Source organism: Pelmatolapia mariae, linkage group LG8 (assembly GCF_036321145.2).
Source record: "Pelmatolapia mariae isolate MD_Pm_ZW linkage group LG8, Pm_UMD_F_2, whole genome shotgun sequence".
Taxonomy (NCBI): domain Eukaryota; kingdom Metazoa; phylum Chordata; class Actinopteri; order Cichliformes; family Cichlidae; genus Pelmatolapia; species Pelmatolapia mariae.
This window is the reverse complement of record NC_086234.1, coordinates 1,054,069-1,287,060: the sequence shown is the minus strand read 5'-3', so window position 1 is coordinate 1,287,060 and position 232,992 is coordinate 1,054,069. Positions and strand designations below refer to the sequence as shown.

The 232,992-nt window shown below is 43.1% G+C and overlaps 3 protein-coding genes across 3 annotated transcripts; 1 reads left to right on the top strand and 2 right to left on the bottom strand.

Annotated features, from left to right (window-relative positions):
- Positions 1-11,505: 11,505 nt before the first annotated feature.
- Positions 11,506-231,971, bottom strand: LOC134633414 (scavenger receptor cysteine-rich type 1 protein M130-like). The gene is made up of 24 exons (XM_063482261.1): positions 231,929-231,971; positions 226,926-227,072; positions 226,565-226,684; positions 225,416-225,580; positions 224,664-224,804; positions 221,671-221,799; positions 221,340-221,459; positions 220,873-221,037; positions 220,590-220,694; positions 219,698-219,838; positions 218,940-219,323; positions 218,586-218,867; positions 213,896-214,201; positions 213,542-213,823; positions 148,149-148,454; positions 147,795-148,076; positions 15,164-15,469; positions 14,708-15,091; positions 13,244-13,597; positions 12,890-13,171; positions 12,722-12,808; positions 12,473-12,634; positions 12,225-12,307; positions 11,506-12,121 (listed from the first exon to the last, which is right to left on the bottom strand). The coding sequence occupies exons 1-24, from the start codon at positions 231,969-231,971 to the stop codon at positions 12,068-12,070; spliced, it is 4,830 nt and encodes a 1,609-aa protein (XP_063338331.1). The 3' UTR covers positions 11,506-12,067.
- LOC135933525 (serine protease FAM111A-like) lies at positions 70,433-86,517 on the top strand. Its single transcript, XM_065471608.1, has 5 exons — positions 70,433-70,576; positions 71,526-71,690; positions 72,249-72,487; positions 74,541-74,619; positions 84,970-86,517. Exons 1-5 carry the CDS (start codon positions 70,433-70,435, stop codon positions 86,515-86,517), a joined length of 2,175 nt encoding a protein of 724 aa, XP_065327680.1.
- LOC135933510 (serine protease FAM111A-like) lies at positions 87,863-89,221 on the bottom strand. Its single transcript, XM_065471597.1, has one exon. It carries the CDS (start codon positions 89,219-89,221, stop codon positions 87,863-87,865), a length of 1,359 nt encoding a protein of 452 aa, XP_065327669.1.
- Positions 231,972-232,992: the final 1,021 nt, after the last annotated feature.

Below are 232,992 nucleotides of genomic sequence, written 5' to 3'. Positions count from 1 at the left end.
ACTAGGCTGAAAGCTTCCTGGTTTGAGTGACAATGTTGCTTGTCTACAAGAAAGGCTGGTCCAGACAACCAGGAGGAAGCTACAAGCTGGTTAGCTGGAATCGCTCTAGTTGCATGGTCAGCTGGGTTGACATCAGAAGGAACATAGTTCCATTGGCCTTTGTTGGTTGAACGTCTGATCCTTTGTACCCTGTTATGAACATAGACGTAGAACCGTCTAGAGTCATTAAATATATAGCCAAGTACTACTTTGCTGTCTGAGAAAAGCTTAATGTCATCCACCTGAATGTCTAACTCTGCGGACATAACCTCTGCCAGTTCCACTGCAAGAACGGCTGCACAGAGCTCAAGCCTTGGGATGGTGATGTCAGGCTTAGGTGCCAACTTTGTTTTCCCAAACAGGAATCCAACTTTGCTATGTCCTGCAGCATCTGTGACTCTCAGATAAGCAACAGCAGCAATAGCTTTGGTAGATGCATCACAAAAGATACAGATCTCCTTCCTCTGAGCTGTGGAGAGCGGGACCGTTGTGTAGGCCCTTGGGATCTTCAACTCTCTTAGATCTTGAAGTGATGTGCACCACCTCTGCCACTGTTCAAGCTTTTCTCGGGGCAGTGGTGCATCCCAGTCACAAGTCTCAGTGGTGAGTTCTCTCAAAATGAGGCGGCCCTGAACACTGAAGGGAGCAGCGAACCCCAATGGGTCAAATAAGCTGTTTATAGTGGATAACACACCCCGACGTGTAAAGGGTTTTTCTGCGCCGTCCACACGGAAAGTTAGAGTATCTGTAGCAAGATCCCAACCTAGACCCAGACTGCGCTGCATGGGAGGAGAGTCCTGGCCCACGTCCAGGTCTTGCAGGTTGCTAGCTAGATCTTCAGCTGGAAATGCCCTCATGACCTCAACACTGTTAGACACAATCTTGTGTAGTCTGAGGTTGGATTGCGCTAGCATGTCTTGTGCACCTTTCAGCACTTTGATGGCATCTTCTGCACTGAGGAAAGATTTCAGACCATCATCAACATAGAAATGTCTGTGCACAAAGCTCCTCACTTCGGGTCCATAGTCCTCTTCACCCTCCATAGCTGTCCTCTTCAGGCCATAAATGGCCACAGCTGGCGATGGACAGTTACCAAACACATGAACCCTCATGCGGTACTCCAGCACTTTGTCATCAAGTTGGTGGTTACGAAACCACAAGAATCGGAGGTGGTCCCGATGATCCTCTCTCACTAGGAAACTGTGGAACATCTGTTGAATGTCTGTCATCACAGCAACTGGGTCCATTCTGAAACGCATGAGAACCCCAATTAGGGTGTTGTTGAGGTCCGGGCCTTGTAAGAGCACATCATTCAATGAGATGGCTTTGAACTGTGCGCTTGAATCGAAGACGATCCTTATTTTTCCCGGTTTCTGGGGGTGATAGACACCAAAGGAAGGTAAATACCAATACTCTTTGTCAGGCTGTGGTGGAGGAGCTGGCTCAGCATGTCCATTTTTGAAAATATCCTCCATGAAGTCTATGAAATGACGTTTCATCTCCGGTTTCCTATTCAAGGTACGGCGAAGTGACATCAGTCGGCTGAGGGCTTGCTCTCGATTATTTGGCAAACGTGGCCTTGGACTACGAAATGGCAGGGGAGCCACCCAGCTGTTGGAATCATCTTTCTTAAACTCCTTGTTCATAATCTGGAGGAAGATTTCATCTTCGATGGAGGGCGCCAGCTTATCATCCTCTTTTGAATGGCTGAAGACCAGCTCACCTACGCTTGGCTGAGTGGAAGTCAGTGTGTCAGGGGATATTAGTTGTTCACCTATGACCTTTTCTTTGTAGATGATCCTGTTCTCACAAGGCTTGAAGTAGCTGGGTCGTCCATTCTCAAGGACATTGGTCTTGAATGTGTTGACAGTCGGCCGGTGAGCCCCACCGAGACAGACGTCACCAACTATTACCCAACCCAGGTCCACTTGTTGGGCATAAGGTTCGTTGTGACGGCCGTTACGCTGACTGCGCACTTTGTGAACTCGGATGATGTCCCTCCCAAGTAACAAAAGTATCTCTGCCGACGCATCAAGGGGAGGAATCCTGTCAGCGATAGACTTGAGATGCTTGTGTCTTTGGGCAGCTTCTGGAGTAGGAATTTCGTCCCTATTATTGGGAATCAGGTTGCACTCAATAAGAGTTGGCAATGATAAGTGCAATTGTCCATCAGCTGACTCCACCATAAATCCAGAGGCCCGTCTTCCAGCAGTCTCTGTGATTCCTGAGCATGTTTTGAGGGTATAGGGGGAAGTCTCACCCTGGATGTCAAACATGTCAAAGAATGCTGATCTGGCTAGCGACACATTGCTTTGGTCGTCCAGCATCACGTATGTATTCACCTTTTGGTCTGGGCGACCCTTGGGATATACACTGACCAGACAGATTTTGGAGCATGATTTACCTTTAAGACCCTCACCACACACGGCTGTGCATGAGGAGGCTGCTATGTCAGTGACACTCTCAGTAGGCTCCCCACCATGCTCTGCAGAAAGGGGTCTGGAACTTGGAGCCCAAGGTGCCGGTCCAGGATGGAGTGCTGCAATGTGCCGGTCGCTGTCACACTCAGAGCAGTGGGTGTCAGCCTTACACTCTTTAGCTTGGTGACTTGCTGAAGCACAACATTTAAAACATATAGAGTTCTCCAACAGGAAGCGTCTTCGCTCTGCAAGTGACCTTTCTCGAAAGCCTCGGCATTTCCTGAGGGAGTGAGGTTTCTTGTGGAGAGGACACTCTCTGTCTAGATCAACAGTGAGTCCTTTGGAGGAATGAAAATTGGGGGGGGTTCCTACCTCAGTTTTACTTACAGATATAGGAGGTTTGGATTTCCATTGTTTGGAGAAGGATCCATCACCTTTGAATGCAGCTGAACTGAAGTTAGCAAAGGCAAAGCTAGGATCATTTCTCATCTCTGCATAGTTATACACGAAGTCCACAAAAAATGAGAAAGGGGGATATGGAACTTGGTGCTCCCTCTTATAGCGAGACCCCTGAGTTATCCACTGTTCTTGGACATTGTGGGGCAGTTTCTCCGCTATAGGGTTTATTCCCCTCGCAGTGTCTAGGAAGCTGAGCCCTGGCAAATATCCCTCTTGCTTAGTGGCTTCGATCTCTAGCAGCAGGTCTCCGAGTTCTTGGAGCTTCTGGTGATCTCTATTAGAAAGCTTTGGGAAGTGGTTCAGTCTATTGAAGAGAGAAGCTTCAATGGCCTCTGGAGAGCCATAGCACTTGTCCAGCCTTCGCCAAAGCATGTTCAAACCCATGGATGGATTGTTGACATAAACTGCTCTTATCCTCTTGGCGTGGTGTAGCGACTCCCCACCAAGCCACTTAATGAGCAGGTCCAGTTCTTCACTAGGTTTGAGGCTAAGTCCCTCCACAGCATTAACAAAGCTAGATTTCCATGACAGATAACTAGCAGGCTGGTTATCAAACACTTTTAGTCCAGCTGTGACAAGGTCTCGACGCGCCAGATATACAGCTAACTCAGATACACCTCGAGCCTCCAGTGGTGAGCGGGGTGGAAGTTGGTTTGTTGAGTCTGTGCAGCGATGTGTGTGCATGGAGGGAACATCTCCATCTGTGTTAAAAGACAGAGGGTCAGGGCGATTTTTCCTCTGGTTGCCTGGGTGAAGGCCTTCAGCAGAACAAGCAGCAGGATCCAGCTGTAGTGTGTCATGACTGACGTGATGAACTTCAATATCTGAGAGGTGTCTGTGTTGTGGTACAGAAGCAGCAGCCTCTGTTTCTTTCTCATTTTGAGCTGAAGCATAACTCTGCCCTGAAGAGAAATGTGCTTGGATGAACTCACCAGTTCGCTGTAGTGACTGCTTCGTTGCTTGAGCACGACTGGCTTTACTCCTAAGGTCACAGTTATCTAAATCTGCAGCAGCCTCAAACACTTGAGCCTCCGCTGAGGCAGCCTCGGCTTCACACTCTTCTTTTAGTGCATTCAATGTAGCCTCTATGCGTGCTTTCTCCACTTGCATGTCTATTTGACGTTTTGCATAGGCTGCTCGCGTGCGTGCAGCTTCCGCCTTGGCACGAGCTTTGGCAGCAGCGGCACTAGCTGAAGATTTATTTGAACTTTGTTTGGAAAATGCAGCTGAGGCAGCACACTCTGACCTAACCTCCAGGCCCTGAGTATCGACGTCGATAGGGTTAGAGCTTGACATCGTTTAATACAGGTAGGTGAATGGGTCATCAAATCCCGTAAAAAGATACAGAAGAAGCACACGTAGCCTCCCTGGTGTTTTCTTCTACTCACTGCTTACTGGTGGTTAAGAAATGGACTGCCGAGATTCCTTCACAGCTTGATGTGCTGGTCCATCTTTTCACTGTTCTGTCCTCACTAAGTGTTGTCCTTGTGAACGTAGACTCAGCTATACAGACAGCTAAACACTCTCCTAATCAAAATCCAAGGAACAGGCCGATGTGTTGAGTTGGATGATTTAATAAGGAAAAAGTGTGAAACTGTTGACAAAACCAGAAATAAACCAATAAAAATGTTGCATCAATATACAATATAACAAACACACCAGTAAGTCACATATTCAAAAATATGAGCAAAATATTTATCTGTTCAGTGAGTGCCCGAATAAAACATCAAATGAAATCACACTCATGATCAAAATGTTAAAGAAACCACATGGCATATGAGCTAGCTTAACTTTACTAGCTTAGGTTATACATGCATTCAAATTAAATTCAAACTACAAACTATATCACGCTTTCACAACAAATAATAATGCACACAAGTCGTCTCGGTGATAATAGACAATATTACTCACAGATGATGCCGTTTATCAACTTGTGAAGGCATGGATGGCAACAGATTAACAGAGGTGAAACTGCCTCTGGCTAGATCTTGCAGAGTAAAAAGAATACATAAAAACAACCACTAGAGGGCAAACTACAGAACAGAAAATACCTAACTGCCAGCATAAGCATGATAATATATTAAGTAATCCAAAGTATTCAGAATACGTTACCCTCATTGAGTAACGTAACGGAATACGTTACAGAATACATTTTGGGGCATGTATTCGGTATTCTGTAATGGAATACATTTTAAAAGTAACCTTCCCAACACTGGACACAGGGGCAGCACAGGACCTGTTCCGTTTTTCACTCTCTCTTTCGTGAAGGCGGTTATCAATTCTTATTGCCAAATTAACCAAATCCTCAAAACAATTTGGTTCACCACAAGTGGCGAGCTCATCCTTAATACAGTCACTAAGACCGTTCACAAAAGCACCGTGGAGTGTGTTATGTTCCCACCCTGTCTGGAAAACTCAGTGACCAACTGGGTGCCCTGCCAGAGACTGAGTAACTGCTGAGGCTGATGAAAAATGGCCTTAACATCACGACTGAACTGTGTGTAGGAGAGGGTCTCGAGGGGGCGTAGGGCGAGATATGACTCAGCCCAGCACAGGGCACGGTCACAAATGGAGACAGTTACTTGAGAAATCTTTGTGGAATCGTCAGGAAAGGCCCGGGGAAAACGTTGGAATAGGGAGGATTGTATCAGAAAATCCCCGCAGCGGCCCAACTACCAACTTTGTGAACATCAGGAGGGCCGGAGGAGCGGGGTGGGCACCTCAGGTCACTGAGGTCCGACACCTCCAGACTCACTGAGAGCTTCTTCCCCATGGGTCATTTGGACCGTTAACAAACACTACTCCTGACTGAAACTGACTGAAAATGAATTAGTACCATTACCACACCACACAGGCTGTTAGTAAAGTATTAAAAAAGTTCAGACTTCTTAAGTTGAATTCTACATAGATCAGTGTATACAGTTTGATGCTAAGATGATTTAAAAAAGATGAGAAAAATCACTAATATACAAGAAGTAAAATTATTGTATATTATTACTATTGCTATAACTATATATTACATTTTCCAGTCAGATCCTCTGGTCCAAAAGTCCTTCATGGTGAGAACCTGTAGACAGGATAATGTGCTGCTTACTCACCTGTATATGTGGATCCACCAGTTCGTTTTAGATCTTCTATGGCTCTCAGCACTGATGATTTGTTCTTGTAGGTGTTCAGGTGCCATGCGGTCCTTGGAGAATCACTGAACAAAGTCAGACCTGCAGAAAGCACACAGCAATCTGTAAAACATCTGTTCTGGGATCAGTTCAAGGTTGTCTATTCTTACATTTTAGTTTCTGACTGTAGATGGATTATTTAATTACTGTCACAGGGTAACTAGTGCCCTCTAGAGGACTAAAACTGTATATCACCCACAACACACTAGAATAGCAATGGTAGGTCGCTCTGTTCCATGTTGTCACCATCTTGGAGGTCCAGACTTCCAAACAGGAAATGGTAAATTCCAAACCTGTTTATAGTAGGGTGGAACTGAGATCTTACCAAGTACTTGAAAACAGACATTGTATTTAATAGATGTGTTTTTCTAGCTTTTCTTTTAACGGTATGAATATATTCTTTATAGCGGTGCAGTATGTGAGTAACGCGTTAAAGTGAGAAGGATGTCAGTTAATGCTGCAAATGACATTTTATGTTGAAAGTAGAAAAAAATTTATTTCTCCTATTGTATTTTCTCCTTGAAAGCAGATAGGAGGTTTTTATTGAGATATTTTAATACTTTTACAGAAAGTGTGGTGCTCGCTCTCTGCTTATACAGCCCTGATCAAAAGTTTAAGACCACTTGAAAAAAAACATATTTTGCATGGCTGGATCTTAACAAAGTTCCAAGTAGAGCTTCAACATACAACAAGAAGAAATGTGAGCGAGACAAAACATTTTTCTGAGCATGCAATTTACTTAAAAAACAACACTTGGATCTGTGACCTGCTCATGTGTGGTATTTTTACTTTTCAAATAAACAATATTAAATATAATGGTGCTGGTATGAATCACAGTAGAAATATTACCAGTCTGGACTGCATCAGTGCTGATGTTGAGATTTTGGATGAAGTCAGCAAGAAACATCTGAATTGTGTCAAAGTCGTCAGGGCTAATGCTCGAAGACTCATCCACCAAAATCACGAGGTCGACTTTTCCTTTTTGACACTGAACACCTGAAAGAAAGCAAAGATTGTGGGCTATAAGAGAAAACAGAGAAATACAAATGTTATAAAATGTTCCTAATTTAATGTCTAAAAGCACTTGGAAAAGGCAGAATCCCATGTAACATTAGCGCAACAAACTGTATTGTCATTACTGGAAATAACTGTATTTTTATGAGGAAGTTATTTTCTGTTATTTTACGGTAGTATTTTGGCGCCCCAGCTGCCGGAATATTACCATTTTTTTAAGATGTTTTTTTTAACAGTGTGTGTTAGCCCTGCGATAGGCTGGTGCTTTTTATTTAAGCAATTTAGCAACAGAAAAGCAAAAGCTCAATTAAAAAATGATAAGAGTAAGAGTAATGCAAAAATAGTACTAAGAATCAGTTAATAAAATCACATGAATTTCATCTAACTGAACTACTCTATGCTAATGCTTATTTCTGATTCTGGTCCTCAAATGAATGAAAGAGATGAGGGAGTACACCACAGGCAGCAGCGCCATCCTCTCCCGGCCACATTCGATAAAGTCCAGATGAGGAAGCACTGACTCAGTACAAAGTCCTCCGACTCCTTTGAGACTCTAATCCAACAGGGTGAAAATAAGCAGAGAAAAATCCAAAAATTATAATTCCAGTTCTTAAGTCCACAGTGGTTGGGCTTGTAGCTGAAATCATTTTCAGATGTTACTATACTCTTTAAATTTAACAAAACTGTACACACTCTGCTTATTGCATTACATCGATAATTAAAGTTATGCACAATTAATGATCAGCAGAATCTGATACTGGACATTCACCACTTGCTGCAGGATGAAAGCAAATACCTAAACTGATCCCCAAAAGTTGATTCTGTTCATCTGGACGTTTTCATTGGGAGAAACATTTCATTATCATCAGGTGACTTCTTCAGTCTCAGCTGACTGCAGGTTTCCAATCTTATAATCATTGCATAATGACTGAAACCAGCACCAGTGACAGAACAATGGGCTGGGAGGTCAGTTTCATGATCATTAATATGCAAATTGTCATGACTATTGATCAATGGCCATGAGTCCCATTCACAGAGAGTTGGGGAATGGCTGCAATCACAGCATTTGACCCTTAGGCCCCCTCCTCGATTCAGAGATGGTCTTTATGAATACGGATCAGTATTTAAGGTTTGACTCTCATCACCCACTGGAGCACAAACTGGGTGTCATCGGGACGCTCTGCGCTCTGCTTGGGTGAGATGTCTGTCAGACAAATCTTTCACCCCATTGTCCCCATCCTCGGTGTTCCATCCTTCTCTTTTCTGGCCACTGAAGAAACTCTGTATTTCACTGTGCTTTCTGACGTACAACTTCCAACTTCCTTTGTTGCCTGGTCTTAGACTTTTCATGCTGTGCTAGACGAGCCTTCTCGGTGAAATCAAACACCTTTTGAAGAATATTCTCATCTAGAAGCATTTAAGTCTCTTTAGATTTTAGCACATAGATGGTAAAATTTGTTTGTCCCACCCGTTCACTGAGCAGCCTTCTGGAAGCTTTTGTTGCTCAGAGGCCTCTAACTGAAGAGCTCATTTGCAGACTTTTGGGGTTAATCCTGTTTTGTCTGCATCTGAGGCTGATAATTGTATTGATTATTACTGTAATGATTAGTAATGATAATAATGTAATTAAATTCAGGTTTAGTTATATAGCGCCAAATCACAACAACAGTCACATCAAGGTGCTTTATATTGTAAGGTAGACCCTACAATAATACATATGAGCAAGCACTTTGGTGACACTGGGAAGGAGAAGGAAGACTACAAGCTAAGCTAAGCTAGCTCTAAGCTCCCAAACAGTCTTTGGTCAGTAGTTGTTGATCAATAGTTATGACAATTTGCATATTAAAGAAGAAACTGACCTCCCAGCCCATTGTTCCTTCAGTGGGCTGGTTTCAGTCATTATGCAAATGTACTGTTTATAAGATTGAAACCTGCAGTCAGCTGAGACTGAAGAAGTCACTTGGATGAGTGACGAAACGTTTCTCCCACTGAAAACGTCCAGATGAACAGAATCCACTTTCTGGGATTTCCCTTGTGATTGAGAATGCATCAGGACATTCCAGTGGAAAGGTTTGTGATAAAAAGCAGCTCTCCACTGCACAGGGTGACCAACCTTCCTCTTTATTTGCACTTGTTGACTTGTAAAAGCCTATATGACACTTTTTATTTCACCATTCATTAACAGCAAAGAAGGCATCATTTAAATATGTTAAAGTTTTATTTAAACAAACAGTCTTATTAAAGTTCTTCATTACTGGGCCAAGTGTCTCTTTTTTGGAAGTTAAAATATGGTCACCCTACCACTGGATGAATCCTGCTGAGCTGTCAGGTTTATGCAGAGATCACACACACATATCTTTTTCAGGTTTCAGTGTCTAATTTTGTGCTTCTAATGTGCCTCTAGTGTTAAATGACGCCTCCATGACTTACAGATTTCAGAACTATCTACAGTCGGGTGCAGTACAAACAGGACAGGCTGTTGTCTAAGGAACTGGGAAAGAATCCCAGATTTTGGCCCTGTGGAAGTGTTAGACCCCCTATTGATCATCTAAATCTGGGACTCTCCACCATTTGACCCTAGAACTGAAGAAGCTTCTCGGGTGAGAGGTGAAACGCCTTCAACAACTTAAAGAAGTCCAGACGCTTTTCTTTCCAAGCTCCTTAGACTACGATGACCTGGATGACTGAGAACCTTCACAGACAGGACAGGCTGTTGTTGCAGAGTCCTACCTGAGCCCCACAGCAGCAGCAGAACCAGCAGCAGGTGATCCATGTCAGGTCCACGTCCGTCTCCTCTCTGTCTGTCCGACTCTTCAGCTCTCTGCTAATAAACTGCTGTTTCCTCTTCATCTGTTATCTACTTATCAGCCAACTGATGAGCAGCTTCTTTCAACTGAAACACCACAGAATCAAGATCAGCTGATCCTTGGGTGAGTAGATTTCATCATGCCAGACTCTGAGATGTTGACTCAACTGTAACGATGCTGCATGCACAGAGAAAAAAGCAGGAAGTGTTCGGGTCTGATGTTCTGACCCAGACTGTGTCGAGCTCAGTTTAACAATCACATCAGGGGCGACACATAAATGCTTCACACACCTGAACCTGATGTTTAATAACACACAGCATCTCCTCATGTCAAAGCTAAATAACCACTCTTCTATTTTCTTCTTCTACATGTTCCTGAAATGTGTTTCAAAGGTTGTTGTTAATGTAGTTTACAGGAATGATCTCAGCCTTCTGGGGTGAAATTTGCTGCACTTACGCAACATTTCAGAAAAAAACTTTTCTCCTTTTTAAAATTTATATATTAACAACAATAAAAAAATTATAATTTGAAGAACGTTTGAAAATCATTTGCAGAGTTATCTGTTCATATCCAAACATGCATACAAATTTATTCCTCAGAGTCCTGAAAATCACATCATCCTGCTTTTATTGTCTTTTTTTAATCATCTCTTTCTCGTTATTCAGACTTTGCTCTCATCAGACACACACAAGAAGATTTTTATTAATTTAAATATTTCTTTGGACGCATCAGTGAAAGTTTTTTTTAGCCTAAAATCACAGGTTTAAGATCCAGAGCAGATTTTAAAGGGTTAACCTTCATAAAGTGTGTGACAGCTACAGGAAAGATCTGACACCTTTATCTGATCACACAGATGCTGAGTTTAGCTGCGGTCAGTCGGCTAGCTGAAGTTCTAGCATCTCTAATCTGATTGGTCGGTTTTTCACGCAGCAGATTAAAACAAACTCAGGTGAGTTTGGTTAAAAAATCTCCTTCAGGTTCTCCTGTTTCATCCTCTGATTTTAAGCTGATGCTGCTCAGCGCGTAACATGATCCACGTCAGCTGTCACATGACGAAGCTGCTCAGAACTTCCTGTCAGAGAGGAAACACACGAAGGTGATGAGGAGATAAAGAAGGAGAGGAAACATGAGTGAGGACACTTCTCCTGTGAGTCACGTTAGAGTTTGTGTGAAACACTCGGACACCTTTAATGAACAGTTTAAAAAGAACATTTATGATATTTATAAATATTTATATGTGATGAAAAAAGTTTTGGTGGTAAAATTTCAGTTTTGTGTTCTGATCAAACAGATGTGCGATAATATCGACTGTGTTTGAGTCACAGGCTGTAATATCTCAGCCTTTCAACATGTGGCCTTTATTAGAGGAGCTGTGGATTACTCACAGGGAACGCTGGGATGCAGGAAAGGCGGCGCCAGGATCAGAGCAGGGACGCATTTCATGTTTCCAGCGTGTAAAAACACAGCATTGGTACAAACCCAGCACATGCGCTCATCTCACTGACGGCCACATCAGTGTGTCAGGAAGAAATGCAGCACGCAGAATCTCAGCATACAAAAGAAGCTTTATTGATCAAACAATCTGAACAGAAGACGCTGAAGAACAGGAGATCCTGGAAATCCACCAGAGGAGGAAACTAACCTGAAACCAAGAAACTAAACTGAGGAGCAAAGAAGGAAACAGGAAAAAACAGGTCGGAGCAAGAAGGCGACCAACTTCACATAAAATGTCTCACCTGTCCCCAGCTGGGAGCAGAGGACAGGTGAGACAGTCTGCAGCTGCACACGGGAGGGTCAAAGGTCACAGAGCAGACACAAAATACACCAACTATTTTTCATTGTTTGGAGAATTTTGACAATCTGATCAATCAGTTAATTATTTATGAAAATAGTCACATGTTGATCGATCGGTGATGATTAGCTGCAGTCATTATTTTAGGGGTACAAACAGGACTGGAAGAAGCTGGAAGCAGTAAATATAAACAAGTATTAATGCTCACACTTTAATACAGGAGTAACACATGACCTGATGATGTGATATACAGTTTACTGTGGTTGTACTTCATGTTCACACTGTGGTGAAGGATGCAAACACTTCCTCCACCATGTGGAGGCGCTGCTGAGCTGCCTGCTTTTCTGGACACTGCCAGCTTTAACCATCCAGCTCCGGGTCCTCCTGTGGGCGGGGCTCCTGCCTCCCGGTGACCTGCAGAGACACAGCAGCACACAGGTGTGAGTCAGCGAGTCTTCAAACGGGCCGAGAGCTTGGTTCCAGAGCGTCCTCTGATCAGCAGACGTGTGCACGGTACCTTATGGCTGAAACAGACGGCAGAGATGAAGAGCAGCAGGCTCAGCAGCAGGAGCAGCAGTCTGATGACAAACACTGTTGGATCTGATGAGACACATTCAGCCGTCACATTAGATGTTAGGAGAACAACAGCTGGCATCAAACACAACCATCAGGTAGGCCCCGCCTACATCTCTGACTCCATCTGAGTCTACGTCAGGTGGGACCTGCTGCTGTTTCACACCTGAGCTCCACTCTGCTTCAGCTCACCTGAGACAGTGAGAGACAGCTGACGGCTCTCAGAGGAGAAGTTACGAGAAAACACGAAGACGTGATAAACACAGCTGTAGGTTCCTTGGTGGGCGGGCTCTGCAGCAGGGAACAGGAAGTGGGCAGAGTGATTGACAGCTTGCTGGGTGTAGTTGTTGGTGGTGTTGGAGGAGGTGAAGGTGAGCTGGAAAGAGCCTCCTGGGTACTGAGGCTGGATGGAGCAGCTGATGGTGAAGCTGGAGCCTTTTAACACCCAAGAGGACTCCTGCTGCTGGACCTGGGAGTCCCTGTCATTGGACGAGAAGGACGCTGAGATGATTGGCTGAACCAGCAGGTCTGTAAACAGACAGACGATTGGCTGAACTTTACTCGACTGGTTCAATGTTAAACTCCGTTGGCTCACAGCAACTCTCTTACCTGAGCAGATGAGCTCCAGGACGGTGGGTGACTGGGATGATGTGGCACACTCCCTCAGTGTAGATCCAGATTTAACACACCCTGGTTTGATCTTCCACGTTGATCCATCCCAGGATGCATTTCTGCTTCCTGTTAAAACAGCAGAGCCACAGTCCAGCTCTCTGCAGGCTACAGCTGCATCCATCAGGGTCCAGCCTGAGGCCTCCACAGATTCCCACAGTCCCTGTTTTACCTCCAGTGTACCTGCACAGCGACTGGCTCCTCCCACCAACCTGACAGGCTCTGACAGAAAGCAGAGAGTCATCAGTGAGAGAATAAAGTGAGTTTGAACCAAAGCTGCAGCTCCTCTTCTACCTGAGCAGGTGAGTCCAGCAGCTTTGCCAGGTGAGCAGCTGCTTCTCACTGAGCCTGAGCTTCTACAGTCCAGGAGAGCAGACTCATGGCCTCCACACTGGAACTCTCTGCTCCACACTGGAGCCTCCACTTCTCCATAGAGCGCCCCCTGGAGGAGCGAAGGAGGCCCACAGCCAAGCTCGCTACAGACCACCTCTGCATCCTGCAGGTCAAAGTCAGCTTCACACACTGAGGACCATCTCTGGTTAGACTTCACCTGCAGTCTGCCTGAACACAGACTGGAACCCTTCAGCAGCCTGACAGAGTCTGCAGAGAGGGGAGAGGACAGAGACGCATTAATCACAGGGTGTGTAGCTTATGTGCTACTGTATATGACTGTAGGCTTGTGTTTAGTTAAACGTATATTTTTTTGTCATATCTTGAACTCTGAACATTGATTTGCAAATTATAAAAGTTGAAATGAACAAATTAGTGTAAACTTCATCAAACTCCTTTTACAGATGTAGAGTTATTCATGACAACTTCATGTCTTTACCTTGTTTTTTGTGTTTAAATGTTTTTTCTTGTTATTTGAGTTATATTTACAAGTTCAAAATAAAATCTATTCTATTGTATCCTGAAACATACATTATAAAATCATCAGCATGTGTCAGTCGTTTCTTCTCTTTCACCTCATCAACCCTTAAATCACATCTTCAGTTAATCCATAAAGACTAAAGTCAGAAAGTAAATCCATACTTAACCATCCTCACAAAAATCAACATTTCAAACACGACTGCTGCTGCTGACCTGAACATGGTCTCCTCCTAAAGTAATCTTTGCTTTAATATTAGCTCATATTTGTATCCTCCGATCTGCTGGTTCATGTCTTTGACAGTGAAAAGAGGAGCAGGTCTGGTTATTGATGAAACTTGAACAGGGTCAGGTGATGGTTTACATCCTGGTAAAGCCAACTTTTCACTGAGCTCTCACTGACAGTCTGTGGCTAAGACCTCAGCTGCATCCTGAGATGGACGAGGTCATAAAAACAAAGCCGAGCGTGTTCAAAGTCTCCACTGTTGAGGTGTTTCTGGAGACACGGCTAAAGCAGGAAATAACACAAAGGTGGTTTATTGGACCTTTGCAGGTCTTTATATATCTGTTCATGTGTCAGTGTCAAAATTTAGCCCGAGTCACAACATTTTAAGTCGTGTATCTGAGGTGAAAATAAGTCTGATTACGGTGATGTTCCAAGAACCTGTCGGCATCAGCATTGATATGATCTCTTACCAGATGGTCTCCAGGCAGATCTGGATTCAGAAGGAATCCTGCAGATTCATCGAGCACCTTAAACTTACTAAAGGATACTAGAGGCAACGTAATGAATATTCAGAAACAAGGCGGTGGGTTATTTTACTCTTAGACCAACTGATGATGATGATGGACTGACAACCAGACTGTGGTGTCTCAACATTCCTACCAAACGAGGAGACCATGAACACGTCCAGTGAACTTCTACCACGGTCACAGAGAAGACAGGTAAGAGAGAAACTTCACCATCCAAGATGATGTCTCTGACAGACTTACCTGAACAGGTGATATCCAGGGTGGAGTCAGAGCGATCTGCTGATGCGCACTCTTTCAGAGCATATCCAGCCTGAACACAGAGTGACTCCACCCACCACACCGATCTCTGTGAAGAATTCTGTGTATTTCCTACAGAAACAGCAGAACCACAGTTCATCTGTCCACAGACAGCAGCTGCATCCTTCAGGGTCCAGATATCCATCGCCACTGGTCTCCACTCTCCTCGTCTCACCTCCAGTGTACCTGCACAGCGACTGGCTCCTCCCACCAACCTGACAGGCTCTGACAGAAAGCAGAGAGTCATCAGTCACAGAATAAAGTGAGTTTGAACCAAAGCTGCAGCTCCTCTTCTACCTGAGCAGGTGAGTCCAGCAGCTTTGCCAGGTGAGCAGCTGTTTCTCACTGAGCCTGAGCTTCTACAGTCCAGGAGAGCAGACTCATGGCCTCCACACTGGAACTCTCTGCTCCACACTGGAGCCTCCACTTCTCCATAGAGCGCCCCCTGGAGGAGCGAAGGAGGCCCACAGCCAAGCTCCCTACAGACCACCTCTGCATCCTGCAGGTCAAAGTCATCTTCACACACTGAGGACCAACTCTGGTTAGACTTCACCTGCAGTCTGCCTGAACACAGACTGGAACCATTCAGCAGCCTGACAGAGTCTGCAGAGATCAGAGAAATCAAACAGAGATCCAATAAAACACTGAAACTTTTCGGAATAAAATGATTAAGTAAAGCTGTTTTTGTGATTTTAATATACATTTTGTAGTTGTGCTCATTAAAGAGTTGGCACTCCGTGTAATAAGGGTCATCACTGAGCATCACTTCAGTACTATAACTGAATTGAATATTGAGGCTGACAAGTTGAGTTTCAGAGGGATTTGTAAACATTCTGAACAGACTGTCCCAGACTTGGATAATAAGTAGAAAACAATAGGTTGAAAATTGCTGGATAGATAGAGAGAGTGAGCTCTCCCTTATGTTATGACCTGGCTTGAGGCCGCAACATAAGGAGACGTAACACGTAACAATAATATTAATACAGCAAGGTTCGGAAGCGAGGTGTTTTTCTTTTTCCATGTTTTTCAAGGAAAAGGAGCAGATGCAAGACAAGGTCAGACATGTATGATGTGCAGGAGAAGGTCCAGTCGGGAGACAGCAGGACTGGCCACGTTGTTTTCCCAGACAAGGGGATAGTCATGTAAATGACCTTTAAATTTGTTAAAAATTTTTACGTTTGTTTGAAAGGTACTTCGGTTTTATTTTGAAATCCATGCTTTTATTTTGAAACAGGAAACTGGCGCAAAACCTTTATGACCTTTATGTGTAGTTGTAAGTTAGTGAGGTGATATAATGAATTGAGTGATGTAAATTTGATGTGTATGCTATATGTGAGCAGGAGAAATTTGTTTCCTTGATATTTTGATGTTATGGTAGTAATATTGTTGGTTTTGTTTTGCTCCTAGCTCTTACGGTGTCTTCACTGAATGTTTCAATAAAAACTTTTCCAATAAAACCTCTGTGAAGCATCAGCATAAGAGGCCATCATTCAGCCAGGGATGCTACAGTCATAATAATACTAGTGCTGTTGTGGTATAAAACTGTATTGCCCGCTTACAGGGTCATCCTTTTTGTGAAGCAGACCGCTGGTTCACGTCGAGGTCCAGCACTGTAACTTGTAATTTCAACTGCTGAAACAAATTAAATCTCTTAAAAGCTAGGCACTCTCCTGTATTTCCTTAAAGAAAGAAAACAGACACTAATGAAACACAATTTAAACTGAGATTAGACTATAGCTTTGTGGCTGGACCACAGAGGGGGTCGCGATCGTGGCTGGAAACTTTAATCTCTGGCGGCAAATTAACCTGCAGCACCAGACCAACTGCCAAAACAATACAGGTATGAAGTAAAGAGGCCAGTTGTACCACAGGAGTGCTTTAAATACACTGACTGGGCAGAGTTCAAGTAGAGTGCAGATTTAGATGGTGCATGGACTGGTTCTTATACAGCACTTTTCTAAGCAAAGCTCAAAGCACTTTACACAACTTGCCTCATTCATCCATTTGTACAAGTATTTTTCTCTATGCTCTTTCAGTACCACTTCTTTAGGCCCGGCGTGCTGCCTGTAGGTCAGGTGAGAGGCTGGGAGAGGCTGGCCTGCAGCATTATCCTTCCTGTCCCACCTGCAGCTTCCTAACACATATGTGAGGAAGCTATTTGTTAACTTTAGTTCTGTCTTTAATGCAGTAACTCCAGATAAAGTAGCACTGATGCTCCATAAGCTACAAGTACCCTGGATCATGGACTGGATTGCGCGCGTGCGCACACACACACACACACACACACACACACACACACACACACACACACACACACACACACACACACACACACACACACACACACACACACACACACAGTCTTAAAAGGCTTAGACATGCACTGAACAACTGACCAGGTTGGTGCTAACAAGCACCAGTGTAATAGAAGAATACTTACCTGAAACATTAACACTGTTAAAGAAGTTGATGGTGAAGTCGTTGAAAATGTCCTGGAGAGAGTCAAAACTGTTGGTGAAGTAAACTTTATTCAGATCAGAGCTGATCAACTTCAGTTGCTCCACATCGGGATATCCCACACCTGGAAGAAAAATGAGTTATTACTGTGTCTGAAAATGTGAGCTGTGTGGCATTTTTCATGTATTAGATCATTATTTTGTTCCAGTGTGTGAACAGCACAACTCCAGCATGAGGACAAATGAATCCAAAGTAATTCTCACAGTAAATCAGATCCATGAGTATTTGGACAAAGGTTTTGTAGCTTTGCTCTGATGCCACCAAAAACCAACCTTCAAGATGTGACTGAAGTTCAGGTTTTAATAATAATAATTTATATAGCGCTTTTCGAGACAGGAATGGGATAGTAATGTAAATATAATATGGCCAATATTATAGTTATTATATTAATCATTATTAGCTATTACAGCAGTGAGTTTGAACTTTGTGTCAAATACTGAGCTTCAGTAAAGATTCAAGTTGCAGTTATTTATATTTCCTATCACCTTAAATCTTCTCTCAAAGTATCTTTGACAGTGTGACAGGGGATTTCTTTAAATCACCCTGCCGTTCTTCAGCTGAGACGTCTGAGTCAGAAAACACACAAACACTGCAGTTCCATTTTTACTCGCGAGGGCAGCCATGGACGCACGACCTGCGTCTCATCGCTGCCTGCGTTCTTTATTTATACAAGTCTGTCTGTATGTGTGTGTGTGTTGTGTGTGTGTGTATGTGTGTGTGTTACATAGATAACATCACTTCAGTAGCGGGACTTCCCCTTTTCTACATCTGTATGTTCTCGTAAAAGCGCTGAGCTTGGTTTTCTTCTACATCTAAATGTTAAAAACAACAGGATGCGGTTAGTATCTGCAGAAGTTCAGCACACAGGTTTCTAGGCAAAAGGTCGTGTATAAATATGCTTAACTGATAAATATAAAGAATACATTTCATGTAACTGATCAAAACATAATTATCTTCTGACACAGTGTATATATAGATGTATTATATATAAGAGACAAATATTGTTTGTTTAATATGTTGGCATTACTAAATTTGGCTCAATGCTTACATATATGTGGAAAAAGAAAATGTACAAGCTGTGATAACTGTTTCTGATAGAATGAAGAGTAGACTGATATATGAAATATTCCTTTATTGGGTGAGAAAATCAGACCATGTCATAACTGCTTTAAGTCATACAGAATAGATATCAGAGCCTTAAACAGGCTGACTTCTGCTAAATGGGTCAAACTGGGCAGAAAGTATACAAACACATAACATCCTTATAGAATATGATGTAACACTATAGATCAACTTACCTCAGAATATATAAAGCATATAAACAATTACAGCAATATGATGCAACAAACACAGCAGTGCTACTAATCCAAAATACTCAAAGCTTCATAGAACTGAAACAAACATTTATTTTTAGCTCCATTCTGCTGCTGATACATACTTTAGGTTTCTGAATATTAAACTTGTTGCTGCCTTTCATAGTGTGTAACTTGAAGGCCCTGAGTACTTTCTCCCACACTGAAAACACTGGAATGATAACATTATTTGAACATTACCTAATAAGACTGATTCAGGACAGACAATTAGTTATTTTAAACTTTCCTAGCAGTCCTTCACAAACAGGGAACAGTCTGTCTATTCTCAACATCTGTCAGCTGCTGCTGGCTCTTCCTCCTCCTCTTCCTCACACACTGCTGAGTTTGTCCTGGTGGATCATCAGGGGTGCAAAGCCTCACAGATGATGTGCAGCAGTGGGTCCCTCAGTCTGTCCTCACTCTGGACACTTGCAGTTGTCACACATGGAAATCAAATGTGTGATAAGCTGCAGGATTCAAACACAAGTGTAACTTATAAATACATGTTCATACTTTTATTCCACAATCAGAGAGAAAGAAACAGAGAGAGAGTGCAGGACAGACAGACAGGTGACAGTCTCAGGTGTATACACTGCTACAAAACAGCACAAGAGAAGGAGGATTTAGTGTTTGTGTTATTACGAGTGCTAAACAAGAAGAGTTCCCAGATGGTACAGTGGACACATGTGTGACTCCTGTGATTAAAGCATCTTTCTTTCAGCTTAACGAGTGAACCGTCAGCTCGTTCAAACACACGTTAAAGTCCGTTTGGCTCGACACCACCGAACAGAGGCAGCAATATAACATAGCTAACATTAACAGTGCAGTGAATCCTGCTTGTGCCGTGATATTCAGGACTGCAAACCGAGCAGCATCACTGACTTTCAGCTTGTTGTGTTTGTGGATATATGACTGACTTTAATTATCCATAAAATCATCACATTCTCTGTAAGATTAAGGTCAGCTATTGAACGGCGTATATTTTAAAGGCTTTAAAACCAAGCTGACGCTGAAAGTACAAACATCGTTAATGTCACATAACTTTGCCGACATGTGGCCAACAGTAATGTTTTAATGTTCTTTGTTATTAAGTGACATAATATTCAGTACTTACTTTTACAAGTTTACTCTTCGGCCGCTCCGCTTCCGCCGTTTTTTTCCGGCAAAATTATCCACACCCACCTCCGCGCTATGAAGTCTGGGATATGTTGGGCCATGAAGTCTATACCGCCACATCCTTAAAATTCAGGGAAATGAAGGACGCATTTGAGGGCCGCATTTCGAGCAGCCTTTGAATTGGGACAGCCTTCGTCACGTCGCTGTAACGTAATCGGCCTTAAAATGCGGCCTTTAAGGCAGCAGACCCTGAATTGGGATACAGCCAGGGATAATGAGGGAACAAGGAGACACAGGAGGAGAGCAAAGCTGAAAACATTAACAATGAACACGTGACTATCAAAGTAAAACAGGAACCATAACACAGGCACAGAGGCATGGACTTAACACTGAAACAAAGAGGCATGACTGACTGGAGACCAAGAAAACATGGAACACAGACAGAGCACAAAAACCCAGAGACTAAAACTTGTACTTGTAAAATAATAATGGAAGCAAAGAATGATAAATGATTCAAAACACAAAACACTGGGTCACCGACCCACGACCGTGGCAAATACTTGGATCAAAATCCTTTGCAGTCAACCTCAAGAACTCGCGGACATCGCCACATGCTGCGTCTCCTCCTTTAGATGCTCTGCAGGTCTTTACTGCAGCTGTTGCTGGTTTATGATTCTCTGCCTTCAGTTTTGTATTTAGTACCTGAAAAGCTGCTCTGCTGAGCTGAGATCAGCTGATTGATTGAATATCTGGTTTCTTTGCCTTGAGAAACTCTTGGGTTGCTTTTTCGGTTTGGCTCATTATCGTCTGCTCTGTGCAGCTCTGTGTGATCCCTTCTGTAGCATCAGTGTGAATCTGAGAGCAGTCACATCAGCCATGACACGTTTGAGATTTTATGAATCAGGTTTTATTTCCACTAAGTTATTACAGAAAAATGACCCATGGTGACATCACCGTGAAAACCACTTTCAAACTCAATAAATACAAGTTTTGGGAGATGAAACTGTCTAATACTGAGTTATTAGTCCTGTGCAGAGGTAGGGCATTGGTGGGGGTTCGTGCGTCTTTAACGGTCTCATCTCTAATGTTGCACACCGAGGTGAGCAGGTGATGCTAGCCGTCCAAATAAATAAGAGCAGATCAGGTTTGCAGTAGCCACCCTTTACATCAGCGCCTCTCCAACAATAAACTTTCTTACCATATTCATATCTATTAAAATTCTGAGGATATTTTTTATTATAATGATCAGAGAGATTTAGTCAATATGGCCCCTCCATATCAGCATTCACATGTCTGGACCTCAGTGTTAGCATTTATGTATTAAAGCCTCCTGGAGGATAGAAAGAGGCTGAACAGTTTCTCTGTGCTGCCTCTAAAATCCTGTGAAGAGTTGCTTGCCTGTGTTATGGCCCTAGTTGGGCCTCCTCCTGAAGTTGCCTGTGTGGGCGTGTCCTACCGTCTCTCCTGCCTGAGGTGCCATCTTTTTCTTTTGTACAGCTGACTCCCATCAGCAATTAAAGGTATTTAAGGCCAGAGAAAGGTGAGCTCTAGTGCTAAGTGTAGGTTTTTTTTTTGTTTTGGATACAGACTGTAAGCTCACTGTCTGACCCATACTCCGGAACAGTAGGAGGCGGTAATGCTCCTTTACGTTGGTTGCCAACCGCCGTTAAACACAAAGAAGAAGAAGAAGCTCTAGTGCCAGAGAGCCATGTTGGTGGTTGCAGCTAGTGAGCTGTGTTCAGTGATTGCTTACTCCTGCTCTGGGGAGAGGAGTGTTTGGTGACTAAACTTTTTTTTACTTTTCAGTTTACTGACCAACGCTTGAGTTTTTATGTTTCTTTAAATGGTGATAGCGGCTTGTCCGTCTCTTTTTTTTGAGTTATTAATAGAAACTTTAATAAAACTCTTTAATTTAACCCTTTTGCCTCCCTGTCTCCTTTTTCCGACCTGGACATTGTGGAGATTCAGAAATTTTTTGATTGCTGCCATATAACCTGCATTATTATAATTGCATTAATAACATATTTTACAGCATTATTCCATTATTAATATTTCTTACAGGGTTCATATTGTATTGAAGATGTTTGTCATTACATTGACCTTTTCTATTTACAGGTGTAATTATGATCATTCTATACACATTTCATATTGCTGTTGTTCCGTTCATTGAAGGTTTTAAGCTTCACTGGTGCGACGGTCCAGGTGATACATGTTGAAGGAAGACGAGAACATAGAAAGATAATTGCTTACACGCTTACAATATATATAATACATATAATCTGAGAACAGGCCTGAGCAAAGGCCCAAATGTATTCTGCTTCTTTTTGTAACCTGTTGCATTTCAGTCTACTTGGTGACTGATGACGAGGGTCAATAATTAGCCCTTAGAGACCCTGAAGCTTGAAGTTTATTGCCTTAAATGGAAGGTGTTATCAAAAAGAGAAGTTTTATGTCTGTTTATAGCCATTCAATTCAATTCAATTCAATTTTATTTATATAGCGCCAAATCACAACAAAAGTCGCCTCAAGGCGCTTTATATTGTACAGTAGATTGCACAATAATAAATACAGAGAAAAACCCAACAATCATATGACTTAGTGTGTGAAGAGGACTCTCCATTTACATGAACAAATTGGAGTCTATTAGATAGATATGATACAAACCACTGCAGTGCAGTACCTGTAATACCTACAGCGTGCTCTAATCGCTCTAATAGGATATTATGGTCGACAGTATCAGGCCTCAGGAATAGCTAATGATCAGAGGATCATTTTGAGAGACACTTATTTGTGAGAAAAAGAGTAATACCGGACGCAGAGGTCCGAGGAGTTGCCATATGATTTAAGAGAACTCAAGCCAGCCGTGAGCTTGAGCGTAACAGTAAAGTGAGCCGGAAGGAAATCAAGGTCTACTGTGTTGAAGTAATTCTGATAAAATACTGAGAGTTATGAGAGACGATTAAAGCATTACCTGTGTATTTGTGGACCCACCGTGGTCCGTAAAAAGCCGTGTTTCTGTTCATATTTCCTCAAAGTCTGCGGACCTGTTGAGGTCCCACAAGAGACGTGCAGCCGTGTGGATATCCGGGTTGCTGTGATCCACACGTTACAGCTGAAAACAGTGACGTAAGAAACTGTCTGAAATGATTTAAGTGCCGCTGGCTGCAGGCTGTGTGTGTGTGTGAGGCTTTGAAGTCTCTTTTTCCTTTCTCTTTTCTCTGGTTAAGAAAGTGCGCAGTTAAAACTTGGGTGCGGTCACTTCCCCTTTTAATTTTAACATAACAGGCACGTTGATTAAACGAGGTGTAGTAATTTCATTTTCATTCTGGATAAAAGACATGCTCATTTCGGGATCGTGCCAAATTGAATATTCATGTACAGGGGATCTTCTTTACATGAAAAGCATATGCCGTGGTGAAACGCCAGAGACACATTATGGTTTTACAGTGACTGCAGAAATCAGACGGTCAGACCTATATAGCTTTTTGTGCCGTTGCTTCATTATATTTAGGTGCTTGGTAATGTACAGTGAGAGGCCACGAGAGGACACCCGTGAGGCTGCTCATTCATTTTCCTTGTTTTGTGAGCGTGCATTTGGTGATTTTGAAATACAGTATCACTGGACAGGGTGATTCTAATACAAGAGTTATTTTAATCAAATCAGAAACAGAGTAATAAATAAAGGTGTGAGCCTCCTCTTGAGTACGGAGAATTTATAGAATTTTTGAGTGTGTTTCTTGTCAAAAAAAAAAGAGATCCAGTGCAGTGAATGAGCGAGCCTCCCTTGCTTACAATTGATCCGAGTCAATTAACTGGCTTTACTTTCACTATTCTGCTGACGCCAGTAATTCATGGCGAGCCAGGAGAGGTGATAGTGGAGGTGTTGGTTTGTTGTGAAACATTGGATAGAGAGTTTAATTTTTCTAGAGCAGAGCTTTTAACTGAGCCAGAGTTTCCCAGCTTCCTGGCTGCTTGTGTAGAACTGTATGAAGGTTTAGCTCAAGTTTTGGCACAGCACGGTTATTTAGAGGAGTGAGAATTTTTACAGTAAATGTTACTGTGTCATATTGTTCTTCTCTCGGCAGACACTGACAGAATTTACGGGATAATTCAAATCAATCAATCAATCAAGGCTTTATTCGTCACATGCAGGGGGGTCCTGCAGTGAAATGGGACCCCCCCCGACCTTACATAGACACACAAACATCACATGGGGATACAGTCGGAGATTGGTAGCATTGGAGAGAAAAACATTGAAATGTGCATTACAATGGGAAAGTACAAGAGGAAAAAAAGAGACCCCTTCTCATGCTATGCTTCCATGGTAGGACAGCACGAGAACAGGAAACAAAAAAACATGGTTATTCCTTGGCTTTCTAGAAGCAGATTTGATGATCGGAGGAGGCTCAGTTTTCCTGTGAATGACGAAGTATGGTATATTGTTCGTCTGTAAGATTAGAGTTGATTCATATCCACGGAGGAATTTATGTGGTAGGTTTAGTGCATGGGGAAACACAGACTAAGTATTATATGCTTGTACTCTCTGCATTTATTACTGAAGAGCAGCTTCCTGAATTTCTTGGCCATTGTTTAAGGAAGTTTAGAGAGCTGACTGAAATTGCTGAGAGAGGATCAGTTTCTGAATGAGAAATTTGAGTTTATGTCCAAGTAAAATCATTTGTGGGTTTTATATCAAAATCACACTAGCAGATGTTGATTCAGCTAAGAGCTGCTGGGTGCCGTCAACTTCCTCTTTTTTGCTTCCCCTTCTTACAAGAGAAGAAACAAGCTCTGTAGGCCTCTTAAGATTAAAAAATAATGTTCCTTGTCTCTTGGTGATTTTAAAATACCACGCCCTGCTGAATGGTTTGATTTTGACTTTAGCAGAAAAAGAAGAGAATTGTTTTTGATTTTTGTTCATGTCTAAAATAACTGAACTATAGAACTGCGCAGGTTGGCCTGTACTTCCTCTTTTTTACTGAGGCCTTGTCTATAAGCTGCACGGTCTATAAAAAACCACGTACAGAGAGTGGTGTGATTAAGTGTGCTTGGTTTTTAGAGCAAGAATTGCAGCTGGTTTGGTGTGTTTATTTTGTAGTGCTAAGAGTTGTGGCTGTTTTAAGAAGTTTATGAAATAAAAGCTGCGCTGTTCTGGCCCCATGTTGGTCAGTCTGTGAGTTATATCAAGCAGGTACGAAAAGAGGAAGTAATTGTTCGTTGGCTGCAGGGTTTCTGATAAAGAAATAGGAAGTCACGTCAAGGAACTTGCGAGGCGGAGCCATACAGCAGCCATTTTGTGAAAATCTCAGAGGAACTAAAATGGCGAGTTCAACTGGGACAGCTAATGGACAAAAAGTATATAAGCCAATAAAGGCTCAGCTTGAAGAACTAAACAGAGCCATCCACATGTCTTGTTCAAGAACAACTAAAGCAGCAGACAAAGAATTCAAAGCTGTAAGGAAATATGTGGAGAAATTACGTGCTGCTCAACAAAAAACTTTGGAAGATAGACAACCTCTCTACCTGATTTTTGAAGAAGAAAGCAAGAATTGTGTAAAAAGATTACAGCAATTGCAGCAGGAAACACTGACTCATGCAATAAACAGACAAATCAAAGCGGAAATAAAACTCTTGAAGCAAAACCATGCAAAGTGCTGCCAATTGACAATAATGTGCAAAGGAATTTCTAATTGGATGAAAGAGGATGAGGAGGTAAGTTCACCTCCCCAACAACAGGAAGAGAAAGCAGAGACAGCAGAACAGGTGCTTACTATGTTGAAATCTCTCCATGATTTGCAGCAGGAAAACAAGAAACTGGAAGGACAAGTACATTTGCTGAACACAGCAAAAGAGAAACTGGAGCATGCGCATGCAAAGCTAGCACCACCTTTTAATGCTCTCCCCACCTCTTCTGAACTACTAAGAGACACACTGCCGCCACCCCCACCTCCATCACCAGTAAACTCTTTGCACCCTCTCTACCCTTGGGTCACCCAGGTGCCATCTGCTCCGCCCCCTCCTTACGCCTTCCCTGTAATGTCTTTAGCAGGAGGAGAGATCAGAGGGCCACAAGGACAAAAGGGCACAGTAATTGGGGGATTTGCAGATGTGGCACACATAACCCCTGCAGTAGTAGGTCAGCCACCCAGTGCACAGCCCAGGGCGTTACAGCCATGGGTGAGGGAGCCGCAGCTAAGGCTGGAGGCCCAACTTCATCTCCCAAGTTCATAGATTTCATGGAGCTAGACCCACTAAAAACACAAGGGGGACCTGGAGCTGAGGACCACCCGAGTGTGAACTCAGCTACCAGTCAGGAGGGGCCAAAAAAGGGAACCTCTGTTACCCCCTCAACAGGTGGTAGGGCCTCACCAGTGGACGAGGTCCGGAGGCTAGAGTTTACCCCGTTGCCTAACCCAGGTAGAAAAGAGCAGCTTAAGCCAGTAAAGACAGCTGGAATGGGAAAGGCTCAGTGGAAAGGAGAAGTTTATGGAGAAGTGCAAGCTGACAAAGATGCTCTGGCTGACATCCTGCGAAGAATAATGAAAGTAGAAGAGAGAGTACAAAAAGAAAACTTGGCTGTTTTTGATGAAGAAGACGAGATATTGGAAGAGAATGAGCCAGACTGTGTGGACGGTCGTGAAGTTCGACCTGACACCAAAATGGCAGGAATGAAACTGCGATCACAGAAAACTGTGCCTCGGATGGATAAACCAAAACAAAAGCTGGTCAACCAGGACAAGACCATATCTGGACAAGAAAAACGGCAGTCCGTGTTTAGAAAATATGATCAGCTAAAGCTTGATGAAAAGGAAGTGCACTTCAAGAATAGCTTAGATAACCTAGAATGGGAGATGCCCCTAATGTGTGGGGCAAAGCAGGAACCAGTTTATCGTTCGTACAAGATGAGGGATTTGGAGGCCCTAGTAAAGCAGCTCCCACCTATAACAGAGGGAGGAGCAGCTTGGTTGAGGAAGCTAAGGACCTAACAGAAGGGGAGGAGCTAGCGATTGGCGATTTTCATGCCGTGGCAGGCAGGTGTATGATAGCTGGGGGATTAGCAGACGTGGAAGAAATTGCTAAAACCACAACTCTTCCAAATGACGTGCCATATAACAGAGTAGAAGATAAGCTAGCTGACGCAGTTCGTGAAAAATATATTACTCCAAATGTAGGTTCAATCCCTAAAATAACTTGGGATCCAAAATACACTCCAAGAGAATTTCTAGAAAAAGCTAAGGAACAATGGATGTCACAAACTGGCATACATCCAGGCCAAGAAGGAGAAAATAGAGCTTGGTTTCGCGCTGCTGTACTGAAGGGGCTGCCAGACAAAGTAACAACTGATTTAGAAAAGAACCCAGATTTTGCAGTAGCAGACTCCACCCAGTGGGAGAGGCATGTGACACATAGGCTACAGCTGGAACAGGATGAGGCGAACAAACAAAAGAAGGACTTAGAAGACGCACAGGCGCAACTGCTAAAATTACAGCTGAGTGAAGCTCGTGAGAAGCACAATTCTAAGAAAAAGGAGAAAGAGGCTAGTAAACCTATGATGGTTGTACATCCCCAGGCTGATCCTGCGCTCGATCGACCAGATCTTAGTCCCAGTTCCTATCCCGATGACCGTAGATTACCAAGGCAGAGACGACCAACGGGAAATTGGGGGACCGACCGTTCACAGAGAGGACGTGGTGGATTCTGGCGACAGGAGCCGAGAGCTCGTGGTCCAGGGAATCCCAGAACGGACTCATGGAATGTCTGCTACCAATGTGGAAAAGAGGGGCACTGGGCTCGAGAATGCTGTGAGTTGCCCCGAAGCTATGAACAGAGAGATCCCTCATACCAGGCACGTGGAGGTCAAAGAGGCAGAGGCGGTTACTGGGACAGAAATTAAGCTCCTAATCCAAGTGCCGCTCCACGCTCTCAGTATCCAGTGGCGGACTGGAGCTGGGATGACCAGCACTGACGGAGCCCACAGAGACCGAGCAGCAGGGGAATGGCAGATCCCATGCTGTCAATGACAGTGGAAGGTGCAGAATTGCCCTTCCTGGTGGACACCGGGGCAACGTACTCAACACTGAGAATGACACCAAATAGTGCAACCATCTCAGACCACACTGTTAGTGTGGTGGGTTTTTCTGGGGTACCGATGACTCTGCCACTTACAGACCCAGCTCTGACCAAGCTGGGCAAACAAACTTTGAAGCACCGATATGTGGTCTCCCCACAAGTGCCTGTGAATCTGATGGGCAGGGATTTACTCATCAAACTGGGAGCCACCATCATGTGTTCTGCAGATGGATAAACGGTGACTTTGCCAGGAGGAATGTCGCTCCCGTGCCTGGAAACGAACTCAAAGAATCAATACTTGATGCAAAACTGTGAACAACCCCCGGCTGACATTTACTGGGGGCGCCTGGTAGAAGAAGGCATTCTGGGACAATTCCAACAGTGGAGACCCTGGATTATGAGTCTCGCGGTGTACTCCTCGCCTAGAGATCCTTACCACGTCACTCTCTTTTATGATAGGGACGATGATGATGTTTACTGGGAAGCCTTCCAGTCTGAACTTGAGGGTCAGACTTGGAATGTCCAAACACAAAATATCTATGCGGGGCCGGAAGGTGTAGCTGCGGTTGTCAAATTAACGGATGAACAATTGCCTTGGTATAACATGGGATCAGATTCGGCCCCACACATCACATTGGCAGTACATGAAGGTCATCAGGCTAAGGAACTGGGAACAATGGTGAAGCGAGCGCTGGATAATGCTTGGTGGCAACCCACCCAAATTCCAAATGTTTGTTATGCACCAAAATGTAAAATATACCGTATCACATGTGTGGCCAGTGATGTAGTGATACTTGAACATCAGCAAGTATGCAGCAAGTATACACATGGTAATGAAAGAACGGATCATCCAGACGCAGTGGCAGAACTTTCAAAATTGCCTGACACTCTGTGGTCTACTGGACCCACAGATGTCGGCCTAGCCAATTGTTCGCTGGTTTTGTTCCAGCTGAAGTCAGAAACACCAATTTCACGACCACAGTATAAGCACAAACCGGACGCAGAGGAAGGGATTGCTGAGACGATTGAAGGGCTGCTGGAAGCAGGAGTGCTTGAGCCCTCGCAATCCCTTTGGAACACACCAATTTTGCCGGTGGAGAAACATGGGACAGGGAAGTACCGTATGGCACATGACTTGAGAGCCATTAATGCCGTATTGCGTACCGACACTGTGCCCGTACCCAATCCATACACAGCTTTAACGGCAATAACCTTGGACCAAAAGTGGTTTACATGCATTGATCTAGCTAATGCGTTCTTTTGTCTCCCCCTACATGACTCACTCAGAGACATTTTCTCGTTTACATACAGAGGTCGTCAGTGCAGATACACGCGCCTGCCACAAGGCTTTGCACTCTCCCCGGGCATTTTCAATCAGGTGCTCAAAGAGGCCCTGTCACCTTGTCAGTTGCCTGAAGGGTGTACACTAATACAGTATGTAGATGACTTGCTCATTGCGGCTCCTTCGGCAGCGGCCTGTACGGCAGCATCGCTCACAGTGCTCAAAAGACTGTCTGAATGTGGCTTCAAAGTAAGTAAAGAAAAACTACAGTTGGTTCGACCAGAAGTCACACTTCTGGGCCGTGTAATCGCGCATAAATCATTGGGGCTAATGAACACACTGTAGAGATTAGGAAATTATTTTACTGGTACTATTCATAACCATTATTGTTTCTGTTGCATCACTGATCATTTATCATTATCATTTCATCAGAGCATTTTTGAAGTTGTCGATGTTACATGAAATTCTCTATTTCAAGTCTGTATTTCAGGTGTTGTCATAATCACATGATGATCCTTCATTGCAGGTTTAACTGTATTCATGTCATCCATATTGCTTATTAGAGAGTTGTTAATTGAGGGTCTGAAGTTATGGGGAAGTGAGAAAGTTAAGCTAAAGTTAAGATGACTCCATATCTGTTTACAATAGACCACACCACTTATAATAAAGTTTACAGCATGGAGGCCTGTGAGCCCAGCACAGCTTGCTGCAGGGGAATCTGGAGGAGAAGACACACATAGTGGGGGCCTGTGCATACACACACAGTTTCTCAACTTGTTTTGCTCAAAACTGCTACGTGACTTGTCCGGTGTACTTGACTGTTTAGCAATAACAGTTTAGATAACGGGAAACATCTGGAGAAAAGGAGTGAAGGGCCGTTAGGGTCCGGTGGAAGAGAGTGTTCTTAGATTCTGAGAATTGATACTTAGATTTCCAGTAAATCCAACTGTTTGACGCATATTATTCGTCATCAACTGTTATATATACCACTCCTTATTTCTGTTCGGGGGAGATCGGCTCTGGGAGTGTGATGATGCTCATCTTCCCCACATATATATGTGTGTAATAAAATCACTATTTTGACATCCACTGGGACCTCCAGTCGTTTGTCCTTTCCTCAAAATACGAACCATGACAACACACAGAGACCAAATTTTGACACACCCAAAACCAAGAACGGTGAAAGAACTCCTTTCTTTTCTTGGCCTGACGGGCTATAGCAGACAGTTTATTCCAAACTATGCAGGAAGGACAGCCCCCTTAAGGGACTTGATCAAACAGGTGGGCGTTCGAAACCTTAAGGCTGGATTGCCATGGACGCTCGACACTGAAACTGTGTTCATTTCATTAAAACAAGATTTGTCAAGAGCCTCTGATCTGGCTTCACCCAATTATGATGAACCATTTTACTTGGATATTTCTGAAACACACGGAATTGTAAATGGTGTGTTGTTTCAGAAAAAAGAGGGAGGAAGACAGGTACTCATGTATGTCAGCATAAGACTGAACCCAACAGAAGCAAGGCATCCCACGTGCACACAGCACGCAGCAGGGGTTGCCAAAATAATCCAGAAAACAGCACACATAGTGAGAGAACATCCACTAAAAGTTCTGACTACACACAGCGTGGTGGCATATGTGAACTCACAAGCGTTCACTATGACATCATTAGCACAACGGAGGTTGAGTAAAGTTCTAGATGCTCCAAATCTGACATTTACACATGAAGGAATTAATATGGCAGATTTAATGGGATCAGGAGAACCCCATGACTGTGTTAAGAAAGCAGAAGTTGAAGGGAAAGTCAGGGAAGACTTAAAAGCAGAATCTATTTCTGGAGCTGAGGACTGGTTCACAGATGGTTGCTGTCATCGTGATGAAGAAGGATTGAAAGCAGGCTATGACAAGGAACTGAATTTGAAGTAAAAGAAGCAGGAAGAATTGAAGGACAAAGCAAAGGAGCCCGGAAAGAGGGTGGTCTTTGGAAACGAGTCGATGGACGACCAGTCTTAACCGACAAACTGGCCAGACAGAAGATAACCGAGGCACATGGGCTTGGCCAGGTGGGAGTGGCACAGATGGAGAGAAATTTGTGTCACTGGTGGCACCCAGAGCTAACAGCCATGATAAAAGAAAAGGCCCGAACGTGTTTAATTTGTGGAGCACACAATCCAAAGCCAGTGGTAAAACCAGAAGCAGGTAAGTTTCTCCTGCCAGAAAGGCCAGGAGAAGAAATTGTGATTGATTTCACTGACATGATTGATGTGGGCCCTGGGGGAGTCAGATATTTGGTAGTGTGTGTAGATGCTCTGACCGGTTGGCCCAAAGCGTGGGCTACTAGAAGAGAAGATGCTAAAAGCGTGATTAAGTGCTTAATTAATCATTACATCCCCAGGCATGGGTTTCCAAGGTGCATTAGATCAGACAATGGAACTCACTTTAAAAATCGAGACCTGGAGGAAGTAGAGAGGATGTTGGGAGTAAAGCACAGGTTTGGGACAGTGTACCATCCTCAATCTCAAGGGAAAGTAGAGAGAATGAACTTGAATTTGAAAAACAAATTATCTAAAATCTGCTCAGCGACGGGCCTAAACTGGGTCTCAGCCCTACCAATTACTCTAATGACTATAAGATGTTCTGTTAATAAGTCCACAGGGTTCACGCCACATGAGTTGCAGACGGGAAGGCCATTCCCAGCACCCTGGACAGAGGTCCCGGCGGAACACACCACCAGGAGTAACAGGTCTCATGCAGAATACTGGGATGAATTAAAATGTCTTGTCTCCAGTTTCACAACACAGGTTACCTCTGGAAGACCCACGGCAGAAGGAGAGGTCCCAGATGCGAAAGCAGTGTGGCTGAAGGTCCTTAAACGAAAGTGGAAGGAGCCACGCTGGACTGGTCCTTACGAGGTCATTGCCAGGACGACTACAGCAGTTCAACTAAAAGGGAAAGGCGATACCTGGTACCATTGGTCGCAGTGTGCACCGGCACACGAGAGTTTGGTAGAGGAAATCTCGTCTTCAGCTAACACAGGTGTCAACGATAACGAACAGAGGCAGAATAAATCCTCTCACCTGTGCAACGGGCCAACCATTAGTCCACCTGGGAGGCCGAAGAAAGAAGAGAAGCCGCGCAGAAGGTAGCCGCGCCACCAAAAAGGAGTGGTAACAAAAATTGAAGAAGACATAAGTAAGACTGAAGGTGTAAGCTAAAGCTAAAATCCATATCACATAATGGAGATGCCTGAGCCTCAGAGGCGCAGGGACTGGGGGGGTATTACAATATTGTTTTTGATTTATGTATCCTATGTGCATTAATAATGATTGCAGCTGCGTGTTTTCTTGTGTATCTTTTGCAGGGCGCATTTTGTGAATCGGTCAGACGCGGATGCCAGTCCAGCACAGCACTTCCTGAGATGGTAGTTGCTAAAACAGGATCGGTGAACAGACTAAAGCGTGAGGTGTCAGGTAAAGGTGATGAGTGTCTCAGCACATATAATGGCATAGAATTGAATTATGTTAAAGGGTCCACCAGCTCATTCAAGTTTGACTTGTGTGACGTCATTAAGTATACAGGAGCTAGTAGCAGCTGGAGAGGGTATGATGTGTGGGTTTGCAGCCACCGTGATATTTGTACCCGGGGAGGGAACCCTCTTGCAACTCGAGGGATTCGCCCTGTACTGAGGTCATATACCGCAGGACAGTGGTGTACTCCTGGCTGGGGAAATGTGGTAAGCTGGACAGGAGTAGGGTGGCAGCCACAGGTGCCTGAAGGATTGAAGGGAATAGCAATACAGAGGGATTTTTCTGTTTCCCAGAACCCTATCACCCTTTCTCTAGGTCCGTGGAGCTCCCTGCCCAAATCTGAAAGCCCGGGAGGTGTGTTCTATCTGGTAATCGGGGTAGATGTGACAGGAACCGATCCATTTGGGGTAATTAGAGTAAACTTAGTTGACCCAAAGCCTCAGCCGCTCTTAAAAAACTCAATCACCACTCTGACTGATCAAACAGTAACCTCGGAAACTGTAGCTCAAAAGGAGCAGGAACCAAAAGAGAGACCAGTTCTGACAATAGATTATACTAGATTGAACCCTCAGGATTTAATTGAGCGTGCCACTGGTTTCAAGGATAGTAATCTATGGCTTGATTGGGTGGCTCAAAATGCTAAAGAACAACATGTATCTGACTGTGTTGCCAGTGCTTCAGCTAGACCCCGTTTGTTTACGGAGCCCGCACCACTGTATCCAGAGGATGAGTGGGGCTACGATTGTATGCTGCCGCTAACTAAAAGTGCAGTGAGTGCTGGCAACTGTACTCTGTTGTCCAGACTTTTCCCTGCCATTTCAAAGCAGACAACAGTGGGACCATTTATGCCAAAACAAGATAACTATACATGTTTCAAGTTCTCTACGGATAACGTAAAGTACAAGGTGGGAGAAATTGACCCAAGCTGGTGTTCTGTTACCCTGATGGGAAGAACCACCAATAATGTAAGTGACCCAAGCACGGTAATTGGAACATGGGCAAGAAGTGGGTTGTATTATTATTGTGGGGAAAGCACTCTTTTGGTTCGTGTTCCTCTGGGAAGCATAGGGACATGTGCGATGGTGCGTCTGGGAGCTCCACTCATACTTATTGGAAACCAGGTAAAGACCATTCCGCAACACAACACGCTTATCTTAGCAGTCAGACGTAAGAGACACATTTTGGCAAAAAGAGGGACCCAGGGTACCCATGCATATGATCCTCGTTTGAACTCACCGACTTGGATAGACTCCATAGGAGTGCCTAGGGGAGTTCCAAATGAGTACAAATTAACGGACCCAGTAGCATCAGGATTTGAAAGTATATTCATTTGGGTAACCCCTAATAAGAATGTTGATCGCATTAATTATGTTCATTACAATTTGCTGAGACTCCCTAACCTTACCAGGGACGCAATGGTGGGGTTTGCAGAACAATTGGGGCCGAGTTCGCTAATGGGAGTACAAAATCAAATGGCCCTTGACATGTTGTTGGCGGAGAAGGGAGGCGTTTGTGCTATGTTCGGAGACATGTGCTGCACCTTTATCCCCAATAATACTGCTCCAGATGGCTCAGTAACCCGAGCTCTGGAGGGCCTGAAAACTTTGTCTAAAACTATGCATGAGCACTCAGGTATCAAAAACCCGCTGGAGTCCTGGGTGGCATCCGTGTTTGGACGATGGAAAGGTTTGGCCATGTCGGTAATGCTTTCTCTGGCCATACTTTTAGGAATACTGGTCATCTGTAGTTGTTGTGTCATTCCTTGTGTCAGAGGATTGTTGGTAAGGATAATGGCAAGGGCTGCGGCTCCCGGACGAGTGGATTCAATTTACATGATGAACTTAGAAGCCATGTGGGACAGGGAGTGATACAACACAAGGTGTGGTGACATTCCTTTTAGGAATGTCAAAAGAGGGAATTTGGAGATTCAGAAATTCTTTTATTGCTGCCATATAACCTGCATTATTATAATTGCATTAATAACATATTTTACAGTATTATTCCATTAATAATATTTCTTACAGGGTTCATATTGTATTGAAGATGTTTGTCATCACATTGACCTTTTCTATTTACAGGTGCAGTTATGATCATTCTATACACATTTCATATTTTGTGCTTATTTAGAGCTGTTGTTCTGTTCATTGAAGGTTTTAAGCTTCGCTGGTGCGACGGTCCAGGTGATACATGCTGAGGGAAGACGAGAACATAGAAGGATAATTGCTTACACGGTTACAATACATATAATCTGAGAACAGGCCTGAGCGAAGGCCCAAATGTATTCTGCTTCTTTTTGTAACCTGTTGCATTTCAGTCTACTTGGTGACTGATGACGAGGGTCAATAATTAGCCCTTAGAGACCCTGAAGCTTGAGGTTTATTGCCTTAAATGGAAGGTGTTATCAAAAAGAGAAGTTTTATGTCTGTTTATAGCCATTAAAGATGTACAAGATGTACCACTGACTGTACTCAATGTATTTTTAATTTGTAATTGACGCATGAGGGGGTGTAACCCCGATGCTATAAAATCCTCATCCAGTGTACTTTTATGAAAAAGATATATGCTGATATCTCTTCTCCTGTGTGTTAATAAACTCACCGTTTGATTGCACTTTTCTGGGGCCTCCGTGGTTTGTTTCTCTGCTCTGCATTTGATCGATTTCGCGACAACATCTTTTGTTACTTTCCCTCGTCCCCTGGACCCTTTTAGGGGAACGTAACACCTGCAATTTACTTACTGATGAAAATCCTTGTTTTAATGCAGCTGTGTAGCACGATGAAAGCTCAGTTTTCTAGGATTCATGCCTATTAAAATGCTACAGTCACAGCAATGAAGCACACTGAAAAGGCTGAAGAAACAGAGTTCAGTGAACAGATGATCCTCTGTTAACAGATTAATTTTATCAAAACTCTCAGCTGGAACCTGACATCATCTAGATTTGCACAGCAGTGAAACTACCTGTGCCAACCACTGACTCTGTTTTTCAGTTTGTGAAACTGAGGTTCAGGAGATTTTATAAAGCAAGAGATGCATCAGGATACGACACCATCAGCCATTAGGTGGGGACGTTCGTCTACTGTGATGGAGACAAACTTAAAGGACGCTCAACAACTACAAGAACTTAATATTTCAGTGATTGCTTCAAACTTGTCAGAGGATGTTTTGTTTAAGGTAAACGTTAATCAAAAAACTTCACCGATAGTGTAGACCTCGATGCCGGTGTCTTTCAGGTTCTTTGAGGGAAGAAGTACATCATCCTGGGATTCCCCGTCTGTGATCAGAACAGCAATCTTTTTGGAGTCTGGGCGCATTCCCACAGTGGGTTTAAACTGGTTATGGAGGATGTGTTTCAGAGCTTCTCCTGTGATGGAAGAAAGAGGCAACAGCAGGTCAAGAGTTTTAAAACTCATGGATCAAAACACAACAAATGAAAAGGCAAAACGAGTACAATAACCTCAGTTTGATCTGAATTAAGAAGCAGAAAGTTAGCGGCCATCCAGGTCTTTATGTCTTTAAGACATTCCTGCAGTATAACTAATTGGTGTGTGTTATCTGGCTTCATGGACAGATAGAGCTGGGTGTCATCTGCATAGCAGTGAAAATGTATGCTATGTCTTCTGATGATACTGCCTAAGGGAAGCATGTATAATGTAAACAGAATTGGTCCTAGCACCGAACCCTGAGGAACACCATAATTAACCTCAGTGTGTGAAGAGGACTCTCCATTTACATGCACAAATTGGAGTCTATTAGTAGGGATGGGTACCGGTATCCAGTGCCATTATGGCACCGGTTCTGGATTCTAGTCAATCATTTTACCTTTCCGAGGATAGTAGGCGGGCCCAGGCACGTACGTTCTTTTAGAGCAGAGCTACAGATTAAAAACACCCAAGGCAAAGCGGTCAAAAGTCTGGCTGTACTTCACAGCAAAAGATGCAAACTCAGCAGCCTGCAACAAGTGCTTTAAGGTGATACTGTGATACTGTCAAAGGAGGTAACACCTCCAATCTGATGAAACACCTGGCGACGCATAGCGTTTTTTTAAAAGCCGAGAAATGCACCGTATTTGATAGCTTGCTGCGAGACCTCACACCGAGCACATCTACTGCGGGTGTGGTGCCTGTTATCGGACCCGGAGTTAGCAACATCCCCCAAGAACCCGAAGAGTAGAGTCCTGGCCCCTAGCCCTGCCAGTGTAGCAGAAATGATGAGGATGATGATGGCAGCAGCAGCCGTTCTTCTCTGCGTGAGTAGCTTAATGTTGTTCGTGTGTAATTTACGTTGAGTAGGCTAACCACGTTATTACATTAATGCATGTAAGGTGAACTAGCAGATACCATCGTAGTTACATGCGGCTGTCTTCTTGTTTCATCGCAGATACTCCCTTCACCCTGGCCAAAAAGGCTAAAATGACCAAAGAAAAAGTGGAAAACAGCTAAACACTTTTGGACAAAGTTTGTGTTTTTTCCATTGTTTAAGCACTGCTTCCAGCCAAGAGTGATACCATATATGCCCTATAGCTGCAGAAAAGGCTAACATTGTTATCTTTTTACAAGAAAACAGCTAAACATGAGAGGTTTTAGGACAAAGTTTGTGTTTTCCATTCTTTAAGCACCGATTCGAGCACCGTTTAAGCACCGGCACCGTTTCAAAAGTACCGGTTTGGCACCGGTATCGGGTAAAACCTAAATGAAACCCATCCCTATCTGTTAGATAGATATGATACAAACCACTGCAGTGCAGTAATACCTACAACATGCAATAATCGCTCTAATAGGATATTATGGTCGACAGTATCGAACGCTGCACTGAGGTCTAGCAGGACAAGCACAGAGATGAGTCCACTGTCAGAGGCCATAAGAAGATCATTTGTAACCTTCACTAAAGCTGTTTCTGTGCTGTGATGAGCTCTGAAAGCTGACTGAAACTCTCCAAATAAGCCATTCCTCTGCAGATGATCTGTTAGCTGTTTGACAACTACTCCCAATCAGAGGTGGAAAAATCTGTACTCCAGTAGAATATTCAAATCTGTACTGGAATATTTCTTTTTCTGACTACTTTTTAGTTTTACTCCCTACACTTTTTAACACATGTCTATGCTTTCTAATCTTTATATTTTCTAAACAGACTCATTGCTTTTGGTTCATTTATAGTTTTTATTTGAGGGTTAAAGTGGGCCAGAAGAAGTGTAGGTCTCTGTAAGTTGTGTTTGCAGCACTCCAGGATCTTGCTAGCCCTGCTGAAGAGGAGCGACCATAAAGGAAGTAACATGTCAGAGAATTTGAAATGCAGCGTTTCTACCAGCTCAACAAACATCAGCAAACACACAAACTGTTTGTGTGCAGTTTGTCTCACAGTGTGTTGCAGCTAAAGAGCCAGCTGCTGAATTTGACAGGGAGAGAAAAGAAAGGTCTAACTTCACTCAGAGATGGAGAAAGACAAAACTGAGGTTATTGTACTCGGCCCTGAAAATCTTAGAAATATGGTATCTAACCAGATTCTTACTCTGGATGGCATTACCTTGGCCTCCAGTAACACTGTGAGGAACCTTGGAGTCATTTTTGACCAGGACATGTCCTTCAATGCACATATTAAACAAATATGTAAGACTGCTTTCTTCCATTTGTGCAACATCTCTAAAGTTAGAAATATCCTGTCTCAGAGTGACACTGAAAAACTAATTCATGCATTTATTACTTCCAGGCTGGACGACTGTAATTCATTATTATCAGGAAGTCCTAAAAACTCCCTGAAAAGCCTTCAGTTAATCCAAAATGCTGCAGCAAGAGTCCTGACAGGGACTAGAAAGAGAGAGCAGACTTCTCCTGTATTGGCTTCCCTTCATTGGCTTCCTGTTAAATCCAGAATTCAAACTTTCCTTTTTGCTAAAGCATATAGTTAGGGCTGGACAAGGTGACCCTGAATCCTCCCTTAGTTATGCTGCAATAGACGTAGGCTGCCGGGGATTCCCATGATGCATTGAGTTTTTCCTTTCCAGTCACCTTTCTCACTCACTATGTGTTAATAGACCTCTCTGCATTGAATCATATCTGTTATTAATCTCTGTCTCTCTTCCACAGCATGTCTTTATCCTGTCTTCCTTCTCTCACCCCAACCAATCACAGCAGATGGCCCCGCCCCTCCCTGAGCCTGGTTCTGCCGGAGGTTTCTTCCTGTTAAAAGGGAGTTTTTCCTTCCCACTGTCGCCAAAGTGCTTGCTCATAGGGGGTCATATGATTGTTGGGTTTTTCTCTGTATCTATTATTGTAGGATCTACTGCACAATATAAAGCGCCTAATCAACCAAAAGAAATTGACTCAACATGGAACTCAGATTTCTCAGCCATGACAAATAGCTTGTTCCCCAACAGTGAACCTGCTAAAAAATAAGAATGTCATCCAAATAAACAAATACAAAACAATTCAGAAAGTCCCACAACACATCATTTATTAACACCTGGAAAACCACCGGTGCATTGGTCAAACCGAATGGCATTACCATAAACTTATAATGTCCAAGAGGAGTATTAAAAGCAGTCTTCCACTTATCCCCCTTTAGCATTGACACCAAGTGATTTCAGAGGTCCAGTTTTGTGAAAACGCTTCCTGCTTCCTGCAATGGCTCAAAAGCAGATGAGATTAGAGGCAGAGCATACTTGTTTTTTACAGATATTTTGTTAAGCCCCCCAACAGTCAATACAGGGCCTGAGTGCCCCGTCCTTCTTTCCCACAAAAAGAAGCCGGCAGCGAGGAGTGAAGAAGATGGGTGAATTGACTCCTTGACATATTTTTCCATGTCTTTTTTTTCTGGACCACAGAGATTGTATAACTGGGTGGCTGGTAGTGGGGCACCTCAATGCCAAGTTGACGCACCAATTCGCTATCAATCAAATTCTGCCCCAGAATCCAAAAGGGCCTAAACAGAAACTGTACCATGCTGACTGCAAACGGTTTCAGAGAGTTGCATGCGGGGGAATTGGAAACAGAGGGGGCACCGCCCACTTCTGACGCTCTTCTGGCGTGAGTCTTGTAAGATCCAGCTGCATTAGTGACAGGCGGAGGTGAGGCGCGGGCTAAGAAGGGGGATGGAGAGGTCTGAGGAGCAGTGTGCACAGGGGCAGCACAGGACCTGCTCCCTTTTTCGCTCTCTCTTTTGCGAAGGCGGTTATCAATTCTTATTGCCAAATTAACCAAATCCTCGAAACACTTTGGTTTGTCACGTGTGGCGAGCTCACCCTTAATACGTTCACTAAGAACGTTCACAAAAGCACCGTGGAGTGTGTTATGCCAAAAGCACCGTGGAGTGTGTTATGCTCCCACCCTGTCTCTGCGGCTTTGATGCAGAACTCGATAGAAAACTCAACGACAGACTGGGTGCCCTGCCAGAAACTGAGTAACTGCTGAGGCTGATGAAAAATGTTCTTACAATCACAGATGAACTGTGTGTAGGAGAGGGTCTTGAGGGGGTGCAGGGCGAGATATGTATAAGCCCAGCACAGGGCATGGTCACGAACGGAGCCAGTTAGTTAGTGGAATCATCAGGAAAGGCCCGGGGAAAACATTGGAATAGCAGGGAGGATTGTATCAGAAAATCCCCGGAGTGGCCCAGCTCCCCTGTGAACATCAGGAGGGCCGGAGGAGCGGGGTGGGCACCTCAGGTCACTGAGGTCCGACACCTCCAGACTCACTGAGAGCTTCTTCCCCATGGGTCATTTGGACTGTTAACAAACACTACTCCTGACTGAAACTGACTGAAAGAAAAAGAATTATTACCATTACCACACCACACACGGTGCTAGTGAAGTATGAAAAAAGTTCAGACTTCTAAAGTTAACTTCTACCTAGATCAACGTATACAATTTGATGCTAAGACGATTAAAAAAGGATGAAAAAATAATCACTCCTATACAAAAAGCAAAATAGCTCCTATTTTCCAGTCAGAGCCTCTGGTCCAAAAGCGTTTCATGGTGAGAACCTGTAGACAGGATAATGTGCTGCTTACTCACCTGTTTCGGTGCCGCCACCTCTTTGTTGTAGATCTTCTATGGCCCTCAGCACTGATGATTTGGTCTTGTAGGTGTTCAGGTGCCATGCGATCCTTGGAATATCACTGAACAAAGTCAGACCTGCAGAAAACACAAAGCAATCTGTAAAACACCTGATCTGTACTGGGATCAGTTCAAGGTTGTCCATTAGTTTCTGACTGTAGATGGATATTTAATTACTGTTACGGGGTAACTAGTGCCCTCTAGAGGACTAACACTGCATGTGTCCCACAACACACTAGAATAGCAATGGAAGGTCGCTCTGTTCCATGTTGTCACTATGTTGGAGGTCCAGACTTCCAAACAGGAAATGGTAAATTCCAAACCTGTTTATAGTAGGGTGGAACTGAGATCTTACCAAGTACTTGAAAACAGACATTGTATTTAATAGATGTGTTTTTCTAGCTTTTCTTTTAACCGTATAAATATATTTTTTTATGGGGGTGCAGTACGTCAGTAACGGGTTAAAGTGAGAAGGATGTCAGTTAATGCTGCAAATGACATTTTCTGTTGAAAGTAGAAAAAAAAGATTTTTCCTGTTCTATTTTCTCCTTGAACACAGACAGGTTTTTACTGAGATATTTTAATACTTTTACAGTGTGGAGCTCTCTCTCTGCTGATAGTCCCGATCAAAAGTTTAAGACCACTTGAAAAATGGCAAAAAATCATATTTTGCATGGTTGGATCTTAAAGGTTCCAAGTAGAGCTTCAACATACAACAAGAAGAAATGTGAGCACGACAAAACATTTTTTTGAGCATGCAGTGTACTGAAAACAACCCTTAACCTGAAACAGGCTGGTATTGTAGGGATCTGTGACCTGCCTGTGTGGTATTTTGCTTTTCAAATAAACAGTATTAAATATAATGGTGCTGGTATGAATCACAGTAGAAATATTACCAATCTGGACTGCATCAGTGCTGATGTTTAGCTTTTGGATGAAGTCAGCAAGAATCCTTTTGATTGTTAAAAAGTCTTGATTGCTAATGCTCCCAGACTCATCCACCAAAATCACGAGGTCGACTTTTCCTGTTTCACACTGAACACCTGAAAGAAAGCAAAGATTATGGGCTATAAGAGAAAACAGAGAAACACAGAGCTGTGAGAAAATGTATGTCCCTCCATGTGGAAAATAAATAATAAAAAAAATTGCATCAGATGTGGCCTACTTCATATAGTGAATCATATAAGGTTTATATGATTTACTCATGAAAGTGGCCACTTTCTCATTACTTTCATATATTGTTTTAGTAAGTATCCAAAACATACAAGTTTAATTTATATAATTTTTCAAGGGATCTTATATCTGTTTTCACTCTTGTATGCTTTTCATACACGTTTCACACAAGACAGATACAAACTGTATAAGATTTATATATATCTTTTCCATATGGGCCTTCATGATTCCTTAGTTTTTGCATATTTGTCAAATTTACATCTTTTATATTAGAAAAAGATAAACAATGTAAATACAAAGTGCAGTTTTACTTTTTGCAACGAACACTTTATTGAACATTTTTAACATTATAACAGGTTTATATAAGGATTATTTCTCACATACAAATGAAAAAAGGTGGGAGAGAAGAAAAGCAGAAGTGTCATGATCCTGTCATGACAATGGGCTGGGAGGTCAGTTCCTTAATCATAATTATGCAAATTCTCATGACCATTGATCAACAACCACTGACCAAAACCCACTGATCAATGGCCATGAGTCCCATTCACAGAGAGTTGGGGAATGGCTGCAATCACAGCATTGTGAGATGGCGAAAGATGTACCCTTATATGGAACGCCAGGACTGCCATAATGAATTACTTAAATACACCATTAAATAATTAATTAAATGTGGCAATAATTAATTAAAATTGGAATTAATTAATTAAATAAATAGTTATGACACATGTAATTAATTAATTATTGACACATTTAATTAATTATTTATGTATTTCACATTTTAATTAATTATTGACACATTTAATTAATTATTTATGTATTTCACATTTTAATTAATTATTGACACATTTAATTAATTATTTATGTATTTCAAATTTTAATTAATTATTGACACATTTAATTAATTATTTAATGATATATTGATTTATTTCATTTTGGCAGTCCTGGCGCCTGGCTCTCATCATGAATTAATTTTATCTGTCAGACTCACCCATCAAACTCAGGGGGCGGGGTTAACGCTGCCCATGCAGCTTCTCTAACACTTGATTGGCTGCCGTGCAATGTAAGTCAAAACAGGTCGATCCTAGATAATCGATTGCTTCTGTAGACTTGAGGCAGCCAGGTATCCCAGAATGCATTTCAAATCACAGGCAGCAATGGTGGTAGTGTAGTTTTAAAATACCCCGTTTTTCTGTCACCAACTACACTTTTAACAGTGTTTTAACCACGAATGTCGCAGCGTAATCTTCACATGTCTGGTCAGGTTGTCAACATAGAACATGTTTGCAAAAGTGCTCAGATGTTCTCAGAGATTTCACTGCTCTGCTAACAGTCAGCATGCAGAGTGCACCGAGGGGGTTACGTCAACCGGTTTGTTTACATATTCCACTGTCTGTGTTCCACATGTTGCATTCCCATATTCTCATTTTCACCGAACGATCGTCTCTTTCCGCCTGGTCTTGTGTCTCTGTGCTTCTGTAACATAGAGAACGAGCTGACATGTTTCTCACGACACCAGCGATCAGCTCAACAGACCGTCAGTTTACCTGCATGCATACTCCTCACCTGTCAGCTGTTTAACACCTGCTGCTAATTCAAGAAACACGCCCACGTTACCTGGTGATCGTCACAGTTTAACTGGGCAGCCGGTGCTCGATATAACGCAATGTCAGCGCATTTTTCTGCACAAGATAAGTAAATATAGTATTTCTCCCGAGCGCAGAGCTGCTGGAGCTTGTTTCCTTACAGAGCACTTTATAGGCGAAGCCACTTTATCGGCGGCTGATGTCCAATCACCGCACACAGCTTTGAAACCTCACCTGAGTTTTAGCTCTCAGTGGTTAAACGCTGGACTTAATTCACTCAGGTTTTGTCTGTCGGGTCACGTTTACTTCGCTGTTTTATTTACAACTGAGAGAATCGGTTTGGCTGAGGTTAAAGTTACGTTTCATAACTGCATAGTTTTACAGACGTTTAATGGTTCACTGGCACATGTGCTAGACTGAACCATTCACTTTTCTTTATCTGGTGTGTTTTGGATTTAACAGTGAATTTTGAGATTAAACTGACTTTTCAAATGTTTTTATTCAAAGAGGAAAGAGAAGGCACATTTCCAGCGAGAGGAGCAGAGTTTCCTACAGCATGTTCATCATGAAGACTGCAACCTGGACAGAAATATTATATCATCTGTTTTTTAATAGTTATTCAACTGTATTCTAAGCACCAGCTATCTGTTAGAACTTTTAGAGTTTACTTAACTAAAAATAAATGAGGTTAACATATAATTTGTGTGATTTCTCTCTCTCTTTCTCTCTCTCTCTCTCTCTCTCTCTCTCTCTTTTCTTTTTCGGTCATGTTATGTTTAACTGTCAAAGGTTTGTTACAAACTATGAAACACATCGTGCAGACTAAAGGCAGGAAGGTGTCCTTTAAAACTAAACATGTTAATAGGACCTCCCTGTTTATATCATAGTTTATGATATAGCAGGTGTATTTCAGTAATAGCCTACTTATTTCAGTGCAGTGGTGAACAGTCACACAGCTCACATGGGCGTTATCTGTGATACTCCTTAACTATAATTTATCCAAGTTAACGTCAGTTACCCATTCAGACAGTTCTTTTGCAATGAAAAACATAAACACCCATGCTGCGTAATGTTTACATTACAGCTGCTTATGCAGTAACCATGGTAACCACGGACTCTGAGCGGCTGGATCGACGGAGGTCAGACAACAATTTTACATGTATGATCTTAAAACAGGACACAGCACCTGTACGTCCTGGCCTCATATCAAATGTGAACGCAGACTGAGTCTATGTTTGACGTTTGCTTTATATCTAATCTTCCTCTCAAACATTTAAACAGCAGCGAGTCTGCAGCTGAGGGAATACAAACTCAAACTGTCGGAACAGGTTCGATCGTGGATTCATTTGGTAATTTATTAAATGTATAACTGTTATTCTAATCTGCTGCTGAGTCTCTTACACTGATGAAAACGCAGATAACACAGATCACGAACATCTGTTCAACCAATCACGTTCTTTCCACTTTGATCTGCGACAAACTGACGGTTCATCTCTGTTACAGTGTTGCGTTAGACTGCTATATTTTTGTGTTCTTTATGCTGTAGATTTTCACGTCTCTGGAATAGTTGGCAGTAATAAGGATGCTTTTCTGTAAAATCATATTGATATGACCCGTGACATATTCGTAGATGACAGTTAGATAGTCAGCTGTGAAACTCTGGGTTAACTCAGAGAGCTGAAGATATCGTGGAGATGCTGACCTCGCTCCGTGGTGTGCAGGGCCGTTTACCCTCATGATTAATATTCACAATAAAAATATTAGCCGAACATCATGAAGTCTGTATGTGTTTCATAGTGTCGAACAACCTTTGTACAGTTAAAGCCAGCAGTTACTACACGACGGAAACACCAACGTTATCTCTCTTCTGCGATTATACGCAGGTCACGCTGATTACTGAACAAAAACCCAAAGATCAGCTGTTAATCGAATTTATTTGCTCTCTCTCCTCCTTAAACATGTTTTAATGTTAGTTATAATTCAGAATTGGCGACTGAAACACGTAGAACACATACGAACATCAGGAAATAAAACCCCGATAAATAACCTCAGTAAAAGAAGTCCGTGTCAGCGGGGGTTATTACAGCTGTGTACCGGGGCCTGCGCTTTGTCGGCGGTAATAACAGCTCGATTGCTTGCGAGGCGAGCGGGTCTATCCCACGCTTTGCCGTGAGACTGGGCAGACATCTCCGAAATCATCGAAGCACTTTTGCAAAGAGGCTGTATCTTGACAAACCGACCACACATATGAAGATTAAACCACTACATTCTTGGCTAAAAAAATATTAAAACGGTATTTGGTGACACACAAACAGGGTTTTTCAAAGTTCAGTTCTGTTAGTTTCCACATGCCGGTTGTTGTGTGCTAAAAACAACGGCCACCAGGCCAAAGCAATGGTTTTGACTCGATCAGCGTTAATCCCGCCCCCTGAGTTTGATGGGTGAGGCTGACAGATAAAATTAATTCATGATGAGAGCCAGGCGCCAGGACTGCCAAAATGAAATAAATAAATATATCATTAAATAATTAATTAAATGTGTCAATAATTAATTAAAATGTGAAATACATAAATAATTAATTAAATGTGTCAATAATTAATTAAAATGTGAAATACATAAATAATTAATTAAATGTGTCAATAATTAATTAAAATGTGAAATACATAAATAATTAATTAAATGTGTCAATAATTAATTAAAATGTGAAATACATAAATAATTAATTAAATGTGTCAATAATTAATTAATTACATGTGTCATAACTATGTATTTAATTAATTAATTCCAATTTTAATTAATTATTGACACATTTAATTAATTATTTAATGGTGTATTTAATTAATTCATTATGGCAGTCCTGGCGTTCCATACCCTTAGGCCCCCTCCTCGATTCAGAGATGGTCTTTCCCTTTTCACGTAAATGGTCTCCTTGACTCCGCGCTCAAACCAGCGTTCCTCCCTGTCCAGGATGTGTACATCCTCATCATTGAAAGAGTGTCCACTGGCCTGTAGGTGTAAATAGACTGCAGAGTCCTGGCCTGACGAGGTAGCTCTTCTGTGTTGTGCCATCCGCTTCGCCAGAGGTTGTTTGGTTTCCCCGATGTATAAATCCTGCCAATCCTCCTGCACTTAACAGCGTACACTATGTTACTCTGTTTGTGTCGGGGGACCCGATCCTTGGGGTGGACCAGTTTTTGGCGCAGCGTGTTTTGGGGTTTAAAAGCCACAGAGACCCGGTGTTTAGAAAAAATGCATCTCAACTGCTCCGATACTCCTGACACGTATGGGATCACTACAGGTTTTCGCTTGGTCAGCGGTTGTCCTTCTCTCCTGGATCGGCTGGAGCTTTCTTTAGGAGCCTTTCCAGCTTTGACAAAAGTCCAGCTGGGATAACCACATTTACTCAGGGCCTTCCTACAATGCTGTGATTGCAGCCATTCCCCAACTCTCTGTGAATGGTACTCATGGCCATTGATCAGTGGGTTTTGGTCAATGGTCATGAGAATTTGCATAATTAAGATTAAGGAACTGACCTCCCAGCCCATTTTATTTGTCCTTTATTTATCCAGGTAAAAAAAAAAAATCTCATTGAGATTAAAAATCTCATTTTCAAGAGAGACCTGGCATCATGACAACAAAAGTCAAAATACGCATACCACATAAATATACAACGTTCAAAACAAATACAATATCCCATAACAACGTGCAAAATATACAACAGCAGATCAAACCAAGAGTACATTAAAAACAATCACACTGAGTAAAAGAGCCACTCTCTCGTTCCTTTAAAACAGACTTAAACTCTCCCAAAGTAACCAATTCCGATAATTTCAGTTCCTTCTGCAGATCATTCCAGGAAGCAGGGGCAGCGTATTTAAAAGCCTTTTTCCCCAATTCTGTTCTGATCCTAGGGACAATCAACTGTATTGTATTGTGAGAACGAAGGCTGTATTGGTTGTGGTTTCTACACATATAAACACATAAATAAGATGGAACCAGCCCAAGGAGAGATTTATAGATAAAGATCAACCAATGGGAGAGTCTGCGAATATGCAAAGATGGACATTTAGCAGCAGCATACAAAGAACAATGATGTACACGATTTCCATAGCCAGTAATAAAACGTAAAGCACAATGATACACAGTATCCAACCTCTTTAGGTAGTGGGCAGGTGCATTCATAAAAAGCAGGTCACCATAATCCAATAAAGGTAAAAAGGTTGCATGAATCAAGTGTTTTCTCACTTGGAGGGAGAAACAGGATTGATTTCTAAAAAAGTAACCTAGTTTTAATTTTAACTTCAACACAAGCCTTTGAATGTGAGTTTTAAATGACAAATTCTGATCTATAATGATCCCTAGATACTTGTAAGATGTGACCATTTCAATTTCAGTTCCTTGAATTGTTTTAATCTTAGGAGACGTAGCTAACAACTCTTTGCCATTTGAGAATAACATGAACTTGGATTGTTCCTTCAGTGGGCTGGTTTCAGTCATTATGCAAATGTTCTGTTTATAAGATTTGGGGAAACCTGCAGTCAGCTGAGACTGAAGAAGTCACCTGGATGAGTGACGAAACATTTCTCCCACAAAACGCTACGTCCAGATGAACAGAATCAACTTTTTGGAGATTTACTTTCCTGGATGACTGAGAATGCATCAAGACTGTTTGACGTTTATTCAGCTGTGTGAAAACCAAGGAGGAACCCACCCAGGGGATTAATAAAGTTTTATTTAATCTAATCTAATAATTTTAATCTCAGCCAAACCGATTTACTCACGAACAAATAAAACACTGAAAAAAGCCAAACAATAACATTTTTAGGTTGTCTAAGTGACTTATATATTATGTTTAACCTGAGTAGTGAAAGTCCGCGGTGATCTGAAAATAATGTGCTGGGAGTTGTGCCGTTCTCGGCGGCTCTAGTGACCCTCGAGCTCTCGGGTAGCTATCCAGCTGGTGGGTAACAGACGTCTCTGAAAACGTCGGCGCACTTTTGCAAATATGCGATATCTTGATAAACCGAGTTGATATTTGACGTTTACACAGCTACGTTCTCGCCTGAAAATATGTTAAAAGTTTATTTTGTGAGCCAGAAAGATTGGTAAGAGTAATTTTAAAACTTAGTAGCGGCCGCCATTGCCGGAAACTGGAGTTTGGCTGGGTCGCGCTATGAATTCTGGGATATGGTGGGCCACAAAGGACATACCCGACCCATCCTTCAAATTCGGGGAAAAGGAGGACGCATTTGTCGGCTGCATTCGGAGGAGTCTACGAATTTGGACAGCCTTCGGCGCTTCGCTGTGACGTAATCGGTCTACAAATGCGTCCTCAGGAGGATGCAGCCCATGAATTTGGACACGACCTATGTGTGGGGGGACAGTAACTGTGTGTGTATATGTAAGCATTTAAACACTGTAGAGAGTAAAATTAACAGTATTTTGCCTAACTCCGCCATTGTAGAAATTCATTTCACCGAAACAATAACATGGCACACAGTGTGACGTCAAAAAAGGCGCACACCTTTGACGCTGCGTTTTCTCCGTTTTCCCCGTCCACACGTAAACACAAAGACGGAGTTTTCGAAAATCTCCACCCTGGCAGGAGTTTTAAAAAATCTCAGTTTTCAGTGACCGGAAACGCCGTTTACGTGTTGACGAAAGGTGCAAACGCATAGAAAAAAATCTGTGTTTTCAAAAATACCCGTTTACGTGTGGACGTAGCCTTAGTCTTCCCCGTGCTCTAGTGATGTGCAAATCATGAAGGAATCGTTCAATACTCGAGAATCACTTTACTGACTCGTGACTCATGATTCACAAGCCCAACTGACTCACTGACTCATCCCTGTTGCTGTTAGCAAACTAATTTCATTAGCAGAAATATATCTAGCTTATAATTAAAATTGTGTGGAAAAAAACAACAGCCAGTTTCTTAACAAAAACATTTCTGCTCTGAACTGGAATGAAAAACCAGGGTTTAAAAGCCACAGAGACCCACTGACACAGCGGCCAGGGAGGCAGAAGAACAGCACATCAAGAAGGCCCTGAGTAAATGTGGTTATCCCAGCTGGACTTTTGTCAAAGCTGGAAAGGCTCCTAAAGAAAGCTCCAGCCGATCCAGGAGAGAAGGACAACCGCTGCCCAAGCGAAAACCTGTAGTGATCCCATACGTGTCAAGAGTATCGGAGCAGTTGAGACGCATTTTTTCTAAACACCGGGTCTCTGTGGCTTTTAAACCCCAAAACACGCTGCGCCAAAAACTGGTCCACCCCAAGGATCGGGTCCCCCGACACAAACAGAGTAACATAGTGTACGCTGTTAAGTGCAGGAGGATTGCCAGGATTTATACATCGGGGAAACCAAACAACCTCTGGCGAAGCGGATGGCACAACACAGAAGCGCTACCTCGTCAGGCCAGGACTCTGCAGTCTATTTACACCTACAGGCCAGTGGACACTCTTTCAATGATGAGGATGTACACATCCTGGACAGGGAGGAACGCTGGTTTGAGGGCGGAGTCAAGGAGGCCATTTACGTGAAAAGGGAAAGACCATCTCTGAATCGAGGAGGGGGCCTAAGGGTACATCTGTCACCATCTTACAATGCTGTGATTGCAGCCATTCCCCAACTCTCTGTGAATGGTACTCATGGCCATTGATCAGTGGGCTTTGATCAATGGTCATGAGAATTTGCATAATTATGATTAAGGAACTGACCTCCCAGCCCATTGTTCCTTCAGTGGGCTGGTTTCAGTCATTATGCAAATGTCCTGTTTATAAGAAACCTGCAGTCAGCTGAGACTGAAGAAGTCACCTGGATGATGATGAAACGTTTCTCCCACAAAACGCTACGTCCAGATGAACAGAATCAACTTTTTGGAGATTTACTTTCCTGGATGATTGAGAATGCATCAAGACGTTAACTGTCTAAATGCAAGTTTTTTGGGAGTGGGGGAATCAACAACTGATCTCAGCACAGCTATAGTCAGAGGCAGAATACCTGAAGGGGTTGCTGTGCTTTGGGACAAAAAAATAGACCCTGTGATGAAGCCCGTTAGACTGGATGTAGACTGGTGTATTAGTATACGATATACACAGAATAATAGTAGTTTTATCATTCTTAATATTTATACTCCCTATGAATCTTGTCAAAATGAGCAAGAATACCTTAGTAGGCTGGCTTTTATTAATGCATTTATTCAAGACAACGATACTTACAGCATATATGTTTTGGGTGATTTTAATGCTGATCTCACAGACAGCAGTTCTCGGTTTGCTAACCACTTAACCCACTTTTGTGAAGTTAATAATCTTATCCTGTCTACCAAAGTGTTACTGCCTGCAGATAGCTATACATACATAAGTGAAGCCTGGCATAGTACATCATGGCTGGACCACTGTATCTGTACAGCTGATGGACATGCAGCTTTATCAAACATGACTATTAGGTATGAGGTAACTGTGTCAGATCATATACCTTTTGGTTTTACTGTGAATGTGGAACAAATGCCAGCAACAACTGGAAATAATATTGCTAATATTGCTACCAGTGTAAAATTAGACTGGTCAGCATGTAGTGAAGATGATTTCTTAGCTTATCATAGTAATACCGATATACATCTGAACAACATTTCTTTGCCCAAAGAAGCTATTTTGTGCAAGGATGTCAACTGTAAGAATGCTGTGCATAAACATTTACTCTGCTCCATGTATGATGATATAGTGACTGCTCTGTATGGAAGTGGTACACTGCTTGATAAACAATATAAGCATAAGAAACCTAAGATCAGACCTGGCTGGAAAGAACATGTATCCATGTACCATGATGAAGCTCGCATAGCTTATAAATGTTGGGCCATGGCTGGAAGACCTAAACAAGGCCCAGAATTTGAACAGAAAAAATGTGGGAATGCCAGATATAAGTACGCTGTTCGCTTTATAACTAAAAATGAGCAAATGCTGAGAGCAGATTCTTTGGCCAGGAAAATGCTGTGTAATAATATGGCAGATTTTTGGAAGGAGGTGAAAGCTCTTAATAACTGTAAACCATCTCTACCATCAACTGTTGAAGGTGTTTCTGGGGCAGATAACATCGCTGCATTATGGAGACAGCATTACAGTGCGTTGTTTAACTGTATAAAGAGTGATCCATATGAGGACAATTTTGACATGAGTGATGACACAATAAGTGTAAGGACACATGAAGTATATGAAGCCATTCATAGGTTATCTGATAATAAATCCTCTGGTTTGGATCACATCACTGCAGAACATTTAAAACATGCTAGTTTAAGGCTAGCTCCTCTTCTAGCACTCTGCTTCACTGGGTTTATGATTCATGGCATATTACCAGACTCAATGCTGTGTATTTTATTGGTACCAGTTATGAAGGACAAAGCTGCAAAAGTGAGCTGTTTGGATAATTACAGGCCGATTGCACGAGCCAGTATTTTATCTAAGGTGTTAGAAAGAATCTTGTTTGACAGAGTTAGTGTGTTCATCTCTTCTCTGGATAATCAGTTTGGCTTCAAACCAAAGCACAGCACTGACATGTGCATATATGCACTCAAGGAAATAGTCAGTTTGTATAGGGCTAAAAATTCATCTGTCCTCATGTGTTTCATTGATGCCTCTAAGGCTTTTGATCGAGTGAACCACAGAAAACTTTTTGATAAATTGAAGAGACGGGGAGTTCCTCGATACATCGTGAGGATTCTCTCTTACTGGTACGCTCATCAGAACATGCAGGTTAAATGGGGAAGCAGTATTTCTGCCCCCTTTGGTGTCAGCAATGGTGTCAGACAAGGTGGGATTTTGTCTCCAATTTTATTTAATTTATATGTTGATGATTTGTCCATACAGCTGAGAGCCTGTAACACTGGGTGTATATTAGGTGAAACATTGATAAATCATCTCATGTAAGCAGATGACCTGGTTGTTTTTAGTCCAAGCAGTGCTGGGTTACAGGATCTTCTTAATGTCTGTACTGAATATGGTGTGCAATATGACATAGAGTACAATGCTGCTAAAAGTGCTGTTTTGATATGTAGAACCAAGCAGGATAAACAGCTAAATTTCCCTTTGTTTAAACTGGCCCAAAAAACTCTTGAAGTTCATAAAAAGGTGAAATACCTCGGTCACTTTATTACTGAGCAAATGAATGATGATGATGACATATACAGACAACGATGTAAGCTCTATGTGCAGGCAAATACTATTGCACGCAAATTCAGCTTTTGTTCACTTCCAGTTAAAGTGGCTTTGTTTAAAGCGTATTGCACACCGCTATATACTGCCCCCTTGTGGTCATCCTACAAAGAAAGTAGCATGCAGAAGCTGCATGTTGCATATAATGATGCGATGAGAATCCTTTGCAGGATACCTAGAAGTGGTAGTGCCAGCCAGATGTTTGTAGCTGTGGGTGTTTGGACTTTTAAAGCACTTTTAAGAAAGTTAATGTTCAATTTTAGAGAACGACTGGATGGTTTGAGTAACAGTATAATTTTAGCACTTACAGATCCGACAGTGAGTGGTTCCCGTTACTCATCCAGTCTGAGAAAGCACTGGTTAAAGTGTTTGTGTATTTATTGATTTCTTTTAAGTAATTGGGTTTTATGTATATTATGGTTTTATATTTTTACTAATGCTTTATATGTTTATGTGTATATGTGTGTATATGTGTGTATGTATGTATGTGTGTGTGTATATGTATATTTAAGGTTTATACCTTGTGTGTGTGTGTGGGGGGGGGGGGGGGGGGGGTTGTGTGTGTGTTTCTGTCTTGTTTTTATGGACATGAAGTCTGCCAATAAAGATTGAATTGATCAAAGGATTTGCAGGAGTACTTCTGGGATGCGTTAATTGAGTGCTGACTTCAAGGACACATGTCTGGCTAATGTTTTTTGCTATGAGGGTACTTGTGCAGTGATTATAGAACATCTTTGTGTTGGGGTAATTTTAATATGAATATTGATTTCAAATTGTTGAGTTCATGGTGTTGAACAGGGGAGTGACTTACTTAAAAGAACAGTCACTGTTGGTAGTGGCTTTGAATAAACACATGGGATGATCTAATACAGTGGTTCCCAAACTCCTTTTGCTAGGCCCCCCTTTGTTTTACAAGAAAAATGTTCGCACCCCCCCTCCCCCCCCGCACAAACATCCTCCAACCACACACACCCATATTTTGTTTTCAAACTCCATTGCGGTTTACTTCACACCTCAAATATTTGGTAAACAATTAAGCAAATACGAGTAAACTGCAATAAATTACAGGCAGTAATAAAATACACTACTAACTCTTTTACGCTACGTCCACACCTACACGAGTATTTTTGAAAATGCAGCTGTTTCGTCCACACGTAAACGGTGTTTCGAATCACCGAAAACAGAGATTTTTTAAAACTCATTTATGTGTGGACGAGGAATACAGAGTTTGTCACGCAACGTCAAAGGTATGTGCCTTTTTTCACGTCACGCTGTGCGCCACGTTATTGTTTACATGAGATGAATTGCAGAATGGCAGATAGAGACAAAATACTGTTAATCTGACTATCTGCAGTTTTACACGCCTACATATACAGACGCAGTTACTGTCCCTCCATTTAGAAAGGCAGAGGCGTCACGGTGTGATTATTTTACATGTAGTTCTTTTTTCCTGTGTAATATTCAACATTGCTATCAATACATTTGTCAAAAAATGCCTCTCTGTGCAAAATGGGTTTAAAAACATAAACAGCTGTGGATACTGTTTGTCCGGGATTTGAACCGAGGAACAAATCGTGGCAGGATCAGCCTGATGTTATTTGTATCCCGCTGTAACTTTACTGTATAAAGAGCTAACATCTCCAAAATGTCAGGAGTAGTTAATCATTATGAGAAGTGTTTGTGAACCAAAAATCAAGAATGTGGGATACTGTTTGTCCGTGATTTGGAGAGCCCAGCGCGTGCTCCTGACGCAGGAAATACCAATTCTGCAGGGGAGACCTACCTCCGCACTTGTGCAGGTGAAGCCAAAGTGAAGATTTGCTTCACCATATTTTCTAGTCTTTGGCTTGGAAGGAAGTTGGTTTGGAAACATTCAGCGATGCTTCATCTCCTGCTTTGCATTTGTGTGGGAGCCCCGTCAAAAACCTGTCCATTATGCTAGCAGTGTCTAAGCGTTCTTTTCTTTTCTTTTTTTTTTTATTCATACCGCGCCCCCCCTGCAATGGGGCGGGCCCCACACTTTGGGAACCTCTGATCTAAGAATTGGCCAAATTGCGATTAAAGTAGTGTTTTAGTGATCTGGGGACATAAACTGCCCATGCAAACATGTGCTGGATGCCTTATTATTTTTATGGCCTACAGATGTTGGTAAATGTGAAGTTTATGTTAAATCACAGGTTTTCTTTTTAGGCAGTTCTGCGGATGCAGGTTCCAGGCAGAGCCAGGAATTCAGCAGATTTAAGATGAAGACACACTGATTTCAATCTCACACAGGCCGGCAGCAAAGCTACTCGAGAGGAGAATTTCTGATGTTTTCTGAGAAATTATGTCACCAACCTTTTTCTTTTAATTTCCTAGTTCTGGTAAATGGACACATGGAAGTGTGTCAAAAGGGGAGAATTCCAGGTTTAACATGAAACAATGTTTTCTATGATGTTAGATCCCAGTTACCCCTGTACAGGTGGTCTGGAGTGGCTCTCCATCCTTTGGGTCAGAGTCCCTTAATCCCTACGGGTATTACCCTGTTAGGTGGAGTTGAGACTAGTTTAAGCTGGCAGCGAGGAGATTCGCTCAGCCTTCCTAACTGCCTTCGTCTAAGCGCCCGCCCTGCACTACCTCTGACTCTATGCTCTCATTGGCAACCTTAGTGAAACATATTTGTCAGCCACACTTATTAATGGCAGCTCTCCTCTAATGATCTATGGCACTTGTTATTGTTGTTAAGATTCAAAGTTAAGGAGGGGGTACTGGAGGAAATCCAAATAACAACACTGGTCCGGCCGAGTGAAGTCAAACGATGATTTTAATGACCACACGCAGCGTGGGAAGATGTAACACTGTACGCAGACAGCATCAGATCTCCGCCCAGCAATGACACAGCAATACTTTTATAGCGTCGAGGTATGTTTACTGACGCCCTCTCTACGTCATTACATGCATCAGTTTCAAAACCACAAATGTTCTGTTGACAACCTTTAACACAATTAAAAAGAACACTCGCTTCCATCTTCTCCGCAGGTGGTTTCCTGCAAGCCGCCTTAGCTCTCGCCTAGCTCTGGAACATCCTGCACCTGCTTCTTCATCAAACAGTCACTCATGCAGGCACAATTTTGCAGTTGCAAGCAAAACATGATTAAACTTTCACCTATAAATGATTCTCTCTAACTTGTATGTGTGTGTATGTGCTAACCAAATAGGGTGCTAACCACAGTTGCACCCTATTTCACCTCACCGACTAGCTCGTGACCTCTCACCAGACAGAGAGACAGAAGCCACTCTCATATATGTGATAACCGAACTGAAACTATGTATATGTAATCTACTGAATAAATGTTTTAATCAAGAACCTCTACTAAAAGCTTAATCAAAAGATATAGATACATAAAAGATACTAAAGAATAACCTGATTGTTCATAACCTGCTCAAAATAACTTGCACTCAGACTCTGCTTTCGGTTTCACTTCCTGCAAAGCATGGCGTTTCCTGTCAGCCTGCAACTCAGTCTTTCACACACTGAAGTCTGGACTTCAATGTAAACATTCAAAAGCTTTTAAGGTTATAAATTCAACTCAACAGTTTAAAGTGGTTCTCACTGGACCTGTAATAAAGGCTTAATTGGGTGCCAATATGTTTAAACATCTAAATGCAATATCAATATTAATAATTAATGGAATGGTAATGATGATTATAAAAATAGCAGCAAAAATAGCAGCAAAATATCTTTATAATCTCTACATTGTGCTGAGTAAAATTTAGTGACCTGGACAGTAGGTCCCAAGGACGTGTTATATTTACTAGAATAAACCTAAATCTGATGTTATGAGTTAACACACTGTATTTGTATAGCGCTTTACACTACATCCACACACTGGTGATGGCAAGCTACATTGTAGCCACAGCCACCCTGGGGCGCACTGACAGAGGCGAGGCTGCCGGACACAGGCGCCACCGGGCCCTCTGACCACCACCAGTAGGCAACGGGTGAAGTGTCTTGCCCAAGGACACAACGACCGAGACTGTCCGAGCCGGGGCTCGAACCGGCAACCTTCCGATTACAAGGCGAACTGTCATGGCGGGCAGGCAGGAGTGGTGGACCCAAAATGCAGGACTCTTAGAGACAGGACTTTACACTGAAAACGCAGCTTTATTGATGGAAAAACTCCTCAAACTAAGACTCACAAAAACTGAACAAAACTCACAAACAGAGGTGCTGGAGAACTGGGACATGACAAACACACAGCATGGAGAAACACAGGGCTATATACACAGGGGAGTAATCAGGGAATGGGCAACAGGAGGGAGACACAGCTGGGAGAAATTAGGCTAACGAGACAGGGGAAAGGTAAACTGAACACACTGACATGAGACGCAGACCTTCACAATAAAACAGGAAACACGAAATCACTACACAAAGACACAGACTCAACACTGAGAGGCAGACAGAAAATAACACATGGAACTCAAACAATACATGAGACAACAAATCCTTAACCACGAATAAACAGAAACATAGAATTCCAATAATAATAATAATAATCAACAAAGCACAAGAGTAACAAAAACGATCATTCAAAGATAAGCCAAAACATTAGAACTCAAAATACTGGGTCGCACCGACCCAGAACCGTGACACGAACTCCCAACTCTTGAGCCACAATCGCCTCAGTAAAAGGTAAGATGAAGTCTTACCTTTTACTGTTTTAAGGAAGTAATAGAATGAATGTCCACAATTCTGACTTTGAATGCAGATAGATAATTTTTATTAAAGCAAGGTTTCAGCAGGGGTTAGCAAACAGGTTAATTGCAATTTAATCAATCAAATCCAAATAATCAATTTATGATAATAATAATAATACATTTTATTTGAAAGCGCCTTTCAAAACACTCAAGGTCACTGTACACAGAATAAAAGCAACATAAAAGCAAGCAGTTTACAGAATCATAGAAGCATAAGACATAAAAAAATAAAATAGCAGAGTGGAGAGGTTATGTGGGATAAGCTATTTTGTACAAGTGGGTTTTGAGTTTGGACTTAAAGAGTGAGAAGGAGGAGATATTTCTTAAATCAGGAGGTAGGGAATTCCAGAGTCGTGGAGCAGAGCAGCTGAAAGCCCTGCTCCCCATGGTGACAAAACGGGGGGAGGGGACGGAGAGTGAAAGGGAAGAAGAAGATCTGAGACAACGAGATGGGGCGGTGAACTTAACCAGATCAGAGAGATATGGAGGAGAGAGATGATGAATAGCCTTAAATGTGTACAAGAGTATTTTGAAATTGATGCGATATTTGACCGGGAGCCAATGAAGCTGCTGCAAGGCAGGAGTGATGTGGTGGGTAGAAGGGGCCCCGGTGATAATACGGGCAGCAGAGTTCTGGACGCGTTGGAGCTTGTGGATGGATTTTTGAATAAGACCAAAAAGAAGTGAATTACAATAATCAATCCAGGAAGTAACAAGGCTATGGACAAGAATGGCAGTGGCATGTGGGGTGAGAAAAGGACGGAGACGATTAATGTTGCGCAATTGAAAATATGCAGACCGGGTGACATTATTAATGTGTGAATTGAAAGAGAGTACTGTCGAGGATGACACCCAAACTTTTCACAGAGGAAGAAACGGAGACCGGCGAGTTATTGATAGTAATAGAGAAACTGTTGGTTCTGGATAATGTTGATTTAGTCCCTACCAAGAGGAGCTCGGATTTATTACTATTGAGTTTGAGAAAATTAGAAGAGAACCATGAATTTAGTTCAGCTAAACAGAGGGTGAGGGAGGATGGGGGAAGAGCAGAATCAGGTTTAGGGGACAGATAAAGCTGGGTGTCATCGGCATAACAGTGAAACTGGATATTGTATTTACGGAAAATATGTCCAAGCGGTAGAAGGTAGATAATGAAAAGAAGGGGCCCCAGGACAGATCCCTGGGGCACGCCAGTGGTCAGAGGGAAGGGCTGAGAAGTGAAGGATTTGAGTTGAATGAACTGAGTGTGATCAGACAGGTATGATTTAAACCAGGCTAGTGGAGTATGGGAGAGACCGATGGAGGCTAACCTACTGAGAAGAATGGAGTGAGAGATAGTGTCGAAGGCAGCGCTCAGATCAAGGAGGATAAGAATGGAAAGTAAACCAGAGTCAGCTGCCATAAGAAGATCATTGGTTATTTTTATAAGTGCTGTTTCAGTGCTATGGGAGGGGCGAAAACCAGACTGGAACTGTTCATACAGATTATTATTAGTTACATGTGAGTGGAGTTGTGTGGCAAATATTTTCTCAAGAATTTTTGTAAGGAATGGTAGATTGGAAATAGGCCGAAAATTCTCAAAATTATTGGGATCTAGACCAGTTTTTTTTAATATTGGGGTGATGGCGGCAATTTTGAGGGAAGCAGGAACAGTTCCAGTGGTAAGTGAAGAGCAGATGATAGCAGATATGAGGGGAAGCAAAGAAGGTAGACATGCCTTAACCAAAACTGTAGGAATGGGGTCTAGCTGACAAGTAGAAGGTTTTGACTTACAGATGAAATCTGAAATATCAGTAACCGAGGGGAGCTAGAAAGCAGAAAAACAGTGTGATGGGAGAGGAATTACACGGGAAGAGCTAAATGGAACCTCGGAAATCAGGTCTTGGTGTATTTTGTGAATTTTCTCAATGAAAAATAACATTAAAGAATCACAAAAGGAGGACGAGTAAAGATGAGCAGGTAATAAATCTGGTGACCTGAAAGAAGAGTTTAACAGTGAAAATAGTATCTTGGTTGAGTCATCTTTTGAACAGATAATGGTGGAGTAGTAAGCAGATTTTGTTTGATTAATACACTCCTTATAATACATAATATGATTATTAAACATTTCCTTGTGGATATTCAGACCAGTTTTCTTATCACACTATAAACCCTAACTATTCTGTTGCTAAATGACTACAACCGTTGTTGAGGTGGGTCTTCTTTTAGGAGGGAAGGAAGATCATCGTGTGCACCGATAGAATCCAGCTCCCCGCTTTGTTGGACGAAGTCCAAAGGAAAGATAACGTGTAGCCCAGTACAAGGCTCCCCGACTTCACCTTCTTGACTCCGATCCTAACTCAGCATACGATGAGTAGGCAGTTCAAAATTTATGATCCAATCAGTCGATCCACAGTGAAGGGCTATGACTTCTCCTCTGTCGTCCCTCGCTCTAAGTCTTTTCACCGCAGATCTTCAGTCTTCTCGCATCCTACTCACCGGCTCGGGACTAGAGGAAAAAACCCCTCTCTGCTTCTGCCTCTCATTTTTATACACCTCTACGGACCTGTCCAGACATGTCTAGACATCTACCGGTCGGAAACTCCATCTATGGACATGTCATGTTCCTCCTTAGGCCCACCCTTTGCTCTTTGATGCACTGGCATGACTTGCAGTTTTCGTGCATTTCCTTTTTTCCACTCCACCCAACAATGCTGCAGCTCAACTTCACTAATAACTCTTAAGTTTCATACAACCAAAAATCACTTCTCATTTTCACGCACACACTGTGAATGTGCTCATACGAGTTGGCGCTCAGTCTTCTGAAGGTCATAAGCTACGTTCGGTGTGACTGTCCGGACTGATATATTATGGGAATGACTTAGAGTGCAGAGGGGTAATTGCAAAAACGCTTGCACACATAGATAATGCTCAGAATAAGTCTCTGGGTCAGAGGGTTCCGAACATGATATTCTAAACCAACCTTGAATCACTAGAAGAACAGTGGATAATAACATTAGATTATCGAGGCTAGGCAGAGAGGTGTTTTCCTTTTCTGTCTCTTACAGAGGAAGGAGCAGATATCAGACGAGGCCCCTCAGACAGAGGTTCTAGTCTGAGCACAAAGGCAGAAGCAGGGAACAACCAGGATGAGGATCGGGGGAAACTGGAAAGTGATGGGAGGTCTGAGAGTATTAGTTTTAGTAACAGCCTGTGATTTTTATGTTATGTCAATTGCCCAAACACAGCGGTCATCCCACATCTGGTCCACCCGTTAAAGGGAGACAGACTGTCCAGAGAGGGAAAAGGAGCGTGACAACTAAGAGAACTGACACCTAGTGGGTATAAAGATAGCAATCTGTGGCTAGATTGGCTAATTTAAAATACAAAAGAGCAAAAGGTGTTAGACCAGGGGTCCCCAATCCCAGTCCACGAGGGCCGGTGTCCCTGCAGGTTTTAGTCTCACCCTGGGTCAACACACCTGAATCACATTATTAGTTCATTACCAGGCCTCTGGAGAACTTCAAGACATGTTGAGAAGGTAATTTATCCATTTAAATCAGCTGTGTTGGATCAAGGACACATCTAAAACCTGCAGGGAGACCGGCCCTCGTGGACTGGGATTGGGGACCCCTGTGTTAGACTGTGTGACGTGCGCAGCCCCCTCCACACACGTATTCACTGAACCTGGTCCTCTCTATCCCACTGACACATGGGGACTTGGTTGTATGTTTAAACTAACCAGAAGTGCTGTCTCTACAGGAAACTGCTCCACTTTGGCCAGTCTATTACCACAAATTTACAACAAAACAGGTCCATGACATTTCACTCTGAGAAAAGCTAACTATACTCTTTTAATTTTACAGTAAGCAATGAGGGAAGCCACAAGCACGATGCGGGAGATGTTGATTTTGACTGGTGCACTGTGACATATCCGGCCAGATGAAAGGTAAATCGAGAAAATGGCACCCACATAGGCCCGTGGGCGCGTGCAGGTTTGTACTACTATTATGGTGAGTACAGGCTATACATCAGAATCCCTGGCGGAACTTCTGGCCTGTGTGCCATGGTACGTGTCAGGGCGCCTTTAGATTTAGTGAGTGAAAAGGGGGTGCGACTGAGTAAACCCGGCACTGCCCAATTAACAGAGAGGCGCAGACGCCATGTTTTGAGGAAGCGCTCGACAGGCTCATTTGACCTTTCTGTGGGTTCACCAACATATATAGATGCTATTGGGGTGCCTAGAGGGGTTCCAAATGAATATAAATTGGCTGACCAAATTTTGGCTGGGTTTGAAAATTTACCAGTAGTTGTGGGGATTATTTCAATTATTCCAATTACTCCAAATTAGAATGTGGAATGTATTAATTACGTCCACTACAATGTGCTTAGGTTGGCAAACTTAACTTGTGGTGCAGTAGAAGGATGGTGTGATGGAGCACCTCTTCAACCTGAGCCTGAGGCTGGGAAGAGTCCCACAGCTCTGGAAAACCTCCTGTGTTGTACCAGTGCCAAAGACTTCACGCCCCAAGGACCTCAACAGCTACAGGCCGGTGGCTCTGACATCCCACCTGATGAAGACCCTGGAGCGGCTGGTCCTGGCTCAGCTTCGGCGCCTTGTGAGCTCATCACTGGACCCACTTCAGTTTGCCTACCAGCCTGGCATTGGAGCGGATGATGCCGTCATTCACCTCCTACATCGCTCCCTCGCTCACCTGGAGACCGCTGGGAGCACTGTGAGAATCATGTTCTTTGATTTCTCCAGTGCCTTCAACACTATTCTTCCCACGGTCCTGAAGGACAAGCTGGAGAACTCTGGAGTGGACCATCACCTCACTACCTGGATTTTGGACTACCTCACCGACCGACCACAGTATGTGAGGACTCAGGGCTGTGTGTCGGACAGGGTCGTGTGCAGTACGGGGGCCCCACAGGGAACGGTTCTGGCTCCGTTCCTCTTCACCATCTACACTGCAGACTTCTCCCACAACTCCACCCAGTGCTTCCTGCAGAAGTTCTCTGATGACTCTGCTATAGTCGGCCTCATCACTGATGGGGACGACAAGGAGTACAGAGGACTGACTCAGGACTTTGTGGACTGGTGCCAGCTGAACTACCTCCAGATCAATGCCAGTAAAACCAAGGAGCTGGTGGTAGACTTCCGCAGGCACAAACATCCTCCACTGCAACCACTGAACATCCAAGGTATGGACACTGAGACTGTGGACAGCTACAGGTACCTTGGTGTTCATCTGAACAACAAACTGGACTGGACTCATAACTCAGACGCCCTCTACAGGAAAGGGCAGAGCAGGCTGTGCCTGCTGCGGAGACTCAGGTCGTTTGGAGTGGAGGGCCCACTCCTGAAGACCTTCTATGACTCTGTGGTGGCCTCAGCCATCTTTTATGGTGTGGTCTGCTGGGGTGGCAACATCTCTGCTGGGGACAGGAAGAGACTAAACAGGCTGATCTGCAGGGCCAGCTCTGTTCTAGGATGCCCTCTGGACCCAGTGGAGGTGGTGAGTGACAGGAGAATGGTGGCTAAGCTGTCATCCCTGTTGGACAACATCTCCCACCCCATGCAGGAGACTGTGAAGGCACTGAGCAGCTCCTTCAGTGGGAGACTGCGGCACCCACGGTGTGGGACGGAGAGATTTCGCAGGTCTTTCCTCCCCACTGCTGTCAGACTCCACAACAAAGACTTTAACTGATCAAACACACACATCCACAAATGTGCAATAACACAAATGTGCAATAATCTTTCTGGCACCGTTGTATTTTTACTGAGTTGTATATAGCACTTGTATTCTATTTTTATCTTATTGCATATTTTATTCTATTTTATTCTACTGTATATAGTATTTTATTTTATTCTATTCTGTACAGTTGTGTACTGTATTTATTCTTATTTTATTTTATTCTAATTTTTGCTTCATAACTTTTGCACTGTCCACTTCCTGCTGTGACAAAACAAATTTCCCACGTGTGGGACTAATAAAGGTTATCTTATCTTATCTTATCTTATAAGCAGAGCAATTAGGACCCACTTCTCTTCTCAACAATACTCCCCCGGATGAAACTATTACCAGAGCACAGGAAGGCCTGAAGACCTTGTCTAACATCATGTATGAGCACTTGGGAGTCGACAATCTGCTGGAGGAGGGGATGACCTCTGTCTCTGGGCAATGGAAGGGTTGTACTATGTTCATTACGGTTTCCTTGTCTGTTTTCATAGCTATTTTGGTAACTTGGGGTTGTTGTTGTGTGCCTTCTATTCAAGGATTATTGGTAACGTTGGTTAACCAGGCTGTTGGGGAATCTGACAGGAAGGCAGACAAAATGATGCCGTGGTTGGGAACCGTGGAAGATCAATATGCTGATATTTTGTTTGATGACTTTCAGTAGTGTTGATCTGCCATTGGGGCAGATCAAAAGGGGGACTGTTAAGATAAGATAAGATAAGATAAGATGACCTTTATTAGTCCCACACGTGGGAAATTTGTTTTGTCACAGCAGGAAGTGGACAGTGCAAAAGTTATGAAGGACAATTAGAATAAAATAAGAATAAATACAGTACACAACTGTACAGAATAGAATAAAAATAGAATACTATATACAGTAGAATAAAATAGAATAAAATATACAATAGGATAAAAATAGAATACAAATGCTATATACAACAGAGTGAAAAATACAACGGTGCCAGAAAGATTATTGCACATTTGTGTTATTGCACATTTGTGGATGTGTGTGTTGATCAGTTAAAGTCTTTGTTGTGGAGTCTGACAGCAGTGGGGAGGAAAGACCTGCGAAATCTCTCCGTCCCACACCGTGGGTGCCGCAGTCTCCCACTGAAGGAGCTGCTCAGTGCTGTCAGAGTCTCATGCATGGGGTGGGAGATGTTGTCCAGCAGGGATGACAGCTTAGCCACCATTCTCCTGTCACTCACAACCTCCACTGGGTCCAGAGGGCATCCTAGAACAGAGCTGGCCCTTCGGATCAGCCTGTTCAGTCTTTTCCTGTCCCCAGCAGAGATGTTGCCACCCCAGCAGACCACACCATAAAAGATGGCTGAGGCCACCACAGAGTCATAGAAGGTCTTCAGGAGTGGGCCCTCCACTCCAAACGACCTGAGTCTCCGCAGCAGGTACAGCCTGCTCTGCCCTTTCCTGTAGAGGGCGTCTGAGTTATGAGTCCAGTCCAGTTTGTTGTTCAGATGAACACCAAGGTACCTGTAGCTGTCCACAGTCTCAATGTCCATACCTTGGATGTTCAGTGGTTGCAGTGGAGGATGTTTGTGCCTGCGGAAGTCTACCACCAGCTCCTTGGTTTTACTGGCATTGATCTGGAGGTAGTTCAGCTGGCACCAGTCCACAAAGTCCTGAGTCAGTCCTCTGTACTCCTTGTCGTCCCCATCAGTGATGAGGCCGACTATAGCAGAGTCATCAGAGAACTTCTGCAGGAAGCACTGGGTGGAGTTGTGGGAGAAGTCTGCAGTGTAGATGGTGAAGAGGAACGGAGCCAGAACCGTTCCCTGTGGGGCCCCCGTACTGCACACGACCCTGTCCGACACACAGCCCTGAGTCCTCACATACTGTGGTCGGTCGGTGAGGTAGTCCAAAATCCAGGTAGTGAGGTGATGGTCCACTCCAGAGTTCTCCAGCTTGTCCTTCAGAACCGAGGGAAGAATAGTGTTGAAGGCACTGGAGAAATCAAAGAACATGATTCTCACAGTGCTCCCAGCGGTCTCCAGGTGAGCGAGGGAGCGATGTAGGAGGTGAATGACGGCATCATCCGCTCCAATGCCAGGCTGGTAGGCAAACTGAAGTGGGTCCAGTGATGAGCTCACAAGGCGCCGAAGCTGAGCCAGGACCAGCCGCTCCAGGGTCTTCATCAGGTGGGATGTCAGAGCCACCGGCCTGTAGCTGTTGAGGTCCTTGGGGCGTGAAGTCTTTGGCACTGGTACAACACAGGAGGTTTTCCAGAGCTGTGGGACTCTTCCCAGCCTCAGGCTCAGGTTGAAGAGGTGCTCCATCACACCACACAGTTGGTCCGCGCAGGACCTGACGACCCTCGAGCTGATGCCATCTGGACCCGCTGCCTTCTTGGCTTTAATCCTCCTCAGTTCCCTCCTAACCTGGGTGGTTGAGAGAGACAGTCTGGAGCCTTGTGTTGATTGTGTATTGGATGCTGTTGTTGGGGGTGGGGAGGAGTGAGCAGGGTGAATAGAGGAGGTGTGAAGTGTCTGAGGTGTCAGAGGTGGAACAGCAGCAGTGGGGGTGGTTGAGTCTGCAGCCGATGTTGGAGACTGCTTCATGGCTGAATCAAATCTGTTGAAGAAATGATTCAGTTCATTTGCCCACCTCACATCCCTCCCAGGCAGAGAGTTCTGATGTTTGTGGCCCGAGATGGTTCTGAGGCCTCTCCAGACTTCACCAACGTTATTTTGCTGAAGCTGGTTCTCCATCTTCTGCCTGTAGCTATCCTTCCCATTCCTTATCAGTCCCCTCAACTCTCTCTGCACCCTTTTCAACTCCTCTTTGTCTTTGGATTTGAAGGCCCTCCTCTTCTGCTTGAGGACAGCTTTAATTTCCGGGGTAATCCAAGGTTTGTTGTTGGAGAAACACCGTACAGTCCTGGTAGGTACGGTGTTATCCACACAGAACTTAATATAGTCCGTAATGCATGTAGTAAGGCTGTCGATGTCCTCTCCGTGGTCATCACAGATCACCTCCCACACAGTCGACTCAAAACAATCCTTAAGAGCCTCCTCGCTCTCCTCCGACCATCTCTGTACTGTGCGGGTGGCTGGTGGCTCCCTGCGCACTAAGGGCTCATACACAGGGACAAGGTGCACCAGGTTGTGATCAGATCTGCCCAGGGGAGGGAGAAGTGATAGCCTGTATGCCTCTTCAGCATTGGCATACAGTAAGTCCAGTGTTTTATTGTCTCTGGTTGGGCAGGTCACATACTGGGTGAAGGTGGGCAGTGTGGAGTCCAGTGAGGCATGATTGAAGTCCCCTGATATTATGAGGAGGGCTCTCGGAGATTGTGTTTGCAGTCTGCTGACCACTGAGTGGAGAGTGTCACAGGCTGCATCCGCGTTGGCCGAGGGGGGGACATACGCTGTTATCGCGATAACATGCGAGAATTCCCGGGGCAGGTAGTACGGACGCATGCTAACGGCTAACAGCTCAATGTCTCTGCTGCAGAGTTGTTCTTTCACAGTGATGTGCCCAGGGTTACACCATCTGTCATTCACAAACACTGCCAGTCCCCCTCCTTTCCTCTTACCGCTGTCTCTTGTCCTGTCCGCTCGAAGCAGCTGGAATCCCGGTAGTGTCACGCTCGTGTCCGGAGTTAGCGGTGTTAGCCACGACTCCGTTAGCATCATGATGCTACATTGCCGGTACTCCCTCTGTGACCAGGTTAGCGACGTGAGCTCATCCAATTTATTGTGCAAAGACCGTACATTTCCAATAATTACAGAAGGAAGAGATGGTCGGTAACGTCTCCTTCTCGGGCGACGGCGCTCCTTCCCAGCACGACACCCCCGTCTTTTCCTCCTCAGCTCGCTGGGAATGTCGGGTCTGTCCGCCGGCAATACAGCTGTGGGACGCAGCGCTAACAGCTGATCCTTACTGTAAACAAAGGATCCCTGCTCTGGGTCCCCACACACGGGTGAAAAAAGTAGAAAAAAACTAAGAAAAACGACCAGAACTAGCACAAAACGGTAGAACATGGCTGCAGAGTCTAATTGCTAATACGTTAGTTATAGAAAAATTACGAGAAGAAAAGATAAGAAAGAAATAAACTCAGAATGAGCAGAGCTGCTGTAACAGGCTGCCGCACACGGGGGGCGCCGGAAGTGATTAGATGACGTTATCTGAAGTGTCTCAATGCTATGCTTAATATTAATGAGTGTGATATAATTATATTGTGTAGTATTAAGTGGACACGGCCCTGATAATAAAGGCATTATACTACGTGTCCTTTAGTGGTAAAAGGTAGGAAACTCTCACCCAAGTTTGTCTGCAGAAGCTGATAACAGGGAACCATCTGCTAGTGGAAATCTACTAGAAGGGAGTAGGGCAAGGTCGCAACCTCGCCGGAGCTGAGAAAAGATGTGTTGCAGCTAATAGACAATAACCTATGAGTAATCTATGCAACGTAACTACTGAATGCCTGTGTAACACTGTTGTTTAGAGTACAGTGGGACAGCCTCTAATAAAAACTATTAGCGCATACCGCCATTTTGAGATTCAGAGCAGAGTGTCATGCAGGACGCATCTCCCTTCCGGAAGTAACAAAAGTGTAAAATGGTCTACTGAGCAGTGTGTTGTCTTCCATCAGATGCCTATGAGGAATCAAAAGAACTCGGTGAAGTGTTGATATTTAACAGTATTTAGTTCTACTTCCCCTATCTCATCTCTGATTAGTTTAACTTCTGTGTCCTCATTCCCTCTTGTGTTTACTGTCATCCCCACACTGCTGTGTATTTCCTTATGTTTGCCAGGTTGTAATTATTCCTTGTTGCTCCTGGTTTTTGGCTTTTGTTTTGGACTCCCATCGCACCTTCATTAATGATGTTCACTTTATGTTAACCTCTGTCTCTGTGTGAGTCAGGACCTATTCAGACTGTCTTCTGCTTCCATGCCAGCAAACTCTAACACAGTTACTGATTTCTGAACCAGTCAGTCTGGAAACAAGACTTCCAGTCATCTGGAGATATATTCACAGCGAGGTCTCCTGTCCTTTGTCTCTTACGGTGTGTTCACACCGAACGCGATAGACGCGAACAGAGCGTCAGGTTTACATGTAAAGTCAATGGAAAAGCGCGATGACACGCGATTGCGGGTCCCGCGAAAATTCGGAAGCAGATTTGCGTCGCGAAAACGCGTGAAACGCGCGTCAGTGTACCGCGTCTGGCGCGTTTGACTCGTGAAAAAAACCACGCTCGTCAGTTTTTGTGTTGCATTTTGTGCATACGCGCGTATCGCGTCTACCGCTCGAGTTGGAAAAATCTGAACTCCAGCGTCAAATCGCGCCGCGACAACCAATCAGGAGCCTGGTGACGTGGCTGTGACCTAGGTCAAAGGGGCAGATCCAGCCAAAGCCCTTCATTCTTCATTCAATATGGAGGGAAGGCTAATCAACGCCGTAGCAAACCACCCGGAGCTGTATGACACCAGCTGCTTTGTGTACCGAGACAGGAATATAAAGGACCGAGCTTGGAGGAAGAAATGTGAAGAGATCGGGCAACCTGGTAAGTTCATTCATTTCTCTTTTTACATTTTGCACTGACCCGAGGAAGCCGCACAAAAGCTAGCAAGCCACCGCTATTTTCCCACTGATGTACAAATACCGTTCTGCTTTTATGCATGTTGTCATATAGGAATATATTTTGTTTATTAATAAACAGCACACAGTGGTCCCGCTCATCCGTCACTGCCTCGCTTTTTCGCTGATTTTTTTATTGCACAGTACAGCATTGCATTCTGCAGCCTGATTGACAAATCTCCTCCGTGTCGTGTCTCCTGCGCTTGCCAAATTTATCATGTTTGGTTTTGATAACCATCACGTCCAATAGAAAAAACAGCACAAAAACACCCATAACTATGACCTTCATTCAGAAATAGACACCTGCACCGCGAGGGAAAAAGGCGCACAAAAGTGGCAGGCAGATGAAGACAAAACACGGCATAATAATACTTTTACGTTTTGCAATCTACAAAGGTTTGCACTTTGAGAAACAACTTGTGAGAACTGTGACTAATGTTCATGTGTGTGTGAAAAAAAGTGTATAAAGTGCGTGGCGAGGGGCTAGTTATTCTGACAACCCCTGCTGCAATAAATGAGGGACCACTGTATATACTTTCTCTATGATTCTCTATGAACAAATTTCCCACGTGTGGGACTAATAAAGGTTATCTTATCTTATCTTATCTTATCTTATTATTGCATTCAACTTGTTAACATTTAATGTTGTCTTGACAGAGCCAACTGATTCTGCAGCAGAGCATCCCCTGTTGCTTCTCCTGGCTCCCCAGTCCCTGAGCTCCTGCTGCTGCACCCACAGGTATGCAATTGTAGCATCAGATGTACAGCACGCACTGATAGCTTTTTACTCAGTGGGATTCCCTTGTGATCACCTTTACTAAATATCTACAACCAATCTGATTATATCCTGGTTTTTTTTTCTCAATGTTGAAATTAAAATCTAGCATCAGCCTTCTCATTTCTTTGTGTTTTGTGCTGTTTTACAGGCCCAGAGAGGAGGACAGCTCCGAGGCAGATGAGGGACGGGTCCCAGGACGGTCCATCGGTGGTGGAGCTGGCCATCCTGGTGTCCCTGAAGAGGCCACGCCAGTCTCCAATGGAGCATTTCCTCCTCAGCCTTGTTCCTGCTCTGGAGAGCAGCTGGGTCCTTTTTATTCCTGTCTCTCTTTGAATACTTATGTTATATTTATGTTTAATGTTTTTCTGTTTGAGAATTTTAATATTATTTCAAATAAATTTTTATAATGACTAATGTCTCAGTTCTACTACACAGCAAATGTTGGCACACGACTTGACACATGTAGAATTTATTTCATATTATACTAATGACAAAATATACTAATACAGTGGGATGCAAAAGTTTGGGCAACCTTGTTAATAGCCAGTATTTTCCTGTATAAATTGTTGGTTGTTACAATAAAAAATGTCAGTTAAATATATCATACAGGAGACACACACAGTGATATTTGAGAAGTGAAAAGAAGTTTACTGGATTTACAGAAAGTGTGCAATAATTGTTTAAACAAAATCAAACAGGTGCATAAATTTGGGCACCACAAAAAAAAAGAAATGAAATAAATATTTAGTGTATATCAATGTGTGTGTCTCCTATATGGGGTGCCTTTGTCTGGATGTGCTTCCCATCCAGAGCTCCACAGCAGAGAGGGAAGTTCCAGCGCTCCTGGAATCCCTCTGTGATGGACCGCCAGTCTCCAGGTGAAGGCATGAAGTCGTCCACTACACAGTCCCAGATGGCCGTCGCTACCTGGAGGGTGATCTGGCTCACCGTGGACACACCGACTCTGAAACTGAACGCGATGGTCCTGAAGGAGTCCCCGGTGGCAAGGAACCTGGACAAAATTGTTCAAAATTAGTATTATGTGTACTGCAGTTACAAAATACATTATTCAAATTCCAAAATACTTTTGTGATGTCAGATTTAAATTACAAAACATAAATCTTACATAAAACATTTTGTAATTATAAGGATAATTACATAATATATATTAGATATAATATAAAACAGTCAGTTGTGTTTTGTTTTAACTTTACCATATCATAATTTGATTGGTAGCAACTTTTACCACTACAGTGAGCCAATCTCTCATAATTCCTCAACATGTGAATCAGGTAGGAATGAAGTAAGACATTAATAGAAATAAAGAGTTGCATGTTGACATGTAGCCCTTTCCTTGCTTAAATCATTGTTAATATTTTTGAAAAATTAACCTGTGATAAGACAACTTATCAAGATAGAATATGCTAGATAGAACCATATAACTAAAGATGAACCAGCTGTTCACAATTTCATCTAGCTCTCAGTTTTAAGAAAGGCTGGTGACCCCTGTTATAGAGTCTCACAGCTGCAAGGATTATATACAAATATTCAACTATACCAGAATTTAAAAAAAAGGAGTGAGTATCACTACAAAGTTTAACTCTCAGTGGTTCTCGTACCACAGTTTGATATCAGCAAACACCGAGAGCATACATTGATATGACACCACAGCCATGCTATCATTGGAAACACTGATAACAGCATAAATTGAATTAAATCGGGACTTGATGAGACCTTTCGAGTATCACTAGAAATATTATAAACAGTCGTCTCCATACCACAGTTTGCTATCAGTAAACACCGACAGCATTCACTGATAGCATACCACATCCATGTTATCAGTGTATAAACGATAGTTTAGCATATATTAGCACAGGTATCAATAAAGGACTACCGTATTAAACACTTTTACTAACCGCATGCAGATGGACAGGCGCTCTGCAGGTGTCTAGGCGGGTGATGCTTGGACCAACGCGGGACAGCAGGTCCTCAAACTGGGCGAGGGACAGACGGTGGTACTGCTGAAAGCCGCGGTCGTCCAGGGGCAGCTCCGGGAGCAAGTGGTGAAACTCACCAAACTGCTCATGCCTCTGGAGGACCTGATGGACCCAGGTACGGCGAGGATGTCCTTTACGCCGCTGCTCTGCTCTCCACAGTAAATATAGAAGGGAGACTCTCTCTTCAAACGCTAGCTCGACAACTACCATCTTGCAAAGATACCATCTGGCACAGCTTCCTCCCACATTTCCGGTTCACGCGCGTCAAAATATGCAATTTTGAGGCGCGATCAGTGCTTTAAGTGGGCCGGTACGCGCCGGTACTCAGTACCGCCACTTCTAAATATAGCTCTTGAGAGTACCGCCACCTCTCCATGTGCCCAGAACGTGCTTTTAGCGTACCGGTACTCTCATTTGCACATCTGTTATAATCGTTTGGCTGCGCTGCCGCTTTTCAGAGCGCCCTTCACAAGCACGCTTCCTAATTCGTCCCACCGAGAGCAGAGACTACATTACCCATACACCAATGTGTTTTACAAGCGAAAAGCGCATGCGTCGCTTTTGCCGTTGTCATGTCAACAACTCAATGTGGTCCGGAGAGGGTGTGTAAAACGCGCAAACAGCTGCTCGGTTAAAATACAAAAACAATGAACACTTAATATGCTCTCCTGGCTTCAGACTCTGAGTAGTAAAAGAACAAGGTCAGAATCAGAGGACTCGCTGGCTGACACCCCACCAAGCCAGAATGATATCGCTGCAGGTCAGACGCAAGCTAATGAAAGCTGCACTAGTGCCGCAGCCGCGGACGACGGCACTTTTGGCGACGACGAGGACGAGAATGACACCATTTCTACCGATGACAACAGCCGCGTTAGCGAGCATGAGTGGCCAGAATGTTGGTCCCAAGCACAAGTCCGGTATTTCTCCACAAATTACAAGTGGCTGATCAGCAGAAATCAAAAGTTGGGTTGTAGTGTGTGTAGTCAAGTTTGTGCTCGCATGGACATGCAGCAAGGGCAGAGAGTGTCGCAGGAGTGGAGTGGGTGCTTAATCTCGTCTTTTGGAAGGGACAAGGCTGCACAACAAAACTCACTACGAAAGAAAATAAAAGAGCACAGAGACTCAATTTATCACAAGAAAGCAGTTGAAATAAAAGAGAAGGCAACACAAAATACAATGCAAAAACACATTGAAGATATGAGAAAGGCTGACTACGCTTCAACTTGCAATGTGTTTAGAACAGCTTATAAGATTGGCAAGCATGGGCGTCCCTTTACAGACATGCCAATAGATGTCCAGTTGCAAGTCTTAAATGGTGTCAAGATGGGCAGAGTTTTGCACTCTAATAACTCATGTGCAAATATACTGGATCACATTGCAGCTGAAATGAAAAAGAAGGTAGTCAATGACATAGTGATGAATGAAAGAAAATTGTGTGTGCTCATTGATGAATCCACTACAATAAGTGGAAAGTCTGTGCTTGTCGTGTGCCTGCGGTCAGCTATTTCCAGTGAAAATCCAGACACAATATTTTTTGAACTGATTGAGCTGCAGGGGACCACAGCAAAGGACATCACTGAAGCACTGTTAGGATGTCTTCATAATAATGGCTTTGACCCTCACTACCTACAGGAACATTTGTTGGCATTTGCTTGTGATGGAGCCTCAGTGATGCTTGGGAGGAAAGCAGGAGTTGCTGCGCAGCTTTGTTCCAAATTCCCTTACCTGTTTGTCTGGCATTGTTCCAATCACAGACTGGAACTGGCAGTTTGTGATGTTTTGAAGGAGGTAGGAGGAATCAACCACTTTATATATATATATATATATATATATATATATATATATATATATAATATTCTTAGATCAGCTTTACTCCCTCTACCATGCATCACCAAAAAACCAAAGGGAGTTAACCGAGAGTGCTCACAATGTTGGACAACGTCTCCTTGTGATAGGCCGTGTTTTATCAGTGCGTTGGGTTGCTTCAAGTGAGAGAACAGTGAAAGCAGTATGGGAGAACTACCAAGCTCTGCAGGTACACTTTACAAGTGCTGCTGCTGATACCAGCAGGGACTCAAGAGAGAACAAAATACAAATTATTTTATAATTTATTTTATATACATTTTGTGTAAAAAAAACACTTTACAAGTGCTGCTGCCGATAGCAGCAGTGACTCAAGAGAGAGCAAAATACAAATTAGTTTATAATTTATTTTATGTACATTTTGTTAAAAAAAAATTTCAATACCTTTTTGCACATTTTATTTATGTTCAGTAGCTCTTTCTAGCTCAAGCAAATCCACAAACTAATAAAATGATTTATTATTTTGTATAAGGTTGTCTGTTGACTGTTGTATATAAAACCCATTCAATATAGTTGTTGTTACCTCAGGGGAGGCGGAAAAAAAATAGAGTACCGGCACCTCTTTTGGGCCACTTAAAGCACTGGGCGCGATTGATTTGTGTCGGACACGCGTCGAGGTGCGAATGTGCACGCGTCACATTAGGGGCGTCTGGGGTGTTTTCGCTCGCGTCTATCGCGTTCGATGTGAACACACCGTTAGATCTGAGCAAAGGGTCACATAATTGTGGTAAAAAAGTTGTTTACTTTGGAGAGGATGCCTTTGCCTGATAGTTGTTTTATCAGTAGCTGCTGAAGATTGGCCCATTACTCCTGTAATGGAAGTCTGGACTGGCTCTCGCTTTAAATGTTCAGAGTTTCTGATTCCATGAGGTGCTCCCCAAAGGCAGAGCAGGAACTGGTGTAAGCTGGTGGTGAGGAACCTGCCTAGGCCAACCCGCTACTCTACCTGAGTAGTTGTCCTCTATGATCCATGCTCTTGGTAAATGTAGGTTATTACATTAGTGGGGTCAGCACGGTGACGTGGTTAGCACCGCTGCCTCACAGCAGGAATCAATATGTGGCCTTCCTGAGTTGAGTTTACCCCGTGTCTGTGTTGGTTTTCTGCAGGTACTCCAATGTTCCTCCACCGTCCAAAGACAGTGGGGTTAGGCTATTTGGTTATTCTAAATTGCCCATAGGTGTGAATGTGAGTGGGAATGGTGTTCTGTCTCTCTGACTGGCTGGTGGTTTTTATTTAAGCAATTTAGCTTTGGAAAAGGACAGCTCAATAAAAAGACTAAAAGAATAATAGTAAAACAAAAATCATAATAAGAGTCACTTAATAAAATCACTTGAATTTTATCTAAGAACCACCCAATCACACTGACTGTACAGCGGTCCCTCGCTATAATGTGGTTCACCATTCACGGCCTCGCTGTTTCGCTGATTTTTTGGGGTGCAATTTCGCATGCTTTGTTTTGTTTTGTGTTTTTTTTTATTACAGCGCATTGTGTTTTGCGTCCTGATTGGCTGTAGACCATTGTCAATCAATCTTGTGCCATGTCTCCTGTACAGTACAGAATGTGTTCATCTTGTCAAATTAACATAAATCTTGGATCGCTAGCCGTGTGACTCTGAAGTGCTGTAATGTATGTTTGTAAGTTTTCTCCCCAACAAACACAACAATGTCGACGAAACATTTTGCTCTGCCAAAGGCACCTATGGTAGCACCCAAAGGTAGAGGAAGATGCTAACCATCGCACAAAAAGTTGGACTTCTATATATGCTAAAGGAAGGGAGAAGTTACCGTGTGTTTCGGATTATAAGAAGCATTAAGCCAAACAAAAGTCAGATAAGTCAAACTTTGCTCAGCTCATTCTTCTTGCTTCCTCTACTTCTGTACCATTGATTCATTAATGATTCATTAATGTTGAATTCTCTGGCAGCTGCTCTATTCTCATGTTCTGGACCTGGCTTTGATCTTTGGTTTCATTCTATAATACTGGACTTATTTATGAAGGTTTGAACTCTTAGAGTGTTTAAACAAGAGAGAAAAGTGGGGAAATGTTCGTGCCTGTCTGAGAAAAGTGTATAAAGTGTGTGCTGACGGGTTTTACAGCCTTAAAACATCTATAATAATTAAAAAAAAAATAAAGCTGACTACTTTGACGATTTCACCTATCGCGGGTTATTTTTAGAACGTAACTCCCGTGATAAATAAGGGACCACTGTAATAGAAAAATAAGAAGAAGAATTACTTAATAAAATCTGAATTTCATCAAAGCATAGCATTTTCATCAAGGAGAGTGCAGATTAAGATGTTACATGGACTGGTTCTTATGCAGCACTTTTCTACTCTGAGTTTTCAAAGTGCTTAACACAACTTGCCACATTCAACCATTCGTCCAAGTACTTTTCTCTTTTCCCTTTCTACCTAAGTGCTTCTATCTCACATTCACACACATTCATACTCAGATGTATGCATCAGAGAGCAACTTGGAGCATCTTGCCCAAGGATGTTTGGCATGAAGAGTGGTGCAGACGGGGATCGACCAACCTTCCGATTAGTAGGTAAACCTGTGAATACACACCATCTGTCCTGTCTGATCTATATTTCTGTAGTGATACTGTCCTCCACACAAGAACCATCAGAGTGTTTGTTTCCAAATCAGAAACCTTAGCTGGACAGTACCTCTTCTTAAGGCCCGGCGTGCTGCCTGTAGGTCAGGTGAGAGGCTGGGAGAGGCTGGCCTACAGCATCATTCTTCCTGTCCCACCTGCAGCTTCCTAACACATATGTGAGGAAGCTATTTGTTAACTTTAGTTTAGTCTTTAATACAGTAATGCCAGATAAACTAGCACTGAAGCTCCATAAGCTACAACTACCCTGGGTCATGGACTTTCTCACCAACAGGCCTCGAACCTGGACTCAGTGTAAGCTGACCGTGTCAAAAACAAGAACCACCAGAGTAAAGGACAGCTCCCTCCCCAGAACTGTGAAAGCCCCCTGCACGCACACGCACACGCACACACACACACACACACACACACACAAACGTCTTAAAAGGCTTAGACATGCACTGAACAATTGACCAGTGTGGTGCTTGTGGTGCACCACATTGGTGCATTGGATGAGCTCACGTCGCTAACCTGGTCACAGAGGGAGTACCGGCAATGTAGCATCATGATGCTAACGGAGTCGTGGCTAACACCGCTAACTCCGGACACGAGTGTGACACTACCGGGATTCCAGCTGCTTCGAGCGGACAGGACAAGAGACAGCGGTAAGAGTAAAGGAGGGGGACTGGCAGTGTTTGTGAATGACAGATGGTGTAACCCTGGGCACATCACTGTGAAAGAACAACTCTGCAGCAGAGACATTGAGCTGTTAGCCATTAGCATGCGTCCGTACTACCTGCCCCGGGAATTCTCGCATGTTATCGCGATAACAGCGTATGTCCCCCCCTCGGCCAACGCGGATGCAGCCTGTGACACTCTCCACTCAGTGGTCAGCAGACTGCAAACACAATCTCCGAGAGCCCTCCTCATAATATCAGGGGACTTCAATCATGCCTCACTGGACTCCACACTGCCCACCTTCACCCAGTATGTGACCTGCCCAACCAGAGACAATAAAACACTGGACTTACTGTATGCCAATGCTGAAGAGGCATACAGTTCATCACTTCTCCCTCCCCTGGGCAGATCTGATCACAACCTGGTGCACCTTGTCCCTGTGTATGAGCCCTTAGTGCGCAGGGAGCCACCAGCCACCCGCACAGTACAGAGATGGTCGCAGGAGAGCGAGGAGGCTCTTAAGGATTGTTTTGAGTCGACTGTGTGGGAGGTGATCTGTGACGACCACGGAGAGGACATCGACAGCCTTACTACATGCATTACGGACTATATTCATTTCTGTGTGGATAACACCGTACCTACCAGGACTGTACGGTGTTTCTCCAACAACAAACCTTGGATTACCCCGGAAATTAAAGCTGTCCTCAAGCAGAAGAGGAGGGCCTTCAAATCCAAAGACAAAGAGGAGTTGAAAAGGGTGCAGAGAGAGCTGAGGGGACTGATAAGGAATGGGAAGGACAGCTACAGGCAGAAGATGGAGAACCAGCTTCAGCAAAATAACGTTGGTGAAGTCTGGAGAGGCCTCAGAACCATCTCGGGCCACAAACATCAGAACTCTCTGCCTGGGAGGGATGTGAGGTGGGCAAATGAACTGAATCATTTCTTCAACAGATTTGATTCAGCCATGAGGCAGTCTCCAACATCGGCTGCAGACTCAACCACCCCCACTGCTGCTGTTCCACCTCTGACACCTCAGACACTTCACACCTCCTCTATTCACCCTGCTCACTCCTCCCCACCCCCAACAACAGCATCCAATACACAATCAACACAAGGCTCCAGACTGTCTCTCTCAACCACCCAGGTTAGGAGGGAACTGAGGAGGATTAAAGCCAAGAAGGCAGCGGGTCCAGATGGCATCAGCTCGAGGGTCGTCAGGTCCTGCGCGGACCAACTGTGTGGTGTGATGGAGCACCTCTTCAACCTGAGCCTGAGGCTGGGAAGAGTCCCACAGCTCTGGAAAACCTCCTGTGTTGTACCAGTGCCAAAGACTTCACGCCCCAAGGACCTCAACAGCTACAGGCCGGTGGCTCTGACATCCCACCTGATGAAGACCCTGGAGCGGCTGGTCCTGGCTCAGCTTCGGCGCCTTGTGAGCTCATCACTGGACCCACTTCAGTTTGCCTACCAGCCTGGCATTGGAGCGGATGATGCCGTCATTCACCTCCTACATCGCTCCCTCGCTCACCTGGAGACCGCTGGGAGCACTGTGAGAATCATGTTCTTTGATTTCTCCAGTGCCTTCAACACTATTCTTCCCACGGTCCTGAAGGACAAGCTGGAGAACTCTGGAGTGGACCATCACCTCACTACCTGGATTTTGGACTACCTCACCGACCGACCACAGTATGTGAGGACTCAGGGCTGTGTGTCGGACAGGGTCGTCTGCAGTACGGGGGCCCCACAGGGAACGGTTCTGGCTCCGTTCCTCTTCACCATCTACACTGCAGACTTCTCCCACAACTCCACCCAGTGCTTCCTGCAGAAGTTCTCTGATGACTCTGCTATAGTCGGCCTCATCACTGATGGGGACGACAAGGAGTACAGAGGACTGACTCAGGACTTTGTGGACTGGTGCCAGCTGAACTACCTCCAGATCAATGCCAGTAAAACCAAGGAGCTGGTGGTAGACTTCCGCAGGCACAAACATCCTCCACTGCAACCACTGAACATCCAAGGTATGGACATTGAGACTGTGGACAGCTACAGGTACCTTGGTGTTCATCTGAACAACAAACTGGACTGGACTCATAACTCAGACGCCCTCTACAGGAAAGGGCAGAGCAGGCTGTACCTGCTGCGGAGACTCAGGTCGTTTGGAGTGGAGGGCCCACTCCTGAAGACCTTCTATGACTCTGTGGTGGCCTCAGCCATCTTTTATGGTGTGGTCTGCTGGGGTGGCAGCATCTCTGCTGGGGACAGGAAGAGACTGAACAGGCTGATCCGAAGGGCCAGCTCTGTTCTAGGATGCCCTCTGGACCCAGTGGAGGTTGTGAGTGACAGGAGAATGGTGGCTAAGCTGTCATCCCTGCTGGACAACATCTCCCACCCCATGCATGAGACTGTGACAGCACTGAGCAGCTCCTTCAGTGGGAGACTGCGGCACCCACGGTGTGGGACGGAGAGATTTCGCAGGTCTTTCCTCCCCACTGCTGTCAGACTCCACAACAAAGACTTTAACTGATCAAACACACACATCCACAAATGTGCAATAACACAAATGTGCAATAATCTTTCTGGCACCGTTGTATTTTTCACTCTGTTGTATATAGCATTTGTATTCTATTTTTATCCTATTGTATATTTTATTCTATTTTATTCTACTGTATATAGTATTCTATTTTTATTCTATTCTGTACAGTTGTGTACTGTATTTATTCTTATTTTATTTTATTCTAATTGTCCTTCACAACTTTTGCACTGTCCACTTCCTGCTGTGACAAAACAAATTTCCCACGTGTGGGACTAATAAAGGTCATCTTATCTTATCTTATCTTAACAAGCACCAGTGTAATGGAAGTATACTTACCTATAACTTTAACGCGGTTGAAGATGTCGACGGTGAGTTTGTCTGCAATGTCCCTGAGAAGGTCAAATCTGTCAGCAAAGTAAACTTTATCAGAGCTGATCAACTCCAGTTCCTTCACACTGGCCTCAGCCACACCTGGAAGAAAAATGAGTCATTACTGTGTCTTAAAATGTGAACTGTGTTTTTCATGTATTAGATCATTATTTTGTTCCAGTGTGTGAACAACACAACTCCAGCATGAGGACAAATGAAGCCAAAGTCATTCTCACAGTAAGTCAGATCCATGAGTATTTGGACAAAGGTTTTGTAGCTTTGCTCTGATGCCACCAAAAACCAACCTTCAAGATGTGACTGAAGTTCAGGCTTTCAGCTTAAGTTTAAATGAAGTTTGACATGAACTTTCCCCATTTTCAGAGTCTCGTAAATGATTAGATAAACCTTTATCATTTCAAATATGACTGTTTTTAATACTTGGATGAAAATCCTTTGCAGTTAGTCTCAAGAACTCACAGACGTCGTTACGTGCTGCGTCTCTTCTTTGAGATGCTCTGCAGGTTTTTACTGGAGCTGTTGCTGGTTTGTGGCTCTCTGCCTTCAGTTTTGTATTTAATACAATTCAATTCAGCTTTATTTATACAGCATCAAATCACAACAACAGTAACCTCAAGGTACTTTACATTGTGAGACCTACAATAATACATACAGAGAAAAAAACCCAACAATCATATGACCCCCTATGAGCAAGCACTTTGGCGACAGTGGGAAGGAAAAACTCCCTTTTAACAGGAAGAAACCTCCAGCAGAACCAGGCTCAGGGAGGGGCGGGGCCATCTGCTGTGATTGGTTAGGGAGAGAGAAGGAAGACAGGATAAAGACATGCTGTGGAAGAGAGACAGAGATTAATAACAGATATGATTCAGTGCAGAGAGGTCTGTTAACACATAGTGAGTGAAGAAGAAACACCCAGTGCATCATGGGAATCCCCGGCAGCCTACACCTATTGCAGCATAACTAAGGGAGGATTCAGGGTCACCTGGTCCAGCCCTAACTATATGCTTTAGCAAAAAGGAAAGTTTGAAGCCTAATCTTGAAAGTAGAGATAGTGTCTGTCTCCCGAATCCAAACTGGAAGCTGGTTCCACAGAAGAGGGGCCTGAAAACTGAAGGCTCTGCCTCCCATTCTACTTTAAAAAAATGTTACACCCCACCTTGTGTCAAAATTTGATTGATGACCCTAGCCTTGACCTTTTGACCTCACTCCCTCCCCCCCCCTTTCCCCTCCCCCACCGGAAGTGTGTAATTTGATCCCTAAGCGTGACGAATTGCATCCGGAGAGGGGAGGGGTGGGAACTCCGGAACTGTGTAATATGATCCATAATCGCGCCACCTGTTGCAACACCTGTTGTTGGAAAAGTAAAAAAAAAAGTTTTCTTCCTTAGAGGGAGAGAGGTCTGTGGAGGGAGGAGAATAAAAACAGAGAGGGTGGCGCTCTTTTCTATGCGCAGACAAGATGGATCATTTTATTCTGCAGCCCTGCGTTCCTCTGTACTTGGAAGGGGAAGAGATCTGGGGATCAGAGAGGGAGGGGCTCCTGAAGCATAGGGGTGACGCAGCTGTTGAGTCAGTGCTGTATAGAGAGACAGAGCGGCAGTTAGTTTTCCACAAACTCATAGTTTGAATTCTGTTTAAATATTATGTCAATTTTCTCAGTATTTCTTTTTACAACAGCGGATGTATTTTACTTTCTTAAGCTGCACCAACGCTTGTAATGAAAACAAAGAGTGACTTCCTATTGCCTGTAGAGAACCATTTCTTTCAATAGTATTTTACTTTCTTATAATACAGACGCAATAAAAAAAACCTTTAAGATTATCAGTCTAGTAACAAATTGCATTTTTATAGAGTGGAGTGGAGACAGGCTACACCATCGCTTGTAATGAAAAGAAGAACTTTCTATCCGCTTGTAACCTACAGACTGCCCACCTCGTACGTGTAAAAATAAATAAATATCCCTTAGTGAACACTTAGGATACTTACTTAAAAAATTAAATCACCCTCGGATGAGGTACTTTGGTTTTGTGCAGCCACTCCTTCTCAGACCAAAGTAAAGAGTTTTTCTTCCTCATTAGCAGAAAATAGACGGAATCCTTAAAAGAAAATGGTCTTGTTTTACACACACACACACACTGCGGGTCAAGAAGGAGTCAACAAACCGCTATAGTCATTATCAGTATTTCTTAATGCTTATAACCTACAGCGTGCCCACCTCGTATGTGTAAAGTAAGCCTTAGTGGTGAAAAAAAAGGTGCAAAATATTATTAAAACACCCCGACCAGGTATGTTTTGTGGAGCCACTCTTTATCAGACCAAAAGTAAAGAGTTTTTCTTCATTTTTTGAGCTACTTTTACAATGGGTTTTCTCAATAGACAGAAATCCTAAAAGTAAACGGCCTTGTTTTACGCACACCAAGGAGTCAACAACCCCTCTAATCATTATTAGTATTTCTCATAACCTAGCAAAGTATTTCATATTGGCCTCAACTCATTGTACGTGTAAAATAACCCTTAGTGAAAAAAAGCACTGCGCACATATTGAGAACTTGAATAAGTTCCGTCGGTTCATCCCGGTCAATTACCTCCGAGAGCTCAGGATGCTTCCTCCGTCTCGTACCATAAGCGTATGAGAAGAAAAAAACTATTATTTTTGTAAGAGAGAGGGGGAGAGAGAGAGAGAGAGAGAGAGACCAAATCGATAAAACTTTTCTACAAAACGTTATACCACTCCGGGTCAGGAGGGGTGATATAGCACGGACCGGCCGGATGACTACGCCGGATGGAAGCGTAACCGGAAGCGTGGCAGGGACTTTCCCTTTGACCTTCATCCTGCTCCATGATCAGCCGTTAAAACTTTCCTCAATATTGCTGTAATGTAACAACAAAGTTAGTTTTTTAAGATCAGACAGGTCTCAAAACATTCCTTACACACAGTCACTGAATTAGCATCTGTGGCACAAATAAGCTTCAGGGACTGACTTGTTTTTTTAGAACCGACCTTCGACACTTGGATGTTGGCTTAATTTTTACACAAAGAGAAATTTGACCCTAATAATAAAAAAAAACACGATACTGTGGTGAATACTTACCTCAACTTTGATGGGTTTTTTCACAGCCATTTATTCTGAAAAAAGTAAACAGAACACAATGCACATTGCAGAGTACATGAATGGGAATTCCTCCTCTCTATACTTAGACGCCTCCCTAACAAATGTCAAGTCATCATCTCCATATTGTGTGTCCCACTTTTCGAGTTTCATTTAAGCGTGCCCAAGTGCACAAGATGTAAAAACAATGTATTTGTTTTTTAAGTCCCCGGTCTAACAAGATGCCGTTCATTTAAGAGACTAATAATTTTTTGATTTTAAATTGCGCTAACGCAGTAACGTTAAAAATAAAACATAGCAGAACTCATTTTTGTTGGACACAAGAACAACTCAAGCATATTTTCCGGGAGCCGGAACTAGGGCTTACAAGTTTGCCGTGCCCCTGGGGACCAGCGCGAGGTTGTGCTGCAGATGCTGGCGTGGAGGGTCCAGACACTCCCACAGCGCAGACTTTGCTATCCGCACAGAGCTTTTCTGGTGTGTCTCATGCAAAAGAGACAATACAGCTCACGGTAAGCCTGTCCTTTGTAAATATCTCTTTGATTATTCAAACAGTGTTTAAATTGTGACTCCAAAAAACATTTTATCTATGTTAAAATATACAGATATATATATCTCAAGTTTTTAGCTTAAACAGACTCTTGAGCAAAATCCGTATTGGCATAACCAGTGTGCAGCCTAATGTACATCTTTTAAGTGTATGTTTATAGGTACATGAAGCGTACGTCTGAAAAGAGTCCATCATTTGTGAATTTGCAGATTTATTTTTTTTAACAATGAAATTATTGTAGAAAATATCTTTAAACTATCGCTGTTCCTACTTATTGAGCTACTTCTTTACTATGTGAATAAACAATATGAACAAGAAAGGGTTTAAAGACACATTGAAGCAAAAGTAAAAAAATTTGCAATGAAATTTATGTGACCGTTCTTCTGAAATCCGACAGAGAGTGAAAATCCAAGAGCTGCTGCAAACCTCTGCATTAATGATCTTTCTGTTTCTTTCATTCTGTGTGTGTGTGTGTGTGTGTGTGTGTGTGTGTGTGTGTGTGTGCGTGTGCTCACAGAGGGGAGGTCACGGCAGGAGTTCCCTGAGTTGACACGTATGAACCATAAAGTCAGTTTGGACCGAGGAGCAGTCGGTAAACTACATTCAGTGCAGACAAAATTACTTTTTTATCCATTGCATGCACAAGAAATCAAATCTCTGTATCACAATGATTTCAATAAAACCTTTTATGGGGACAAATTACCGTAGATCATTAGTAGGGAACAAAAAAGGAGGATCGCATCAGCAATGGGAGACAGTAGTCTTGACACGTGCTTTTTAACTTAAAACACAAAAAACTCAGCTACAGCTGGTAAGATTTATGGTATAAACCAGACTTTCACAGTCTGCATCTTTACAGGGTTTTTTCTGCTTTTGTTCACTCCTAGTGTGATTAAAAAACAACAACCCACAGAGCCCACTAACTATTAGCCGCTTTTACCCCCCTAAAAAGTCAGTTGACTGAGAGAAATGCAGTCCATTATTGTGAAGGCTGAAGGAGATGTGCTCCATAGTCAAACTTACATTTCCTTAACTTACATCCTATGTTTGGTTTAATCCCTTTGATGGAAAATTGGTTAAACCGTTGCTCATCTTATGTCCGAATGACGGCAGATAATTCTGATGAAACTGACCCGTAAGCACTTTGCAGCTGAGTCGAGGGCTCGTGGAAATAAGGTCAAGGAGGTGTCAGGCGTGAGTGCGGCCTGACATTCCATTTGCGACAGCTGCCAGACACATCAGTGTAACTGTGAGCAGCAACTCCTGTATATTGAACATAAGAAAAGTAATGTGTAGTGCTAAACCGAGATTCCAGGGCTCATGCTTATATGGTTCAAAAACAGGTTAGTTTAGCGATCGTGTAACTGTGTCCTTGACCTTTTTACCGGTTTGAGGAGTTGGTTCTCTGGTCCAGATATTTGGGACGGTTCAAATGCTGAGTCTCCAAATGCAAACAAAATGATATTTTCCACATTATTTCTTAAATGTGTATAAATGGGATGTCCGATAAAAGTAATAAACAATAAATGTAAATCAGTTTTTTTAACTGTGCAGACCCACACCAGTGAAAGCGATAAAAAAAAAAAAACGTTCATGACTTTAAAGAGATTATGAACAAAACGCATTACATTTTGGGTTTTTTTGCTACATTAACAACTTTTCCAACTCTGATTTCCTGCAGGACCAACACGGACATCACTCCAGACTGAAATCCACTTCAGACGGCACACGCAACATGTTCAAGCATGCACGGAGGCCTTTCAGTAAATGTAAGAAGATGGTTAAGGCGAGAGATTGCTATTCTGTCTTTTACATCGCCACAAAGGGAGGACTAAATGCCAAAAAAGAGAAAAGTTTTTTAAAAAATGACGCTTTAAAACAGTTCGAGTATCTTTGTGTTTACGGGGAGAAGGGAATAACTGCGGCCGAGGCTCTGAAAAGAGACGGTCGCTTCGCCGATGACCTGGGCTACTTTGAGCTGGTTAACATCGACGACGAACGTAAGACTGAGTGCACAGACATAATTGATTGTCTGGACAATAAGAAATTCCAGATATGTTTTCCACAGGGAGCAGATACGGATGTAGCCATCCCAGGGCAGCAGAAACCTCCATACGCATCAAATAATGCAAAGCGCAGCGGTGGAATGACATCGGTCTTAGATGTAGCACGACAGAACGGATTGAGTCTAAAAACGTCAATCAAAGAAACGGGCAGCAGCATTGACCGTAAGGAGGTTTACAATCTACTTTGTCAGCAGTATCCGCGTCTGAAACGATGGATGGAGAGTAGATTCCCCAAAAATTCTTTCCAGGAAGCACTGAAATACAGGAAGGAGAACTTTGGAAAGAGTCGACAGCCTTTTACTGAAATTCGCAGCATTATGTTGCTGCTCGAACTGAGCGAGTCAGTTTGTCTCATAACCGGTTCCTTCATAAAGCAAGGCACAGGCTTTGTGCTATTTGACAACTTTGTCTTGACCAACGCCCACTTATTCGACTACTGGGTTAAATCAAACACACCTAACTGGCGTGAACTTGTAAACGTTACCGTGGTCTTTAACTTTGAAGACCAAGAGTCAGACAGGAACAACCTCGGCGCTAAGGTGTTCGTCGGCGACGATAAGTTAGATTATGTCATACTTAAGCTAGAAACAGAGAAAGTGCCGCCGGGGCTCCTTAAGAGATTTGGGCCTGTACCTTCAGACGGCGAGGCCTGTGTCGTCGGACACCCGGGAGGAGGAGTGAAAAAAATGAGTCCTACGTGGGTCGTGGAGAAAGAGAGGCGAGAGAATAATGACAATTTAGAAGACTGCGAGGAATTTTGCAGTCTGTGTGAAACCAATCAGCAGATCAAAAACGACCCGTATGAAAATATCTACGTCACCTACAACACTCTCATGTACCACGGCTCTTTCGGCTCCCCGGTTTTCGATGCTGACGGACGAGTGTTTGGTTTGCACAGCGGCGGGTTTTTCTACGGGTTTCCGAACCTTAGCGAGAATGTGATTGAGTACGCCTTCCCTCTGCTCACTATATTTGAAAGCTTTGTGGATAATCTGAAGAAAGATGGGTATGGGGAGGCATTGGAAAGAGTTGAGGAGGAAGCGAAGGGAAATCCTCACCTAGAAAACATTATAGCCTCTGTTGTGGGGTCAAAGCAAGGCAAACCTGGCGCGTTGTTGCAGGAAGTTGAGAGTAAAACAGATTCTGAGGAGATGGCTGTGTAGAGACAGAATGATCGCAGTAGTTTGTTTGCCTGTTTTGTACAGATGAACTCTTATTTTACAAATTCTTAGTTTTTCACTAGTTATTATTACGACAAAGGGTATGGGGCTCTTGACAACCATTTTCACCCTTTTTTGGAAAAAGCAAGGACAATTTGTGTTTCCTTTTTTATTTTATCGTAGTTTTGTTTTTAGTTTTGCCAGACTCGATACGTTTAACTTTGTGATAATTTTTTTATTTTATGAGCCTTTAAGATTAGCTGAGTGGTTGCATGATTTTTCATTGCTCAACTAGTGTAATGAAATCAGTTTTTCTACTTTGTGTGTGTGTGTGTGTGTGTGTGTGTGACCTCACTGTAGATGCTGAAGACGTTGTAATTCTTAACGCTGGTTGTATGTATTCAAGTAAAGTTTGGGATTTATTAAAGGCTGTTTGGATACAGCTTCTGTTTTGAGGCTGCGAGGTTTTTTATTTATTTCACATCCCCCAAAAAACACCATTTTTAAAGTTATGTTCTTGCATTGTATTTTTATGTTCTGAAGTATTATACCCAGTCTCATTTCCTCAAGCCACGCCCTCTCATACTCATGTTGTCTCTGCGTATCTACCTCTTCACCGAGATCACAACCTGTCAGTTTTTGGCCGGCAGTCATGGGTTCCTTCCAATAATATGACGCGAGACTGGCACTTTATTAAAGAAGGCACGTATTAACAGCACAACCCACTAAAAAAAACCCAAAATGGCTTCCTTTTATACTCTACCTATTCGGGTGAGCATCCGGACTAGCCCGAGTATGGGTGTTAACTAATCAAAATGAAAGCATTAACGTACAATAACATTAGAGCACATAACAAACATATACATATTTCCAAAACGTACTATAAACAAATCAATAACATATGTTTCAACCGTTACTATCTAACCATACTCCCCTAACCAGGCACGCTGGTCTGCTCTTAAGCAGGTGATTAAGCCGCTTCCACATCCTGCAAGAAGCAACCGGGACAGGTGACTACTTTTACAAATTCTCTTTTCACATATGTTACCGACAAATGATTAAATGTAAGCAGCTCTAACTTTGGCGCTTTTCTGACACAGGTAGGATGGACCTTGTCGTTTCACCTTTACAAGCTGTCAATTTAATCCTACATGAAAAAACCTAATAAAGAATTCATGAGAACTAGTGTGTTGTCTTTATTGTATTATTTTTAATTCCCAATCAATCAATTAATTAATAAAAATGCAAACTAGGTAATTCTTAACGCTTGTTACGTATGTATTCAAGTGAGGCTTGGGATTTATTAAAGGCTTTTCACTGCTATGCAGATGATACCCACTTTTATTGGTTAAACTGAGGTTATTGTAACGGGGCGTAACTTCAGATTATCCACAAAGCTTTCAAATATAGTGAGCAGAGGGAAGGCGTACTCAATCACATTCTCGCTAAGGTTCGGAAACCCGTAGAAAAACCCGCCGCTGTGCAAACCAAACACTCGTCCGTCAGCATCGAAAACCGGGGAGCCGAAAGAGCCGTGGTACATGAGAGTGTTGTAGGTGACGTAGATATTTTCATACGGGTCGTTTTTGATCTGCTGATTGGTTTCACACAGACTGCAAAATTCGTCGCAGTCTTCTAAATTGTCATTATTCTCTCGCCTCTCTTTCTCCACGACCCACGTAGGACTCATTTTTTTCACTCCTCCTCCCGGGTGTCCGACGACACAGGCCTCGCCGTCTGAAGGTACAGGCCCAAATCTCTTAAGGAGCCCCGGCGGCACTTTCTCTGTTTCTAGCTTAAGTATGACATAATCTAACTTATCGTCGCCGATGAACACCTTAGCGCCGAGGTTGTTCCTGTCTGACTCTTGGTCTTCAAAGTTAAAGACCACGGTAACGTTTACAAGTTCACGCCAGTTAGGTGTGTTTGATTTAACCCAGTAGTCGAATAAGTGGGCGTTGGTCAAGACAAAGTTGTCAAATAGCACAAAGCCTGTGCCTTGCTTTATGAAGGAACCGGTTATGAGACAAACTGACTCGCTCAGTTCGAGCAGCAACATAATGCTGCGAATTTCAGTAAAAGGCTGTCGGCTCTTTCCAAAGTTCTCCTTCCTGTATTTCAGTGCTTCCTGGAAAGAATTTTTGGGGAATCTACTCTCCATCCATCGTTTCAGACGCGGATACTGCTGACAAAGTAGATTGTAAACCTCCTTACGGTCAATGCTGCTGCCCGTTTCTTTGATTGACGTTTTTAGACTCAATCCGTTCTGTCGTGCTACATCTAAGACCGATGTCATTCCACCGCTGCGCTTTGCATTATTTGATGCGTATGGAGGTTTCTGCTGTCCTAGGATGGCTACATCTGTATCTGCTCCCTGTGGAAAACATATCTGGAATTTCTTATTGTCCAGACAATCAATTATGTCTGTGCACTCAGTCTTACGTTCGTCGTCGATGTTAACCAGCTCAAAGTAGCCCAGGTCATCGGCGAAGCGACCGTCTCTTTTCAGAGCCTCGGCCGCAGTTATTCCCTTCTCCCCGTAAACACAAAGATACTCGAACTGTTTTAAAGCGTCATTTTTTAAAAAACTTTTCTCTTTTTTGGCATTTAGTCCTCCCTTTGTGGCGATGTAAAAGACAGAATAGCAATCTCTCACCTTAACCATCTTCTTACATTTACTGAAAGGCCTCCGTGCATGCTTGAACATGTTGCGTGTGCCGTCTGAAGTGGATTTCAGTCTGGAGTGATGTCCGTGTTGGTCCTGCAGGAAATCAGAGTTGGAAAAGTTGTTAATGTAGCAAAAAAAAACAAAATGTAATGCGTTTTGTTCATAATCTCTTTAAAGTCATGAACGTTTTTTTTTTTTTATCGCTTTCACTGGTGTGGGTCTGCACAGTTAAAAAAACTGATTTACATTTATTGTTTATTACTTTTATCGGACATCCCATTTATACACATTTAAGAAATAATGTGGAAAATATCATTTTGTTTGCATTTGGAGACTCAGCATTTGAACCGTCCCAAATATCTGGACCAGAGAACCAACTCCTCAAACCGGTAAAAAGGTCAAGGACACAGTTACACGATCGCTAAACTAACCTGTTTTTGAACCATATAAGCATGAGCCCTGGAATCTCGGTTTAGCACTACACATTACTTTTCTTATGTTCAATATACAGGAGTTGCTGCTCACAGTTGCACTAATGTGTCTGGCAGCTGTCGCAAATGGAATGTCAGGCCGCACTCACGCCGGACACCTCCTTGACCTTATTTCCACGAGCCCTCGACTCAGCTGCAAAGTGCTTACGGGTCAGTTTCATCAGAATTATCTGCCGTCATTCGGACATAAGATGAGCAACGGTTTAACCAATTTTCCATCAAAGGGATTAAACCAAACATAGGATGTAAGTTAAGGAAATGTAAGTTTGACTATGGAGCACATCTCCTTCAGCCTTCACAATAATGGACTGCATTTCTCTCAGTCAACTGACTTTTTAGGGGGGTAAAAGCGACTAATAGTTAGTGGGCTCTGTGGTTTGATGTTTTTTAATCACACTAGGAGTGAACAAAAGCAGAAAAAACCCTGTAAAGATGCAGACTGTGAAAGTCTGGTTTATACCATAAATCTTACCAGCTGTAGCTGAGTTTTTTGTGTTTTAAGTTAAAAAGCACGTGTCAAGACTACTGTCTCCCATTGCTGATGCGATCCTCCTTTTTTGTTCCCTACTAATGATCTACGGTAATTTGTCCCCATAAAAGGTTTTATTGAAATCATTGTGATACAGAGATTTGATTTCTTGTGCATGCAATGGATAAAAAAGTAATTTTGTCTGCACTGAATGTAGTTTACCGACTGCTCCTCGGTCCAAACTGACTTTATGGTTCATACGTGTCAACTCAGGGAACTCCTGCCGTGACCTCCCCTCTGTGAGCACACACACACACACACACACACACACACACACACACACACACACACACAGAATGAAAGAAACAGAAAGATCATTAATGCAGAGGATTGCAGCAGCTCTTGGATTTTCACTCTCTGTCGGATTTCAGAAGAACGGTCACATAAATTTCATTACAAATTTTTTTACCTTTGCTTCAATGTGTCTTTAAACCCTTTCTTGTTCATATTGTTTATTCACATAGTAAAGAAGTAGCTCAATAAGTAGGAACAGCGATAGTTTAAAGATATTTTCTACAATAATTTCATTGTTAAAAAAAATAAATCTGCAAATTCACAAATGATGGACTCTTTTCAGACGTACGCTTCATGTACCTATAAACATACACTTAAAAGATGTACATTAGGCTGCACACTGGTTATGCCAATACGGATTTTGCTCAAGAGTCTGTTTAAGCTAAAAACTTGAGATATATATATCTGTATATTTTAACATAGATAAAATGTTTTTTGGAGTCACAATTTAAACACTGTTTGAATAATCAAAGAGATATTTACAAAGGACAGGCTTACCGTGAGCTGTATTGTCTCTTTTGCATGAGACACACCAGAAAAGCTCTGTGCAGATAACAAAGTCTGCGCTGTGGGAGTGTCTGGACCCTCCACGCCAGCATCTGCAGCACAACCTCGCGCTGGTCCCCAGGGGCACGGCAAACTTGTAAGCCCTAGTTCCGGCTCCCGGAAAATATGCTTGAGTTGTTCTTGTGTCCAACAAAAATGAGTTCTGCTATGTTTTATTTTTAACGTTACTGCGTTAGCGCAATTTAAAATCAAAAAATTATTAGTCTCTTAAATGAACGGCATCTTGTTAGACCGGGGACTTAAAAAACAAATACATTGTTTTTACATCTTGTGCACTTGGGCACGCTTAAATGAAACTCGAAAAGTGGGACACACAATATGGAGATGATGACTTGACATTTGTTAGGGAGGCGTCTAAGTATAGAGAGGAGGAATTCCCATTCATGTACTCTGCAATGTGCATTGTGTTCTGTTTACTTTTTTCAGAATAAATGGCTGTGAAAAAAAACCATCAAAGTTGAGGTAAGTATTCACCACAGTATCGTGTTTTTTTTTATTATTAGGGTCAAATTTCTCTTTGTGTAAAAATTAAGCCAACATCCAAGTGTCGAAGGTCGGTTCTAAAAAAACAAGTCAGTCCCTGAAGCTTATTTGTGCCACAGATGCTAATTCAGTGACTGTGTGTAAGGAATGTTTTGAGACCTGTCTGATCTTAAAAAACTAACTTTGTTGTTACATTACAGCAATATTGAGGAAAGTTTTAACGGCTGATCATGGAGCAGGATGAAGGTCAAAGGGAAAGTCCCTGCCACGCTTCCGGTTACGCTTCCATCCGGCGTAGTCATCCGGCCGGTCCGTGCTATATCACCCCTCCTGACCCGGAGTGGTATAACGTTTTGTAGAAAAGTTTTATCGATTTGGTCTCTCTCTCTCTCTCTCTCTCTCCCCCTCTCTCTTACAAAAATAATAGTTTTTTTCTTCTCATACGCTTATGGTACGAGACGGAGGAAGCATCCTGAGCTCTCGGAGGTAATTGACCGGGATGAACCGACAGAACTTATTCAAGTTCTCAATATGTGCGCAGTGCTTTTTTTCACTAAGGGTTATTTTACACGTACAATGAGTTGAGGCCAATATGAAATACTTTGCTAGGTTATGAGAAATACTAATAACGATTAGAGGGGTTGTTGACTCCTTGGTGTGCGTAAAACAAGGCCGTTTACTTTTAGGATTTCTGTCTATTGAGAAAACCCATTGTAAAAGTAGCTCAAAAAATGAAGAAAAACTCTTTACTTTTGGTCTGATAAAGAGTGGCTCCACAAAACATACCTGTTCGGGGTGTTTTAATAATATTTTGCACCTTTTTTTTCACCACTAAGGCTTACTTTACACATACGAGGTGGGCACGCTGTAGGTTATAAGCATTAAGAAATACTGATAATGACTATAGCGGTTTGTTGACTCCTTGACCCGCAGTGTGTGTGTGTGTGTAAAACAAGACCATTTTCTTTTAAGGATTCCGTCTATTTTCTGCTAATGAGGAAGAAAAACTCTTTACTTTGGTCTGAGAAGGAGTGGCTGCACAAAACCAAAGTACCTCATCCGAGGGTGATTTAATTTTTTAAGTAAGTATCCTAAGTGTTCACTAAGGGATATTTATTTATTTTTACACGTACGAGGTGGGCAGTCTGTAGGTTACAAGCGGATAGAAAGTTCTTCTTTTCATTACAAGCGATGGTGTAGCCTGTCTCCACTCCACTCTATAAAAATGCAATTTGTTACTAGACTGATAATCTTAAAGGTTTTTTTTATTGCGTCTGTATTATAAGAAAGTAAAATACTATTGAAAGAAATGGTTCTCTACAGGCAATAGGAAGTCACTCTTTGTTTTCATTACAAGCGTTGGTGCAGCTTAAGAAAGTAAAATACATCCGCTGTTGTAAAAAGAAATACTGAGAAAATTGACATAATATTTAAACAGAATTCAAACTATGAGTTTGTGGAAAACTAACTGCCGCTCTGTCTCTCTATACAGCACTGACTCAACAGCTGCGTCACCCCTATGCTTCAGGAGCCCCTCCCTCTCTGATCCCCAGATCTCTTCCCCTTCCAAGTACAGAGGAACGCAGGGCTGCAGAATAAAATGATCCATCTTGTCTGCGCATAGAAAAGAGCGCCACCCTCTCTGTTTTTATTCTCCTCCCTCCACAGACCCCTCTCCCTCTAAGGAAGAAAACTTTTTTTTTACTTTTCCAACAACAGGTGTTGCAACAGGTGGCGCGATTATGGATCATATTACACACTTCCGGAGTTCCCACCCCTCCCCTCTCCGGATGCAATTCGTCACGCTTAGGGATCAAATTACACACTTCCGGTGGGGGAGGGGAAAGGGGGGGGGGGGAGTGAGGTCAAAAGGTCAAGGCTAGGGTCATCAATCAAATTTTGACACAAGGTGGGGTGTAACATTTTTTTTACTTTTAAATACTCTAGGAACAACAAGTACGCCTGCAGTGTGAGAGCGAAGTGCTCTAATAGGGTGAGACTTGGCCATTGAAGAATATGTGGTTTCTTTGCCTTGAGAAACCCTTGGGTTGCTTTTGCAGTTTGGCTCATTATCGTCTGCTCAGAAGCATATCAACAACTCAGTTTTCTAGGATTCATGCCTATTAAAATGCTACAGTCACAGCAATGCAGCACACTGAAAAGGCTGAAAACACAACACAAACAGTGAACAGATGATGTTCTGTTAAGAGATTCATTTCATGACAACACTCAACTGGAACCTGACATCGTCTAGATTTGCACAGCAGTGAAACTACCTGTGCCAACCACTGACTCTGTGTTTCAGTTTGAGAAACTGAGGTTCAGGAGATTTAATAAAGCAGGAGATGCATCACGATACGACACCATCAGCCATTAGGTGGGGACGTTTGTGCACTGTGATCGAGACAAACTTAAAGGACGCTCAGCGACTACAAGAACTTAATATTTCTGTGATTGCTTCAAGCTTTTCAGAGGATGTTTTTTTTCATGGTTAAGACTTAATCAAGAAAAAAAACTTAGATCAATCACCGATAGTGTAGACCTCGATGTCATTGTCTTTCAGGTTCTTTGAGGGAAGAAGTACTTCATCCTGGGATTTCCCGTCTGTGATCAGAACAGCAATCTTTCTGGAGTCTGGACGCATTCCCATCCTGGGTTGAAACTGGTCATGGAGGATGTGATTCAGAGCTCGTCCTGTGATGGAAGAAAGAGGCAACAGCAGGTCAAGAGTTTCAAAGCTCACGGACCAAAACAGCAAATGAAAATGCAAAACTTAAGTTAGTGTTGTGTTTAAATGCTCAATCAACAATCACTTTAATCAATACAATTCTCTTTATTCCATACAAATACAATCATCCAGATGGGAGATGTGCACGGGAGGGTATCCTGCAGATCTCAAAATGTCCGACTGTTACACACACTCTTATAGCTTCAGCCCCCACCAAAGTCATAAAAACGTAAACATTCACATTCTTTCTCTCTCTCAGTGAGCCTCAGTTACGACCTTGGCTTCCTGTTTTTCTCCTCCTGTGTGAGATTAGGGAGAATCTCCCGTGCAGTATGTTCTGTTCTCTTTGTAATCAGAAAAGGAAGGCCATGATTCTCTGCAAACAGTATTTCTTTATATATCAGCAATATAAGGTATCATAAAACAGTGTAATTCATTGGCAATAACAAATCAGCAGTATAGTGTAATAATTTCACAATGTCTAAATCAGAAGTATAATGCAACCTAAAACAACATAATGATTCCACAATCTTTAATCAGAGGTATAATGTAGCATAAAACAGTGTAATGATTCCACATTAGCTATGAGTCTAATACCATATTTCAACAAGAAATATCCATCCGTACAGCTTCTACTTCTGTATGAACAGTGCAGCAGATAACTGATGGATACAAGAGCCACAATTAGTCACTTCTTCTTCTTCTTCTGGTAAGCTGCTCCTTTTAGAGATCTCCAGAGCAGATCACCCACCTCCATCTTCTTGTATCCCAACATCCTCCTCTGTCACTCCAACCCTCTGCATGTCCTCCTTCATCCATGAATCTTCTGAGTTCTTCCTCTTCTCTTTCTGGCAGCTCCATCTTTACCACCCTTTGTCCAGTATATCCATCCTGCCTCCTCTGCACATGCCCAAACCATCTCAGCACCTCTGACTCTGAGCTGTCCCTCTGATGGACTCATTTCAGATCCTGTCATCCTCCCAATCAGAGGTGGGAAAATCTGCACTTCAGTAAAATTTTCAGATCTGTATTTGAGTATTTACTTTTCTGACTACTTTTTACTTTTGCTCCCTATATTTCTATATGAATATTTGTACTTTCTACTACTTACATTTTCTAAACAGACTCATTAGTTTTGGTTCATTCATAGTTTATATTCTTGGTTAGAAGAAGAAGTGCAGGTGTCTGTGAGTTTGGTTTGCAGTATATTAGCATGTACCTGAAGAGGAGCGAGCATAAAGGGAGTGACTTTTATCAAGTGTCAGGTAATGTGAAATGCAGCGTTTCTATCAGCTCAACAAACATCAGCAAACACACAAACTGTTTGTGTGCAGTTTGTCTCACAGTGTGTTGCTGCTGTATTTTACAGGGAGAGAAAAGAAAGAGAGCTAACTTCACTCAGAGATGGAGAAAGATAAGAAAAGCAGAACGGGAGAGGACGAAGAGATGTTAAAGTTGTAAACATGTAAACCGGAAATTTAAAGTTTACATGTGACGTCATTAGTTTAATCACATATTGGAGATTCCTGCAAAACAAACTAAGGTACAACTAACTTTGTGTTAATCAAATGTTACATTAAAATGCTGGTAGTTTGTAGTTTGTTTGGGATAATCAGGTTAGCTTGCTGTGCAGGGCGTGGTCTGCGATGCCGTTGCAGGGGAGATGGATACACCTGCACGGTATCTGCAATCACACCTTGCCGGCTTTAAAGTTTCTGCTTTAGTTAGAATGTTGTTCCTGTTGATGTGTGTGGCTATATGCTGCAAAGCTGCAGCTGGGTGTTGTGTACAGCAACCGTGAGAGAATAAAAGATGATGCTGAGAAGCATGAAAATGTGGACGGGTCTGCTGTGTGATGATTACACTTGCATAATGAGGTGAATTCACAGTAAAGCTCTGTGTGACTGGTTCACAGTGACTGTGTGACTGGTTCACAGTGACTGTGGTTTCATGGTCAGTGTTGGTTTACATCAACTGTTTAGGCACTACACAGAACTTAGGGTTCCCCCCTCCTGCTGAATCAATGCATCATGGGAATCCCCCGGCAGCCTACGTCTATTGCAGCATAACTAAGGGAGGATTCAGGGTCACCTGGTCCAGCCCTAACTATATGCTTTAGCAAAAAGGAAAGTTTGAAGCCTAATCTTAAAAGTAGAGATAGTGTCTGTCTCCTGAATCCAAACTGGAAGCTGGTTCCACAGAAGAGGGGCCTGAAAACTGAAGGCTCTCCCTCCCATTCTACTTTTAAATACTCTAGGAACAACAAGTAAGCCTGCAGTGTGAGAGCAAAGTGCTCTAATAGGGTGATATGGTACTACAAGGTCATTAAGATAAGATGGGGCCTGATTATTTAAGACCTTGTATGTGAGGAGCAGGATTTTGAATTCTGGATTTAACAGGAAGCCAATGAAGGGAAGCCAATACAGGAGAAATCTGCTCTCTCTTTCTAGTCCCTGTCAGGACTCTTGCTGCAGCATTTTGGATCAGCTGAAGGCTTTTCAGGGAGTTTTTAGGACTTCCTGATAATAATGAATTACAGTAGTCCAGCCTGGAAGTAATAAATGCATGAATTAGTTTTTCAGCGTCACTCTGAGACAGGATATTTCTAACTTTAGAGATGTTGCACAAATGGAAGAAAGCAGTCTTACATATTTGTTTAATATGTGCGTTGAAGGACATGTCCTGGTCAAAAATGACTCCAAGGTTCCTCACAGTGTTACTGGAGGCCAAGGTAATGCCATCCAGAGTAAGAATCTGGTTAGATACCATATTTCTAAGATTTTCAGGGCCGAGTACAATAACCTCAGTTTGATCTGAATTAAGAAGCAGAAAGTTAGCGGCCATCCAGGTCTTTATGTCTTTAAGACATTCCTGCAGTTTAACTCATTGGTGTGTGTTACCTGGCTTCATGGACAGATAGAGCTGGGTGTCATCAGCATAGCAGTGTAAATGTATGCTATGTCTTCTAATGATGCTGCCTAAGGGAAGCATGTATAATGTAAATAGAATTGGTCCTAGCACTGAACCCTGTGGAACTCCATAATTGACCTCAGTGTTTGAAGAGGACTCTCCATTTACATGCACAAATTGGAGTCTATTAGATAGATAGATTGATTGTTTTGCTTTGATGTAGTTACTTATCTAAGGTGAAAAGTTTTTTGTTTGTTTGTTTGTTTGTTTTTGCTTTGCTTTGTTTTATTCTTTGCTTCGAGCCCTGTGTACAGGAGCCACATGCAAAAAGATCTTTTGTTAACCCTCTGGGGTCGCTGGACGCGCCGGTGCGTCAAAATCACATGACCAATTTAAGACGACACAGCTACAAGATGCAGCACGTCAGAGTCTCCATTCCAACTAGGGTCGAAAGTGCGGACTTCAAACTACATACCAGTTTTTGAATTGTGTCGATGGGCCACGTAAAACCAGAGTTATGATTAAAAAATACACGCGATGTTTTTTTCTGAACAAAACAGTGGTGTTTACAGCGGGAAGAACGGTAAAAACGGCGTTTTCTACAGACAGCGCTAGCATACACTCTCCCTTTGCGAGTCAAAAAAGAATAACAAAAAACACCCCTTTCCTATTGGTGTTAGAGTTTACCATGTCAGCCAATCAAAAAAATGATAATGGCAACATGTGGCACTTGGTTTTTTAGGGAGAAGGGGACGTTTTTGGGACTGACACCCGCGACGGAAAGCGGGCGAGCGACAGAAAGAGAGAGAGCGAGTTTTCATATATGAGACATTAGTGACGTTTAGCGTGTTTGGAGGCTATAGTTAGTGTGTTGTGTAGTTATTGTCTTGTATTGTGTGTCAGTTAGACTGCTAAATTTCATATTTGCTCTAAAAAAGCCGTCAAAGGCAGATTCCAGTGTAAACGCATGTTCCCACATGGAAAACTGCACTCATGCACCTCCTGCTGTCAGACCTGCAGGGTTTAGGCCTGTGGTGTTCTCCTCTGTCTTATACTGGACACAAACTACATTTTTTGGACTGGCACAAATAATTTGTGTGCCTTCTTATTTGATCCAGCACACCTGATTGTTCTGTAAATAGATTTAAATGGTTATATAAAAAACGCCTGAGGCCTTTGCTGCATTTTTAGGTAAATAGTACCATATAACTTTGTTGTTTGCAAAACTTGTGCATAATTTTTAGAAATGTACAATTTCTATTTGCATTTCAAGTTATGAAAATGATTCGTTAAACATGTTTGTGGGTTTTACAGTAAAAAATATAACTTTTTTTTTCTCGGATTTTGAATTTTCTGTCTGAATTTAGATGCTGTGCTAATATAGTATGCCAAAATGAAAAAATAACTCAAATTTCAGATATTTGAGGTTGTGCTGAAAATAATGATACCAAACAAGGCAAGAAAAACATATTTTAAAGGTGAAATATAGAGGTAAAATCAAAAGTAGTCAAAAACGGCCAATTATACCCTGGACCCCAGAGGGTTAAAAGGGTTGGCGTAATAAGCAAATGCTTCAGCCAATACCTTTCGATTAGCCTTGTCTCATGCTTTCTTGCTTTGTGGTAATCTTTATTCTGTATTCTGTATTCACTGAGATATTTGATTGCTAATCATTAAAATCAAATCAAATCAAATCAAATCAAATCAAAGATATGATACAAACCACTGCAGTGCAGTACCTGTAATACCTACAGCGTGCTCTAATCGCTCTAATAGGATATTATGGTCGACAGTATCGAACGCTGCACTGAGGTCTAGCAGGACAAGCACAGAGATGAGTCCACTGTCAGAGGCCATAAGAAGATCATTTGTAACCTTCACTAAAGCTGTTTCTGTGCTGTGATGAGCTCTGAAACCTGACTGAAACTCTTCCAATAAGCCATTCCTCTGCAGATGATCTGTTAGCTGTTTGACAACTACTCTTTCAAGGATGTTTGATATGAAAGGAAGGTTGGAGATTGGCCTATAATTAGCTAAGACTGCTGGGTCTAGAGATGCTTTTTAAGTAAAGGTTTAACTACAGCCAGCTTGAAGGCCTGTGGTACATAGCTGATTATTAGAGATAAGTTGATCATATTTAAGATTGAAGCATTAATTAATGGCAGGACTTCTTTGAGCAGTTTTGTAGGAATGGGGTCTAAAAGACACGTTGATGGTTTGGAGGAATTAATTATTGAAGTTAACTCAGAAAGATCAATTGGAGAAAAAGAGTCTAAATGAATATCAATGGTACTGAAAGTAGCTGTAGATAATATTACATCTGTGGGATGATTATTGGTAATTTCTTCTCTAATGATTAAAATTTTATTTGTGAAGAAGTTCATGAAGTCATTACTAGTTAACGTTAAAGGGATGGTTGGCTCAACAGAGCTCTGACTGTTTGTCAGCCTGGCTACAGTGCTGAAGAGAAACCTGGGGTTGTTCTTATTTTCTTCAATCAGTGACGAATAGTAAGATGTTCTGGCTTTGTGGAGGGCTTTCTTATAAAGCAGCAAACTATTTCTCCAGGCTAAATGATGATCCTCTAAATTTGTGACACGCCATTTCCTCTCCAGCTTACGAGTTATCTGCTTTAGGCTACGTGTTTGAGAATTATACCACGGAGTCAGGTACTTCTGATTTGAGGCCTTAGTTTTCACAGGAGCTACAGTATCCAGAGTCGTACGTAGTGAGGAGGTAAAATTATTAACAAGATAATCGACCTCTGTTGGAGTAGCGTTCAGATAGCTGCTCTGCTCTGTGTTGGTACAGGGCATTGAAGATGATAACAGTGGGTGGATTATATTCTTAAACTTAGTTACAGCGCTTTCAGAAAGACATCTACTGTGATAAAGTCTACTCTCCACTGCTGTGTAATCAATCATTGTAAATGTAAATGTTATCAGGAAATGATCAGACAGCAGAGGGTTTTCAGGAAACACTGTTAAATATTCAGTTTCTATGCCATATGTTAAAACAAGATCTAGAGTGTGATTAAAGTGGTGGGTGGGTTCTTTTACATTTTGAGAGAAGCTGATTGAGTCTAATAACAGATTAAATGCATTGTTGAGGCTGTCATTTTTAGCATCTACATGGATGTTAAAATCACCCACAATAATTATTTTATCAGAGCTGAGCACTAAATCAGATAAAAAGTCTGAGAAATCAGAGAGAAACTCTGTGTAAGGCCCAGGTGGACGATAGATGATAACAAGTAAGACTGGTTTCTGAGTTTTACAGCTGGGGTGGATGAGGCTAAGCATCAGACTTTCAAATGAATTAAAAGTCTGTCTGGGTCTTTGGTTGATTAATAGACTGGTGTGAAAAATTGCTGCCACACCGCCCCCTCGGCCTGTGCTTCGAGGTTTCTGGTAGTTAGAATGACTCGGGGGTGTTGATTCATTTAAACTAACATAATCATCCTGCTGCAACCAGGTTTCTGTAAGGCAGAGTCAATCGATTTGTTGATCAATTATTAAGTCATGTACTAACAGAGACTTGGAGGAGAGAGACCTAATATTTAATAATCCACATTTCACTGTTTTACTCTCTGGTTCAGATGTGGATTCTGTATTGTTCTTTCTTTGTGATTTTTTTATGTTTAAGTTGTTTGTTGCTGGTTTTTGGTTTGTTTTTTGTCTGTTTGGGAGCTGACACAGTCTCTATGGAGATGGGTTTTTGGGGGGGTAGCAGGAGGAGAGAAGCTGCAGAGAGGCGTGTAAGACTGCAACTCTGCTTCCTGGTCCCAACTCTGGATAGTCATATTTTGGGGGGTTTAATAAATTTGTCCATATTTCTAGAAATGAGAGCTGCTCCATCCAAAGTGGGATGGATGCCGTCTCTCCTAACAAGACCAGGTTTCCTCCAGAAGGTTTGCCAATTATCTATGAAGCCCACATCGTTTCTGGGACACCACTCAGACAGCCAGCAATTTAAGGAGAACATGCGGCTAAACATGTCACTCCTGGTCTGATTGGGGAGGGGACCAGAGAAAACTACAGAGTCCCACATTGTTTTGGCAAAGTTACACACCGATTCAATATTGATTTTAGTGACCTCCGATTGGCGTAACCGGGTGTCATTACTGCCGACGTGAATTATGATCTTACTGTATTTACGTTTACCCTTAGCCAGCAGTTTTAAATTTCCTTCAATGTCGCCTGCTCTGGCCCCTGGAAGACAATTGACTATGGTTGCCGGTGTCTCTAGCTTCACATGTCAGAGAACAGAATCACCAATTACCAGAGTTTGGTAATTGGTGTCTGACACAATGAGCAGGAAAGTGCAGGAGGGACAGGTGAAGAGGCCATGCTGCTAGTGAGTTGGCTACAAGCTAAGCTAAGCTAGTGAAACAGTACAGACACAGTGAGTGAATACTTTGGCTATAAATTAGGTAGTGAGTACACAGAGAGTGTGCTTCGGATGAAGCATGTGAAGACTATACTATGAAAAAGGTATCTAAAAGTTTTTAATTAAATTGCTATGCAAATGAGCTACTCAAAAACACCACTGCATGTTGGAACAGGAAGAGAAAGTGATACTCTACCGCAGAGAGAGCAAACACCAAGTGACAGCGCCAGCAACAGAAGAAACGTGTCCCTTCAGCAAGCAGTGCGTAGTCAGCAAACAGCTGGCAGATTTTTTTTTTTTTTAAATCTCAGGTATCTGTACTTCTACTTAAGTACAGAAAGTCTTTACTTTTACCACTTGTGATCCCAGTGAACACCTGAACGTCTTCAGCTCGGCTCCACCGTCTCCAAACCATCAGAGCAGGTCTCACTGCCATCTTTAAACCTTTCCCTTTACTCCTGCTCTCATGGTCCTGGGCCATGTTGGCCCAGTATTCTTAGTTTTCGTGTGTTTTGTATTTTGTTCTTTATTTATGCCTTGGTTCCTAGGTGGTTCTGTTAAGATGTTCCTTATTTGATTACCCCCTGTGTCTCTCTGTGTATCTGTGAGCTCTCATTTCCCCTCCTTGTGTTTTATTCCATGTTTTCCCCAGCCCATTATGTCTGTGCTCTCCCCGTGCTCTCTCTCCTCCTGTCTGAACATCTGTGTACTTCCTGTTTTACTTTGACAGTCTCTCGTCAGTATGCGTCATGTTGTGTTCACTCCTGCCCTGTCTCATTACGATTATCTGTGTCAGCTGTGTTCCCCGTGTGCTCCCACTTTCCTCGTTAACCCTCTATGTATTTATGTCCACGTCTCCCCCAGTTCTGTGTCGCGTTCTCCCTCATGACTGTGTGCCCCTCCGTGTGTTTCTTCGTGAGTCAGTTCCTTTATGACTTCCCAGTTTAGTTTCATATTATTTTGTATCGCCTTAACTTCCGTCAGCAATCAAGCTGTGTTTTGAGTTCATTCCTGCCTCCGTGAGCTTGCGTTTGGGTCCTCATCCTGCCTGCACACAGCCTAAACATGACACTTGCTGCTCTCCTTCTGTGACAAATTACCCCTGACACTCCTCTCCACCTTGCCTATACCATTTTCTTCTCCATTCCTCAGGCATCCTCTCACTCTCCAAGACTGAGTTAAAAAGTCCACTGCCATCTCTCTTTGATATCTCATTACCTGCACAGGTATGTCACCTGGACTAACCACCCCTCCATTCCTCATCCTCTTCATAGCTGTCCTCACTTCCTCCTTGATTCTTTTTAAAGTACTCCTTCCATATTTTTGTGGCTTATTCACTTGAATTTCCAAACTTTGTCCATAATTTCCATCTTAGAAAACAACAGTTTTACTGCAGTTTACTCTTTTTTTTTTTTCTTTTTTTTTAAACTCTTGGAGTACATGCTTTAGACTACAGCCCCAAATCTACAAGGGTGTTCACTGTTCATAGACACAAACTACACCTTTCTTGGCTGCTAGAAAGAAACATTACTTCATTCCCTCTTTTTAAGTCCACCCTCAAAACTCACCTGTTTAAAATTGCTTATGTTTAAACCTCTGCATGCTCTTAACTTTTATCTGTGACTCTTCTTATTGTGTATATTTCCAGTTTTTCTGTTTGTTTGTTTTTTTAAATATGTTTTATTTGCTGTAAAGTGTCCATGGGTGTTCTGAAAGGCACTGTTTTTAAATGTGTTATTATTATTATTATTATTATTATTTACCTCAAAGCACATTGTGCACTGTCGGTCTCGCGTGCTATACAATAATAATATTTAGTATTTACTGTTATTTACACTTTGCTAGATTATTGCTGTTTCATGAACTGGCTGTGTGGAGGCAGGTGAGGACCCAAATGCAAAAATCATGGAAACAGAACTGAACTCAAAAATCACTGCTTTATTGCAGGTTTAACAATGATACAAAACTAGACTGGGAATGCTAAACTAAGGACCGAGGAAACACAGGGAAAATCACACAGCTTCAGGGATGAGACATTGACGACGCGACACAGAACTGAGGGAGGACATAAATACACAGAGGTTTAACGAGGGAAGTGAAAGCACACGGGGAGCACAGGTGACACTGATAATCATAACGAGACACGGCAGGAGCAAATACGACAATGGCGCACACTGACGGGAGACTATCAAAGTAAAACAGGAAGTACAAAGAGACACAGACCAGAGAGGAGAGAGAGAACAGACATAGCGGGCTGGGGAAAACATGAAATAAAACACAAGGAGGAGAAACGAGGCATGGGGACTCACAGATACCTGGAAATGGACACAGGGGGTAAAGACACGAAGGGAAATCTAATAAGCAACATCTTAACAGAACAACCTAGGAACCATAGAATAAAATAAAGAACAAAATACAAAAACACAAGAAAACTAAGAACGTTGGGTCAAAATGACCCAGGACCATGACATGCTGTGGTGTTACGTTTATTGTGTTACTCTCCTTTTGCTTGGTTTTTTTTTTTTGGTGGACGGAGGAGAAAAGAAGCAGAGAACAGCAGAAGCCAGAGATTCGACAGGAGAACAAAGTGGTGAGAAACTTGGTCGGAAAGCAGCTGAAGTGCAGGAAAAGCAGACTACAGAAGAAGAGAACGTAGAGCAAATTGTCCACACTCAAACTCAAATAGTGATAGATTCACAGGATAATCAGGAAAATAACAGGTATGATGAAGGAGAGCTCAGGGAAGACTCAAGAAAGGAAAACAAATGCAAATGATACTGAGGACACAGAAGGTAGTCAGATTCTGTTAGGGGAGTCCTTTAAAGCCCAAAAGACAAAATCAGGGAGTGTAGCTAGCTCATAAATTGAGAATGATGTTACAGATAAGATGGAGTTGGGAAGCTCAGGACAGAATCGGGTAGACTCTGATAGTGATATGGAAGAAGAGGATGAAGGCAAAGAGGAAGGCTGGATTGAAGATAGTCTGGCCAGTTCAACCTATAGAGCCTCTGTTAAACAGCAGAAGAAAGGTTACGGGGTGCAAAATGTTAAACACTTTCTCAAGGTCACAAAGAATATAAAAAATGTGAAAATAGAGGATTTCTTTCGGGACAAGAAGTTTTTGTTGTATGTGAGATCACAGTTATGCAATAAAGGAAAGAGTGATTATACGGACAAAGAAGTCTATAGACTGAGAAAGATAGTTGCAAAACTTAAGCAGGAATTTAATAATGACGAGGAGTACGATGGCATCTAAAGTCTTGTGTTTTCTATCTTTGTTTATCCTTGTATCTTTGGTGATGAGTAACTTCAGAGTTTCTATTTTAAACCTGAATGGAGCCAGAGATATGAGGAAGAGAGTCAGTGTGTATGAGTTAATTAAAGCACATAAATGTATTAATGGTCCAAGAAACACACAGCGATTGTTTAAATGAGACAGACTGGAAGAGGAATTGGGAGGGAGAAGTGATTTTGAGTCACTTAAGTAGAGCCAGTGGTGGAGTGGGGCTCCTATTTTCGAAAGACTTTTTACCAGAGTTTTATGATTTTCAGGAGGTGGTAAAGGGCAGGCTGATGGTGGTGAAGGCAAAGTATGAGTGTTTCACGATTGTGTTTGTGAAAGTGTATGCTCCAAATATGGGGCCAGAGAGAGTTCTGTTTTTACACAAGCTTGAGGATGTCTTATGCAAGTGCGATCCAGAAGAGTTTCTTTTTTTGGCCGGAGGCTTTAACTGTACAGAAAATGATCAGCTGGACAGAAATAATTTGGAACCCCATGTGCCCTCACAGACAGTTCTAAAGCGTTTGACAGAAGCACAGTCTGTAGTTGATGTTTGGAGGGAAATGCACAATAAAGAAAGACAATTTACGTGGGCTAGGTGTAGAAAAAATGTTTTGACTGCAGCTAGATTAGACAGAATATACTGTTTTAAACATCATTTTGGAATTTTTAAAGAGTGTAACATACATGCTGTTTCTTTCTCTGATCATGCTCTGGTTTCTTGTAATGCTTTTATTGCAAATCTTCAACATAAGTCTGCTTACTGGCATTTTAACACTGCTTTCTTAATAGATGCAAATTTCAAGACAGCATTTAGCTTTTTCTACAGAGTGTTTAAATCTAGGAAAGATGATTTTATGTGTTTAAGGCAGTGGTGGGATTGGGGCAACACTGAAATCAAAGAACTTTGTCAACAGTACACTTTCAATGTTTCTTCGGACTTAGCCAAATCTATGAGAGATCTGGAGACTGAAATAGTGGAGCTGCAGGTGTCCGCAAATTCCTCTATTCTCTCTATCCTAAAAAACCTCTATTCTAAAAAAGCTTTGTTGGCTGACTTGCTGGGCTCTAGAGCACAGGGGGCACTGGTCTGTTGCAGATTTTTTAAACTTTCTTTGATGGACTCTCCTACTGTTAGGTTTATATTGTGGGATTGTCATTTATGCTTAGAAACATATACTTATATAGTCTTAGAGTTATATAATCAATTGCATATTGATAGGATGTCTGATCCTTAGCAGTCTGCAATAGGGATGGGTACCGGTATCCGGTGCCATTATAGCACCGGTTCTGACATAAACAGTAGTAACCAGACCGAAAAGCAGCGCACATTTCCGTGCTTCATTTCGGTGCTTTATTTTTTCCTGAGATGTCATACACTTTGGATTCTAGTCAATCATTTTACCTTTACAAGGATAGTAGGCGGGCCCAGGTACGTATGTTCTTTTAGAGCAGAGCTACAGATTAAAAATGCCCAAGGTGAAGCGGTCAAAAGTCTGGCTGTACTTCACAGCAAAAGATGCAAACTCAGCAGCCTGCAACAAGTGCTTTAGGCCCCACGCCCCCGGTACCGTGAGCAAAAAGGAGGAGATCACGTTTAATTGGTTATAACACGGGGTGAGAAATATAAGTCCAGACATGTGTGGTATCCACAGAAACCTCTGAATCTCAGCTAAAATGTCATATAAACCATTTCTACAACCACCAAACTCAACGAAAACAAGCCGTGATTAAACGAGCAGTTATGTAAATGCGCACAAGTCCGCTAAACAAACAAGGCGAACCAGAAATTCTCCAGACTTCATGTAACCGGCTAAAGAAAAGCTGGTTATCTTCCAGAGCTATCACCAATTCCAAACACCAAGTTTCACCACACTCAGACCAAAATTCACTGAATGAGCCGCAAAAGAAGACTAGAAAAACACACAGCGGCGCTAATGCGCTAAGACAGAAATTGGCTTACCGTCCAGATTTCCTCCGTTATTTTCGCCGGTAGCCACATGATTATCAGCAGTTACCATGCCTACCTAGCCACATCAGAGTCGTTTTCCGTCAACAACCTCCATTTTAGACCCACCTATAGACACGTGACTGGACAGACGTCACATGCAGTAAATTTGGGCCCACGTGGGTTTTGGCCTTGGAACGTCTGATTGGTTGAAGTAACGTGAACGTGGCATCGTTACTGTGACTCTATTGGCTAAAACAATTAAAAAGAGGTGTCAATCATGCAAATTGACCAAAAGAAACCAAAGTTACAGCCCCTCAGAGTTTAAAGGGCCAGAGGCCAATTAAGCGCTCCATGGCAGAAAAGGCCCATTACCATGTAAATGTGTGGTTAATTCTTCAAAAATGTATTTTTAAAAAAAGCATTTTTAGGCATGTTAATAAAATTAATTAATGTCTGCTCTTAAATACCTCAAAAATCAACTGGCATGGTGTCCAATTGTGTGCCAGAATTGGACATTTTTGTACAACGTCTGGATATTCATGTATTGACAGCGCTGTAATTTTTCACTGTTTCACTTTAAAAACATAAATCTTTGCACAGATGATGTTTATATGTTGTTACGGTTCTCATCATTTTGCAGAAAAAAAGAGACTGCTAAAAATAAAAACATGAGAGGTTTTTGGACGAAGTTTGTGTTCTCCATTCTTTAAGCACCGGTTCGAGCACCGTTTAAGCACCGGCACCGTTTCAAAAGTACTGATTTGGCACCGGTATCGGATAAAACCTAAACGATACCCATCCCTAGTCTGCAAAGACTCTGTGTGCCTCCCAGAGCACTCTGGCATGCACACACATCCTAAGGTCATGAGAGAGGTCGTACCTTCTCTTACTGATTTATGGTATAGGAGGACACCTACTCTGTATCTGTTTAAGTATAAGAGCCCTTTGTTTAGGTGGACCGCTGGACTCCTGGTACCAGCAGGTCTGGGGAGTCTTCACAGAGTCACATTTTGACCCCACACACATAGTGTATACACATACACACACACACACACGCATACCTACACGTACATACAGACTGGTACTCTTTGGTTATATGCATGCCTGTGTAAGACGTCATATGTTAATGAGACTATGCATATTCATGTAACCACAATAAAGAGCAGTGCTACGGGGGAGCTAACTGAGAGTGACTGGGGTTTGAGCGTCAGGAACAGCGCTCGTCATGGTTCTCTTCCTCGTGCACGAGCAACACAAAGAGCTCTGGTGACTTGCGTCTTCTTTTTGCCGTTGTAGTAGAATTTTCTTGGCATTCCAGCAATAGGTTTATGCTAGATGAACCTATCACCTATGAAGTTTTTCTTTTCGCTGAAAAAAAAAAGAAAGGACAGAGCAAGTTCATACATGGTTTGAAATCATCTGCTGGGGATCTTTTGAGAGCGGATGGTGACATCAGATTTTCACATGTTGAGTGGAAAACTGTTATATAGGCTGTCTGTTCAAGGGTTAAATAAAAGGCAATTGAGTGGAAGAACAGATACTGTATGGAGAAAAAAGTTGAAAGTTGGGGATGGTAAGAAACCTATATGGAGGGTCTTTTATAAACCCCCTTTGAATAAGAGGTCAGGTGATCTACACTGGAGGATTTCCATTGCTGCTAATAGTTAGTTAGTTAGATTAAAAAAGATGCAAGTGAATTATGTCGTCTTGATGCATGCTCAATCATCCAGGTAAGTAAATCTCCAAAGGTTGATTCTGTTCATCTGGACGTAGCGTTTTGTGGGAGAAACGTTTCGTCACTCATCCAATGACTTCTTCAGTCTCAGCTGACTGCAGGTTTCCAATCTTATAAACAGTACATTTGCATAATGACTGAAACCAGCCCACTGAAGGAACAATGGGCTGGGAGGTCAGTTCCTTAATCTTAATTATGCAAATTCTCATGACCATTGATCAACAACCACTGATCAAAACCCACTGATCAATGGCCATGAGTCCCATTCACAGAGAGTTGGGGAATGGCTGCAATCACAGCATTGTAAGATGGTGACAGATGAACCCTTAGGCCCCCTCCTCGATTCAGAGATGGTCTTTCCCTTTTCACGTAAATGGCCTCCTTGACTCCGCCCTCAAACCAGCGTTCCTCCCTGTCCAGGATGTGTACATCCTCATCATTGAAAGAGTGTCCACTGGCCTGTAGGTGTAAATAGACTGCAGAGTCCTGGACTGACGAGGTAGCTCTTCTGTGTTGTGCCATCCGCTTCGCCAGAGGTTGTTTGGTTTCCCCGATGTATAAATCCTGACAATCCTCCTGCACTTAACAGCGTACACTATGTTACTCTGTTTGTGTCGGGGGACCCGATCCTTGGGGTGGACCAGTTTTTGGCGCAGCGTGTTTTGGGGTTTGAAAGCCACAGAGACCCGGTGTTTAGAAAAAATGCGTCTCAACTGCTCCGATACTCCTGACACATACGGGATCACTACAGGTTTTCGCTTGGGCAGCGGTTGTCCTTCTCTCCTGGATCGGCTGGAGCTTTCTTTAGGAGCCTTTCCAGCTTTGACAAAAGTCCAGCTGGGATAACCACATTTACTCAGGGCCTTCTTGATGTGCTGTTCTTCTGCCTCCCTGGCCGCTGTGTCAGTGGGGATGGTGTTTGTTCTGTGTTGTAGCGTCCTGATGACACCCAGTTTGTGCTCCAGTGGATGATGAGAGTCAAACCTTAGATACTGATCCGTATGTGTAGGTTTACGGTACACGTCAGCTTTTAGATGTCCCCCATTACTGATGGAAATCTCACAGTCTAAGAAGGCTAACCTGCCACTTTTCATATCCTCCCTGGTGAATTTGATGTGTCGGTCCACCGAGTTAATGTGATCCGTGAAGTGTAGTACGTCCTGAGATTTGATTTTCACCCAGGTGTCATCCACATACCTGAACCAATGGCTTGGTGGTGTTCCAGGGTAGGATAGCAAAACCCTCTTTTCCACTTCTTCCATGTACAAATTGGCCACGATGGGTGAAACTGGGGAGCCCATGGCACACCCATGTTTCTGCCTGTAGAACTGACCCTTGTATGTGAAGTAGGTGGAATGAAGACACAGTTCAAAAAGCAAACACACTTGGTCGATGCTGAGAGTGGTCCTGTTGCTGAGGTTGGGGTCATCCTGTAATCGCTTACGAACTACCTCCAACGCTTCCGTGACTGGGATGCAAGTGAAGAGAGATGTAACATCGTACGAGACCATGAGTTTCATCTGCCTCCATAATGACATCGCTCACTTTTCTTCAGTGGGCTGGTTTCAGTCATTATGCAAATGTACTGTTTATAAGATTGGGGAAACCTGCAGTCAGCTGAGACTGAAGAAGTCACTTGGATGAGTGACGAAACGTTTCTCCCACAAAACGCTACGTCCAGATGAACAGAATCAACTTTTGGAGAAGTGAATTGTGTCCATTTCGTCAGGACACAGAAACAGTTTTTCACATGTTTCATGAATTTAAACACCTTGAACCACTGTTTGTTATGTTAGAGCATGTCTTTGAAAAATGTGGAGTGGGTTGGTCTCCATTGGCATTTGTGTTTGGTGCTGGCTATACAAAAAAAGAGGTGTTGGAGTCAAATTGTTAAATGTTGTCATTGTGTTACTTAAATTTGTAAGTCTTAGTTCAAACTATAAGATCAAAGACATTATTTTGCTTCTGTTGACCTCCCCAGCATGTTGAACGGTGGGGGAGGCTGTAGTGTTTTATTAGGGACACATCCCATGTGAGGGTTCTGTTTTCTTGCTTCGTAAACTTCCTGCCTTTATGACCCTTTTGGTGAACAGGACAACAAACAAACAACAAACAAACGCACCCCCACACACAACACACACACTCACATGCACCTACACACACACACATTCTCGCACATGCATACATACACACACACACACACACACACACACACATACAGATGCTCGCACATACATGCACACACACACGTTTCTAAACCAGCGGGGCCTGTGGAAGCGTAGACCCAACAAGAGGGTTCAAAATGGAAGCTGCTAAACTTTGTGGTGGGTCAAGCAAAATTTTCTATATATAAAAGTAGAAAAGATAAGATTGATAATATTGCAGAGAAAAGGGTTGATACTACCTTTATTTTGCTGGTTAAACATAGAGTTAAAGCTGAGTTTCAGTTTTACTCATTGATGAATAATTTAACAGAGTTTTCTTCTCAGTGGTGTTTTAAGAATGTGGTGTGTTCTGTTATAGATGGCCATTTGTATTTCAGCCCTATGTTCATGAGACAGTTTTGTTTTGGGTTTTATTTTCCCTTTTGTGACAAAACTTGTGATGTTTTGATGTTTATTTATTGGGAATAAATCTAAAATCTTTCTTTCTGTCTGTCTGTCTTTCTTTCTTTCTTTCTTTTTCCCGTTCCTATCCCCCAGTCATGTCTGTCCCGTCTGTAATAACTTAAAATAAAATAAAACAAATAAATAATAATAACAAACGTCAATCAAATGGACCAATATGACAAGGCCGTGATGATCCACTTGGCAAAGTAAATCCATTAGGCATCTTTCTTGGCTTTCAGACAAAAAATCTGCTGGTTAAAGAACCAAACGGGACACGCAAAAAACAAACAAACAATTAAGCAAATTGTAGAAATCTATGAAGTTGTTTACGTGTGGAGGAAGTCGGCCATTCTATTTTTGCCTTGATTTTGCAGGGGTCTGTCCCCACCTGCACCTTTTCCAGAATATAACCAAACAAAATAAATTGACTCAATAAATTGACTGGAACCACAAAATTCTCCATGATAACAGGATTGTTGTCAGAACTCTTTGTCCCTCCTTCAAGGCCATCCGCGTTGATCGAAGATTGTTGACTTTTGCTTAACCGGGTGAAGGGACACTTTCTCTCGGTTGAACACGGAACACACACACACACGCATGTACACTGACACAGACCTACACTCACCCCCCCCCCCCCCCCCCACCCCCCACCCCCTCCAAACGCCTTCGAAGCTTATGTCTTCTATGTTGTGAGATGTAATGATTCATGTGCTGAGGTGTTTCTTTTCTGTTCTCAAACTGATCTGTTGGAGTTCAGTCTGGGGGGAGTTCTTTTTTTTCTCCTTGTCTTTCCTCATGTGGTGCATTTTCCATTGTTATACCTCTCTGACCTGTCTTCCCCATGTGATGTTTGTGTAATGTATATATGGTCGGAGGGGTAAGATGGCGCTGCCACGGCTGGCAGCCTTAACCCAACTTCCCTCGGGATGAATAAAGTATTATCAATCAATCAATCAATGAATGGATCAATTACTTGAGAAATCTTAGTGGAATCATCAGGAAAGGCCCGGGGAAAATGTTGGAATTGCAGGGAGGATTGTATCAGAAAAGGTGCCTCAGGTCACTCAGGTCCCACACCTCCAGACTCACTGAGAGCTTCTTCCCCTGGGTCATTTGGACCGTAACAAACACTACCCCTGACTGAAACTGACTGAAAAAGAATTAGTACCATTACTACACCACACACCCCATTAGGAAAGTATGAAAAACGTTCAGACTTCTAAAGTTGATCTCTACATAGATCAACGTATATGATTTGATGCTAATTTGATTGAGAAAGGATGAAAAAAATTGCTCATATACAAGAAGCAAAATAGCTCCTATTTTCCAGTCAGAGCCTCTGGTCCAAAAGCGTTTCATGGTGAGAACCTGTAGACAGGATAATGTGCTGCTTACTCACCTGTGTTGGTGCCTCCACCAGTTTGTTGTAGATCTTCTATGGCCCTCAGCACTGATGATTTGGTCTTGTAGGTGTTCAGGTGCCATGCGGTCCTTGGAGAATCACTGAACAAAGTCAGACCTGCAGAAAACACAAAGCAATCTGTAAAACACCTGATCTGTTCTGGGATCAGTTCAAGGTTGTCCATTCTTGCAGTTTAGTTTCTGACTGTAGATGGATTATTTTATTATTGTCATGGGGTAACTAGTGCCCTCTAGAGGACTAACACTGCATATGTCCCACAACACGCTAAAATAGCAATGGTAGGTCGCTCTGTTCCATATTATCATCTTGGAGGTCCAGACTTCCAAACAGGAAATGGGAGTTTCGAAGCCTGCTTATAGTAGGGTGGAACTGAGATCTTACCAAGTACTTGAAAACAGACACTGTATTTAATGGATGTGTTTTTCTAGCTTTTCTTTTAATGGTATGAATATATTCTTTATGGCGGCGCAGTATGTGAATAACGCGTTAAAGTGAGAAGGATGCCAGTTAATGCTGCAAATGACATTTTGTGTTGAAAGTAGAAAGTCTCCTGTTTTATTTTCTCCTTGAAAGCAGAGCGGAGGTTTTTATTAAGATATTTTAATAATTTTACAGATGGTGTGCCGCTCTCTCTCTGCTCATATGAGCGGATGGACTCACCCACCAGTCTCTGTTTCTCGCTGCTTCTCATTTATATGAGAGTAATAATTCATAAAAGGTATTTACATTTTATCCATATATCTGTATCAGGGGTGGGACTTTAACACGTCTGCATTCCAAGCAAAGCGGAACTTTTGTCAATCCATGATTTCCTGGTATACTGAATACACTGATGCACACATCAGAGCTACAAAGAATCAGAAGAAAGCGTGTTGCTAGGACTGATCAGGGGCAAATTTCATTGCAAAAAGGAGTTTGCGTACCACTGAAGCAATTCAACCTTACGGTACCATCTAAATGCAAAACATGTTGCAGCAAGCACAGAAACTGTGGGAGCTGTTAGTGCTAGCAGTCCCAGTACCCCCTATGAGCAAGCACTTTGGCGACAGTGGGAAGGAAAAACTCCCTTTTAACAGGAAGAAACCTCCAGCAGAACCAGGCTCAGGGAGGGGCGGGGCCATCTGCTGCAACCGGTTGGGGTGAGAGAAGGAAGACTGTCGCCTGCTCAAGTGCTTGCTCATAGGGGGTCATATGATTGTTGGGTTTTTCTCTGTATCTATTATTGTACGATCTACTGTACAATATAAAGCACCTTGAGGCGACTGTTGTTGTGATTTGGCGCTATATCCAAATCCTCCCCCTTTTGTGAGTGTGGACGCTTCCTCTCTTTGCTTTTTAAATGCTTTGCTTCTTTTATTGGTTTTTATGCTGATTTTTTCCCTTTTTTCCATATGAGCTTACCTGCGATAGCTTCTGGACACTTATAGATCATTAGGACTAAAGTGTTCTTAACAGAAACAGCAACATTTTTATAGTTACCTTATCTTCAGCGCTCCGTATGTCTGTGGCCTTCACACAGCTGAAGCCTGATTACAGCGTCTGGGCACCAAACAGCCTCAATAGCCTGGAAAGGTGCTAACCGCTAGGCTAACTAGCAACAAGATGCCTTCCCTCTCCACAGATGACTACCACAAACTCCTGCAGAAGATTGCAGTACTGGAGACAAAAATTCATGGCTTAGAAGTAAACGTGGAGGTAAATGGACTGTGTGGAAATGAAACAACCTTGCCTTTGATTCAAAACAATAGGGATGAGCAAGCTAGTACACAGCTAAGGAGCACAGATAACATGACCAAGAAAGTAGACTCTGTGCATTATAATAAATCCTCAAGCGATAATCCCCCCTTGGACTGTCTTGGTGCAAAACCAAGACATAAATCATGTCTCCTGGAAGGGGGAGGACGTATCACAGGCAGAGCACAGCGAGCTGAAATCTCTGAAACCGACTGGCCTTCACTTCCTACGAGACAGAGAAGCTCTTCTACCCCTGTGTACGGGAGGAAACAGGACTGGACAACCGTGAATAGGAAGGTTAACAACAAACCTCCAAAACAACTGAATGTGAAACTGCAGAACAGATTTGCTCCACTATCAAAGGACCCTGGATCTATATCGGACAACCATCCATCTAAAAGTAGCGAAGTAAGGTCTGAAAATCTGTTGAAAAGTAAAAGGCCACAGGGAAAGCTACAGGCTAGGCCTGAAACCCTGATTGTGGGTGACTCTGCCGTAAAGGATGTACAAAGGATGTGCGGTAAGAACACTAAAGTCCTCTGCTTTCCTAAGGATATGATCAACAACCTGAAGGAGAGAATTCTTCAAATTGCAGATGAATATCCAACTGTGACAAATATTGTTCTGCATACAGGGTCAAACGATGTGTCCAAACAACAGTCGGAGGTTCTGAAACGGGACTTTACTGGATTATTAAATACTGTAAACTCTCTGAATGCAGCTGTATTCATCAGTGGGCCTGTACCGCCCGTCAGAGGAGGAGACGAGAGATTCAGCAGGTTGTTTGCACTGAATAAATGGCTCATATCAGCATGTACTGACCACTCAGTGCATTTTATCAACAACTTTAATATTTTTTGTTTAAAGCAAATGGATTTAATTTTAACAAGTCAGGGGTGAAACTGTTCACCTCCAACCTGTTTTATTCCATACGTCATCCATCTGTGCTTGGTGCCAAGGCTGAGATAAAAGAGGAGTTATCTCATAAAGAGGAACAAACAGTACTCCAAGAACAAACAAAGCCCAGCAGAAACCTTGAGGAGGAGCTCCATCTGCCCCCACCCGGGAAGAGCCTCAGAAAGGAGAGACATCTGAGGCAAGAAGAGGGGTCCCTATTTGCCTCCAACTCTCTCAACAACACCAACGACCAGGACCAGGGACCACGACCTTCCCCAGTCCCCCAAACCCCTGACAGGCCATCACCCCCCTCCCCCTCCCTTTCTCCCTCCTCCCCACACCTGAAATTCACTGAGGAGATGATGGAGCGGGTCAATGCTGGGCTCAGATCTACCCCCCGGCCCAATCCCTTTTTGTCCCCCATAAACCCCCCACCAGAGCAGCCAAAGGTTCGCCATCGAGCCCCGCCCTCAACAGAGCAATCGAAGTTACATTGCACAGCCCCGCCCCCCTTAGTTCCTCCTTACCACCTTCATGCTCTGTCTCCGCAGTCTGATGTGTGATGTGTGGAGGGTCCGGGCTGCGAGGATTATGACAGTGGTGACTTTTCCCAGGAGAAGCTGGGACCCTGTTTACTAGAAGGTTTTAAAATTTCTGTACTTTTAGGTGACAGAAGGAGACATGTGGCCTGGTCAAAACACAGAGAGCTGCACTCTAAAAGATCTTTAAATATAGTAAACATACCTTGTGTGCCACAGACTGCTCCCAAACACGAGGGGGCAAATAATACCTCTAAAACACTTAAGTTGGCTTTATTAAACGTTAGATCTTTAGCTGGGAAAACATTTTTAATTAATGATTTAATCACTGAGCACAGCCTTGATTTTATGTTTCTAACTGAAACTTGGTTGGACCAAAGTAACAGTGGAGCTGTTCTCATCGAGACGACCCCTCCTAACTACAGTTTTATCAGTGAGGCCAGGGTGAGCAGGAGAGGAGGAGGGGTTGCCGTCTTATTTAATGAATCATTTCAATGTAAGCAGCTATCTCCTGGAAGTTTTCAGTCTTTTGAATATGTGGCTTTACAGCTTACATCTATAAAGAGAAACTTCACAATTATAATTTACAACTGAGGAGTGCAAGGAGGTCCTACTTCTCTGACATCATCACCAAAAACAGTCATAATGCTCGGGTCTTATTTTCTACAGTTGACAGGCTAACAAACCCTCCTGTGTCAGTGGCAGCTGAACTTCATTCGACCATGGCCTGCAATGACTTTGCCAAATTCTTCACAGACAAAATCCAAAAGATTAGACAAGCAATTGGTACATCAACAGCAGATCCAGGACATGTACTGTGTCCACCAAAAAACTGTTTAAACACCATCAAACAGTTTCACCCTATTAACTAGGGCTGTTCGATATAACGATATATATCGGATGACGATATAAAAACGTCTATCGTTTCATTTTACGCTATCGTTTGTTTCGTGGTGTCGCAAAATAAACTGTTTACGGCAATATTTTTTCATTATTTTGATGGTCACTGTAGTGGCTATATTAATTTCTTAAAGTTCTCTCTTTCTCTTATATTTAATATAACCACACTACAGACGGACAAGCGCTTGTTTTTATGCGTTGTCGTTAGCAACAACGACGGTAAAACCACCGCATGTCCGCTTGTTCCACATAAACCTTTCACAATAAAGCTCAAGATCCTGTTGAGACTTTTCAAAATAAACTGAATCACGTGAAAGATGCAGAGTGTTTACGGATGAGAAGCAAAAAAGAGCCGCCAGGTGCTAAAAAATAAACCTTACTCGAACGTTAGAACAGGCTTTTCCCCGCAGCACGCTGTGTAATAAATACTCACAAAGAAAACGGCGGCCGTTACAACCTATGTCTAAAAATGTATAGTTTCATGCATCAGTTAAAACACTCGACTCCAGGTACGCGACGCCCAGCTGGAAACACTTCACGCAAGTCGAGCTGCCCGAGATTCACAGAATTTACAGAAAATGTTACATTTTTGTGATTTATATCGTTATCGGACGATAGATGTCTTAATATCGGGATATGAGATTTTGGTCATATCGCACAGCCCTACTATTAACAACAAAGACCTGGAGGACATCTTAGGCCAACTGAACTCCTCCTCTTGCTCTTTAGATGTCCTGCAAACAAGTTTTTTCAAAAAGGTCTCAAAGACTTTGGAGTCAGACCTGTTACAGATCGTCAACTTTTCTTTAATGTCAGGTGTGTTTCCTGAACCACTAAAAACTGCTGTAATTAAACCTATACTGAAAAAGGACAATCTTGACAAGACACAAATGAATAACTACAGGCCGATCTCAAATCTCCCATTTTTAGGTAAGATAATTGAAAAAGCAGTTTCTCAACAGCTCAATTACTTCTTAACACAGAATAACTGCTATGATGCCTTCCAGTCAGGTTTTAGACAGAACCACAGCACTGAAACCACTCTGACCAAAGTGTTTAATGACATATGTCTGAATACAGACAGTGGAAAAATGTCAGTCTTAGTTTTACTGGATCTCGGTGCAGCATTTGATACTGTTGACCACAACAAATTACTCAAACGACTGGAGAACTGGGCAGGTCTTTCAGGAACTGTACTAAACTGGTTCAAAACATACTTAGAAAACAGGAAATACTTTGTATCAATAGGTAACTTCACATCTGAGCAGACAAGTATCACATGTGGAGTTCCCCAAGGTTCCATCTTGGGACCTCTTCTGTTTAACATTTACATGCTCCCACTGGCACAGATTATAAAGAACAACAAAATAAACTATCATAGCTACGCAGATGACACACAAATATATATCACAATGTCACCAGGAGACCGAGGCCCTGTACAGGCTCTTGGTAAATGCATTGAGGAAATTAATGACTGGTTGTGCCACAATTTTCTCCAGCTAAACAAAAACAAAACTGAAGTAATAGTCTTTGGTGCCAAAGAAAAACGATTACAGGTCACCAGAGAACTTCAATCTATACACCTAAAAACCACCAACGAGGCGAGAAATTTGGGTGTAGTGATGGATGCAGACCTAAACTTAGAAAAACACATTAAGACAATAACAAAATCAGCTTACTATCACCTCAAGAATATTTCAAGGATAAAAGATCTGATGTCTCAACAGGACCTGGAAAAACTAGTCCATGCATTCATCTTTAGTAGGCTTGATTACTGTAACAGCATCTTTACAGGTCTACCTAAAAAATCAGTCAGACAACTACAGCTCATTCAGAACTCTGCTGCTCGAGTCCTCACTAAGACCAAAAAAGTGGACCACATCAGTCCAGCTCTGAGGTCTTTACACTGGCTGCCTGTCCGTCAGAGGATAGACTTTAAAGTTCTGATGCTGGTCTATAAAGCTCTGAATGGTTTAGGACCAAAATACATCAGTGACCTCCTGACCCAGTATGAACCTTCCAGATCCCTCAGGTCATCTGGATCCGGTTTTTTATCAGTTCCCAGAGTCAGAACCAGACACGGAGAAGCTGCATTCAGCTTTTATGCTCCATATATCTGGAACAAACTCCCAGAAAGCCTCAGATCAGCTGAAACACTCAGTTTATTTAAATCCAGGTTGAAGACTCACCTATTCTCAGCTGCTTTTGAATAAAACACCAAATCCACACTTTTAAGCTTAAATTTTAACTACTGATTATATCTACTGTTCTGATTTTATCTACTGTTTTTTTTAATCAATTTTAAATCATGCTTTTTATTTGTTTTTGTTTTTTAATGTCTCTGTAAAGCACTTTGAATCACCTTGTTGTTGAATTGTGCTATATAAATAGCCTTGCCTTGCCTTGCCTATATAGAAAAAATTGAATTGACTATGTTAGCTGTAATACTCTAACAATCCATCAAGCGGTGCAGCTTCGTAGCTTACCAAAGTCGTACTAAAACATTTTTTGACAGATTGCTGAGTGCTGTGTACCACATAAAATTGGTTCGCAGTCAGTAAGCACAACCAGAATTCATACATTAGGCGTAGTGTTGAATTTTTGAGAAAATGAAAGAATTTTAAGTTGTGCAGCCCCCGTGCATGGCGCTAGATGCGTTAGCCCGGTTAGCTCGGTTAGTTCGTTAACGCGTTGACACCCATTGCGTCTCAACGCAAATATCTCCGTTAACAACATGGCAACTTGTTAACGGAGATTTGCCACGTTAATGCAGTTATGGCATTAACGTCATTTTAACAAGATTACCGCTACAAGCACTAAAATAGTAATCTCCAAATGTTTTCTTTTAACAGACCAGCTCCTCTTTGATAGCTGCCGTGTCCATCTTGTCATTGCCTGCAGGTGAAGCGATGGGGGAGGGGGAGTTGTGTTCAGTGAAGGAGAGAGGCGAACTAGAGTAATGTTGCGTAGAGACAAAAGGGGTGAAAGAGAGGCAAACTTGCGGCTCCACAAATATAATTATAACGTAACATAGACTATATCGATATAAACGATATTGTCACATCTCATATTTCATATTAAAATATATTAATATATTTAAAAACTTGAAATATCGCCCAGTCCTACAAGCTAGTCATTTTAACTCCATCAGAGATGGTAAAACTCCGAAACCTGACCACTGTCCTTGAGCCATGCAGGAAAAAAAAAAAAATTTTAACTTATTTTTACTGTTTCTTCAAAAAGCTCTATAGTTGACAGTTATTTTGTAGATGAATAATGACTTTCTTGAATTGTCTACTACAGCTTTGTGACTGAGTGTCTTGGAGGTGAGACATTTGTCTCATGTTCAGTGGTGTTCGTGTAGCTACACTCCACCATCAGTGGCTCAAGATAGCTGCTGTGCTTGACCCACGCTTTAAGGATTTAAAGTGTCTTGCAAGGGGAAAGCGAAAAGAGGTTTGGGCCAGCTTTGAGGCCCTGCTGCAGGAACAGTGTAAAGATGCCACCACAAAGGAGCCAGCAAAAGACAAAGAGCCTCCTCCTCTCTGATTCAGATGAGGAAGCCCTGTGTAACAGGGCCCTGAGTTTGTACAGAGAAGAATCTGCATCAGCGAGACAGACTGCCCGCTGCAGTGGTGGTCCACTCAAGCAGGGACCTACCTACAGCTGTCTGTCCTGGCCTGCAAGGATTTGATTGGTCCTGCCACTTCTGTCTCATGTGACAGACTGTTCTCACTTACAGGTCACATAGTAACAAAAAGAGCTGCTCTGAACTAGAGATGGACCGATCCGATATTACGTATCGGTATCGGTCCGATACTGACCTAAATTACTGGATCGGATATCGGTGAGAAATAAAAAATGTAATCGATCCATTAAATATCAAAAAACACCTCACAAAACTTGCGACACGACGTAACTCGGCTCATAACCGTAGTACGTCGGAGCAGTGTGCTCACGTGATAGAGCGGCTGTGTGTATTTGTAGCCTCGCTAGCAAACCAGCAATTCATCTCCGAGGAAGTTATCCCAGAGAGAAGTAAAGCAAGTGTGTAAGTTCATCTCTGAATGTTCGTAAAGCGTTCCCACGTTAAGCTTAACAACCGATATATGGAGCGACTGCCTCTCTCTCTCTCCTGCCGCTACTTCATGAAACTGCTTAATGATCAGCTGATCGGCTTTTCTGTCGCGAGTCCGTCTCTCTTCTTTGTTTTTGGCCCACTTTGCACCAGAAAGAGGAAACCAGCGGCTGAACAACAGCAGCACGTTTAACCTTGATAAGCTGTTGTTAGAATTAATTTAATATTACTTTCTAGACCAGGATCCTTTTCTACGTAGCTCACGTAACTGTGCAGGGGCGGATCTAGCAAAGTTTAGCCAGGGGGGCCGATAGGGCATGAACAGGGAAAAGGTGGCACAAAGACATACTTTTCTTTCTTATTCTCATTTACAATGGCTAGCTTTTAATAAATAATTATCTGAATCTTACACCCAAAGTTTTAATCTGATGTAAAATGTATAGAAGTCCATTACTGTATATAGTAACTGTTAAGTCTAATATACCGTAGTAAGCTATAGTACTTTTTCCTTTGGGAAGATACCATCTGTGCAGTCTGCAATTCTGTTGAAGAAAGATATTAAATCTATTTAATTATTCTTGAAAAATAATTTAATTCTGTGCATTTTTTTTACACTGCATCAAATAAAAGTTGATTACTTCGATTAAGCATCATGAGGTGGAGGGTGGGGGTGGTTCCCTATTTTTTTTTGCTGGGAGTTTGCAACCCTATTAGTTAGTTTGCTTAATATTTCTGCTAAGTACTCTTTAAAATACTAGAATAGGGAGGATAGAGTAGGTTTAAGTTTATTAGATTGATCAGTGTTTCTGAACTATGAAATATTTTGGGTGCAGTGTATTTTTTACATACAGGTATAACAGAATAGCTTTAGTGTTGTTGTTTATTTAAACTTGAGTATAAACTTATACAAAATGCAGCAATATATTAAAAAACAGTTTTATTGATTAAAAAACACACTATATCGGATTCATATCGGTATCGGCAGATATCCAAATTTATGATATCGGTATCGGTATCGGACATAAAAAAGTGGTATCGTGCCATCTCTACTCTGAACATGTGAACAGGCTAGTTTGTCTAAGTAACTGGCTGAAAGAGACGGACAATAAATAATAAATCACACTGTTTTTTTGTTTCTTTTGGACTTTTTTTGTTTCCCTCCTGTCTCCCATTCCCTGATTGCTCCCTCTGTATAATTAAGCCCTGTGTTTTCCTTTGTCGTGTCGTGATCTCCGTCATCCCACACTGTGTGTCCTGTCTGCCTGCCTGTGTAAGCTTATTTTGTATTTTTGGGTTTTGTTACGTTTTGCCATCCAGCACTAAAAGCTGAGTTTTGGAATGCACTTTTTGCCTGCCGTGAGTCTGCACTTTGGGTCCACCATTCTTGCCTGCACACAGCCTACACATGACAGAAGATCGCGGCCAGAACATGGATCCCGCAGACTGTTCTGCCTCAGACTGAGCGCGGTGGAGGCAATGATTAAGACCAACCCCCGGCGTCATCAATTCTCCTTGAACACTAATCTGGGCAGCACCATAGCTGTGTGGAGGGAGCACGTCAGAGCCAGTGAGCTAGCTATCTCTCTCTCCACGCTGACACAGCAGCAGCAGCAGCAGCAGACAGAGCTTGCTGTGAAGCAGCTGCTTTCGCCCCAGCAGGACGGCTTTTCCGCTGGAGGTTCTGGAGAGTTGCTCCAGTGTAAAGAGCCGGAGGATATGCAGCGCGGTCAGCTGGAGGGTTCATGGCCTGGCTCGCCTCCTCCCCCTTCCCAGAGTAAACAGTGTTCACCCTACCGCCACCCCTCTCCTCAGTTATCTGTTCTGCCACCTGCTCAGCCGCCTGTTCAGCCAGGGTTCCCTGCACCTGCTAGCCCTATGTCTGTCCCCACTGGAGGGTTCAAGGGGCCCATCCAGCTATCTGTTGTTCCCGCTGGGGGTTCTGGAGAACCACACCAGCCTTCGTCTGTCTCCACTGGAGGGTCCGAAGAAACACTTCAGCACCTCCTCGGGTCTGCTGACAGCTCTGGTGAGTCTGGTCAGCCATCACATGTGGCTTCCACGCCGTCGCCATCTGATCCTGCCTCATCTGGTCCGGCTGCCACCACGCCGCCGCCTGGTCCACAACCTGCTCGGATGGCACATTGCGATGCCTCGCCCACACCGACGCTGGCTCCGCGGCTGGCCTCCCGAACTGTTCTGTCGCAGCCGCTGGCTTCGTGGTCGACCCCCTGAACCACCTGGTTTTGGACTGCCCGGGTTTGGACTTTTGTACTGTCGTCCTCCTGGTCTGCCCCCCGAACTGCTTTGGACTTCTCTTTGGTCTCACAGTTGACCCAGCTCCTCTGTTTTGCTTTTGACTCTTGCTGCTGGGATTTGATTTGTTTTTGACTTTGTTTCTGTTTCTTTTGGACTTTTGCTCCTTGTTTTTTGTTTCGGTCCATTTTTGTTAGAGTTTTAGTCTTGTAGTTTTCTCTCTGTAATCCATAGTTGCTGTCTCCCCTGTCTGTTGTATCCCTGTGTCAAGTCTGCGTCTTTGTGTTATGTTTCCTGCTTTACTTTGAAGGTCCATATCTTATGTTAATGTATCTGGTTTGGCTTCCTCTCATTAGCCCTGATTTGTCCCAGCTGTGTTTCCCTCCTGTCTTCCATTCCCTGATTGCTCCCTCTGTGTACTTAAGCCCTGTGTTTTCCTTTGTTTTTGTCGCGATCTCCATCATCTCACGCTTGCTGCCTGCCTTGCTGCCTGGCTGCCTGCCTGCCTGCCTGCCTGCCTGCCTGCCTTCCTTCCTTCCTTTTGTATTTTTCGGTTTTGTTACTTTTTGCCATCTACCATTCCTGCCTACAAAACAATGTTGGCTAAGGTTACTCAGAGTTTAAAGGTGAAGCTGCTCAAATAACCTTTTATGTTTCTGCCTTATTTTTTAAGAAGAAAAACGGCACACCGCCCTGCCCACAGCCTCCTCTGAGCACAGCCCACACACATTTAGCCTCCAAGAACAACAGGTTGCAATGTGTTCAGAGCAATTAATCAGAGGGAAGCCACTGGCCCTCGGAGTGTCCTCAAAGTCTGCGCCGACCAGCTGGATCCTGTGTTCACCAGACTATTCAACCTCTCCCTGTCACACGCCACTGTCCCCCAATGCCTGAAATGTGCAACAATAGTCCCAGTCCCCAAGTCCACCACCATCAGTGGCCTCAGCAACTACAGAGCCATCACACTGACACTGGTGACTCCTGGTGGGTCAGTGGTACTGACCAAACACAATCAGTCAAGGTTGGCAACCAGAGATCATCCACCCTGTCACTCAGAACTGGCTCACCAGAGGGATGTGTGCTGAGTCCTCTCCCATACACCATCTACACCAGTGACTGAGCCCCCATACATCCCTGCGACATCCTCATCAAATTTGCAGACGACACCACTCTGATGGGGCTCATCACCAACGATGAGGACACCGCCTAAAGAGATGAGGTCCAGCATCTGACAGAATGGTGTGACTACAAAATCCTGACCCTAAACATCAGGAAGCTCCTTGAATCTTTGAATAAATAAATATATATATATATATATATGTATAAGTACCAAGATGGCGCCGAGTATGGCAGCCTCGTCGCGAGCTCCCCCAAGCAACAGCTGTTTTTTGTGTTTAATTTTACTTTTTCTTTATTTTTTCACGAGTAGCACATGTCTCCTTGTGTACGACCGACAAACCTTACTGGACATAAAAGATGGACTTTCTCATCACTTTCCGGAGTTCAAGTTTTGCAACACGGACCCTCCGTTTGCAGACCCCCCATTCATCTCACCTGAGACGCCTTTGTTCTGGGCCCGTGGAGGCCGCAAACGCCGACGCAGAGGGAGAAGATCTGGCGTTCTGGTTCGACTGAGACGGCGCACTAACAGACCACCGTTACCCAGTTTATTACTGGCTAATGTGCAGTCTCTGGAGAACAAGCTGTGCGAGCTTCGGGCACGGATCTCATTCCAGCGAGAGATGCGGGACTGCTGCGTGATCTGCCTCACAGAAACCTGGCTATCGGACAAGGTACCGGACTCCGCAATACAACTACCGGGGTTCTCTGTGCACCGCGCGGACAGGTCACAGGAGCTTACTGGGAAAAGCAGAGGCGGTGGTGTATGTTTCATGATCAACAACAGCTGGTGTGATTATGCGAACGTGCACCCGGTCAAATCTTTCTGCTCACCGGACCTGGAGTACCTGATGATTAAGTGCCGGCCATTCTGGCTACCGAGGGAATTCACAGCAGTGATTATTACGGCGGTTTACATTCCCCCACAAGCCGACACTGACCGAGCACTCAGGGAACTGTACAGCGCGATCAGCAGTGAGGAAACCGCACACCCAGAGGCGGCGTTTATCACGACCGGGGACTTTAATAAGGGTAACCTGAAGAAAGTCTCACAAAAACTACACCAACACATCCATTTCAGCACTCGTGGAGACCGGCTTCTTGACCACTGCTACACCTCTTTCCGGGATGCATACAAAGCCCTCCCCCGCGCCCCATTCGGCCAATCAGATCACCGCTCCATCCTGCTCCTGCCCGCCTACAGGCAGAAGCTGAAACAGGAAGCTCCAACCCTGAGGGCGGTGCACCGTTGGTCGGACCAATCGGAGTCTACGCTGCGGGACTGTTTTGATCACGCGGACTGGGAAATGTTTCACGTGGCTGCTAAAGACATTGATGAGTACACAGACTCAGTCTGCGGATTCATCAGGAAATGCGTGGAAGATGTCGTCCCATCCAGAACAGTTAAATCCTTCCCAAATCAAAAACCCTGGATTAACAGAGATGTTCGCACAGCACTGGCGGCACGGAGCACCGCTTTTGCCTCCGCGAACACATCGGACTACAAACACGCACATTACCAACTCCGGAAGACGATCAAAGCAGCCAAACGTGAGTACAGGGACAAGGTGGAGCAACAGTTTGACAACCCTCGGAGTATGTGGCAGGGACTAAACACGATCACAGACTTTAGAGGGAAAACCAGCACACCGCAGACCACGGCCTCTCTGTGTGAGGATCTAAACGTTTTCTACGCTAGATTCGACACAGCGAACACCACGAGACCGGACAGTGTGCGCACCGCGGATGACGTCAGTGCGCACACTGTGTCTGAGGAGGATGTGCGGAAGTGCTTCAGGAGGGTGAACGCACGCAAAGCTACTGGTCCGGACGGGATTCCCGGCCGCGTCCTCAAGTCATGCGCGGCTCAGCTGGCTGGAGTGTTTACACACATCTTCAACCTTTCCCTCTCCCTGTCTGTAGTCCCAGCCTGCTTCAAAATGGCCACCATCGTCCCTGTACCCAAATCCTCCACCATCTCCTCATTGAACGACTGGCGACCCGTAGCCCTGACCCCCATCGTGAGCAAATGCTTCGAGAAGCTGGTCAGGGACTTCGTTTGCTCTGCACTACCCGACTCACTGGACCCTCTACAGTTCGCATACCGCCACAACAGGTCCACTGATGATGCCATAGCCCTGACACTCCATGCTGCCCTGTCACACCTGGAGAAGAGAGACACGTATGTGAGAATGCTGTTTGTAGATTACAGCTCAGCATTCAACACCATCGTTCCCTCGAAGCTGGACAGGAAACTGCAGGATCTAGGACTGAGCAGCTCCCTCTGCAGCTGGATCCTTAACTTCCTGTCTGACAGACGCCAAGTGGTCAGACTGGGCAGCACCACCTCATCCCCCATCACACTGAACACTGGTGCTCCACAGGGGTGTGTACTGAGCCCTCTCCTGTACTCACTCTACACCTACGACTGCACGGCCACTAGAAACTCCAACATCATTGTGAAGTTTGCGGACGACACTACAGTGGTGGGTCTTATCACCAACGGTGATGAGACGGCCTACAGGGAGGAGGTCAGCGCCCTGACCCACTGGTGTCAAGACAACCATCTCACCCTCAACGTCGCAAAGACAAAGGAGTTGATAGTGGACTTCCGGAGGTGCAGAGGAGTACACGCCCCCATCACCATCAACGGCGCCGCTGTGGAGAGAGTGAGCAGCTTCCGCTTCCTTGGTGTACATCTGGCTGAGGATCTTACGTGGTCAGTACACATAAACAAAACAGTGAAGAAGGCGCAGCAGCGCCTCTTCTTTCTCAGGAGACTGAAAAGATTCGGCATGAGCCCCCGCATCCTCAGGACCTTCTATCGCTGTGCCATTGAGAGCATCCTCACTGGATGCATCACCACCTGGTACGGCAACAGCACCGCTTACAACCGCAAAGCTCTCCAGAGAGTAGTGCGGTGCTCTGAACGGATAATTGGAGGTGAGCTTCCCTCCCTCCAAGACATCTACAGGAAGCGGTGCCTGAGGAAAGCGGGGAGGATCATCAAGGACTCCAGTCACCCCAGCCATAAACTGTTCAGACTACTTCCATCAGGAAGGAGGTTCTGCAGCATCCGGTCCCGTACCAGCAGACTGAGAGACAGCTTTTTCCATCAGGCCATCAGACTGCTGAACACGTCATAGACACCTCACCCTCACTACTGGAACTTCAACATTATGCACTCCATACTGTATATAAATACCACTGTTTTGCACATACCAACCTCTGTATATTTTATATATCTTATTTTATTGTTTACTTTATTTCATTTGTAAAACATGTATATACATACTATATACACACTCAAACACACACACGTAGAAAAACATATTTAGTACACACATTCAGTAATGTATATACCTTTACATATTGTACATATATTTATTACTTTTTAGATTAGCCATTTTTATATTTTGCTTGTTTTACGTTATTGTATTTTGCACAACTCTGTTGCTTGTGAAGCTCGCACACAAGAATTTCACTCACATGTACTGTACCAGTGTACCTGCACATGTGATGTGACAATAAAAGTGATTTGATTTGATTTGATTTGATAAAAACACCCAGCACGCCCCTGCGGGCGGTTTATCCTTCAGGCTCGGGTCCTCTACCAGAGGCCTGGGAGCTTGAGGGTCCTGCAGTATCTTAGCTGTTCCCAGGACTGCGCTCTTCTGGACAGAGATCTCCGATGTTGTTCCCGGGATCTGCTGGAGCCACTCACCTAGCTTGGGAGTCACCGCACCTAGTGCTCCGATTACCACGGGGACCACTGTTACCTTCACCCTCCACATATATATGTATATATATAGCCTACTGGCTGAAGAAGCTGACTGCACTCCACGAGCGTCTGGCAGCACAAATGAACCAGCTGCTAGCACTTCAGAGTCACACTGGTAGTGATCGAAGATTTATGTAAATTTGACAAGCTGAATGCATTCTGTACTGTACAGGAGACACGGCACGAGATTGATTGACAATGGTCTACAGCCAATCAGGATGCAGAACACAATGCACTGTAAAAAAAAAACAAAGCATGCAAAATTGCACAAAAAAATCCGTGAAATAGCAAAAGGTGAACCGCATTACAGCGAGGTATGTATTTTGCACTTTTGATTTCAGAATTTAATTGCCTGGATGATCCATAAAAATATTAATGAGAGAGAGTCTATTGTTTTCTCTTACATGTGTGTGTGTAATAAATTGAAGCGGTAGTATTAAAAACGAAAATCATCAAACCATAATAATAATGAGCATTTAGTAAAAAATTACCAAGTAATGTGTTACAAGCGTATTAAAAGTACAGTAACTAAGGAGTCTAAAGTAGGAATCTATGACCTGCACATGTGTGGTGTTTTTTCACAGGTACTTTTCAAATAAACAATATTAAATATAATGGTGCTGGTATGAATCATAGTAGAAATCTTACCAATCTGGACTGCATCAGGGTGGATGTTGAGATTTTGGACGAAGGCAGCAAGAAACCTTTGAATTGTGTCAAAGTCGTCAGGGCTAATGCTCCCAGACTCATCCACCAAAATCACGAGGTCGACTTTTCCTGTTTCACACTGAACACCTGAAAGAAAGCAAAGATTGTGGGCTATAAGAGAAAACAGAGAAATACAGAGCTGTGAGAAAGTGTATACCACCTTCATGATTCCTTAGGATTTGTATATTTGTCAAATTTACATGCTTCATATTAGAAAAAGATAAAGGATGTAAATACAAAGTGCAGTTTTACTTTTTGTAACGAACACTATTGAACACTTTGAACATTATAACAGGTTTATATATAGAATTATGTCTCACATACAAATGAAAAGATAGCAGTGAAGAAAAGCAGAAGTGTCATGATCCTGGGTCCTGAAGGACTTTATGGACTTGTGACTGTCATTATTTAATGTTCTGTTGGGTCCCAGTGTAATCAGTCTACTTTCCACATAGCAAACTGTGACAGGAACACTCAACCATAATGAACACAGTGGACATAACAGTTTACATGGAGGAAAACGAAGTAGAGAATCCCAGGCTCCGAGTCCTCTCACAGAGATTGGCCGAAGCTGAGGTCAGGATTTGAAGATATAATGACTGCTCACCAAACTATTCAGACATAAAAGCTGGAAGAAATAAGGATCTATCCGTGTGTGAGTCAGGACCTATTCAGGCTGTCCTCTGCTTCCATGCCAGCAAACTCTGACACAGTTACTGATTTCTGAACCAGCCAGTCTGGAAACAAGACTTCCAGTCATCTGGAAATATATTCACAGCGAGGTCTCCTGTCCTTTAGGTCTCTTAGATCTGAGCAAAGGGTCACATAATTGTGGTAAAAAAGATGGAGAGGATGCCTTTGCCTGATAGTTGTTTTATCGGTAGCTGCTGAAGATTGGCCCATTACTCCTGTAAAGGAAGTCTGGACTGGCTCTCGCTTTAAATGTTCAGAGTTTCTGATTCCATGAGGTGCTCCCCAAAGGCAGAGCAGGAATTGGTGTAAGCCGGTGGTGAGGAACCTGCCTAGGCCATCATCATCATCATCATCATCATCGTTTATTTATATAGCACTTTAAAAACACACAAGGCTGACCAAAGTGCTGAACAATAGAAACATAATAGATACCATAAGAATAATAAATACGATAAAATAATAAACATAGCGAAAACAATAAAATATAAGTAAATACAAGTCAGTCAACCACTGAGTCAAAAGCTAGTGAATAAAAATGCGTTTTCAATCTAGATTTAAAAACCAGCACTGATGTCGATCGCCTAATGTGAAGAGGAAGATTATTCCAAAGCTTAGGAGCCACAATAGAGAACGCTCGGTCTCCTCTCAGTTTCAGCCGTTATTTGGGGACTGAGAGCAACAGCTGCTCAGCTGACCGGAGTGAACGAGTGGGGACATAGGGCTTCAGCAAATCAGACATATATGCAGGTGCCAGACCATTTAAAGATTTAAAAACCAATAAAAGAACTTTAAAATGAATCCTAAATTCAATTGGAAGCCAGTGCAGGGAGGCCAGGAGTAATGTGCTCAAATTTCCTTTTACCAGATAAAAACCGTGCCGCAGCATTCTGTACTAGTTGCAGGCGTTTCAGAGTGCCCAGTCCAACCCCTATTAAAAGGGAGTTACAATAATCCAAGCGTGAGGTTATAAAAGCGTGGCTAACAGTCTCCAAGTCACACCTTGAAAGAAAAGGTTTAACCTTCGACAGACGCCTGAGGTGATAGAATGACGATTTCACCACCCCATTCACGTGGCCATCAAAGGTAAGTGCAGAGTCGATTTTTAACCCAAGATTGGTAATCGAGCTCTTCAGGTAAGGGGTCAGAGCAGCAAGGTCAACATCAGGGATATCAGAGGAACGATTCGGGCCAAACACAACTGCTTCTGTTTTACGTTCATTAAAATTTAAAAAAATTTTGAGCCATCCATGACTTAACATCACTAAGGCAATCAAGCAGGAGTCTAATTGGGGAGCTATCAGAATGACTGAAAGGAAAATAGAGCTGGCAATCATCAGCATATAGATGAAATGAAACATTGTGTTTACGAAAGATCGCACCCAGTGGCAGGAGATACAATGAAAACAGTAATGGCCCAAGAATAGATCCCTGTGGTACACCCCATGGCAGAGGGGCCACAGAGGACGATGATGAGCCCAACTTAACACAGAAGCTCCTGTTTGACAGATATGATTTTATCCACAGGAGTGCCAAGCCAGAAATGCCCACACAATGCTGTAATCGAGAGATCAGCAGGTCGTGATCCACTGTGTCAAATGCAGCAGTCATATCCAGTAGTATAAGCACTACGTGTTTACCACAGTCTGTCGCTACCAGAATATCATTCATAACCTTTATGAGAGCTGTCTCTGTGCTATGAAACGGCCTAAAGCCGGACTGAAAAACTTCAAGCATTTGAAAGTTGTTTAGATAATCCATCAGCTGAGTGTGAACAACCTTTTCCAAGATCTTACTCAGAAAAGGAAGTTTAGAGATGGGTCTAAAGTTTGACATAACTGAAATATCTGAGCCTGGCTTCTTAAGTAAGGGATAAATAACTGCATGCTTAAACTCACTTGGTACTTGACCTGACAAGAGGCTGGTATTGATTATGTTCAGAATATGTGGTCCAACAGTAGGAAACACCTCTTTCAGAAAACGGGGATGAACGACATCATTCGGAGAACCACATGGATTAGCAGTTAACACAAGCTTCTCTAGTTCAGGTAGAACAATTGGTTGGAAAGCAATCAGCAAATTTAAACAGGGAACATGCACAGCCGGGCCAACAGAAGATACAGTGGAGGGTCTCAAACTAGAAACCTTATCCACAAAGAAATTAAGAAACCTATTACACATAACCTCAGAAGATTGCAAAAGGACATGATCCTCTGCATTCAGTACAGAATTAATGGTATTATACAGAACACGAGGGTTATGTGAATTAGCAGCAATAAGTTGTGAGAAATAGGAGTTTTTGGCGGTCTTTACTGCCCTCTGGTAAGCTTTCCAGCTCGTCTTAAGAGCTTCCAGTGAGACGTACAGCCTGTCCTTTTTCCATCGTCTTTCACATCTCCTACATTCTCTTCTAATGGCTCGAATAAAATCAGTTTGCCAAGGGCTGGCCTTGGGTTTACACTGCCTGAGTCTTAGAGGTGCAACAACATCAAGGGCAGATTTACAAACAGAGTCCAGATGAGATAGTAATCCATCTACGGAGGACGACTCAGAGGGACTGGACACAAGTTGTTCAAATAGTGTTGAAAAATCTTCAGCAGTATCTGAGCCAAAGGCACGATAGCATCGCGTCAGTGTAGCCCGTTTAACAACAGGACTAAGAGGAACAACGTCAAATAAAATGGGCATATGATCAGAGAATACAGCATCCTCCACATGTAAGTTACAGACAGATAACCCATATGACAACACCAAATCCAATGTGTGACCACGTTCTTGAGTGGCACATTTAACAGATTGAACAAGATTAAAAGAGTTCACCAGGTCCATGAATTCCTTAGCCAGGGGCTTCCCTGGGCAACATACGTGTATATTAAAATCACCGAGTAGCAGGACCTGGTCATACCGGGATGCACAGTCAGAGAGAAACTCCGAAAACTCCGATAAAAACTCCTTGTTATATTTAGGAGGCCGATAAACTATTGCACACCGCAATGAAGGGGGCCAACCCGCTGCTCTACCTGAGTAGTTGTCCTCTACGATCCATGCTCTTGGTAAATGTAGGTTATTACATTAGTGGGGCAGCACGGTGATGTTAGCACCGCTGCCTCACAGCAAGAATCAATATGTGGCCTTCCTGGGTGGAGTTTACCCCGTGCCTGCCTTGGTTCTCTCCGGGTACTCCGGCGTGCCCCCACAGTCCAAAGACAGTCGGGTTAGGTTAACTGGTTATTCTAAATTGCCCATAGGTGTGAATGTGAGTGGGAATGGTGTTCTGTCTCTCTGTGTTAGCCCAGCGATAGGCTGTTGACTTGTATTTAAGCACTTTAGCGACAGAAAAGCAAAAGCTCAATTAAATAATCATAAGAGTAAAAATAATACAAAAATGGTAATAAGAATCAGTTAATAAAATCACCTGAATTTCATCTAAGGATAACTGAACTACTCTATGCTAATACTTATTTCTGATTCTGGTCTTCAAATGAATGAGAGAGAACAGTGAGTACACCACAGGCAGCAGCGCCATCCTCTCCCGGCCACATTCGATAAAGTACAGATGAGGAAGCACTGACTCAGTACAAAGTCCTCCGACTCCTTTGAGACTCTAATCCAACAGGGCGAAAATAAGCAGAGAAAAATCAAAAAATTATAATTCCAGTTCTTAAGTCCACAGTGGTTGGGCTTGTTGCTGAAATATTTTTCACATGTTGCTATACTCTTTAAATTTCACAAAACTGTACACACTCTGCTTATTTCATTGCATCGAAAATTAAAGTTAATTAAAGTTATGCATAATTAATAATCAGCAGAATCTGATACCGGACTTCTTTTAACCACTTGCTGCAGGATGAAAGCAAATACCTAAACTAATCCCCCAAAAATGATTCTGTTCATCTGGACGTTTTCATTGGGAGAAACATTTAATTATCATCAGGTGACTTCTTTAATGTTTCTTTAAATCTTTCACCCCATTGTCCCCATCCTTGGTGTTCCATCCTTCTCTTTTCTGGCCACTGAAGAAACTCTGTATTTCACTGTGCTTTCTGAAGCACAACTTCCAACTTCCTTTGTTGCCTGGTCTTAGACTTTTCATGCTGTGCTAGACGAGCCTTCTCGGTGAAATCAAACACCTTTTGAAGAATATTCTCATCTAGAAGCATTTAAGTCTCTTTAGATTTTAGCACATAGATGGTAAAATTTGTTTGTCCCACCCGTTCACTGAGCAGCCTTCTGGAAGCTTTTGTTGCTCAGAGGCCTCTAACTGAAGAGCTCATTTGCAGACTTTTGGGGTTAATCCTGTTTTGTCTGCATCTGAGGCTGATAATTGTATTGATTATTACTGTAATGATTAGTAATGATAATAATGTAATTAAATTCAAGTTTAGTTATATAGCGCCAAATCACAACGACAGTCACTTCAAGGTGCTTTATATTGTAAGGTAGACCCTACAATAATACATGCAGAGAAAAACCCAACAATCATATGACCCCCTATGAGCAAGCACTTTGGTGACAGTGGGAAGGAAAAACTCCCTTTTAACAGGAAGAAACCTCCGACAGAACCAGGCTCAGGGAGGGGCGGGGCCATCTGCTGTGATTGGTTGGGGTGAGAGAAGGAAGACAGGATAAAGACATGCTGTGGAAGAGAGACAGAGATTAATAACAGATATGATTCAATGCAGAGAGGTCTATTAACACATAGTGAGTGAAGAAGAAACACCCAGTGCATCATGGGAATCCCCCAGCAGCCTACACCTATTGCAGCATAACTAAGGGAGGATTCAGGGTCACATGATCCAGCTCTAACTATATGCTTTAGCAAAAAGGAAAATCTGAAGCCTGCCCATAGGTGAATTCTGTTGCAGAGTGTAGCAACTCTGATTAAACACCAAGCTAAACTTTTGTCAGTGAATACAAGAGTCTGAGTAGAGTTGACCTTTTACTCTCAGATCTTCATTTGACAAGTGGTGAACTGTAGTTGAAAGAAATACAGAATAGAAAAAATGATCGTGTTTACATGAATACTGCATTATGAAATAAATCAAAATATGAATTTACATCTTTTTATTAACTTGAGCAACAGTAATGATCATCAAGACAAATGTGTCTTTTATCAACCTTCACGAAATACAAATAAAATAGTTTTTTAACAACTACCGCTATTTATGCTTTTTCAACATCTTTATCATGAAATATATACACTTACGGCATTGCCTGAACAATGTTCCCAGGTGGATGGCTGTGGATAAGCCTCAGAGCATGACCAACATGTCACTCTCCCTCTCAGAGCAACCAGGAAGAGTCAGTAAACAGGAAATCAACCAATACAGGTAATCCAGGAGGAAGTGAGGTCATTAGCAAGTTAACCTTCAAAATAAAATCTTCTCATCTGACTTTTTTCAACCTTTTTAACTGTTCTTTATAACTTACATAATAAATAAATTATTTTAAAGCACACATAAAACATAAATGCCTTTCAGGCATCACATTAATCTTTAAGGTAGAGATTGTGTCTGTCTCCTGAATCCAAACTGGGAGCTATCCCCACTAATTATATGTCTTTGGGCTATGGGAGGAAGCCAAAGGGCCCAGGGAGAAAGCACACAAACATGGGGATTAGATGCAAGCTCCACACAGAAAGACCCCAGTCTGACAGTAGAATTGAACTCAGGACTTTCTCGCTGTGAGGCAACAGTGCTAAGCACCGTGCCACCGTGCTGCCTATTCACATGTATATCATAAAATAATGCCACTTGCTGTATTAATGTGCAACTTTTGACCGTGTCATGACCTGTTGTGATAAGACAAAGCAACCTGACCACAGGTTGCCTCTCTGTAGATGACCTTCAGCCACAGTCTTGATCGGCCCCTGACCGGACCTTGGCCCGTACCTGACCTGCAGGACAAGTGTAAGGTTAACCAGCAGTGGGAGGGGGGTTACTGGCCCTATAAGAGGGGACCAGAAAAGCCCTCGGGGCTTTTTCCTGCTGTCTGTCCATTGGGGTTGGTCCCAACCTGCATGCACTTACGGCGAACACCCTCAGGGAGCTTTTGCTTTTCTTTCTGTTTTGCTGAACATCACTGTTCAATAAAAAAAATTGGCACAGAACTTTGCTCTTTTTGACTTTAATCGGAATTTGGTAGCTGAAATCAATCTTCTTCTAACCTGAGGAATTACTCACAATTGTGACCTCCACACAAGCAGTGGCGGTCCTAGCCTGTTTGGTGCCCTGGGCGAACACTTCCTCTGTCCCCCCCCCCCACACACACACACACACACACATAAAACATATTATGGATTGTACATTAATATAAAACTTGTTGGAACCATATTGAATTTCACCAGAGAAACACACACATACATGAAGAGAGAGAGAGTATGCATACTATGCGAACGGCTACCAAACAGCCATCATAATTCGCCATACGATGAGAACAGGACAAATCAAGAATTGGCAATGACTAATTAATATTGTGCTGAACACACGCTCTTTTCTACTCTGGAATATTCTCATCAATTTTCTTGATATTTATTTATAATCACCTCTGTTAATCCTTGATATTTATAATTGAGTGATCTATATATATTAGTGCTATTTCTTAAATGTGTAAAATCTGTAACATAATGTATTGTTTGGAGTTTAGTCTGTTACTATTTTTGCCATTTCTTCTTGGAGCAACTGTAACCCACATAATTTCGTTAGGGATTAATAAAGTATTCTGATTCTGATTGTTTCAGGATACATGACCTGCCATTATCACAGATTCGCTTTGTCTAAGGTTTATTTCTGGGATTTCGCACAACCCAGGGTTCAAATCATGAATACATAATGGGCTTGGATTTACAACATTATGAATGAAATGTGCTCTATTTGGAACCCTCACCTTTCGACGGGTTGTGTGTGAGACTTTAAATCATCAAACTGTAAATTATAAATTTTAAATTGTTATTGATCCCTTTACCCCTAGTCCTAAAGTGAGGACTAGGACTAGATAGAGCTGGGTGTCATCAGCATAGCAGTGTAAATGTATGCTATGTCTTCTAATGATGCTGCCTAAGGGAAGCATGTATAATGTAAACAGAATTGGTCCTAGCACTGAACCCTGTGGAACTCCATAATTGACCTCAGTGTGTGAAGAGGACTCTCCATTTACATGCACAAATTGGAGTCTATTAGATAGTTTGGTGGCAGATTTCTTTTCTTGTGTATTGATCACTTTAGCAATAATATTATCACTTTCTCATTTAGTTATATGCATGCAGAATAGCACCAAAAATAGGCCTTATGCCCTGTCACACACGCACACAGCGGAGCCATTGTAAGTTCATGTGAGATGTAAAACAGATAGTGAGACTCCTTGTCCTTATCTGAGGGAAGAGGGAGGGAGGATTTGGGATGTAAATCTTTAGGCAACGGCTAAGTGAAAACATAGTTGTAATTTTCTCTTATGGAGTGGCTCCAAGGATGAGGCTGGAGATATATGATGATGATAACAGTGGGTGGATTATATTCTTAAACTTAGTTACAGCGCTTTCAGAAAGACATCTAGTGTGATAAAGTCTACTCTCCACTGCTGTGTAATCAGTTAATGTAAATGTAAATGTTATCAGGAAATGATCAGACAGCAGAGGGTTTTCAGGAAGCACTGTTAAATGTTCAGTTTCTATGCCATATGTTAAAACAAGAGCTAGAGCAGAGGTTCCCAAAGTGGGGGGCGCACCCCCTAGGGGGGCACAGAACCATTGCAGGGGGGGCGAGGTATAAATAATTTTTTTTTTTTTTAAAGAACACTTGGACACTGCCAGCATCATGGACAGGTTTTTGACGGGGCTCCCACAAAGACGCAAAGCAGGAGATGAAGCATCACCAAATATGTTTCCAAACCAACTTCCTTCCAAGCCAAAGACTAGAAAATATGGTGAAACATATCTTCCCTTTGGCTTCAGCTGCACAAGTGCCAAGGTAGGTCTCTGCGACAGAATTAGTTTCCCCTGCGTCGGGAGCACGAGCTGGGCTCTCCAAATCACGGACAAACAGTTTCCTACAGTTGTTTATGTTTTTGAACAGATTTTGCACAGAGAGGCATTTTTTGAAAAATGTATTGATAGCAATGATGAATATTATTACACAGGAAAAAAACAACTACACGTAAAATAAATACACTATGACACCTCTGGCTTTCTATATGGAGGGGCAGTAACTGCGTGTGTATATGTAAGCGTGTAAAAACTGAAGATAGTAAGATTAACAGTATTTTGTCTCTATCTGCAGCTGTAGAAATGCATCTCATGTAAACAATAACGTGGCGCACAGCGTGGCGTCAAAAAAGGCACACACAAGAACTCCGTATTCCTCGTCCACATGTAAACACAAAAACTGAGTTTTCGAACATCTCCAACCTGACAGGTGGTGGTGCGAAGATTTTCTTGTAAAACAAAGGGGGGCCAAGCAAAAAAAGTTTGGGAACCACTGATCTGAGTGTGATTGGTTGGGTTCTTACATATTGAGAGAAGCCAGTTATGTCATGGTCCTGGGTCATTTTGATCCAGTGTAGTTTTCATGTGTTTTTGTATTTTGTTCATTATTTACCCCATGGTTCCTAGGTTATTCAGTTTAGTTTATTAGATTTCCCATCATGAATTTACCCCCTGTGCCCCCCTCCATGTATCTGTGAGTTCCTATGCCTGTTTTCCCCAGCACGTTATGTCTTTGCTCTCCCCGTGTTCTCTATCCCTCCTGTCCGCGTCTCTGTGTACTTCCTGTTTTACTTTGATAGTCTCCCGTCAGTGTACTAGTGATGGGAATTCCAGCTCGGCTTTCGGCTCAGCTCACTAAAAAGAGCCGTCTCTTTCGGCTCCCAACCGGCTCTTTAGGTTGTTTATTTGCTTTAATTAATTTATTATAAACAACAATATAAAATTATGCACAAAATGAATTACTAATGTAAAGAAAAAAATGTTTTTTTTATTTATTTATGTTTATATATAAAGATGCTTTTATTTATCCCTTTAAGACCTACCATAGAGCCAAGGCCTGCCTGAGCTTATCTTTATATTTTTACATGCTGTAGTGCCATTTCTGGGAACATTTCAAGTTGCTATATCCCAAATTTTAATCATATAGCATTAAGTCCATAGTAACTACATAAAATGCAGAAAAGTGCAATAAACTACAAAAAAATTGAAAATCGTTTTTGTTTCTTGTTTTTTTTTTTTTTTTTTACATATATTTGTAGTTAGAGAAATTTAAGAGGTTTATCCCTCAAAATAGTAAATACAAAAAAGTTGCACAAAATAGTTTCCTACCACAGGAAATTTATTTTAAGTGTCTTCATAGTTTTATTTTTGAGACACACCAATTTTTATATATTGCATGGAAAATGAAAATAAATATTATATTGCAAATTTGCAAAAAAACCCCACCATGTGCATCAAAATAAACTATTTCCAGCAGTGCAATTTGAGTTCTAAACATCCCAGACACTATACAGAAAAGCATAAAGTCAAACATGACTTTTAAAAACACCAGAATAGGCTTATAAGGCCCTGAAGGTAAAAAAAACTACATTTTCCGCGTACATGACGTCACTTCCGGTTTCGGGCAGGTAATGGCAGACATGCGATAGTTTGCGCTGAAGTCTATTCCAACATAGGAAGTGTTATGAACAGCTGATCTGAGCATGTTTCTGGAATATTATGTTTTTGTTGCTGCAAATGCTTTTTACGAAATTTTTGCAAAGCCGTATGTGGAAGGAAACCGTGAGCGACCACAAGCTGATGGCATAAGATGTAAGTACAACTCCTCCAGTTTCATATGAAAAAAAAATATTGCGCTAGCTTACGTGGTTCCGGTTCTACAGGGATTTAAATATAGTTACGCCAAACCGAGCATGCCGCTTCGACTGGCCACTCCACATAAAATGTAAAAAATAAATTATAAAATACAAAAACCAACTATTTATGTTTCAACTTTCAACAGCTTTTTCCTTCTAAACAAATTTAAAGTGAAACAACACAAAACACTGCAAACCACAACACAATAAAATATGATTAAAATATGCAAAACAAAAAGAAGATGTACATTCTCTGTCATATGGGCCTGGGATGATTTTTTGGGAGAGTGTTTTCCTGACTGGAATTGCATACATAGGATTCACTGCATGAATAAACTTTCTGAATCCTTTATCATCCGCAACTGAAAATAGTTGTGGATGATTACTATACCTTTCTAATGTGACGTTGTTGTCCCTGGCTCTCTTTCTCTCTCTCTCCCTCCCGCTCTGTTCCTGTGCTACTGCGAGTGTAACTACCGCCCCTCCCCCCTCTGCCCAGCGCAAAGCACACGGCTCACGTGCGGTGAGACAGAGAGAGAGTATGGAGGACCACAAGAGCCACGCGCATCGAAATAAAAAATTCTGTGCTTAATTTTAAAAAACTGATTTTTAAAATGCTTTTCAGTCTTCATTTCAAAAAACATTTTCGAATTGCACTTTAATAAACTGCATTTCAAAAACCTTTTTCGAATTCCACTTTAATAAAAACATTTTCGAATTGCACTTTAATAAACTGCATTTCAAAATCCTTTTTCGAATTCCACTTTAATAAAAACATTTTCGAATTGCACTTTAATAAACTGCATTTCAAAAACCTTTTTCGAATTGCACTTTAATAAACTGCATTTCAAAAACCTTTTTCGAATTGCACTTTAATAAACTGCATTTCAAAATCCATTTCCCTTTCCTGTTCGCTCAGGGATTAACATGTGGATTAGCAGTTGGATTAGCAGTTGGATTAGCAGTTGGATTAACAACTTCATTTTAAAAATCCTGCTGCTATTCAAATTAGCCACACCGTGGGATGTAAGGAGCTCTCTGATTGGTTGGTCAGACACAGGCTGTCTGCCTGGATTTTTCTAGCTCATAGCTTCGCCCTGCTACGAAGCGTGTGTGCTTGTACAAAGGCCGTTCAGCCTCGGGATTTACACTCGGCTCGACACGGATATGTGAAGAATGAAGGGACCCTGCAGCGAAACGGAGAGCCAACCTCTGACTGAGTGCCTGTTTTCACAGTCTGACCACCTGTTGAAGGTAACGTGCTAACATGGCTAACGCTAGCATCACCACACGTAGCCCCGTTATTTTAAGGTCATTTTAGCGTATGAAAGTTTTACGTCGCAGCTGTACGAGCTAGCTACGTGTTTTGTAAGCTGCTGTGCTCTTCACAAATAAAGCTGGAAGCAGCTCAGACTGTTAGAACCAGCACTGAGCCCTGTTACATTTATACAGTGTTAGAGCAATGGCTGCAACCTACAGCCTTTAAACTAGCGATTACAATGCTGACAGTAAACTCGTCAGTCCAGATGTTACCACATTACTTTGTGATACTTAGAGTTAAAACAACTGAGACAGGCTGATTAAAATAACAGCTGTCAGTTCCCTCATTCCTTATATCAAGACTGGAGATCACACTACTGATTTCAGTTCATTTAATATGTGAGTGCACAGATTCATTCTCAACTGGACATAAGTTGAGATGAAGTCCAGGTGCTGGTTTTCCAGTGTGTGCGTCTGATGGCCCAAAGCTGACTCAGAGCTGTAACACCATCCATGGCTGCAGTATGGAACAGATGTGGGTGTGTCCTCATCTCCCAGAGGAGTCCAAATCGTCATCAAACAGCCCTACAGACACAAAAACATGTGAAAATATAAACAACCAGACTATCAGCAGTGATTTAAGTACTTTAAGACCTCTGTGAAAATCATTTATAGTATATATCACAGAATTTAAGGCCTTTATAATCACAGAGCATACAGAGAAAAGTACTAAACTGAATCAATTTCAGCTTTTGTTTCTCATGATGTATATTGTATTAATAATTAAATTTCATTATCTGTATCTTTACCACACATTTGCCACACAGGTGTAGATACTGTAGGTTCAGTGAATGCTTACATTGCACTGATTAGAATATACTGGACATTCAAAGCTAAGATTCAGCGCACTGTGTTAGAGGCTGGGATTTGATGAATTCATCATATATACAACCTTTGATCATCATTTATGTCCAGTTGAGAATGAATCTGTGCACTCACATATTAAATGAACTGAAACCAGTAGTGTGATCTCCAGTCTTGATATAAGGAATGAGAGAACTGACAGCTGTTATTTTAATCAGCCTGTCTCAGTTGTTTTAACTCTAAGTACCATAGAGTAATGTGGTAACATCTGGACTGACGAGTTTACTGTCAGCATTGTAATCGCTAGTTTAAAGGCTGTAGGTTGCAGCCATTGCTCTAACACTGTATAAATGTAACAGGGCTCAGTGCTGGTTCTAACAGTCTGAGCTGCTTCCAGCTTTATTTGTGAAGAGCACAGCAGCTTACAAAACACGTAGCGAGCTCGTACAGCTGCGACGTAAAACTTTCATACGCTAAAATGACCTTAAAATAACGGAGCTACGTGCGGTGATGCTAACGTTAGCCACGTTAGCACGTTACCTTCAACAGGTGGTCAGACTGTGTAAACAGGCACTCAGTCAGAGGTTGGCTCTCCGTTTCGCTGCAGGGTCCCTTCATTCTTCACATATCCGTGTCGAGCCGAGTGTAAATCCTGAGGCTGAACGGCCTTTGTACAAGCACACACGCTTCTTAGCAGGGCGAAGCTATGAGCTAGAAAAATCCAGGCTGGGAGACAGCCTGTGTCTGACCAACCAATCAGAGAGCTCCTTACATCCCACGGTGTGGCTAATTTGAATAGCAGCAGGATTTTTAAAATGAAGTTGTTAATCCAACTGCTAATCCAACTGCTAATCCACATGTTAATCCCTGAGCAAACAGGAAAGGGAAATGGATTTTGAAATGCAGTTTATTAAAGTGCAATTCGAAAAAGGTTTTTGAAATGCAGTTTATTAAAGTGCAATTCGAAAATGTTTTTATTAAAGTGGAATTCGAAAAAGGATTTTGAAATGCAGTTTATTAAAGTGGAATTCGAAAATGTTTTTTGAAATGAAGACTGAAAAGCATTTTAAAAATCAGTTTATTAAAATTAAGCACAGAATTTTTTATTTCGATGCGCGTGGCTCTTGTGGTCCTCCATAAGAGAGAGGGTGAGAGAAAGGAAAAATAAACCACAGCTCCCAATAAGGAGCCAGCACTCTTCGTTCATGTCAAAGAGTCGGCTCTAAGAGCCTTTTCGTTTGTGACCGACACATCATTACAGTGTACGTCACGTTGTGTTGCTCCTGCCCTGTAATTATTATTAGTATCAGCTGTGTTCCCGTGTGCTCCCATGTCCCTCGTTATCCTCCTGTGTATTTATGTCCGCCTCTCCCTTGGTTCTGTGTTGCGTCCTCCCTCATGACTGTGTGTCCCTCCGTGTGTTTCCTCATGACTCACTTCCTTTAGAATCTCCCAGTTCAGTTTTGTATTACTTTGTATCACCTTTTCCTTCTTTCAGCAATAAAGCTGTATTTTGAGTTTAGTCCTGTTTCCCGTGAGTTTGCGTTTGGGTCCACTTCCTGCCTGCACACAGCCTGATTATGACAAATTGAGTCTAATAACAGATGAAATGCCATGTTGAGGCTGTCATTTTTACCATCTACATGGATGTTAAAATCACCCACAATAATTATTTTATCTGAGCTGAGCACTAAATCAGATAAAAGTCTGAGAAATGAGACAGAAACTCTGTGGTGGACAAATAATGTAATGTATACTTTATTAATCCCTGTAGGGAAATTAGTCCTCTGCATTCACTCAGTGAAGCAGTGGGCAGCCACCAATCCAGCACCCGGGGACCAGTGTGTTGGGACGGTGCCTTGCTCAGGGGCACCTCAGGGTAGTCGTTCAGTGGATTCAACCCCCCGACCTTCTGATCATGGGGAGACCATGAGTGTTTTACTCTTTGGTTCAGATGTGGATACTGTATTGTTCTTTCTTTGTGATTTTTTATGTTTAAGTTTTTTATTGCTGGTTTTTAGTTTGTTTTTTGTCTGTTTGGGAGCTGACACAGTCTCTATGGAGATGGGTTTTTGGGGGGGGTAGCAGGAGGAGAGAAGCTGCAGAGAGGCGTGTAAGACTGCAACTCTGCTTCCTGGTCCCAACTCTGGATAGTCATATTTTGGGGGGTTTAATAAATTGGTCCATATTTCTAGAAATGAGAGCTGCTCCATCCAAAGTGGGATGGATGCCGTCTCTCCTAACAAGACCAGGTTTCCTCCAGAAGGTTTGCCAATTATCTATGAAGCCCACATCGTTTCTGGGACACCACTCAGACAGCCAGCAATTTAAGGAGAACATGCAGCTAAACATGTCATTCCTGGTCTGATTGGGGAGGGGACCAGAGAAAACTACAGAGTCCAACATTGTTTTGGCAAAGTTACACACCGATTCAATATTGATTTTAGTGACCTCCGATTGGCGTAACCGGGTGTCATTACTGCCGATGTGAACTATGATTTTACTGTATTTACGTTTACCCTTAGCCAGCAGTTTTAAATTTCCTTCAATGTCGCCTGCTCTGGAAGACAATTGACTATGGTTGCCGGTGTCTCTAGCTTCACATGTCTGAGAACAGAATCACCAATTACCAGAGTTTGACCCCCGGCGGGTGTGTCGCCGAGTGGGGAAAAACAGTTAGACACATGAACAGGTTGGTGGTGTACCTGGGGCTTCTGTTTAAGACTATGCTTCCTCCTCACCGTCACCCAACCGCCCTCTTTCCCCAGCTGCTTGGAGTCTGCCGGGGAACAGCTAGCGGGGCCTACGCTTTCTTCGGCTGCACCAGCTACAGGGGCCTGGCTAGCTACGGGTGAATGAAGGGTGCGAAGCCGAGTCTCCAATTCAGTAATCCTGGCCTCCAGAGCTGCAAATATGCTACATTTGTTACAGGTATCATTACTGCTAAAGGAGGCCGAGGAGTAGCTAAACATCTGACACAATGAGCAGGAAAGTGCAGGAGGGACAGGTGAAGTAGCCATGGTGCTAACGAGTCGGCTACGAGCTAAGCTAAGCTAGCGAAACAGTAAAGAGACAGTGAGTCTTTACTCACTGTGTGCCCCTTTATGACTGAGCATGCATCAAGACATTCCAGCGGAAAGGTTTGTGATAAAAAGCAGCTCTCCTCTGGATGAATCCTGCTGAGCTGTCAGGTTTATGCAGAGATCACACACACATATCTTTTTCAGGTTCAAGTGTCTAATTTTGTGCTTCTAATATGCCTGTAGTGTTAAAGACGCCTCCATGACTTACAGATTTCATCTCTATCTACATTCGAGTGCAGTACAAACAGGACAGGCTGTTGTCTAAGGAGCTTTGAAAGAAAAGCGTCTGGACTTCTTTAAGTTGTTTGAATACGTTTCACCTCTCATCCGAGAAGCTTCTTCAGTTGTAAGGTCAAATGGGGAGAGTCCCAGATTTAAGCCCCATGGGATTGTCCCCCAAGAGGGACATGGACCCCCTATTGATCATCTAAAGGACAGGCTTTTGTTGCAGAGTCCTACCTGAGCCCCACAGCAGCAGCAGAACCAGCAGCAGGTGATCCATGTCAGGTCCACGTCCGTCTCCTCTCTGTCTGTCCGACTCTTCAGCTCTCTGCTAATAAACTGCTGTTTCCTCTTCATCTGTTATCTACTTATCAGCCAACTGATGAGCAGCTTCTTTCAACTGAAACACCACAGAATCAAGATCAGCTGTTCTTGCATGGATAGATTTCATCATGCCAGACTCTGAGATGTTGACTCAACTGTAACGATGTGAAGTGTTCGGGTCCGATGTTCTGACCCAGACTGTGTCGAGCTCAGTTTAACAATCACATCAGGGGCGACTCATAAATGCTTCACACACCTGAACCTGATGTTTAATAACACACAGCATCTCCTCATGTTAAAGCTAAATAACCACTCTTCTATTTTCTTCTTCTACATGTTCCTGAAATGTGTTTCAAAGGTTGTTGTTAATGTAGTTTACAGGAATGATCTCAGCCTTCTGGGGTGAAATTTGCTGCACTTACGCAACATTTCAGAAAAAACTTTTCTCCTTTTTAAAATTTATATATTAACAACAATAAAAAAAATAATAATTTGAAGAACTTTTGAAAATCATTTGCAGAGTTATCTGTTCATATCCAAACATGCTTACAAATTTATTCCTCAGAGTCCTGAAAATCACATCATCCTGCTTTTATTGTCTTTTTTTAATCATCTCTTTCTCGTTATTCAGACTTTGCTCTCATCAGACACACACAAGAAGATTTTTATTAATTTAAATATTTCTTTGGACGCATCAGTGAAAGTGTTTTTTAGCCTAAAATCACAGGTTTAAGATCCAGAGCAGATTTTAAAGGGTTAACCTTCATAAAGTGTGTGACAGCTACAGGAAAGATCTGACACCTTTATCTGATCACACAGATGCTGAGTTTAGCTGCGGTCAGTCGGCTAGCTGAAGTTCTAGCATCTCTAATCTGATTGGTCGGTTTTTCACGCAGCAGATTAAAACAAACTCAGGTGAGTTTGGTTGAAAAATCTCCTTCAGGTTCTCCTGTTTCATCCTCTGATTTTAAGCTGATGCTGCTCAGCGCGTAACATGATCCACGTCAGCTGTCACATGACAAAGCTGCTCAGAACTTCCTGTCAGAGAGGAAACACACGAAGGTGATGAGGAGATAAAGGAGAGGAAACATGAGTGAGGACACTTCTCCTGTGAGTCACGTTAGAGTTTGTGTGAAACACTCGGACACCTTTAATGAACAGTTTAAAAAGAACATTTATGATATTTATAAATATTTATATGTGATGAAAAAAGTTTTGGTGGTAAAATTTCAGTTTTGTGTTCTGATCAAACAGATGTGCGATAATATCGACTGTGTTTGAGTCACAGGCTGTAATATCTCAGCCTTTCAACATGTGGCCTTTATTAGAGGAGCCGTGGATTACTCGCAGGGAACGTTGGGATGCAGGAAAGGCGGCGCCAGGATCAGAGCAGGGACGCATTTCATGTTTCCAGCGTGTAAAAACACAGCATTGGTACAAACCCAGCACATGCGCTCATCTCACTGACGGCCACATCAGTGTGTCAGGAAGAAATGCAGCACGCAGAATCTCAACATACAAAAGAAGCTTTATTGATCAAACAATCTGAACAGAAGACGCTGAAGAACAGGAGATCCTGGAAATCCACCAGAGGAGGAAACTAACCTGAAACCAAGAAACTAAACTGAGGAGCAAAGAAGGAAACAGGAAAAAACAGGTCGGAGCAAGAAGGCGACCAACTTCACATAAAATGTCTCACCTGTCCCCAGCTGGGAGCAGAGGACAGGTGAGACAGTCTGCAGCTGCACATGGGAGGGTCAAAGGTCACAGAGCAGACACAATATACACCAACTATTTTTCACTGTTTGGAGAATTTTGACAATCTGATCAATCAGTTAATTATTTATGAAAATAGTCACATGTTGATCGATCGGTGATGATTAGCTGCAGTCATTATTTTAGGGGTACAAACAGGACTGGAAGAAGCTGGAAGCAGTAAATATAAACAAGTATTAATGCTCACACTTTAATACAGGAGTAACACATGACCTGATGATGTGATATACAGTTTACTGTGGTTGTACTTCATGTTCACACTGTGGTGAAGGATGCAAACACTTCCTCCACCATGTGGAGGCGCTGCTGAGCTGCCTGCTTTTCTGGACGCTGCCAGCTTTAACCATCCAGCTCCGGGTCCTCCTGTGGGCGGGGCTCCTGCCTCCCGGTGACCTGCAGAGACACAGCAGCACACAGGTGTGAGTCAGCGAGTCTTCAAACGGGCCGAGAGCTTGGTTCCAGAGCGTCCTCTGATCAGCAGACGTGTGCACGGTACCTTATGGCTGAAACAGACGGCAGAGATGAAGAGCAGCAGGCTCAGCAGCAGGAGCAGCAGTCTGATGACAAACACTGTTGGATCTGATGAGACACATTCAGCCGTCACATTAGATGTTAGGAGAACAACAGCTGGCATCAAACACAAACATCAGGTAGGCCCCGCCTACATCTCTGACTCCATCTGAGTCTACGTCAGGTGGGACCTGCTGCTGTTTCACACCTGAGCTCCACTCTGCTTCAGCTCACCTGAGACAGTGAGAGACAGCTGACGGCTCTCAGAGGAGAAGTTACGAGAAAACACGAAGACGTGATAAACACAGCTGTAGGTTCCTTGGTGGGCGGGCTCTGCAGCAGGGAACAGGAAGTGGGCAGAGTGATTGACAGCTTGCTGGGTGTAGTTGTTGGTGGTGTTGGAGGAGGTGAAGGTGAGCTGGAAAGAGCCTCCTGGGTACTGAGGCTGGATGGAGCAGCTGATGGTGAAGCTGGAGCCTTTTAACACCCAAGAGGACTCCTGCTGCTGGACCTGGGAGTCCCTGTCATTGGACGAGAAGGACGCTGAGATGATTGGCTGAACCAGCAGGTCTGTAAACAGACAGACGATTGGCTGAACTTTACTCGACTGGTTCAATGTTAAACTCCGTTGGCTCACAGCAACTCTCTTACCTGAGCAGATGAGCTCCAGGACGGTGGGTGACTGGGATGATGTGGCACACTCCCTCAGTGTAGATCCAGATTTAACACAGTCAGGGTTGATCTTCCACGTTGGTCCATCGCAGGATGGAGTTCTGCTTCCTGTTAAAACAGCAGAGCCACAGTCCAGCTCTCTGCAGGCTACAGCTGCATCCATCAGGGTCCAGCCTGAGGCCTCCACAGATCTCCACTGTCCCTGTTTCACCTCCAGTGTACCTGCACAGCGACTGGCTCCTCCCACCAACCTGACAGGCTCTGACAGAAAGCAGAGAGTCATCAGTCACAGAATAAAGTGAGTTTGAACCAAAGCTGCAGCTCCTCTTCTACCTGAGCAGGTGAGTCCAGCAGCTTTGCCAGGTGAGCAGCTGTTTCTCACTGAGCCTGAGCTTCTACAGTCCAGGAGAGCAGACTCATGGCCTCCACACTGGAACTCTCTGCTCCACACTGGAGCCTCCACTTCTCCATAGAGCGCCCCCTGGAGGAGCGAAGGAGGCCCACAGCCAAGCTCCCTACAGACCACCTCTGCATCCTGCAGGTCAAAGTCTTCTTCACACACTGAGGACCATCTCTGGTTAGACTTCACCTGCAGTCTGCCTGAACACAGACTGGAACCATTCAGCAGCCTGACAGAGTCTGCAGAGATCAGAGAAATCAAACAGAGATCCAATAAAACACTGAAACTGTTCGGAATAAAATGATTAAGTAAAGCTGTTTTTTGTGATTTTTATATACATTTTGCAATTGTGCTCATTAAAGAGCTGGCACTCTATGTAATAAGGGTAAAGAGCATCACTTCAGTGCTATAACTGAATTGAATATTTAGGCTGACATGTTGAGCTGCAGAGGGATTTACAAACATTCTGAACAGACTGTCCCAGAGTTGGATAATAAGTAGAAAACAACAGGCTGAGGATTTCCAGATAATATTAATACAGAAAGGTTCGGGAGGGAGGTGTTTTTCTTTCTCCATCTTTTTCCAAGAAAAGGAGCAGATGCAAGAGAAGGTCAGACGTGGATAAAATGCAGGAGAAGATCCAGTTGGGAGACAGCAAGACCGACCACGTTGTTTCCCAGATAAGGAGATAGACATAATAATACTAGTTTTTGTTTTGATATAAAATTGTATTGCCCGCTTACAGTGTCATCCTTTTTGTGTAGCAGATCGTTGGTTCACATCGAGGTCCAGCACTGTAACTTGTAATTTCAACTGCTGAAATGAATTAAATCTTTTAAAAGGTAGGCACTCTCCTGTCTTTTTTTAAAGAAAGAAAACGGACACTAACAAAACACAATTTAAACAGAGAAAAACCTGGACTCAGTGTATGCTGACCGTGTCCCTATTCCAGAAGGTAACCATAAAAACAAGAACCATCAGAGTAGAGGACAGCTCCCTCACCAGAACCATGAAAGCCCCTGCACACACACACACACACACACACACACACACACACACACACACACACACACACACACACACACACACACACAGAGTCTTAAAAGGCTTAGACATGCACTGAACAACTGACCAAGCACCAGTGTAATGGAAGTATACTTACCTAAAACTTTAACGCTGTTATAGATGTCGACGGTGAGTTTGTCTGCAATGTCCCTGAGAAGGTCAAATCTCACAGCAAAGTAAACTTTATCAGAGCTGATCAACTCCAGTTCCTTCACACTGGCCTCAGCCACACCTGGAAGAAAAATGAGTCATTACTGTGTCTGAAAATGTGAGCTGTGTGGCAATTTTCATGTATTAGATCATTATTTTGTTCCAGTGTATGAACAACACAACTCCAGCATGAGGACAAATGTAGCCAAAGTCATTCTCACAGTAAGTCAGATCCATGAGTATTTGGACAAAGGTTTTGTAGCTTTGCTCTGATGCCACCAAAAACCAACCTTCAAGATGTGACTGAAGTTCAGGCTTTCAGCTTTAGTTTAAATGAAGTTTGACATGAACTTTCCCCATTTTCAGAGTCTCGTAAATGATTAGATGAACGTTTATCATTTCCAATATAAGGACTGTTTTTAATACTTGGATGGAAATTCTTTGCAGTCGGCTTCAAGAACTCACGGACGTCGTTACGTGCTGCGTCCCTTCTTTGAGATGCTCTGCAGGTTTTTACTGCAGCTGCTGCTGGTTTGTGGCTCTCTGCCTTCAGTTTTGTATTTAATACAATTCAATTCAGTTTTATTTATACAGCATCAAATCACAACAACAGTAACCTCAAGGTACTTTACATTGTGAGACCTACAATAATAGATACAGAGAAAAACCCAACAATCATATGACCCCCTATGAGCAAGCACTTTGGTGACAGTGGGAAGGAAAAACTCCCTTTTAACAGGAAGAAACCTCCAGCAGAACCAGGCTCAGGGAGGGGCGGGGCCATCTGCTGTGATTGGTTGGGGTGAGAGAAGGAAGACAGGATAAAGACATGCTGTGGAAGAGAGACAGAGATTAATAACAGATATGATTCAGTGCAGAGAGGTCCATTAACACATACTGAGTGAAGAAGAAACACCCAGTGCATCATGGGAATCCCCGGCAGCCTACACCTATTGCAGCATAACTAAGGGAGGATTCAGGGTCACCTGGTCCAGCCCTAACTATATGCTTTAGCAAAAAGGAAAGTTTGAAGCCTAATCTTAAAAGTAGAGATAGTGTCTGTCTCCCGAATCCAAACTGGAAGCTGGTTCCACAGAAGAGGGGCCTGAAAACTGAAGGCTCTGCCTCCCATTCTACTTTTAAATACTCTAGGAACAACAAGTAAGCCTTCAGTGTGAGAGCGAAGTGCTCTAATAGGGTGAGACTTGGCCATTGAAGAATATGTGGTTTCTTTGCCTTGAGAAACTCTTGGGTTGCTTTTGCAGTTTGGCTCATTATCGTCTGCTCAGAAACATGACAACAACTCAGTTTCCTAGGATTCATGCCTATTACAGTTTTTTCTGAATGCTTAAACCCTAACTGTGATTCTTATAGCACAATTTCTAAAACTATTAATACTTATAGCAAAACCACTCACTGAGTTTGCAAAACTAAAAGCACAAACACTGCTTTGCACTTAGTTTGCCATTTTGTAACACACACTTTGCAAAACTGTAGGCACAATTCACTGCACAACACTCTTTTTGCAGAACTTTAAACACAACTCACTGCTTACACTCAATTACCAAATTTCCAACACACTCCTAGCAAAATTATACACATGTATGGCTATCATTAACACTATTTTGCCAACTGTCTGGCACACTTTCACATGTGAAAACTGTTTTAGATAATTAGTCCACTTTGCAATCAGCCTAAGCACTATAAACAGGCCACAGGTAAGCTGTCTATGTGGAGTACAATGGAAGGAGCAGCAAGAGTGAGAAGAGTGAGAATCAGAGGAGGCCGAGGGAGAGGACGTGGAGGTGAAGAAGTTGGAGGAAGAGGACGTGGAGGAGCAAGAAGAGGACGAGGAGGGGAAAGAGGAAGGGTAAGAAGAGTAAGAAACAGAATAACTGATGACATCAGAGCTACAATAGTGGACCATGTCATCAACCATGGGATGACCCTGAGGGAAGCTGGCCAACGGGTTCAGCCTAAACTGAGCCGCTACACTGTGGCAGGCATCATTAGGACATTTCGAAATGAGAATCGGAAAGTACTTTGTAGCACTGCCATACTCTAATGAGAAACACAACAGTACCATACATGCAAAAATACTGAAATTGTTACTTTACAGAATTGCTAGACGTCCAGATGTTGGGGGCAGAGGCAGAATGTTCACTCCAGAGCAAGAGACCCATATAGTGAACATGGTGATTGCCAATAATGCAATAAGACTGCGCGAAATACAGCAGCGCATAATTGATAATGACACCATCTTTCAAAATGTACACAGTGCAAGCATTTCTGCACTGAGTCGTGTACTTGCGCGCCACAGAATAAGAATGAAGCAAATTTACAGAGTTCCTTTCGAGAGAAACACAGAACGTGTAAAGCAACTGCGATATGACTATGTGCAGGTAAGCTAGTGTCATTGGTTCTGAATTTGGAAGTGCATACTGTAGTGCTGTGCATGGGCCTGATGTGTTGCATTTGTTTTGTCTTGTCCAGAGAGTGATGGAACTAGAAGCAGATGCAATGGGACATGAGCTACTTTTTGTGGATGAGGCCGGTTTTAACCTCAGTAAAACCAGGAGACGTGGCAGGAACATTATTGGACACCGTGCCATCATCAATGTCCCAGGACAACGTGGTGGTAACATAACCATGTGTGCAGCTATAAGCCAAAATGGTGTTGTTCACCATCATGCAACCATAGGCCCATACAACACTGCACACATTATTGCATTCCTGGACACCTTACATGACATGCTCACTGTTCAGAGACCAGAGCAGACCCGATATGTCATCATATGGGACAATGTTAGTTTCCATAGGGCTGCTTTGGTCCGGAACTGGTTTACAGACCACCCATCCTTCATGGCACTCAACCTCCTTCCATACTCTCCATTCTTAAATCCCATCGAGGAGTTCTTCTCTGCCTGGCGCTGGAAAGTGTACGACCGTCATCCTCACCAACAGGTAGCCCTTTTACAGGCAATGGAGGAGGCATGTGGAGATATTGACCAGGCATCATGTCAGGCCTGGATACGGCATTCAAGGAGATATTTTCCCCGGTGCCTTGGACTGGAGGATATCGCATGCGATGTGGACGAAATTTTGTGGCCGGACCCAGAAAGACGACATGATGTAGGCTGACTGTCTTTTTTTTTCCCTTTTTTTTGTGAAATTCCTATTTTGTGTTCTGACTTTGTCTTAGTTTTGATGAGTGTGAATAAACACCAATACTTGAAGTTTGGATCCTTGTATGTTTACATGACACTATGACAAAAGTGTGACCTCAAATTGACATCTGTACACAGAGAAAGCAAAAGCCAGATGTGTTTTGTATTCATACCATCAGTGTGCAGTTGGCGCATTGTGTGCTTAGTAGATGATGGCTTGTGTGTACTGTTTGATACGAAAACACCATTTTTACCAAGGTGTGAAGAGTTAATCTAGCTGTGTTCGCTTTTTTTTTTTTTTTTTTTTTTAAAAACCTGTCCCGTCTGGTTCTTTTGCCATCAGAATTATTGTCTAAAGGCGAAGAAAGATGCCCAACGGATTTACTTTACCAAATGGACCATCCCAGCCTTGCCGTAATGGTCCATTTGATTTACTTTTTATTGTTTATTTTATTTTATTTTATTTTATTTTATTTTTTTTACTTGCTAGATACGGGACAGGGGAAAAGAAAAGGGAGAAAGAAAGAGGGGGGAAAAAACAAAACAAAACAACAAAAAAAAAACAGCGGAGAAGAGGGACGGGGATAAAGGGCAAAAAACAAAAACCAACAAAATAAGCAGACAAAAAATACATATATCGATCACCTGGATCACCTGTTGAGAAAGAAAAAAGAAAACAAGCAGAAGAAAACGAGAGTAATAGAATAAACAACATCACAATGATATATGGGAATATAACACTACATACTTAATATTAAACATTATTGTGCAGCACGTAAGATCGACAGCGCACAGTGTGCTTTGAGGTAGGAGCCAAAAAGGGTGTAGTTTGTGTGTGTGATCACCTGTGTGTACACCTGTGAGCATGAGCGCGCTTGTATTTAAAAGGTTCCTTAATGTAATGATCTGCTAGAGGGTGTGGGGGGCCACAGTCCCATCCTCCAGGGCATGAAGCAGGTATGGAGGAGATCAAAACTCCAGACATCCAGAGGCCCCCAGAACACAAGAGACCAAGGAAGACCAACAGAGGGGCAGCCGCGCCACTGTCCCAGAAAGAGCTGAGGAGAGTCCCAGATGAGGGATCACTCAGCAGCCGCGGAGCAGAAGCCAGGGGGGGTTGCAGTGACGTGCTCGTGAGCTCCGCCGGCAGCCAGCTGTGCCTGAGTGACCGAGCCCCAGGCCGAGAGGCCGAGGGCACCCCACCCCCGAAGTGGCCCGAGCGAGCCCCAGGTTCCAGGCCCGGATAAGCAGCCACCAAGGAGTGAGCCGGTGTGTACCCGGATGCCCACCCCTGGACACAAAGAACCACCAACGCATCGATGTCTGAGGGCGTCTGCCACCGGCAGGGGAAGTGGTGGGGGGAGATAGGCCTCCAAACCTTGGAGGGCCTGAGATGTCCCCAGAGAGGTGGCGTCTGATACCCAACCTGACATATAGACACAGACATACAGGCACACTCAAATACAAACATCCATTCCCACCCTCATGCTCTCATAGGCAATTACTCCACACTCAACCAACGTGGAGACAGACATAAAGAGACGCTGTACACACAATCACACTCCCCAAGCGTACTCTAAGAACCGGGTCTAGGTACCCTTGCCCCTGGAGGGGGAAACTGCACCCAGACCCAGGTGGTGTAACCCTTTTCCCTGCAGTGGGGAGAAGCAGACTGCCCCGACTCCGCAGCAGCAGGGAGGCCCCACACACCAGACCCCAGTCGGACGGCCAACTCCTCCTCCTAGCCCCCCCGCTCCAGCAGGCCGCAGAGACCAGGGGTGTGAGAAGACTCCAAACCTCCCTCTACCCGCTCATATGTAGTGTTGATGTATATGTGTTCTAAGGTGCAATTAAAACCCAGGAGGGCATGGAGCTACCTGCCAGAGAGCAGCAGGTAAGCGCATAGCCCCTCCTGATAGCCCTCAATGTCTACGTGTATTTAAAATTGAGAGGTGGGCAACGACGCCAGGGGTGAGGTGTACACCCTGATGGTAATTTGGAGTCCGTGTTGTGAGCCCACCCCCAAGATCCTATATGTATGTGTTATGAGAGTGTGAGTAATGTGAATGTCTAAGTTGTGAGATAAAATTGAGGCAGAGGCAGCCAGAAGGGGACAGAGGGGGGGGGATGCCTCCTCTGCACCCTGGTGACACACCCCTACCCCAAGGCCCTGCATGTGTGGGTGATTGTGGTGGAGCGGGAAGAGGGAGGCAGCTGGAGATGGGGAGGGAAGAAAGGGAGGGGCAAGTGACCCCTCCCTGGGGCCAGCTCCCCCGCTGACCCCAGTAGGCACCCCCATGCTCTGCAACCCGCCAGGGAAAGGGGGCCCAGGCCCATCCGGACCAGGGCCCAGTGCAGCAGCACCGCCCGGCCCCACAGAGCCCGGGACAGCCCACCCGACCCCACTACAGAGAAAACTGCACCCACCCCATCATCCACTCATCTTCCAGACTACACAGCTGTGTTCGCTTTTGCAAGAGAACTACAATGTTTTGATAATTGGGTGACAGGTTTTCTTATTTGTGTGTAGAGTTTTGCAAAAATAGCCAATAGTTACAAAAAATGTGCTTAAGCAATCAGAAAAAACTGTAAAATGCTACAGTCACAGCAATGCTGCTCATGCGGTCGACCGGCCAGTCAGCTGAGCAGTTTTGCTTTCTTTTTCTAACTTTAACGCTCTTTTCATTGTTGTATTTCGCCGTCTACTCGGTATATTTGTTTTCTTTTTGTTAAGAGATTTTGTTTAATGTTTTATTAAATAACATGCTTTCCCTAAATAGGTTTGCGAATGTACAATGATGTTCATATATTTTATACTACATGTATCTTGTCACTACACATTCAGGTGAGCCTTGCTGACTTCTAAGAAAATGACTGGCATAAGGAGGTTGCCACAGGAAACCTCACCTTTGCTGAGATTGCTGAGTCTGCCGTTGGGAACAGGAACCAACTGGCTTCTGTTTCCCTTAAGATAGGCTTGACCAGTTACTTACTAGCAGTTGAACGTATATGTTTTATGCTTATCACCTTGTAAGGAGTTGTATGTTATCTCTTCCTACATGTGTCTGTGACGCAAACATGCTTGAGTATAAATAAAGCTGACTACAACGCCTCGGTGTGAGTATCACCCGATCACTCACCCGTGCACGTAGCGCTGCGAACTAACTCTGACTGTTTTTGTATTCCTTCAATGTGTTTTATAATGTCTTACCACTGACATTTAATTGGTCCTTCGAGCCGGATTTGTTGATTGATATTATTATATCATCTAACTATTCACAGACGGAGCCACCGGATCCTGACGTCGTGAGTACCTGCACTGAAACCACCGCTTCCAGCGAAGCGAGGAAAAGCCCAGAGTCGTAAATTCGCCTACTAGCCAGTGTCTTATACAGGTTCACGACGCCAAGACCCGGTGACGCCGGAAAAAAGAACACAGCGCAACATTGAAGGTGAATATAAAGCAGCCAGAAACACTTTGCGTTGAATAATCGATTTTTAGATTGACACTGCTCAAAGTAGAAGGGTCCTGTGTGGACCAAAAGGACAGACGTGTCCTATTGTAAAACGTCCTGTGTGGACCGGGCCCTGTGTGGACCCGCACGTAAACGCTCGCCTGTGTAAGACGGGATAATTCGCCTTGTGTGGGCCCATTCCGCAACAAAAGAGAGGTTGGTAGCTCGTGGTTTCATTTCACTCCGGGAGTGAAAGGTAACGAGAGTGTCAAATAAAAATAGGATTTTTCTAAGCGCGCTGTATGTTTGTTGAGGAGTAAGTGCTTCATTGAATAGGAACTCTAGGCTCCTGCACTACTCCTAGTGTTTTCCTGTGAGTACTGAATGGTGAGGAAGAGAAAGGTTGCGCATCAACGCATAAAATTAAGTCCGCCCTGAATTTAGTTCAGGGTAGAAGGCTGACTTAATAAACCTCCTCTGACTCTAGTACCAGAACGTCTCACAGTGTGTGCTGGCAGTATTAATAAATCAATAAAATAATATTAATAAATAAAATATAAATATTGTATCGACTAAATAAAATTAAAATGGGTAACGAAGCTTCAAAACTCACTGCTGACGAGCAGTGGTTAGAGAAAGAATGTCCAGGCGCCGGACAAATTAGTGCATGTAGATGGAGAAATCCAAAAGAAAACTAAATGTCCTACATGGGAGGGACAATGTAGCCCCTCCGCATTGACTAAATTAAAAGAAACCCTCCAAGCGGAAATAAATACTGAAAATAATCCTAAAAGAAACCAAAGAGTACATAAGAGCTGTAATATCTTAAAATTTGTAAAGAGGAATGAAGTGGAATAAACAAAAGGTTAAATTAAATTAGAGCTTATCTAATGTATTCCAACTAATAATAGGAAGGATAACAACCTGTATACTGGTATTAACAATGAAATATAGTTGGCATGACGAACGTGCCTAGAATGAATAGAATGCATAAATCCAGATAATTCACACGAAAGTATATCAAAAAAAAAAAGAGAGATCCATAAGGTATATTATGGCTGTGTCATTGTTCAGCTAAGGAAAGTGTGTCTCCGGCTTGGGTGGGGGTGAAACTGCAGATCACCCCCAGCCCTTGATGGATACATAATAAAATATATATGAAATATTATAATAGACTATTGTATATTTGTAGTATAGTAGTATATTGTAATATACTATTGATGTTATATAGAAATAAGAGAAAATAATTATTAATAATAATATTAATAATGACATAATATTAATGAGATGAAGCATCCTATTCAGTTATGATGTGAGGTGGATAATTGTTAAAAGTAGTCTGATTCAAGCTTAAGGTTTGCTCAAACTCAGTATAATGATATATGAGATTTTGTTAAGATGAAGAGCAAACCTATACTAACAACTAATAAGCCAAACCCTGTATACAACAGCTAAAGCTACAGGTTTGAGAAGTTGAATTAAATATGTGGACACTACCAAGCTAATGAGCAAGTTACATATTTTTTATTTAATTGTTGTTGCAAGAGCAGAAGCTGCATGATATTAAAGCTTATACATGCAGCTGTCTGTGAGCTCAGTTTTTTCCTTACACTTCTGCTTTGTTTCTGACAGCAGCTTTTTCTTTTTTATGTGTCCTGACTCATGTATGTTTTGTTTTGGTTTGATTATTTTGTTTTTTTTGGAAACAAATTTGTGATCATGCCTCTGGATCACAATGACACATAATGATTAAGCATATGATTTGCTAATGCCTAGTTTTAGAGCTGGGAGCTATGAGCTGTAAGCAATGCAAAGTTTTTCCCAACTTAGAAGTTTGACATATGTAACATGTATGAGATACATGAATTCTTTTAAAACAAAATAGAAATTGTCTAAAATGCCTTAAGTAATATGTAGTGCTGTATCTACAAAAGGAAAAAAGAAGAAGTATTCAGTAACTTGGAAATAGCCTTTCTATTTACATGTAGATGGAAGTACAGGTTACATGAAAGCTGTTTTAACACAGGCACTTGGAGAAAAACAACGTATGCTTGCATTTTACTTCTGTAAATTAGACTCTGTTGCGTCAGGCCTGCCCACATGTGTGCGAACCGGTGTAGCCGCAGCAGAGGCAGTAAAAAGTCAGCTGACAATGTTTTAGGAGACACTTTAATCATCAAAGTGCCCCATACAGTGACTTCAATTTTAAATCTAAGCCAATTTGTCTTACCTGACACATGTGAGACAACTCTCAAATGTTGGAAACTTATTGTCGCTATATGGAAAGTTCAACAAAGAGTTTGGTTAGTCTAGAGAAACGGGAAATATGTGTGCCTGTGGTATGTCTGTGACAGGAAATCGTGTGTGTAACAGGAACTACATGCCCATAAAAGGAGCTGACTGTGTCAAGGACGCAGACAGGCAGAGAGACACACAGACAGTCAGTATGTTTTTTCAGCAGTACATCATTTTGCAAGAATTTGGCAGAATAGAGGTATGATTACTTCTACTGGCAATCCAGTGCAACACGGAAATCTTTTAAAGGCACTGTTGGAAGTGATAACATTGCCAAAACAGTTAGCACTATGCAAATGTGCTGCACATCAAAAAGATGACTCTTACATCACTAAAGGAAATAACTTTGCAGATTACGCAGCAAAAGAGGCTGCACGGCAAGAAACAAATGTTCTTACATTAACCTCGTGCTCCCTGATACCAATAGAAGTCCTTAAAAACGAACAAAAGGCGGCACCACAAAATGAAAAATCCTCGTGGTTAAAAGATGGCGCAATTCTGAAAGATGATATTATGACGTGTAATGGGAAACCTGTTCTACCTAAATCCATACATAAAACAGCAGCATTAGTGACACATGGGCATTGCCATTTGTCAACAGCAGGGATGGTAGATATTCTTTCTAAACAATTCAATTCTACTCAAAAAATTTTGAAAACTCAGCCAAAGCATATATAAGAACATGCATGATATGCCAAAAACATAATGCACAGGGAAATTTAAGGCCAAAGAGAGGCCATTTCCCAACGCCGCCACATCCTTTCCCACACCACCTCACCCATTTCATACCATTCACATGGATTTTATTGAGCTAAATGAAGCCAAGGTTCAAAAGACGCTCTAGTGATCATAGACGTATTCTCAAAGTGGCCAGAAATCTACCCAGTGAAGAAAAATGATGCAATCTCAGTGGCAAAATGTTTGTGTAATAATTTTATCCCTACATATGGAATACCAAATCTAATAAGATCTGACAATGGCACACACTTTGTAAATGAAGTAATCAGCAAGGTCTCTGAAGCACTAGGATTCAGCATCAAACACCACTGTGCTTACCACCCACAAAGTGCCGGACTAGTGGAAAGAACTAACGGCACGATAAAACAGAGACTGAGGAAATGCATGGAAGTAACAGGGAGACCATGGCCTGAATGGCAGGCTTACAAAAATTGACGCCATTTGAAATAATTCATGGAAGACCTTTTCCCACTACTAATACTGAGTGAACCAGTAAACAAATCAGCTAGAGAGACTACTCTAGCAGAGTGGATGGCAAAGTTGCTAGAAAATACAGAAACTGTGTTGAACAACAAACTGCTGTGTGACTCTTCTCCAGTATTTTCCAGGTTGAAGGCAGGTGATTGGATCCTGATAAAAGTGCTCCAGAAGAAAAATTGGAGTTCCCCGAGGTGGGAAGGACCCTACCAAGTCCTCCTGGATCCACCAAAGCCACACGAAGAAGGTCGAACTACTCCAGGATTCATCGACGTCAGACTAAAGTGAGCAACAGCCTAGATTCCAGTCCTCCCTAACCTCTGGTGTTCGCTCGGTGGGGAGTAGGGTGATCAGTGGCAACACTTGGGATCCCACTCCTCTGGCTGAGGTCTACTCACCAGGGGCCCTGGGAGTGACAAGGGGTCAAGAAGAAACTCACTCACAAAACAAAAGAATATTTAAAGACAATAAAAGTGCTACAATGACACCTGTCATCACAGTACTATGTACACTCTTGTGGTTGGTGGCCATCAAGAGCCAGGTGAAAGGATTGAACCCCTGTAACGAAACGGACTCCACGCAGTAGCTGAGCAACTGAGAGCCACATCCTTAATGTCGTTTCAGAAAAGGATCGCACTGGACATGCTTCTGAGTGAAAAGAATGGGGTATGTTCAATGTGTGGAGAACAATGCTGTACATTCATACCCAACAATACAGCGGCGGATGGAAGCCTCACCAGAGCCCTGGAAGGTTTAAAGACCCTAAATGAAAAAATGAAAGAACATTCGGGAGTCGACACTTCGATGTAGGACAGCTGGATGGACATGTTCGGGAAGTACCGTACTCTGGTGTCATCAATTCTGGTGTCCATGGCTGTATTTGCAGCAATACTCGCTCTGTGTGGATGTTGTTGTATTCCCTGCATTAGAGCATTAATCAACAGACTCATAGCCACTGCCATCACACCACATGTTACGTTCCACCAAGAGACGATGATGTTGCTTACACATCAGGACCGAAACACAGACTCTGAAGAAGAAGACAATTTTAATTATTGTCAACAAAGTGAAAACAAATCTAAATGTTGATCATATTAATTTTACTAAATGATACTCTGGTTGAAAATGTATACACAAGTGACTAGAAGTTGAAGTATGTAAAAAATATTTGAACAACAGCAGGGAATGTTAAGAGATTTTATTTAATGTTTTATTAAATAACATGCTTTCCCTAAATAGGTTTGCGAATGTACAATGATGTTCATATATTTTATACTACATGTATCTTGTCACTACACATTCAGGTGAGCCTTGCTGACTTCTAAGAAAATGACTGGCATAAGGAGGTTGCCACAGGAAACCTCACCTTTGCTGAGTTTGCTGAGTCTGCCGTTGGGAACAGGAACCAACTGGCTTCTGTTTCCCTTAAGATAGGCTTGACCAGTTACTTACTAGCAGTTGAACGTATATGTTTTATGCTTATCACCTTGTAAGGAGTTGTATGTTATCTCTTCCTACATGTGTCTGTGACGCAAACATGCTTGAGTATAAATAAAGCTGACTACAACGCCTCGGTGTGAGTATCACCCGATCACTCACCCGTGCACGTAGCGCTGCGAACTAACTCTGACTGTTTTTGTATTCCTTCAATGTGTTTTATAATGTCTTACCACTGACACTTTTACTTTTCCTCATTTTTGTGATTTTTTGGACTTGTTTTCGACACTCGACATGACCCCAAGGCTCACCTACACCAGGGAGTCCCTCATCCAATTGCGGTTGCAGCTGCAGCCCGGCCTCCGGCTTTTCCGCTCCACTTCCACGGACTACTTTCCCGAGGAAATACTCCATGGACACGGAAATCGAAAAACTCACAATAACAAGGTAACCAGGAGGGGATTAAAGAAGAGTAGGGTGAGAGCCAGACTAAAGAGGGAGACACACAAACAACGAGCGCTCGCGTCCATTGTCCTCGCCAATGTGCGGTCTCTCTGCTCCAAGCTGGACGAGCTGCAAGCCTGCGTCAACCACCTGCATGAGTACAGAACTGCCTCCGTTCTGGCATTCACGGAATCGTGGTTAAACAACAGCAACGACGACAGCACGCTGCACATTGATGGCTTTTCACCACCTCTTTGTCTGGACAGAGACCGCAAACGCACCGGGAAGCAACATGGCGGCAGCATGTGTCTGTATGTAAACAACAGCTGGTGCTCTACAGTCACTGTGAGGGAGAAGCTGTGCACTACAGACGTCAAGCTTCTGGCTGTTTCCCTGCGCCCCTACTACCTCCCCAGAGAATTCCCACAGCTTTTCATCATCCTGGTTTACATCCACCCCAGATCTGATGCAGCTAAAGCCACAGAGTACTTCACCAACACTCTGTACAAACTGGAACAATTATCACCGGACTCTCCCAAGTTCATCCTGGGTGATTTCAACCACTGTTCCCCTGACAAGTCGCTTAAAGGATACCAACAGTATGTTACACGCAGCACACGTCAGGGGAAGACTCTGGATAAATGCTACGGCTCTGTACCAGATGCATTTAAAGCTCCTCCCCCCTCTCGGCCCAGCAGACCACCCATTAGCTGTGTCCCAAAACGTCGGCTGCATCCTTCGGAGGACCCGGCCTTCGCGGTCTACATGGGCCGGGTCCTTCGAAGACCGAGAAGGCCGGAAGAGCGAGGCTGTGAAATGGGACGGTCTAGCCTTCAGATTTGCGTCACCGCTGTCTCGGTGGAGTTTAATAAACTCGGCCGTCTGCTCCTTGCTATCTAAAATATAACAGGTGTAATATTTAAAGAAATTAGGTCACTGCTGAACTGTATCTAACCATCATCCTTATCATTACATTAATTATCATTTCATCAAAGTGTTTATTGAAGCTGCTGGCATAAGTTATATTATAGGGGTTATCATAATCAAATATTAACATGTTTATTACAGGTGCGGTTATAACTACTTTAAAATGATTGAGTTAATATATATATATCATAACTCATAGCCTGAGTATATTGTTACAGTAAAATAGTAGCTGAGTAAAGGCCTGAATGTATTCAGCTTCTTGTGGTATTTGAGTTTGCTTAGTTACAGGTGACGAAAGGATGTCCAGTCCATGGGGACCTCAAAGGCCTGAGATCTTCACCATATTTGGATGGATGGGGAACTTCTGTGTCTGCAGTTATCTCTTAAAATACATGGATGTTTTGTACATGCAAATTATGTGACTGTAAACGCAAGAAGGGGCGTTACAATACCCTGATGTTATAAAAGCAATCTAGAGTGTATTTTGGGTAGAGATGTACAACTGATGTTTTGCAGTTTGCACCTCTCCACGCTGCGTGCATTCATTAAAATCAATTGTTTGACCGACCTCTTCTGGACCATCATTGTTTTACTCTCGTCCTCAATTTCGAACCCATAACACAGGACACTGGCGTAAATTTCCGACCCTCTCACACTTCTGTTTAATCAGTTTTCTGTTTGACGTTTATTCAGCTGTGTGAAAATCCCGGAGGAACCCACCCGAGGGATTAATAAAGTTTTATTTAATCTAATAATCTAATAACTTTGATCTCAGCCAAACTGATTTACTCTGGAACAAATAAAACACAGAAAAAAAGCCAAACAATTACATTTTTAAGTTATCCGAGTGACTTATATATATATATGCTATCGAGCGGATGGGTAACAGACGTCTCCGAAAACATCGGCACACTTTTGCAAATACAGGTCCTTCTCAAAAAATTAGCATATTGTGATAAAGTTCATTACTTTCTGCAATGTACTGATAAACATTAGACTTTCATATATTTTAGATCCATGACACACAACTGAAGTAGTTCAAGCCTTTCATTGTTTCAATATTGATGATTTTGGCATACAGCTCATGAAAACCCAAAATTCCTGTCTCAAAAAATTAGCATATCATGAAAAGGTTCACTAAACGAGCTATTAACCTAATCATCTGAATCAACGAAGTAACTCTAAACCCCTGCAAAAGATTCCTGAGGCTTTTAAAAACTCCCAGCCTGGATCATTACTCAAAACCGCAATCATGGGTTAGACTGCCGACCTGACTGCTGTCCAGAAGGCCATCATTGACACCCTCAAGCAAGAGGGTAAGACACAGAAAGAAATTTCTGAACAAACAGGCTGTTCCCAGAGTGCTGTATCAAGGCACCTCAGTGGGAAGTCTGTGGGAAGGAAAAAGTGTGGCAGAAAACGCTGCACAACGAGAAGAGGTGACCGGACACTGAGGAAGATTGTGGAGAAGGACCGATTCCAGACCTTGGGGGACCTTTTGCATGTCATTCGGAAATCAAGGTGCCAGAGTCTGGAGGAAGACTGGGGAGAGGGAAATGCCAAAATGCCTGAAGTCCAGTGTCAAGTACCCACAGTCAGTGATGGTCTGGGGTGCCATGTCAGCTGCTGGTGTTGGTCCACTGTGTTTTATCAAGGGCAGGGTCAATGCAGCTAGCTATCAGGAGATTTTGGAGCACTTCATGCTTCCATCTGCTGAAAAGCTTTATGGAGATGAAGATTTCATTTTTCAGCACGACCTGGCACCTGCTCACAGTGCCAAAACCACTGGTAAATGGTTTACTGACCATGGTATTACTGTGCTCAATTGGCCTGCCAACTCTCCTGACCTGAACCCCATAGAGAATCTGTGGGATATTGTGAAGAGAAAGTTGAGAGACGCAAGACCCAACACTCTGGATGAGCTTAAGGCTGCTATCGAAGCATCCTGGGCCTCCATAACACCTCAGCAGTGCCACAGGCTGATTGCCTCCATGCCACGCCGCATTGAAGCAGTCATTTCTGCAAAAGGATTCCCGACCAAGTATTGAGTGCATATCTGAACATAATTATTTGAAGGTTGACTTTTTTTGTATTCAAAAGCCTTTTCTTTTATTGGTCGGATGAAATATGCTAATTTTTTGAGATAGGAATTTTGGGTTTTCATGAGTTATGTATGCCAAAATCATCAATATTAAAACAATGAAAGGCTTGAACTACTTCAGTTGTGTGTAATGAATCTAAAATATATGAAAGTCTAATGTTTATCAGTACATTGCAGAAAATAATGAACTTTATCACAATATGCTAATTTTTTGAGAAGGACCTGTATACGATGTCTTCATAAACCAAGCAGATATTTGTAATTTACACAGCTACTTTCTCGCCTGAAAATATGTTAAAATTTTATTTTGTGACCCAGAAAGATTAATAAGACTAATTTTAAAAAACTTAGTAGCGGCCACCATTGTTGGCAGCTGAAATTTGGCTGTGCTGCGCTATGAATTCTGGGATATAGTGGGCCACGAAGGGCACACCCGACCCATCCTTCAAATTCGGGGAAATGAAGGACGCATTTGTCGGCCGCATTTGAAGGAGTCGACAAATTGGGACAGCCTTCGTCGCCTGGCTGTGACGTAATCGGCCTTCAAATGCGGCCTCCGGAGGATGCAGCCGACATTTTGGGACACAGCTAGAGACTGTAGGAAACATGGTGTCTGGCCTCCTCCATGTTAGCGGATGGGACTGAGTCAGACTAAAATAAATTAATTCTCCTCAGATAATTTTTTTCCAAAGATTCTTTCTTTTGTTATCAATAGTTCTCATCATGCTGATTGATGTCCAAGGGGTCTCCTTTCCCATAAGTTTGATTCTAATTCCTACCGCGGTGATGTTAAATTGGGGTGAAACGTCATCATAGCAGCTTTGACTGGCAGCTGCAGTCACGGAGAAACTTGCGTATCTCTGTTCGGGAATAGCAGACAGAGCGTAGGCTCTGAGAGGACGCCCAGCGTTTACGTTACGAAAACACGACCGACTGTTTTAACCTGACAGTCTGAGGTGTTCTTCAGTGAACTGGACTACCCGACAGAAGGACCCGAGGCCCCGCTGCACTTTTTCGGTAAGTTAAACGTGTTTGTAAGCTAATCCGTAACTACCGTCCTTAGCTAGCTCCTGAGACCTAGCTAGCTAAAATGAGCACTCGGCTATCGGGGTTCGTTTAGCTAATCTGTGCAGGTGAATGAATTTACTAAAGAAATCAAGAGAAACGCCCCGGGCTACTCAGTCACTAATTAATGTTGCTGTACTTTTATTACAAGTATTATACTGTAAAAGCAACAGGCTGCACCCTGCTGCAGCTCCTGTGCAGAGCTGAGTATTAAAGATGTGCAAACAACAGCATGTTTTCAGTCTCTTGCCACATCTGTAAAGACAGTAACATCTTTTTTTTTAAATCTTGTACTTCAGTAACTCCTCATTAATCAGGAACTATGGATTAAAGTACTGCAGTGTACTGTAATACTGAAAAAAATGTAAGAGAAGAGCTTCAGATCCTGAGTGTGTGAGGACAGAAGAATCAGCTTTATTTCAATTTTGAGGGATAAAATTTATATCTGAGTTTGATGGTTCTGTTCTCTTTGTGATTACAGGAGCTGCCCTCAGATTCAGACCTCAGCACCACCCAGTGACAGCAGACAGATCATCCAACATGTTCACATGTTAACTGCAAAATGAACTGATGAAAACAGTACAAAGGTTAAAGTACCACATGTGCTGTCAGTGAAAGCTGCAGCTGTTTTATTGATAAAGTTAAAGACAAAAAAACAAAAGGATTAATCACTCATGTAACTGTGTCACTATAGCTGTGTCCCAAAACGTCGGCTGCATCCTTCAGAGGACCCGGGCTTCGCGGTATACGTGAGCCGGGTCCTCCGCAGACCAAGAAGGCCGGAAGAGCGAGGTTGTGAAATGGGACGGTCTAGCCTTCAGATTTGCGTCACCGCTGTGGTGGAGTTTAATAAACTCGGCCGTCTGCTCCTTGCTATCTAAAATATAACAGGCATAAATTCTCAACCGGCTCACACTTCTGTTTAATCAGTTTTCTGTTTAACGTTTATTCAGCTGTGTGAAAATCCCGGAGGAACCCACCCGATGGATTAATAAAGTTTTATTTAATCTAATAACTTTGATCTCAGCCAAACCGATTTACTCCGGAACAAATAAAACACCGAAAAAGGCAAACAATTACATTTTTATGTTATCCGATTGACTTATATATCATGTTTAACCTGAGTAGCGAAAGAGCGAGGGTCTGAAAACGATGAAGCCGGGAGTCCGCTGCTCGCGCCGGCTGGAGTGACCATTGAACCCCCCAGCTTGCTATCGAGCGGGTGGGTAACAGACGTCTCCGAAAACGTCGGCACACTTTTGCAAATATACGATGTCTTGATAAACCAAGCAGATATTTGTAATTTACACAGCAACTTTCTCGCCTGAAAATATGTTAAAAGTTTATTTTGCGACCCAGAAAGATTAATAAGACTAATTTTAAAACTTAGTAGCGGCCGCCATTGTTGGCAGCTGAAATTTGGCTGTGCCGCGCTATGAATTCTGGGATATGGTGGGCCGCCAAGGACACACCGGACCCATCCTTCAAATTCGGGTAAATGAAGGACGCATTTGTTGGCCGCATTTGAAGGAGTCGACGAATTGGGACAGCCTTCGTCGCCTGGCTGTGACGTAATCGACCTTCAAATGCGGCCTCCGGAGGATGCAGCCGACGTTTTGGGACACAGCTTATATATCAGCATTAACAGGACCTCAGTTTGGTGTTTCACAAAGCTGCTGATCTCAGACCTGCACAGCTTCCGTTTTAAACACTTGATGTACTCAGCTGCATGAAGAGCATATGAGATTTTCTCTGACACAATTAAATAAAACCCGACCTTTGAAGGTCAAAGGTCGTCACTTGTATGTTGAACTACAAACTTGTCATCTGGAATTCTTTCACAGTTTTTTGCAGATAATGTGTTATTTACCATAAAGTGATGCAGAGTTATTCATACCAGAGTAACCAGAGAGGATCATATATTTTTAAATATATAACTTTCTACAGGACTGAATATAATATCTTTATGTAAAAGTCCGGAGCCTCTGGGGAGTATCCGAGTATTTATAACATTACACAAACCAAAGGTCTCATCACAGTGTTCATGAAATGCTGGGTTTATCCATCTCCTGGATCGGGCCTACAGAGGAGTGCTGAAGATTTCCCTGTGAGGGAGCTGCTGGTGAAGATCATGAGTCCTGCTTGATCAATGCGATGAGCTTCAGTCTTCCTGGTGTTTCTTAAATGATGCCTCTCTCAGTGGGTCAACAGAACATCTGGCACAGGACAGCTGTGATGAAAGAAAAGGAAGAAGTTTCTCCAAACCTCTGGACCCAGGAAACCCAGCTTGGTCCTGATGGTCTCCCTCACTAGTTTCTCTCCAGGGTGAATGTAGCTGTTGATATAATATGGACTCTATTATTAAATGAAAAGAACAAATTACACTACACTACTGAAACCTTCTGCTGCTGTTTTTAAAGTCTCCATGTTACCAGGATGTAGAGGGCTCTGAAGATTTAAACAGTTTTAGATCCATTACACTCACAGTCTTATGTTAAAATCTCAAAGGACAGCATTATATTTCTGATATTAACAGTAACTCTGGGCCTCTGTGGAGTGTGTAGCTGATCTCATCATTCAATAATACAGACTATTAGAGTATTAGGTGTGTAGCATCGCTAACTAGCTAGCAACAAGCCTTCAACACAGTGCGTATGCTAGCGGCTAATCTAGCTAACGAATTAACAACAAAGTGATTTTAGAACTATAAGATGATAAGCTGTGTGTCTTTTTTATAACAGTGACATGGTTGTATTTACCTTAATTAAACGAGTCGTCAGTCGCGGTAAACCAGCAAAAAAACTCGAGCAGCCGGGCTACGTAAAAAGTGTAGGGGGCGTGTTTGCGGTCACGTCCAGCGGGTGTGTGGGCGGGAGCGTTACACAGTCGCTCCACCTCAAGTCACTACTGCGCAGACTCTGGCTCCAAAAATGCAAGATGGCAGCTTCCACAAGCGGGGTATTTTGGCTTCATTTTTGCACAATGGGAGGAGGCGCTGTCGCGTCGTCCATCTTTTATACAGTCATTGAGACCACCACACCATCCTGCTGGCCCCTGCTTACACCCCAGTCATCAAGAGGATTAGAAAGGTCGCCAAAAACATCAAGCAGTGGACAATGCAAAGTATCCTCACCCTACGAGGATGTTTCGAAGCCACTGACTGGGACAGCCTTCTTTCTCCCTCTGATGACATCGACGTAGAAGCCAACCTGGTGACCACCACCAGTAGACACTTCACCTGTTGCCTACTGGTGGTGGTCAGAGGGCCCGGTGGCCCCAGTGTCCGGCAGCCTCGCCTCTGTCAGTGCGCCCCAGGGCAGCTGTGGCTACAATGTAGCTTGCCATCACCAGTGTGTGAATGTGTGTGTGAATGGGTGGATGTAGTGTAAAGCGCTTTGGGGTCCTTAGGGACTAGTAAAGCGCCAAACAAATACAGGCCATTTACCATCATACATCTTCTTCTGTGTTGACAACATTATCCACTCAAAAACAGTCTCCATCTACCCCAACAACAAACCCTGGATCACCAAGGAACTCAAGGAAATCCTTAATTTAAAAAAAGAGGATTTTCTTCATAGCACATCGTAAGAGAGCAACTGACCCCCTGATGGACCCACTCCAGTCTGCTTACCGTGCACGCAGAGGTGTTGATGATGCAAAAATCTTCATCCTGGACTCCATCCACAAACATCTGGAGCTCCCTGACTCCTCCGCCAGACTTCTGTTTGCTGATTTCTCATCAGCGTTCAACACTCTGCAGCCTCGTATCCTGGCCACTAAACTTTCCTCCCGATTTCACCTGATGATCAGCTAATCCTGTGGATATTAGACTTTTTGACCAACAGGACTCAGAAAGTTCGGGTCAACAGCTCTCTCTCCGGTCTCCGTTCCACCTCCACTGGCTCCCCCCAGGGCTGTGTGCTCTCCCCCCTGCTCTTCATCCTCTACACCGATGACTGCAGATCCACACAGCCCAACTGTCACCTGGTGAAATATGCTGACGACACAGTTCTCCTGTCACTGCTGTCAGGCCCCTCACAACACCACGGGCCCACTCTGCAGGAGTTTGTAGAGTGGTGTGACAGCTCCAAACTTGAACTGAACGTGAGCAAAACCAAAGAGATGGTGGTGACCTTCTCCAGTAGGCAGAGGGATCTGGCTGCTTCAGTCACCACCAACATCCATGGGAAGCCAGTGGAGGTAGTTGAGGAGTACAAATACCTGGGAACCATCTTTGACAACCTCCTGAAATTCTCTGCCAACACAGAGGAGATTCTCAGGAGGTGCCACCAACGGCTATACCTCCTTAGGAAACTCAACTCCTTTGGAGTCAGCACACCCATCATGATGACTTTTTACTACGCCTTCCTGGAAAGCATCATGACCTTCTCCATCACCTGCTGGTTCCACTCCCTCAGCCTTCATACAGGAACAGACTGCAGCACACTGCATCAGTGTGCTCTAAAATCATTGGCCTGTCAGAACTCTGGCACAGGTTTTCAGCCAACAGGCCCTCAGACAGGCAAAATCATCAACGACCCCTCTCACATTCTTCACCCTGCTTTTCAATGGCTCCCCTCTGGGCGATGCCTCCGCTGCATTTCCTGCAGGACTGAGAGGAGGAGAGCCACCTTTGTCCCCAAACCAGCTCTGCTTTTTAACACCAGCAGATAAGAACATTTCCCACACCAGAAACATAAACTACTCTCTTCTTATACTACCGACACTTTATTCACTTTTAGTCACTTACAGTTATTTATTCACCTTTCAGTCACTTTAATTTTAAAACTGTATATACTGTATATTCTGTGTATTTATTATTTCACTCCTATTGCCTGTTCTTATTGTCCTTATCTTCAGCGTATGCTGCTTGGTTGTTTGTTAATTGCCCCTTGGGGATAAATAAAGTCTTCTGATTCTGATGCAGCACACTGAAAAGGCTGAAAACACAACACAAACAGTGAACAGATGATGCTCTGTTAACAGATTCATTTCATCACAACAATCAGCTGGAACTTGACATTGTCTAGATTTGCACGGCAGTGAAACTACCTGTCCCAACCACTGACTCTGTGTTTCAGTTTGAAAAACTGAGGTTCAGGAGATTTAATAAAGCAGTAGATGGTGAATGGCCTGTATTTGTATAGCGCTTTACTAGTCCCTAAGGACCCCAAAACACATCCAGTCATCCACCCATTCACACACACACTGGTGATGGCAAGCTACATTGTAGCCACAGCCACCCTGGGGCGCACTGACAGAGGCGAGGCTGCCAGACACTGGTGCCACCGGGCCCTCTGATCACCACAAGTAGGCAACGGGTGAAGTGTCTTGCCCAAGGACACAACGACCGAGACTGTCCAAGCCGGGGATCGAACTGGCAACCTTCCGATTACAAGGCGAACTCCCAACTCTTGAGCCACGATCGATGCATCAGGATACGACACTGTCAGACATTAGTTGGCGACATTTGTGTACTGTGTTGGAGACAAACTTAAAGGACGCTCAGCGACTACAAGAACTTAATATTTCTGTGATTGCTTCAAGCTTTTCAGAGGATGTTTTTTTTTCATGGTTAAGGTAAGACTTAATCAAGAAAAAAAACTTAGATCAATCACCGATAGTGTAGACCTCGATGTCATTGTCTTTCAGGTTCTTTGAGGGAAGAAGTACTTCATCCTGGGATTTCCTGCCTGTGATCAGAACAGCAATCTTTCTGGAGTCTGGACGCATTCCCATCCTGGGTTGAAACTGGTCATGGAGGATGTGATTCAGAGCTCGTCCTGTGATGGAAGAAAGAGGCAACAGCAGGTCAAGAGTTTCAAAGCTCACGGACCAAAACAGCAAATGAAAATGCAAAACTTAAGTTAGTGTTGTGTTTAAATGCTCAATCAACAATCACTTTAATCAATACAATTCTCTTTATTCCATACAAATACAATCATCCAGATGGGAGATGTGCACGGGAGGGTATCCTGCAGATCTCAAAATGTCCGACTGTTACACACACTCTTATAGCTTCAGCCCCCACCAAAGTCATAAAAACGTAAACATTCACATTCTTTCTCTCTCTCAGTGAGCCTCAGTTACGACCTTGGCTTCCTGTTTTTCTCCTCCTGTGTGAGATTAGGGAGAATCTCCCGTGCAGTATGTTCTGTTCTCTTTGTAATCAGAAAAGGAAGGCCATGATTCTCTGCAAACAGTATTTCTTTATATATCAGCAATATAAGGTATCATAAAACAGTGTAATTCATTGGCAATAACAAATCAGCAGTATAGTGTAATAATTTCACAATGTCTAAATCAGAAGTATAATGCAACCTAAAACAACATAATGATTCCACAATCTTTAATCAGAGGTATAATGTAGCATAAAACAGTGTAATGATTCCACATTAGCTATGAGTCTAATACCATATTTCAACAAGAAATATCCATCCGTACAGCTTCTACTTCTGTATGAACAGTGCAGCAGATAACTGATGGATACAAGAGCCACAATTAGTCACTTCTTCTTCTTCTTCTGGTAAGCTGCTCCTTTTAGAGATCTCCAGAGCAGATCACCCACCTCCATCTTCTTGTATCCCAACATCCTCCTCTGTCACTCCAACCCTCTGCATGTCCTCCTTCATCCATGAATCTTCTGAGTTCTTCCTCTTCTCTTTCTCTTTCTGCTCCCTACATTTCCAAACAAATATTTGTACTTTCTACGCCTTACATTTTCTAAACAGACTCATTACTTTTGGTTCATTCATAGTTTATATTCTGGGTTAGAAGAAGAAGTGCAGGTGTCTGTGATTGGTTTGAAGTACATCAGTATGTACCTGAAGAGAAGCGAGCATAAAGGGAGTGACTTTTATTAAGTGTCAGGTAATTTTCAGCTCTTTCTGGGATAGCGGCGCGGCTGCCCCTCTGTTGGTCTTCCTTGGTCTCTTGTGTTCTGGGGGCCTCTGGATGTCTGGAGTCTTGATCTCCTCTATACCTGCTTCATGCTCTGGTGGACGGGGCTGTGGCCCCCCACACCCTCTAACAGATCATTACATGAAGGAACCTTTTAAAAACAAGCGCGTCCATGCTCACAGGTGTACACACGGGTGCTCACACACACAAACTACACCCTTTTTGGCTGCTACCTCAAAGCACACTGTGTGCTGTCGATCTTACGTGCTGCACAATAATGTTTAATATTTAGTATTTACTGTTATATTCACATAGATCATTGTGATGTTGTTTATTCTATTGCTCTCATTTTCTTCTGCTTGTTTTCTTTTTTTCTTTCTCAAGAGGTGATCCAGGTGATTGATATATGTATTTTTTGTCTGCTTATTTAGTTGGCTTTTGGTTTTTTTTGCCCTTTATCCCCGTCCCTCTTCTCCGCTGTTTTTTTCCCCTCTTTCTTTCTCCCTTTTCTTTTCTTTTCCTTTCTCCTGTATTGGCTTCCCTTCATTGGCTTCCTGTTATATCCAGAATTCAAAATCCTGCTCCTCACATACAAGGTCTTAAATAATCAGGCCCCATCTTATCTTAATGACCTTGTAGTACCATATCACCCTATTAGAGCACTTCGCTCTCACACTGCAGGCTTACTTGTTGTTCCTAGAGTATTTAAAAGTAGAATGGGAGGCAGAGCCTTCAGTTTTCAGGCCCCTCTTCTGTGGAACCAGCTTCCAGTTTGGATTCAGGAGACAGACACTATCTCTACTTTTAAGATTAGGCTTCAAACTTTCCTTTTTGCTAAAGCATATAGTTAGGGCTGGACCAGGTGACCCTGAATCCTCCCTTAGTTATGCTGCAATAGGTGTAGGCTGCCGGGGGATTCCCATGATGCATTGAGTTTTTCCTTTCCAGTCACCTTTCTCACTCACTATGTGTTAATAGACCTCTCTGCACTGAATCATATCTGTTATTAATCTCTGTCTCTCTTCCACAGCATGTCTTTATCCTGTCTTCCTTCTCTCACCCCAACCAATCACAGCAGATGGCCCCGCCCCTCCCTGAGCCTGGTTCTGCTGGAGGTTTCTTCCTGTTAAAAGGGAGTTTTTCCTTCCCACTGTCGCCAAAGTGCTTGCTCATAGGGGGTCATATGATTGTTGGGTTTTTCTCTCTATCTATTATTGTAGGGTCTACCTTACAATATAAAGCACCTTGAGGCGACTGTTGTTGTGATTTGGTGCTGTATAAATAAAATTGAATTAAATTGAATTGTTATGTTATGTTAAAGCATGTCTTTGAAAAATGTGGAGTGGGTTGGTCTCTTGGCATTTCTGTTTGGCGCTGGCTATACAAAAAAAAGAGGCTTCAAAATGGAAGCTGCTAAACTTTGTGGTTGGTCAAGCAAAATTTTCTATATATAAAAGTACAAAAGACACGTTTGATAATATTGCAGAGAAAAGGGTTGATACTACCTTTATTTTGCTGGTTAAACATAGAGTTAAAGCCGAGTTTCAGTTTTACTCATTGATGAATAATTTAACAGAGTTTTCTTCTCAGTGGTGTTTTAAGAATGTTCTGTTATAGATGGCCATTTGTATTTCAGCCCCATGTTCATGAGACAGTTTTGTTTTGGGGTTTTTTTTCCCTTTTGTGACAAAACTTGTAACGTCTTGATGTTTATTTATTGGGAATAAATGTGTTGTTAAAAATCTAAAATCTTTCTTTCTTTCCTATCCCCCAGTCATGTCTGTCCCGTCTGTAATAACTTAAAATAAAATAAAACAAATAAATAATAATAACAAACGTCAATCAAATGGACCAATATGACAAGGCCGTGATGATCCACTTGGCAAAGTAAATCCATTGGGCATCTTTCTTGGCTTTCAGACAAAAAATCTGCTGGTTAAAGAACCAAACGGGACACGCAAAAGAAGAAAAGAGGAAGAATTATAAGCAAATCGTAGAAATCTATGAAGTTGTTTACGTGTGGAGGAAGCCAGCCATTCTATTTTTGCCTTGATTTTGCAGGGGTCTGTCCCCACCTGCACCTTTTCCAGAATATAACCAAACAAAATAAATTGACTCAACATTCAACTCACATTTCTCAGCCATCACAAATAGCTTGTTTTCCAGCAGTGAACCTGCGGAACATGTTCCTCCAATGAGCTCCACAAATAAAAATATCATCCAAATAAACAAAAGCAAAATGATTCAGAAAGTCCCAAAACACATCATTAATTAATGCCTGGAAAACCACAGGTGCATTGGTCAAACCGAATGACATTACCATAAAATAAAAATGTCAAAGAGGAGTATTAAAAGCAGTGTTCCACTTATCCCCCTGTTGTATTGGCACCAGGTGATTTCAGAGGTCCAGTTTTGTGAAAACAACTGCTTCCTGCAATGGCTCAGATTAGAGGGAGAGGATACTTGTTTTTTACAGTTATTTTGTTAATCCCCCCAACAGTCAATACAGGCAGCCGGCAGTAAGGAGCAAAGAAGATGGGTGAATTAAGCCAGCCTCCAACGACAACTTGACCATGGCTGTTATTTTCGGGACTGGAACGGTTATATAACCGGCTGGCTGGTGGCGGGGCTCCAGGTAACAGCGCGACTGCACAGTCATAGGGAGGGTGAAGAGGGAGTGAAAGTGTTTACTGGTATTTACTGAAAACAGGTTGTAGGTCATGATAAACCTCCAGCACTAAAGAGAAATCTAGCTTGCCTGGCGCCGGTCTAGGGAGGACTGTAAACAGTGTAACAAGCAATAGCTCATCTGGCGGTTGGACTAATTAATGTGAGGATTATTTCGTTCAAACCCGGGGGAACCCAAAACAATGGCGGACCAAGGAGAGGAGAAAAGAAAAAGGCCGTTCACAAAAAGCGCTTCGCAGTGTGTGTTATCCTCCCACCCTGTCTCTTCAGCTTTGACGCATGAGTTGATAGAAAACTCAACAACTGTTTGGGTGGCCTGGCAGAGGTCGAGTAACCACTGAGGCTGATAAAAAAAAAACCCCAAAAACACGAGGTATTAAAATCATGGATGAACTGCATGTAGGGTCTTGAAGGGGTGCAGGGCGAGATATGACTCAGCCCAGCAAAGGGCATGGTCATGAAGGGAGCCAATTACTTGAGAAATCTTAGTGGAGTCATCAGGAAAGGCCCGGGAAAAATGTTGGAATAGCAGGGAGGATTGTATCCCACACCTCCAGACTCACTGAGAGCTTCTTCCCCTGGGTCATTTGGACCGTAACAAACACTACCCCTGACTGAAAAAGTATTAGTACCATTACTACACAACACACCCCATTAGCAAAGTATGAAAAAAGTTGAGACTTCTGAAGTTGATCTCTACATAGATCAGCGTATATGATTTGATGCTAATTTGATTAAAAAGGATGAAAAAATTGCTCATATACAAGAAGTAAAATAGCTCCCATTCTCCTGTCAGATCCTCTGGTCCAAAAGTCTTTCATGGTGAGAACCTGTAGACTGGATAATGTGCTGCTTACTCACCTGTTTCAGTGCCTCCACCAGTATGTTGTAGATATTTTATGGCCTCCAGCACTGATGCTTTGGTCTTGTAGGTGTTCAGGTGCCATGCAGTCCTTGGAGAAATACCGAACAAAGTCAGACCTGCAGAAAACACGAAGCAATTTGTAAAACACCTGATCTGTACTGGGATCAGTTCAAGGTTGTCCATTCTTGCAGTTTAGTTTGTAGATTGATTATTTAATTACTGTTACGGGGTAACTAGCGCCCTCTAGAGGACTAACACTGCATGTGCCCCACAACACGCTAGAATAGCAATGGTAGGTCGCTCTGTTCCATGTTGTCACTATGTTGGAGGTCCAGCCTTCCAAACAGGAAATGGGAGTTTCGAAGCCTGTTTATAGTAGGGTGGAACTGAGATCTTACCAAGTACTTGAAAACAGACACTGTATTTAATGGATGTGTTTTTCTAGCTTTTCTTTTAACGGTATGAATATATTCTTTATGGCGGCGCAGTATGTGAGTAACGCGTTAAAGTGAGAAGGATGCCAGTTAATGCTGCAAATGACATTTTGTGTTGAAAGTAGAAAGTCTCCTGTTTTATTTTCTCCTTGAAAGCAGAGCGGAGGTTTTTATTAAGATATTTTGATGGTGTGCCGCTCTCTCTCTGCTCATATGAGCGGATGGACTCACCCACCAGTCTCTGTTTCTCGCTGCTTCTCATTTATATGAGAGTAATCATTCAAAAAAGGTATTTACATTTTATCCATATACAGTGGGATGCAAAAGTTTGGGCAACCTTGTTAATAGTCATTATTTTCCTGTATAAATCGGTGGTTGTTACAATAAAAAATGTCAGTTAAATATATCATATAGGAGACACACACAGTGACATTTGAGAAGTGAAATGAAGTTTATTGGATTTACAGAAAGTGTGCAATAATTGTTTATACAAAATCAGGCAGGTGCATAAATTTGGGAACCACAAAAAAAGAAATGAAATCAATATTTAGTAGATCCGCCTTTTGCAGAAATGACAGCCTCTAAACGCTTCCTGTAGGTTCCAATGAGAGTCTGGATTGTGGTTGAAGGTATTTTGGACCATTCCTCTTTACAAAACATCTCTAGCTCATTCAGGTTTGATGGCTTCCGAGCATGGACAGCTCTCTTTAACTCACACTACAGATTTTCAATAATATTCAGGTCTGGGACTGAGATGGCCTTTCCAGAACGTTGTACTTGTTCCTCTGCATCAATTCAATTCAATTTCAATTCAATTCAATTTTATTTATATAGCGAAAATCACAACAAAAGTCGCCTCAAGGCGCTTCATAGGTACAGAGAAAAACCCAACAATCATATGACCCCCTGTGAGCAAACACTTTGGCGAAAGTAGGAGAGAAAAAATCCCTTTTAACAGGAAGAAACCTCCGGCAGAACCAGGCTCAGGGAGGGGCGGGGCCATTTGCTGTGATTGGTTGGGGTGAGAGAAGGAAGACAGGATAAAGACATGCTGTGGAAGAGAGACAGAGATTAATAACAGATATGATTCAGTGCAGAGAGGTCTGTTAACACATACTGAGTGAGAAAGGTGACTGGAAAGGAAAAACTCAATGCATCATGGGAATCCCCGGCAGCCTACGTCTATTGCAGCATAACTAAGGGAGGATTCAGGGTCAACTGGTCCAGCCCTAACTATATGCTTTAGCAAAAAGGAATATTTTAAGACTAATCTTGAAATTAGAGATAGTGTCTGTCTCCTGAATCCAAACTGGAAGCTGGTTCCACAGAAGAGGGGCCTGAAAACTGAAGGCTCTGCCTCCCATTCTACTTTTAAATACTCTAGGAACAACAAGTAAGCCTGCAGTGTGAGAGCGAAGTGCTCTAATAGGGTGATATGGTACTACAAGGTCGTCAAAGGAGTTTGCAAAGAAAAGCGTCTGGACTTCTTTTCTTTGCAAACTCCTTTGACTACGATGACCTGGATGACTGAGAACCTTCACAGACGTACTACAAGGTCATTAAGATAAGATGGGGCCTGATTATTTAAGACCTTGTATGTGAGGAGCAGGATTTTGAATTCCAGGGCTCTAGACTAACTTTTTGCCATGGTCCGCCTAACTTAAAAAAGTTAGGCGCACCTGCACAAAAGTTAGGGGCACTTAAATTTTTCAACCGCATCGCTTAACACCGCAGTTTTACATGTGCACAGTCAAAGATGTCTGTCAGGACCTCAGAGAGCTGATCAGTGCAGTTCCTCAGGACTATATATAGGACAGCTGGATAGCGTAGTGGGGTTCGATTCCTGCCTGGGGCGTCTGTATCCAGTAAGGGTCCTAAGGCTAGACCCCCTATGCTAAGCAAGCCTACCGCAGACATGAGCGAGACAGATAAATATGAAGGCATGCCGGCTCGGACGTCGCCTGGATCAACAAGGTCCGCGTCAGGTGTTGAGGAACCAGGGCAACCTGACGACAAGTGGGCTACTGGAACAAGAAGGCATCGGTGGGCAAGAGACGAAAACAGGGCGTTGTTGGAATGCTACTACGCAAGTAACCCTGGCGGAAGGGGTTACATAAATAGGATGAGGGACTTGTGGATTCTTCGATACCCAACATCCACAATGACGGCAAAACAACTAGTAGCTCAGTGTTCCAACATTCGAAAGAAAGGACTGCTCTCACAGCTAGAGATTGACGAGGTACAACATAAATGCTACGGCAAGGAGGAGTCAGGACGCCAGGTCAGGGGGGAGATATCATCACCCCCACCCGAGATTGGATACATAGCCCCAAGTGCGATAGGAGAAGGATCGTTGAGTGCGAGAGGAACTGACCTGAAAGATAGGATCATGGCCAAGCTTGAAACCTGGATCCCCCGTAGGTCTGCTAGATGATGTTAATGCAGCACTACGGATGATACCTACAACCACGATTACCGACACTAACAAGCTGATCTACACTACGGCAGCAGTGATCAGTGAGATGCTTGGCTACAAGTTGAACAGCCACAAGGGGCAGTACCCTCCATGGAGAAGGACCGACATGGTTCACGCCTACTGGCTGAAGAAGCTGACTGCACTCCACGAGCGTCTGGCAGCACAAATGAACCAGCTGCTAGTTAACGAGAGACACCCGGAATGGCTAACCGAAGGTCGGACGGTCCTGATCCCCAAGGACCCCAAGAAGGGACCGGTCCCATCCAACTACTGACCAATAACCTGCCTCAGTACTACATGGAAGCTCCTGTCAGGCATCATATTGGCTAAGATGAACAGGCACATGGGTCAATACATGAGCGGGGCACAGAAAGGGATTGGCAAGAATACCAGAGGCGCAAAACACCAGCTACTGGTAGACAGAACAGTCAGCCGAGACTGCAAGACCAGACTGACCAACCTGTGCACAGCCTGGATTGATTACAAGAAGGCCTATGACTCAATGCCCCACAGCTGGATACTGGAATGCCTAGAATTGTACAAGATCAACAGGACCCTAAGAGCCTTCATCAGGAACTCAATGGGGATGTGGCATACAACACTAGAGGCCAACTCCAAGCCCATAGCACAAGTCACCATCAAGTGCGGGATCTACCAAGGAGATGCTCTGTCCCCACTGCTGTTCTGCATAGGCCTGAACCCCCTCAGTGAGATCATTAACAAGACTGGCTACGGATACCGACTACGGAACGGAGCGGTTGTCAGCCACCTCCTGTACATGGATGACATCAAGCTGTATGCCAAGAGTGAACGAGACATCGATTCACTGATACACACTACCAGGCTATACAGCAATGACATTGGAATGTCGTTCGGGCTGGAGAAGTGTAGTCGGATGGTAACAAAGAGAGGGAAGGTAGTCAGAACTGAGGGGATCGAACTACCAGAAGGCAACACTGCAGACATAGAGGACAGTTACAAGTACCTGGGGATCCCGCAGGCGAATGGGAACCATGAAGAGGCTGCTAGGAAAGCTGCAACCACCAAGTACCTGCAGAGGGTCAGGCAAGTCCTGAGGAGTCAGCTGAACGGTAAGAACAAGATCCGGGCTATCAACACCTACGCCCTGCCCGTGATCAGGTACCCTGCTGGGGTAATAGGCTGGCCAAAGGAGGAGATAGAAGCCACTGACATAAAGACAAGAAAGCTCCTGACCATGCATGGAGGGTTTCACCCCAAGTCCAGCACCCTGAGGCTGTACGCTAAGCGGAAGGAAGGGGGCCGAGGACTGGTGAGTGTCAGCACCACGGTCCAGGATGAGACAACGAACAACCAAGAATACATTGGGAAGATGGCCCCAACTGACCGAGTGCTCAGTGAATACCTCAGGTAGCAGAAACCCAAGAAAGAGGAGGAAGGCGAGGAACCATCATGGAAGGACAGGCCCCTGCACGGTATGTACCACCGGCAGATAGAGGAGGTGGCTGATATCCAGAAATCCTACCAGTGGCTGGACAAAGCTGGACTGAAAGACAGCACAGAGGCACTAATCATGGCAGCACAGGAACAAGCTCTGAGTACAAGATCCATAGAGGCTGGGGTCTATCACACCAGGCAAGACCCCAGGTGCAGGCTGTGTAAAGATGCCCCAGAGACAATCCAGCACATAACAGCAGGGTGCAAGATGCTAGCAGGCAAGGCATACATGGAGCGCCATAACCAAGTGGCCGGCATAGTGTACAGGAACATCTGTGCCGAGTATAACCTGGAAGTCCCGAGGTCAAAATGGGAGATGCCCCCAAGGGTGATGGAGAATGACCGAGCTAAGATCCTGTGGGACTTCCAGATACAGACGGACAAAATGGTGGTGGCTAACCAACCGGACATAGTGGTGGTAGACAAACAGGAGAAGACGGCCGTAGTGATCGATGTAGCGGTTCCCAATGGCAGCAATATCAGGAAGAAGGAACACGAGAAGCTGGAGAAATACCAAGGGCTCAGAGAAGAGCTCGAGAGGATGTGGAGGGTGAAGGTAACGGTGGTCCCCGTGGTAATCGGAGCACTAGGTGCGGTGACTCCCAAGCTAGGCGAGTGGCTCCAGCAGATCCCGGGAACAACATCGGAGATCTCTGTCCAGAAGAGCGCAGTCCTGGGAACAGCTAAGATACTGCAGGACCCTCAAGCTCCCAGGCCTCTGGTAGAGGGCCCAAGCTTGAAGGATAAACTGCCCGTAGGGGCGTGCTGGGTGTTTTTATATATATATATATATATATATATATATATATATATATATATGTATATATATATATATGTTAACCTTAAAAATTAAAAAGGAGTCAGGGTAAGTCACATACAACACCTGCTCCCAGTTTGAAAACACCGGTATTATTTTAAAAGCCTTTGGCAGTTTGCCACTGCGGTATTTCGACAGAACCTTACCGACACCTAGTACACGTCTGTTATTTTTGAGTCCATCTGTGGCATTGAACACCCAGAAACCTCTGACATTACCGTGCCCACCTCCGTTTGCTTCTCTGTGATCTTCTCCATGATGATGTCGGCTAACGTCCGTCTCACTGGTGGGATTTTGTTCATGAACATCTCGATGGCCTTCTCATCTTCAAGGTCAACGACAATTTCTGTGTCGTACTCAACATCTGCAGGACCTGCTGCTCCCAGCGCCGGCAATTCTTCATCAGAGTGTGCATCCTGAGAGTCAGGCCCGAGAACAGTGACTGGTGCTTTCTTCTTCCCTGGTGCCAGCCCATATTCAGTCTGGAGTTCCTTGTTCCTTTGTTGTAAGACTTTCTTTGATAACCGCTCGTCCACTTACCTGTCGTCGCTTTCTTCCTGGGTGTCTCTGATCTTGAGCCGACCTTTGGCTCGGACAATGTCCGCCTGCAGGATCTGGTCGGCCAGCGCCACCAAGGCAGCTCCGCTCTTCTCTCCTCCACCTTTGGACCAGTTGACTTATGGCATTGCTGTGATTTTACTTCAGCTGTGACCACACTGTGGACGTTTCCATGGACATGTGCGAGCTAAGGGACAGATGTTATTGTAGGATCTACCTTACAATATAAAGCGCCTTAAGGCGACTGTTGTTGTGATTTAGCACTATATAAATAAAATTTAATTGAATTGAATTTAAAATGGTGAGGGCGTTTGTGGTCGAGAGATCTGGTGGAAGTGCATTCTAAAGTTGTGGAGCAGAAGAACTAAAGGCTCTGAGTCCTGTGGTAGTCAGGCGAGCAGGTGGAACAGACAGAAGGGAAGCTGAAGAAGAGCGAAGTGTACAGGGGGGTGAGTACGTATGAAGAAGATCAGATAAATATGGAGGAGCGAGGTTTTGAAGCGCTTTGAAATTATTTAGATTGGAAGGGTCTGAACCTTTTTTTTTTTTTGCAGTTTTAAGAGAAGATGGAACAGAACCAGATATAAGAGAGGCATGTATGATATTAACAATCAGTAGTTTTAACAATCAAAGTTCTAAGTTCTAATATATATGTACAGCGGTCCCTCGTTTATGTTATGTTCTAAAAATAACCCGCAATAGGTGAAAACCGCGAAGTAGCCAACTTTATGTTTTACAGTTATTATAGATGTTTTAAGGCTGCAAAACCCCTCACTACACACTTTATACACTTTTCTCAGACAGGCACGAACATTTTCACACTTTTCTCTCTTGTTTAAACTCTCAAAGTTCAAACCTTCGTAGAAAAATAAGTCCAGTATTATAGAATGAAACCAAAGACCAAACCCTGTTTTCAGGTCCAGAACATGGGAATAGAGCAGCTGCCAGAGAATTCAATGAACCAATGGTACGGAAGTAGAGGAAGCAAGAAGAATGAGCTGAGTAAAGTTTGACTTTTTTGTTTTGCTTAATGCACATAATAATCAGAAAAATACAGTAACTTCTACCTTCCTTTAGCATGTCCAGAAATCCAACTTTTTGTGGGATGGTTAGCATCTTCCTCTGCCTTTTGGGTGCTACCGCACGAGCCTTTGACGGTGCAAAACGTTTTGTCGACAGTGTTGTGTTTGTTGGATTGAAAACTTAGAAACATACATTCAGCACTTCAGAGTCACACTGGTAGTGATCGAAGATTTATGTAAATTTGACAAGCTGAATGCATTCTGTACTGTACAGGAGACACGGCACGAGATTGATTGACAATGGTCTACAGCCAATCAGGATACAGAACACAATGCACTGTAAAAAAAAAAACAAAGCATGCAAAATTGCACAAAAAAATCCGTGAAATAGCAAAAGGTGAACCGCATTACAGCGAGGTATGTATTTTGCACTTTTGATTTCAGAATTTAATTGCCTGGATGATCCATAAAAATATTAATGAGAGAGAGTCTATTGTTTTCTCTTACATGTGTGTGTGTAATAAATTGAAGCGGTAGTATTAAAAACGAAAATCATCAAACCATAATAATAATGAGCATTTAGTAAAAAATTACCACGTAATGTGTTACAAGCGTATTAAAAGTACAGTAACTAAGGAGTCTAAAGTAGGAATCTATGACCTGCACATGTGTGGTGTTTTTTCACAGGTACTTTTCAAATAAACAATATTAAATATAATGGTGCTGGTATGAATCATAGTAGAAATCTTACCAATCTGGACTGCATCAGGGTGGATGTTGAACTTTTGGACGAAGTCAGCAAGAAACCATTGAATTGCGTAAAAGCCTTTATAGCTAATGCTCCCAGACTCATCCACCAAAATCACGAGGTCGACTTTTCCTGTTTCACACTGAACACCTGAAAGAAAGCAAAGATTGTGGGCTATAAGAGAAAACAGAGAAATACAGAGCTGTGAGAAAGTGTATACCACCTTCATGATTCCTTAGGATTTGTATATTTGTCAAATTTACATGCTCCATATTAGAAAAAGATAAAGGATGTAAATACAAAGTGCAGTTTTACTTTTTGTAACGAACACTATTGAACACTTTGAACATTATAACAGGTTTATATATAGAATTATGTCTCACATACAAATGAAAAGATAGCAGTGAAGAAAAGCAGAAGTGTCATGATCCTAGGTCCTGAAGGACTTTATGGACTTGTGACTGTCATTATTTAATGTTCTTTTTGGTCCCAGTGTAATCAGTCTACTTTCCACATCGCAAACTGTGACAGGAACACTCAACCATAATGAACACAGTGGACATAACAGTTTACATGGAGGAAAACGAAGTAGAGAATCCCAGGCTCCGAGTCCTCTCACAGAGTTTGCCCGAAACAACTGAGGTCAGGATTTGGTGAGCAGTCATTATATCTTCAAACTATTAAGACACAAAAGCTGGAAGAAATAAGGATCTATCTGTGTGTGAGTCAGGACCTATTCAGACTATCTTCTGCTTCCATGCCAGCAAACTCTGACACAGTTACTGATTTCTGAAGCAGTCAGTCTGGAAACATAACTTCCAGTCATCAGGAGATATATTCACTAGTGATGTGCGGATCGATACTGAAATATCGATTCCTCCTATACCAGTCATTTATATTCTAGAATCGATTCTCACATTAAAATATCGATATTTTAGTGATTTAGGGTAAATCTGTAGTTTGTCATTAACAGGAACACAGTGGAAAGAAACTATTTCATTCAGATTGTCTACATTGTAAGGAACTCCTTCCTCTTACGCCTTTCATAGTCATGTGCAAAATACGGCTGTATAAATGTGTCGCAGCCGCTGGCCTGCGCACTCACAACAATGGCTGAGCGTAAATGGAGTCATGTGCGGACGTATTTGACCTCCACAAACAGCCAAGACGTGGTTTGCGATACATGTGGCAAGACAGTGAAGTGTTGTGGCAACACCACTGACCTTGTCAAACACCTCAGAGTAAATCATATCACAGAATATGACCAGTGTATGTTGAGGAGAACTAAGAGGAGGAGAGGGACAGGTGCTGCTAGGGTGAGACAGACGTCTCTTACGGAGTCCTTTAGTGCTGCAGGCACGCAACATGCTCAAATAGCGCACAACTTCAGTTTTTTTTCTATATGATAATTCTGCATTATTAAGTGATAAGAACAAGTAATCTGATGTCCTGTAATCATTATGACGCTATAATTTGAGATACAATAAAAAATGGCCTGCATTTGTATAGCGCTTTACTAGTCCCTAAGGACCCCAAAGTGCTTTACACAACCAGTCATCCACCCATTCATACACACATTCACACACTGGTGATGGCAGCTACATTGTAGCCACAGCCACCCTGGGGCGCACTGACAGAGGCGAGGCTGCCGGACACTGGCGCCACCGGGCCCTCTGACCACCACCAGTAGGCAACGGGTGAAGTGTCTTGCCCAAGGACACAACAACCGAGACTGTCCAAGCCGGGACCCGAACCGGCAACCTTCCGATTACAAGGCGAACTCCCAACTCTTGAGCCACGATCGCCACAATACAATAAATACAATAAATAAAATACGTTTTTGTACAGAGTATCGGTATCGGATCAGTATCGTCGATACCACCCTGAATTTTACTTGGTATCGGATCGGAAAGGAAATCAGTGGTATCGCACATCACTAATATTCACAGGGAGGTCTCCTGTACTCTGCCTCTTAGATCTGAGCAAAGGGTCACATAATTGTGGTAAAAAAGTTGTTTATTTTGGAGAGGATGCCTTTGCCTGATAGTTGTTTTATCGGTAGCTGCTGAAGATTGGCCCATTACTCCTGTAAAGAAAGTCTGGACTGGCTCTCGCTTTAAACGTTCAGAGTTTTTGATTCCATGAGGTGTTCCCCAAAGGCAGAGCAGGAACTGGTGTAAGCCGGTGGTGAGGAACCTGCCTAGGCCAACCTGCTACTCTACCTGAGTAGTTTTCCTCTATGATCCATGCTCTTGGTAACCCCACAGTCCAAAGACAGTCGGGTTAGGTTAACTGGTTATTCTAAATTGCCCATAGGTGTGAATGTGAGTGGGAATGGTGTTCTGTCTCTCTGTGTTAGCCCTGTGATAGGTGCTTTTTATTTAAGCAATTAAGCGACAGAGTAAAAATAATACAAAAATGGTAATAAGAATCAGTTAATAAAATCACCTGAATTTCATCTAAGGATAACTGAACTACTCTATGCTAATGCTTATTTCTGATTCTGGTCTTCAAATGAATGAGAGAGAACAGGGAGTACACCACAGGCAGCAGCGCCATCCTCTCCCGGCCACATTCGATAAAGTACAGATGAGGAAGCACTGACTCAGTACAAAGTCCTCCGACTCCTTTGAGACTCTAATCCAACAGGGTGAAAATAAGCAGAGAAAAATCAAAAAATTATAATTCCAGTTCTTAAGTCCACAGTGGTTGGGCTTGTAGCTGAAATCGTTTTCAGATGTTACTATACTCTTTAAATTTAACAAAACTGTACACACTCTGCTTATTTCATTGCATCGAAAATTAAAGTTAATTAAAGTTATGCATAATTAATAATCAGCAGAATCTGATACCGGACTTCTTTTCACCACTTGCTGCAGGATGAAAGCAAATACCTAAACTAATCCTCCAAAAATGATTCTGTTCATCTGGACGTAGCGTTTTCATTGGGAGAAACATTTAATTATCATCAGGTGACTTCTTTAATGTTTCTTTAAATCTTTCACCCCATTGTCCCCATCCTCGATGTTCCATCCTTCTCTTTTCTGGCCACTGAAGAAACTCTGTATTTCACTGTGCTTTCTGAAGCACAACTTCCAACTTCCTTTGTTGCCTGGTCTTAGACTTTTCATGCTGTGCTAGACGAGCCTTCTCAGTGAAATCAAACACCTTTTGAAGAATATTCTCCTCTAGAAGCATTTAAGTCTCTTTAGATTTTAGCACATAGATGGTAAAATTTGTTTGTCCCACCCGTTCACTGAGCAGCCTTCTGGAAGCTTTTGTTGCTCAGAGGCCTCTAACTGAAGAGCTCATTTGCAGACTTTTGGGGTTAATCCTGTTTTGTCTGCATCTGAGGCTGATAATTGTATTGATTATTACTGTAATGATTAGTAATGATAATAATGTAATTAAATTCAGGTTTAGTTATATAGCGCCAAATCACAACAACAGTCACTTCAAGGTGCTTTATATTGTAAGTTAGACCCTACAATAATACATGCAGAGAAAAACCCAACAATCATATCATATGACCCCCTATGAGCAAGCACTTTGGCGACAGTGGGAAGGAAAAACTCCCTTTTAACAGGAAGAAACCTCCGGCAGAACCAGACTCAGGGAGGGGCGGGGCCATCTGCTGTGATTGGTTGGGGTGAGAGAAGGAAGACAGGATAAAGACATGCTGTGGAAGAGAGACAGAGATTAATAACAGATATGATTCAATGCAGAGAGGTCTATTAACACATAGGCTGTATCCCAATTGAGGGTCTGCAGCCTTAAAGTTCGCAGCCTCAACGATCCTCAAGGGCCGCGTAATCAAAGACCGCTAAGGCCGGAAGTGTGAGGCTTGTGAAATGGGACGGTCTAGCCTCCGTCGTGCTGCCCAGTCTGCCTTGCAACCATGATAGCTGGAAACGTGTGGTTGACAGAAATGAAGGAGAATGAAGGTGTATCATATATAAAAGACAAATGTTGTTCCTTCAGTATGTTGGCATTACTAAATTTGGCTCAATGTTTACATATATGTGTAAAAAGAAAATGTACGAGCTGTGAAAACTGTTTCTGATAGAATGAAGAGTAGACATATGAAATATTCCTTTATTGGGTGAGAAAATCAGACCATGTCATAACTGCTTTAAGTCATACAGAATAGATATCAGAGCCTTAAACAGGCTGACTTCTGCTAAATGGGTCAAACTGGGCAGAAAGTATACAAACACATAACATCCTTATAGAATATGATGTAACACTATAGATCAACTTACCTCAGAATATATAAAGCATATAAACAATTACAGCAATATGATGCAACAAACACAGCAGTACTACTAATCCAAAATACTCAAAGCTTCATAGAACTGAAACAAACATTTATTTTTAGCTCCATTCTGCTGCTGATACATACTTTAGGTTTCTGAATATTAAACTTGTTGCTGCCTTTCATAGTGTGTAACTTGAAGGCCCTGAGTACTTTCTCCCACACTGAAAACACTGGGATGATAACATTATTTGAACATTACCTAATAAGACTGATTCAGCACAGACAATTAGTTATTTTAAACTTTCCTAGCAGTCCTTCACAAACAGGGAACAGTCTGTCTATTCTCTCCATCTGTCAGCTGCTGCTGGCTCTTCCTCCTCCTCTTCCTCACACACTGCTGAGTTTGTCCTGGTGGATCATCAGGGGTGCAAAGCCTCACAGATGATGTGCAGCAGTGGCTCCCTCAGTCTGTCCTCATCTAGACAATTGCAGTTGTCACACATGGAAATCAAATGTGTGATAAGCTGCAGGATTCAAACACAAGTGTAACTTATAAATACATGTTCATACTTTTATTCCACAATCAGAGAGAAAGAAACAGAGAGAGAGTGCAGGACAGACAGACAGGTGACAGTCTCAGGTGTATACACTGCTACAAAACAGCACAAGAGAAGGAGGATTTAGTGTTTGTGTTATTACGAGTGCTAAACAAGAAGAGTTCCCAGATGGTACAGTGGACACATGTGTGACTCCTGTGATTAAAGCATCTTTCTTTCAGCTTAACGAGTGAACCGTCAGCTCGTTCAAACACACGTTAAAGTAAGTTTGGCTCGACACCACCGAACAGAGGCAGCAATATAACATAGCTAACATTAACAGTGCAGTGAATCCTGCTTGTGCCGTGATATTCAGGACTGCAAACCGAGCAGCATCACTGACTTTCAGCTTGTTGTGTTTGTGGATATATGACTGACTTTAATTATCCATAAAATCATCACATTCTCTGTAAGATTAAGGTCAGCTATTGAACGGCGTATATTTTAAAGGCTTTAAAACCAAGCTGACGCTGAAAGTACAAACATCGTTAATGTCACATAACTTTGCCGACATGTGGCCAACAGTCATGTTTTAATGTTCTTCATTATTCAACATTTGCACATAAATAAGTGACATAATATTCAGTAATTACTTTTAACAGTTTACTCTTCGGCCCCTCCGCTTCTGCTGTCTGCGGCAAAATTATCCACACCGACTGCCGCGCTAGGAATTGTGGGATATGTTGGGCCACGAAGTCTACATCGCCACGCCCTTAAAATTCAGGGAAATGAAGGACGCATTTGAGGGCCGCATTTCGAGCAGCCTTTGAATTGGGACAGCCTTCGTCACGTCGCTGTGACGTAATCGGCCTTAAAATGCGGCCTTTAAGGCAGCAGACCCTGAATTGGGATACAGCCATAGTGAGTGAAGAAGAAACACCAGTGCATCATGGGAATCCCCCAGCAGCCTACACCTATTGCAGCATAACTAAGGGAGGATTCAGGGTCACATGATCCAGCTCTAACTATATGCTTTAGCAAAAAGGAAAATCTGAAGCCTGCCCATAGGTGAATTCTGTTGCAGAGTGTAGCAACTCTGATTAAACACCAAGCTAAACTTTTGTCAGTGAATACAACAGTCTGAGTAGAGTTGACCTTTTACTCTCAGATCTTCATTTGACAAGTGGTGAACTGTAGTTGAAAGAAATACAGAATAGAAAAAATGATCGTGTTTACATAAATACTGCATTATGAAATAAATCAAAATATGAATTTACATCTTTTTATTAACTTGAGCAACAGTAATGATCATCAAGACAAATGTGTCTTTTATCGACCTTCACGAAATACAAATAAAATAGTTTTTTAACAACTACCGCTATTTATGCTTTTTCAACATCTTTATCATGAAATATATACACTTATGGCATTGCCTGAACAATGTTCCCAGGTGGATGGCTGTGGATAAGCCTCAGAGCATGACCAACATGTCACTCTCCCTCTCAGAGCAACCAGGAAGAGTCAGTAAACAGGAAATCAACCAATACAGGTAATCCAGGAGGAAGTGAGGTCATTAGCAAGTTAACCTTCAAAATAAAATCTTCTCATTGGACTTTATTCAACCTCATTAAACATCACACATAGTTTCGATAAAAACAACTCCTTCCGTGTTACTAGTTCCGCCTTTTCCGTCTGGTTTCTGTATTTCAATAATATGCCTCTGCAGCTCTGCACTAAACTTCCTGTTTCTTAAACGTCCACTAACTTAAGCATCTGTTGCTAAGGCGACCTGTCCCCCTCTGACATAGTTCTCTCTCACAGCTGGCCTTGCTTTATAAAGGCCTTTATTATTAAAATACATAAAACAATATAATCAGAAAATGAGCACTAAGAATGTATATTTATTCCGTAAAAATACCATATTTCTAAGATTTTCAGGGCCGAGTACAATAACCTCAGTTTGATCTGAATTAAGAAGCAGAAAGTTAGCGGCCATCCAGGTCTTTATGTCTTTAAGACATTCCTGCAGTTTAACTAATTGGTGTGTGTTACCTGGCTTCATGGACAGATAGAGCTGGGTGTCATCTGCATAGCAGTGAAAATGTATGCTATGTCTTCTAATGATGCTGCCTAAGGGAAGCATGTATAATGTAAACAGAATTGGTCCTAGCACTGAACCCTGTGGAACTCCATAACTGAACTCAGTGTTTGAAGAGGACTCTCCATTTACATGCACAAACTGGAGATAGATAGATAGTGTGGTGGCAGATTTCTTATGTATTGATCACTTTACCAATAATAATATCACTTCATTTAGTTATATGCATGCAGAATAGCACCAAAAATAGGCCTTATGCCCTGTCACACATACACAGAGTGGGGCAATTGTAAGTTCATGTGACATGTAAAACAGATAGTGAGACTCCTTGTCCTTATCTCAGGGAAGGGGGGGGATTTGGGATGTAAATCTTTAGGCAACAGCTAAGTGAAAACATAGTTGTAATTCTCTCTTATGGAGTGGCTACAAGGATGAGGCTGGAGATATATGCCAGTATCCAACAGTTGTTTATGTTTTTAAACCCATTTTGCACAGAGAGGCATTTTTTGAAAAATGTATTGATAGCACTGTTGAATATTATTACACAAGAAAAAAACAACTACACGTAAAATAAATACGCTATGACACCTCTGGCTTTCTATATGGAGGGGCAGTAACTGCGTGTGTATATGTAAGCGTGTAAAAACTGAAGATAGTAAGATTAACAGTAACAGTATTTTGTCTCTATCTGCAGCTGTAGAAATGCATCTCATGTAAACAATAACGTGGCGCACAGCGTGGCGTCAAAAAAGGCACACACAAGAACTCCGTATTCCTCGTCCACATGTAAACACAAAAACTGAGTTTTCGAAAATCTCCAACCTGACAGGTGGTGGTGCGAAGATTTTCTTGTAAAACAAAGGGGGGCCAAGCAAAAAAAGTTTGGGAACCACTGATCTGAGTGTGATTGGTTGGGTTCTTACATTTTGAGAAAAGCCAGTTGTGTCATGGTCATTTTGATCCAGTGTTCTTAGTTTTCATGTGTTTTGTATTTTGTTCATTATTTACCCCATGGTTCCTAGGTTATTCAGTTTAGTTTATTAGATTTCCCCTCATGAATTTACCCCCTGTGCCCCCCTCCATGTATCTGTGAGTTCCCATGCCTCGTTTCTCCTCCTTGTGTTTTATTCCATGTTTTCCCCAGCGCGTTATGTCTTTGCTCTCCCCGTGTTCTCTATCCCTCCTGTCCGCGTCTCTGTGTACTTCCTGTTTTACTTTGATAGTCTCCCGTCAGTGTACTAGTGATGGGAATTCCAGCTCTTTTTAGAGAACCGGCTCTTTCGGCTCAGCTCACTTAAAAGAGCCGTCTCTTTTGGTTCCCAATCGGCTCTGTAGGTTGTTTATTTGCATTAATTAATTTATTATCAACAACAATATAAAATTATGCACAAAATGAATTACTAATGTAAAGAAAAAACATGTTTTTAATTTATTTATGTTTATATATAAATATGCTTTTATTTATTTATCATAGAGCCAAGTCCGCCAGAGCTTATCTTTATATTTTTACATGCTGTAGTGCCATTTTTGGGAGCATTTCAAGTTATTATATTCCAAATTTTAATCATATGTATGCATTAAGTCCATAGTAACTACATAAAATGCAGAAAAGTGCAATAAAAAAAATAGAAAATCAAAAAATCAAATCAAACAAATTTTGTTTTCTCTACATATATTTGTAGTTAGAAAAATATAAGAGGTTTATCCCTCAAAACTATAAATACAAAAAAGTTGCACAAAATCCCACCACAGGAAATTTATTTTGAGTGTCTTCATAGTTTTATTTTTGAGACACACCAATTTTTATATACTTGCAGGAAAAACGAAAATAAATATTATATTGCAAATTTGCAAAAAAACAAAACAAAACCCACCATGTGCATCAAAATAAACTTTTTCCAGCAGTGCAATTTGAGTTCTAAGCATTCCAGAAACTATACAGAAAAGCATAAAGTCAAACAGGTCAGAGCAACAGACTTTTAAAAACACCAGTGTAGTCTTATAAGGCCCATGAGGTAAAAAACTACATTTTCCGCGAAAATGACACCACTTCCAGTTTTGGGCAGGTAATGGCGGACATGCGATAGTCTGCGCTGATGTCTATTCCAACGTAGAAAGTGTTATGAACAGCTGATCTGAGCGTGTTTCTGGAATATTATGTTTTTGTTGCTACAAATGCTTTTTACGAAATTTTTGCAAAGTCGTGTGTGGAAGGAAATTGTGACCGACCACAAGCTCATGGCATAAGATGTAAGTACAACTCCTCCAGTTTCATATGAAAAATTATGTCAGGGTACCTGGGTTGTTGACCCAGTATTTTCAGTTCGTGTTCACTGTTTATCTTCTGCATGTTCCGCTTCCTGTTTTATTGTGTTAGCCTTACTCTGTGTGCATTATGTTCTAGTTCTCTTCCCATTTATTATTAGTTCATTATGTTCAGCTGTTCACTCACCTGTCTCTAATCACTCATCATTCAGCCTGTGTAAGTTCCTCAGTTCCACCAGTCCATTGTCGTGTCATTGATGTTATGTTGTCGTTTCCGCCTGCGATCAGTTCCGCCAGCCATTCAGTCTTTCAGCCAGTCAGTCCTTTTGTTCCTGCCCTGTTCATCCACTCTTCATAATTAACCATCTTCAGTTCTTCACTATCCACGAGTCCAGCGTTTGGGTCACTTCCTCGCCTCCACACGACACAAATCCTGACAAATTATTGCGCTAGCTTAGGTGGTTCCTATGGAACGCCAGGACTGCCATAATGAATTAGTTAAATACACCATTAAATAATTAATTAAATGGTTCCCAGAGCTCCATCCCAAATGGCGCTGCTTCTCTCCCATCAGGCAGACGAAATTCGCAGCGCCTGCTTTTGCGAGCCAAACACGGTCGGTCTCTCTATGTTCTCACATTTTCTCAATTGTTAAAACTATCCTTTTGTATTTATCATAACTCACTTTTTTTTTACCCTCTAATTGTTAGGTCTAGGCGTTAAACCTCTCAGAGCTTTCAATAGTGCCACTGAGAGGACCAACAGGAGGAGCACGAGGAGGACAAGGACAAGGCGCAGCCGGCAGCAGCTTGCTTCTATCGCTCTTCGAGCAGTATGTCTTGTTGCTGAGTTAATCTCCTTTATTAAATAAGAAATAAGTAAGCTGTTTTTGGTTTTTAAACATTTGTCCTTTTACATTTTTCTGTAAACCAGTAAATGAATAACCAGGAACATGATACCCATTTCTTCCCATAGAAATAGCGTTAGCTAGGTTAAACCAAAATACTGATCATTCTCAGAATACAGATTCACAAAGCAGTGAGCAACCTGCTGTGATCAATAATAATAATGACCCTTTAGAATTGCTTAATTTAGTTCTTGCCTGATTAGCACCTAGTGAAAGTGTCTCGCAATATAGCTGTCAAAGTTTGGGTGTGGAGTGCGATGAGAATCAAACAGAGTCAAACGTGGCTCATTCTCAAATGAGTCTGACACAAAACATTTCTTCTTCTGACCCCTTCGTAGCTCTTAATCAGGCTTTAGCAGCCTTGGGTGAAAGACAGGATGAGGTTCAAATACCACTAGAGTTGTTAAGCCAAATAAATAGGTTAAATGAAAGCCGTTTCAATGACTCTATTAACCAACGATCGTCCAGCTTTTCCCCAAACAATGTGCCTGCTAACGAGCCACTCCAACACAGCCCCTTCAAACAACGATCGCGATCGTTCCTTTTAACAAGGCGGTAATCCAGAGCAGATTTGTGCCGGCAATTCACCACAACCCTCTATACTTGTTAGAAATAAATTTAATAATGTTGAAATTAGACAAATTTTGAATGTCCCCCCTCCACACGATATACCCGATTATGCACAATATTATCAAGGCATAATGGGGAGTGCCCGTGAAATATCAAACAGGGTTTTCTCTTATGCACGTCCAGGCGATGTTGTACAGTTAGAGGTGAGAGGGCATCAGTTACAAAATAATGTTTCAGTCATTTTACGTGATAATCACGATTTGTCTAATTTGAAAATTTATTCTTGAGAGCCGTGCAGTCAAACTGGTCGGTAATGTGTGATGGCTCGCTTGAGCTCACGGCTCAGATTGTTAGACCCCCTTCCGGTAGCGGTAAGCAGTAGCAGTTTTTGATACGGGCGACACGGGCGGTTGGCCGGGCCGGCATCGTGGTGGGGGGTGGCATCACGGGCATCGGCAAAAATTTTTTTTTTAAAAAATGCTCATGCTGCCCCGACATCAGCCAGCGCATATTGGGAATGGCATAGGCACCTATCAATTTTCTATCGCCCATTTGCTGGGAGTAAGGGCGCCCTCCGTTTGCGAGGTGTGCCTGCTGCTTGCGGCACAGGGAGGAGAGGGCGGGGCGGTGGGGGATTCCCTGGCTGGCTGGAGCAGCATCTAATAACCAACTTGCAAAATAAAACAAGATAAAAACAAACCAACAAACACGAAAACACCAGACATTATGATACAGACTTATAATTTGCGCCGATATTTTTTCAAAATTCTGTACGCGAAAAGTGAGCGCGAGAGCCCTCGGTGCGCCTGCTCGCTGCTGTGCTGAAGTCAAAGTAAAGTTTATTGTCATCTCCGCTACATACAGTCCAGTATATAGAGAGACGAGACGACGAGGCTCCAGTTACAGCAGTGCAAGTAAACAAACAATAAATATAAGAAGAGTAAGAAAATAAATATCCGCTTTAGGACCAGGGGTAAAGGGATCAATAACAATTTAAAATTTATAATTTACAGTTTGATGATTTAAAGTCTCACACACAACCTGTCAACAGGGGAGGGGCCTGGCTGCTTCCAAATAGAGCACATTTCATTCATAATGTTGTAACTCCAAGCCCATTATGTATTCATGATTTGAATCCTGGGCTGTGCGAAATCCCAGAAATACACCTTAGACAAAGTGAATCTGTGAACTAAGGTGTAGGTCTGTTAGGTTATGTTGTGGTGATCCTCGAGTTGGGGGATGGATGTTCATACTGGAGTGCAAAATTAAAACCAAGAAGATGGACAAGAAAAGTTCAAAACCATCAGGTGCTCAGTTTAGAAAAAATAGAAAAGTAGAGGAGGAGAAACGAGCAAAAGATACAGGTAAGCAGATGTGTGATTGATTCTGATAGTTTCAGGATGACCTGCCATTATCCAGAGTCAGAATACTTTATTAATCCTTAAGGAAATGATGTGAGTTACAGTTGCTCCAAGAAGAAATGGTAAAAATAGTAACAGTAACAGACTAAACTCCAAACAATACATTATGTTACAGATTTTAATATTAATTAGTCATTGTCAATTGTTGATTTGTCCTGTTCTCATTGTATGACGAATTATGATGGCTGTTTGGCCATTTGCATACTCTCTCTCTCACTCTCTCTCCATGTGTGTGTCCGTTTCTCTGGTGAAATTCAGTATGGTTCTGACAACAGTTTTGGGGGGGGGGGGCACCAGAGGCAATGTTCGCCCAGGGCGCCAAACAGGCTAGGACCACTTGCGGTAAGAGGCTGCTTAGACAGATACTCAACAACGAAATCGTTAAAAAGAAAAGGCGTTTTTTGTATGTGGTCCATAACCCAGGCAATAATTTGTGTTTTACCATAAATCTGGCCCACCTTCTGCACCCCGATTTTAATGATCTCCAGGCAGAAACCTTAGCTAGAGAAATTCAACAAAAAGCTGGTCTAAATGATCAAACGCCTGTCAGCTTTAATCATATAATTACATTTGAAAGGCTACTCAGCTGTAAAGTTATAGTATTTTACCTCAAAGAGTACAATTGCAGCCTTTGTAAATTTCAAACTAGTACACCGACTAGCGAAAAGACTCTGTGTTTATTTTTATTTGAGAACCATTACTATGCTATTAAAAATCTAAAAGGTTTTATGGGCACAGACTATGTATGCAATTATTGTCACACAGGTTATAATCATGTCTTATCCCATTTCTGCCCTGCTCGCTGCTCAGTCTGTATGCAGCCTGACTGCAGTCAGCATTTCCTTTCACCTATTGTCTGTGCTGATTGTAATTGCACCTGTAGGTCTCCGCTTTGTTTCCAGAACCATAAAAAGGTCGTTGAGAGGAGTGAAAGAGTCGCCAGCAACTGTCAGCGCTATAAAAAATGTGCCAAGTGTTGACGACTTTATTGTTTAGCAGCAGACGGCAAACCACATAAAGTGTGAAAAGAGCAAATGCCCAATCTGTCGCCAGGAAACCTCTACTGATCAGCAAACACATCAGTGCTACATGCAGGTTTTAGAACGCGAGACAAAACATAACAACAAGCTGATTTTCTATGATTTTGAAACGTTTGTAAGCAAGCACGGTGAACACACTCCTTTTCTTGTGTGTACTAAAACATCAGATGGTAAATGTTGGAGCTCACAAGGCGAGGATTGCGCTGAAAAGTTTCTTGCACATTTTAGACAACCCCTCTTTAAGGGCTCTATCTTTATCGCTCATAATGCCAAGGGTTTTGATGCTTACATTATTGTCAGGGTTATGGTTAAGCAAGGTTTTGTCACGGTCCCCGTACCTCACCAGCTGATTCCGTGTGTTTGTTTTTGTTCTCTCTCTCTCTCTCTCTCCCCCTCTCTCCCTCTTTCCCCTGCCACAGCGTTTCTCACTGTGGGCTCCGCCCCTGGCCCACGCACCTGTGCTCATCATCACACCTGTCGCTGGTTGCTACAATCAGAAGGGCTTTTTAAGATGGCAGACCTACACTACTCGTCGCTGGAACGTTGAGTTACCCGCGTTAGTGCTTCAGCAATCTGCCTAAGTCTGTGAGTTTCCCTGTGATCTAGTGCTAACTGGATTTTCTGTGTGTGTGCGTAGATTCCCCCCAGACCCGTACCCCGCTGACCCTGATATAACTTACGTTAACTTCTTGTCTAAGTTTAAGACTGTGTTTAATAGAGGTTCGGGTGCTGAAGCCGCGGCACTACACCTGCTCAACTTCAAGCAAGGTAAGCGGAGCATGTCCGATTACTCCATTGATTTCTGGATTTTGGCCAAAGAGACCGGCTGGGGGCCGGAAGCGCTGCGAAGTGCGTTGCTTAATAATGTTCGTGAGGAATTAAAAGATGAGTTGATCATGCGTTATCTCCCTGCCTCGTTTGATGAATTAATGTCATTATGCATCAAGGTAGACGAACGGCTGCACGCTTGCCGGGCGACACGGAACTACAACCCCCATGAGGCCGCGGGGCAACTCGGTGCGGCCTCCTCAGCTGAACACGGACCCTCCCGGGCACTTGAGGACGCTGGCGGGGAGGAACCAATGCAGGTTGGCAGCTCACATCTCTCTGCAGCTGAGCGCCAGTGTCGCATCTCGGCCGGTGAGTGCCTCTATTGTGGTCGTAAGGGACATATTGCCGCCATCTGCCCGTCAAAAGTAAAAGGCCATGCCCGCCAGTGAGGGTAGGAGTGCTGGTGGGCGAACTCAGTCAAGATAAATCTCCTCCACGCTTAACATTATCAGCCAAGGTTTCTGTTCACTCTGAGTCCAATTCGCTCCCCGTTTTAATTGATTCTGGAGCTGAACAAAATTTTATTGACTCTGATTTAGTCCAGCAACTTGGTTTAAGGACAGAACCCCTGCCTCATGCTCTACATGTCACTGCTCTGTTGGGGCAGCGTCTCCCAGACATCACACACATCACCGAGTCGTTAATTGTCACCCTTTCCGGCAACCATTCAGAGGAGATTTGTTTCTTAGTATTCAAAGCCACTCGAACCCCCCTAGTTCTGGGGCACCCTTGGCTGCAGCATCACAACCCTCACATTAACTGGCAAAAGGGATGCATCACTGGGTGGGGGGAGGGCTGTCACATGACTTGCCTTAAAGCAGCCTCACCTCCTAGTGCGTTGGTCTCCTCTGAGCAGCCTGTGTCCGCCGACTTGTCAAATGTCCCTCCCGTTTACCACGACCTTGCAGAGGTTTTTCGGAAGGACCGGGCTCAGTCATTGCCTCCACACAGACCTTACGATTGCGCTATTGATCTGCTCCCTGGCGCCACGTTACCAACTAGCCGTCTCTATAGCCTCTCGCTTCCTGAACGAGAAGCTATGGAGAGATATATTACGAAGTCTCTAGCTGCTGGCATCATCCGCGTCTCCTCTTCTCCTGTAGCAACAGGGTTTTTCTTTGTAGAAAAGAAAGACAAGACGCTTCGACCGTGTATAGACTATCGCGGACTGAATAACATAAAAGTTAAGAACAACTACCCGCTGCTGCTCCTCACCTCTGCCTTTGAGCTCCTTCAGGGGGCCACAATCTTTAGTAAGCTGGATCTAAGAAATGCCTACCACTTGGTCCGTATTCGCGAGGGCGATGAATGGAAAACGGCATTCAATACTCACCTGGGACACTTTGAGTATTTGGTCATGCCATTGGTCTTACTAATGCCCCAGCAGTTTTCCAGGCCCTGGTAAATGACGTTCTGAGGGACTTCATCAATTGGTTTGTGTTTGTGTATCTTGATGATATTCTGATCTTCTCCAAAACCCAGGCCGAGCACGAAACCCAGGTCTGACAGGTTTTGCAGCATCTCCTGGAGAACCGATTATTCGTCAAGAGTGAAAAGTGCGAGTTTCATGTCTCCACAGTTGCTTTCCTGGGCTATATAATAGAAAAGGGGGACCTCCGCCCGGATCCAGCAAAGGTCAAAGTCGTGGTGGAATGGCCCGAACCACCCAATCGGCGCCAGCTGCAACGGTTCCTCGGGTTTGCGAACTTCTATAGAAGATTTATTCGGGATTTCAGTAAGGTGGCCTTACCACTCACCCAATTAACATCACCCAAGATTCCATTTCAGTGGAATGATGCCGCCCCGTCAGCCTTTCAGGAACTCAAGAATAGGTTTGCCTCAGCACCCATCCAGATTCAGCCCGACCTCACACAGCAGTTCGTGGTGGAGGTGGACGCCTCCGACTCCGGGGTGGGTGCAGTTCTATCTCAACAGAGGGAAGGTAAGCTGCACCCCTGTGCTTTCTTCTCTCGCCGTTTTTCCCCAGCAGAGTGAAATTATGATGTCGAGGACCGGGAGCTACTGGCCATCAAACTCGCCTTGGAGGAGTGACGGCACTGGCTTGAGGGCGCGGCTCAACCCTTCGTCGTCTGGACGGATCATAAGAACCTGGCCTATCTACAAACCGCAAAAAGGATCAACGCCCGGCAAGCAAGGTGGGCCCTGTTTTTCACCCGTTTTCGGTTTTCAATCTCCTACAGACCTGGATCACGTAACATTAAGCCTGACGCCCTATCCTGGCAATATTCTGGTTCTGAGGACAAGACTGACCCTGCACCCATCTTACCTGGAACCTGCACCACGGGAGCCATCTCCTGGGAGATTGAGGCGGCTGTTCGGGAGGCTCAGAAGACAGAACCCGACCCAGGAGGAAGGCCAGCCCGACGGCTATTTGTTCCCCAGTCGGTCAGGTCTCAAGTTCTTCATTGGGCCCATACGGCTCGTTTCTCCTGCCACCCAGGAACACACCGAACCATTCGGTTTCTGCAACGTTATTTCTGGTGGCCCTCTTTGACCCGAGATGCTCGAGAATCTCTGCCTGTCCAGTTTGCGCCAGGAACAAGTCTACAAACCAGTCACCTGCAGGACAACTCCACCCTCTTCCTACACCCTCCAGACCGTGGTCCCACATCGCACTCGACTTCGTGACTGGGCTGCCTCCCTCAGCAGGTAACACTGTAATTCTTACCATAATTGATTGTTTCTCCAAAGCTGCCCATTTCGTGGCTCTGCCCAAACTTCCCACGGCCCTGGAGACTGCACGGTTGCTCACCCAACACGTCTTTCGTCTGCATGGGATCCCGGAGGACATTGTGTCAGATCAGGGGCCTCAATTCGCTTCCCGCGTCTGGAAGGAATTCTGCACCTCCTTCGGGCCAAGGTAAGTCTCACCTCAGGCTATCATCCACAGAGCAATGGCCAGTCAGAGCAGGCAAACCAGGAGCTGGAGGCCGCCCTGCGCTGTGTCGCCTCCTCCAATCAAACCATCTGGAGTGACGAACTACCGTGGATAGAATATGCTCACAACAGCCTGACGGCCATCCTGGACAGCCGCTGCGTGAGTTCCACCGTCTGCACCCTGGTGGGTCGCCGGGAGGCTCCCGTTGAGGGGGGGGGGGGGTCCCCGTCATGGTCCCCGTGCCTCACTGGCTGATTCCGTGTTAGGCAACATGTGTTTGTTTTTGTTCTCTCTCTCTCTCTCTCTCTCCCCCTCTCTCCCTCTTTCCCCTGCCACAGCGGTGCTCACTGTGAACTCCGCCCCTGGCCCACGCAACTGTGCTCATCATCACACCTGTCGCTGGTTACTACAATCAGAAGGGCTTTTTAAGATGGCAGACCTACACTACTCGTCGCTGGAATGTTGAGTCACCCGCGTTAGTGCTTCAGCAATCTGCCTAAGTCTGTGAGTTTCCCTGTGATTTAGTGCTAAGGTTTAAAACCAAACTTAATCATTGCGGGATCGAAAGTGATCAACTTTACAGACCCAGACTTTAATCAGCGTTATATGGATTCACGTTGTTTTTTCCCAATGCCTCTGTCAGCTATCCCGAAAGCAATGGGTTTTTCAGACAGCATTGAGGGCTTTTTTCCCCATTCTTTCAGCTCGAAACAAAACATGATTTATGTAGGCCCTTATCCTCCCCCCTCCGCCTATAGTCTCGAGCGCATGACAACACAGGGTAGGAAAGAATTCTACAAATGGTATGATTCGGTCAGCTCCGGCACCTTCAATTTCATGAAAGAGGCCCTTTTATATTGTGAAAACGATGTTGAAATTCTAGCTCGCGGTTGCACATTGTTCAGAAACGGATTTATTGAAGAGACAGGAGTCGATCCTTTCAGCTGCAACACCCTTGCCAGCGCGTGCCTAAAAACTTATTTAACAAACTTCATGCCAGCGAATTCTTTAGCAATACCGTGCCCTGCAAATTACCATAATCAGGTCAAATAATTTTCCTCATCCTCAATTCAATGGCTCGAATATCTCTCTTACACATAAGGTGTTTTTATCAGACACGCACTCAATCAAGGGGAAAAACAGCTCGGTAGTTATTATGTAGATGGCTATGACGAGATTAGCGGTAAAAAAATATGTGTGGGAATTTTTGGGCTGCTACTTCCATGGTTGTGTTACGTGTTTTTCAAATCAGGCCGATGTTAACCCTCTGTTAGGTACTTCTTTTTCAGACATTAACATGGCCACTCAAGACAGGCTCGCTAGATTGAGAGCTGAGCATAATGTGTGTCTTGTTATAATCTGGGAACATGAATGAACGGAGTTAAAACGTACTGATGACAGTGTAATCAGCTTTCTCAAACATTACGATCCACCAGAGCCTTTGAATCCTCGCCACGCTCTCTTTGGTGGTCGTACAAGTCCAGCGCAGCTGCGTTGCAGTGTAGCGCCTGGTGAAAAAATTAGTTATGTGGATGTTACCTCGTTGTATCCATTTGTAAATAGCACCTGCCGGTACCCCTTAGGTCATCCCTCAAATAATTTTTTGAAATTTTCAGGACACAAAAAACTACTTTGAGTTCATCAAAGCAGTAGTTTACCCTCCCAGGGCTCTCTATTTCCCCGTTTTGCCCTATAAAACCCAGCCAGGCAAGCTTCTCTTTACTCTCTGCCACACTTGTGCCGAAATGAATAACCAGGAGGGGGCGTGTAACCATAGCGACGAGGAGAGAGCTCTCAGAGGTGTGTGGACCACTCCTGAATTTAACCTGGCCTTAGAAAAGGGATATCAAATAAGTCGAATCATCGAGGTATGGCACTTTGAGAAACAGAGTAGCACAATATTCACACAATATGTACATAATTTCCTACGCAATAAACAAGAAGCTTCAGGCTACCCATCAGATGTTGTAAGTGAGGAGGCAAAGCTGCTTTACATTAAAGACTACCAGGCTAAACAAGGCATCACTTTAGACCCTGAAAACATAAAATTAAACCCTGCTTAAAGACAAATGGCCAAACTGTGTTTAAACTCCTTTTGGGGTCAATTTGGGCAGAGAAATAATCTGACACAGAGCAAACTCGTGAGTGACCCCGAGGAATTCTTTAACCTCATGTTTTCTCCAAAATACAAAGTGAGCTATTTCTCTTTTGTCAGTGATGATGTGGCTCTTATTCAATGGTGTTATGGTGACCTCTGTACTCCACTCCCAAACTCCACAGATAACATCTTCATTGCGGCCTTCACTACTTCATATGGGCGCATGAAACTCTACAGTTACTTGGATCAGTTGCAGGAAAGAGCTATTTACTATGATACTGATAGTGTTGTTTATTTCACCAAAAAAAATCAATCTGAACTACAATTAGGTAGATATTTAGGCGATCTAACAAATGAGTTAGACCAGGATGATTTCATTACAGAGTTTGTTGCAGCTGGACCTAAAAGTTATGGGTACATGACCAAAAACGGGAAAGTGGTTTTGAAAGCAAAAGGGATCACACAAACACATGATGTCTGCGAAAGGGTCAACTTTGAATCTGTAAAGAACCTTGTTGACAATTACATTGATAACTGTGAAGGAGGGTCTACACTTGAGGCCCCTCAGCATGGCATCGTTCGCCATAAATCAGGTTTCTCACTGCAAAATTCATCATTCCCCCAAAAATTCTGTGTTGTTTATGACAAGCGTAGAATGCTGCCAGGAGGTCTGACTTTATCTTTTGGTTATTGATTATTTTTATTTATTTTAAAATGTTTCAGCCTGCTTTAATCGAGTTTGATCAGAGACTTCAAGTCCCATTTTCCTGTATGGTTGTCGGGCCTAGTGGCTCAGGAAAAACTTTTTTTTGTCAAATCTGTATTGGAGAACTGTGTACATGTTTTGAATAAGCTTGTTGACAATGTTGTGTGGGTTTATACATCCTTTCAGCCTCTGTATTCTGAGCTTCAAGAGAAAAATAAAAGCATTAAATTCATTGAAGGTCTCCCTGATTCTTTTGAAGATGAGAGCTTGTTTCCCTTACACCAGAGTCATCTCATTGTACTGGATGATGTTATTTTTCAACCATCAAATCATCCAGAAGTGGTCCGGATTTTCACACAGTACAGACACCATAAAAATATGAGTGTCCTGATGTTGACTCAGAATGTGTTTCTACAGGGTAAACACAGCAGAACGATCAGTCTGAACAGTACTTATATGGTGTTATTTAAAAACCCTTGTGATAAATTACAAGTCAATACACTAGCTAGACAAATATGTCCAGGACGTCTGCAGTTCTTCTTGGAGAGTTTTGAAGAAGCCACGAGAGAGCCACATGGATATTTATTGATAGACCTAACCCCGACCTGTCCAGAGCAGCTCAGGCTGAGATCCGGGATACTACTGGCAGAACAGTTGTGTGTTTTCTTACCCAGGAAAAAATAAAAGAAAAAATGTCTGTAAGATTGAGAAGAAACTTTGCTTTGCTGAAAACACTAACCACAAGCTCACCCAACATTCGTAAGGTTATTTTAGAAGAATGCTCACACGATTTTATTCAGGCTATTTGCGAGATTTGTATGAATCTTTTAAAAGGGAATATTACAATCACACAATGCCAGCATAAGAAATTGAAACGGCATAAAGAGAAAATCAGACAGATGGCCAACAGACGGGATGGAGTCAGAAAGAAAAAAAAGTTAATGACTCAAAAAGGTGGTTTCCTGTTACCACTGCTCACAACAGTGCTACCCATCGTCGCGGATTTAGCTATAGGCGCCATTCGCAAATAAAAGATGCAGAAAATGTATTTGATCTCGCCTGAGCAGATCAAACGCTTACATGAAATGCATGGAAATGCCTCTCGGCCGAGCATCAGAGACAAAGCCGAGGATTTGGATAGCGAAATGAGACGGGTAATGGAGACTCGGGGTCTAAACCCGGATGAGAAAATAAAAAAGTATAATATGCTTTTACAAAAGTATCTCGCACTGGAGAAACAAAAACTGGATGAAAGCAAGCAAATAACGTTAAGACTCCCCGCTGAGTGCGAGGGGAGACAGAGTGACAGGTCATATGATGGGTGCCACTACCAGCAGGAAGAGAGTGAGGAAGGGGAGCAGCTGGGAAGTGTGGATAAAGTTTTGCATGAAGTTTTAACCAACATAAACCCACGCTCAAAGAGAAACACTGAATATCTAATGCGTAGAATATTAGCATCAAAAGGTCACAGCGGATGGACTGAGGACGGTGAATTGATGCATAGAGAAAACCCTATACCAGGAAGTCATATGCTTGACTTGATGAAGTTTTTAGCAAGCTCTCGGACAAGTGTGAAACCAACAGGCTGGAGTTCGCTTGCACGTACTTTGGCAGACCTAAAAATCCCCCTTTCCACTATTGGAAACTTATCAGCTAGAAGGGAGATAGCGATATTCTCGTGTTTCAAGAGAAACACGAGAATATCAAACATCATGGAGGACGATGTGATTGTTAAGAAAAAAAGAAGAAAGGCAAAACAATTGCCTTATCACCCACTTGGTTAAATTTTGATGTAAGCAATGTAATTAAAAACCAAATCAAACATTTTTCTTATTTTAAAGTTAATTATCTCTCATGTTTTTATTGAACAAAAAACACTTTACACTCTTTTTCCCCCAAAAACGTTTTTAGTCTTTATTAAAAATGAATTTTTAACACAAATGACAATCATTAAAAGCTTTCAGAGAACACAAAGTTTGATTAAAATTGCTAGCTTTACATATTAATACACATCTGATAAATCGTTTTACAAAACACGAGACCACGGTATCATTTTTCTTTTGATTAGAGCAAGTACATCATCATAGATCTTTCCACGCCATCTCTGGGCTAAAAAAAGTACACAATGCTGACCACATACTGTAGACAGCGTGGCTTGTAGCTGTCTTTGATGGAAAGATACTCGATCAGCGTGCTTTTTCAAAAACGTTACAATGCTTTTGGGGTAAAATGGATAATCCGGTGGGAATCCGAACGATTAGAACTTGCTTAGACTTGCTTAGACTTGCGTCCTGACGGTTTTACCAGTCTGTCTCTTTTTGCCAGTTTTTCTCAGCTTTTTAAACTCTGCCAGTCTTTAACCCGGAGGACATTTTAAGGGTCTACGTGAAATTATGCTTAGCCCTGAGCCCTCTTGGCGTTCTGCTGTGTCTGAGTGATTGAACTTACTGACAGCTGTAGTCAGCACGTCCGATGCTATGTTCTTCACGGCAGTCTTCAAATGAGGTTTTGCGACGCTCACACCCCGCTTTATGAATGGAGTCACAAATCTAAACAATTTTGAGAAAATAGATGCTATGACGCGTCCGTAAATTACTGGCGCACCTGAAAAGCCGGAGAGACCGTTACCGGCTTGGGTTTCGTAATGCCGTATAAATCTATTATTATCCATATTGTTATGACTTATGGCAGATCCTTCACAGGCCGGAAATTTAACTTCACTACTGTTTTACCGTAGGTAAAGTTTACAGGTTCGTTCTGATCGGTTTTGATTTCGATATGGATCTTTTCGATGTGTTTGCGAGCAACAGGAATGTAGTCTGGTTTGTTAAAGCTCTGTGTGATAATATCTCCCTCTATTTTGACAGTACACAGCAGGGGTGAGTAGCTATCACCCACGAGCTGCAGCGTTGCAATATCATAATAACAGAATAGGTGATAACACCCAGCCTTTATATCTGCTGGATATGGTGGAAATTTGCGCTCAAATTGCTGCCAGACACCTGTCGGGACACCAAGCATATATGCAAGCAGTGGGAAAAACCTGAGCTGATATAGGCCTCCAAATGTGAATTCAAACTTTTTAACAATTGGATTATATTTTAGATAAATATCCGAGTCGATACGCCTAAGGCAGGCTTCAACCTCTGATCTCAGCGTGTTAGCATCCTCATAAAAACCAGCGCGTATTTTTGTCTTAACCATGTCATCAGGCCTCTGCTCAGCATCACTCTATTTCCTCCATTCAAAATAAGCCTTATCATTCGGGAGATTAAGCCATGTATAGGGATATGAAATTTCAGTGAGAGCCACCTCCCAGGCCCCATTGAGATTGAGATGATGGGCCAAATCAACATGGAAACTGGAACTGGTGTTATTTTTAAATACATTCAAGCTTGCGTTTGAGGGTAGCGTTACGTAAAAGCCCTGCGATCTGAGACTCATACTGATCCCGTTACCAAGGTGAAAATGAGGTCTGGGGTTTGTTATGTGAGTTTTTAAGCTCACTGGCTTTAATCCAGCTATTAAACTTTTCAGGCCAGTTCCGCCATTTGACGAGGAAATACATCTGCCCCTTCTGTTTACGTTTTGAGAGAATTTTCTCAATGTGATAAAGCTTATCCTTAATCAGACTGATTTTCTGATGCTCATGGTGGTAAAAACTACTGATAATTTGTTCCCCGCTGTAATCTTTGATTTTATAAACAGGAGGATCTCTGGGTCTATAGTAAATATCTCATCCATGAAGGTTTGCTCATACCGTTTATCAAACACACCTCTAATTTTAGACAGCCTCACATGATCTCCCTTTTTAAATTTCATGGGCTTATTTCTGCAAGGAATAGGAGAAGTACCATATAGTAGTGATGGGATTTCCGGCTCTTTTTAGAGAACCGGCTCTTTTGGCTCGGCTCACTAAAAAGAGCCGGCTCTTTTGGCTCCGAACTGGCTCTTCAGGTTGTTTTGTTGCTTTGGTTAATTTATTATTAACAATAATATTAAATTATGCACAAAAGGAATTACTGATGTAAAAAAAAGTGGTTTTATTTATATATTTTTATATATAAATATATGTGGTGGCCCCTAGAGACAAAGGACGTACAAACTCCAAAAAGCACATCCAAACTCAAAAACACATTTCTAGTGTTAACTGAACTTCCAAAACAGAGCTACCTAGATCACTTAAATTACACAATTGAAAGCATATGTGTATTTTTTGTGTATTTATACACAAGCACTCATATATATTCAAATAATTTTTAAAAAAAAATGTTCATTTACCTGTTACTACCACACACCAAATCCAGTCGTTGGTACTTCCTGGCTTGTGTAGCCACTACGTAACAACAGCTCAACACTGCCCCCTAGCATCCTGGAGCACTTCTGTTGTCTTTTGTACGTGTTTTGGAGTTTTTATGTGCTTCTGAGTTTTTACGTGCTTCTGAGTTTGTACGTGCTTTGGAGTTTGTACGTGCTTTGGAGTTTGTACGTGCTTTGGAGTTTGTACGTGCTTTGTCTCTAGGGGCCACCGTAAATATACTTTTATTTATTCACTCCACATAAAATGTAATAAATAAATCATATAATACAAAAACCAACTAGTCACATTTCAACTTTTAACTATTTCAATTTTCAGCTTTTTCCTTTTAAACAAATTTAAAGTGAAACAACACAAAACACTGCAAACCACAACACAATTAAATATAAATTAAAATATGAAAACAAAAGAAGATGCACATTCTCTGTCATATGGGCCTGCATGAATAAACTTTCTGAATCCTTTATCATCCGCAACTGAAAATAGTTGTGGATGATTACTATACCTTTTTAATGTGACGTTGTTGTCCCTGGCTCTCTTTCTCTCTCTCTCCCTCCCGCTCTGTTCCTGTGCTACTGCGAGTGTAACTACCGCCCCTCCCCCCTCTGCTCAGCGCAAAGCACAAGGCTCGCGTGCGGAGTGAAGCGGGAAAAAGGGCGAGAGAGAGAGAGAGAGAGGGTGAGAGAAAGGAAAAAATCTCCACGGCTCCCAATAAGTAGCCGGCTCGCCTCATTCACGTCAAAGAGTCGGCTCTAAGAACCATTTCGTTTGCAACCGACACATCACTACAGTGTACGTCACGTTGTGTTGCTCCTGCCCTGTAATTATTATTAGTATCAGCTGTGTTCCCGTGTGCTCCCATGTCCCTCGTTATCCTCCTGTGTATTTATGTCCGCCTCTCCCTTGGTTCTGTGTTGCGTCCTCCCTCATGACTGTGTGTCCCTCCGTGTGTTTCCTCATGACTCACTTCCTTTAGAATCTCCCAGTTCAGTTTTGTATTACTTTGTATCACCTTTTCCTTCTTTCAGCAATAAAGCTGTATTTTGAGTTTAGTCCTGTTTCCCGTGAGTTTGCGTTTGGGTCCACTTCCTGCCTGCACACAGCCTGATTATGACAAATTGAGTCTAATAACAGATTAAATGCCATGTTGAGGCTGTCATTTTTAGCATCTACATGGATGTTAAAATCACCCACAATAATTATTTTATCTGAGCTGAGCACTAAATCAGATAAAAAGTCTGAGAAATCAGAGAGAAACTCTGTGTAAGGCCCAGGTGGACGATAGATGATAACAAGTAAGACTGGTTTCTGAGTTTTACAGCTGGGGTGGACGAGGCTAAGCATCAGGCTTTCAAATGAATTAAAGTCTGTCTGGGTCTTTGGTTGATTAATAGGCTGGTGTGAAAAATTGCTGCCACACCGCCCCCTCGGCCTGTGCTTCGAGGTTTCTGGTAGTTAGAATGACTCGGGGGTGTTGATTCATTTAAACTAACATAATCATCCTGCTGCAACCAGGTTTCTGTAAGGCAGAGTAAATCGATTTGTTGATCAATTATTAAGTCATGTACTAACAGAGACTTGGAGGAGAGAGACCTAATATTTAATAATCCACATTTCACTGTTTTACTCTTTGGTTCAGATGTGGATACTGTATTGTTCTTTCTTTGTGATTTTTTTATGTTTAAGTTGTTTGTTGCTGGTTTTTAGTTTGTTTTTTGTCTGTTTGGGAGCTGACACAGTCTCTATGGAGATGGGTTTTTGGGGGGGTAACAGGAGGAGAGAAGCTGCAGAGAGGCGTGTAAGACTGCAACTCTGCTTCCTGGTCCCAACTCTGGATAGTCATATTTTGGGGGGTTTAATAAATTGGTCCATATTTCTAGAAATGAGAGCTGCTCCATCCAAAGTGGGATGGATGCCGTCTCTCCTAACAAGACCAGGTTTCCTTCAGAAGGTTTGCCAATTATCTATGAAGCCCACATCGTTTCTGGGACACCACTCAGACAGCCAGCAATTTAAGGAGAACATGCAGCTAAACATGTCACTCCTGGTCTGATTGGGGAGGGGACCAGAGAAAACTACAGAGTCCCACATTGTTTTGGCAAAGTTACACAACGATTCAATATTGATTTTAGTGACCTCCGATTGGCGTAACCGGGTGTCATTACTGCCGACGTGAATTATGATCTTACTGTATTTACGTTTACCCTTAGCCAGCAGTTTTAAATTTCCCTCAGTGTCGCCTGCTCTGGTCCCTGGAAGACAATTGACTATGGTTGCCGGTGTCTCTAGCTTCACATGTCTGAGAACAGGATCACCAATTACCAGAGTTTGACCCCCGGCGGGTGTGTCGCCGAGTGGGGAAAAACAGTTAGACACATGAACAGGTTGGTGGTGTACCTGGGGCTTCTGTTTAAGACTATGCTTCCTCCTCACCGTCACCCAGCCGCCCTCTTTCCCCAGCTGCTTGGAGTCTGCCGGGGAACAGCTAGCGGGGCCTACGCTATCTTCGGCTGCACCAGCTACAGGGGCCTGGCTAGCTACGGGTGAATGAAGGGTGCGAAGCCGAGTCTCCAATTCAGTAATCCTGGCCTCCAGAGCTGCAAATATGCTACATTTGTTACAGGTATCATTACTGCTAAAGGAGGCCGAGGAGTAACTAAACATCTGACACAATGAGCAGGAAAGTGCAGGAGGGACAGGTGAAGTAGCCATGGTGCTAACAAGTCGGCTACGAGCTAAGCTAAGCTAGCGAAACAGTACAGAGACAGTGAGTATTTACTCACTCTGTCTAAGGTCAAATGGGGAGAGTCCCAGATTTAAGCCCCATGGGAGTGTCCCCTAAGAGGGACGTGGACCCCCTATTGATCATCTAAATCTGGGACTCTCCACCATTTGACCTTAGAACTGAAGAAGCTTCTCGGATGAGAGGTGAAACGTCTTCAACAACTTAAAGAAGTCCAGACGCTTTTCTTTCCAAGCTCCTAAGACTACGATGACCTGGATGACTGAGAACCTTCACAGACAGAACCGGCTTTTGTTGCAGAGTCCTACCTGAGCCCCACAGCAGCAGCAGAACCAGCAGCAGGTGATCCATGTCAGGTCCACGTCCGTCTCCTCTCTGTCTGTCCGACTCTTCAGCTCTCTGCTAATAAACTGCTGTTTCCTCTTCATCTGTTATCTACTTATCAGCCAACTGATGAGCAGCTTCTTTCAACTGAAAAACCACAGATTAAAAATCAGCTGTTCTTGCATGGATAGATTTCATCATGCCAGACTCTGAGATGTTGTCTCAACTGTAACGATGTGAAGTGTTCGGGTCCGATGTTCTGACCCAGACTGTGTCGAGCTCAGTTTAACAATCACATCAGGGGCGACTCATAAATGCTTCACACACCTGAACCTGATGTTTAATAACACACAGCATCTCCTCATGTTAAAGCTAAATAACCACTCTTCTATTTTCTTCTTCTACATGTTCCTGAAATGTGTTTCAAAGGTTGTTGTTAATGTAGTTTACAGGAATGATCTCAGCCTTCTGGGGTGAAATTTGCTGCACTTACGCAACATTTCAGAAAAAACTTTTCTCCTTTTTAAAATTTATATATTAACAACAATAAAAAAATAATAATTTGAAGAACTTTTGAAAATCATTTGCAGAGTTATCTGTTCATATCCAAACATGCTTACAAATTTATTCCTCAGAGTCCTGAAAATCACATCATCCTGCTTTTATTGTCTTTTTTTAATCATCTCTTTCTCGTTATTCAGACTTTGCTCTCATCAGACACACACAAGAAGATTTTTATTAATTTAAATATTTCTTTGGACGCATCAGTGAAAGTGTTTTTTAGCCTAAAATCACAGGTTTAAGATCCAGAGCAGATTTTAAAGGGTTAACCTTCATAAAGTGTGTGACAGCTACAGGAAAGATCTGACACCTTTATCTGATCACACAGATGCTGAGTTTAGCTGCGGTCAGTCGGCTAGCTGAAGTTCTAGCATCTGTAATCTGATTGGTCGGTTTTTCACGCAGCAGATTAAAACAAACTCAGGTGAGTTTGGTTGAAAAATCTCTTTCAGGTTCTCCTGTTTCATCCTCTGATTTTAAGCTGATGCTGCTCAGCGCGTAACATGATCCACGTCAGCTGTCACATGACGAAGCTGCTCAGAACTTCCTGTCAGAGAGGAAACACACGAAGGTGATGAGGAGATAAAGGCAAGGAAACATGAGTGAGGACACTTCTCCTGTGAGTCACGTTAGAGTTTGTGTGAAACACTCGGACACCTTTAATGAACAGTTTAAAAAGAACATTTATGATATTTATAAATATTTATATGTGATGAAAAAAGTTTTGGTGGTAAAATTTCAGTTTTGTGTTCTGATCAAACAGATGTGCGATAATATCGACTGTGTTTGAGTCACAGGCTGTAATATCTCAGCCTTTCAACATGTGGCCTTTATTAGAGGAGCCGTGGATTACTCGCAGGGAACGTTGGGATGCAGGAAAGGCGGCGCCAGGATCAGAGCAGGGACGCATTTCATGTTTCCAGCGTGTAAAAACACAGCATTGGTACAAACCCAGCACATGCGCTCATCTCACTGACGGCCACATCAGTGTGTCAGGAAGAAATGCAGCATGCAGAAACTCAGCATACAAAAGAAGCTTTATTGATCAAACAATCTGAACAGAAGACGCTGAAGAACAGGAGATCCTGGAAATCCACCAGAGGAGGAAACTAACCTGAAACCAAGAAACTAAACTGAGGAGCAAAGAAGGAAACAGGAAAAAACAGGTCGGAGCAAGAAGGCGACCAACTTCACATAAAATGTCTCACCTGTCCCCAGCTGGGAGCAGAGGACAGGTGAGACAGTCTGCAGCTGCACATGGGAGGGTCAAAGGTCACAGAGCAGACACAAAATACACCAACTATTTTTCATTGTTTGGAGAATTTTGACAATCTGATCAATCAGTTAATTATTTATGAAAATAGTCACATGTTGATCGATCGGTGATGATTAGCTGCAGTCATTATTTTAGGGGTACAAACAGGACTGGAAGAAGCTGGAAGCAGTAAATATAAACAAGTATTAATGCTCACACTTTAATACAGGAGTAACACATGACCTGATGATGTGATATACAGTTTACTGTGGTTGTACTTCATGTTCACACTGTGGTGAAGGATGCAAACACTTCCTCCACCATGTGGAGGCGCTGCTGAGCTGCCTGCTTTTCTGGACGCTGCCAGCTTTAACCATCCAGCTCCGGGTCCTCCTGTGGGCGGGGCTCCTGCCTCCCGGTGACCTGCAGAGACACAGCAGCACACAGGTGTGAGTCAGCGAGTCTTCAAACGGGCCGAGAGCTTGGTTCCAGAGCGTCCTCTGATCAGCAGACGTGTGCACGGTACCTTATGGCTGAAACAGACGGCAGAGATGAAGAGCAGCAGGCTCAGCAGCAGGAGCAGCAGTCTGATGACAAACACTGTTGGATCTGATGAGACACATTCAGCCGTCACATTAGATGTTAGGAGAACAACAGCTGGCATCAAACACAAACATCAGGTAGGCCCCGCCTACATCTCTGACTCCATCTGAGTCTACGTCAGGTGGGACCTGCTGCTGTTTCACACCTGAGCTCCACTCTGCTTCAGCTCACCTGAGACAGTGAGAGACAGCTGACGGCTCTCAGAGGAGAAGTTACGAGAAAACACGAAGATGTGATAAACACAGCTGTAGGTTCCTTGGTGGGCGGGCTCTGCAGCAGGGAACAGGAAGTGGGCAGAGTGATTGACAGCTGGCCGGGTGTAGTTGTTGGTGGTGTTGGAGGAGGTGAAGGTGAGCTGGAAAGAGCCTCCTGGGTACTGAGGCTGGATGGAGCAGCTGATGGTGAAGCTGGAGCCTTTTAACACCCAAGAAGACTCCTGCTGCTGGACCTGGGAGTCCCTGTCATTGGACGAGAAGGACGCTGAGATGATTGGCTGAACCAGCAGGTCTGTAAACAGAGAGATGATTGGCTGAACTTTACTCGACTCGTTTAAGGTTAAACTCCGTTGGCTCACAGCAACTCTCTTACCTGAGCAGATGAGCTCCAGGACGGTGGGTGACTGGGATGATGTGGCACACTCCCTCAGTGTAGATCCAGATTTAACACAGTCAGGGTTGATCTTCCACGTTGATCCATCCCAGGATGCATTTCTGCTTCCTGTTAAAACAACAGAGCCACAGTCCAGCTCTCTGCAGGCTACAGCTGCATCCATCAGGGTCCAGCCTGAGGCCTCCACAGATCCCCACAGTCCCTGTTTTACCTCCAGTGTACCTGCACAGCGACTGGCTCCTCCCACCAACCTGACAGGCTCTGACAGAAAGCAGAGAGTCATCAGTCAAAGAATAAAGTGAGTTTGAACCAAAGCTGCAGCTCCTCTTCTACCTGAGCAGGTGAGTCCAGCAGCTTTGCCAGGTGAGCAGCTGCTTCTCACTGAGCCTGAGCTTCTACAGTCCAGGAGAGCAGACTCATGGCCTCCACACTGGAACTCTCTGCTCCACACTGGAGCCTCCACTTCTCCATAGAGCGCCCCCTGGAGGAGCGAAGGAGGCCCACAGCCAAGCTCCCTACAGACCACCTCTGCATCCTGCAGGTCAAAGTCTTCTTCACACACTGAGGACCATCTCTGGTTAGACTTCACCTGCAGTCTGCCTGAACACAGACTGGAACCCTTCAGCAGCCTGACAGAGTCTGCAGAGATCAGAGAAATCAAACAGAGATCCAATAAAACACTGAAACACAAAGTAAATGTGTGTTAAATGTGATGTGTCATCGTCCATTGGTTTAACTTCAATAAGGGTCTCGTGAATGACATTTGGTCTGAATATTAACCTAGAGCCAATTTTCTGCTTAATACTCATGTCTGGGGTGTGTTGGAATTATGGGCAATGAGGTTCAAGTCAATAGATTCTTTCAGGTCCAGTGATGCATGTTTAGGTTTTTGTGAGGACATGACAGTTTATCTCAATCAATAACAGAGCAGCAAGCTTTAGTTCAGTATTTTGCTGTGTGTAAACTTATTTAATGATTTAATGAACAAATTATTTTTATGAGAGTACAATAATACAATTATCTCTACTGGGTCTTTAGCCTCAGTATTTACCCCTGTTTCCTCTATGACCACCGTGGGCTGATTCAGTATGTCAGCAACAGAAAAAATATTGGCAAAGCTTTCATTTCTTTTTAATGTGGATTATGTGGTGACCCTATGGACTGATTTTTATTTTGTAATCTGAGAGGTAAAGTAACCAAAACAGTTCTAGGTCAGCTCATTTGAACTGTCAGATCTCAGCAGGTTTGGTACTTTGACAGTCATTAAAAAGTTTCTTTTCTGTCTTTAACGAGCCATAACACGTATAGCATACAAGATACTGCCAAAAACATTCACTCACCCATCACTTCCATGGCCACAGGCGTATAAAATCTATAGTAATCTATAATAATCCTATCACGGTATTTTCATTTTGCAAATTGAATAGAATAGAATAGAATAATCCTTTAATTGTCCCACAAGGGGAAATTTGGTTGTAACAGCAGCAAAAAGACACATATACAAACAAACAGTACACAGGACACAGAACAGAAACATACACAATTTTTCTTAAATATTTACATTAAGGACAATGGTTACTATATACAGAGTATTGTACAGTTATTAAATTGTGCAACATCTCTAGTTGTAAAATTTCCTCTTTACCAAATATTCCACAGTCAGCTGTTAGTGGGATTTTAACAAGGGGGAAGAGATTGGTAACAACAGCAACTCAGCCACTAAGTGGTCGGCCACATAATATCAAAGAGTGGGTTCAGTGGATGCTGATGATCATAGTGCACAGAGGCCGCCACTTTCTGCAGAGTCAGTCTTTACAGACGTCAGACAGTGTTGTCTGGAGTGATTGATCCCACTTCTCCGTCCGGCAATTGTCAGGGGGTCCAGTGCAGATGTGGAGAAGAGGAAGTGACCCAAATGCAGGACTTGCAGTGAAAGCTGGTGTTTATTGCAGATGGAATGAACGAACAGAACAGGAGCAGGAAATGGCTGATGGAATGACTGGCTGCTGCAGGCAACGGCGTTGGAGCCGCCAGTGCAGGGTGCGGTGCGGAAACCCCTTGCTGCCGGAGACTGGACTACAGACTGGACTGCGGGTGACTGGACTGCAGGACACTGGACTATGGGTGACTGGACGTTAGACTGGGCTGAACGCTGGACTACAGACTGGGCTGAAGGCTGAGCTACAGGTGACTGGACTGATGATGGTGGCAGAGCTGCAGCCTGAGCTAATAAACCAGGTGCTTGAGCTGGAAATAAATCTGCTAATTTAACCAGGGATTGAGCTAGTGCCTGAAAAGCTGGATCGGGAGATGGATGAAGTAGACTGACAGGTGGACAGGCTAGCTCTTCCAAGCCTCCAGTGTGTGAGGACAATGGCTGGAGAGCCTCACCTGAGCCTCTAGGGAGGTCAGGTGGGATAAGATAAGATAAGATAAGATAAGATAAGATAAGATAAGATAAGATAAGATAAGATAAGATAAGATAAGATAAGATAAGATAAGATAAGATAAGATAAGATAAGATAAGATAAGATAAGATAAGATAAGATAACCTTTATTAGTCCCACGTGTGGGAAATTTGTTTTGTTTCAGCAGTGGACAGTGCAAAGTTGCATGGAAAAAGTAGAGAAAAAACACTGGAATAATATATCTATGAGATACTGTACACAATAGAATAGAATAAAATAAAAATAAAATACTATATACAATAGAATAAAATAGAATACAAATGCTATATACAATATGAGTATAATACAACTTTGTCAGAAAAGATTATTGCACTTAGTGTTATTGCACATTTGTGGATGTGTGTGTTTGATCAGTTAAAGTCTTTGTTGTGGAGTCTGACAGCAGTGGGGAGGAAAGACCTGTGAAATCTCTCCGTCCCACACCGTGGGTGCCGCAGTCTCCCACTGAAGGAGCTGCTCAGTGCTGTCACAGTCTCATGCATGGGGTGGGAGATGTTGTCCAGCAGGGATGACAGCTTAGCCACCATTCTCCTGACACTCACCACCTCCACTGGGTCCAGAGGGCATCCTAGAACAGAGCTGGCCCTTCGGATCAGCCTGTTCAGTCTCTTCCTGTCCCCAGCAGAGACGCTGCCACCCCAGCAGACCACACCATAAAAGATGGCTGAGGCCACCACAGAGTCATAGAAGGTCTTCAGGAGTGGGCCCTCCACTCCAAACGACCTGAGTCTCCGCAGCAGGTACAGCCTGCTCTGCCCTTTCCTGTAGAGGGCGTCTGAGTTATGAGTCCAGTCCAGTTTGTTGTTCAGATGAACACCAAGGTACCTGTAGCTGTCCACAGTCTCAGTGTCCATACCTTGGATGTTCAGTGGTTGCAGTGGAGGATGTTTGTGCCTGCGGAAGTCTACCACCAGCTCCTTGGTTTTACTGGCATTGATCTGGAGGTAGTTCAGCTGGCACCAGTCCACAAAGTCCTGAGTCAGTCCTCTGTACTCCTTGTCGTCCCCATCAGTGATGAGGCCGACTATAGCAGAGTCATCAGAGAACTTCTGCAGGAAGCACTGGGTGGAGTTGTGGGAGAAGTCTGCAGTGTAGATGGTGAAGAGGAACGGAGCCAGAACCGTTCCCTGTGGGGCCCCCGTACTGCAGACGACCCTGTCCGACACACAGCCCTGAGTCCTCACATACTGTGGTCGGTCGGTGAGGTAGTCCAGTATCCAGGTAGTGAGGTGATGGTCCACTCCAGAGTTCTCCAGCTTGTCCTTCAGGACCGTCAGAAGAATGGTGCTAAAACGTAAAGTTTGGCGGAGGGAGTATAATGATGTGGGGTTGTTTTTCAGGAGTTTGAAGCCTCTTAGTTCCAGTTAAAGAAACTCTTCATGCTTCAGCATACCAAGACATTTTAGACAATTTCATGCTCCCAACTTTATGGGAACAGTTTGGGGATGGCCACTTCCTGTTCCAACATGACCGAACACTAGTGCACAAAGCAAGGTCCATAAAGACATGGATCAGGTGTGGAAGAACTTGACTGGCCTGTACAGAGTCCTGAACTGAACCGGACTGAACATCTTTGGGATGAATTAGAGCCAGGCCTTCTCATCCAACATCAGTGTCTGACCTCACAAATGTGCTTCTGGAAAAATGATCCGAAATGTCCACAAACACTCCTAAACCTGTGGAAAGCATTCCCAGGAGAGTTAAGGCTATTCTAGTTGCAAAGGGTGGGCCAATATCATATTAAACTCAATGGATTACGCAGGGGATTTCACTCGAGTTCATATGCATGTGAAGGCAGACAAGTGAATACTTTTGGCAATATAGTGTAGTATCAGTTTATTCAACAAATCATTGCTTCAAAACTTTTAAATTAATCTAAAGCTGTTGCTTGAAAACTATTTCACAGTAAATCTAAAAGATGCCGCGAGGTTACTGGTCCCTAAACCAGTATGTGCCAGTTCCATGCAATGACATGTTTTTTGGATGTTGTTATTGTCGGACATTTATGAGATCTTGAAGCATTATTTCATGTTATTGTTTACACAAAATACATTAAAGCTGGATTTGGTGTAAATGTGTTTTGGTCAACTATCAAATTTTTTTAGCAAAGTTTCATTTTTGCGACTAAAAGCCTACACCCGAGACTGAATGACAAACTCCGTGTTTATATTTTATACCATGACCAAAATGAGCAGCTTTTACTAAAAAAGTGAATGTTCTGTTTCCAGTTTGCATCACAGTTTAATTGTTTCTTTTACGAGATGAATAATGGAACTGATACTTCTTTGAAATCCTTTTCACAAAAAAGGGAAATAAAAACAGGAAAAACACCCCAAACGTTCATGTTTCATTATACAGCTTCAACTTCAAATGAATTAAACATTATAAACAAACCAAAAAGGCCTTCTGAACATAATCAGCTCAACGATGCTGGACTCAACATTCCTACCAAACGAGGAGACCATGAACACGTCCAGTGAACTTCTACCACGGTCACAGAGGAGACAGGTAACAAGAAACTTCACCATCCAAGATGATGTCTGTGACAGACTTACCTGAACAGGTGATATCCAGCGTGGAGTCAGAGCGATCTGCTGATGCGCACTCTTTCAGAGCATATCCAGCCTGAACACAGAGTGACTCCACCCACCACACCGATCTCTGTGAAGAACTCTGTGTATTTCCTACAGAAACAGCAGAACCACAGTTCATCTGTCCACAGACAGCAGCTGCATCCTTCAGGGTCCAGATATCCATCGCCACTGGTCTCCACTCTCCTCGTCTCACCTCCAGTGTACCTGCACAGCGACTGGCTCCTCCCACCAACCTGACAGGCTCTGACAGAAAGCAGAGAGTCATCAGTGAGAGAATAAAGTGAGTTTGAACCAAAGCTGCAGCTCCTCTTCTACCTGAGCAGGTGAGTCCAGCAGCTTTGCCAGGTGAGCAGCTGCTTCTCACTGAGCCTGAGCTTCTACAGTCCAGGAGAGCAGACTCATGGCCTCCACACTGGAACTCTCTGCTCCACACTGGGGCCTCCACTTCTCCATAGAGCGCCCCCTGGAGGAGCGAAGGAGGCCCACAGCCAAGCTCCCTACAGACCACCTCTGCATCCTGCAGGTCAAAGTCATCTTCACACACTGAGGACCATCTCTGGTTAGACTTCACCTGCAGTCTGCCTGAACACAGACTGGAACCATTCAGCAGCCTGACAGAGTCTGCAGAGATCAGAGAAATCAAACAGAGATCCAATAAAACACTGAAACACAAAGTAAATGTTTCTTTTGTGGCACGGCCTTGGAAGCATGCAAAAGGACACCATGGTACAGTTTCACTGTGAGAAAAAGGAGGCTCTACCCTTAAAGTCAGGCGGTTACCTTATGCACATTTCCTTCTTTTCTCAAATTTAAAGAACCTGATGGTTTCCTGTTCCTGGTTCTGCTGTGAGTTAGTTAGCAGTCAGTCACACCTGCCCATGACTAGTAACAGAAAAAAATAGCTACTGGAAACTCAGCCTGGCTGGATCACACTGATGCCAATGTTGCCTTCAAATGCATGGATTAAAATACTTGTCCCATTACTTCGCTCTGTGTGAGTTTAGACTAATTCTAACATCAGTAGACCAGTTTCATTCGAATATGTTGTAATGGAGGAATAGTTTTTTACTTACCTAAGCTTTTAACACTTTTAAAGAAGTTGATAATGAGTTCAATGACAATGTCCTGGAGAGTGTCAAAGGTTTTGACTATGTAAATTTTATTGTGATCAGAGTTGATCAACTTCAGCTGAGTCACATTGACTTTTGCAACACCTGAAAGAAAAAAGTGTCAGTACTGTTGCTTAACATGTGAGCTACATGGCTTTATCATATTTGGAACCAGTGTCCTGCAGACAGGTTGGACTCAGTTCCACTCTGGGCAGGGGTTCGTATACTTGCATTGTTAGAGTGGAAAAATTATTGATTGTTTATAGAATTATTGTTTTATTTAATGTATACATAATGCGAATGTGCACATAAACAAGTTGGTGCTCTGTGTTTTGAGGCTTGAGAGCTTCATTCAGCGCTATTGTCTGGATTTGAAATGTTGCAGGAACACATAGAGTGCAGAGGGTTTTTGCAGCATGCTTACATGATACTGGTTAGAATAGTCTCTGGGTCAGGAAGTCCAAACAAGATGCCCTGAACTGGGCCTTAGAATCAGCAGAAGAATAATGGATAATATTAGATAATCAAGGCTATGCAGGGGGGGGGGGGTGTTGTGTGTCTGTCCTTCTGATTCCAGGAGAAGCAGATACAAGGCGAGGTCAGAAGGCAGGGACTGAACTGGGGAGGACTGACCGCAGTCAGAGTTATTGTCATATAAGCTGTACAGCCCGTGTCAGGGTTATCTTTGGTGTGAGGCAGACTGTTGTATCACACTGGGCTCCGGCAGTGTAAACTTGTAATTCCAACAGCTGAAGCAAATTAAATCTTACCCTGTTTGGAACAGTTTCGGGTAAGGATTTAAAGGTTTTTAGGATTAAAACAGGCTTTGCTCCAGGTTTCAGGCAGGGTTCATTACCCTGTTTGGAACTGATTTTGGGATTGGGAAATAAGCTGGCTGAGGGGGCCGAGATAAGTCGAGTCTGGAATTCTTTACTCAGACTACCGACCCATGACCCAAACCCTGAGAAGTGGTAGAAAATGTGTTCAACAGTGAATTTTAAATCAACCATCAAGATGTTATTGAAGTTTAGACTGTTTAGAAGTTTAGTTAAAGGGGTTTAAATCATTTTGTTCATTAACTATTTTTAGAACACTTTGTAATGGTTAAGACTTAATAGAAAATAAATTAAATTATTCACCAATAACAAAGACTTCAATGCCGCTGTCTTTCAAATTCTTTGAGGGAAGTTCTACGTCATCATCAGACGCCCCATCTGTGATCATAACAGCAACTTTTTTGGAGTCTGGACGCATTCCCACATTGGGTTTAAACTGGTTACGGAGGATGTATGTCAGAGCTTTTCCTGTGACAAGAAAGAGGAAACAAGAAGTGGAGAGTGGTAAAGCACGATCAATATAAACCCCGAGATGTATTTCAGCAAGAAACCATCAGAGAGCTTTGGTAGTATGTGAGTGACGTATCCCTTCAGATTATCCTGATGTAATTGTGTTGGATTCCATTTAAAAACAGTCAGAATGCAAAAAATACTTTGATCGTCATTTTCATTCAACCCTGAAATAAAATACATTTGGCTCCCATGTCTTAGATCCCATTTCCCAGATGGTGAGAACCTCCTCTAGACTGGATAATAAGCTGCTTGCTCACCTGTGTAAGTGCTTCCACGCGCTTTTTCTAGGTCTTCTATGGCCCTCAGCAGGGATTGTTTGGTCTGGTGGGTGTTCAGGTGCCACATAGTCCTTGGTGTGGTACTGAACAAAGTCAGACCTGCAGAAAACACCCAGCAGAGCATTCTGTTCATAATACAAACTATTTATGTTAAAAAGATCACTAAAAACACACTACTGTTAACGAGCTCATAGCAAGAATAAATTGTTATACATGTATTTGAATATTTCCCCAAGCTTCAAGTCCTTGAAATGAAACAGTATCATTACTAACAGTCAGGTAGTAGTAAGAGCATAAACAAAAATATTACCGATCTGGACTCTGTGCAGACCGATGTCGAGGTTGTTGACAAAGTGCTTGAGAAACAACCGAATGATTCTGAAGTCCTGGAGAGTGATGCTCCCAGACTCATCCACCAGTATCACCAGGTCAGCTTTGACTGTTTCACACGGAGCAGCTTCATAAAAAAGCAGAACTGTGAGATACAAGAAAACTCCTGACAGATCAACACGTTCTCACCCCCAAAGTGTAACATTTTAGGCTTGGTGACAAATCTTCAGTATGTTACATCTAACACAATTAAGGTGGTGGTTAAGGTTAGGGTCAGGACACTAATACACGGCTGGAACGTCTATTACCCCCGGGAGCGTCAATCTATTGGATTCCATCCACAGCCTGGCGCGTATCATAGGAAAGCAGAAGGGGTTCCCGTTAATATACCACAGTAGGATCCCCAAAGCAGTGTTTGGATACTTCCTTATATCTTTGAAATGTTTTTTTGTGTTTAACGCAGCACTGTGGTGGATTCTGTCTCAACAGATCTGAAAGGTTAAAGGTCTAAACTGGTTTAAGCTGTTTAAGATTACCGTGTTTGCTGAGGAGTCAGTCATTTTTGTGGTGTGTCCCTCTGCTTTTCTATTCAGCCTGATAAAACTGCTTCACTATAATATGAAGATAACTAGATGGTACTAGAAAGATTTACAGGAGCAAAGCCCTCTGAAAGAGTCACAGCGCTGTATTATCAGAGTGCCATCGATGGCACAAACTGCATCAGGGTCAGGAATTTATAGAATTTAATGGGGGAGGATTCTGTCAGGAAGTGCTCCCAGTATGAAATGTTTGACATCAACAGATTTCCATACCAGATTGGTCGGGAATGCAACGGATAGGCTCAGACGAAGTCAGATGATCCCCTGTGGTAACCACTAGAAGAACAAGAAAAAGGTGAAATATCACAGTTTGAACAGTAACAGCTGTGTGTGCGCGCGCACGCGCGTGTGTGTGTCTGTGTGTGTGTGTATAAAGAGTATAAACAGAGTTGAGGACTGCCGTGTATGATAAGAGGAATAGTTGGATGCTTGCTTTCATTTGATGTCTTTTTAATGTTTTTATTGATATTTTTGCTGGTAGAATATTACTGAACATATTGTATTCTAAACAGATACTAAACGAGCTGGCAGGATATCCACTATCCCATCGATCCATCCATCCATCCATTTGCTTCCGCTTATCCTTTTCAGGGTCGCGGGGGGCGCTGGAGCCTATCCCAGCTGTCATAGGGCGAGAGGCGGGGTACACCCTGGACAGGTCGCCAGTCTGTCACAGGGCTAACACACAGGGACAGACAACCATTCACACTCACATTCACTCGCACCTAGTGGCAATTTGGATTATCCAATTAACCTATCCCCACAAGCTGCATGTCTTTGGACGGTGGGAGGAAGCCAGAGTACCCAGAGGGAACCCACGCAAACACGGGGAGAACATGCAAACTCCACACAGAAAGACCCCGGCCTGATGTTGGAATTGAACTCAGGACCTTCTTGCTGTGCGGCAACAGTGCTAACCACCGTGCCACCGTGCTGCCATCCACTATCCCAGACCACCAAAAAACATTTTAGGCCAAAAAAGAAGAACATTGTAAGATCGTCAGCTGCACGAGTGTAAAACCGCTAAATGTAGATTAAAAAACATTTAGTGTCTCTGTTTTTACTCCTTCTTAGTAAATGATTTAATAATTGATCAACATATTGATTGATCCTGCTTTACAAATGACTGTGATGAATTAACACCTTGAGTCAAGCTAACTGTAAAATATTTAAGGCCCACAGATCACACTCCTCAGTCTCTATGGAAGAGTTTGCAGCAGCATGTGATTCGTCTTCCTCATGAATCAACGCTCAGATTCATGAGGAACATGCAGTTGTCTTCCTTGTTGTGAATCACTGGACCAGCTCCTCATCTTCTCAATGATCTTCAGGGCTGCATGGAAGTTTGCTGTGGGGACGGAGAAGACGCACGACTGTGTCGTTTGATCCAGTGGGAGGTGCTTCTGGATCATTGCTATGGGACATTTCCAACCATGCGTTTCATACTGCTTTACCAAGGCTTGGTCATGGGGGCAGCAGCCTAAAAGGAGACATCCAGACTTCCCTCTCCCTGGCCAGTTCATCCAGGTGAGCACCGATACTTTTCCAGATTAGTTTAGAAACATAATGGCATGGTCCTGGGTCATTTTGGTCAAGCGGTGTAAGTTTCCTGTGTTTTCTGTCATATTTTGCATTATGTTGAGGATTACTCCAGGTTTCCTAGGTTATTCTGTTCAGCATTGTTTATTAGATTTCCCCCTGTGTTGTTGCCCTCTGTGTCTCCCTCTGTGTGAATGTGTATATAGTGATGTGTGTTATTGTGCTTTGCTCCTCCTTCCATCGTGTGCTCCTTCATGTTCTCTCTCTGCCTCTCTCAGCCCTGTCTGTGTACTTCCTGTGTTATGTTTAAGGTCCGCGTCTTGGTGTCAGCGTATTCAGTTTCGTGTCCTCCCCGTCCTGTCATGCGTAATTGTCCTCAGCTGTGTTCCCCGTGTGCTTCCACTTCTCTCATCACCTTCTGTGTATTTATGTCAGAGTCTCCCTCTGTTCCGTGTCGCGTCGTCCCTCATGCTGTGTGTGTTTCCCAGTGTCTCCTCGTCTGCTTTAGTTCTTTTAGAGTTTCCCAGTTTAGTTGAGTTTTGGTTCACACTTGGTTCACAACCGAGTGTGAAGTGGCAGGAATGGGAATGAGCATCTTGAACGCTTCATGTACACCTCCGGGTGGGTGTTCTGGGCATATCCTACTGAGAGAAGACCAAAGAAATTCTGGAGAGATTATATCTCTTAGCTGGCCTGGGAATGCCTCGATGTTTCTTTGGATGACCTGGTGGAGGTGGGCAAGAAGAGAGAAGTCTGGGCTCCTTGACTGGGACCCAGAAAAGTGACAGGAAATAGATGGGATGTTGGGTGGATGGAATCATGGACTTTTACTTACACAAGTTATTTGAGCCTTTTGAGAGGTCGATGGTGATATTTCTGATGATATCATTAAGGGACTTGAAATCCTTGAGAAAGTACACGTGGTCGTTATCAGAGGCGATGACCTTTAGCTCACTCTCTCTGGCACCCTGCACACCTGAAAGATAAGAACTTATTAAAACACCTGAACATGTTTGGGAAAGTCTATCAACTCTGTTTTGTTAAATTCTAGACAAAAACCTGACTGACAGACCAAGCCCATAGCTTCTTATTTTTAGTCTCATTGTGCATTAAACAAACTGCTGATTATCTGATACAGTTTACTTCAAATTTCTGTGAGAACAAGGACATAGTTTTTCTGACAGCCAGAAATGTGCATACGAGTGGGCTGTTGGAGGTCCCAGTTGGGCTCTGGCAGCCATTAGGAACTGAGTCACTAGTGTTTATTGATGATGCAACTGCTGATAGACACAGCAGGATTAATTGTGGAGAGTACAGGACTGTAATCTCTGCTTAATTTCAGAAAAATGCAGCTGCAGAGATTCTCAGTGCACATGGAAAGTGGCCCAAAGACAAAAGTAAGCCATGCTACCTGTGGGTTCCTGGGAAACTCTTGAATTGCTTTTGCAGTATTCTGTAGTGTGGTGTGGTCTGAACAAGACTGTTGTTGTGTACACCGTTCAAAATATTATTTAAAAATGTGTATTCAGCTTTTTATTTGTCTCACTGTTTGGACTGAATACATCAACAAATCAACAATTCAATCACCAATAGCATAGACCTCGATGTCATTGCGTTTCAGGTTCTTTGAAGGCAGGAGTACTTCATCCTGGGATTCCCCGTCTGTGATCAGAACAGCAATCCTTCTGGAGTCTGGACGCATTCCCATACTGGGTTTAAACTGGTTATGGAGGATGTGCTCCAGAGCTTTTCCTGTATGATGGCAGAACGTGACATCAGCAGGTCAAGAGTTTCAAATGACACACACACACACACACACACACACACACACACACACACACACACACACACACACACACACAGTAGAAAGTCAACCATGAATCAAATGACATATTTAAACAAGAAGGCTTTCAATAAAACTAATGTTAATACTAAATAATGTTACATGACAATTGTCGCTGCTCAGGGCTGAGGGGGTTGAGGGGTTACCCTTTAGACAGCACTATAATGCACAGACAGCTCCGTATGTTTGAGGCATGAAGACTCCTCTCGTCTCAGCTCTGTCACCAATTTGTTTTCACTCAGCGTTTGGGCACATGCTAACACAGCTTACACCTTCACACACAGCCACGAGGATCGATGTCCTGCTGTGCTCCTCATTATTGGAAAACAACAGTAACTACTCTACACTATCGAGTTAGCGAGGTTAGTTGGCCAACACTAGAGGTTCACTGTGGTGATGTCCCCAGTTTTTACTAATCTTCTGTGAGAACCGATACATTAGTTTGTCCATGTGGATCCAAGGGTAAACAGACTATGGCAGTTTCACTCAAAGCACATGTCCACAGATGGATTATTATTATTGTCACATGATGCACCTGTTAGTGAATTATTGTAAAAACTAAGTTCAGATTTCTAAAATCAACTTCTACATACATAAACGTGTTTGTCTATGTTATTTGTAATAATTTATGCTTTCTGTGTTGTTTCTTTTTAAACTATCAGTTTAAAATGGGATTGAAAATAAATAAAGCGTATGCATGCCTGTTTTGGTGCTTTTATCCACTTGTGAATGATTTCTCTGTTTAGTGTGCAGCAGATACTTTTTCAGAAATAATCTTCGTATCAGATCCTGATTGTTTGGGATGAAATTGTTTTTCGCCTGGTTCAATGATCACCTCTGCTCCAAGCCTCTGGAGCACCTCCTGTAGGCTGGGTGATATGCTGCTTACTCACCTGTCTTGGTGCTTCCACCAGTTCGTCCTAGTTCTTCTATGGCCCTCAGCAGGGTGTGTTTGGTCTGGTGGGTGTTCAGGTGCCACTCTGTCCTTGCTTTGGTACTGAACAAAGTCAGACCTTCAGAAGCAATGTGTAAAACAACAAGGACACACAGAGCTCGTCATTCAAATTCAAACATTCACACATTCAAACATGATAGTTATTAGCACTTTGTACAAATGACACATTATTAAAAGCACAATAATTAAGGGGAGTTCGTGTATGTATGTGTGGTATTTTTTTTACAAAGTTAAAGTACTTTTGAAATAAACAGTATTAAATATAATCGTAATGGTATGACTCGCAGTGAAAACATTACCGATCTGGACTGCATCGGGGCCGATGTTGAGGCCGTTGACGATGGCAACAAGAAACGTTTGAATTTTATCAAAGTCATTTCTGCTGACGCTCCCAGACTCATCCACCAACATCACAAGGTCAACTTTGGTTGTTTCACAGTGAACACCTGAAACACAGCAAAGGATTGTGGGATACAAGAGAAGACCAAACAAGGCTGGGAGGTCGGTGTTAGGTCTAAACTTAAAGACCTCGCTGACTCAGAGACTTATTCCCGTGAACAAAGCAGGACAAAACAGCGATCGATCTGTTTTAACTCGCGCAAGGGAAGCCCGGTGGGAATCTCAGAGCAGCACTCTGCCCTTGACCTCAAACAACTCCGACCCCAGCCTCTTTTTATTGAAATGATACAAAGCCCCATTGTAAACCCCATGTGGTGTGTTGTAAAGTCAAAAGCACTGTGTGTGTGTGTGTGTGTGTGTCTTCCTAGTGATCACAAAGGCGTCATCTCCCCCCACCCCTGTATATGGCTTAGCTTCTTCTAACGGTTTACCATTTACAAACACAGGTGAGCCCACAAAGGGCAGGAAGTCACATTCCTTATATTGAAGGTGCCTGCAGTTAACACTATAACCCCCCCACCCCCACCATTCAGAATGTCTTTGATCATGCAGCTTGAAACAAGATCCACAATTGTAAGCACAAAAATGACAACATTTAACAGTTCACTCTGACAGTCGGTACAGACCCATCTGCTGTCTGAGAAACCTCACACACATTAACAGGAATCAAACAACAGTAACTGAAGTGGTTACTAAAGATAAAATTACAAGTTACTAAATGAAAAAAGTGTTCTGTGATTTGGAAAAAACAACACAACTATAATATTTTGTTATAAGGAATCACACACAGAAATGAAACATGCCATATTACGACAGAAATAAATAAAGTAACAGACATAACTGTTACAGTGAAGTCGATAAAGCAGCTTTTTTATGATTTGATCAAAATGAGGGAAATTTCCAGATGCTTCTACGGTTTAGATAAACTTAACTGTAAATGAAATAATACTTCTACCCCCATGGTTAACAATAAAATAATTTCCAACTTCAGCCCAACACTTGGGTCGGTGACTCTGATAGCTCGAGTCAAAGAATTTAAACCTGTTGTCTCAAAGCATGTTGAACAGCGTGAACAGTCGCTCACAGAACTATACTCAGTATAAATCAGCAGCACAGTTTGGGGATGTTATTGAAACCCTTTATTACATTTATTTAAATCATGGAAAGAAAGATGTAATAAAGGAATAACAGCTCTGCTACTTCGTTCAGCTGCTAGCTTCGGGGGTCTGCACAGCAGATGACATGCGACCACCTCCTCCTGTCCCAGCATCCTCCTCTGTCAGACCAACCCTCTGCATCTCCTCCATCACTACATCCATGAATCTTCTCTAAGCTTTTCTTCTTTTTCTCCATCCTTTGTCCAGTATCTCCACTCTGAGCTGTCTGATGAACTCATTTCTGATCCTGACTGTCCTGCTAACTCCTGGTGAACATCTGAACTTCTGCAGCTCTGCCTCCTCTCTTTCTGTCACTGATCTCCAAACCAAACATCACAGCAGGTCTCACTACCATCTTGTAAAACTTCCCTTTCTTATTGGACTAATTTAATTCTAAGGGTCAAATATTAATTTATGGAGAATTTAAACAGGTAACTGTAATAATAAAGTCCATTTCAGAATTCATAAAAATGACAACAAAAGCAGCAGAAGGTCCACAGACTGGAACAAATGAATTCTTTACGTAACTGGAACTAAGCTACAAATGTGCAAACACACACACAAACATAAGCAGGATGTTTTATTTGTATCAGTGGAACATTTTAAATATGTTGTTAAACTGTCATGTGTTAGGCAGTAGGAACTTCTGTTTAGATAGAGGCAGCTGGAAAACGCAGCTGAATTTAAATGGAAAAGAAAACCAAATATAACGCACTCAAAGCAACTCTGTTGCCTTTGTGTCAACCACAGTGGAGACAGAAGCCTTCCAGAGCCTTGGCAGATATCCACCATTAGGGACGGAGACCTTTGGACTTGGGTGGCACAGGACCAAACTGCTGAGGACCCACAGACTCTCTCCTCTCTGTCCCATCTCCCATGACAGCTGGGGCGTGCTATCTCATGTTCAGCTGGCTCTGGAAGCTTTGCAGATTCAGGGTCCTCTAGCTTCACTGAAGTGCAGGTACAAACCAACGTCTCAGAGCTGCCCAGAGCAAAGACAGTAAGAGGGCAAAGAAATAGTGTCCGGGCTGGCCAGGTTGGAGAAGCAGTCTCTGGCTGGGCCTGGATGACAGCAGATGTGAGCAGAGAGGCTGGCACAGACTGCACAGGATCCTCAGGGCTCACAGGATGCAGACTCTTCCGACAACTGGTGCTGCGCAGGGCACACCAGCGACTCTGGCAGGCAGGGCTAAATTCACAGAAACCCCCCATATAACTTCTGTCCACAGCCCGGCCATGAAGGAGGCTCGACCCGATGTGAAGCCAGCAACATCCTCCAACAGGCTGGGCAGCAGTAGTGTCAAGGCTGGAGTGACGTAGATAGATGACTCACAGAATGGGTCCAGCAAGAAGGATGACAGCTGGTGATGGAGACTACTGGCTCGCAGCCACAAAACCATTCCTGGGAGCCTGCTTCCTCCTCCCAGGTAGCTGGTGATGAGGCGTGGGTGCAGTGCTGAGCTAGCTGGTTGCAGGTTTCGGGAATAGATGGCTGGCGAAATACCAGCCCACCCTCATCATCGAAGCCTCACACGGATGATGGGTAGCTGCCGAGTCGAACAGCTGCCCAGAGCAGCTTGAGTGTGGAGCTGTGGCAGGCAGCAGTGAGGATGAGGAGCTGGAACTAACAGCTGAGGTGTGGCTGTCACTGGAAAACTGGGGGAGCAGAGAGCTGGGTTTCCATGGGGGTTAGGGACACTGGGGATTGAAGCGATCCTCAATAATAATTAACTGCACATTAATGGGGCGATCGTGGCTCAAGAGTTGGCAGTTCGTCTTGTAATGAGAAGAAGGTTGCCGGTTCGAGCCCCGGCTTGGACAGTCTCGGTCGTTGTGTCCTTGGGCAAGACACTTCACCCGTTGCTTACTGGTGGTGGTCAGAGGGCCCGGTGGCGCCAGTGTCCGGCAGCCTCGCCTCTGTCAGTGCGCCCCAGGGTGGCTGTGGCTACGATGTAGCTTGCCATCACCAGTGTGTGAATGGGTGAATGACTGGATGTAGCGTAAAGCGCTTTGGGGTCCTTAGGGACTAAGTAAAGCACTATACAAATACAGGCCATTTACCATTGAATTCTTCCTTCATAGCACATATTCCAACTGATAAAACATTGATGTCTCTGGAGTCATGAGCTTGCGAGGAAATTTTAGGAAATTAGTTCCTCATCAAGGAGGAGAGTGATATCTTCTGGGTCCATGGTACAGTCGCATCATTCTCTCATGTGTTAAACAACATGCAGACCCAGATGCAGACTCTGAGATGTATTAAAAAAACTGAAAACTAACCTATGTTTAGGCTGAGGCAGCAAATTCTGTTGGTGTAATTTGTGTTATTAAATAAAACTGAAAGACAAAACTCCAAAACACAGACTTAACAACGTGGTGTATGCTGTACAGTGCAGCGAGGAATGCCCAGACCTCTACATTGGAGAGACCAAACAGCCACTTCACAAGCGCATGGCACAACATAGAAGAGCCACCTCCACGGGACAAGACTCAGCAGTCCATCTGCATCTAAAGGTCATTTTGGACAGAGAGGACAGATGGTTTGAAAGAGGAGTGAAAGAGGCCATCTATGTCCACTGTGAGCGACCATCTTTGAACAGAGGCGGTGGTTTACGACACCAACTGTCTGCCATCTATAATCCAGTTTTGAGTTCCCTCCCCAGACGCCTTAACGCCCACTCACATCCTGGACCATCTGACCTCAGGAAATCACATGATAGGGTGGGGCCAGGTTTCACAATGAGCTCACCCGAAACCCTGGCTGATTGTGACCCACACCCACTTTCACACCTTGGCTCATGTGATTAGAGGATCATCAGGGGGTCCTTTGTCCCTCTTTGGGGGGATACTCCCACTGGGTTTAAATCTGGGACTCTCGGCCATTTGACCTTAGAACTGAAGAAGCTTCTCGGATGAGAGGAGAAACGTCTTCAAGCAACTTAAAGAAGTCCAGACGCTTTTCTTTGCAAGCTCCTTTGACATCAGAGGTCATGGGTGTTCCAGCAGGACAATGACCCCAAACATGCCTCTAAAAGCACCCAGGAGAGGTTGGAGACAAAGTGCTGCCAGCAATGAGTCCGAATCCAAATCTGATTAAACACTTATGAAGAGATCTCAAAATTGCTGTTGGGAGAAGTTGCCCTTCAAATCTGAAAGACTTTGAGCAGTTTGTAAAAGAAAAGTTGTTGAAAATTTCAGTTGAGGTGTAACCAGCTTGTAGATGGTTACAGGAAGTGATTGTCTGCAGTTATTTTTTCCAAAGGGCGTGCAACCACATATTAAGTTGAGGTTGCCAATAATTTTGTCCTGACCCGTTTTTGAGTATTTTGTGAAAAGCTGTCAAATGTGTCTTTTTTCTGTTTTTTGTGTTGATAAAGGACAAAAACATGTGTATACCAAAACATTTGTAATTGTAACAATTTTCTGGAAAAATTCCAGCCATAGCTGTACATCTAATTTTCTACTCGAGCACTCAAAAGATTTATACAATGTGTTTCATTCACCCATTCTAGTGTTTTCTAAGGAAGATTCACATTTTGACAAAGATGAAGAGAGAAACTTGTGATCCAGTATCTTGCCCAAGGATGCCTTGGCTCGTTTCTAATACATCTCCTTAAAATGTCTGTAAAAATACAACAAATGGACTCAGACGGATCTGAAGAGGTTTAGATTCATGTCTGCCTCTTACTGTGTAATATTACTGTGATCCAGCACAGACAGGACAGGCTGTTGTTGCAGAGTCCTACCTGAGCCCCACAGCAGCAGCAGAACCAGCAGCAGGTGATCCATGTCAGGTCCAGGTCTGTCTCCTCTCTGTCTGTCCGACTCTTCAGCTCTCTGCTAATAAACTGCTGTTTCCTCTTCATCTGTTATCTACTTATCAGCCAACTGATGAGCAGTTTCTCACAACTGAAAAGCCACAGATTAAAGATCAGCTGTTCTTGCATGGATAGATTTCATCATGCCAGACTCTGAGATGTTGTCTCAACTGTAACGATGTGAAGTGTTCGGGGTCCGATGTTCTGACCCAGACTGTGTCGAGCTCAGTTTAACAATCACATCAGGGGCGACTCATAAATGCTTCACCCACAAAGCTGCTTCACACACCTGAACCTGACATTTAATGAGACACAGCACGTCCTCATTAAAGCTGAATAACCACTCTTCTATTTCCTTCTTGTACATGTTCCTCCATGTCTCACACAGCCTGCTTCACAGCTCCGAGTATGAAAACTCACCTATGTGGGAAATTGTTTAATAAAAAATGTGTTTCAAAGGTTGTTGTTAATGTATCTTAATGCATGCTCAATCATCCAGGTAAATCACCCGAGCAGAAAGAAACAGTCTTACAAAATGGTTGAACTTTGCAGTGATGCTGAGACAAATCCCACTAGTGGAACTGATCACAGCCACAGAAACAGCGATTCGAAACAACAACACTGCCGACAACACTGTCTCAGCAATGCAAACCTCCAGCATCCAACATCACCATGGAGGAGAGGAAGGCACTCACATCACTTAGTAATGACAACAACATTATCATCCTTCCAGCAGACAAGGGCAGGTGCACAGTATTGCTAAACCAGAAAGACTATCATGAGAAAATTTTGTCACTACTCAGTGATGAAAATACTTATGAGCCCCTGAAACGAGACCCAGGAAGTGGCTACAGGAAGAGGGTGATAGACTGTCTGAAGCAGTTAGAACAAGACAAGGCTATTGACCGGACCTCATACCACAGGCTGTACCCAGGGGAGTCTACACCAAGTCTGTATGGTTTACCCAAGATACATAAACAGGGTGCACCTTT

What these genes read in the sequence shown, in the direction of transcription:
- LOC135933510 (XM_065471597.1), bottom strand. Translation starts at nt 89,221, where the DNA reads ATGTTCAAGCATGCACGGAGGCCTTTCAGTAAATGTAAGAAGATGGTT.
- LOC135933525 (XM_065471608.1), top strand. Translation starts at nt 70,433, where the DNA reads ATGGACCGCCAGTCTCCAGGTGAAGGCATGAAGTCGTCCACTACACAG. An exon ending in TCCTGAAGGAGTCCCCGGTG is followed by an intron (nt 70,577 to 71,525) that starts GCAAGGAACCTG and finishes GCAGGTGTCTAG; the next exon opens with GCGGGTGATGCTTGGACCAA. An exon ending in AATTGCCCATAGGTGTGAAT is followed by an intron (nt 74,620 to 84,969) that starts GTGAGTGGGAAT and finishes GATTTCCTGCAG; the next exon opens with GACCAACACGGACATCACTC.
- LOC134633414 (XM_063482261.1), bottom strand. Translation starts at nt 231,971, where the DNA reads ATGGATCACCTGCTGCTGGTTCTGCTGCTGCTGTGGGGCTCAG. An exon ending in CCCCGATGCAGTCCAGATCG is followed by an intron (nt 226,685 to 226,925) that starts GTAATGTTTTCA and finishes TTGCTTCTGAAG; the next exon opens with GTCTGACTTTGTTCAGTACC. An exon ending in TGCTGGACTCACCTGCTCAG is followed by an intron (nt 148,077 to 148,148) that starts GTAGAAGAGGAG and finishes GCTTTCTGTCAG; the next exon opens with AGCCTGTCAGGTTGGTGGGA.